The sequence below is a fragment of the Ambystoma mexicanum genome, chromosome 4p (genome assembly GCF_040938575.1).
Source record: "Ambystoma mexicanum isolate Mex_15411 chromosome 4p, UKY_AmexF1_1, whole genome shotgun sequence".
Taxonomy (NCBI): domain Eukaryota; kingdom Metazoa; phylum Chordata; class Amphibia; order Caudata; family Ambystomatidae; genus Ambystoma; species Ambystoma mexicanum.
Window position 1 is genome coordinate 182,109,745 of NC_090927.1, and position 288,358 is coordinate 182,398,102.

Here is a 288,358-nt window from a genome sequence, read left to right on the forward strand (position 1 = left end):
GCAGAGTGGAGCATGGAAAGGGCTGTGTCAGGGTGTGAGTCAGCCAAAGGGGGGTGGGAGGATGGGAAAGTGGCGGCGAAAGCCTCAACTGACACACGCTTCATGGGTCGGATAACCGAGAAGATGGGTGGCAGTGCAGGAGGTAGCTTGGCCTGATGGGTAGAGAGGGTGAGTTGGGAGGAAAGGAGAAAGTGATCACTCCAGGAGAGAGGAGTGGTGAGAGGGATAGAAAGGGGAAGGTCTGAAGAAAATAGGAAAATCCAGAGCGTGCTCTGCAGAGTGAGTCGGGCCAGAGGGAAGAATAGAGAGTGAGAGAGAGTCGCAGAGGAAGCAGCCAGGTGGATGTTAAAGTCTCCAAGAAGGAGGAGTTGAGTGGTTGAGACCAGGAGGGAAGAGGAAAGGTCTGCCCACTCAGAGAGGAAGGAGGAGATCTGACCAGGTGGCCGATAGATGGTAGCCACAGTAAGGGAATGGCCAGGAGAGAGAGAGAGAGCCTGCAGATGAGGCATTCGAAAGAGGAGTAGGCCTGCGTAGAGATGACAGAGGTACGGATCCACTCAGGGAAGAACAGGGCTACACCCTCTCCGGAACGGTTGGATCTGGGCGCGGAGAGGATCTTGTAGCCATCAGGGAGGAGAGTGTCAAAGCTTGTGACAGAGCTGGCTGTGAACCATGTCTCTGTGAGACCAAGGACATCAAGGTAAAGTTCTTCCAGGAGACGGCAGATGTCACAGGAGTGTTTGACAGCAGAGCAAGAGTTGAGAGTGGCAATATGGAGAAGGTTGCCGTCCTTAAAAGACTTCTGGGCAGGGGTACAAATCAGAGGTACGCCCTGCGGAGGTGTAGAAGAAGCCAGGGGGGGGCAGAAGAAGAAGGAGGAGAGGGCAAGAGGAAACAGTAGGGGAGAGGCTAGGAAGCCGTGGGGGGGAGAGTGGGGACAGCAGGAGAGGAAAAGAAATTGATGAGGCGCGGGAAGCGTTTATCAAATAGAAGGTTGGCCTGAGGGTCTTGGACCAAGATGGTACCATTCAGGTAAATATTAATGATGACCTTAAAGGAGTGGAAGGGGGCGAGGAGGGCCTCCCACAGGGTGCCACCATTAATGGGAGAAGAAGAGAAAGCACAAAGACCATATGAAGAGTCCATAGGTCTGGCGAGGGAATGACAAAAAGGATGTTGGTGAGGGTTTACCTGGAGGAGGCGCTGGTATAGATGTCAGCGATAGGGAGGCCTGGGTTGGAGACCAGGATGTCCTTTTTAAACTTCTTCCTACCAGATTTAGTGAGGAGAGCAGGATAGTTGATAGAGAAGCAGTTAGACAAGATAGGAGAAACAGAGAGCACCATAGAGTAGGTAGGGAGAGGAGAGTAGAAGAAGGGGAGTGGGTGGGGAGAACACTGGGGAAGGACAGAGGGAGGGGCGCAATCAGACGGGACAGAGAGAGACGAGACAAAAGTAGGCAATTGGACAGGACAACAGGAGCTCAGATAATGGTAGAAAAGTTCCTAGATGACTGCTTTGCTAAGAGGGCAAAACCCCAGAATGACAATACTTTCACAATGCAATTTTAAATGCTTTCATAATGCAATTTAACACCAGAGAAAACACACCTAAGTCTGAGAGTCCGGTATAGTGGGGGAAAAGGCCTAGGTTTCACAATGCAATTTTAAATACTTTCACAATGCAGTTTTAACACCCAAGCCTGTGAAGCTGCTATGTTGCCGGGTTTACAGGGTAGAGTGAGGCTCTATGCCTTACCCGGGACAATCCTACTTTACTTAGTCGCTGCTGGTTTACAGCTGGCAACTGGCTTCCCATGCTGACACCTGCAGACACTAACTGGAGCCGCCATTTGACTTGGGGCCCTTAGCCTCAGGGGCTGCTGGGCAGTGCTGCCCTCGGAGGTCAGTGAAGAGCAGTGATCCCACTAACCACGGGAGGAGGGCGGGCAGGAAGGAAGGAGAATGCTGAAGGGATATGAGCAGTGACGCTGCACGCAGACCCCAGGGTCTTGGGGGGCTGAAAAAAGTAATTAGCCACCGGATTAAGAAGGACCACGAGAGTCAGCCAGACAACATCCACTCACTTGGGCAAACCCGGGGGGGGGAAAGAGCGGCACAGAAGCGACGCCTGCTACTAGGCCAGGCGAGGAACAGGCACACCAATCACTGGAGGATGGCGGGCTGGGAGGCGGGAGGGAAGTGACACTGCATGCGGGGACTGGGAGGGCTCAGAAAAGTAATTAGCCACCAGATTAAGAAGGACCACGAGGGTCAGTCAGATAACATCCACTCACCTGGGCAAACTCGTGGGGAAAAATATTTTTAAGTTGAACAGCTTTGTGCTCTACAGGCATTTCAAGAATGGAGGGAATTCACCTCCTAAGAGAGATATTACAGCGACGGGAATGGACTGTCATGGTAGATCTCAGGGATGCATACCTGACAGTGCCAGTGGAACAGAGGACATTTCTAAGATTCTGATGGAAAGAGCAGATATGGGAATTCACATGTTTACCGTTCGAGCTGGCGTCAGCCCCATGGTGCTTTACAAAGTTGATGAAGCCAGTATTGACGTATTTAAGAGAGCAGGGGATACGCCGGATCATCTATCTAGATGCCATTTGCATAATGTGTCAGGACAAAGTGGTGATCAAGAACCAGGTAGACTCCACAATATATCTGCTACTTCAATTAGGTTTTTTGGTGAACTGGGAGAAATCCCTCCTATAATACAAACAGACTATGGAGTTTCTGGGGCTCACAGTAGACACCTCTCGCGGGACACTGAGCCTACCTATACCCAAAATGAACAACATAAAACCATTCAGAGATTAAAGACCCAACATCTCAGGGGGTGGGTGTATCGTACGAGCAAAAGGTACCCATATCGCAGGAGGTGAGAGAAGAACTGGAGGTGTGGCTGCATCACATCGAAGCATGGAACAGCAGAGCAATATTTGGCTCGTCCCCGGACCCGATAATAGAATCCAATGCCAGCAGATGGGGCTGGAGAGCCCAATGTGGAGATGTGTCAACATGGGGCAGATGGTCAGAGAAAGAGTTGGATCTACACATCAACTGCCATTAGCTACTTGCGGGCTCATTCGCAGTGAAATGATGGACACAGGAGAGGGCTCAATGTTGTATTCTCCTCAAGATGGACAACGTGTCCGCAGTAAGGTACATAAACAGGCTAGCTGGCACGAGATCCAAGATGTTGGCGGAACTGACAAAGGATTTTTGGCACTTATGCTTTCAGAGAAGGGTGTCAGTGATGGCAGAATACCTACCGGGTCACCAGAATGAAGTAGCCAACTGGAACTCCAGGTCCCTCAGAGATGCCAGCGATTGGAAGCTGAACGAAAAACTGTTACAAAAATTGATGGTAAGATGGGGTTCATTTCAAATCTAGACCTATTTGCATTGAGGTTGAACTGACAGATACCTCTTTTTTTCAGCTGGAGGCCAGATCCCGAGGCAGAAGTGACAGACGCATTCCTAGAGGCTTGGGGCCAGTTCTTGGAGTATGCATTCCTGCCATTTTCAATGATAGCAAGAATGCTAGCCCAAGTGCGAAGGCAACGGGGGCCGATATCTGTGATAACGCTGTATTGGACGGGCCAAGTATGGTTCCCGGATCTGCTGGAGATGACGTACGACAATCTGATTGCTCTTCCGAAATTCGACCAGATCATTCGGGACCCTGCAGGGGACAGTCATCCCCTGGAGAGGTCAAGCAGCCTCAGCCTGATTGCATGGGCGATCTCAGAGGATCCTGGTCTAGGCCAGGATTATCAAGCAAGGCTGAATACATCATTGAGGAGTCCTGGGCTCCGGAAACCAGGAAGGCTTACAGGTCAGCATGGTCAAACCAGCATAGCTGGTGCATAGCGAGGAACATTCATCCCGCTAGAACAGATGTTGTACACGTAGCAAATCTTTTAGCACAGATGGCAGCACAAGGGAAAGAATACAGCACCATCAATATAGCCCGCTCAGCGATATCAGCGGGACACACACAGGTTGAAGGACTGGCAGTCGGGGAACACCCATTGATATACAGACTGCTGAAAGGTGTCAGGTTGATCAGACTTCCTAAAGAGAAATATGACTAGTTGTGGGATGTAGATGAGTGTTGAGAATGTTTACAGCATGGCACGAAAACAGTGAATTATCCTGGAAAGAATGATCTGCAAAAATTACAATGCAATTATGTCTAATGTCATGCAAACGAGTATCGGACGAGAGAGCATTAGATGTTAATAAAAGATCCTTTTCGCCCTCGGGGGTAACTTTTTATATATGAAAGAACAAAAACGAATCTGAGAACGGTATTTTATGACTCATTCCCGGGCCAACCTACACTATGCCCGGAACGATGTTTACAGGAATACGAAATTATGACAAAAGATTTGTGGCCCCAAGGGGTATCACAGCTGCTCATTGCTCTGAGGAGACCCTTTGGGCGGTGGCTCAGGCAACCCTGGCTAGATAGATGAGATGGGTGATGAGCCAAGCAGGTATTGATATAACGTACTATGGTGCCCACTCCGCGAGAGGTGCAATGACGTCTAAGGCAATTAATGTGGGCGCACGACTGGAGAACATCATGAAAGCAGCAGACTGGTCCAATGAATCGACATTCAAGACGTTTTATTTCAAACCGGCCGAAAAGTGGCAACGTTGGTGGTAAGCTTTGAACAAGCATAATGCGAACCTCCGGGTCTTGACACAGAATTCAGATTTTCAATACTTACGTTATAGTAAATCATAATTCTATTAAAGACACAGAGGCGTAGGATTATCCCTCCCTAATAATCGTGAGTATTGACAAACGTTATGATGTAATGTGTGATGCAATTATATTAAGCAAATGTTTGATGTAGCACGATTACCTACCCAAATGGACAAAATATATGAGATATGGTTTATATTTCAGGTTCCATGTTGGATAACAAGTAGACAGGGACATGAGTTTCAGCTTGGAGTTCAATACCAGTTAAGCGTTTACTGGTAGGTCACAAAAGTTGAGAAGACCCAGCGAAAGAGGAGGAAATAAGATGGCGGACAGTGTTTGTAGTGTTGGATATGGGCTATTAGTGTAGAAAGATCACATGCTTATTTTGAGGACCAACAACAATGGGAACTACTGAAGACTCTAACTATGTTGGCATCTGTAGTTTTGGCTTTATTGTTTCAATTTGGTATTATTTGTATGCTGCTCAAGAAAGTAAAGGCAAGAGAAAGCATAATCCTTTGCCTCTGTGTCTTTAATAAAATTATGACTTTCTATAACCTATGTGTTGAAAATATGAATTCTTTACGTCATCCCACTCAAAAGAGGCATATGGTTTAGAGGCCCACCAGGAAATCTCCAGGGTTCCTTATAGGCCAGTCCACAGCTGCGAGGATTCTGGTTGCCACCCCATACTATTTCATTAGGAGACATAGCCTAGGCACGTCTTTAAACATTGAGAACTGATACTACTCATGCCATGCATGAAAACGTATCCTATTCGAGAGATGCAATCTTAGTATACACCTATGTTTTATTTACATGCTGGAACTACTAGTGCTGGATTTCAGTATTAATATGAAATCCAGGACTACAAGTTCCAATCCAGGACTACAAGTTCCAGAAAGCAAAGAGAAACAAAAGCATGAGGAGGGGTTTATTATCTCCTGGAGGTAATAAGGTGTGTTGGCGTATATGAGTTGAGCATTGCCCATTTAAAGCATTAGATAGCCACCTAGAAACTATGATGTCAGGTGTGCGTAGTGTACATTATTCAGCGCTGTGGTCCTTTGTTTGCAGTCTGGTACTTATAGTTCTGCTTTTCTTGTTTAAAAGCAGAACTTCCGGAAACCAGAATTGGGCGTTCCATTCACACCACACTGATCAGCCTGGGGGCTGTGGTGAGTGAATGATTGCCTTATCGTGTGCATACACTAATAACGCCCAATTAATCCGTCCCGTATTATTAGGGAATAGAAAGCAGTGCCAGAAGCTCTTTGACCTTTTTAGCACGTGAGACCATCCAGGGTAGAGCGCCGACAGGCGTTAACTCCATCCATTGATAAATCCCTCCTCTTGCACGTTTGTTTTGCTGGCCTCTGCTGCTTCCTTTAGTTAAGGAACCGCGGACAGTGCCGCTTTAAGTTGGCGGCCACGGGAGACATGTTCCCAGTGGCAGTCCTGAGCTTGCTCCTTGCACACGATATCCACGATCTACGCTTGCTCCTTCGTCAAAATACCCACGGCGCTCATGGGCCACAGGCCATAAGAGGCGGGCAGGCGCTGAGCGGCAGCACGACGGGGAGAGGAGGAACTAGGAGCGGGAGCCGCGCCGCCGAGCCGATGACGGAGCGCGCGCCGCACAGCCGCCCACAGAACAGTGGCGCCCCGCCACCAAGCACAGCCATGGCGTCCGCCGCCTCGTCCAGCTTCAAGGAGGAGCTGATGTGCCCCGTGTGCTACGACCCTTTCAAGGACGCCGTCACCCTGCAGTGCGGCCACAACTTCTGCCGCGAGTGCGTGAACCGCTCGTGGGGCTACCGCGGCGAGCAGGCCTGCCCCATCTGCCAGGAGGTGTCGCCCCGCGAGGCGCTGCGCACCAACCACACGCTGAGCAACCTGGTGCAGATGCTGCGCCAGGAGGAGCGGCGGCGCGCGCGCGGTGGCGGGGGCGGGGAGGCAGCGCTCTGCGCCCTGCACCAGGAGGAGGCCAAGCTCTTCTGCCTGGACGACAAGGAGGTGCTGTGCGCCCAGTGCCAGGCCTCCAAGCAGCACGATGGACACAAGGTGCGGCCCGTGGCCGAGACGGCCAAGGACTACAGGGTAGGCCACTGACGGCGCTCTGAGCTTGTTGTGTTTTAGTTGCTGTTTATTTCTGTGACTTCTACTTCTTATTTCTCATGTTTCTTTAGAGGGGTTGATTACAAAATGTTATAGTTTAGAGTTGTACTGAAGTTTCGGTAATAGTTTTTTTAATGCAACTTCTATAGTATAATTTGCATTGCTGCACTATGTGGATGACCCCCAGCTCATTTTCAGGCTACCCTCAGCCACCTTTTCTCCCTCCCTCATCTTTGACTCCACACTCTCCTTCTCTCCTCACATCTCTGATGTCTCTAGGACATCACACTACCAGCTGCACCTCCTCAGAGGTATTCTTCCTTTCCAACTCCCCCTCCCCCCTGTAGCTCACCGTCTCCAGAGCTCTGGTTCTCTCTAGGCTGGGCTATTGCAACAGCCTCTTTCTTAATCTGCCTGCTTCTACTCTCCGGCCTCTGCAACTCATCCAGAACAGGAATGCAAGGCTTGTCCTTGGCCTCAAGCCCAGGGATCGTATCCCTCCAGGACTGAAATCTCTGCACTGGCTCCCAGTGGCTTCCGAGGATTAAACTTAACACCCTCTGCGTTGTACACAAGGACTTCAACTCTCTCTTCCTTCTCGAGCTCTTCGCTCATCCGCCTCCAACTCACTCCGGGTCAGTCGCTTCTCCAAGCAACGACTTGGTGGTAGATCTTTTTTCGGCTGGGGCCTCCCTCCCCGAAACTTGAGGAGAATCCTCTCTGGTTCTGGAAGCACCTCAAAACATTTCTTTGCTTCTGCTTTTTCTCCTCCTCTCCCCTGCTGACTTCCTGGCTGAAACTGAATCTGCACTGTTTATCTGGCCACCCTCTGTTCTCCGGCCTAGGTCCTCTGCCCTGCCAGTCGCACGCCTGCACTGCCTGCCTGACAACCCCCGCACTTGGGACTGTTTCTGTATTCCCTACAGTCCCAATAGCAGCACTTACACCTGATGTCTGCACTTGTACTTGCACTCGCCACCAGCTGGCTGTACCTTACTTGTTCATTGTATTATCCTATGCACTGCACTGTCCCTTCCCCTTCCTATGCACTTGCACCATCTGAATGACACCTGGCCTAGGTCTGTCTAGGTGCCCACTACCAAGAGCACAGCCTTATCCCTATTTAAGGCAAGGTTATTCTGAACCATCCAGTCTGTGATAATATTGTAAGCCTTGTTAAGAAATAGTTCTTTATCATATGGTTACCTGTAAGGGGGATGAGACACTGTATCAGCATTTTGCCATTTTGCTCCAGGAGCGTACCAAAATGGAACCGTAAAGGGGTTGTAGACACATGGAGGTAGACTGCTCCTTGTGGAACGCCAAATTCTAATATTATGGGAGGGGACTCTGCCTCCCCACAATAGACCCTGCACTCCCGATTACTTGGAGAGCCACTGTGCTGCCGTGTTGGAGAAATTGGCCACCTCTGTCAACCTGGGGCTCAAGATGGAATGATCCACCAAGTCAAAGGCTTCTGATGAGTCCAAAGGGATGGCAGACCCTTATCCATATGATCTACTAATCTTGACTTAAGTTCCAATAGAGCAGACTCCGTTCCGAACCCCTGCCTAAACCCTGATGGAAACATATGAAGAATTGGGTGCGCATTCAGATGGGTAGAGATCTGGACATAGGCAACCTGGTCAAAGATCTTTATTAAAAATGAAATATTAGTGATAGTTCGATAGCTCAGTGGATTATCATGTTAATGTTATGTACTGCGCACTATCACCACCGGAGTGGTGCCATGGCTCTCTGGGTGCTCTGAAAGAGGGGAGGGTGAGTTAGTGGGAGGAAGCTGGAAAAGTGCAAGAAAGCAGTGATGTGCTGTTGGCGGCCTCAGCCTGGTGGGTCCGTTGGCTGGGCCTGGGGTGTTTGCGGCCGGTAGTCGCTGTGTACTGTTGTGCGAGTCTGTTTTTTTTGTTTTGTTTTGCAGTGTAGTGAAGTTTGTGTTGTAGGTTTTGTGGTTGTTTGGTTTGGAGTTTGAGAGGTGTATGCAGAGGGGGAAATTGTTAGTGGAATTGGTTTGTTTGCATCTCTATCCTGAATTGACGTGTTGGGCTTGCGTAATCTCTCTAGATGGGGTGCGGGGACACCCTGCGCCTCTTATCCTGTCGAAGTTGGATTACTGGAACATCTTAATGCTAGGTGCCTCCAATTCCAACATTGCCAAACTCCACTCCTACAAAATAAAGCACAACAAGCAGCACTAGGCATAAAAAAAAAAAAAAATCCAACCATATTTCAAAGATCAGAAGAGAGGTCCATTTGGTCCCTATCAAAACACACTCACAAGTGCCTTAACAACACAGCTCACACTTACTTGAACAAGGCCATCGTCCCCAAAAAGAGTACCAGAGTCCTTGGATCTAGCAACAACTCACTTCTCTTTGTCCCCCGCTGCAAAAGATCAAGGGCTGGGGGTAACGGCTTCACAATCCTAGCCCCCAAATTATGCAATACCCCCCCACTCCACATCAGAATTGAACCCTCCCACCAGACTTGCAATGTTAACCTGGCTTTTTAACCTCTATGACCGAACCATAATAACTACCTTGTTAAGTATATTTGTAATTCGTGGATTTATTGTGACCTGTAACCAGAATGATCCGTATACTTGTAACTCCTGTATTGATTGTGAAATGTAAGCATTATGTAACTCATGTATTGAATTTGTACTGTAACCAGATAAGTAAGCATTCTGTAACCTACATCATGATACCTTCGGGTGTGGGCGTACAACAAATAACATGAATAAATGAGCCCTGCCAATAGTTGGACCACAATGTTGTTATATCCTTCACCATCCGTAAGAACAACCAACTCCTGGCTGCAACACAACCCTTACCAGCTACACACAAGAAATGTCCAGAACATTACACCAGCCAGCTTACACCCACTGCTGAACTCCCCAACAGCCCACCAACCCTCACTGAACGATCCTACTTCTATGGTAGATTTATACAATCACTCACTCGTCTGCTATCAACAAAGTGGCACCTATGAGCAAACGTAAGAAGTCATTAAAATACTTGAATACCTGGTACACTCTGAGAAACCTGAGGGTATTCAGGTTGCCAGGGGAGGGCTGGCGCTCTCAGATCCCAACCCTGGGGGTGGATGAGCGAGGGAGGATCACCTGGGTGGGGGGGGAAGGGGGATGCCCAGGTGAGATGCGGCACAATGCTGAGGAAGGAGAGGCGAGTGGTCTATATATAAGGCCTTTATAGGTTAGAACACATCCGTCTCACCTCCTCCCATTAAATCTCTTCGACCTAGAGCCAATGACTCCTCTATACATCAACAATCCCCTAAGATTTCAAACCTGCTTGCACCCAAATATTATCCATCTCAGAATCACTGCTTTCCTACAGCCCACCCAAACAACCTTGGACATTCCTTTCCACGTTCCTCTGGTTATTTGGTCCCAAACAATTAGTTTATCTGGACCAAACACTACGGTTCCCACAATCCCCTCCATTCATTTCACGATCGCAGCTATTTCCGTTTGCCCAGCAAACTCTACCAATCCCGTCCCTCTTATCTTTTTCTGAACACCCGATCCACCATCACAGAAAACTACCAGTCCCACAATCCTCTGTTCTGCTCTTCATCCTTGTCACTCATCCATTTAACACTCCAAAACCTACCCTTCCGAGATCATCCCAAACCCAAATATGGAGAATACGATTCCATATAACGCCTCTTTCCCTTCAGATTCTGTAGGATGCTGCGACACACAAACCTTACCTTTTTTGACACACACACATGAGCACACCACAAACAATGGTTAAATAAAACTGTTAACCTGACATGTCACAACCCCAGCATCAGGCAAAGTCGGGCAATTAACCTGAACCACAGACACCAGAAGGCCCTTTCCTTTCCCCATAGCGATAAAAGGGGGAGTAAAAGAGCACAGTATGACGAGATGGCTAATCAAACGCGGCAGTTCAAGTGAAGGAGAAAGTCGGCATGAATTGAGAGTGTGAAGAGGAGAGAAGTGACCTTGCCCTTTTTGTCCCAGACCCGCAGAACCTTTGTGGAAGAGCCTAAGACTGCGAACAATATGACCATTGTCTTGCAGCAGATGTCAACGGTACACGTGGCAAGCCTATGCCGATGGAGCAAGGGAAGCTCCTGCAACCACGATACTCGCCTGGACTCCAATGAAAAAGAAAAGACCAGCGGTTCATCACAGCCAGTGCGTTGAAGGGGGAAACCATAAGAACTGGGCTGTGTTAAGTGAGAATCGCAAAGTGGCAAGTTTTGAACCAAGTTTGATGAACTATAGAACTGTAAAGAGGGAAAAGGGGAGACTAGCTGCAGAGGGAAACGGGTACCACGTGGGTGCTAACTCAAGAGAGACTGGTCGATTACCATCTGAACGAAACTACAATTACCGGAAAGCTGTAGGAGGGCCAGCAAAATAGGTCAAAGTGGTCATACAGAGGGTCAAGCAAAATACCTGTACAATCGAAAGACTGATCTACAAGCAGTGTTAAACAAAAGGGAGTTGAATCCTGCAAACATTGAATTGTGTAAAAAGAACATGGAAGTAAAGAGGGTAAAATCAGCTAAATCAGATTTTTAAAGAATTGGTGTGATCCACGCCTTAAAACCCATAGGCACTAAATTCTCTGCAAAAGAAGCATTAACAAATCTACATATGGCATCTAACAGTGTAGAGGAGCAGGCATTAATAATCAGTGTTGAGCAGGGATCTCCTTTCAAAGCAGGAGGCTTGAGCTGCTCTATTATTGTTTAGTTTTAGTGCTAGAAATCAAGGCTGCGATGTCTGACCCTGGGCAACACAACAGTGGATTTATATCTACTTCTCGCAAAGGTACATAATCGGAAGTCTGAGCGTCATGATCAATCGCTTCTGGAAGACTCTTCTGGGGGCTAATCTTGCCTGATCAAACAGGCAACGATGCAACAGCCCTAATCAGGATAGATGAGGCATCTGATGCGTGAACAACCAGGTCCAGAAGGCAGATGTATGGGATAGTTGCCTCAAAGCAGTGAGTTTCCTCGAAACAAACTGGGATATTGTTTGCAGGTGCTCATACCTAGTATCTCCCTCAGCATTATAAGATCCGACAATGGAAGGAGTGAAATTGAATAAGTTTTATATGGGATAAGTTATGGATAAGCTGCTGGGCCAATTGGCGTTGTACCTTAAGGTGTAGCCATTTTCTTGGGCTTAGATTGAATCGGCTGCTGACTGGTCAGATGCAGACTTGAGTTCCTGGGACCCTGAGTCATTGCACGCTGTGCACAGTTCCAAATATGAACCAATTTAGACAGTATATATTGATTGTAACTACCTGCAAGTGGTACAGCTTTCGCTCTTAAACAGATTTGTGCGTAACTGGTACCTGTGAACCCAGTGGACTTCTAGCGGGCCTGGTTAACCTTTCGTAGCCAGATCGGGAGAGTTCTCGTTTCTGAGACTTGCTATTTTGCACACTTGCCACACTGTGTTGTTCTGTGCAGCATCTGATGATATAGGAATCAATGGATCTATATATCAGACTTAGGAGGATTTTATCTCTTCCTTATATTGTTGTTATGGAATTCTACTTGTCTAATACATCCTTCATGCTTCAGATATTTTATATCTGAAGATCATAACTAATACCTTTTCTGTTTGCTATTATGTCTTGATAACGTTTTGTGTAAGGTTGTCTGGTATCAACCAGAATCCCAATAAAGATAATTGAGAAACATTCATGTAACCTGGACCTCTTGGAGGTAAAGGACTGGGCCGCTGGTATACATGGGGAGCCACAATGTCGGTAAATAATACAGTCGGTATAGAGAGTACACAGTTTCATTCATCCGAGATTAGGAGGGTTAGCTGTTACATAGTATAGGTTGAGTGAAACACCATTTTGTTTAATAGAAGAGGAAGTAATATAGAGGACGAGGCAATATGAACTCTTTCTAGTGTGCTTATTTTGATATGTGCGGGTGGGCACCCAGTGGCATACCATGAAGAAGTGGTAACATGATAGCTGTAAGCTGTAATGTTACTAATAATACAGAGCTATGAAAGAAAGGGGATTAAGAGTGACGGGGCTCGAAATTAAGTTAGGATAAGCAGGAGCTACAAGTAGCTCCTGTGTATCCAGCAGTACACGGTCACCAGCCAGGAATTCTAAAGGGTTAACTTGTGCCCTTGATTTTAACCAATGGATACATCTAGAATTCAGCATTGCCCGCGTAGGAGAAACTACATTAACCCTTTCTGTAAACAAAAGATCAAATACAATGCGAGCTTGCCCTGGCTGTGTGCTGACTGTCAAATATTACCTGATGATAAAACGTGAGGCACACTTTTCTCATTAAACCTTGGCACCACTACAGCATGTTTAAATATTTTGCATGTAAAAGTCAAGTGACTCCTCACCTTCTGAACTTTGGTCACTGTGGACTTTAACTTTTTTATTCAAGAGAATAAATAAATGCATGTAAAAAGCGATGGCGATGAATGGTATACAAGACTTGCATCAGTTTAAGTAGAGATGCTAATGTTGGGAGATGGCAGAAAGATCTAGGTTCCTGCCATTTCTGAAGTATCCACATTCCTTAGAACTGCTGAAACACAGGTACTTTTTTGTATTGCCTGCAATGTTTTCTTAAATTTTGTTTCCAGCTCACAATGAGTGTTCCTGCTGTAGGGTTCAACTGAAAGATTCGTGCTAAGCCCTGTCCCGTAATGGACAAATAGTTGACCATAGGTGAGCTACATTCTAGAATGATTGTCATTGAAATGGGTTTGAAAACTAGCATAGCTTGTTTAGCATTCCTTGGATCAAACGCAATAATATAGTGGTCTGCCCAACAGGATTATTCAAGTTCGATTAAAAGACATGATACATTCGTTTGGAACAGAGTAAAATTTGTACTTTTATGTATCTCTCAATGTTTTGTGGGCCCAGGGTGGGTGGAAACGATCAATTTCGGTTTCAGGCAGGGAAAGCCCATTGACTTGTGGGCTGCTACGCGAGCCGGGCGTGTGACCATACTGCTTACAGGGCCACTGAGCATGAGTTGAGGTATGCTTTTTCATCTAGTCCCATGGAAGGATTAGAGGAGCAAGGACATTCCTTGGTTTGCAAGTGCACCCAGCTATTGTCTACATTTAATTGGTTAGCAAGGTGGTCCGAGCTCTTCCTTGATTTGGGGTGTTAATCCTGGACCTGGCTAAAAATAATCTGTTGCCATAAAGTAAGCCAGAGAATAGTCTTATGTCCTGTCTTCGAAACGCCAAAAATAGTTCCAGGGCAAGTATTTTGGATGTCCTCGACGGCAAATTTCGGGTGAAGCTTAACTTGAAACAGTGTGGTTGGATACCAAACCTGCCCCATTCTTCCAAGTAACCTGTGGAAATATTTATATGCAGCCAGTTGGGTGTAGCCTTAAAGGATTTTCCAACAACTCTTTCAAATTGATTTACTTGAAGGCGTTGTGATGGTTTACTTCTGGGGCAAGATTATAAATGACTATGGGGTAATGCTGTTTGGAGCGTAGTTATTTTCAGCACAAATAATTATGTGGTACATATGTTAAATATATTTTAAAAAGTGAATTTAAGTGATGTGCAGGTTCATTGCTGAGAACTGTTTATTCGTGAGCAGGAAAATCTTTAAAAGGCATTTGATCCTCCGTACTGCAACCAGGTACATCTTAATATTTGACAACTTGGATAGTAAAGCGCAAGCATGTCACTAAAACTAATGCTGTAATTATATCCTCAATTGTCCCACGAAAGAGCTGCTCTCGTGGAAAATGTGCACCTTGGATTGTTCCATAATGTTTGTCCAGCGTTGGCCATAAGGGTCTGATCGCTTTTATACGGTCCAAAAAGTGGGCAGTAAAACAGGTTTACTTGGTCTTTCAAGACCTGGTGGGAGATTGGGATAGAGAGGAAATGGTAGGAGGGATAGTGTGACCAGATTAGATGTGAAAGAAATAGTTTAATGTTCAGATTTTTCTGAAGGTTGTGATGGAGGGTGCACTGTGGATGTAGGGTGTTCCAGACCCAGAGTGCCACTAGGTGAATGCCAACTAACATCCGCGCACACAAAAACAAGCTGTGTGGAATGCGTAGGAGATGTTGGTTAGCTTGTCTGGTGTTTGCGTGAGTGATGCGTTTCAGTTTGTTGTGAAGGTCGGTCTGGTTTTTGGTGGATGGCTTTGTATATAAAGAATCCTTTCTGAGGAAGGGGGACCCAGTGTAGCTCAGAGAAACCTGTGATGAAACGAGTGTGTGTGTTGGTGCAGGATGAGTTTGCTGCTTTGTTCTGTATGGCTTGCAGGTGGGGGGCGAGGATGATGTTGGTGAGTTCAGTGACGAGCATTCCCGTAGCCCACCTTGGATTGAACTAGAGCTTGGTTGGTTCGCAGTGCGGGAGTGGCCTGATGTCTTATCTTGTGGAGGAGGTGTAGCCATATGGTGGGTTACTGTAACTGTGTTGTGTGACTATGTCGATGGTGTAGAATACTTGTGGAGAGGGATGTGTGGGTTGTCTGTGGGAGGCCTGGTTTGTGCATGGAGGGCAAGTAAAGTAAAGAAAATATGCCTCACTTTTGGAAATTTCGAACAGTAGCTGATGAGCTGTGCATACCTGAACATTTGCTGTTTCTACAATTGCCACTTGGTGACACACATGTATTGGACCAAGTCAACCTATGTCCAGACTCTGGTTCACACAGTTAAGCCAGAAAGGAAGATTTAAAGGTACATGCTGTGGTTCTGTCCTCCTGTCCTAGTTTAACGGGCCCCAGCGGTATTTATGATCCCCTTTTTTCAAGGAATATAATACAATTTCTTAAATACCACTGTCTTTTAGTGTCCTCCTGTATATTCCTGTACAGGGTTGGCTTGTTGGTGTTTGAATAGTGTAGAGGCGGTGCCAAGCTTGATTCACACTCCAACTGCTCATTTTGAAGTACCAGGAACTTTCACGCTGAAATATGTGACGTATGATGAGCAAATAACCCAGCAGAGAGCCGCAGTTGGGCTCTGTCTAGTACCTATCGGAAGAACAGCACCTGTTGAAGTACCGACACCCAAGAAAACCTGGACAGTAAGGTACCCATTGAGAAAACCATATCGACAAATGAGACAGAATGAAGACTGTCAGAATGCAATCCCTGAAGAAGCTAAAAAGATGTTAAAGAAAGACGAATGGTGATGTCACAAGAACCCAGACTGATGAAAAGAGATGGAACGCCATGGATAAGTGATCTCCTGAGCCTAAAGTGAAATAATCCATGTCGAAGATGTCAGAAATTATGCCACATGCACAATGAAGATATTCAGTTAGTTTAAACGTGTACATATGCAAGGAACCACAAGAAGCAAGAATTTGTGAGGCTTGCTTATGCTTAGTAGTAAGAGAGATTGCGGCAAGCGCCACCTATAAATATCTACCTCCAAAAGGAGCACTTTATAAGTATACTTCCACTATGCACAAGAGCAGAATTGACTAAGGTCTCGAGAGGAGAGCTTCGCAGCGAACAAATCGAGAATTGAAGACGGAGACAAACTCAGACTAAGGTAAATGGTGCCAAGGTCATATCGGCTGAAATAGACCAACAGTGGATACAATTTATGAAAAGAACAGAGTATCCTGTTCAGAAAGGTCAAGATAAGCCGCAGGTGGCTGGCAGAAAATCAAATGCACGAATTGCATAAAGAATAAGACCATTTCACGGTGTCGGAATCGCGTGACCAGACGAGCGAGAAGGGATGAAACTTTCACACCTATGCATGGACTTGTGCCATGCACAGATGTCTTCACTTTTCCAGACCAAGTAGCAGTTTCGAAGCCAACCATAAAAAAATAGACACATGACCACTGAGGTGATAATTGATTGTAGCATTAATTGGAGGGAAGCTGGGGGTGCAGACTAACTCCCTGCACCTGGCCGGCTATTCTGCACGCTGCTAAGCAAAGTGGAAAAGTATGAGTGGGGTTGATGCCAACCCAATCATAGTGGACCAAGTAATCTAGGGTCCTATAGTTAGCAGCAACAATGAGACGTTGTACTTTTAGTGACATTTATAGTAGCCATTTTGAAGGAAGGGCTTAGATGCCCCACCTGACAGTGTTTATCCAATCCCCACTCCCCGTTACCATATACAGAGACAGTACCTATATTAAAGTTACCTTCCTAGAACCAATACAAAAGAGTTACATGTCAGTGATGACGATTTTGGTCTAAATTATGTGTTTTTTCTGAAATTAATTGGAGTTGAAGCGAGAAGGAAGATCGAGCTATTGCTGATATTCATGAACTCCCCGTTTTCTGTACTTGTCGTTAAACGGACTCCCTTTACCAAACTATTGAGTTGTCATTATTGATTTGATGCGAGTATTCATCTCCTCTCCAACCACCCCAAGGGTGCTGCTGTTCATCTTAAAGTGCTGTTGGGGAAACCCCCAGCTCTATGTCCGGCTGGGGTCCTACTGCACAATAGCGTTTTAGTACCTTGATGAGATAATTCCTTCATTGTATTAATGGTACTATTGTTTTGGATGCTTCTTTGCTAGCTCACATCCCACTTGAAGAGTATAGACTGCTCTTGCGACATGCTACCTTTTAGAGGTGAAGGTGTACCTATCTTGTTGTACTGGTTTCACCTTTAATGGTTTGAGATACTGCTCGTTTAGCAGTAGTGTGGGGGAAGAGTGGGAGTTTAGAAACCATACTATCCAGTGTTGTCAGTTATTTTGTAGTTTAAAAAAATCTGCAGTAATAGTCATCAGTAAAATTAAACTCAACAGAAACCACTACTCGTCCCTAGACTCCTGCAGAGCAGTAGTCCTTTGTTACATCTCCATTTGAAGTTAATGGTCCTGTTATTCAGTGGAGGTAAGTGGGTCTGTATGCTGTTGCCCACAGGCAAGGGGAGCCCAAATAAGATCTCCAGAGTGACTGTAATACCCATTGGTCCCTCCCAAGGTTCCATTTCCACACCAGGAAGGGAGACTGCAGTGGTGAGAATGAAGCTGAGTATTTTTCTATAGTTTTGGTTAGTGGTTCACTCGGACGCAACATGCTAATCTAATAATCCCACTGCACAATTTAGGACAAACAGACATTGGGGTGTTTAAAAATCAAAATGTATTTGAAGGACGAGTTCAGTTTCGAACAACTGAGTCTCCAGCTTTACCCTGGAGACCACACAATGGGGTGTGTATATCCTAAACAAATACAAAACAAAATTGTACCTGCCTATATGAATCTCAATGCCTCCACTTTCAATCACAGCTAAGTCTAAAAGACACTACGCATTATAACATTCTATGTAGCATTGGCTTGTTTGTAACGCAGAACTAAAACCATTTCACATAATACAAGTGTGATTAAACTTATTATTTTTTTTTTCTCTCTCTCTCTCTCCAAGTCAACTATGCTACGGGAGAAAATTGATAGGGACATAACAATCAAGATGCTTTCATACTCCAGCAAACCTCCTAGGCAGGCGTATGATAGTGATGTATTCACTATGAAGAGGCCTCGGCACTTGAACATGTAGGCAATGACTGGTTAGTCTAGGGCTACGATTTGACATGCAGAAGAACTATCGGTGGATGCTAAACGGTAACCAAGTGGAGAAAGGTAATGGATGTAAATAATTGGGGAGCATTGTGGATGCACACTTGACATGGAAAGCTAATGGGGAACACATGAGAGATCGAGTAAAAATACAGATGGGGTGCTAAGTACATTGGTAACAATGGTGACTGTAATTGTAACAATACTTAGCATTTACCTGGCCGAAATTGAACCCCTATTATGTCGGGTAGAGGTATGGGGTGCCAAATTGGTTATGGCTCTCGATTTTTGAAGGGAAGTTTGGTTAAAAAAAAAAAGTTGTAATCTCCCAAAATGCCTACCTATCGTGTTTTGTGTATCTTGAGTGTGATTTGCTGAGTATTGATATGCAGATGTTTATCAACTGTCATTATTAGAGAATATTCGACTTGAACGTGGAATCACTTGTCTTTTACGAATGGAAATGGGCCACCGTGTAATGGCTGTGTTAAATGGATATGTAAGCACTCTACAGTATGGATGACGTTACTGCGATTTAGGTTATGCAAAGGTCAAATTTAAACTAAAAAAGGAATTGAAAATAATTAGAGAACAGCTATCAGAGAAACTGGCGACCTAAAGAAAATAGTAAAGATTATATTGACCATGGCTGGTACCCACTGAGACGCTAGGGTATTTACGAGCATATCGGGAACAAGATATTGTGCGTCATTACTTGAAGTCAATTTATTGCCATCTCATCTCATTGGGGCCCGAGTCGGGATACCACGCATCTCATTGGGGCCCGAGTCGGGATACCACGACAAGAACGGCTCTGCGGAAGTAATGCAATAGAAACTAGTAAACATCTGCTTACAGAATGCGAGAGCCTGGAGCTGTTTCATGAACCTATTTGATTAAATGCAGGAATAAAATACCTGGAATCAGTATCATGGATGTATGAAATGGTTTTATGAATCATAAAGGGGATGATATTCATTTTAGTAGCTTGATGTGAAATTTTACTTCAAATTATTTGAGATTTTCGAGGAAATGACAGAATGTGATGTAGTACGTGTTAATCTTCGAAGTCGGTTTAATTGCTCTCATTGGATAATGTAAAATAATTGTATACAAGAACAATGTTGACTTGTTTGCATTGGTTCTCAATTAAGCTTGAATTCATTGGTAATATTTTCAGGGAATCTGTGTTCTGAACCCACATGTGTACTTTGTTCTCTAAGTAAGTGGGTGCTGCTCTCTATAAGTGGTGTATGTGGCTTTCATTGAACCTGGCTTTGCTTCTTTTCATTTATCGGTTTGCATGTGGCTTTCCCTAAATGTGAACGTATTCCTTCCACTCTAGATGCGTGCAGTTTTAAAAGGGCCTGCATTTAATGTTTTCAGTCTCTTGGGCTGGAGTTGTACCACTCCATCAGAATTATTTGAAGGCACCCTTCCATCCCACATTACTCCCGACTCTGTCTATGCATTGAAAAACAGGAATGCAGACGATTGTCCTGAGCACATTTCTTAATGAAGAGAATTGATTCTAAGTCTCAGCATACGATTTGTTGATCTCCCACTGCGTCTAAGTGCGCAATATCTGCCACGGTGTTAGTACTTGATATTGCGCTATGACCCCCCTGTGACTCCACTCTGGTTTGAACCACTACTCATTTTTAATTTTGGCTGTTGGGTGGCGCTGAAAACGCTACACATAAAGCCTAACTATTTCCATTTAAAATGAGAACTTTAACATGAGAGCTTGAAACAGGGGCTTTGGATGCAGGTTGGCATGAGGATGGATACATGGTAGTTTGACCACCCATTTAAGGCCCATCACTAAGTGATATCAATGGGCTTTATCTCCCATTACCACCAATCTCCGCCAACAACATGGCACTGAAAATGTATATCTAGTGATTTGTGTAGTGTTTTTTGATGTAAGCAGCACCTGATTGGCTGTGCAGTGAGTGATGTCAGTGTGATGTGGGTTGCCAAGTCTGTGGGTTTACTCAGGGCAGCCATATATATATATATATATATATATATATATATACTTTTTTTTTTTTTTTTTTTTTTGCAGACTCCTCTGTGCTGGCTTACCCCACGTTTCTATAGCCAGTGCTCGTTCTATCAATGGCTGCTTAATCAAGTACTGTTGACCAGCGCAGGTCACTCCATGCAATGGTGCACATGGAATCAATCCTTAATGTTCGGTATTGCTGTTTCCCACAGAACATGAGGAGAGGTTATTTCAATTTTGATTAGAAATGTTTTTGTGATCACCTTCGTTAAGTAGGGGATACTGTCAATACTATTCGAGTATTTATCTAATTGTCTTGTTCTACCTGCTTTCATACCCTATTGCTGCTCGTGGGAGCATGTCGGTGCAATCCGCTCTTCGGATAACAATGCAACATGGCACCGTGATTTGATTATCGGCCCGCTGTGACTAAGCGTACTGTGGTTTCTAAAGTCAGCCTTGCACACTGCACTGAACATGGCTTCGTGGGTATTGTGGTGATTACAATTTCTTTGCTGAAACCCCCCAAAGAGACATTAGTAATACCTTGCATTGTCGTTCGTTTTGTTTAAGTGACATCCAAAGTATTTGAATCTTTTCATCAAATGGGGATTCGTGGCTGACGCGGTCTTGAATGCATTTTTTTTGTGATCCCGCATTAAACCCCTACTTGGGGCTTGCTATCTCGTCCGATTCCTCCTCGGAGCCGCCCGAGACTGCTTCTTGCGGACATTTGATGTGGTTAGTAAATAGACTAGTCTTGTGCCTGTCTGTGGAGCTATTGATTATTTTCCATGGAGATGGCGTGCTTTGAAATGTATAATATTGCCCAGGACCTGCCCAAATGTAATATTGCCTGTTAATTGAAGGAGCTACAGTAATTAATTAGTTTGGTGCTACCTCCGTAGCTTCGACTAGGCATGGATTTCAAGCATTGCCCCTTCTACGGTATCTGGAATTAAACTTTGTTAAATTGGAAACACATTGCCATAAAAAATGTACTTGTATACTCTGTTGCCGTCTTTTTTTTTTTTTTTTTTGCAAATTGATTTAGATACGTAGTGCGTTTTAAACCACTGGATGACATGGTTACTATTTTAAATGTATTAGTTCAGTCACTGGAATCTGGTTCAAGGTTTTCGGGTCACTTGGTCTCAGTTTACATTCTAACCAGGTTCAAATCGTATCGCTGGAAACTGGCTTTTCCAAGTTTGCGTTTGATTATTGTAAGGGGCATTGGAGAAGTCGTCGCAAAACGTTTCAACACTCACAGCTGCTGTGCTCAGAGTAAAAATCTTAACTAGAAATGGTTACCTTTGCCAGTTAATAGGTGTCCGTTTTCTCCATCTTGTACTACTGGTTTCCAGTCTGCCTATTGGGTGACAGCGAAGCACCCTATATAAGCAAAAACCATTGCAATGGAGTTCATCGGGAAGAGAAAGGTGATATGGGGAGAGACACTCAACTTCTGGGTAATGTTTGGATATTTACCCAACCATTGACTGTCCATGACTATGCTAAACCCTACGGCCATTCAGATCCACCATCTACCCCTAGCCACCAAATGCATATCTTTCTGGGATGTCTTTGAGGACACTCTATGAAACGTGCTGTAAGGGCCAGCCAATGTTACTGCAAAGAAGTCTTCTGAGTGTGTGGCATAGTTACAGTTAAATGTGATGCTAGTTTAATAAAATGTCTTGACCAAGTGTGCCTTCAGCCACTTTATTCATACGCAGTATCTGTCCTTGCATATGCACTGAAGTTCTGTTAAAAACAGCAATGGATATACCAACAGTTTTGCCTTTTTGTCTAGGTATTACGGGCATTTGCAGCACACTGACATATGCCTAGGTACTCGCAGCAGTTTCACAATGTTGCCATTTTATGGTCCGGTCATACCGTTGTTTGGCATTGCCGTCTTGTGCCTAAACAATCAAGTGTTTTCTTGTTCAAATAATACTTGCTTTACAAGAACTGTTCCATTTTATAGTTGCACCAAAATGTATTCAATTTTGAATTTCGTTTTTCAATACATAGTCAATTAGGCCATTGAGAATGGGTCATAACATTGCAATATTAGCTACTGTGTCCCTGTTTTCAGATTGTACCTCTCAACATTCCCAGTCTAGACTTTACTCTAATCAAAAATGGACAGTTGGGGTTCATGTACCTTTCCAGATGGCACTCCTGGTTTTGGGAGAACAGCAGTGAATCCAGTTAGCTGGACATCATTTCTACAGCAAACCCTCAATTCAGGTGGCTTGGCAATTCATCCACATGCACTGACTGGTCCTCATTCTATGGACTGCTGTCTCCCTTCTCTCGATGCACAAGTCTTCCCTCTGTGTAGAATTGGACCTTCTGCTATTCACTCTTCAATCACCATTTTGTTTCCCTTCTGAATCTTGCTTGCCCGAAATTCATAATTTGTTTCATAACATTGCACTTGTCAAACTAATTAAAGAATCTCTGGGGAGGTGAGGTTGATGAGGATGGGATATGGCCATAAGAGTTTTCAAGTCCGCAAACAGTCCTGTGATGTTCGCGAACATCTCGATGTTCGGGGGCATCATGTCCATTTCTCTATTACATGTTTGGTGAAAAGCAGTTTTTGGATGGCTTATAACTTTGAATTATAGACTTGACCCTGAATGGTTCTGCAGTGTGGTGCTGTTCTGTTAAGAGGTAGCAAAAGTAGAGGGAGTGGGGAGGTCCCAAATATTTCAAAGGCTTATAAAGCCATTTGATGTATGTGCGCACACATGTTTGCAGAAAGATTATAGACCGAACCTTGAATGTATCTGCAGTCTGAATGGATTTTATGTACGTACGTTTTGTCACTTCACAAAATAAAACATGGACGGATTTGCAGTAAACCTGTGTTTTGCTTCTGCTTGGCCACGCGGGGAGGACGCTTATCTTTCCCCTGCCTCTGGCAAAACAAAAATCGCACATAGACCATGAGTTGGAGGTAAAACATGTAAATGGCTCGTGTTAGGCCCTTTATTCACTCTTATATATGGACACATCATACACAAAATAGTCAGTTTTGCAGAAACATAGAAAAAGAGAGCATCAATGTTGCAGAAGACACCTTCATCTTGGCCACTATGACACTGCTTAGACTAAGCAGGTAGCCAAACCCGTAATAACGGGGTCTGGAGCAGAGTGTCCTCCCTCAACGAGACTGCACACCTGGGGGTGGGGGGATCCAGTTTCTAACTGCTTTTCACAGAGTAAAATCTCTTCTCTTTATAGGGGCATGGTCCCGCCCTTCTCATTTATGACTGCCCTCGACCGAAGAGCAGATCACAATTTGGAAGGGGGCAAAGGGTGAAAAAAACCAGCCAGAAGTGGAAAAACCCAGCTTCCCTCTCCTCCCATTCTCCCAGGACCCCTTATCACTGCACCTGTAGAGCAGTCAGACTCCCTCTCAGACTCATCCTTCATCGAACAATATGATAACTATTCGCCACAGTAAGTCAACTCGGCAACAATATTTGTGACCTTCCTTTGCCTTCACTGTCGGGATGCACATTTACTCTGCTGAGCCCATGAAAACATAGGCTTTCATTATGGTGATGGGAGTGTCCAAGATGGCTGCACTGGCACCATGTTATTTTAGCTTGCTTTTCGCATAAGCATTACACTCTAGCCCCTTGGACAATGAACTACCATAACCCGACGGGCGAGCCGGAGGTATAAACTATCGGACCATTCTGCATAAATTCGGAATGCACGAAGCAACAACAAAGTAATTACTACAGCAGAAACACCACAATCCAAATCGAAGCAGGACGTAGTGCTTCAGGAATCCATGAATTCCTCCCAACAATTCCCATCTTGATCTTGTGTTACTCTGGCAACAGATCCTTCAACCTCTTAATATGCTTTTCAATGGACTGAGAATGGTCTCCCAAATCAAAAAACATTCCTTTACTGTTTCACACCCCTGATTATGCATTCACACCCCAGATTATGCTTCAAAACAATCTATAGATGCCCTTTTTTGTAAAATAGCTTTTCTAAAATGTATCTAGCAACCGCTCAGTTAAAGGGCTTAATGAGACTTTGCAAGCTTTAACTACTACAAGGTAATTTGATCATGGTTTTATATCCTCCAGCTGCTAACGCTAATACTTCAGCCTCAGAAAGCATTGCAGTCGGGTGATAATGCGGTATAGGGGTATAGGAAGCAGCATGCGTAGATCACCTAACTGCAGATTGCTAAGGGAACATCATTAAACCAAGACGTGTCAAAGCACAGGGGCCAACTGAAATATTAGCAGGTATGTATGAATGTGTAAAGTTCCCACAGGAGAATAACCAACCTGGGGGAAGTTTTACATGGTTCAGGTGACAAGCAGTCAAAACAGTAAAGTTGCATAACGTATTATTTGATACATCAACACAAGCACTTATGGGTCTTGTACATAAGCGTTGCTCAATCGGCTCTTTCCATCCTTGTCTAAAATCAGCTGTTGGCATTTTCCAATATAGAATGGATCGCAAGTCATTTGATAACGGACATCCGCAGGAGAAATGTCATGAGTCACATTTGTGGGCAGTGTCCGCACAGAATTTACAATATTCATAAACAGAAAAAACTTCTGACATCGCAAGGTTCGATCACGGAATTGTTCTGCAGGACCCCGAATAGATTTTTCAAAATCGGGGCAGGCGTTGGAATAGCCACAAGGCATGTCAAACTGTGTATGTCCGTCAAACAGATGTGAGAGATTCAAAACTTGTCGTGCCAGATAAACCGTTATCAGGTTGCCTGACAAGGGCTGAATAACCTTGATGTGAAAAGGATGTAGAAATCCCAGAAGGCAGCAAAGTAAGGCACGATGCGCCACCTTAAGCTGCAGCAGACGCATCATCCAGCGCTAAACTAGTAGCAGGTATTAGTCTTCATCATATCCCTGAAGCCAGCTGAACAATGGAGACATCTGCCACATCTTCCGACATGTCCCCCGGACCCTCCCGAAGACACTCCACCGTGCCTCACACAGGCACTCTGCATACTAGGATCTAAACATCAGAATTCAGACACCAGATGTCAGTGTACATCACTCTCGCAAATAAAAAATTCCAGCGGGAATATGATTAAATGTTTCTTTTCCCCCAGTTCCATCACAAGAACCACTTCATCCTCCCCGGCTGCAATTGCATCTGCCGGAACAGGCAGACCATTAGGTTTTTCGAGCCATACTTTGGCACCTGGAACCATTACATCCAATGAGCCAAACCCTTGTCCCCACGAATAGTTAATAGCGTGGGTGGCTCTCCCTCCTTTACCTTGAATAATTTTACAGGTACTAAGATCAATTGGGCTACTCTATCTCCCTTGTGGATAGGCAACATATTCTCCCCACTGTTGAGAATAACGTTAATCGTGCCCTGATAATATGCATCCACAATCCCTCCTAATACTTGAATGACTTAAGGCTAAGCCAGATCTAGGGGCACTTACTTGTACCCTAATTCCTGTATTGATCACAGTGATGCCTCTAGGTTCAAGACTAATTTCTTCCCTTGCATGCAAATCCACCCCAGAAGACTTGGGCGTGGAATGGTAAGGAGCTAATGCACCTGGGGATGATTCCCAGTACAACAGTTTCCATTGCCCTATTTGGTCTGATTTGTAAGGCTGGCGTTAACATGCACATCAGTGGAGTTTCACTGTTCGCAATGGGACGGTTAATCCAAATCGAACACACGTTCTCGCCGTTCTTTCAAGGTACCATGACCTGGCTTTCAACAGTCAATTCATATTCTCGATTAACCCTAAAGCCTCAGGGTGGTAGGAGACATGAAAGATCCATTAGATTCCTTTTTCCGGACTATAATCCAGCACCACCTTCCCCTTAAAGTGGGACCCATTGTCACTTTGGATTTGTAGGGGGATACCATTAATATAGAGCCGTTTGGTGCAATAATTTTTCAATTGGGTAGCTCTTTTACATGGCAATACCATTGAGTAACTAGAATAGATGTCCACAATGGTGCATGCATATTGACATCCTCTGCTAATGGGCATAGGACCAATATAATCGATCTCTGTCCAGGCAATTTACCTCTCTTCAATGTGTCATGAATCATGTGTTGATGGTCCTCTGTTTTTGAGGTTGACACACGGTACATTGTAGGATAATAGTTTTCACAATTTCTAACAGAATGCTTATTCCCCCGTCTTGTGCCCACCTGATAGTAGCCTTCTCTCTGAGATGTCCACTTTTCTGGTGGGCCCATTTCGCAATCCCTTCCAAATCCTCCTCCTCCTTAGCCCTCACACCAATTATTGCAATTTTTGTATGTTCGTCTGCAACAGAATTGAACCACTGTTCTAATGAGTCTGTTGCGAAATGTGCACCTACATGATATACTGTTACTGTAGTATGCATTAGCATCTCAGCAATGTCGTGCCACAATTCTTTTCCCCGTACTTGAATGAATTTTTCCAACCATTCTTCTGCCAAGTCGGCAGACACACCACCAACCCATTTGCAATGGACTTTGAATCTGTATAAATGACAGCGCCCAGGCATTGCTTGCTTCAAATCCTGATGCACAATTTATAGCTCTGCAAACTGGCTACTTTTCGCCTTTCCAAGAGGTGGTTGGCACCTTTTTTCCAATTTGGGATTGTACACTACTGATTTCCAGTGTCGCTCAACTCGCATATTTAGCCGAACCATCAGTAAACCATGCACGTTCAACCTAATTGGCTAATTCTCCATATGGGGACTCGTCAATAGTCCACTCTCCCTCTGGCTCAAGGTCTACTAGTGGGACTCTCGCCACTTGCTCATGTAATTTTGCCACGCCACCCTTCCCGGCCTTGGCACAATCTTGAATGTACCAGTTCCATTTGATACTAGCCTCTTGTGCATGACGCTGTGTTTTAGGGGCGCTCGGAACCCATTGCATGATTGGTATTTCAGGCCGGATCAATGCATCATGACCCACCGTCATCTCTTCCGTATCTGAGTGCCCAGTAGCATGCTAGCAGTAGTTTCTCAAAGGAAGTATATCTCTCACCAGCATCGAGCAATTCTGACTCCAAAATCCTAGGGCACCCGTTTTTCTATCCTGTTTTTGCCATAAGCTCCAGTTGGCATAGGTATCCTGTGTGGATACATCTACGCCACCTCCCTGTCCCTCACTGGCCAGATATCAGCACTTTTTGAATGGTGTCTTTGGCCAATTGCAGCCCTCTCTTGCTGCCCCCAGACCCCCCATTAAAAATTGAATTTCTTGCATGGGGCGCCAAGATTTGCCCCAAATGTGGGATATGTTGTCTCCAGATTCCAAACAGTTCAATAAACTGAGCTTGTTTTTTATTTCTAAGTTAAAAACTCTAGAATCTTTTGCTTGGCTTTTGACACCATTTTACAATGTCCATTATGCCACTGTATTCCCAGAAAAATCACTGTTTCTGCCGGACCTTATTTTTAGTTTCATTAATCTCCCATCCTTCTTGCCTCAAACAATCTGTGATCTAGGTGTAGTTGAACACTATTCTCATCCTTACCCTCGATCAATACGGTTTTCACAGAATTTTGTCCGTGTTCTGCCAGCAGCCAGTGACGGATTGTCGGACTATGCATATAACGTGGTAAACGTATGAATGTATACTGCCTCCCATTCCAAGAAAATGTAAACTGTTCCTGACATTTGTCAACATCGGTACCGTAAATGATTTAGCTAATGCCTTCAACACTGCATACCTACCCTCAAATTTCTGTACATTTTCTACCAAGATTACCTCATCCGGTACTAGTGGTGGAGTGGGTTTATTCAGCTCCTGATAATCGACAGTAATTCTGTAGCAACCGTCATGTTTTGTTTTTTGATGGGCCAGATCGAATTGTTCCAAGCCGGGGTTATTGGATGTAACACACCGGCTTCCACAGTCTTTGGTTTCTGAAATTCCTTCTGATGCCTGGGAATTCGATCTTAGTTTTATGGACACTCCTTTTAGTGGCTATCGGAACCTGCACCAGGGGCATTTTTAATAATGGGTGTACAAGTGAAAATGCTCACTCCAAACTGGAAGTTTACCTCCTAATCCGAGGGTTAATCCTTCTAAAATGTCAAATCCAATAATGTATTCAGGAAGGGGAACAATTAACACCTGGTATGTGTCTCTGCTTACCAATTTCAATATCCATTTTCGTTTGGACTGGAGGGGTCTCCTTGTCCCTTAATCCCGTGATGTAAAATTCCTTTTCTTTAAATCTGGAAGGATTTCCATGTATCAATGAGGCCACCGCCCTGGTATCAATTAAGGCTCTGACCTCTTGTGTGTTTCCTGATTGCCAAAATAGTTTGACTTTTACATGAGGCCGTCTTTCCACTTTAACTTGGGCCTTTGTTACCAGAGTTTGACCCTTATTGTTACACTCACCTGGTCTCTGCAGTGGCGTTGGGGCACGGTTGCAGCCCTCCCAGTGGTTAGATCACCCCCTTCAGGTTTCTCCCTCTGAAGACAAGCTGCGGGCGGCGACAACTGGTGGCACTGCCCCTGCGTGGATACGAGAAAATGTGGGAGCACTGATTGGTGACTGTTGTTACCCCCCCCCCCCCAACCCTTCGACCCAATGTGCAATTTCTGTGGGCACGTACCGGCCCATAAGGCTCACCTGGTAAGTATGGAGGATGAGCTCTCTGTCATGCTACTTCTGGCAGGGGCGCTTGTAGATGGGGAGGGGGGGGGGTCTAGTTGCTTCACTGATCCCTAATAGGTATAGTGCAGTCCAGCTGCGACTATGCTCCTCCTGGTTGGTGGTAAGTGGCGCCAAAGGCTGGGAAGGTGCAGACCGATTGGGAGACTCATTGTCTTCCCCCTCTGGAGGTGGTCCAAAAGGATCCTCCTCCTTTGGCTTATGTACTTCCTGCTGTGCACTTGTTTGTAACACTCCTTCCCATCTAGGCCCTGTTTTTTTATATAGCTGATACATTTCCTGCGCTTCAATCCCTTCAATATCTTCCTGCGATAAACCATCTTTCAGTAAAGCTAGAAACATCCTTTCTGGATACGAGAGTGTCACTGCTATCAAACCTCTTCCCAGGAGTGCGTCTTTTATTTCGCCCCTCGCTCTCTAGGTCGGTCCTCTGGTTTTCCCATTCTCCTAGATCTGCCAATTGCCTAATAGCATCCACCACCTCATCCGTATTTTTACCAGTCATTCCCACTAATAGGGTCATCATAATGTTTTTATATGTTGGAGGCGGAGTTTGAATAAGATGATTTCTAGCAGAAATGGATAGGTTTACCAACCCCATGTGTTCTGGAGTTTCTACGTGTATGGCTCCTTTCATAGCTTGTTCTCGTATTTTCTTATTCTTTGAATAGCTTCTTTCAGTGTGTACTTTTTTCTCTTCAGTCGGCTACTCGGATACTTGTGGTTACACCCCTGGGCTGCTAATTGTAAGACATTTGCCCCTCATCCCAGTTAGCGACACAAGGGTCTCCAGTATCTGGACTTCTGTGTCGAGGTTGCATCTACCAGGAGACCCGCTGCCCCTGTGTCTAATAACCTAACCATCCAGATTTGACAGCCCTCTGTTTCAATCGGTTAATTTCCCCAATCTCCTGTTGTGAGTAATCAAGTGCAGTCCTATCCACCACTCCTCCCGGATTCGTTGGATGAAGACCCATCCTCCTACGTTTTTCAGGTTTAACCGTTGCCTCTGACCAGGTTCCGGCTTGGATACAACCTCTGGTTCGGAACCACTTTCATTACTAGTACTATAGAATACATCTCCGTCCCATTGATCAGGGTCCCAATCTGCCCCTGCGGAGGCAATCACAGTTGCCACTTTCCAAGAGTTGACCCACCCTCGTCTTTTCCGATATTATTAGCGACCAATCAACACCCCATCTCGCTCGGCTACTGCTTGATATGTCTCCCTTATCCTGATACAAGTTAATTTGGAGCTGCTGCATCAATGCAATCTGTTTTTCAGCAGCCAACCCCTTTTCCAGTCTTTTGACATTCGCCTGCAATTCCCCATTCTGTTGCTGCACCTTTTTAAAAAGCATGAGACAGAATCCAATCCCTTCTTCTTAGAGCCGAACACCCTTTCCCCTTCTCTACTGACACCTTTTGCAGGCATTCTGCCATTTCGTCCGGACGCACCTCACCTATACTTGTGTCCCAGGTTTCATTCAACCCTGCACCACATGCCCAAGTTTGTGCGACCTATCGTACGGACTCTTAGTCCACCCTGGGATAGACGCTTCACTTGCGGAGCTTCATTTGTTCCTAAATGGGGAACTGCTAGTATCAAATGGATGTTTCACTTCCTTATAGTTAATACCTCAATACACACCCCTTTTTTTTTTTAAAAAAAAAAGAAAACGTTTTTGCCGTTCCGAGTCCAAAACTTTAGCAGGCTCCTTTATCAATATCAGCACAAAGACCCTGCTCACAGTGGCAACATGGTTTGCTTCTACTTGGCCACGTGGGGAGGACGTTGGACTTCACTTTTCCCCTGCCCTGGCAAAACCACTTATTGGACTTATTGGGCAAAAATCAAACATACCATGAGTTATGAAATGTGGCTCATTTTAGGCCCTTCATGCACAAAATAAACGTCTGTTTACAGAAACCTAGAAAGAGTATCGCCGTTATCAATGTTGCAGAAGACACCTTCATCTTGGCCACTGCAACACCGCTTAGTCCCAGGTAGGCAAATGGATTGCACGTAATAATGGGGTATGGAGCAGCGTGTCCTCCCTCTCAGCGCGACTGCATCACCCAGGGGTCCAGATCTGCTTTTCAGAGGGAAAAAAAACTCTTCTCTTTATGGGGGCATGTCCCTGCACTTCTCAGTTATGACTGCCCTTGGCCGAAGAGCAGATCACAAGTGGAAGGGGGCAAAGAATGATGTGGAAAAACCCAGCTTCTCTCTCCTCGCGGTCTCCCAGAACCACTTATGGCTGCACCTGCAGAGCGCTCCGACTACATCTCTGGCTCGTCCTTCAGCAGACAATATCATAACTATTCACCACAGTAAGTCCACTCCACAACAATATTTGTGACCTTGCTTTGCCTTCACTGCTGGGGTGTACTTTTATCTGCTAAACCCATGAAAAACAATAGGCTTTCATTACGGTGATGCGAGAGGAGTGTCCAAGAGTGTTGCGCACCAGTGCCATGTTATTTTAGCTTGCATTTCGCATAAGCATTACACCTTGCAAGGAGCATTGACAAGGACCTGAAAGCATGGTTTTGCAAAGGTCTGTCTAAAATGTAGGTACAAAAAATAGTGATCTAACTTTGGTGGCAGAGGTATAGCCTGTGGCCAGATTATCCGGGTCATGACCATTATCTGGTCCACAAGGGACCGGCAATGGAGTTAAAGTGGGTACCAGGGACCGGCTATATGGTAGTTTTTCGAATCCGTATAGGTTTGCAGGAAAACTATTATGGTCGTGGCTACAGCCTGAAGTGCTGGACTGGATTGCAGCAAACATTTGCGAGGAGCATCAGCAAGAACCTCGAACCATGGTTCTGTCATGTGTTTTATTTTTTCTAAAGGCTCAAAATGCAAGTACAAAAAATTGTGAAAACTTTGGTGCCTGGGCAATGAGGACAAATGTGTGCTCTGATTTGCTTATTGGGGAATGCGGCATGGCCGAAGCCCATGCCCGATGGATTGTGGGAACTGGGCATGGCTTCAAGCATTGAGCACTGGCAATTGGTCACAATATGAGGGTATAGTAAACACTGAACTAGGATGCAGGGAAGGTGCAGTGGATAGCTGGGGTCGAGCCTCATGACCAAGACCGGTCAACCACGACTTGCATTCGCTGCTGATATTGACACACCAGTATGCGTTGCGAAAAATGTTTGTTAAAGGAGGTTTAAAGCTCTTTCTTAATGTAAAGAGGAATTATTAATAATATATATGTTTGTGTTTTAAAGTAGCGCTTTACGCCAGTAGTGTAACATCTATTTTCACTCATAAAAAGGAAATTCACTGAAAAAACTTTGTTAAAGGGATGTTATAGTTGTTGCACTAACAAATGAGAAAACCTTGTTAAAGAGAGGTTATGGTTACAAGTAAAACAGAAAAACGATATTTGCCAGTTATAGTAGTATAGCTAAGCAATCATAACTCGCGCCACCTTTGTGCATTAAGACTAACACCCTGACCTCACCAATGAAATTAACTTTGATAAAGTCTCTAAAAGGAGTTATGTTTATAATGTTAGTAACAAGGTGTCGGGGGGGATCGTGAGACCCATCATGAACTACTTAATGTGTTAAAGAATGTACTGATCTGAACAAAACCTATTGGAGTGCTGTTAATACAAGAATCTAATTATACATGCACATTGGCAATGGCTGCAGCATACACTATAGAAGTATATTTTTAATCAGGTAATTTTGGATAGTAAAATGATGAAAGGTGCCTTTTTTATGAGAGCTTTGAGCAATGCTGGACAAGGAATAAGTAGCTAATAATTCAAGACTTAATACATATGAAGACCCACAATGCATACAAATCTGAGGCACATAGAGGGAAACTTTAACACCACCAACCAAATTATGGTGACATTAGACTTTGGGGACGGAGGAGTGGGGGTGCTCCGGCCTGGCGGGGGAACGGAGTCTGTCCTGGTGTGGATAATCTAGTCCAGATTGTGAATCAGGGTGGCACGGGAGCCATGATCCTGTTGGACCTTTGTGCCGCATTTGACACAGTGGACCACTGCATCCTACGGGAGTGGCTGTCCTCTTGTTATCCATGGCTGGGTTCTTGACTGGTTTGTGTCTTTATTTTCTGAACAGTGTCAGTCTCTCACTCCCTCCTTTCACATGTCTCCCAAGGTTTGGCTCTTCCCTGCTTCTTTTCAATCTATATATTCTACCTCTCATTAAACTTCCGTTGGCTTTCAGTGTTTCTATTATGCAGTGCTTATTTTATGTGGATGAAACGCATATCTTGGTGCAGCTTGATATTTCTGTACCGGCTACTGCGGAACGCTGTCTCTATTGCTGCGGTTTATGACTGGATGGGTAGTAACTGGCTCTGTTTGAATGGTGAAAAAATAGAGGCTCTCATAGTCTGGGGCGACGCTCATGCTCTCTGGGTGGTCCACAGCTTTCTGGCCTTTGGAACTTGGTCCTTTACCTCCCGTCGTCCTCCGTAGTCAAGAACTTGGCCATGAGGTTTTCGGCCTCACTGTCTTTGCAGCAGGGTAGTGCGGTTTGCCATCTGTCCATTTTAAATTACAAACTCTCCGTAAGGTTCTGGCCTATCTACCTTTTTAGCTCTTTGTCCTGTGGTGGTATTTTTCATTGAATCCAGGAAGTAGAAATATTGCAGAGGCCGGTGGGAAGTCTCAACTAGATGTTACCCCCAGGGATCAATGAACAGTAGTTTTCAACACCCATGCCATTGCCAGGAGTGATTTCTCACATTCATTACATTTGATCTCTACGGGTGATAAAGTGGTCTCTTACACAAGCAAAGCTTTATTTACCTGCTCTTTCTGATACAAAACTGCTGTTCAACAAGTATTGTAAAATCCTGTTTCCAGGAAGAATTCAAATTTTGATAAGCCAATAGTGGGGCTTGGGATAAACTTTTTTTTTGGCGTAATACTGTATGAATTTGATTGTAACTGGGTTCGAAATTGTGTCTCGGGCATCATCCTGTAGGTAGGAGCTACCGCAGGGAAACCAGGAGCTACCAGAGATGCTCCTGTAACATTGTATGAACCATTGTTTAAATGTTTATTAGATTGTTCTTAAATACTGTCACATTTACATGTTTTAGCCTTAGGAGCCCAAAATATGTCCTTGTAGCTGTTGGTTTCGAGCTAACGAGGCTCCACTATGCTAGAAGCAGGAGCTTCAACTTTTTTCCGAGGATTAAGACCCTGTGGTTTCATGGCTAGAAAGTTCTGCACCATTGCACCTCCAGAAGTGATAACTTTACACCTGCATTTCTTAGCCGAGCAAACACATGGTGGATTTCCTTCAGGTGTTCACCAACAGTTTGACTTTCGATTAATGGGCCATCCACATAAGCCAAGTTGCCTCTTTCGAGAAGGACAAGAAGATATTGAACTCCTTTCTGCGGATGTTTCCAAATGGAGTCCTGGTGCATGCATACTACTGTTCAGGGTATTTTCCTCCACCAGTCTTTGTTTGGAGTAAGCTGTATCCTCCAAGGTTCAGTAGAAGTCCCTTCACTTCCATCTTGTTCTTTCACAGATTTATTAGTGATGTCTGGGACATGAGTAATTTGGAAATAGATTTCATCTCAATTAGCACATTTTTTAATCAAATGACCGGTGCCATTCAAACTGACATAGTTGCCACTTCTTTATAGGTTAATCAAAAACTGAGTTTGGGTCCAGAGGACCAGGTTCACGCAGTCAATCGGAGACCCATTTTACTAGGAAACTTGGTGTGCTCTGGGGAGCCATGACTGTCTCCCTATTTTGATTTCAGTAAGCGCATCTACTACGACCTGGTTCCTGTCAATATTGTGACTCTCTTAGGAGGCATTTAACTTTCACCTCTCGGACTTCTCTAGATACCAAGGTCGCTTGTGACCTGGTATGGAGAGCAGGTAAGTCTATGTCCCTGAAGTTAGACAGGCGTAAAACCTTTTAATCTCTAATTTACAGAGTAAGTGGGAGTTTGCAGATAATTCAAATCGTAATTGAATATTTGGAAGTTCATCTGTGTGAATCGCCGCCGTTTTTTTTCAAACTATCCTGTACACTCCCATTATCTGCCTCCTCTATTTACAAAGTCCTTGCCTCTTCTGTGGTTAAAGAAGCCGGCGATATAGATTACTAGGTTTCATTGAGACTAAGACTTGCAGAATAAGGTTGGAATAACATTTTCAAATCCATTGAATTATGATAAACTGGATTTAGACACGTTATTGCCAAAAGAGGGTCATCATTACTTATGCTGGTCACTTGGGCGATGTGTAACTGTGTTGCTTTCCTCTGGATGTTTCTGGCTTTGTAGGGAAGCAATGGGCAGAAGCAGCCACATGTTCTGGGACTGTAAAGAGGTGAAACCATATTGGGAGGTGGTGCTTCAGAGGAATGACATGATCCTGGGGACTCCAGTTTACGGTGGCACCCAGATCTTGTTTTATCAAGTAATACTTATCATTTTACAGATCTCCATTGAGGAAAAATAAATGGTCCTTTAGCAACGGGTACTGAAACATTGGGAAAAGTGATCTTTGAGACCATCCTGTGGTTGTCGACAAAAACTTTAAGGACACCCATTAGGCCTAGGAAATCCAAACCGGCCAATTATGAACGAATGTTGGGAATCATTAAATAATCGGGGTGCTTTGAATCATTGCTGTAGACCTGGCCTGGCACACTCCATGCTCTCCAGAGTTTCTACCATAGGGATGTCCGTGGCATGTCTCTCTGCAATAGAAGTGCCGGTGCAGTGCTCACCTGATCTTGGTGCGTTTAGAGTCCATGCAATAAAGTGGTGGCGCTCTTTCTTTTGTGGCTGCTAGAAGCCGTTTACTCTCGGGCTTCTCACTCTCACCCTGGTGTAAGAGGGGATCTTTGACAAAGTTGAACAAGGCAGGTTTCAGTGTGGGAAGTGTCCTGCTTTTCTTGCAGGTAGTCAAATGGGACACCCAGGAAAGGCTTTGTTTTTCTTGGCTACCTGTTACTTACCATCAAGGCCTATTTGTAGTGCAAGATTAAATCTCATTGTAACGTTTTGTCCTTGTTCATCTGTCTGCATTAAAGGCAATTTTGGGATTTGCACGAAAGATCCATCTTTTGACGCCTGGATCCTACAAGGGTCTAGTAGTGGAATCTAAATCGCTCTTAACGTGGCACTTGTCATTGACCTAATCGCTATGGGCTTTAAAAAACGTTCCTAGGATTTATATATTTATTTTTGTCCACGGGTAGAGACAAAATCTCTGCTGCTCACCTTCCCAAATGACCCTAAAAAAAAATGTTATGGACTTCGCAATCGAATACCACTGGTCCAAGCCAGATGCTGTCTGTCTTGTTCATGATACATTTTTAAATTTTACTGATTGGTGTGTCCTTTTTCTCCAATATTTTTGCATTAATTTTCCCACCAGTCCTTTCTCGAACATGATCTCTCCTGTCTGTCCTTTTTTGTTCGTCTGCATATCTGTAGCCCTTATTTTACTCTTCAAAAGCAGAGTACTGTCTGCAAAGCAGCCATCAACGTTTTGTGTTTTTTAAACCATTAGATTTTAAATTTTTCATATTTTCGTTACCTTGGTGGGGATTCTAGACTTGGTGGATATTGTATAGTTTCAGCACTAAACTTTCCCTGTTCATTACATAGAAGGATTACAGCATGGTTCTTGTTAGGAAAGGGTTTCTTTTTGCAACTTTCCCACCATAGGTTCCTATGCAACCAACCATTATTTGCTGGTTTTGATCCTGTCCAGTTTTTTTTTCTTTTTTTCTTTTTTTCTTTTTTTCTTTTTTTCTTTTTTTCTTTTTTTCTTTTTTTCTTTTTTTCTTTTTTTCTTTTTTTCTTTTTTTCTTTTTTTTTTTTATGAGCAAAGCCCTCCGCATCACTTGGGCCTCGCTTCACTCGGGCCTCTTATTTATTTTTGGACTGCGTTTTCATACCAAAGGACAACTCTGCTTTCTGGCAAGCAGAACATGGATAATAGGAATATTTGTGGTGTAGAAAGAGGTTTCCTATGCCAGGCTGGCTAAGGCTGATGTGTTTTCTGGAGGTTTGCAGTGAAGCCGAGCTACAGTGGTCCCACTTTAGAAGGCATTGTAAGCACCAGCAACGGCCGTGGTTAGTAGAAAATAGTTTGATGTGGATTGGCTGCATAATTAGGCCGTGAGCTATCGAAATGCAAACTAGCTACACATGATTTCCGAGATTACACGCTTCCTTAAAACACAGCCAGATAACTTATTTCCCTGAAACAATGTGCATTTGCTTCTGGCCTCCCTATGCTCTTGAGGGGGTGTATTTTTGCCTGACATTCAGCTCCTTGGCATTCCATCAATTGCACATTGTGTATGCAAGTTGCACAATACTCTGGTTTCCTACATTCCGTGGTGACGAAATAAAAGCCTATTTCCAGGTTTGCTCTCCTGGTTCTGCATCTATATGACCTATAAACAATGCATACTTCAGAAGTGGCTCTTTTCTCCATAATCTGCGCCGTTTGCAACTCCTAGTGGAAAGATCTTCCTTAATGAGTGTTGCTGATAAATGCATTTCGTGTGCAATTGTTTTATAATCTGGAGGCTGTGTATCTTATGCTTGTAGTTTTATGCCTTATTACTTAATAAAATGTAATAATTTTGTTTACCATTCTCCCCAATATCCTACTGGAGAAGGTTCAGGAGCAGGGCTGTGCCTTGTATGTTAATGTTGTAGTACTTTCGTCAGTTGAGTTGCTTGTTCCAGTGCTTTCTGGTGGTTTTGGTGGTTATTGCTGAGAAAGTGGGCTGGTGACCAAGGAACCAATCATGATGGGTGGGCTTTTTCAGACATACAGGATGTCAAAGAGTGAGACCTCCCCAGTCAAAATTTGCTGGCTTTAAGTACAGGGTTTTGTTGCTATAGAAATGTGGGATTCGCCAAGGACGCTGGAACATGACGACAAACCTTCCCCTGCTCGGTGACCCTAAAATCTTCCACACATCTGTCTTCAAACCTTTCTTTGTAGGCGATCATGTGAATTCTGGAGGGGTTTGGCTGGAAGGTATGAATCCCTGCTACATCTATGGTTGTGCTGTGTTGTGAATGGCTACCATGTATTGCTCTGGTTCTCTCAGCCCAAAAGTGTCACAATTGGGGCCATTGTGTGATTTTCAGCAGGGAAGAAAGTGGAAAAACTACAGTAAGTGTATCGACAAAATACATGTGTTAATGGCTTATTTGGCTCTTCCCCCTAATCAAAAAGCTAAACGTGGATATATTGAAAACGTGCCACAATCTGTGGCTATGTAGTAGTTTTGTGCTTGATGTTTTCTCTCCGCGCTTTGTCTGCAGATGTTTATTGAGAATGCAATGTCTGTGGGTAGGGTTAACACTTGCACATGCTGATTTTCACTCTATTAAAGAAAATCCATCCAAATATGTGGCATTTTTTTTATTTCACAAGTTTTGACACCTGTTTTTCATCCCTATTTTGTTTCTTCGGAGGAATTATCCTGGACTTATGTTTAGACACTATTTTTGGCTGTGCCCTCTTTCAGTTGCCTTTATTGTGCACGCCGTTCTATATACCATGTGAAAGTGCAAAGACAAGACGTATTAGATCTCAGTTTTGTTAATCTTAATTTGCTTTTTCAAAAACGCTGCGTAAACTTTATTTGGTTTGATTTGACTTGTGCCAGACGAACCATTCACTGAAGATTTATTCAAGGCAAAGGCCAGTTGTGCTAAATCACCATAGCACTTAATTGTAGTGTGCTAAATTTGCATAGTGACGTCTTGTGTGGTCATCCCCAAAAGCTTGCACTGTGACTAGGAGCTTCCTACATGGCGACATAGGAGATATTCTGTAGCGTCCAAAAAACCAAAAGTCCTAATAAATGACTTGTATGACCAGCTATTTGTAGACGGACATTTAAACTGATTCACGATGATAAATCCATGCAGAAGGCAGTTTGCTATGTTCTGTTCTGTTGTTCTGGCCCGTGTGCCGTCAATTTGTGATTGGGGGGGGGGCGGCAGGTTTAATATATATTTTTTCTTTTGAAACACGTTCTTAGAGAAACCCATAAACCGTGCAATGGAGGGAATTGGCCTGTTAGAGGGCAGTGCTATTTTGATTACCTATACTTGCACTTCCTCATCCCCTGCACTCAGCTGTTCAGTCTGGACCACTTGTTTGGAAGCTTTACCCAATTCTAGGATCATCTTTTCTATAATGAGCTATGCATTGCAATCCGAATCTAGGAGTGCAGAGTGCTGAACACTAAAAAAAAATCACACTGCAGTACGTTCATGTGACCTCCCATTTCCAAGAAAAGATGAAACTTTGTCACAATGATTAGGGAAATGCTTTTCATATTACCAGTTAAATTCAACAGGAAGAAACCAGGACATCTTATCAGAATGAACTGGCTGTAGCCTCAAAGCTTGACTTGTCTGCAGTCTTTTCTCTGTGCAAGCGATAGCCTGGTTTGTATATCTGGGAAACTGTACGGTCATTAACTTTATGTTCATATCAACTTATAAAATGTGTGGTGTCTCCTGTGTAGTAAGTAGGTGGTAACTTGCTGATCTTGTCTGGAATATCAGATGTATGTGGGTAACCTGTTGCTGCTGTCCGTTTGATGGGGGAGGAGGGATTGTGGAGCCACACTCCACCACTGTGACCATTCACGCCTCTTTACCATGCTCGTATAGCTGACTGTAATATTTTAGTTGATCAGGTTCTTTCTACCTCCCTCCTGACTCCCACTTTCAGTTCCTTGCTCTCCCCGGACACTGGATCCGAAACCTTGCAGTACAGCAGTTAAAAGTGCGCCAAATTATTTCGGGAGAATATGTATTGGTCCTATGATGCAACTCTTCTGGCATAATGGCTCTAACCAGAGTTGTTGGGGGGCGGTGGGGGTTGCATTACATTAGAGGGTAGTAAATAACATGCAACTGTCGCTTTTATGGCAGAGTGCAGCCTTTTGGTTGGTGACAATTGTAAGAGTAAAGGCCATCAGACTGGGATATTTCTAACTCTACGGGTGGAGCAGAGATTTCTTAAACTCCTGCTTCTAAACTCGAAGCATTAGCTCTCCTGACTCATGGCAGGCACTTTACTCTGCAGATCGCCCTACAGATAAGGGTGTATCAGCCACTTTACTTGTTAAAAATAAAATGAGGGAACTGACATAGAAAAGTACCTTTCCCTAACCCGTCCCCAGCATCCCCCCTTCCCCCCTGCTTTGCTTTTGCATGTACAGCGCCACAGATGTGTTCTGATCAGTAGTACACCTAGAGCCACAGGAAGAAACTACTGTTATTGCTGCATGAACTAAAGAGGTGAACATTATCTTTTATCCATTAATAACTAGTTGCAAAGATGTTTTTCTTTCATAAACCTGCCTGTTTTACAGTTCAAACCTACTTTTATTCATTAATACTCCTATTTTATAATTCCAACTTTTTCCAAATCTTATCTGGGATACTGATTTGAGATACATTATGTATTAAAAAGAGAGAAGAATACACACATACACATGTATTTCTCGCCCCCCCCTGCTGTTCCATAGAAAGAGCACTTTTTGGGCAGCTTATAACTTCACTCACCCTGGATGAATCCTCACCAAACTTTGCAAAATAAGTATATGGGCCACTCTTTTTCTGTGTTTGGTCATGTTTGGTCCGGGGGGGGGGGGGAAATGATCTATGGGGGGCGTCCCAAAACGTCTTTTTTTTTTCCCCATAGAGTGAATGGGGGGAAAACTTTGCGCACGCCTAAACCCCAAACTGCTGGACGGATTTTCACTAAATATGCGACAGGAGGAGGACCTTGGTCCCAAAAGCGTGCTTATGTAAATTTGGTGCCAATCCGTCCAGTAGTTTTCTTTAAAACAACCAAAAAGTATCTCTAAAACAAATTGTGATATCTATGTCCGCTCCGCAGTCACAATTCCCTGTTCGCTCCGCGGACAAGAAACCGATTGGCTAATCCGTAGCGTCATGTCCGCGATCATGTGGTGTGTTCACTGTTTGGTTGTGGAACAGCGTGGAGTGCGTCAGATTCTTTTGCTGCGCCTGCCATCTTTCATTCGTATTTTGGTGTACACAGACATCGCCGGTAACGCATATGAAACAAGACGCCATTACACTTTTACACTTTTCGGAAGGTGAGGTTTAATGAGGCTGGGGATTGGATGTGGCAGCAGGAAGTCAAAGTGGTGTTTTCTTGTCACCAAAGTCATACGTAAATTGGAAGTTGGTGCTCAATATACAGCGAAGAATTACTGTCTGTGTCGTATTTAGAATAATATTGAAGTCAGACTGGCGTCCTAGAGTTTGAAATCTGAGGCAGCCACCTACACTTTGGATGGAAACAGCGGTTCTGCAAGTGTATGGGAATAGCGGTTCTCATGAATGGATTTTCATATGTTGTTGCAAAGTGAGAATGTATTTGCATTCTGAATGAAGGTCACTTGCTTTTTTAGTTGCGAGCTCAGTAGGCCCACGCTTCCGACTGAACCCATAAGGGTCAATTGAGCGAAGGGAAAATTCAGTAGGAATGCAGGGAGTCGATAAGGTTATGTTTTAAAACCGTTTGTAAGGCACATGAAATCAGTTCACGAAGATTCTTTGGTGCAGATACTTTACAGAAAACAATGGAGACGGTAAATATTATGTAAGTTTAAATTTGACGAGACTACACCGGGCCGAGTTTTATATTACCAGAACAATAATTTTGACAATATAACTGAAGTACTATCTTTCTGTGTTGTCATTTTTTTTCACTTACGGAGAGTGCAGATTCTCCGCGTTTGTAGGCTATCACTAGACTCACCCATGTTGAACGTTAAAATGTCACGTTTGACCACATCGCTTTGTATCACTTTGAACGTTCTTTTTTGTCTTTTTTGAAATAACGAGATGTCATTTGTTATTACTCAGCGTTTGTAGGCTGTCACTAGATTTACTCATGTTCACCGCTAATAATTCCTTAAAATGTCATGTATGACCACTTTGATTTGTGTATCAGTTTCCATGTTTTTTGTGAAATTGTTTGCTAAAGGTTGGGTATTGATACGTATTTTCTCTTACGTTTTCCGGCCAGCTACATCCTGCCTTACTGTGAATGCCATGGATTCCAGATGCCGAGTGATGGCTTTTTTGGACGCCAAATGCAACTGATCTTGACCGGCTGCCTGTCCGTCACAATTTTATGGGAAGATCGCTGGCCCGCTTTGTCCATACACTGCAGTGGCCATTAGGAGTAACATAACATTTTTTATGGTGGTGTAGGCCGAAGGTCATGGCAACGTCTTGGAAATCACTGTGCGACCAAAGCAGTTGCTTTATCGAAATCACATGCTTTGTGCCTCACCATTAACATTTTCGATGACGCCCATAGAAACAATGTCACTATTTGATTGAAAATTGGAATAGTCCGATGGTCTCTGACAGTTTGTGAAATAAAACTACTTTACAAATTCTAAAATGTTAATGTTTTCTTTTAAAAACCAGATTATTTAAAAATGTAACGTGCTACGCTGTACGTCGCTGTATGTTCATTTTCAGGTTCTGCGTCACGGCATGTAGATGCTTATGGGCACATTTGGCTACGGTGGAGAGGAACGTCATCCAAAAAAGGTGTACAATATCATTCGGGTTGGTTATGTGACGGATGTGGGAGTGTTTTCGTGTTACACAAGTGTCATGTCGTCATTAAAAAAACGTGGTGGTATACGTTTTTTGACTGAAGGGTTGGCTGCAGCTATGGGGAGTGGGCAGAATGTCGGTCATTTTATAATTATCCGCACAATGTGGCTACTGGCCATGACCAGAAGGGACAAAAGATAGGATTACAGTGGCCATGTCCACCTGGGACTGGCTTTGTGATAAAGTTGTTCGAGATGAGGATACATTTGAAAGGGAAGTGCTTGTGGTAATGTTAACAGGGTTTCCTTTTTGCTTTTTGCAGGCTGCCATGGAAAGCGAAGAGGGCCCTGAATGAAACAACCGCTTTACCTTTCTATGGTGGCCATCTTGGAAAATGATTTTTTCTAATCTGGGACGCCCCAGGTGTCCCGGATTAGAACCAAAAATCCTCCTTTTTTGGTAGCGCGCGTTACTGCTTTGCAAATCTACATTGTTAATGTAGATCTACATTGTTAATGGCATTCATTCCCCATTTTAGGGGTGGAAGTGTCCTTTACCGAGAAATATAAAGTAGATGGAGCCTGTGCTTTTTAAAAAATATATATTTTTACACTGTGAAAGGTGGTTCTTAAAGGAACATTTACTTTGTGTACGAATAGCTTTTTTTGGAAGCACAGCTCAGAAGGAAAGGTGCAGACGGAAATGAGCAAAGACACCAAACAGTAATATTGGGGGGGGTTAGGTGGACGGCCCAAAAAATGTGTGTGTGTGTGTGCGCTACTTATAAGCTAGGGGCAGTGTTTATCTTGCTCCTTCATTACATCAGTTGTGCTGTTTCTTGGGGAGGAGGGATGGCCTTATCGCATGTCGTTTTCAGATAAATAGTACTTTTGCTAAAACTATGCACTGTGTACTGCATTGTTAATGGCTGAGCACGAATAGGTGGTGGAGCTGTGCAAGGGAAATGTTGCAGTTGGAAGTTCCTACATCAGTAAAAAATGTATTTCCACACTGTCCACGAGCCATAGATGTTAAGTGTGTACAGATTTTCAGACAAGTCGCCATGCTGTGCGCCAGCATATGGTCATGTGACATTCTCCACAAGGTGTGCAATGAAGTCAGATGTTTGTTTACATTATGGTTACAAACCACTACTAGAAACCTATGAAATTCAGTAAAAAAATGTTGTTGAAGGGACGTTATGGTTCCAAGTAAAACCGAAAACCCCCTGAAATTCGCCAGTTATGGTAAGCTAAGCAACCATAACTCGCACCACCCACCACTGTGCACTGATAAGACTAACACCCAGGACATCAAAGATTTCCCCGACTGCAAATTCCCAGTTCACTCTCCTGCTGGGAATTTGCACTTTGTTCACAGGCTTCTCATTCACTTTAAAGGTCACTGTTATCTGGCCTTTCCCTTTCCTCAGCCGTCCCAATTTCAATACAGTTCGGTATTCATAAACTACTCCTTCACGTTAATTATTACTCATCTGTACTTTAAATTTGTACTGGCAATCCTATAGCATCCGCTCACTCGCGAGCGCTTGTACTGTAATTCACAACACAGCGTCCCAGAGTTACTCTGCCTGCCTTGACTCACCGGGCACGCTGTCTTTGTGTGCTCTCCTCCGGTTGGATCCTTGTGGCTGATGCTGTTCCCAGCTAGGCGCACCTCTCTTCCTGGGCCCCCCTCACACCTCAGGATATCAGAGGGAGTCCGCTTGATTCCAGGAGACCTTCTGAAAGTGCACGCCACTCTGCTTCGGTCACACATCTCCCCGCCTCCACGTCTGGCTTCTCAGTCCTCAAGCGTCCCACAGGTAATCTCCTCCTCAGCCTCCCCTGAGCAGGCCATTTATACCTCCCCTCTGTCTTCAGGTGTAGGCTATTTAATTGCACAACGGTCTTGGTACTCAGCATCCCTCTTCTTCATCCCAGTACCAGAATGGTGGAGTCAATAAAGGATTGATGTAAGTTTCTATGTGGGCTCTTCCTCGTTTCAGTACCATAGTGGTATCTATTGGGAGATGGTTCTGTAACACAATAAGGAAGAGATTGACCATACCCCATAAGGCTTGGAGACCAAACGTGGATGTACCATGTCTGCCCAAGGGTCCCTCCTTAAAGGAGTCTCCTCCTCCCTGGTGATCCTCCTTCGCATCTCCACCCCCAGGATCCGAAAGTGACCGCCTTTCCCTGGCCACCTGGGGAGGATGTCTTGGTGGGGGTGCGGGGAGAAGTGAGAATGCTCTTGGATGCCTCACAGCCTGATGGAATATCATGCAATCTGGTGAGTACGCTCTCCTTGGCAAGTGTAGGATGCAAACGTTTTTAGACCCTTACAAGATAGAAAGGCTGACAACCCCCTAATCACTTCTGAATGACATTTTCCCACAGTGCCATGTATCAGGCCAGGAGCAAAGTGGATGGGTGTGCCCCTTTTATCCTATGGCATACTAGAGTGCTTGGCCACTGGCAGCTCCTGACCTGCAGAGATCACAGAACGGTAGGAATGCTGTCCTGTAGGGTAGCCCTTGCCCAGAAAGCTTAGCAAACGAATTAAGCACTGCTGCTATAGGGCATGAAACTGGATAGATACTCTGTCTCAAGCACCATTGCTTTTATGCTGCCCAGGTATTTACATAGCACTTGATAAGACAGGAGCCCAGCTGTCTTATCTGCCTTCCTCGAAATGCTTGGACTTTCCCTCTCCAACTGAACTTCTCCAGGCCACCAGGGATGGTGTTCCTCCAGGAGAAGGGGATTTTGGGGTCGGGGAGGCAGGGGATTGCGAAAATAAAATTCCAGCAGAGCTGGAAACAAGGCTTGAGAAGACCGAAGGTTCTCTGCAGTCAAAATGAATGGTGCAAACTATCTATAGAGTAGGGCTGGAGAAAAATGTTTCCCGCTATGGCTGGCGAGTCTCCCTTCCAACTGAACACGCTCTATAACTGACGTTCAACCAGGAGACACAGGGTTCCCGTTCAGCAGGCCACATTCATGCTGCAGATGCAAGAAAGCTTTCCTGTGCAGTTTCCAGTCTCTGTAATCCACCGGATACCTGGAGTTCCACTCTATCATGGCAGCTAGGTCTGGCAGATATTCAGCTGTGACCGAGATCTGGAGTTTTCAGGCTGAAGTGCCTAAAATCCTTGGCTAATTCTGCTAGCAGCCTGGATCTCCTCCCTCCCAGATGGTTGGTATCTCTCACAACAGACACATTGTTAATTTTCAGCAGAACACAACAGCTCACCCTGCCCTCGGCAAACAAGCGGAAGGCAAATGAACCTGCTGGGCGCTCTAGACAGTTAATGTGAAGCTCCAGTTCCCAGGAGGACCACTTCCCTCCTGTGGAGATTGTCCCAGATCTTGCACCTTAGTCTTCTCAATTAGCATCCAACTCTGAGATCTGGAGCTTACCCGAATATTGCTCTGCCATTCTGTGCCCTCATGTGGGTCAGTCACCAATAAGTCTGCTCTCACCTCGTGGGAGGGAATTGTGTGCGGTGTATAGACCAGATTGCGATTTTGCTCCTAGTCTTTGTAGCTTCCAATAGTGTATGGGACCGGGCATTTATCTCTTCAAGGTAATTATTCTTGCTCATGGGGAGCTTTAAGGTGGTGTCTTCTGTATCGTCCAAGAAACCCAGAAACTGAAACTCCAGGCAGGTCAATTCCAATTGTTCTCAGTGTATCTCGACTCCAAGCATGTGTAGCAGCTCTACTACCTGGGCTTGTTGCCACAGCAAGGCTTTGTCCTGCAACATAATCCTGTAGTCCAAATAAATGATCAATCTGAATCCCCACAATGGGTCTCAGCTTGGTGAAGCCCCAGGGTGTGCAAGGGATCCTAAAGGGCAGCCTAGCAAAGTCTCATACGCCGCCTGCCCAACTGAACTTGAGGAATTGTCTGGGGTAGAAAGATTGGAACCACAAGGTCCAGGTAGATTAGCCAGTCCCTTGTTAGTAAGAGGTCTCCGCATGTGAATGCCCTCTATCTTGAAGTGTCCGTATAAAATGAAAATGTCTAGGCCCTTTTGTTTACTGGCCTGACTTTTTTTTTTTTAATTAATGGGGTGGGGGGTGGCGAGTTGGGTCAGTTGGTCTGTTACCAACGCAATCAGTCTGGGAGGCTACAAGAAAGAATGCTAGAAGAAAGCATCAATTGATAGGTGTCCAATGCGTGCACAAAATATGCTGTTTTGTCTCTGGATCAATGGCACTTGCATGGATTGTCTCGTTGGGTGTCTCCAGTTGAACCTGGCTCTGCCTTTTAGATGGAAAAAAGGACCGCTCCACTACACCGGGCAAATAAAGGCCATGGACGCTGAAGGGTCATTTAGCGATGGCAGCAACGCCACCGTATCGGACGGCGAGGGTAGAGGGGTGACTTCAGACACCCACGCACAAGCCCCCGACCCGGAAGACTGGCCGGCAGCCCAGTTATGGGGACAACACCCGGCGGCATAAGCGCGACACACACTACTTCCACTAAACGCATCAGTCCCCCGCTGTGACTCGACATGCATGTCGAGCGATCAACAACGGAAGACAGAGCGGCCCAAAGAATCTGTGTCCTCTGGGCGTTCCCATTTGCGATCACCTCATGACAGACTAACCTTCCGCAGTTGGTAAAGGTGTCGCACTCCCAATAGTCAGAGGCCCGATCGTCAGACTATTTCGACCTCTATCCTCGAGCAAGGCACGAAGCGTCTACTCCCGAGATTCGACTTCCTTCCTCCGAATCTCGTACAACCTCCGATTCTCGACGGGAGGTGTCGGATCCCTCGGAAGCCTCTAAAAGCAGTGGGAAACATTTCTCTAGTCATGGGAAGGGGGATAAACGACACAAGCCTTCAGAACACCATGTTCATAAGGAGAAAGAAAAGGCCCCTAAATCGGTAGGAAAGTCCAAGGTCCCTGACCCTCCCACTAAAGGTAAAATCATCACTCCCACTGCTCAAGATATGGGCATGGAGGAGAAAACGGAAGATGTTGTGGTTATGCCTAGCTCCAGAGAATGGAATTCAGCTGATATCGATGTGGTTATGAGAAGAATGTCATTTTTTTGCATGAAAAAGACTAATTATTTTCATAGTTATGCCAACACACCAGCTACCTCTGCCCCTTCGGGGTCCAAGGCCTCTCAACCCCCTGCTAAAAGACTCTGCTCTGTAACGCTCACCTGGTATCCACGGGGACGTCACTAAGCCTGTTCTGACCTCTTACGACCTCAAAGCCTTCCCTGGAGTCTACTCAACTGGAGACTGGGCCTGAAACACAGGATTGGTAGAGTTTAATTCATTATTGTCTGTGTGCTTGAACCCCTTCTTCCCCGGGGTCCAACCCTTCCCTTTGATCCACAGCTTACCTTGTTTTCTTGGAAAGTGTGCTCTCCGTCCTGCTTTCAGCTCAGGGGTGCTTTGATTGATGCAGGCTCGTTGCTGCCTAGTTACTTCACTGGCAAGAGTCCAACAGGTAAGTATGATGAGCCTTTTGAACAGTTCTCTAACTTCGTTCCTTTCCTTCCTTCGATAATGGCCGGCGTCCAGGGATGGTGACGTGCTGCTGAGATGAGTAGTGCTGAAGGTGAGTGAGAGCGCGATGCGACCCTTTCGTATTTGTATTGAACGGAGTTCTTTTTCTGTGTCTTTTAGGTGCCGCAACGTTTTCAGTGTGGATGCCGGTTATGAAGAAGAAATGCGGTGAGCAAGCGCGGTATGCGGCGACTCTAGGTGTTTCCACGCTAACCTGCAGTGTTTTTCTCTCTTGCAGATGGATGAGAAGTTCCAGAGAAAGAGTCCCCCCAGAGCGGCTGGGATTCAGGTAAGCGTTTGAAGCTCGTACATTCTTTAAAAAATGAGCGAAGATTTGCTGAATGCTTACTAATGCCTTTTTTCTGTTCTTTTCCCTTTTCCTTAGGAAGCGGCTTGCCAGGATGGGAATGACGCCGTCGAAGATGCCCGCAGAACAGAAGGAGCGATGAATGATGGGCAGAAGCGCCGCAAGGTAAGGCTGTTCCTAACGGTGTTCTTGCAGGAGCTGAGCGCAGAAGAAAGATGCAGGCTTACTGGAGACTGATCCGAAACAGTGAGTGTCACGCTGCAGGTGCAGAAAATGCAAAGCATGCTTCTCAGCCTGGGCGTGGCTTAAATAGTCTCTGGGTATCCCAGGTGTCTCTGGGCTGCACCACACCCAAAAGACTAGACTGCACATGCAGTTCTGGGAACTGAAATATGTGGGGGCATCCATATTGTCCCCATCAATGCACTACAAGTGCAATTCCCCAATGTTATCCTATGGGAGTGAGTGAATCTGGTGCTACAAGCATCAGGTCTGACTCCAAGTGGGTCTTTGGAGGGATGGAGAGGCCCTTGAGGGCCATGTAGGTGATTGTGGCCTGGCTCCAGCCTGATATCTTGGAGGGCTGTGGACATGAAGGGCAGGAATCCTGACACGCTCTGATGCCCCGGCGCAGGGCTTGGTCTCGGACCCTTTTGTCATTGAACCTTACCATCCCGAGTCATATTGTGAGGAAACAGAACCACAAATGATGGAAGACCAGACAGGGGTCTCTTATTATGGGGATGACGAGGACCAGGAGGAGGGGGGGGGAGGAGAGAGGCTGAAGCCTACAATCTTGACTCCAATTCCTGAAGACCCCCCCCCCTCCCCCCCACCCACGGTGAACGACCGGTAGATAATCAACAACTCCTCAACGAGGTACTGGCTAAGGCAGCAGCCCATTTTCATATTGACCCACATTTCACGGAAGAGATCCTAGGTGACAAAAGAGCCATTACTCAGGCTATCCCTATATTAAAATCTATCCAGCGTAGAATTGACCCCTCGCTGGTAACTCCAAATCTTACTTGTGCGGATAATCCACGAGTCAAAAAATTATTCCGTGCTGCACCCTCCGATCTCCTGTACATTAGGGGTCAATTAAAACCTGACTCCCTGGTAGTAACAACCACCAGAAAGAGGGCAGGTACACCACTTTCTTCTTCAGAAGCACCTCCCGATAAAGAGAGCAAAAGACTATATGCTCTGGGCAGGACAGTTGCCTCCACTGCCGCCTATCGGGCACGAATTGCTAACCGTGCCACTCTTTTGGCAAGCTACAATTGCCATGAGTGGGAAGAAGTAGATGCTTTAGTATCCTCCGCACCTGAACCACTGAAGAGCCAGTTGGCTCAGCTGGCAGCAGATGGTAGGTCCGTATCAGTCTGCATACTGAAAACAAACTTGGATGCAGCAGATAATGCTGGAATATTAATCGCCTAAGGCACTGTAATAAAGCGTCACGCTTGACAGTCAGGGTTCAAACCCGAAACCCAAGCCACTCTTATAGACATGCAGGTAGAGCCGAACGTACTATTCGGCAAGGCAGTGGACGAAGCCTGACGAGTACGAGACCCTAAAATCTCTGACAACTCACAAATAAACCCTCCGGACAGAGGGCAAACTCATTTTCATTGCTTTCGGGGCCAAAGCTCCCAAAGAGGTTCAAACTACTATCAAAATCAAGCAACCTCATGGGGCAACAATCGTTCCAATCATCACAAAGCTTCCCCAGAGGGCAGCGCAGCGGCTGCACTAGGGTTAGAGGCAGACCCGCCAGAGGTGGTACGCCACCCAGTAAACAGTGATGTTCCACTTCGGCTCCCCTCCCATGCATCCCATGTAGGGGGGTGCATTTCCACCTTCACCCACGCATGAGAGGGGATCACTTCGTACAGATGGGTGCTGTCCAGTGTCCGCAGGATACTGTGTAGAGCTACTAGGGCGCCCCCATGACCAAGTATGTCAAGCCACAAAAATTCTGCATGACTACCCCACAAGATGTAATCCCCCTACTAAAAAAGGGATTACATGGCAACATTGGAATATGAAAATGGGCATCTTTCATATCCAATGTTCCCAGCGCACAGAAGATCCTTGTATTTCAAAATAGACAACCAGCATTACCAGTTCAAGGTGCTGCCCTTCGGAATAGCTGGCAGTGGTGGCGTCGCACCTATACAGGGAGGCAATACCATTGTACCCTTACCTGGACGACCTGGCTCATTACAGGGGAATCACCCTTAATTTGCAGACTAAACATCCAAAGAACAATCGACCTCCCCTTCCAATTGGGCTTCTCAATCGACGAGAAAGAAATCAAGCCTGGTGCCAAGCCCCTCCAAAATAGTTCCTAGGAGCTGTCCTAAACGCCCAAAAGGGGTTGACCTTGCCATCAGAGGAAAGAATTTGAAATCTGTTGCTGCAAATTCCTCTATCACGCTGGTCGCCAAATAAGGGTGCGCAAAGCGATGCGTTTGCTAGGCATGATGGCATCTTGCATTTACCTGGTTCCGCACGCGCGCCTGCGCATGCGACCCATGCAGGAATGGTTGGCGAAACAGTGGTTTCAAGCAAGTGGTCAGTGGAACGATCTAGTGGTCGTTTCGCCAACACTAGTACAGAGTCTTCACTGGGAGAATCTTACGAAGGGGAAACCCTTCTATGATCCAAAGATGCAGGCCGTTGTCACAACAGACGCCTCCCTAGCAGGGTGGGGAGCCCACTACCTTCACCATACAGGGTCTCTGGTCTCACACAGCTCAGAACCACATCAATCTGCTAGAACTTCTAGCAGTCTTCAGAGCGCTTCGAGCATTCAAACCCCTCCTATCCAACCAGTCAGTGCAGATCCTAACAGACAGCATGACTGCGATGTTTTACCTAAACAAAGGGGCACTCGTTCGCCAAATCTGTCCAAGCTTGCCCAGAAAATATGGAAATGGATTTACATCCCAACATGTTCCAGGGGATCTCAACTCACTAGCAGATGCTCTGAGCAGGGATCCCCTCCCAGAAGTACATGAGGGGAGACTTCACGAAGTCGTAGGAGACCTCTTCTCTGTGGGGTTTCCCCCACTATAGACCTATTCGCCACAACCGAAAACAGGCAATGCCCAAACTTCGCATCCAGGTTCCCGCAGCCAGGCTCCAAGGGGAACGCCCTATGGATGAATTGGTGAGGGATGTTTGCCTACGCTTTTCCACCAACCTCTCTGTTGAGGAAGGTGGTGAACAAGATCCACAGGGAACTGGTGACTCTCATCCTGGTTGCTCCTATGTCGTCAAGACAACCATGGTACCCACACCTACGCAAAATGGCGGTGTGGGACCCCATCAAACTCCCGTGCCGGTACAACCTACTCTCCCAGCAGGAGGGGCTAACCGTGCATCCTCAGCCCAACTCAATGAACTTGGCAGCATGGTTCCTGAAGTCGTAGAGTTCCGACATCTCCATTTATCCCAGAGATGTATGGATATCTTGAGTCAAGAAAACCTAACACAAGGCACTGTTACTATGACCAATGGAAAAGAATCGTTATTTGGTGTCAGAATAAGCAAATCTACCCAGTTGATTGTACTCCTCATAATGTTGTCACCTATATGCTCCATCTATTGAATGCAGGGTTAGTGTTTAACTCACTTAAAGTGCACCTGGCAGCCTTATCAGCCTACACCACTTCCAATAACAAGGTGTCATGTTGGAAAGTGCCAGTTGTCAAAGCATTTATGGAAGGGTTAAAGAGACTCCACCCGCCAATTTCTAACCCACCACCAGGTTGGGACCTTAATGTGGTACTTGCTAAGCTCATGGGACCCTCCCTTTGAGCCCATGCGCAAATCTAGTCTCAAACACCTGATTTATAAAACTGCCTTCTTAGTAGCCATCACCTCCATAAGAAGGGTCAGTGAAATTCAAGCTCTGTCAGTGCAGGATCCTTTCCTTACTATTCATAAGGATAAAGTGGTTTTACGCACTCGGCCTAGGTTCTCAATGAATTTAATTTCCAAATTCCATGTTAACCAGTCTATTGAGCTACCAGCCGCCTTCCAAGAAGCCAAGAGCTGTGCTGAGGTGAAACTCCACACACTAGATATGAGGATGGCGGTCCTCTACTATGCAGACCCAGACCGCTAAGAAAAACAGATCAGTTGTTCGTCTCCATAGCTCCTGGCAGAGATGGAGATTGCGTCTCTAAAAACGCCATCACTAAGTGGATAGTCGGATGTATCCAACTGTGCTATTCCCTTTCATATAAAACACTGCCTTTTACACCAAGGGCCCACTCTACAAGAGGTACTGGAGCCACTCTGGCTTTCATTGCAAATGTACCCCTTGACAGCATTTGCAAAGCAGCTACATGGAGCTCTATTCACACCTTTTACTCAGCACTACTGCATTGACATTCATTCCAAGACAGATACTCAAGACGGACAAGCGGGTTCTAAGACACTAGTCCCACCTCCTCCTTCTAACACTGCTCGTTAATCTATGCACAGCATGTGATCTAAGCAGATTCCACAAGCCTCAGAAGGGCTACATTACTCACCGTAATTGTATTTCTGATGCTTGTATCTGCTTAGAATCGCATGCGCCCGCCCTTCCTCCCCTCTGAGAGAAGGCACATGGATGCTTGTAGTCTTATCTATCTTATCTGCTTGGATACTCTGTACTCGCGCTACTCCTCATGCTACCTCATGTCAGAAAAAATACAATCTGAGGGTCCTACACGCGTTCAGGATCATGGGTACAGGGGAAGTCACACTAGGGATAGTATTACTGGCACGCTCTGGTTCAACGCCCCCGTTTCGAGTTTCGAAAAACAAACTTTAATACTCGCAGCTTCCACTAGATGTCGGCCTATGCACAGCATGTGCATCTAAGCAGATGCAAGCATCAGAAATACGATTACGGTGAGTAATGTATCCCAGATTATACCCACCAAAAATATCGCCATATATATGGTCGTCTGGAACGGCCATAGGCGATAATTTTTGGGGGATAATTTTGGGGGGTTTTGGGAGCAGGGGTGTACACCCGCTCAATAATGCAGGTGTGTCCCCCACAGGTTCCATGCCTTAATACCGCTGCAAAAATATGCTGATATTTTTGTAAGGCAATATTTTTGCTGGGATATTAATAAATGGAACCGTTTTGAGCTGCAGCTGCTCTCCCATTTCCAGAAATTGTTGCGCCTCCTATATTTTATTTGTTCTTGTGGTGCCCTGTGCATGGCTCCACATGACCTCACTACTGGAAGCAGAACTTAACCACACACGTCCTTTGTCCTGATACCTCTGCAAATGGATGCTCTCCACTGGTAATCTCAGGATTCCAGCCTCCCTGGGCCACCCTTGCACATCCAGACCCATCCTGGTGGATCGCTAATGATGGATCTGTTTCTACCTTGGGTCATCTGAAAATTCACAACCTATGGTTGTGTTGGCATCAGACTACATAGTTGGGGCTGAAATCCATTTTACTAGCCCTTCATGCGTTGCTGCTTGGTTTGGATGTTTTACCCCTCCTTTGTTGCGGCTCATCTGAACCCACGGTGGTAGTGGCCACAGTTGCAGCATAATGAGACACTACACCACGGATATACAACCTCTGGCTCTCCAGATGTTTTGAACTATGAACCCCCTGTTCCTCGCCACTGACCATGCTGGCGAGGGCTGATGGAGTTGTAGTTCAAAACATCTGGGGCGCCAAAGGTTGCAGAGCCATGCCCTACACTCACCAGGGTAGGGAGTTTGGTCTTTAGGTTTTTAGCAAGCCATTTTAGCATGTTGAAACTAGTGCTCTCGCATCCTTTTCAATTTCCGAGGAGGCTTGAGTTTTGCCCCAAAAAATGCTGATTGTGTTCTCAGTGCCTAGGTAAACCCTTGACCTGATCTTTACTGACAGTTTTGTTTCAGAAAGCCAACAATGCAATGGGGAGAAGTGACCATTCAGCGGGCAGTACCCTCTTCAGACATTGGCAACTGGCTAGCGCTCGCCTGACCACTAGAGCCACTTCAATTAAACTGGCGCTAGCGCTCGCCTGACCACTAGAGCCACTTCAATTAAACTGGCTCTTTTTCAGAATACGGAATGGAAATACTCGTTTGCCTCTAGTCCTACGTTTTCTATAATTGACAAGTTTGCATCTTTACATACATTGTTTTGGGCAGATCTTTCGGGGTACAGGAAGCATTCCTGTTGGGAGCCTGCCATTGCCCCATTTCTTGTTTTTCACTTTATTTCACATTCCTGAAAACGGTTCTTTCCACTGTGTTGTACTTGCATTTGAAAGATGAAATGTTTGTGTCTTGAACTCCATGGCTCTAATCTTGGCCTTACTGTAGAATGGGGCTGGCTGTCCCACAACAGTGATTGCTGCTGTCGTGCGGGCTGCATGCAATTCCTGGCCAAGTCGGAGGTTGTATATGGATAGGAAAGTTCCATTGACGCAGTCGTGACTCGTGCAGGAACCACTGACTCATATGTTTAGTTTATTTAAGCATTGCAAATGTAAATCTAGGAAAGAAATCCTTGTAACGCTGTTTATAAATCCTTGAAAGAAAGGGTGGCTTTCTTGTTTTGTGCAATTAAAAACTGTTGGAAGAAGGCTACATTGTGATTCTGAAACTTGGTCTTTGTTTCTTTAGGCTAAGTGGAAGAACATGGAGACATCCCTCAAGGACAAGCTTAAGGATTTTAGCACCTTCAAGAGAACCTACGATTCGATTGTGAAGCACAACAAGGTACAGCTCAAGGCCTAGTTCGTAGACCTGGGATTCATTAATAATTAAGACATGGTTTCTGGCATGTGTGCACTCTACCTTATTCGGTGCGTGCTTTTCTCTGCACCTGCCAGTAGTGGCTGCTGGACAGGGTTCATTGCAGTGATGAAGCCGTAGTGGATGCCGCCCAAAGGGCAATGATTTTGTAGTGCTTTTCGCAACCGCTCCAAATAAAATGGGAAAGGCGCACGTCAACTCTGCTTTGTGCCACTGCCCAGCACATCTAATCAATCTTTGAGTGATTGCGCTGTGGTTTAAGTAAGGGACAGAGCAACGACCTGTGATGTTGTGTGCTCTTGTAGAGCCATCACTGCTCTTTGGGCTAGCCAGTTGTGGGTACTAGTTGCGATGGTGGTGTAGGGAGGGCTGCAGGTAGACCTGTATGTTGTGCACCTTAACCGGTTAGTAGAGGGCAATTTGAGAGAGCTGTTCCTTATGAAGATTGAGCACCAGTGGTGTCGGGTCACTTCTTCTGTTAGTCTTTATAGGGATGGTACAGGCTCTGGCAGAGCTTGCCTTGTACGGCAGGTTGCCAGTTTGATACAGACTTCGTTCGTCCTAACCACTGTAGAAAACTATCCCGGTTTTATGAACAATCTTTACTCCAACCCCATCCCAAAACCAGGCATTCACAAGCCGTTCATAGCCTCATTAACTCTGCTTACCGTAACAGTACTGCATTTTTCAATACTTTTTAGCTTGACAACCATTTTGCTGTAAAGTTATTTTCAACCCCTTTCCCAGAAGCTGAAAACTGGATATAGCGTTATCCTCCAATGAGACCAAAACGTGTTTAGTAGAGCTGTCATATTGTTTTTTTTTATACATTGGTTATAGAATTTGGAGGGCAAACCACCTGTTATGCTGATTTGTGTTAGATGGCACCTCCTGCCATAGGGAATGGTGGAGCGCTTTGCCTGCCCAAGGCAAACGAGGAGTATGATGGAACATGCAGTAGTGGTAGGGAGGAGCAAAGCCGGGTAGATAGATGGGATGTTGGGGAGGGGATAGATAAGATGGTCAGGAAGGCATGAGAACGAAAAGATTGAGCTATGTGTACAATTCGACTAAATTTATTGTGGGACTTCAATTGCATTCTATGGGGTACAGCGCCGGAAGGAGAGCAAATGGAGGGGTTCGCTGCACCAGGTGGGTGTCTGAAATCTACTCGCTGCATAGTAAACCTGGGCCTGTTGAAGCCATGCCCAAGAAAACGCAGATAGATACCACAACATTTGGGAGGAGTTGCATGTCAGAAACCCGAATTTATCCAGTTTGCAAAAGCTCCCTGAAGGAGAACCTACATTGTAAGTGATGGTCAACAAGTTTATAATGCCAAAACCCTGGGCTTGTTCTTCCGGCACAGTACTCTAGGACACAAAGCCCATCATCGGCTGAGCAGTGGCCGGACTCCTTAGTTCTACCAAGAAAAACACAGCTGAGGCTGATGAGGCCGTTGCAAGATGTCCGCCGGATTTGGTAATGAGTATTTGACCTGATATTATAGCCTTTCTTGGAGCGGATCTTGTCATTTCACTGTTGCGTATCTGACTTTGTGGCGCATAAGTGTCTCACTGTCATCAGTAGTTAATCATGTGGCCTCTGATTGGATTAGGAATCCGGTATTCATTTGGTCTGTTTTCAGGATGGCAGCGTCACGCTGGTTACGGACGCCGCAATCTTGAAAGAAACCCAAACCGAAAAAGGACCAATCTGTATTCTTTACAAGATCCACCCATTAAGAGGGACACTAAGAAAGGAACTGTACGGAGACCCCAGCACGCACCATACTAATAACTGAAGATACAATGTGTAGATTAAGTTCTGCAACTAGAATTAAGATGACAAACTAAACCATCCATGAGACCCAGTGATGGCATTGATGTCAAAACTAAACTTAGAATACTGGGACTCTGTGGAAACTGTAACTAGCACTATAAGGAACAATAACATTTTTAGAAACTACCTTTTAGAATCTTGTAAAAGGACAGTCTTCAACCTGAATTTCTATAGCAGAACTATTCTCAGACTAGAATGTACAACAATGTGTATCCATGATTAGCCCGAGATGAACCCTGAATAAATGGGACATAAGTATTTTGGTGTTTGTAATTATTCAGAATTGTGCTAGTTGGATCACACATGATACTATACCATTAACATTATTACTGTAACTGAGCATTGCGAAAGCCTGGGAAGGGCAAAACAATTGCATGTGCCTCCAAATGGAGTAGTTTGGCACTTTGTAAATTGTAAACTCACTTTGGTTTAGGACCAATAAAATACTATGTTTAAAGGTCACTGGTGGGAACTCCTACTTTAAACTAAGAGCTAGGCGCAAGTAACCCAACATACCCACGCGTTGTGCTTTATCCACTGACTAGTGGATGACCATCCGACGAGTACTATACACCCAGGGGTAGGTGCGCTGAATACTGTCCACTCTCGTCTTTCCAGTCAAAATATAGTTCACATGATCTCCTGGGAAAGGAAAGTTCTTGAAATTAAAGAAATTTAGTAGATTATATATGGTGCTAAAAATCTGTGCAGTAAGATGATTTGCAATGGACCTTTATGGAAATTGCTTTCTTCGGTTGCCCCTAAAATGGATTGTGGGTTGCATGACGGAGCCCCAATTTTTTTATTTATTGATATATTTTTAATTTAAAGCTTCAGAATCCTTTGCTACTATGCAAAATATTAAAGCTCTGTTAGCCAAAAACAAAAGCTCTGTTGGTTGAAATGCATTGGGTTCCTTCTGGAAGAGCGGTGTAGATTGCGAGCATCACTGGTGCTGCAACAAAGCCCAGAAATAGCCTGGTGCATTCTACCTTGCATTGCTGTGCCCCTGTCAGAAAAGGTATTTTTTGGTGGACCAGGCTGCCTTTTGGGAGATGGGATTTGAAAAACAATATAAAGGTTTTCTGTTCCTCAACAGGGGCACGTTTTAGGCATTCAGTTATGCTATTTTCATGTCCCATTGTTTGCACAATAATCGCCTTAACTACTTTTCAACAGGCGGAGACCATCCGAATCAGAGAACAGATCAAGAAGGAGTTTCTGAAACTCCACGAATTTCTAAATAACGAGGAGAAGGACGCCCTGTCCGAGCTGGAAGATGAAGCAAAGCAGAAACAAACGCTGGTGGAGGAGAAGATTAAAAAGGTCTTGGAGGACATGGGCTCCCTGTCGCTCGAGATCAACAAGCTGCAGGCCGAGATGAAGGAGAGTGATGTTTCCTTTCTAATGGTACATAGCCCAGGCAGTAGACTCGTGCGCGTTTGCGCAGTTACCTCATGTAAGATGCACTCGCTTTTTCTCACAGTTCTGTAAGGTACAACTGTTTGCTGGTAAAATGGCTAACTGGATGAAGCAGACACCTCTTGTTTGCATCATGCGCGCACATACGTTTAAGTGTTGACGCGGCCGACTTTCTTCCAGTCTGAGACTGGACATTTTGTAATAGTCGCATGTTTTAACTGAATGTGGAAAGTGCATTTGGGTATGCGATTTGAAAACCCAGGACAATGCCAATAATCTTGGTGCAATCTTCAATACAGTCACAGTACTCCCACTCTCCACAAATTCCCTGCAGGCACACATGCCCCCCCCCCTTTTTTTTTTTCTTTTCTCGCCAATAACATTCCTGCATTCCTGTTGTGTCCGTATTGTATCATGGCGTAAAACCCAGGTACTTGCATCATTTCCAATCATTGCCGTTTACATATAGCATTGTCAAGAATGTAGAGGTGTAGTCCAGTCCATTTAATATCGTCTGTTAGGACGGCAGTGTCGGATTCCTTAATCCCAAGTTTTTCCATACAATTAGTTTTCAAACTGAATGCTTCTTTGTCTGGTGCTACAATGAATGTCTGGCGGACCCTGGCAGAAGAGGCCAAGGTCTAGTTTGCAACCACATCCACATTTGTACAACTGCTCGTAATTGGCTCTTAAAAGTAAAGCCTTTGATAAAACGGTTCTACATTTGAGGGGAAAAAATCCAATCTACTTCACTAGATTACACCCATTATTTATATATTTAATCATGGAGAAATTGATGGGGGAGACAGCATCATAAACATGGGTGGCATGGCTAAGTATGTTCTTCCAATGCAAGGAAATTGGCGTATTAGATGGTATGTGCCAGCCCTATATTCTCTCTGTATCCAGTACAATACTTCAGTGGGCTTGCCCATCCATGGACATGCATGTCGAGTTAAAACCTAGAAAGGCACTCTTTAGCCTTGTGAAAGGAGCACTCTTGATGGGTATAATGGCAAATTTAAATAGACCAGTTTGTGGAATATACTAGGGCCATTTTCTGGGTTAGTGGTTCGTGTCCACCCCAAACTCTCGTGGTTGTTTCACCCTGCCACTTCTTGCTTGCGTGCTCCCTCTGGCTGTGGTGCTCTGGTAGAGCAAACAAAGGGATAGTGGGGGGGGGGGTGTCGGGCGGAGGGGGGTGAGGGGGGGGGACCACATTAGAACAGCCGAATGTTAGACTTGGTTCTTTTCCCTAATTATTTTTGTGACCGACGGACTGCAGTTTATCTAATGTTTTTTTTCTTTGTTCTCATTTCAGAAGCACAAAAACAGGAAGAGGAGGTATGTGACTAGATTCCCAATGGTCTGTACAAATTTGATCTAATTTAAGATAATAGATGTAATCTCGAACATTATAGATGGAATAAAATGCACATACAATCTGTCCTAATCTAAGGCCAAAGCTCACTGGACCTTTGTTTTTCTGAAGTCTTAGGTTTTCACATATTTGCTGGTATCCATGTTTTTCTCTTCTACATTCAACCCTTTCTTTGCATGGAAAAAATAAGTGGCACACTCTGCCATGGTACTACTAAACCAGAAGATGGCAACAGCTGGGAAATGATGCAGTTACTTAGGCTTAGTATAGCACTGCCTGGTATATGCCTGTCTAATGCTATACACAACCCATTGATTTTGCACAGTGCTACTTTTTAACAGGAGTGCAAGTAACAGATGCAAGGATACACATACTGCTTATAAAAAGTGGCTGGTAGTACACTTAATTTCAACTGGGATAGTGCTACTGGCAGAACAAAACTTTCAGAAGTATGCTTGGAAATACTGGAAGGCCAGTTACAGCCTAAAGTTTGATCTTGGCGTTTCTCAGTTCCTTGGAGGATGTTTTGGTGGGAGGATCAGGTAGTGGGTGGGAATGAGGATAACCCTGTACAGTTAGCGGGTAACCACAAACACCCACAAGCTGTCTGTCTTAACATCCCATCTCCTGCTTAGCTTTTTCTAGTGCAATATATTTGTTTATATTTGCCCTACGGGGGAGCATTTAATCGCCACCCAACAGCCAAAATATTTTTCTTTTCTTCAAATTGAAGTGTATTTTGCCGAGCCTTCTTCCTCCTTGCTCATCCTTCTTCCTCGGCTAACGTTCAGTGTATTTCCCTCCTACCCTTTCTCTCTCAAATTCGGGAAAGGGCTGCCTATACCCAGGTAACCTGTTATCTCAGTCTTCATTGTCTTCTCCCCCCCGACCCCTTGCAGTCTGGTTTCCACCTGTCTCACTCCACAGAGACTACACTTCAAGTTTCTAATTCTCTTCTTGCTGCGTGCCACTCTTAAGTTTCTTTCTATTCTTATTCTTCTCGATCTATCTGCAGCGTTTCACACTGTGGATCACTTTCTTATCTCCTCTCTTTCCACTTTGGGTATTTCTTGGTCTGTTCTCAAATTGTCCCCCTCTTATCTTTCTCAACACATTTATTCTGTTACTTGGGCTGGACACGTCGTCTTCGCTTCCTTTTCTTTATGGTGACCCCCAAGGTTTGGTACTGGGTCCTCTTATTTTCCCTCTCTACACTGCTCCTCTTTCTGCTCTGATCTCCTCTTTCAACTTTTTTCTTTCTTCTTTATGCTGATGACACCCATATTTTTCTTTTCTGTCCTACATTCTACTGTTTCAAACTATCTTAGCTGTTCAGAGCTGGATGTCTTCTCACAAACTACAAGTCTTTTCTCTCCCTCTGCCACGATTTCTCCCATCCCTTCTCCTCCCTCTTTCCTTTGCTCCATCCACTTTCCTTTTCTCGCTTAGTGTTCAACTTGAGCCTTATCTTTGATCTTTCTTTTCTCTCCATTTCTCTTCTATCGCTCGCTCTTGCCTCTGATTATATTTGTCGTGCTTATCTCTTTTCAAGCCACTAAACTTCTTCTTTTCTCAGACTACTGTTCATCGTTCTTGCGCGATCTCCCTGCTTTCTCTACCCCCTCATTATCCTATTACTACTTGTTTACTTTCCTTGTCACTACTTCCCTTTTGAATTCAATCACTTGCTTTCAATTGTTTTAAGTGTACCCATGGTTTGGCCCCCTCCGTATCTCTTTACTTTCATTCTATGTTCCCTCAGGCCCCTTGGGATCTTAGAATCTATTTCTTTTGATTGTTCCTAAGCCACCTTGTGCTTCGTCTCGTTTCTGCTCCTTTCCTCTTTTAGCTCTTGAGCACTGGAACGCCCACCCTCGCTGCTCCTCATCTTTCTTCACCTAGTCTCTAGTTCTTTAAAAGTAAACACAATGTTCTATCTTTCTGTATTTTTATCATTTTGATAGTACTGTTTTAAAAGCACCCTTGTTGCTCTGGGACCCCTACGTAGTACGCTGAATAACACTACTCTCTACCCCAGCATACCCTTTAATGCATGACCGGACCTCGCACCAAATGTTGTGTACCTTCTCCCACCACATGTGCTAATAGGTGGCTCATTTTTGATAGGTCTGCGTCTCCCAGCAATGTTCGCTGATATTGCTGTACATCTTTGAAAATCTTGCAAGTGGAATTTGCCATCTATGCAATGGCTTCAAGTTGTGGAGTTTCGATTTATTTTATTTTTTTGGTTGACCTGCATGTTTTTGTCCACATGTAGTCCGATTGCTTAAGCCCCAAGTCTACTTCCCAATTGTAGTATTTGTTTTTTATACATTTTGGATATCCCATTTATCTGAGCCATTTTGAGTAATATTTCAAAGGGTGTTAGTCTGTGTTCCACCAACTATTACATTTTTCCCCATTAGTATTCCCTTTTTAATTGTAGATGGGTCAGCACTGGTAAATCGTCCCAATCCCCCAAATTCTTTTCTCACTCTGGATATTTATGAAACTTCCTTTGCTTCCAACGCTGCCCCACTGTCAAGTCGAGCTTTTTAAACCATTTGTGAAACATAGCAGGGTCTTGGTTCTCTGCGATGAATTGAGGGGTCCACAAACAATTTGGGGGCGACAGCCAAGTTGTGACGCTCTCCTTCATTCTGTGGTCCCTCCACACATTCCAAAAGGGGCAGATGGCTGGGCGCTGCCCCACAACCTTCGGTACTGCCATTTACGATACCCAAAGACACTGTCCTGTTACTGGACTAACTACATAACTTTCACGTTTTTTCCCTGGCTTGCGTGTTTCTCAAATGTCTCCCACTTCTTGGCTACTCTGTACTAGCATTTAATGTACCAGTCCTGCCCTCCTTCACCCCATCATCTACCGCCCCCCAGGCCACACTCGCCTTGTTCGATCTCCAAAGCCTCATTTGTATTCTCCAAAAAAAAGGATTTCGGCACCTCCCATCAGCAAAATAGTGATCAAGAATAATAACTTAGTGAGAGCGTTCATTTTTACTGACTAGTCTCCCATCCACGATCATCCCAATTTGGACCTCCTGGTACATTTGTTGCCACAGCACCAGGTAGTTTTTCTTTGAATAAAAGCAAGGGGGAAGCCAGATTCCCAAATATTTTATCTTGTTGCTCACCATCTTAAATGGTGCTGCTCTAAACGATGAGCCCCAATCCTTATCCCTGCGAGCCAGTGCTGGGAGATCAGATTTATTTTGTATCCAGAGAGGGTTCCATGTTCTTCTAAATCTGTCGGCAGCACAGGGACATTCATTTGCTGGATCTGAAGGGTATAGCAGAACCTCATACAGAAACTGTTAACTTAGTTTTGAGTCCCTAGTCCTTTATCTGATTTATTTCTTCTAATTTTTGATTTCAGCAATTCGATGACCAGGGCAAACCAGAAGGGTGACGCCCTTGGCTGCCCACCTGCCCCCCCCAATGGGAATTGGCACGATGAGCACCCATTTACTCAGAGGCTCTGATTTTTAATATATTTGGGCTATCCACCCTGTCCAGTTTTGCCCCAATCCAAACCCTTTCAGTACTTACCTTGTCTGCATCCAATAATAACTGGACCACGTCTCCCGGTAGTTCCCTCAAGTACGTACAGTAGATCAATCATTTTGCAGAGGCTGTCCCCTCCTTGCTTGGATCGAACAAATGCAACCTGGTCCGGATGGATGAGATCTGGGTCCAACCAGTTGGCCAACATCATTTTAAGTATTTTTTGCATCCACATTGAGTGGCGATTTGCCTATGAGACCCAATTCTCAGGTGTGTTCCCATCTTTGTGAATCAACGAAATTGAGGCTTCCAGGAGCAACTGCGTTATGTTCTGTCTTCCACTGTTGGATTGAAGACCTTTTTAAGGCTGGCTGCCAGCACCTTCTGATATTGCTTGTAAAACACTACTGTAAATCTGCGTGCCCCGATTTTAAACTGCTAATGGCATACTTTATCTCTGCCATAGTGATGGGAGCGTCTAGGGCATTTTTATTTTAGGAGGGTATACTTAATTTCTGCAAGTATTGACTGCAATACTCTGGGGGCGGTCACCTCATCGACCTCCAGCAGCTCGAGCACACCCCTTGCTGCCCTCTGCGTGGCTGCCATGATCCCCCACACCCTTTATGAGACAGAGGTTCAGGCGCTGGTTTTATGTGCCTGACCCCATGTCCTCAAGCATGGTCATGTTTGTGTAGGGGGATGGGCACTAAGGGCCCTCACAGGGTTATAAATTCAAATTGGGAGCTCCGATTTCGAGCTCTGTGCAGACTGCTATTTTTCATGCACCCCCTGGTGATCCACCCAGCCAAACAATTCTAAATTCCAGATTCTTTAAGGTATCTATTCAATCAACTAACCAATGGCAACATTTCTAACTCTTGGACACATGCTCCCGGTTTATCTCTCTTTTTTTTTTTTTTAACTGCAGTAATTCTATTCCTGAAACAAAAATGGTAGATTTCTTTCGGCAATTTTATTACTGAACACATCCTCTATGAGCTTTGTTGCGTGATATTGCCATGCTGTAATTCGAAGGTCTTCTCGTACATTATCCATGGTCACTTCATCAAATCCTATGAACAGGTAGTCTGGTTGGTTCAAGAACTAAGGTTTTCTCGGAATATAAGATAGCCAGCCTCTATAGATGGTGGCATTTGAGCGCGGACCCGGCTTTGAGAAGCAACGGAGCGCTTTACAGAGGTATACATAACGGATTCTTAAAATCAGATTTGGTGTGAACACGCATTTGAGGTGGTAGCATTTTTATGCCCTCATTTTGAAGTTGGCGACAAACCTTTTTTGGGGGGTATTGTGTATGCCAGGAAAGAAATATTTTAGAACTTCATTGCATGTATATTTTTTGAGTTAAGCAATGGTTGGAGGCCGAATTCAGATTCAATAGCACAATAGTGGATCTCTTGTTTGGTGTGCGCTGCTGATGCTTTTATCCTCAATGTGTTAATACTGCAGTGTAAGCAGCAGCAAAGGCACGACCACTGTTTGTTTTCATAATTTTAGGGAGTCAAACAGAACTGCATGACCTTCATCTACGATGCTGAATAATTTTAGTTGTCCACTCATTTAGGAATATTTTTGTTCTGGAACATGATGCTGCGGAGTTCTGCTTGGCTAAAAATGCCATTGCATTTTGAATGACTAGACCCAGGGTGTAGTTTGTCTTATTATGGCCAGAGTACGGGGATTTGACCAATTCCAGCATTCAGACCTTGGAATTGGTGGTGCAGCACAATTCCAGCGAGACCGCAAGGGTCGATGAACTTCAAGCAATTTGAGTTTTTGTTAATGTTGGGGGGGGGAGGGGGAGACCAGGAACAATCTAAATATATACAGAATGTGGATAAATCCCTCTGGTTATATTTTGTTTGAGCAGTATCAAATATGCCCTAACTTTTTCACTTTTCACAAGTTTCCTAAGCACGTGTCATGATCTATGTAGTAGCACAGCAACACCTCAACAACTCCTACCACTTTCACGCCTCAATTCCGTTTTTCAGCAAACGTATTTGCTTTGTGAAACTCAGCACCTCGTATATTTGCGGAGAAGATTTCTTCGATATGTCTTCGTCTTCCACTCCGACACCTCGGTCCGGGTTCAAGCAATGCCCTGACTGCGAATACAAGATGTCGATCATTTGGTCTCCAGTTTGGGACTCCTAATGTGCCAGAATGACTCCTCTCGGAGGAGAGTAGGATGCAGGATCTTTGTGATGCCTTGCATAATGCAAGTGGTATAGACCCTTCTCCTGAGCTGGAGTTCGGCAGACCAGACCCTGGTGAGCATGCCGCCGCCTCCTCTTAGTGACGCCTTATGTTGAGAGTGGTGGAGTATTTGGGCTGGGCCAGGCCTACTGCCCACTATGATCAGGATGATTTTACGGACATTTTGGATCAGGGTCTGCCTACAGATCCCATATTGCCATTTCATGTGGCTCTGCAGAATCGGTGGCTAAAAATTGGGAAATCCTGGAGACTAATCCGGCTGTGAACAAGTCTCTTACCAGAAAATACTGCCCCCTCCAGGAGCGACCCTGGATATCTGTCATCTCACCCCACTCCTGAGCGTCTGTTGGTCCAGGCATCCACGGCTACCTCGAAAAAGGCTGCTTTCCCTCTGGAAAGGGACGATCAGTGGATGGATGGGCGTGCATGGTAATTTCAGCTGGGATATGGCGTTGAAGGCGGTTAACTCCTCTTGTGCCTTTGCAAGATTTTTGTACACTCTGTGGTATTGCATATCTATGGGGGCTGAGTATATTCCCGAAAGGGAAGACTTTCTAGCTAATGTGAAGGACGGCAAAGAAGCAATGTGTGAATCCCTTTAGTCTAGGTTGGATGTTGCTGACAGGGTCAGCAGATCCATGGCTACTAACACCGCAATAGGCAGATTTGCGTTGTTGCGGGAGTCTGGTTTTGCACCTGATGTGCAGGCTAAACATCTGAACATGCCATTTGACGTGTCTGGCCTTTTTGGCAGCAAGGCTGACTAGAGCCTTGAGAAGCTGCAGACCTCTAAGGCAGTCGCCAAGTCTTAGGGTGCCACTGCTAGGCAGTCTCAGCCTTTTCATCCTAGTGGACAGCAATGGTGGGGTAGATCCTTTCGTTACTCCTCATTTGGAAGGGCGAGAGTAATGGCTGGACAAAGAGGCCAACGTAAGTTTACTTGTGGTGGACGAGGTAGAGGTGCCAACGCCGCTCAAGCAGCAGCCTCGTTGCCATCAGGCTGTGCTACTGCCGCTTCAAAACTGCTCTGAGCCCTTTGGTCACAGATCACCGGTGGGGGCGGCAGGCTGTCTCAGCATCTGGTAGAATGGCGAGCCATTACTTTAGGTGCTTGGGCCCCGGAGACAATGGCCCACGAGTACAGCCTTCCTTTTCTACAGAAGCCTCATGACAAGCCACCGGTAGTACACTCTGAGAGGTCCAGACCCGCTCCTTGTGCAGGAAATATTAACTCTGCTAGAAAAAGGCACTATAGAACCAGTGCCTGTAGCGGAGAGGAACGAGGGCTGGTACTTCACTTATTTTTTGATTCCCAAGAACTGGGGACTGAGACCTATCTTGGATTTGGGATACTGAAGGTCAAATTCAAGATGGTCACGCTTTCTCAGATCCTTCAGGTCCTCCAACTTCAGGATTGGTTGGTGTCATTGGACCTTCAGGATTCTTATTTTCATGTGCCGATCCATCATGAGCACAGGAAATACCTGAGGTTCGCCGTTGGCAGATCGCACATTGTTTCGAGTCCTGCCATTCAGGTTGACCTCGGCCCGAGGCTATTCGCCAAACTGATGGTGTTAGTGGCAGCACATCTCAGGAGGGGGGGGGAAATTCACATCTACCCCTACCTGGACGATTGGCTGAACAAGCCCTGGATCATCTCGACGTTACCAGTCACTTGCTTCACAGACTGGGCTTCTCCCTCAATTTCAAGAAGTCCCATATGACACCTTCCCAACAGCTCCAGTACATTGGGGCTGTCTTGGACACGTCCTTGGGGAAGTGCTTGCCACCCAAGGTGAGGGCTCAGAACATTCTCCAGATGGTTACCAAATTTCAGAATGCCCAGAGTCTTCCAGCCTTCGAATTCTTAAGGTTGCTGGCCTCATGGCATCCTGTATTTTTCTGGTGCCAGAGGCCCATCTGAGAATGAGGCCCCTTCAATGGGCGCTCAGGAATCCATGGTCTCAATTCTCAGGCAAGGAAAACCTCATGGAAGGAGAACGTTTTTGGCAGCCAGGTCCAGAGCTAACTGTAGAGACGGACGCTTCCCTCGCAGGATGGGGAGCTCACGCCAATGATCTGGCAATCGGCGGTCTTGGTCTCCATCGAAGTACAAACGTCACATCTCTCTTTTAGGAGCTGAGAGCAATCCGGCTAGCACTGAAGGCTTTCCGGCGGTCTGTACGGGGGAAGAATGTCCTGATAATGACGGACAACACAGTGGCCATGCATTACCTCAACGATGCAGCTCTGGTTATGGGCAATTCAGGAAGGAATCTCCCTGACGGCGGGTTCATCTGGCTGGAGAGGAGAACACGGCGGCAGATGCTCTGAGGTGGCAGAGCAGTCTCCCACGAGTGGGAAATGGCATAGGAAGTCCTTCAAGAGATCTTCAGCCCTTTGGGGAACCCCGCAGGTGGAGCTGTTCACGACTGCTGCCAACTGGAAGTGCGAGCAGTACTGCTAAAGGGAAATTCCTCTGAGAGGAGCTCTAAGAGACGCGTTCATGGTGGATTGGGAATTCCCGCTACTGTACGTGTTTCCTCCAGTCCCCATTATTCCTCAAGTTCTCAGGAGGTTAAGGCGGTTCGGGTCCCGCATGATCCTAGTTGCTCCAGATTGGGCCAGGAGATCGTGGTACCCGGATCTTCTGAAAATATCCACCTGTCCTCCGATGCATCTCACTCCCTTCCCTCCCCCTTACCCCCCACCAAGAGGACCTTCTGTTGGGGGAGAGAGGTTGGGTTCTCTATCCAGAGGTCAAGAGACTCAATGGAGGTGTTGCTTTCGGGCAGGCAGCCGGAAACAAAGTCTGTGTAAGTTCTGCGACTGGTGTAGAGGAAAGAATGTTGATCCTTTTCAGTGTTCAACTCCGGATGTTCTATCCTTTTTTGATTTTATTGGCAGCCAAGGGTCTTCAGGTGGGGACCATTAAAGGTTACCTAACAGTGCTCTCCATCTTTAAGCGCTCATTAGCGGAATGCTCTTATTTTAAGATTTCTTTGGTTACTCAATTTCTAAAAGGGCTCACAAATGTGTTCCTGCCTTCACCTTTTCAGGTTCTGGTTTGGGACCTTAACTTGGTCTTAAGATTTTTGATGGGTGCTCCATTTGAACCTTTACACTCATGTCCATTGAGACTGTTAACCTTTAAGACTATTATGTTGATTGCTCTTACATCGGCACATAGAGTGAGGGAGTTGCAGGCTCTTTTCTCCAAGCCACCATTACTGTATTCCACAAGGACAGGGTTGTATTGAGTCAGACCCTCCTTTCTACCCAAGGTAGTTTCAGACTTTCATTTGAGTCCAAAAATTGTGCTACCTGCCTTCTATCCTCCTCCGCATCCTAGTAAGGAAGAAGAAAGGCTACATAGGTTGCACCCTAGGAGAACGTTTAGCGTTTGTCCCGAATGTCCAAGGTGAGTGGATGACCAGCTCTTTGGGTATACCGAACACAAACTAGGCCAGGTTGTGTTTAAACAGACCTTGTCTAGGTGGATCATCCTCATTCTTTTGAATGCTATACTTTGACGGGCAAGGCCCCTCCTGAGGGCTTGTACGCTCATTCAACCATAGGCATGGCTACGTTGACAGCCATGCAAAGGGGTGTCCCTATAAAGAACATACGTGATGCTGCAACGTAGTCTTCGCTACACACGTTTACCAATCATTGCCTGGATACTTCCCATGCTCGAGGTAGTGTTTGGTAAGGCAGTCTTTCATTCTGCCCTTTAATTTCTGATCTTAATACATTTTTCACCCTCCAATTATGGATACTGCTGTGGGAGTCTGTCAAAGATGAGGAATACGTTGGAGGACACAATCCATTAGAAGAACTTAATTACCCCTGGTAATGCTCTTTCGACTGAATGTTCCTCCAACGTATTCCTCATCGCTCTCCCAACCTACCCCTCTGTAGAATTTCCCGTGTTGGAACAAAAGCTGTAATAGCAACGCCGAGTACGGTCAGGCCCGACTTGTGGCCACTTCTCCTCCACGTGGAGGGGGGGGAGAAGAACTGAGGCTACGGGCGCTGTGCGTGCTACTTATAACATCTGACGTCCCACTCGATACAGGCCTTTGAGGGACATCGACGCAGGGCGCCCTCTGCTGATAAATTTCCGAAGCAGCCGAGCTGTGGACACTAGATGTCAAAGATCAGGAATACGTTGTAGGAACATTCAGTCGAAAGAACGTTACCATGGGTAAGTAACTTGTTCCATTTTAAAATATCGCTTGAAGTGGTGCCTTGTCAACATACATTTCAGGCGACAAGGGGTAAAAAAGCTAGGATTAAAACCAAATTCTGGGGAGCACATGAAATATTGGAATACTTGATATGCCAGAATGCAAACTGCAGCAAGCATTTGAAGGAAGCATGTGCTTGCACCAATCAGAAAATTGTATGCCCCATAGAAACAATGGGTGCGCTGTATACCGTTCTGTACTTGTGGCATTTTACACTGAAGTAGATCCTGATAAAATATTTACGGGCTTATGATTTACATTTTATATCAATGTAACCTTGTTATGCAGTATAAGTAGGGGTGTAAATGATGCTACAGCTGCCCTGGACTCTGAAAAGGACATGATCTGGTAACTTGATGATTGCGGATTCCGCTTGAAATACACTTCAGGCATGGACCCTTGCTTTAGCATCTTCCAGGCATGGTGATGTGACCTTTTTGTGTATCTTTTTTCTCAGTAATTGTATTCTTCCTTTTAAAAATGGTGTCAAATTCTTACGCGGTGGCTTGAAGGGGTCCGAAATGCGAGACAGAAACAAAGGTATGTTTTCTCAAATGTTGCCATTTATTCAAAGAAGTGGGATGAGCGCCTCACTCCCTAATCTAATAGAGATCCCTACCTAGCAAACTAAAGAAAACTGACCTAATGTCCCAATTATCTCTGACCCCCGCACTTGTATACACAACAAAATTATACAAGGAAATATGGCTAATGTTTAGTTCAACAAAACAGTATTGCAATTTAAACTCCAATGTTCTTGGAAGTACTCTTTGTGACTAGGGGTGTATTCCCTTCCTCTGGATCAACCTAGGAACACTCCAGAGTATAGACTGTTCTATTCAAAGAGATGTCTTTTTCAACCATAGTCGTTCTTAAATAAACAACAAATGTCCTTTTTACCACAACTGGTTGACTGTTCAAACAATTAAATGGTTTCCACAATCATCCCTCCTGTAAGGATGATCGACTTTCTCCCTAAACTTTTCTCGCAAAACACTGGAATGGGCGGGTCACACTTTCTCAACACTTCTTCTTGTCCAGATGACCCATCACTCTTTTTCAATACTAGTTCTGTTCATAAAAATATTTTTCTCAGGATAGCAAACAACTTGACTCAGTAACATACTTCTATTAAACACAGGTTATTTCCTCAAATCTTTCTGCCAAAAAGATATCAAACTATCATTGTCTTTGAAAAGCCCCTATAAGCTCTTTCCTGGAATACTTTTCTGCTAGGAAGAAAACTCCTACCACTACCTTTTTAAACTTGGTGTCATGATCACTGCTTCCAAGGAGCTAGGACCAGCCCAACGTCCTTGGAAGCAGGCCCCTAACCTTCATCCTAGGCACCAGCCGGTCCCCACTGGGACCTTTTGGACCTTGTCCTGGCGCCGGTGGCACCAGGCTCATCAAAGTCACTGGTCCCGGCACTGGAAGCGCCGGGCTCATAATTTGTATGAAGATGCTTGGGTGGACTTACCTGCAGCAGACCATGCTGCTTACTTACCAGCCACATAGGAATCCTCTGTGAGCCGGGACTACTTTCTTACCTGGGTGGGGCAAGCTCCACTCCCTGGATACAACACTGGAACTCTTCTGGAACAGGAACTCTTTTCTTACCTAGACGAGGCAGTGGAGGAAGACGCCTCATCACTCCAAGGCTATTTAAACCACACCCGATTGATGAAACGTGCTTTGCGTTATTCTGCATCTGCAGCAGAACGCTCACTGTGTCTGTTCCAGTTTTCTTCTTTCCGATCCTGAACCTGCAAGAACAAACGTTTACCATTCCTGTATCCAACCTTCGGTAGCACCTGCAAAGACAAGAAACAACAGGTTAGCACGGCAACCTTCACGCGCAGCGCTTTCCTCACCTGATCCATCGGCAGCTACCATCTCTTCACGCTGCTCCTCCGCCTGTGAAGACAAAAGCATAGTTATTCCTGTGTGGAATTACTTACCGGCACTCCGCGAAATCCGGTTTTCTTCAGCGCTGCAATCCTGCACCTGAAAGACAAAAGAAGAGACATTAGACAGGTATTTTACTTACGCGCCATCGTGCCCGCCACAATAGGGCGCCTGCAAATACTCCGGCGTTTCCAGCGTCTCTTCAACACCCGAACTCACAACTGCAAGGGAAAAGAGACGGAGAGCTTTTGAAAAGCAGGCAACCGGCATTTACTTACGCATTTCCAAGCTCTTCATTCCAAGACTCTGGCTCAAACTTCGGCTTTCTTCACACCATCTTCTACCTCAAGACTCAAGAGCCCTGCAAGACAAATAGAAAAAGCATTATACAGAGCCCTGTTCCACATTAACGTGCCCACGCACCTAAAGACTGTAAGGACTTAAAAGGTGTCCGGAAACACACCGTTGCAATCCTCCGATGTCAAGAGGCCTACGTTTCACCCAGTGAAGGAACTGGCAACGGCACCCTGCACCAGACGCAGATGGAGAGTCCAGCATTCACCTATCTAAGGTGAGCACGTTCACCTTAGGGCTCCACGGAAAAGCGAGGAAGGGAAAGGGAGAGAGATACCCGACAACCCCAGATCATTAACCCCATATTCTTTCACCTGCAGATATCTCACTCTTCGAGTTAGACACAGTGTGAAGAGGCTCAGCCCCGGAAGCCAATCGAGTCCTGCACTTCACTTTTCGAGTCACAGACACCATCCTGCCAAGACCGGCGCCTCCGTGGGAATCAGGTGAGCGTTACACTTGGTTTGATTCCAATATTCTCCACTCTTTCGATGTGGTTTCACAATTTCACTTTTGGCAATGCAGGATATACGTTTTCCCAAAATGATCTCTTAAAAGGGGCCTTAGGCTTTGGTCGTTCTATTAAGGATCTTTCACAACTTATTGGCTGATGGTAATCTAGTTATGAGGTTTTCCCAGGGGTGGTCTTGGTCTTGTTTGCCTGTAGCTTCTTGGATGTAGATATGTTGGTTGCAGACTTCCACCACTGGTAGTTTGCCCAAAGCCTTTTGACAGCCTCTTGGCTGTAAGGTAGTTCTGGGTACAACCTTTCCCCTTTTTGGAGTTTGTCCAAAGTCTGTCTTCTTTGCCACTTTGCTTTGTTTGCTTTAATTGAATAATATTCATTAAATACATTCTGCTTAGATTCAGTAATTGTCCGCTATTCAAAATCATTAGTGAAGGACGGCTTTCTTGCATGGAGCTCCCTAGTGTCGGCATATCCACTCTGCCATCTCAGTCGGTTATTCACAGTGGCTCCCACTGGCTCGCGGCAGAGCTTCTGAAGTTGGCCTGCCCTCTCTCTCCTGCTTCGGCGAGCCTCGGGTAAGTTGCGCAGCGGTCTCCGGAAGCAATGGCAGCTCTGTTGATCTTCCTTGGCTTTTCTAGACTGCTTCGGTAGTATGTCGCCTTCACAGCTGGGTTTCTGGCTTTCACCCGTTGGGGTGACTTCTGCTGGGGGGCTTTTTTCATGGCTGCTGCAGCGCCTAGAATGGCTTGAGCTCCCTGCATGGCCAATAACTGCTTCTTCCTCTGCTTCATCTTGACGACTCCAACCACACAGCTGGGTCTTCTCCTGGGCTTTAAATATCCCGCTCAAGTGCTCCAATTGGAAAAGACTAGATGGCACCTTTTTGAATCACTCTGCTTCTGAGTTACTCTACTTAGTCCCAGTACTTCTGCCATTATGGGAACCGAATTCCAAGGGAGAATTGGTGATATTAAGTTCTATTTTACAACAAGCCATGTCCGTTCAGGAATGAGTCCTCCGGCAAGAGTCCCCTACCCTGTGATCCTCCTACATTAAACCACCCGCAGGGTCATGATCACGTAGCGGCTGCCTTTCTGTGGTCACAGGGGAGGCGGTGCATACCGGGTTTCTGGTGATTATCTCACTGGGTTCATCACAGGCTCTAGAAAACAATGTTTGACTTTTTTTGTACTTGAAAGATAGGCTGTTTCCTGGTTGGGTGGCTTTATTTGTGTGTTTTCTTAGTTGGTTACATGTTCTCTCGCTACTGGGTTGTTTACCATGTTTTAATTCTTTCAGGCTTTTGTATTTTTGTGCCTCTTTCTACCACAATACAGAAACTGAAGCTGCTGCAACAGAGCAGCCTTTTCTGTGCTCTCCCCATTGGAGCACATTACTCTGCATTATCCATGTGGCTGGCCTGATGAAAGGGCTTAATGGGCCTCCTGTTTGACGCCCATGATCTAGTCAGTTGTGAAGTCTCTATGGAAACCGTTCGTGAAACAATTGTTTAGTTCTCCAGCTACTGGATGACATAAATATTTGGACAATTGATTGTTTTTCTGGGACAATCGGGTACTGGCCAAAAGTACAAGGCAAAGCCAAGGTTTCTGTGCGCTTTGCACAAACCTGTACTAAATGTCTGCGTCTTGGTGTCAGAACGGTAAAAAGCAACAAGTAACTTTTCTCAGGAATCTAAATAAGGATTTGTTGAACTAAAAGTAGCTCCTGGCTCTAGCATAACCCATTCAGCAGGAGCTACCTCTGAAGAATGAGGCCCTGGTATTTGGAGCAGCAAATCTAATTGCCCCATGAAAGGTGAACTATAATTTTTATTTTTTTTTTGGTTTTGGCTTGCCACCTATAAATCCTAAACTATTGACATGGGAATAGTCGATTTAGGGGACATAGCATAGAAGGAGAACACACCATGCAGATGTTTGTCCACCCCATCAATCACCATGGCCATGCTACGGCCTATAGCTTTCCTCCCCACCCAAACCACGCCTCTTTTACTATGGTACTAGGCTGCATGGCCTGCATGCTTATCCGCAAGCCTGTGATGCGCAGCTGATGAACCAGTAAACTGAAATATTACCAAACAGGGGTTCTAAAACCCATATGGAGATAGATGGGGACCCCTGAGCTGTACCTATTTCAAACATATATACACCCTGATCCACCACACATCAATTGCCCCCTCACGCACTGTCGATGCTCACACAGGCACACAATGCCATCACAAACTGATCACACACTGCCTGCACATGTACTAGACCTACAGACCCACTGCCCTCCAACACTAACACTCTCCGCACACATTGCCCTCACACAACCACTTGCTGCCGCTCCACTCTAATCCTACTCCCTCCCTCCACCTGCCCCCCCCAAAGCTACCCTCCAAAACCATCTGACCACATACTGCCTACAGTGTCGTCACTCACCCTCCCACAAAAGCACATTCTGCCTGCCCCCACACAATTCTTCTCCACGCACATTGCCCACCCATGCGTACTGTACATACACTTCCCCACACTTTCAACACCATGCCCCAACCCTCCCCATGCACCCCCCACTAAATCTGCCCCACTGTGTCCTTAAACACAACCCCCACATTGCCTCAACACACACTGCCTCTACCCACATTAAGACGCCCAACTGCCCCCACCAAAACACATTGGCGAGCATTGCACAAATGCATGCCCACACACTGCCCCTACAAACTAACATTGGCCCCACACACATTCCCTTACAAAGACTGCATTATGCCTACACACTGCCGTTCCACATGAGCACACACTCCCACACGCAACACTACAGACCCTAACAGTTACTACCCCTCCCCCAGATCCCCTTTCACACACATGGCTTCACCCTTGCACACTGCCCACAGATGGCACAAACACAACACAGTCCCAACACTGCTCACATAAGCACTGTTACACACAAATTGCATCCACTCCAGGGATTTTTGTTCCTGGATATATGATGTTAATTCTAAAGGTGATGCACGTGCCTGTGCTAAGTCAGACCTCGGAGTCTGATAAGATGATGCATTTTGAAATAAATTGTGATTATTAACTGAAAGAATGCCACGCCTATCCCTACTTACCTCGGTTCAAAAGAAAATAACAAACTAGTGCTCCTCCGGATGTCTTACAAAAAGCTGTCCCAAACCTGTTTCTCCCCCCCCCCCCCCCTGGTAACCGGCTGTGCACTTGTGCGAATCAGAACGTACCATACCTAGAAAACGGTTTTGTGACTTCCCTCCCTGCATGGTAATGTCCTAAGGCACTTGGAAAACTGTGCAGAATTGTCATCGACATTTTCAGTTACCTCTGCTGTTAAATGTATTATGTCATCGTCTCAGAATTTTAAGGACTCTGAACTGTTTTTTCCCTTGTTCCCTCCTTCCTTGAGCGCTTTGGAACACTTGCTTTGTGTATAGGCGCTATACGAATACCATATAACCGAATGTCTGGCCCTATCACCAATACAAAAAGGAAACTAACTTGGCCTAGGAAAAGGATTTCTCCCCATTTTAGTTGGTTGATGGTAGGTTGGTTTTCTGACCCCACACTGTTATATTCTTTCAGGCCACTGGCCTTCTGAGGCAGTTCGAATGTCTTGGCAGTCTTTTTCCTGGTGGTGCTTGGTACAGGCCCTCGCACATGTTTTTATCATGTCACAAGTTTCAACTATATCCAATGTCTGTGTGGTTGCTCCTCGTCAGTTATAACCGGCTCTTTTGATTTGGCTTGGCCTTACTCACCACTCCTTTGGTAGGTTTGCTTGGATCTTGGGTTCAACCACTCGGGGGTATTTTGGGTATTCAGCCTGGTGTGGACTATGTGGCTTCTCAGCCCTTGTAGGATTGTCAGTTCTATGACCCCCTCATGGGGTAGGTTTGGGCTTTCGCACTCCTTGATTCCACATACATGGTTCTCGGCGGGCGTTCTCTTCGAGGGAGGTGGTTTCTCTGGCCAGCACTGAACAGGGACTCATAACTTCCCAGTCCTCGCTATAGAATCTCTAACTCCTGTCTTTGATGGACAGGATTTCAGCATTTGGTATGGCAGACAATGGAATGCCGCTTCTGGGGCAGCTTTGTCTCTGCTTTTTGGCGGCTCTGAAAATACTAAAGGTCCACCTTGTAAAATATTGCAACATGTATGTGCATGTATAATCTGTCCTCCATTCACTAGCCAATGGCTAGTGAAAATTGACTTTTGGCAAGTAAACTGTGCTGTGTATGGGGAGAATTGAGGTGTCAACTGACTTTTTACGCCTGCCGTGTTCCTTGAAATTAAGCTAATTGAATACATTATTTGTGAGCTTTCATGGTCTTGGCCTCTTTCTCGAGCAGACTTGAAATTAAGTAGTTAAAAACTAAATGTACAGCATAACAGGCCCCTAGAGTGGCATGAATTTAAATGCTAACCCCCCGATTTCTGCCACCCCCCCCCCACAATCGCACTCGTATTGCAGTCTTCTAGGCTTGAAGGATACACTGTTGAGTGGGGCAGGCTCAGTGGAAACAAATTTGGAGGGGTGCGGGGGCTGGAGACGCCAAACCACCTTGTTGGTCCTCTCAGAGGCAGTAGGGGGTGGTAAAGTGTTGGTTGTGGTAGATGCAGCCCTGTTGAAGTTCCGTATGTGGGGCCATTCCCTTGCAAGATCGGCGATTGAGCAGCCATCACCAAAGCAGGCTTTTGTCTTTAGAAGGCTGGTAGAGTGGAGGTGCAATCAGTCCTGTGTTGGGGTCTTTAACTTGTGTGGCTTGGTTTGCTAATTGTCCGTTAAATACTATATTTTTATAGGGGAAACTGGAGGGTCTGACTTGAGACGTGGGCCCTCACGCCTCCGAGAAGGTTGTGGTGCTGATGGGACTGGCTGGAGAAGGTCTAGCTGAGAGAGGCTGGTACAGTGCCAGTGAAGGTCTTTGGAAAAACCTATGGTGTCCTATCGTAATATTGTGATTGCTGCATCTGTGTCATTTGGTATAGTGACTTATGAAAACTGCAATATTTGTTCAAGCCATCTGTGAGTAATGAAACTGTGCGTGCATCTGAATTCAGGCTTTGTCCTGAAATTTCTGTAGAGTACTGCAATTTTAAGATCCAGTGTATGATTCGATTCCAAAAAATGCTCGCTGGTCTGTCATTTGCATCGTTTGACACTGATGGTGGAGGTTCATGTGATTGACCTTTTCTACTACGTGGTAGCCCTGCCTGTGGCATTTCAGTATAAAATGTTGTTGGATGCACATGTGGAACACCCCATAATGTTTTTATCCTGCCCTATGTGGGGCATCTTTACATGCAATGGTTCACTTTTCTTTGCTAGTTGTGTGTATTATCTAGCCATTTTTTTCAGATTGGCTTTTTTTTAAAAAGGGTATCTCGGGAAAAGCCACACCTCTGTTCATCTTGTTGCAGAATGGGTTGTTATCTTGTGGAGGGCTTACAACTCTTACTTGACCACCAGTAGCACCTATGTTTGGGCCTCTTGTTCTGTATTCTAGGCGGTTGGTCCGAAGGATCTCTGATCCCTGTGAATCTGGCTGTCCACAATTCTTTGGTTCTATGCATGGTTTAGAAGGTCTGATCAAAGCTAGTCTGTATCCTAGTTCTGTATGTGAGCATATGTGATGATGCTTGGCTGAATATTGTAGCATACCTTGGGTGCAATGGGTGGAAGGTGTCTCTTCAAATAGATGGCCTGTTCGGTTGGTTTATGATATAAGGTGGTCTGTAGCTTGTCATTATTTGTGTTGAGGAAATAGTTTTTAGGAGAGTGGTGGTCATTGGTCATTACATTTTCTGTGGAACCTTGGGGGGGGCTGGTGGTTGGGGCAGAGGGGTAGCTAGGAGTCTGGGGTAGGCACACATGAACAAAGTACCAGGTACTCGGTTATCTGGTACAAGGACATGACATTAACACAATGTGTTAATGGATGTCATTTTGAAATGTCTAGTCTTGTTTAGTTCCCTGGTCGTCGTCCTGCTGCTTTTTGTAGCATCTTAGTTGCCTGTGTTAATCCTGCATATTGGAGACACTCGATGTGCACACAGCTTTAGTATTGCATGTTGTGAGAGACCGGAGGATATCACACCTACCCTTGGATCCTCTTCACAGGTGGCCAAGGAAAGGCCATCACGTTTGGATCCTGGCCCTGGGGGAGAAGATGCAAGAGAGCATCACCTGGGTGGAGGGTCCTTGGGTATTGGGAAGAGGATATACACAGGTGGGACATGGTATTCCCCCTTTTCCTTGAGAACCAACCTCACCCTCCCGTTATAGGCTGTTGTAAATCATTTCCCCTCATTAATGCCATTTATAATACTGGGAAGAGGCAACTAGGAGTAATGCACACTAACATGTCATTTCACAACTCCAGTCCTGAGACTAAGAAGAGGCCTGCTGACTGTTGTAAGGGTCACTCATGTCCAGAGTACTCCACTATGGTTGGGCAATTGGTCCGGAGGACTCACACCTGCAACCTATTAAATGGTTGCAGGTGCATGAAAGGTGGAGCCGACAAGAAGAGGGAGAGCAGGAGAGAAGCCGGGCCGAGCATTGTGGGCCTGAGGGAGAAATCCTGTGGAAAAGGAAGTGGTCGAGTAGGTTCCTGCTGGGAAGCCAGGACACTGGCACGTACCCAAAAGGAACTGTGGAGCCAATACCCAGGTGGGCCGAAAGAGGGCCCCAGTGGTGGGAGCCTCACTGTTTGATGCCCATATCAGAAGCTGCAGGGCATATATCTATGCTTCAAACTAACGTCCGCATCCGTGGGAAGCAAGTGTAGCTGCCTCCTACAGAGAGCCGTGCGAAGTGCGAGCGCGGCTCGCAAATTATCGGAAACATGTATGCGGCAAAGAAGAGAGCCGCCACCTGAAGGAGACGCTAGGGACCAGTGCGTGAATAGATAGACAAAAGGGAACACTCGTACCGGGGCGCTCCTGAGGGCTGTTAAAGGACAAAAGTAAATGCCAAATGAAAGAAAGATGTGCAAGATACAGTAAACCCTAAGTAAACGGTTGTGATAAATAATACGAATAGAATGTACTGTGAGAAAAATAATAAAAGCTACACACTATCGAATACAAAACGAAAAGCTTTTGACAAGCCTATGAAAGCTTTTGACAAATGTTTACAAGTTTGGGTGAAGTACACATACAATATATTGAATGCAAAGAACAAAAATTATGAAATGCAATGAAAAGGATTGAATATTACTGAAGTGAGAAGCTGCGTGGTAAAGGAAAGGGAGTACCACAGAGTGAACAGACATTGTGGCCCAAGTCAAGAGACTGGCAAATAGGAAAACAGTGTGGCGAAGCCAAAAGGCTGGCAAGCAGAAAGCCAAGTGAATGTGAACCAGATCACAGGTGCAGTTACAAAAGAACCTGTGTGGGCAAGAACTCCTAGCGTAACCGGTTGCATAACCTGTAATGGGTGGACCGTGCGGTCCGGCAACTGCCTAGTCTGGGGGGGGGGGGGTACTCTATCTGTGACAGCCAAAGAAACCTACCGAGAGCAAATCAAAGTGTATGAAAGGTTGCTGAAGTGAATCAGAAGAAAGCAATCTGCATGAACTGTCCAAGAAACCAGGAGTACAAAGTTGATTTGGAACTGGTTGTGAATCTTAAGACCCTGTAACTAAGTGCAAGTGGGACAAGCTGATGTTTTGGAGAAGGGAAACCTGAGACCTTATTGTTGCTGCCTTGAGGAAGGGAACCTCAGACCTCTTTGGAACTGTATTCTTGGGGGAAGGGAGTCCCACGACGCTGGAACCGTTTTGAACTTGGGGAAGGGGAACTCAAAGCAAGCCCAGAGCTGGAAGACGCTCAGACATTTTATTTGGAATGCTATTTCTATTGTTGCTGAAAATCCCACACATTGTTTAGCTTTAGTTGTGAGGGCAAATGTAGGTTTTGGAAACACTTTCAAGTTGAACTTATCTGACTTTCCTTTAGGTAAGGCAATCTCACCTTAGCATAGGGCAAGTTAGGCCTTCAGCCATCCTGACATAAACTACTTAAATAAAAAAATAAAAAAAATAAAAATTGCTTTGAATCTGTCTTGCTTTGTGATGCCTTCAGTATATGTTTAAATGCATTTCTGCCTCTAACACACTCCCATACACAACTAAAAGACGCATCAAAAGCATCGCCAAAAATATAAACCTGAAACTCATTGTAAAATACATGTTTAGTACAGCGGAAGTGTGTACCCCCTCGAAAGTGTGTAACCAATTTAGGTGCAATAAATACCTTGAACATTTATGTGCATGAAAATACGCAATTTATGTAACGAGACGACCATAGCCATACACTGACCCCCTCCCCCAAACATACCAGGGCTAAACAACTCTGTAGGCACCGGGGTGTGGGGGGTAATGAGAGAAAGAAGCAGTACAAAGTAACCTAGTAGAGAAACTTGTTCAAACTTTCAAGGTGTCAAAAGCTGGTCTTTGCTGTGAATTACCTCATGAATAGTATCTGACTGCTAGCACTTGCAAGCAACGTACCATGGCTTTCCTGCGTTTGGAGTAAGACATGCTAGCACAGCATATATACTTCAAGGGGGTAATGACAGCTGATTTGTATTCCGTGGGTAGGAAAGGGCTGGTCTGTGCAGTGCTTTGTGGACCAGAGCGATCAACCCTGATAGTTGGATTAATAATGAACGTGATGGGGAGGGGGGGGAAATTTAATTGGAACAGATACACTTGATCTCCTTACGTAATTGCCTGCTCGCTCATGTTTGCAGGTCTCTTGCTGCTTCCGGGCTAGTTTAACCACCTGATAGTCCTTATTTGATCCAAGTTAAAATATGGTGGACAAAGTGGGTTCTGTATTGAGAGGCATTCCGATTCAACCTTTAAAATAAAAAAAAGGGTCTCCTGTCTTGAATGACCAAAAAGAACTGTGATAGCATTATGATCTAGTAAATGAGCAATGGTGGTGCTTAGTAGCCTAAAGTTGCCTTTGAAGGGGGTAGTAATTACAGGACTAGCAATGTCTGTCGTAAGGTGGGTTGAGGATTATGTATGGCAATTGCATGCGGTTGAGTCTAACAATGGAGCAAAACACCTAATGCTTTGTAATCTCCCATAAGACAATCAGAAAATTGACGAACTTTAAAAATAAATTACTCGCAGTAGTCCCTATTGTACTCCTAGTCAATGGGCCCATCGTCCAACTCCTTTTAAGATGTACAGGAATTTGGTCCGATGGGACTTGTGGGTGGGTCAGAATTCTGTGAATGAATGCTGTTTGCCACTGCTTGGCATTCTACACTGCCCAACACTTTTTGGATTCTTGCAGGCATGGGCGTTTCCTTGTTGGTGTCTTTATGGTAGACCACCAAGCCCAGTTATATGTACTAATCCTCATAGTTTCCCTCTTCATTTGTAATTTGCAGAATTGCCTGCACAGTAGATGAACCAGAAGCTGTCCCAGCAGGCACGCTGATTGATGTGGCCCACCACCTCGGCTCTCTGCAGTACAAAGTCTGGAAAAAGATGGTAAATGCCATTAAAGTTGGTAAGTTAAGTGACATTGCTGCTCAAAGTGGTTTTCTGTGTTGAGATTTGGTGGGGGGGTGGCGAATTGGATAGTACAGGAGTAAGAACAAATCCGTAACTGAATGATTGATGCTAAAAACAGAATAAAGTAAGAATTAATTGAAATAATGGAAAGAAATATTTCTGATCATAGCGGGCCCACACAATTTGTAAGCCATAAATGCTGGAATGGCGGTACTTAATCTAAGGCACAGCTTGTGTTGGAGCTACCGCTTGCTTGTCATGGATAATTTGTATGAATGACTTAGCAGATGTGATGGATGACACTGACCCTAGTGGCCATACCCACAGCCTGAGACCTAGGTCGGTGTGTTTAAACAAAGTGGTATTTGTTTCTGAAGTGGGGTGTTAGTTTTGTTTTTAAACATATCTGAATAGATTGGGGGTTCTGCCATGTTCTTCCATAAGGAGTATTCGATGCACATTCTGTTGTCCCAACTAAAGGAGGAAAATAACTTCACTCCCTATTCCTGAGCAAAATAAATGTAAAATTGTATTGGAGCTGTGGTAATAACGTTGGGTTCTTGTGATCTGATTGGTTCGTGCCACATGCAGATGTGCTAACCATCTGCTCCAGTAATTACTTGGGTCCTGCTCAAGGATCTACTGTAGATCATTTGACCCCATTCCATGTCCTGTGGAGTATTGAAAAATCTATAGAAAAGATGGCCTGTAGTTCTCCCCTTCCCCTCCCAGACCATGTACACTAAACCTTTCCCTCCTGTTGTGAGCTGCATCCCTCTTGAGTACTGCCCACTAACTTTACTTTATGGGTTCCTTGGGGTGAACCGTGACTTTATTTTTTAAAAACAAATATGCCACCACCAAAAAAGATGTAGCTCTCAAATCTTCCAAACTCCATTAGCTGATGAAAATCATCAGAACTATGGTTGGCCAGCTTTTATTGCTTAATGTTTTTAGTGTTTGTAAAAAAAAAAATTTGTATTGAAATTGCATAGTTACACTAGCTTTTGGTCTGCTAGTGCCTGTGTTTATTCAGTGGCAAGTGCTTTGATGGGCTGATTGTAGCCTATTCAGTGGTAGAGAATTCCAGTGTATCTAAATACACACTTGAGATCGGCAATTAAAGCAAACTATATGTCATCACAAAGTGTTGGGTGAAGTCTCTGGGGTGTAGTCTGGTGGTCATCTCTGAACACATCTCCGTCCACTCTGTTAGAGGTATTCAAATGCTCAGGAAGTGCAGATTGGAATTGCAAGTATCTTATTTTTTTTTTACACTTGCCAATTCTCCCCCCCCCCACCCCCCGCCACTTATCTTAGCAAGGGGCAATCAGCTACTGTGAGAAGAACCAAAGGTTACAAGTGTGCAATTTCCTTGCATGTAGGAGAAAGTCCGCATAGCCAATGGGTTTTAAGCATAGTTTTTGACTTCAGTTGGTAATGGTCGAATGAAAGACCATCAGTATTGGCTAAACATCCAGTTTCAGAATGGATCCCAGGGATTTTTTTTACCTCCGTAGAGAGAAAGCAGAATTCAGTGTCCTACTTGAAAAGGCTGTCCCACAAACTTTCTTTAGAATGTTGCCACTTAACAACTTAATCATTTGTGGAGGAACGGATCTTGGATACCTTTTCAGTCGGGGATCTATCTCAGACCTGCGGACAGAGTGCTCTGATAACCGTATGGGACGAGCTGTTGGGAGACTGGCAAAAAGGTCCTTTATCACTTTAGGCTGTGATAAATTTGTCGGCAGCCTTCGCTACCGTGAATTATGACAACCTTTGTCTTTCTACTGGTGCCAGAGAGTCTGAGCAGGACTGGTTTTGGTATTTTTTTTTAACAGAGCAGAGGGAGAATATGGGGAATTAGTGTAGATTGCAGGGTTGGGGTGTCCACAGCATTGACCAGTCCTCTATCTGTATTAGACCACTTTGGCTCATCACCTGAGATGCAGGACTTCATTTTCACTCCTATGCTGATGCATAACGTTGCATTCTCAGTGTATCTTGCATAACGTGGCAAAAGTAGGGAGTTACCACATTCACTAATTGCACCCATTTGATCGAGGACTATTAATGGATTGAGCACCAGCCCGCTCCCCCGAGGCATTCTATTGATCTGCTTCATAGACAAAACCTCCCCAGTTTTCTCTAGGCTGCAGACTCCCTTTTCAGCCAAAATGAAAAATCGAGCACTATTTTGTTAAGCTTATTTTCAATCGGCGCATAGATCGATGCTGTGGTAAAGAACCTTTTTTAGAATTATTTTACAAACCTTGCATTTCATTCCTAAGAAGTTTAGCATGTGAAAGTAAGTCCAGATCCATGCCAAACTGGATTATACTACTGCACTTCCTGACTACCAGCTTAATTCTTCTGGGAGTTGGGAGGGTGGGGGTGAGGGAACAGAGTTCAGATGTAGGTGGAAGTTAACCATGCAGAAGTCTAGTCTTTCATCTACGACGATGAGACCAGGTGTCGGGTGTATGGTCCACAGCCCTGGCTCCCAGAGAAGACTTGGATAGCATTTCATATGATATTTTATTTTATAACGTGCTTAATACCCAGAGGTTTCTAAGTGCGGACCCGGTGATCGAACCAGTGTTTCCCCGTGTCTTGCTTCCAAGGCGAGCACGTTGCCCCTGAGCTATCCTCCTTATTGAACCTTTGTCCCTTCATGAACTGCCCTTTGGATGATTAGGAGTATAATGAAATGGGGAGGATGGGGGACAGACGCACCAGCTCATCAGATCAACACTTGCTAGTTGTTCCTTAGTTTAGAATTCTTTCCATGCTCTGCGGGATGCCCTACCCCCATAGATTTGGCCCTTTCTTTGACTTCATGACCTTTCATCGAAAGATCTTGGAAAAACCGTACTCTTGAATCGAAGTTGTGCCTTCCATCTTGCTAGTATACATCCAATGGTGTCTGAGCAATTACGTTTGTAGTGTTGTACATTACAAATTCCTATCCTTTCATTTTGTTGGCCTAAGACTTTCACCTGACATGGGAAATCAAAACGGTCGTCTTTCCAAATCCTAATTTTGAGGCTAAAAGTTCTTTTCACAACTTTACTACATGAGGGCACTAACATTCTACCTTGAGCACACTAAAGCATCTAAATCACTGTTGTGGGGTCTTACTATGTAGATTTGCTGAGGTTATGCCTCAGCAAAAGTCTTCCCTCTCAAGAGGCTTCATGGCCATCTGGTCAGGGCTGTGGCTACGTCCAAAGAACTGTACCCCTCAGACATATGTAAGATCACCAAATGGGCACACTTGCACACTTTTCTTTCCAGATATGGATGCACGTTCCAAGGCCAATTCCCAAGAGCGCAACATTGGTTGGACAACTGCCTTTTTATTAAAATTGCCCCTCCAATGCTTTGTATTCTCCTAGAAGAAAACCAGAAAATGGACGGAATGTAGTGACTACTGTACTCCGAGTCCATATGCCCATCTTCCAGCTCCCTTAAGATGCACAGGAGTTTGGTCTGGGTCCGACAGTATGTCCGGGGGAGAACTCTAATTGGAGTGCAGTTGCACCTCAGACTTTGGAATAGAATACTGCTCCGCATCACGCTGGGGCGCTGTCGCAAAGGACTGAATACCCAGCAGTATGGTAGAAAGAGGATTTCGACTTTAACGCTTTCTTGCCCCCATGCAGAGATTTGTATGCATCCCATGTGGCTAATATGCTTTCAATCCCAACTTCTAGATGGGTGGTATTTAAAAATAAGATGTAAAACCACATGGTACTGTTTGCAGACTCAGAATGATGCGACGCAAATGTTGGCCAAACCACTTCTATTTCCACAAGCCTTACATTGGTTGTTTGGACGATTGCAGCAAATAAAAGGCAATTCATTTAGTAACTAAATCATACTGATTGATTCACAACTTAATTTTGACAGCCACTTCAAATACAGATATTTTCTGGATGTTCTTCAGATTTGAACAGACCAGGGATGAGGCACCTACTCCTGAGATTCAGAGCAAAGTTGTTTTACCCTGTGTGAAACATTAACTCCACCTTTGTGGAAATGTCCAGAAAGGTTGGCATCTAAGGACATCTTTTCTTATTGGGTGGGCTCTTGCCTCTCTAAAAACAAAGCGGTATAGTTTGCCATCACTCACTGCACCTTTACCATCCATGCCTTTTCAGAAGCGAGCTTCAGTCTATTTTTAGAGGAAGGCTTTCTTTGTAGTAGTTGGTGCAGCCACCTTGGCTACCCCACATGCTCCAAGGCAGCAAGTCCTTTGGATTTATTGCCCTGAGAAAACCTTTCCTGTTAATTGTGGCCCTCTGCAGGCCTTCACCTGGCTGCTACTGCCTTCCTAGTTAGTTTTTTTCTATTTAATCTGTACATTGGGAGTGGTGAGAGAAGTCGCCTGCGTTTTGTAGGAAGGGCTACAATCTTGGTCCTAAACGCTCTAAACTTAACGAAGGTCCAGCAAAGACCCCCCCCCCCGCTGCATCCAGCTCGTTATTTAAAACGCATACACTTTTGCCATTGGTGAATATGAAAATGGTGCATTCAAATTAGTGGCAGATTTAGAACTACTGATTCATGGTGGCTTATGCCGGTTTCTAAGCAGTATCATGGGTGTTACTTAATTTAATTGTAGTTAATTTATCTTCCTTGGGATTAAGGGCTGATTGGGCCCATTGGGGTTCAAACCTGTGCCTTGCAGGATGAACACAGATGCGTGGGACAGCTTCCTGGCTCTCTACCATTGCCGCTCTAGCTATGGTCTTTCCCTAGACTTACCCACTAAAGATCCCTCCCTCCCCCCCCCCCCCCCCCCTTTCAACCACCTGGCACATGATACTGCTATTCATCATCCAAACCCTTCATGGACAGTGTTTCCTGGCATAACTATATAGTAATTGGCCTCTTCCTTCCTAGTACTGGGCCAGTTTTCTCAGATGCCAGAACCCTACCGCCTTTCTACATCCCCACAACATATGATTTGGGCTGTGTGCATCTTTTTCTTTTCTTGTACACTCTAAAGATGCTAGTCTGCTCTTTCAGCCTAGTTGTGGGGTCTCCTGAGCAGTTCCAAATGTGACATGGGGTCAGTCTAACTACTGTGTTTGTGTTTGAGACCAGTTCCTCCACTGGGCCATTTGCCAAGACTGCGTTAAGTCAACACCATCCCTCATGCTGAGGTCCTGTCCCCTGACCGATCCCACCAGCTTACCTGTTTTAGCACTGTTGCCTTGTGGTAGTCCGTAAACATGTCTATATATCGTTGCTGCATCTTTAGCCCCCATAAGTGTCTAACATGCAGAGACAGAGCTTGCAATGTATACAGCAGATGGGATCATCATTTTGAAGGATTTGACTTTTACCTACAGGGAAAACAGTATTCCATTCCATCTGGCTACTAAAATGTTCAGGTGACCCATAACCCTATTCAGCAAGGCATAAATTAGTTGTAAAAAATTGAATAGCAGAATTTGCTTATTAAAATATTTTGATTAGCAAACAAACCTATTTGATTAGCAATGGTATACTGATATTTTTCATGTCGCCAGAAGTTATTTGTACCCAAGACACAAAATGTGCAACAATTCAGCATTTTTGTGTACCGCTGAAGTAAGACATTAGTGAAAAATTGTCAGGCCATGAAAATTCTTTAACATAGTAACTTAGTTTACGTACTTGACCTAAGAGAAATGTGCTTGAAGCTTGGCAACAGATGACAAAAAATGTAAATTAGCTTTCTGGAAAATGATGCAAGTCACCAAAAACCCACTTTATGTTCTGCCACCCAGAGGGCAGCCGTGGACAGGGACATTTTACATGACATTGACTGCAAACAAAGTAAATATTAAAAGTTTCAAACGTCCCCTACGAATGGAACTCTGCCTTCATAAAATCTACTCGACTATGCATGCCCTGGACGAGTGTCTGTAAAGGGTTAGCTGCATGAATGGACACACAAAGATACAATGAAAAGGCTCTGAAAACGGTTTGGCCAACTCTCGTTTGTGCTGTTATACAAGGCAATCATAATCATAGAGCTAAGTGAGTTAATACGGTGGACGTTATTGCAGCAGATCTGTAGATGTCCAGACCGGGTGGAACTATTGATCACTACTTTGCATATATATCTAGTTTTTGGGTATTCATTATGTAAGGGGAAGGAAAGTAAGACTAAGCAGAACAGATGGTGTAGCAGACAGTGAATTGGACAAACTAGGTGGACAATTGTAGTTTGTGGTGGTCTCTCCTTCAGGGTAGCTGGTCTAAAGCAACAGGTTTATAAGATAGAATGTCCAGGAGTTTGGGTTCAGCTCATGGTTTGAGCACCAGTTGCAGATGTATGCATCCAGTAGGTCACAGAACTAGTTTTGCCATCAAAAGTATTTGGCTGTTATCATGTACATTTTCTATATGATGCATCTTCCCCAATAAAATCTAGTTGACACATATCTTTATATATACTAACCTAAACTTTACCATAAAGCATTGAGGCACTGCAGTGTTTTACAGTAGAAATACTGCATTATGCATTATGTAAGGAATGGAATTGCAGGATTATCTTTTTTAAAAAAAAATATATATGTAACACATACTGGTCTTTGCAAGGCAGTATATAGTTGGCTTAATAAAAGGTTCATCCCGATTTGCTTCTGGCTTGCAATTATTTGAAGAAAAATAATTGGCGACTAGCACTCTCACACAGGCCTTTGGCACATAAGAGTGGAGGAGATTACTGCAGTGAAGAGAGGAAAAAAGGGCAAGTGAGGAATGCAGGTTCAGCTGTGTTCATTGAACAGGGTAAATTAAATAGCTATTTTTGCTACACAAGTGTCAATTTAATTAGCAAGCCAGCAGAATTGCATAGCAAATTGCTATACAACACAGCTTCTTTTATGCCTTGTTCAGATTCCCCTGTAGCCTCTGACCCCAAGGGAAATATATCTACAGGTATTTAAACTGGTTCCCCTCCTAGTCCATTGGCCAGTTACCAAAGCAACAAGGATTGGCTGCTTCAACTTGTATCCAGAGACTTGCCCATTTGGACCGCAATGGAGTGCCTATAGTGAGTTGTCACAGGCATCTAGAGCCACCATATGGTCTGTCAACACCCTTGATTTTTTCTTGTTGATCTGATGGCTTGCTGTTAGCGTTCCAGGCTAGAGTAATGACCAGGTATCCCTGTCTCAGCGCCCCGCCCCACCCACTCATATCACTATAGGCTTGCAAATGGGAAGTGTGGGAAGGCAGAAGCACTTAATTTGCATCAATTGATACTGACAGAGTTGTCAATGTCTTCAAGGTAGGCTGGTGTGCTAGATTCCATAATCCCTGCCCTGGACGAAGACTGTTAAGGATTTTAACAATTTCATGTATGTAGTTCTACAAAAAATGTATTTGATATTTTCATTTTTGTTTACACTAAATAAAGTTCAAGTAACAGCCCAACTACAAAATGCTGGTATTGAAGCACTACATACAAAAAAAACTGGACTTGGACATGAGCTCCTATTCTGAAGTTCAGTGGTTTGGGCAAAACTGATCCAAGCATACCCTGGCTGCAGTAAATCTGGTTAAAAGTTTCTCTACCCTTCACCGTTTCACGCACACCCACCCATCCTTTGATACTGCAAATGGTGAGCAGGTTGCAATAGTTTCATTGCTGGCAATGCCTGCCACCTCGGCTGTCTGATCTGTTGACCCTAAATTTATTGTGGGTTTATGTTGGATGTTGGGGGCTCAGATGCAATTAATGGGACACAGTTCACAAGGATTAAATCCTTTTCAGTTGGTACAATTCAGAAAGGAATAGCTGGATACCTCATTTCGGCTTTGGTACCGCCTTTCCCATGGGGAATTTATCTTGCTACCTACTTGTTTCACTGTCCATATGCTTTACAAATTGAGTCCAATAGGCTTATTGTATGTGAGGTGAGACCAACCTTCAGTGGCAAGCAGTGGGCGATATGCAAGTGGCTGCAGGCACATTTATTTTGTCCATAATTTCGGCATCGGAAGGGAAAAATACCAAACAAGTGGCGCAGGGGCTCTTAATAAGCATTGAAGACCAGCAGCAAATGCAAGTAGGATTTGGGCTTTGGAGAGATTAGCCCTTTAACTGTTCTTAGCTCCCAGATATTTTTCCTTCACTGATACTCTGCACTATTTGCTCACTGTTTTTCTACTATTTGTTCCATGATGCACTCCCGTTTTATTTTAAATTTTTCTTTTTAACCCGACAACCAAAACAAATTCAATTTCCCCATTTCCTCCCCTCTCCCTCTGCACCACCTTCTCTTCTCATTTCTCATATTTCTTAGTTGGCTATGAACTTTTCACTTTCGTCGTCCTAATATTCAGAAGGCCTGCTCTTTTCTCTCCATTTTATGTGACTAAACTTTGCATGGTCTTCTATTTCCTCCCTTGACTACTATTCTACACCTGCTTAGTTTGACTACCTGCATCTCATCCTATCTGTCTTCATTCTGTCGGTTTCCTACTATGACTCATCCCTTTTTCCCCATCTCTTGTACCTTTTTGATTTGGCTACAATCTTATGTCTCTGTATAGTTTATAAATGTATCCATGGTTTCTCTGTGCTCTCCTCACTGGTATCCATTTCCCCTTGCTTTTCCCTCCTGCCCTCCCGGCTCTCAAATCTCAACCTTCTTTCTGTCGCATCTGCTTTCCCTTTTCTAAAAACTGGAACTCTGTTTACTCTGCTACTTTTCTTCACCTTTTCGGTTCTTGCTTTAAAGGCAATCCTTTCATATTAAATTCCTTCTTTATGCCTTATCTCCTCCATCATTGTTGAGTTATCATATAGTAAGCACTTTGGCAAAAGTGCTATATACATCAAATTAACAAACCCGAAGGGATAGGTAGATTTATTCATTTTGTGTCGGAGGATGTGGGATAGAAGTAAACACCAGTTTGTTGGTGGGGCGTAAAGAGCAAAGTAATGCCATTTGATACAGGTGATTTTTAAACTGTTTGGCTTTTTCCTTTTCTCTTCAATATATTTTATTTAAGCAGATAAAGAGCAGCAAACGATAGTAAATTCATCAAATTTGAAACGAATGCACAATTCAATGCAAGCCAAACAGATCAGCACACAAACTACAAAACTATAACGCTCAGATTGCTTTTGCAGACTTAGTTTGAGCTGCTTTTTCTCATCGTTTGCTAGGGTGATTTTTTTTATTTTTTTTTTTCTCTGTAGTTGGGGGCAGGTATAGTGCACAGATGTGCAATCTCAGATGAAGGATCATGAAAAGCATGAATGCCATCAATATCTGAAGAATACTGAGCAGAACTAATAATTTGAGGGGCATCCGGTCATTGCATCGAGAACCAAAGCATCGACAGCCATACCATCTAAAAAAAAAAGCATCTAAGGTTAAAAAAGGGGGGGGTGGGAAGGGACCCCCATTACAAATAAAATAATTAAAAAAAATGCATTGGAAGCTTTGGCTGTCGATGGACTATAAACCACTTTGAGGTATACGAAGGGGGCGGGTGAAGACTATAAAAAATAAAAAAAACAAACAAGGGTTGTATAATGCTAATGAATTCAGTTTGTGGAACCAGCAATGAGTGAAGGTGTGCAGATCAGCGTGCAAGGTCCGGTTTAATCCAGAGTTGGGGCTTCCTTTTAGACTAGCAAAGGATAGGTGGCAATTAGGGAAGAGTAAAAAGCTGGTGCAAGAGTAGGTTTTGCTAGATGAACAGACTGTAGATTAATCAGACGATTTATCTGAAATGGCTGCAGTTAGACCTTGATCATCTTGCAATTGTGGCGCTGATAGACAAGCTTATGCTTGATGGACCTGTCCGTACCTACTAGGACTTGAATAAGAACTTTTGGGAAGTGGCAGGGAGAATGTAAATGGGAATTGACTGAAATAATGAATCTTGGTGACAAGACAGGAGAAATATGCAATGGGTGAGTAATAAGAGAATAATCTCTTGCCCGTATATGGAATAGGAGTAGGTGAAAGATCATAAGAGCTTACTATGGCCCTGCTTTAAACTTGCAACCATCTGTTAATGTATGAGTACTCTGATGAATCCAATGGAGTCATCCCTGTTTTCCCAGGGATGACCACCTTCCATGTGGCCGGGGGTTGACTGATGCTACCTGATCCTGACCCTGGGGGCGACTGAGGGATGATCACATAGGAGGAGAAAACCTGTGGGAGGGAGTGGTGGTATCCACGGATGAGTCCGGGTATCACCCTTTCCCCTTGCAGGATGAATCTCCCATACAAAACACCTTAATGGCCAATTGTGATTCTTTACTGCTCCCTCAAAGGAGAGAGCGCTGAATTTCTCTCAAACCAGTCTACATGTCAACTTTCGAACACAAACTTGCCCGCACAACATGTTAAAAGTATTTCTCCAATGTTTGTGCATGTTAAAAAGAACTACTGTTCCCAGAAACACCTTAACACTGCAACGAGGAAGAGGAATGCAGGAATACAGAACAGGAAAAGCCGGAGTACAGGTACTCCAGTTGTTTGGGTCGTGCACCTATGCCTGGGAAATTTTAAAACTGGATCGCCAGAAGAATTGTCAGACCCCTGGTGGCTGCTCTTCATGTTACAGAGTTGCTGGGAGAAGGACGTTGGAGCCATCGAGAAATACTGCTCGATGAATATTTGACACAGGAACGTCAGAAGCAAGTACAGGGCTCCTGGGCATTTGCCGGTGGAAAGAAGCAATAAGACACTGGAGAACTGCGAGGAGCAGAGCAGCCTAACCAGAACCACAGTAAGCAGGGAAGCCGAAAGCAGAGCAGCGCAAGGAAGAGGGCTTCCTGAGGCTGTTATAGTTTGGCTGCAAGCTGACTAGGAAACGCTACGAAGAGCTAGTGAGTCCACACTGGGAAAACCAGAACTTATTGGCAAGCATGCCACTGGTAAAAAAGCTGTTTGTACTTTTTACTTCGAGGGGATTGTGTCCTCCGACGTATTCCACATCTATGATGGGTAATGACCACAGCTGTGCTGATTCAGAAAATTTTCGCCAGAGGCGTCCTGCGTCGATACGTTGTTCCTCGGGCCTCCGTCGAGGGGCGACATCACCAGATGTTCTATATAGGACGCACGGCGCCTGTAGCCTCAGTTCTGTTTTTTCTGCAAACGTGTTTGCTTTGGAATCTCGGCACGTTCGATTCTTCTCTTCGATAGCAATGTCTCCTACTAGCGCGAAGTCCGGCTTTAAAAAATGTCGGGACTGCGGTTTGAAAATGTCCAACATGGACTCGCACGACATCTGCCTCGGTGAAAGCCACGCCACTGACGACTGCGATGATTGCCAGTACCTGACGTCTAAGGCCTTGCGGGAACATAAGAAGAAATTAAAGGTAGGTAGGGTGTCTAAGCCCCATAAATCGAAGTCCGCTGGGCTTTCGACTGATGACTCGAGGGCCGACTCTCCCCGTCGGCGAAAATCCAGGGGGGGTCTCAGTCTTGGAGTGGTTCCCGCCATTCCTCTGCCTCTTTGAGGCATTCTAGGAAGCGCTGTCACCGATCGCCTTCCCCGTCCTCGTCGGAGGATTCCGCCAGACGGTTGACTTGTCCCACCATGTATTAGTCGTGGCCCGAATGGGATGCATTCTGCCAGCAGATGATGGCAATTTTCGAATCGCAAGGCACTGTTCCGGCCGCGCCTTCGAAAGAAGCCGGCAGGGAATGGACTCGGTCCACCACTCGCACGCCTTTGGGCTTTGGCAGTCGGTGCGATCATCGTGAGCCGTCGAGGTCCCGCTTGGACAAGGGAGATCGCCATAGCCGTTCCAGATCCAGGTCCCGGTCCTCGACGCCATTGAGACCGTCGGAACCTGTGAAGCCTTCGAGGAAGGAGTCGGCGCCGTGTCCATCGAGGGGCACTCTCGGGGTTCCACTCTCGGGGCTCCACCCTCGAAGTTGACGACGATTCCCTCAGCGCCTTCGACGCCGTTTGGGGAGGATTTGCCAGAGGTGCCCCCGAGAGCTGTGGAAACTCTGAGGAAGTCTCTCAGCAAGTCTGTGAGGCGTGTTTTTGAGCCCTACTCGTTTCCTCCTCCCAGATTGAATTTGTTCCAAGCTTTGGATTACATTTCGGAGGTGGAGGAAGGGTCTGATGAGTGGTTGTGCCTCCTGATGATCTTTTGTCTGGGCACAGTCAGATGGAGGAACTCAGTCAGTCCTTGCATGACACCAGTGGTCTTGACACCTCTCCGGAGGTGGAGTTTGGCAGGCCTGAGCCTAGGATGCATGCTGAATCCTCCTATAGGCGTCTCATGTCAAGGGTGACTGAATACTTGCTACAACTGTTGATTTTAATCGGGATGATCTGACGGACATCCTGGACCAAGGTCCACCCACTGACCCTGTGTTGCCATTTCACATGGCTTTGCAAAGAAGGGTGGCGGCGGCTTGTACTGCTCCAAAGAGTCTCCCGGCAGTGAAGTCGCTTCCGAAAAAATACCGCCCAGCCAGTAGTGACCCCTGCTACTTGTCGACGCACCCTACTCTGGAGTTTGGTGGTGCAGGCGGCTGTTCCCCCCCCCCACGAAGCAGGCTGTGTACCCTACCATCCCTCCTGATAGGAACGATAAGTGCTTTGATGGTTGGGAGAAGAAGGTATTTTCACTGGGGGTATGGCTTTGAAGGCAGAAACTGTTTGTGCCTTGGTGAGAATCACTCCCACGCTGTGGAATTGTGCATCTTTGGCAGCTGAGCATATTCCCAAAGGGGAAGAATGGGATGGTTTTCTAGCCCGCGTGCAAGACTGCAAGGATGCCATGTGTGAATCCGTTCAGTTGGGTTTGGACACGGCAGACTGTCAGCCGGTCCATGGCTGCGAGCACCGTGATGCCCAGGTTTGCATGGTTGCGGAAGTCGGGGTTTGCTCCTGATGTGCAATTCCGGCTTCTCAACATGTCCTTTGATGGTGTCCATCTGTTTGGCAGCAAGGCTGACGAGAGCCTTAAGAGGTTGCAGACCTCCAAAGTTGCAGCAAAGTCTTTGAGAGCTGCAGTACGGCAACCTCCGCCTTTTTATCCTAGGGGACAGCAATGGAGGGGAGGTTCCTTTCGGTACTACTCTACCTTTTGGTAGATCGAGAGGAGCTGCCAGTCAAAGGGGCCACCGTAGGAGTACCAGAGGTGGAAAGCAAGGTACTCGAGGTGCCAAAGCTGCTCGGGCATTTGCCGCTTTGCCCACAGGCACTGCCGCGTCCGCTCAGTCATAAGGCCATGTCCCATGGTTTGCCGGTTGGGGGCAGACTTGCGCTGCATCTTGGAGAATGGCGAGCCATTACTTCAGATGTGTGGGTTTTGGAGATCATAACCCATGGCTACTGTCTTCCCTTCCGGCAGAGGCCTTGCGACAATCCACGGGGAAGCTCTTTGAAGCGTCCGGATCCGCTCCAGGAAATCCTATCCCTGCTGGAGATAGGCGCAATAGGTGGTATTCCCCTTATTTTTTGATCCCCAAAAAAAGACTGGGGATTGAGACCCATCATGGACTTGTGTTGGCTGAACAAGCTCCTCAGGAAGGACCAGTTCAAGATGGTACCTCTTTCTCAGGTCCTCCAGGCCCTTTAACTTCAGGATTGGTTGGTGTCTCTCGACCTCGAGGATGCTTACTTTCATGTGCAGATTCATCCCAAGCACAGGAAGTACCTGAGGTTTGCGGTTGGCGACCCGCATTTTCAGTTTCGGGTCCTGCCGTTCGAATTGAACTCTCCGAGGGTCTTCACCAAGCTGATAGTGGTGGTGGCAGCGTATCTCAGAAAAGTGGTGATTCACGGCTACCCCTAGCTGGACGATTGGTTGATCAGGGAGCGCTCTCCCGAGCAAGCCCTAGATCTGTCCGTCACCTGCCACTCCCTTCACAAACTGGGCTTCTCCCTCAATTTAAAGAAGTCACATTTGACACCTACCCAGCGGCTCCAATACATCGGAGCAGTGTTCGCCTCCCCAGGTGAGGGCTCGTCACATTCTGCAGATGGTGGACAAATTTAACGTCCCCAGAGTCTCCCGTTGTTCGAGTTCTTGAGGTTGCTCGGCCTCATGGCATCCTGCATTTTCCTGGTGTCAGAGGCCAGACTGCGGATGAGATCTCTGCAGTGGGCTCTCAAGATGCGCTGGTCGCAGTTTTCCGGCAGGATGTCGGATCCCGTTCAGATTCTGCCCTCGGTCGCACAGGATCTTCTGTGTTGGGCCGTCAAAGGCAATCTGATGAAGGGTGCTCCATTTTGGCAACCGTGGCCGGAGGTGACGATCGTGATGGATGCATCCCTCACGTGTTGGGGAGCTCATGCCAAAGAGTTGACAGTCAGCGGTCTTTGGTCTCCATCGGAGTCCAGACTCCACATCAATATGTTAGAGGTGAGGGCTGTCAGGCTAGCCCTGAAGGCTTTTCTGCCGTCTCTGCGGGAGAAGAATGTCCTGATTATGATGGACAATACAGTGGCCATGTACAACCTCAACAAAAAGGGGGGGCAGGGTCACTCCCGTTGTGCCGGGAGGCGATGCAGCTCTGGTTCTGGGCCATCTACCCAGAAATTTCGATCTCGGCAGTTTATCTGGCCGGAGACTAAAATGTGGCGGCGGACGCTCTGAGCAGGCAGAGCATGGTCTCTTGCGAGTGGGAGCTGGCTCAGGAAGTTCTGTTGGAGATCTTCGCCCTTTGGGGAACCCCACAAGTGGATCTCTTCGCCACCATTGTCAACCAGAAGTGCGAAAGATTCTGCTCGCAGGAATTTTCTCCAAGAGGAACCTCGGGGGACGCGTTCGTAGTGAGTGGTCTTTCCCACTGCTGTACGCGTTTCCACCATTCCCCGTCATTCCGCAAGTGTTGCGGAGGTTACTTAGGTTCGGTTCCCGGATGATCCTCATTGCTCCGGCATGGGCCAGGAGAGCGTGGTACACAGACCTTCTAGACATGTCCATCCGCCCTCCACGCCGACTTCCTTATCAAGACGATCTGCTCTCACGGGAGGGGGGGAGGGTCAGGTTCTCCATCCAGAGGCCAGTCTCTCGGCCTTCATGCTTGGTATCTGAAAGGTTGAGGTATAAGGATTGGGAGCTCCCGGAAGACGTGATGGAGGTATTGCTTTCGGCGAGAAGGCCTGCAACGAAATCCCTGTACCGTTGCCGTTGGAGGAAGTTATGTGACTGGTGCAGGGTACAGAATGTGGATCCTTTCCAATGCTCCATTCCTTTTGTTTGTGTTTTTTTTTTTTTTTTTTTTTTTGTTTTTTTTTGTTGCTTTCTTTAGCCCACAAGGGCCTGCAAGTGGGTACCATTAAGGGTTACCTGGTGGCGCTGTCCATATTTAAGCGCTCGTCTGAGGAATGTTCTTATTTTAAGGTCCCTTTTTGATTTCTCAGTTTCTAAAAGGGCTAACTAATGTGTTTCCACCGTCGCCTTTCCAGGTGCCGGGATGGGATTTGAATTTGGTTTTAAAGTTCCTAATGGGAGCTCCGTTTGAGCCCTTACATTCATGTCTGTTGCGACTGTTGTCCTTTTAAAACTGTATTTTTAGTTGCGGTTACTTCCACACGCAGAGAATGAGTTGCAGGCACTTTCCGCCAAGCCACCTTTTACTGTGTTCCATAAGGACAGGGTTATGCTGCGGGTGCGGCCTTCTTTTCTTCCGAAGATTGTGTCGGAATTCCATTTGAGCCAAGTGATTCTTCTGGCGTTTTATCCTCCTCCACATCCTGGTAAGGAAGAGGAGAGGCTCCATAGGTTGGATCCTAGAGAAGCTTTGAGTTTCTATCACGGATGTCCCGGGTCAGAGTGGACGATCAGCTCTTTGTTGGTTATGCTGGAAGGTGCTTGGGTCAGGCTGTTTCCAAACAGTCCTTGTAAAGATGGATCATTTTGACAATCTGAGTGTTACAGTTTGGCGGGAAAGGACCCTCCAGTAGGCTTACGGGCTCACTCAGTGGAGGGGTGTGGCTGCCTCCACTGCTCTACAGAGGGGTGTTCTGATTCACAATATTTGCGAAGCAGCCACATGGGCCTCTGTCCATACTTTTGTGAGACACTATTCCTTGGACTCCATGGGCAGGATTTGGCCTTTGGTGAGGCAGTCCTCTATTCAGCCATTTGATTGGGCATTCTAAAATTCTAAAATTGTACATTCTTTTCCCACCTCCATACGTTGGTACTGCTTTCGGAGTCTGTCATATATGTGGAATATGTCGGAGGACACAATCCCCTCGAAGAACAAGTTGGTTACCTTATCTGGTAACGTTCTTTCGATGGGATGTTCCTCCGACATATTCCACATCGCACCCTCCCAGCCTGCCCCTCTACAGAATTTCTTATGCGATTGCAGCTTACGTTTCCACAAGGCTTTCTGCAGTCATACTGGCAGGAGATTGGTGCCACACGTTGTGGGGAAAAAACTACAACTGAGGCTATTGGCTAAAAGATCTCGCTCTCCCTCATTTAGTGGGTGGTGCTAGGAAAACGAATTTAGCCAAATTCGTGTATGTAAAGAAAACTCGCAAGCCCCTGCACGGTTGTTGCACTCCAAAAAAAAGCGCCCAGCAGGCATATGCAAAAAATATCCCAGCACACAAGACTTTAGCTATTCTAAAATGTCATTTAATTTAGGCATAATACAGCATCACCCCACGGGTGGATGAAAAGTCACACGTTCCGCCTTCAGACCTTTTTAAAATCCAAATACGGCTTGCACATCATGGAGTATAAAACCAAAAAGCAGTTACAGAGCGCCTCTGTGCGTTTCACATGTGCGTGTTGCGGTCATGTGACTGCTACAAATACAAGAGATAAAATCTCTCCAACTAACTGACCTCCATATTGCGTGACTTTTCATCCACCCGTGGGGTGAGTGCTTTGTGATACCTTGTGTCCGTCACAGGGGTGTACTATTTAACCCCTGTTTTTGTAATGAGCTGTATTATGCCTAAATAAAATGACATTTTAGAATAGCTAAAGTCTTGTGTGCTGGGATATTTTTTACATATGCCTGCTGGGCGGTTTTTTGGAGTGCTACAACCGTGCAGGGGCTTGTGCGTTTTCTATATATATGTATATATAAATGTTTTTTTTTAACTTTATTTTTGAATACAAACGCACCAACATGGTGCTCTGTCGAAACCATTGGAAAGGGAAGAAGGGAAACGAGGGGGGCATGAGAGGAAATGAAATGAAGGGAAGATAGAAGGAAGAGAAATGACACAATGTTACCCAATCCCGAGTTCCCCTCCGAGGCCGCCTCCTCTCCCACCCCAACAAGACGAAAAAAGTCAGTCCTTCATCATAGTCTGATAATTTAAAAATTCAGTGGAGTGTTGAGGATCTTAGTTCCATAATCTCCTTTCAGGTACTAGTTGAATCGGAGTCAGAAGATTCATTACTATTTAGCAGGTATGCAATATATGGTCCCCAGATGTTGGTGGGGCGTGCATGCAATGGTAGGGTTCTTATAAATTCGCTTTCCACGTCCTGGCAGGATGTTATGTCTTGTTTGCAGTCTTCAATTTTGGGTAGTGGGCCTTGGCTCCATGACATGGCGATCCTCCTTCTGGCCAGCACCAGAGGAAGGGATGCTAATTTACGTGCTGCGGGTTGAAGGTATTTAGTGAGACCCAGTAGGGGCGCCAGTGGTAGTGGGGTCACCTGTTCGCCTATGATGTCGGCGATTCTTTGCAGAACCGAGTTCCAGAAACGCCTTATTCCAGGACAGTCCCACGCTAGGTGGAGGAAGTCCGCCTGGGCAGCCGCGCATCTATCGCACTGGGGCGACGTTTCTGGGTGAAGCTTGTGTTTCTTAACTGGGGTATAATGTTTGGTGTACAAAATTGAAGTGTATTAGTTTATAGCGAGTGTTTAGTGCGACCTTTTGAGTTTGACATAGGATATAGGACCAGTCCTCCGTGGGTATCGTCTCCTGAATGGCCGTTTCCCATTTTAGCTGTGTTTTTAGGGTTGGGTTTCCCAATATCGACCACAAGGGATTTATATAGCAACGAGACTAACCTCCCCTCCCCTGCGCTTGAATCGTGTTATGCAGTAACTCCCACGTAGGTGGTTGTTTGGGAAATAAGAAGTATTTTGTGTAAGTTGTGGCATAGTCTAAAGTAATGGAATACATCCAGGGAAGTGTCTCTGCCCCTATCTTTGGCCATTTGTGGGGTTAGAAAGGTGCCCTCTGGGAACAGGTCTCCGAAGGAGTGGAGCTCAACCTTGTTAGCCCATATTAGGAATACTTTTTCATTCGTGAGGGGGATGCCGGGGTGCGTCCTATATATAACATCCGGTGACGTCAGCCCTCGACGAACAACGTATCGACGCAGTGCGCCCTCTGCTGAAAATTTTCCGAAGCGGCACAGCTGTGGTCATTACCTGTCATAGATGTGGAAAACGTCGGAGGAACATCCCATCGAGAGAACATTACCAGATAAGGTAAGTAACTTGTTCTTTCTCACTTTCGGTGTTCATTTTCCACAGAAGGCAATCTTTTTAAAATTTTATGTAGAGAATAATTAACAGTAACAAGTTTGTTTTTACCGTACAACGTGAATAGCCAGTAGCGCATTACGATGATGGGAAGTGTGAGCGAAACACTAACGAGGCAATATACATGGACAAAAGTAATTGGATAAAAGGGCTAATACGGTGAATTATCTAAAGTGGAGTTGCAGAGACGGGCAATTTACAAGAAGCCCTAGCAGGAGAATATACCCGGCAATTACAAGTGTAAATGTAGGGGGAACAGAGAAGCCCTGGCAGGAGGTATACCAGGTATTCAGACAACCGAAAGGCTAAAGATAATTGTGCCTAATTTTTGGTGCTGATCAAAAAAGGAAAGATCAGCATTGTTATTTTCATGACCACGTGAATCCAGGGGAAGAGAAACACCCTCTGGATTAAGGAGCAAAATCCTTGAGACTTTTTGTTGAAAAGTTATTTATTGTGATTTCCATGTTTGAACATTTTATAAAATACTGAAGGACCAAAACAAAGGCTGAAGATAGTTGAAAATAATGTTGGTATTAATCCAGAAAAAAACTGAAACCATATCCTTGATTAGACCTTTTCCATTTGAACACTTTTGCAACACTTAAAGCTAAAGACCTTTCACTGTTTACAGTGTGAGGGTCAGAGTAATACTTTGGACATTCTGACACCGACAGGGCCTTAGTTTCTAGTTTAGGTAGGGAAACGCTTCTAGCGCAGGGACGGCGAGGCATTTTCGCAACCCCTTTAAATTATCAATTAAAGTCTTTAGCCAAAACCATATGTAAGCTGTTTGAATTTCATTGCCGACTCCTCACAGCACTAACAATGAAGGTGTTCTTCACTAAATGACTGCAAAGGAACTTATCTCCTTTACTTGGTGGCTAGTATAATTTCAGATGACATTAGGATTTCACTCTCCGTGCCTTTTGGTAACCAACTTGCCAATTGATGGTAAAACTGACAACAGCATACCACTTTGAATAAAGCAGTCTAGGTTGTGGTCTTGAAATCCTGTGCTTCTGCAGTTCTAGCTACGTTCTCCTATTTTACCGCCCAGGATGCCAGGGTGGTGGCTCATAATGGGAGTTTCAAAACGTCCACTGGTGGAGCAACATTTTAACTAGTACAGCAAAGTGAGGAAGTGGTTGATTTGCGACCTGACAACTTTGTGAATGTGCCTGCCAGGATCGGTAGTATTTTGCAAAGTTGGCGAGTGTAAGGTGGACTGTTATACTGAAGAAACTGTATACCGTCCATTTCACTTTTGTTGCCCTTTTAGAAGTAAATGTATGGAGCTGGTGGATTGGAGCCTCGTTGTTGGGCAAGCTACCGGATGTCTGCGGGTACCAGGCATACTGTGTTCTAAGACTCTGGGGAACGTTGATGCAGTGGCATTGCGTTCAAAGTCACCAGAAGAGCAGTGTAGATCTTGCGCTTTCTGAGGTCTCGGAAGAAAAGCAATGTGTTAAAGGTTCTCTAGATACTCCTGATTCAGGTCTCCCTTTGCTGGTAATTACTTTCTCTAGGCAAACTGATCTGGGCCGACTGCTGTGAAGAATTGCAAGAAGCCTTAGGAAAGGGGTTCAAAGCTGTAAGGATTCTGCTGGATAGGCTGATGCTAAACTCCTTTAGAAGAATGCCCCTTCTGTCCTCCATTTCATTGTATTGGCTTTCTCTTATAAATGCATTATAGCAAACCCAAATAGAGTACTGAGAATTGCTGTTAAACAGTGTATCGGATTGTAATCTAAATGGCAAGGAACACCAGATGGAGTTGGAGACCTAGTTTCAGATGTGTGTGTACTTTATTAACTGAATTTTAATTCTTAAATTCTTGGCTTGTGTTTTTCTTCTTAGTTCCCTTCAGTTTTGACCCAAACACTGCTGCAGGCTGGCTCACAGTCTCCGATACCTTGAACAGTGTGACCAACAGAGGGTATACATTTCTGGTGGAGACCCCAGAGCGGTTCACCTCTGCGCCTTGCATCTTGGGGTCTAGGAGTTTCTCCCGAGGCCAGCATTCCTGGGAGGTGGACCTTGGCGGCATCCAGAACTGGCGTGTGGGTGTGACTAAGCAACCCAATGGCAGAAGGAAGAGCTTCTACCATGACTCCAAATGCGGCTACTGGTACATTTACCACATGCAAGGCATCGAGGGCGAGAAGTGCTGGGTGTCTAATTCCTCCAAGTCTGAACTGAGTCTGACGCAGAGCCTGAAGAGGATCCGCGTGGAGCTGGACTGTGATGAGGGGGAGCTTTCCTTTTACGATGGTGAACACAAAGCTCACCTGTACACCTTTCATGAGAACTTTTCAGATGATGTCTTTCCATACTTCTATGTGGGCAGCCTAAAGCCTGATGCACCCCCAGAATCGCTGAGGATCTGCCCTGTAAGAATATCCATCCGAGAAGATCCTGGGCTTTAAACTCCTCCAGGTGAATATTCACTGGAAAAGTAATATTTTTAGATGTAGTAGCCATCCTCTGGCGCATTTGTGCAATGCTCCCGCATTCTGATAACTCAAACTGGGCTGCTTCCCCATCATGTTAACAAGAAGACACATATACATGCTAATGTATTTTCCAAATATTTAATGGTATTATGTAACCTAAATAAAGATTTCTATATTCTAAAACACTTCTTTATTTTTTTATTTTTTACTGAATGCAAGCTTGTGGTAAAGTGAGTGCATGTAATAAAATGCTACCAATCTAGCTTGCAGTGACCCTTTAGCTTCCACGTGTTGAAAGCAAATTAAATGGAACTGACCACATCTGGGTTGTGCACCAATCTGAGGCGGAACACGTAAGGGCATATTTAGTTTGAACATCTAGGGTGATTGTCAAACAATGATCAGACCTTTTAGAGGGATGCTGAAAATGGGGGCAGGGGAGAGTTTGCAAGGATGAGGCATGAAAATTATTTTTGATTATTTCTGTCAATTTGCTAAATAAGTTGTCATGGGCCTTTTGGTAGATTGACAATCGTGCGTGGTCCTTAACTTCACAAACCGCTGACTTTCTTAGTGCAATTTCTGATCGAGTAACTCTGGCAATGCGTTGGTTCATTTTTTCTGATTTCCTTTCCATTTTTGCTGCAATATCTCTGGGCAATCCACCATGTCATTCTTTATACCATATTTGTTGCCCTTGGTGAGGGTTGCCTGGCTTCTTTGTTGCGTTTGCAGAGTCATTTTGTTTTGCCAGATTTGGATGTTCTGATCGAGATGTGTTGTGTTTGAGGAGAATTGATTTATATCTATACAGTGATGACCTAGCAGGCAACAGAACACTGTGTGGAAGATGTGTTTGTGGGTGGGAGGTGCTCAACAGTTGACTATGTGTTCATGGAAGAGCAGGTACTTGATGTCCTTCCTGAAGTTGAGAGATCTGGCCAAACTCGGGCAAGATGATCGGAGAAGAGTGTGGGCCTACCATTTTCAAAATCCCAATGGCTGAAACATACTGAGAACCAGTGTATATACAGCTCTTCTGAAGAAGTTATGGCTCCTTTTTGTTATTCCATGGTTCCAATGGCGATCTGAAAACTCATAACTGGTGAGATGAGGTGAAGGTTTATTTTCTGTTCCAGTTTTAAGGGTGTCCAAAAATTGCCATGCCAGTTTTAAATTGCCTTGTGCTTGCCACATTATCATGCCACATCATACCTCCAGGACCCTCATATGGCGCCTGATTCGGGTGACCCTGCCATCCCTATTCTTGTTCAGACGAACACAATGTTTCTGCAGGTATCGATTGCTCTGTGTGGCTGTCTTTGCTGCCTCTGTCCCATATACCTGTATGAACTGAACTATCACAGGTTGTGGTGAGGGTGTTTTACTTTCAGGGGACTCTCCTCCTAGGCACCATGGCCTTCGATGGAGTCAAACTCTTGTCTTTGTGCCCAGCTGCTTGTGCCATCACACAGGCCCAATTGGTGGTGGAAGATTTAGCCTCCCTCCTCTAGCGCCACTCCTAGCCTGATGGTCATGTGCATGATTGGTCGAATGAGCCCCTCCCATACTTTTGACGCACTATTTGGTGCCCAGGACTACCACAATGGATGCCGAATGTTGGACAATCCCAGGCTTCTTGGCAGTCTGCACTGTGCTCTAGCACGCTGCTTCCATACAAAGCCAAAGGCATTGACCGCCATACACCATTCAGCATATGTTTTGAAAGTGATGGGTCACTAGTTTTGAAAACACTTTGAAATCTGTCTTTTCAGCTCTTTGAGACTAAAGATGCCTTGAAAGATGCATAATGTGATATATTTTTGTTTTACACTTAGTTTTTTTAAGACTTCCGCCCACACCCAATGATTGGTAGCTTCTAACCGAGCTTGACCACCATGCAGCACAGGAATAAGATCCATGAGGAAGTCTTAATTTTCTTGTGGAGGTTTTGGGGCTGCTCACTCTTCTAATAATACAACTTTATTCTCTTGTGGAAAACTCTACTGAAGAGATCTCTTTAATTTGGCGTTTGATGTACGATTTTGCTCCATGACCCAAATGTGATGGAAGCTTCCAGCTGCACACTTGGTACAGTGGCACAGCTTGATCCACATTATGTGCAAGTTCACCCTGTCAGAATTCTGACCATGGCTACTTTGGGAGTCGTGTAGTCACCTTTTAGTTGAATACTTTTCACTCCAGGAAAAACTCCCTCACAGATGCATTTGCTCTGAACAGCCCCCATTTCTTTTCTTTGCCCGGACAATACCTCTCTGATGCATATTATGGCAGATTGTGAACTTGAAAACTGAAATTTGTGAATGCTGGGCATTTCGGTTATGCTGCTGGTTATGTGAAAGTCTGGAATGTGGGTTAACTATAAAGGATGCACTTTAACATGTGTCATTTAAAGTTTGGGGCCTAAGAGAGGAATGTTTTTTTTTTCTTTTTTTTATCGAATGGGTCTTTCAATATTGAGGCTAAGTAACTTGATCATTTCTAGTATTGTCAGAGATTCTACTATGCTATGTTTTATAGCTCGATAAGTAATTATTACTTTTCCAAAATGGATTTGCAAGTTGAAGCTGAAAAAAGCCTCTGCATCTATGTCTCTAATACCACTTTAAGATTAATCTGTAAGAATGTTGAATTAATATTAATGGTGAGAAAGTAGATCTAGAAAGAAAAGTGATCCAAAAGCTATCACATCAGGTAGAGAAACAAACCCATTGTTTCATTATTTTTCCATCTTTTAACCTTGCTACTCACTTGATAAAATGCAAAAAATGGATCTGTCACAAAATCTAGTCTGGGGCAATTGTTTTGCACTTGTGCAATAATGGGAAGATATGCTTTTAAATTGCTCACAAATATGAAATGCTTCAGAGCTTTAGCCATATGCCCTGAATAAAATGTACGTGTATGTAGGAATTATTTCCAACCTTCTAGATTGGGGAAGCAATATAATCTGAAGGATTAGAAAATGTGTGACATGGCATTAATAACACCCTTGTACACAAGTGTTTATAGGCACCACAAGACAAAGGAGGGAAGACATGGGGAGGACATGACGATCCTACTAGGCCTTGTGTCATTCGGATTGTGCAAGTGCAACACTAGAAGTGAAAGGAGAGGGGAAGTTCAAAGGGGAGGAAAGGGTGTGGCGGGGGGGGAATGCAGCCAGGGCAGCATGGCTCTAGGTTAGTGCAGGGTGGCTGTGCGGGGGGGGTTACAGTTACAGCCCTAAGTACGCTGTAGGCCAGGAGGCAGTGCAAGGGCAGACTGGTTGTGGAGGAGCCTGGTACCCAGTGAGACTTGGGGAACCAAGCAACCAGTCAGCGCAGCAGACAGCGAGGGAGAGGGAAGGCAAAGGAGGGTCTTCAGCTGCTTCTAGCGCCTCAGGTGGTCTGGATCAAGTCCAAGAGGAGCATGGAGGTTTCGTTGAACCAATTCTGACTTTGTTGATAACTCCATCAATGGTGCACCGAACCACATCGCCGTCTGTGACCACTACGACCACCTAGTTTTTTTATTTGTTAATGCGCACCGAACCCTTGGGTAGCTGGGCGCAACAGAACAAGTATACTTGAAGCTTGGTTACAACAGGTACAATGGATACAACATACAATGACACACCTCGTTACCACTTGTGGGGTTACATTGAGGTTGTGGTGCTGTAAGTCATAAATTAGTCAATTATTACAGTGGTTCATATAGATACAATGCATGTGGTAGGGCAGTGGACAAAGATTACCCTGAAACAACAAGATTAAGAATGGAGTAGTAGGGTATCCAGTGTCGGGGGGTGGGGGGGGGGCAGTCCAGACTAGTGTGGCTCGGGCGTTAGTGGTTGTTTGTAGCCAATTTAACATGTTACGTATGAATTTTGGGTAAGGTTGTTCGGCTCTTAGGGCTGTGGGTAGTGCATTCCAGAATAGGGCTGCTTTGACCGGGAAACTGGAACCACCGGTTTTGGTCCGTCTGAATCTAGGATTCTCTATTAGGTGGGCATTGGCAGATCTAGTAGTGCGTATTGAGGTTTTCCTGTTTATTCTTTGAGAGATATGGTGGAGCTATGTTGTTCAATCACTTGGATGTGAGTGAGGTTGTTTTGAGAAGAATCCAGTCGTTTATATTAGGCCACTGGACATTGCTTCTGAATTTGGAAATGTGCTCTCTATTGGGGATATTCAGGGCTGCTCTTAAGGCGTTATTTTGCAACCTTTGAATTTTGTCCAGGATGTTTTTGTTGGCACCTAGATATAAGGCATTGCAATAATCCATTCTGGATATTATAAGTGCATTAGCCAGGGTGATGCAGCTAGTTTCAGACAGAAATGGTCTGCACGCTCGGATAAGTTTGCTGGTATAGGTGGTAGAGGATGCTAGTGCGTTAACTTGTGGTTAATGTGGAATCTAATAGCCTACAACAAGGGTGCTCTTCTCATGATCTACGGCGCTGTGAGTCTCTCAAGCAGATTTTGAGGGTCAGGAAGGTGTCTCTTCTGATAACACCCCCATGGACGGTACTACCATCTACTCCAGGTGGACTTTCAGTGGTTATGCTACCCTCAAGCACAATTTCTGCTCTTATTGGGCTATCTCCAAGGCTGGCACCCACTCATCTGGAGCATGGTGACCTTTCTATGGACAGTCGATCCACACTACAGACACTAGGCTTCCTAGTCCATCTTTTCCTGTCACGTCAGCTTCCTGCTAGCCAGTTTTCTGCTCCTGCACCCTACTGGGCAACAATCACGTGCCAGCACACCTGCACTTCATCCTCCAATTTTTGGAGGATGAAGTCTTTCAAGGTGGTGTATCCATTCAAAGGAATACCTCTGATGATTTTGATAATGTTGTACTAGGGGTTGATGAACCAGAGGACCCTCCTCTCGAGATTTTCCCCCTGATGAGATTAATTCTTTCCATGCCCTAATGTTCAGGGCTGCCAAGTTGTTTGTTCTCATCCCGGAGGAGCAAGAAAAGAGCGGCTTCTTATACCAGCGGAGGACGCAGACTAGAAAGTCTGTGGTGGCCATACCTGTCCTCAAGGACATCTGGGTAGACCATCTCGACCATGAGAAACTCCTTTTCTGCTCCCCAAAAAAATCTACTTGAAAAGTACAAGGCTCCTGATTAAGCCTAGTCCGGGCTCTGGTGACAGCAGCGACTCAGAAGCAATCCACTAATCCTTCTGTGTTCAGTTCCACCTGACGGCATGGCAAGTGGCTAGACTCCTTTGGAAAATGCATCATCTCCCTGTCGTGACCACTATTAAGACAGCCAATGCAATGGCTATGCTGTCCCGCTATGACTAGGAGCTATCGTTTAAGATGGGCCCTGTATTTGATTTAATTCCAGATGACCATGAGGACATAGCGGCCCCCCCTTCGTGAAGGAGGGAAAAAGCTTCAGACAGTGCCATTTCTGTGTCGCCGGATTTGACTGATGACCCAAAATGACAGCTGGGGAATTGCGCTGGTTTACCTCATGAAGACTGGCTCAAGGCCACTAATTTGTGTCCAGAACTGCAATTGATGTTAGTGGACATGCCCTTCGATGGAAAGGACCTGTTTGGCAAAAAAATTGAATGACCTGCTTCAAGCCATCAAGTCATACACTGACGGCAGCCACTCCCTGGTCATGCTCCAACAACGGCGTCCATCTCTTCAGTCTGCAAAGACCCGTTTCTCATGGACGTCCTGCTACTACAGCCTTAATACCTATCCTAATCCTAACTGTCTAACACCGACAAAACATTGGACACTACAAGGGGTCTTTCCAGGCTTATAGGTGAAATCGTTGCATTGGCTCCTCGCACCCTAGGGGCCTGTGTTGTATCCTGTATATGTATGAATGAGGTCTGAGTCGGTGTAAGAGCTGAGTGGAATGTTAGGGGAACTTGGAGTGTTGGGGCACCTGGGGATTCCAGGAGAGACGGTTGAGGACTGGGAGCTGGGCAGGGAACCAGAGTAGAAGCTACTGATGATCTCTCTCTCCTATATTCTAAACTGAACCTGTAACCAAGAGAATAAAGCTTGCTTCTTTTCTACATACCTGGGTCAGCCTGGTTCCTGCTCCTTGTTACTGGCCCAGGGCAGATCCTGCAGGAGGCAGGATACTTCATTTGGCAACGAGGATTAGTGGACCCCAAAGAAGTTGATGTTTGAACCCAAAAAAAACAGGGTGTAGGAGTGGAGGAGAAACCATGGTGAGATGTATTTCTGAGGTGCTGGCAATGGAAAAATTTGGCGGATGCAAAGGAGAGAGTTTTCTGCAGCATCAGAAATAAGCATCTGGCAGTGGGACCATGGAGGCCCATCCATGGGACTACAGGAGAAAATGTGCCTTGCTGGACAGAGGCCGTGTAGCAGTGAGAAGGTGCCACCAGTTTGCAGCCGTTAGCTGTGAATGCCGTTGCGCTCATTTGGACAGGAGGATTATGGGACTTGCAGTTCGGCTGTGGAGTTTTGCCGGTCCAGGTACAAAGAAAATAAAGAAAATCAAGGTTTGGGGCAGGCCTGGAGGGTCGCATGGGGTCCTGGGTGGTGTGCGCCCATTTTAACCCCTGCGTTCCAGCTCTGCCGTTGAGCTGGAACGCATGCGAGTAGCCCCTCGCCATTACTTTCTCGGAGCTCGGAAGCCTGCAGAGGAAGACAGAGGAAAGGACGTCTGGATGTCTGGGGGCGTGATGACGTGTTCCCCAGTGGCAGCGAAGGCGAACGTTGGTGTTCCGGAGGGAGTTTCCTGTTGCCGGAATTATGAAGCGTTATTCTTAGTTACAGGTTCAGTTCACAAAGTAGGAGAGAGAATATGCATGCAAAAGGGCTTAGGCTTATACACCTTGGCCAGGTGTATTTGGCAGTTGTATTAAAACCTTCAGGAGGAACCCCAAGGAGGTTGGACACAGTAGTGTTCCGTTATTGGAGACCTAAGGGCATGGGGCCCGTTATATTTATTACGGTTTTTGTGGAGTTGCTACGCAGTTGTGCGTAAAAGTTTGTGTATGTTTACAACATCGGGGCTACACCATTTTGTCTGCGTTGAAGGTTATCGCACGGCAAGATATTTCCTTTTGTTGAGATTAGGGTTCATTTTTAGGAACTAGGTTGTTTTCCTAAGTTTTTCTGTGATGCCAGGTGGTGCATGCGGGAGGAGGTACTTTGTTGATATTGCATGCCAGTTTTGGCTTTCAATTGTATTAGAGGGCACACAGGTGGTAGGCCAGTGGTTATTTTGTGGAGATTTAGTGCATATCTGGACCAGGTAGGGTCCATACACTTGCATGGGTTACTGGACTTGCGTTCAGTTATATTTGTTAAAATTTAATTTCTGGGTTTTCAGGTCGCACCATTTATTGTTCCATCCTTCAGGTGTATCTGATTCCATTTCCCGTTTTAGTAGTAGTTTGTTGTTTTACATGGGCCTTTTTGCTATGTATATTTTGCGCCACGTCTTTCTATCGTGGTTACGTTTTGTATTTTTGTGATCTTTGTGTCGTATGTCTCCTTTCTAGATTTTCCATTCTTTTTTTCATGTTTTCTCTAGGGGAGGACGATGAGGCATGGTTGTTGGGATATGCATGGGATCATTGTTGGCATGTTTAGGACTATCTGTTTTGGCCTTTGTGTACGTTTTCTATATTCGTGGCTACACTATTTTGGCAGGTGAGTAAGCCTCTGTCGGGGTGTTGGGTTTGTGCTCAAGTGTGGCAGACTTGAGGCCTGGCGGAAGGTGTTTTAGTTTGATGGGTTTTGGTTTGCAGTTTTGGTTTGCAGTTTTGGTTTGCAGTTTTGTTTTTTGTTTGTCCTTTGTGGCAAGGTTGTGCTTGGTGGTGGCGGCACCGAGACCCTGGTGTGGCAGGCCAGGGTGGAAGGAGTAGTAGAAATGTTGTGGTTGTTAGTCCTATCATGGTTGTGAGTTTGTGCGTTTCTTTTGATTGTAAAAGGGGGGGGGGTGTTGTATACTGTATATGTATGAATGAGGTCTGAGTCAGTGTAAGAGCTGTGTTGGTATGCTAGGGGAACTTGGAGTGTTGGGGCACCTGGGGATTCCAGGAGAGACGGTTGGGGACTGGGAGCTGGGCAGGGAACCAGGGAAGAAGCTACTGATGATCTCTCTCTCTCTATATATATTCTATATTGAACCTGTAACCACGAGAATAAAGCTTGCTGCTTTTCTACATACCTGGGTCAGCCTGGTTCCTGCTCCTTGTTGTTACTGGCCCAGCCCAGACCAAGCTCTAATGCTGCCCCTCTGCTTTCACACTTTGACCAGGCCTTCTCCAAGTTCGTCCATCAGTGATGTATCATCACCAAGGACAAATGGATGTTGTCGCTAATCCAGCAGAGGCCTGCGCAGGAATTCATTGGGTGCTCTTCTCTCCGCTCCTCCCTTGTCGAAAAGCACTTACCACTATTACGGCGAGAAGTTCAGTCCCTTATCTCCAAGGGTGCAATCAAATGTGTCCCTGTTCAACAAGGCCAAAGGGTGTACTCATCTCATCATATCATCAAGGAAAAAGTCTGAGGGCTGGGTACCCATTCTCGATCTGTGCCTCAAATTCCTAGAGGCTCAAACCTTCAAGATGGTAACTTTCCAGCATACTGTAACCCAGCTGTAGAAAGGGGATTTCCTTTCATCTTTGGACTTGGAAGGCACATACTTTCACGTCCCAATCCATCTACAACACTGAAGGTTTCTGAAGTTCACGGTCTAGGGACAGCACTTCAGTTCAGGGCCTTGCTCTATGGCCTCCGCTCCAAGGGTATTTACAAAATGCCTAGCCCCGGTTGTGGCTCATCTACTTCGTTTGGGGGTTCATGTCTGCCCGTACCTCGACCGCTGGCTGGTTCGGACAGTGTCTCTTCGGTATTCAGAGACCACTTTCTGTTAACATTGCTGGGGTGCTCTGTCAATTATGCCTAATCTTGCTTGACCCCTTTGTGTAACCTGCTCTGTTTTTGGGAGCTCAGCTGGACATGCTGTCTTGCAGTGCTACTTCATTGGAGGATGAAGTGAAGACCATCCTTCCAAAGACTCTACTGCTTTTGCAGAAGACTGTTGGTCTGCGCCTCAACGTCCCTGCAGTGGATGATGCCTGCATTATTGTAATCCAGCCCTGCAGACTGCATGAGACCTCTTCGGGTGTTTCTCAGTGCGCGATGAAAGGAAGTCTCCAGCGTGTGGGAATACAGGATTCTTTTGACGTGTCCCTTCCGTGATGCTTTTCGCTGGTGGATGCTCTGCTCCAATCTCACCTTGGGCGAACCCCTGCCTTTTCTATTGGGTACACTCGTCTTCTGCCAAGAAGCACTCGACACCACCTTCTGCCCTGATGACGTCTTCATCCTGTCCACTACTCAAAAGCAGGCCAAGTCCTCCTGTTTTGTGTGGCTTCTTTGTGACCAGGGTGAACAAGAAATGCCTGGCTTTTGTCAGCAGATTCAATCACACAGGGAGCCTAGGGGATGCCTTGACATTCCCATGGGAAGAAATGTTCTTGTATGCCTTTCCTCTAATCCCATTGTCCCTCGAGTGATCGACTTGTTTAGATGGCATTGGTGCAAACTACTTTTTTTGGCCCCACCTTGCCCGAGACTACACTGGTTCTCAGCTGTCTGTGCCACCCAACAGGTTGCCACCATTCGTCATTCTGTCCAGAGGAATAGCGCTACACTACGACCTGGCGTCCCTGTCTGACAGACTGGCTTCTGCTTTCTTAGGGCTTGTAGTATAGTCTTGCCTCAGGACTGTCATGAGGTTCTGGCCAGAGCCTGGGCTTCCTCCATGGTTTTCTGCTACAAGAGCAAGTGGAAGCGTTGCTCTGCTGGTTGTTCCGGTCGTGGCCTAGACCCCATCGGTGTGCAAGCTCTGAATGTCCTTTGCCTTTTTGTCTTTAGCGTGGGCCGGTCTGGCTCATTCTTCCATCAGGGTACACCTGGTGGCCATTTCTAGGTTCACGCATTGCCCTCTGGTGCCTTCTCTGTGGTCACGCAGGCTCATCAAGGAATTCCTTGGAGGCCTGTTCAGCCCTTTCCCCTCCTGTCTGTGTACCTGCTCGTGTGTGGGAGTTGAACATAGTCCTCGCCAAGCTCATGGGGCCTCCTTTTGCGCGTCTACATAAAGCATCTCTAAGGTTCTTGTCCTGGAAGACTGTTCTGTTGGTTGTCATTCCCTCCACAAGGTGGGGGAAACCAGGCGCTTGCAGGCAAGCCGCCCTACTTGACTTTCCATAAATCCAAGGCAGTCCTTCGGGCAAACCAATCTTTCATGCCCAAGATTCTGTCCTTATTCAACCTAAATGAACCTTTTTTTTTTTTTGCAGTGCCGGTCCACTAGTGGGCTCTTTTGACTCAATTTAATATTTTGTTGGGTTTTTGTTTGGATAGTGGGCTGTGGTGGCAAGAGGAGTTCCATACAGGCTTACCTTTGGAAAGGGAGCAGCAACCTTGTATTACTTGAATGTTTTTCTTTCTGTAATGTAACGGTCTTTTATAACGCTACCTCTGCCAATTATCGGGAGCAGAGGGAGATTTGCGTTGTGAATCCTAATGTGCTCACAGTGCAGTTTTAAAGGTTTCTCATTTTTGTGGGCCAGTGAGATTCTAAGTGAATCGGCAACACAAACGCCACATGCCCAGATTCACAGTAAGAGCATTGGTATTTGTTGAAATGCATTATTTTGAGATGATAGTCAATAGGAGGAGTGGTTGATCTGTGGTGGAACTATGTGCGGATGGTGCACGTAGTGTTAAGATGAAGTGTGCATGAAGCCTGGTTTTGAGGCTCTGACCTACCACTTCTTCCCAACCAGGCAGAGAGACCCTCTATACGGCAGGATCCTTTTCACACAAGCCTTCACACAATGACTAATGGGTCCCCCTCCTTAGTTTCTTTTTTAGAAGCACAAGTCCAACATGTGCATGACTGCAGTAAGAGATCAGACAAATGGCTTGCTCTGTTTCAGTTTGGGCGGCCTTTTAGAGGCAATACTGAAAATGCAATTAACATCCTGAATCATTTCTTAATACAATTGTCCAAGAAGTGACTGGCTGCGTTTCTTATCCCAAGCTTAAACATAGGCACGCAAAGAGGGCAACAGGCTTAGTGCATATGGACAATACAGTTCACTATGTCCAAAACATACTAGCCTTTAGTAGGTTTGCACATGCCATTACTGACACTACCCCATCCCTTTATGCCTCTTTGAGAGCAGCCAGCAGTGTGTTTCTCTTGCCTGTCGTTTTCTGTGCCCCACTTAAATCTGTGACTGGAATGTGTGGGAACTTCTGAAATGTTAAGGCTCGCTGTGAAGGAAATAAATCGGAAGCAGACACAAACAGCTGAGACATTCCAAAAGTGAATCCTTGAGCTGTCCTGCTATTCAAAGAGCCTTATTCTTTCCGCCTCTGATGTAATATGAAGATTACGAAAGCTTGCAAATAATTGACTATTAACATAGCTAAGTTAGCATGCTGATGTCTTTTTTGGAGCAACGCTTAATATTTTTCTAGGGCCTGACACAGTTAAGGTTAAGACGAATTGTCTATGGACTTTCAGAAAATTACGTACCCGTGCATAAAAATAAAAAGTTTATCAGTAACATTTCCAGGTAGGTGCTGCTGCATGGAAAATATCTGAATTTCTCAAACTGCTTGCTATTTTCTTTTTTTTTTTTCTTTGGGTATGCACCTAGATTTCATCAAGAAATGGTGCACTAAAAATATTTTGAAAATAGACTGCCTATTTTGAGAGTAACAATTCCAGATTTATCTGATGCATATGCAGAATAAATGCATCTTTGATATGAACTGTATAAAGAGGTGCATGCGTCAAAGTTCGCACATTACGCAATTTACATCTCCTGAAAGCTCATGTTAAAGTCAGAGCAGACTTGGAAAGTTTTCAGGAGATGTTAAGTTGCATACAAGCGCAATCTATATAATTCCTATACGCAAGTTGTACGCATTGAAAACTGACATCCGTCAAACCTAGTTCAATGTAACTTTTCATATGTATAGGAGGCATACAATACATGAGCAGAATGAATGTGTATTTCATATACAAACTAAATGTATTTGTGGGAGATGAACGTGCACTTTTGTGTCTTAAATGCCAGTCCTACGACACGTCCTCCTACAATACACCTACACCATATAGCAAACGTCGTACTACATTCCTTTCTACCACATGCACTCGTACGTTGTACAGTGTACTCCCCACAAAAACATTGAAATTATAATAGGTTAACCTGAACTCTTGCATTTTTTAAATCTAACGAAGAGTAAAGTGAAAAGAGTGGGAATAACAGTTGAAGTACAAAAACTCCCTATATATCAGTACGCATTCAACCATGAAACTATTAGCAATCCCTGCACAACATTACAAATCAAATGAACCTTAACACACTGGTTCTGGTAGAAGGCAGGTGACATAAATACCATAGTTGCAAGGAGTGCTAGGGTTGGCTTTGGAGTCAGTGTTTATACTTTTGAGTTTCATGGTTTAATGTGTGGTATACAGTTTGTTTTGCACATTAACGTTGTTATTCCCACTGTTTACTTTTTCTTAGAATAACCTTAACTCCCGATAATTTTTATGTATGTGTCCTATAAATGTAATATTAGTGTTTCTTCAGATCTCAGGAAAGTAATGTAGAATATGAAAAATTGAACAACTTCTTTAGAGAGGAATACATGATCACTCCTGTCTGCTGCAGACTGACAAACTTCAGGGTTACTGTGATAAATCCTATGGCGTCATCGCTGATCCCCAGCCTAAATTCTCCTCCCATGTGGCCAGGGGAAAGCAGCCGCTACCTGATCCTGAAACTTGTATTCTGAGGGTGCATCACATGGAGGGGAGATGGTTGTTGGGGAGAAGTGGTGACTCCAACAGGACGCAGTAGTCTTCCCTGTCCTGTGACGAGGGCCCTCTAATTCCAGAGTTCCTGATGGCATGTTGTCATTATTCAGAACCCATCAGTGGTAAAGCCCCTTTTATCAAACATTCCAGGCAGAATACTATTACTCTTCATGTGTACATAACACCCCTAAAACACATTTAACATCTACTGTTTATGATGGTTGTTATTTAAGCAAAGATGTCCAGCAATATAACGGTTTAAAATTCCTTCAAGTTCCAGGAAACCTCGTACTGAGACGAAGAGGCTTAAGGAGTCAATGTGGAATGAAAGTAACATGAAGTTCAACATGCGGTCTAGTTGTCGGGTTCACAGTCGGATGCGCAGAACTTTTAAACCTGTAGATCACCTGCAAATAGAAAGAGTAGAGCTGCAGAAAAAGCAAAGCGGCAACCAGACCCAAAGGAGGAGGCAGACCAATGGAGATGAGCCGTGTTGAGAGCAAAGCAATTCCAAGCAACCGCATGGAGGCATACCTTACCGGAGGAGTGGGACTCTGGTAAACCCACAGTGGGACTGCTCGAAGAAGACTGCTACAGCGAGACTGAAGAGTACGTGGTTCTGTGGGGTTGTCCTGGTTCCATCAGCTAATAGGTGAAAAGCTGACACAGGAACCGAACGAGTCTGCCTTACAGGGTAAGCTTGCCCAAAAGTAAACATTTGCTGCAGCTGCATGTTCCACTGGTGAGTGGACCCAGGAAAGTTGGGGGCTCCGGGACATGCCAACAAATGTATGAATACTTGGTTGGTATAACCAAGTACAATTGAAGGGTAAAAGTTGTACAAATCCCCTTATGAGATGTCAATTTGGGGATACTCTGAACAAGCATTGCCAAGAGAAACTAAGAGAAGTTGACAGACAGACAACTTGAACAGACCCCCATAAATGGAATGTCCATACGGGAAAGTTGAAACAAGAAATATCTGAAGTCAATGAGTTATAAACAGTGCAGAAGTGCAAATGTGTTATACTTGAAAGGAAAGTGAATATTGTAGAACGACCTGGTTAATCATACATCGGGCAGTGAACCCCTTATGGAAAGATACCTAGCGGTACACCAGGGGATCTGCAAGAGTCAAAAGGGCGGATTCCTGGCAAGGTAGTAAACCAGGATGTCTAATGATTCAGTTAAGAAATTCCTGGCAGGAGAGTACACCAGTAAATCATGTTTGAGCAGTTGTGTGAAAGAGGAACCTTTTCATTTCAAGCAGTTGTTGAAATTAAACATTTTTGCCATCCTGTAAAGTAGAAAATACTTTGTTTTGTTATACTTCAAACAGTGTTGTGGGAAAGTCATTTGTTTTACGATCCTGGAAAGCAGCATATGAAAGACATTTTGATTAACTTGAACAGAACATTGTTGGAACACAACCTTTTCAACTTTTCTTTATGAACCGTGCAGGGGAAGGGAACCAACCCCTGGATACAAGGATTGTTGTGTTGCAATTATACATTTGGATTTGTATACAATTTTGTTGAATTGAAACTAGAGACATTTACGGGCACCTTTTTGTGTACATGAGTGAGGGTCAGATCTATTTTGGACACAAGGTCAGCCTCTCATTTCTGACCCCTCACGTTACCAAAGAACTCATTTGGCAGAATCACTTAACTGGGGTGTGTACTATTGCGCATATATTAATAATGTTGCGTCACTATTCAATTATAGATCACTTCAAGATTACTAGAAGGAATCCTAGATATTTTTAGTTCATTTCAAGAAATTGAATGAAATACCTTCTGGTAATTTTGAAGAGGTCTATAATTGAATAGTGACTCAACGTGAGTAACATGTGCAATAGTACACATCCCCAATACTTACCATATGTATGGCATTTGCAGTATGATATATTGTTACATTTGTACACAAAAATGGCAATGAGGTTCAGAACACTATAGGGAGGCACATAACTAAGTATACAGCAAGTATTTTTAATATTAATTTGTCTGGCTTGCTTGCTGTAAGGTTGTCTACATTTTAGTGCAATGACCACCTGTGAGGCGAGGAGGTGGGGAGGGTAAATGAAGATGCACGCCCACAGTAACCCTTGCTTTGTTTCTGCTGGTGCTGTGTCCGTTTTCTGCTGGCCCACATGCCTCCGCTAACTCAAAACCTGCAATCACCATGTGGCGCTTTTTAGGCATTCAGTTAAAGGTAGGGAGTTGGAGGCCACCAGGGGGCGTGCATTGAATGGCTGCTTAGACCGCACTGCTCCAGGCCAAAGGGACATGAAAGGGGTCAGAGCCCCCTTCCCACTTAAACCTCCCAATCGAGGAAGCAGATGCCAGATTGCCTGTCTAAATCTGGGCGCCTGTAATAAAGAGGCACGACACCAAATAAGCTTAGGATGAGCTTTTATATAAGGCCCCCGGAGGTGAGGACCGCCAGTACAGGAATGACACAATATGTTCTAGGTGAGATCGTTGAAACGCGTGGGCATTCCAACAGAACATATGAGCATTCTGTGAGAGTATGACATATAACATCTCCTTACCTATGGGAAAGAAAGGGAGGGGAAAAGGGGGGGGAATTATGACATATCTCCCTCCAACAACACAACACAACACTAGACCCATGGTAGAGACCCATCACAAGTGCAATATTACCGGAAAAGTTAGAGCTCAGAAACCATTCTACTCCCCCTTAGCCGAACCGCTACACCCCAACATCTAACCAAGATCTGGAAATGGAAAACACAAAAACTAACTCAAACCACAGGCTCTACCCAGAACCTGAACCCACTCAGCTACAAACCCGCTGAATGAACCACAACAATGGAAGAACCAACAAGAAGTCCTTCACCGCAGAGACCCCTTGCATAGCAACCAAAACTAACCCACTCACCACCTAATCCCCACACGGACATGTGGCCACCATGTCTATGTCCAACACAAAAAACTCGAACCAACTTCTAAACTCCATAACACACTGTCCCATAACGTACTCAAACAGCACTGCCCTTAAAAACAACCCAGACAGCACCACACTGCCCGCTGGATGGCACCTACTGCCCCCTTAAAATGACCCAGACAGCACCTCACTGTCCACTAGACAGCACCTCACTGTCCCCCAAAATGACCCAGACAGCACTCCGTTCCTTGAATTGTAATTTGTTTTGTACTTTTTCTGCTTCTCCTTCACTGTTTTCCGAATTTGGTCTATGTTCGTTCTTGCCTCGCCGGTCTCCATGAAGATCCATGCTGGCCTCGGTTGGTTGCGACTCTGACCCGCATCATGGTAAAGGGCTCTACGTTGGTGGTAGTGTGTGGAGTTGTCCTGTATGCATATAGATCTTGAGGGTTTCCCTCCATGGAAGGGCATTAGCTGTGGTGAGTTGGATTACACTCTTCACCAGTCTATTCATTCTTTCCACCAGTCCATTCGAGATCGGGTGGTTCAGGGACGTTGTGGTGTGGTTGATGGATCTGTTTCTGAGGATCTCTTGAAATTCTGATGATGTAAGCTGGGACCCGTTGTCCGAGACTAGATCCTTAGGGTCACCCTCTCTGTTGAAGATTTCGGTTAGGAAGTCTGACTTTTTTTTTTTGTGGTTGTACTCGTTTCCACTACCCCCCCCCCCATTCAGTCCATTTGGAGGTATAATCTACGATCACAATTATGAATATTCTCACTGCCTCTAGGTTTTCGAAAGTGCCCATGATGTCTATTGCAAGTTTTGACCATACATTTCTTGGGGGCTCTATGGGTTGAAGGGGGGTCTTCCTTAATACCTTTGATTTGCCGCTGGTGGCGCAGGCGGAGCAATTTTTGACTACCTATTCTGCCCCCTTCCACATGTTGGGCCACCAATAGTTGTTCCTCGCTCTGTTCTTTGTTAAACTCCTCCCTAGGTGCCCCTCGTGTGCCAGATCAAGTAGTCTCTTCCCAAGTGCCACAGCTGGAATTACTCTGTTGCCTCTATAGATATGTTTTTCATCCATGGATATTTCTTCCTTGAAAGGTGCGAAGTCTGCTAGAGCCTGCCCAGCTCCCACCCAATCATTGGATACGGCTCTCCTGATTTCTTGTTGTTCTAGGTCAATGCTGGTGATGTTTTTCTATTCATCTGTGGGAATTGCTGGATTGATGATGGCTATGATGTCCTCATCAGGAACTTCAGTCTCAATGTCTGGGGTGTCTTGGTTGGCCGGTAACCTAGAGAGGCAATCGGCCACCTGGTTTTGTGGACCAGGGGTGTAGCACACTTGGAGATTGTATTGCATGATGTCAAGGAACCAACGTCTAATCCTTGGTGATATGAGGTGAGGTGTTTTGGATTGAAGAACATTCACCAACGGTTTATGGTATGTTTTGAGTAAAATGGGCAGACCCCAGATTAAGTTCCTGAAGTGTTGTAGAGTCCACTTAACAGCAAGGGCCTCCCTCTCGATGGTGGAATTGTTCAACTCGGCACCCTTGATGCAAAGGTGATGGTCAGTGTTTCCATTCTGTTGTTCCAGGACCCTACCAAGCACGATCTTACTGGCATCAACCGATATAATTGTCTTGGCTTTATAGTCAAACATGCTTCAGGCTGGAGCTCGATTGATGTCGGACTTGAGTTCATCCAATGCGTTCTTGCATTCTGTGGACCAGTCAAACTTGGTTGTTTTCTTCATGAGGTTTCTCATGTGTTTTGTTGACATAGTTACTTACAAACTTGGAGTAATACTCTGTCATGCCGAGAAAACTGCTCAACTGATCTTTGTTTTCAGATTCGGCAAGGTTCAATATGGTGTCCATGAGTTTCTTCTTGGGAGTGATGCCTCTGGCATCAATGGAATGGCCGAGGTAGGAAATTTGGTTGCACTTTATGTTGCGTTTCTCCAGCTTAAGGTTGAGCCCGCTTTTTTGGATCACTTGTAGGACGCCCATAAGTTTGGTGTCCTGCTCCTCTTCAGTTTTGGCTGATATGAGGATGTTATCTTGAAAACATTGTACTCCATCAAGACCTCCGAATAAGTGTGACATTAACCTCTGGAACAACGCCGCCACCGAAGCGAGTCCAAAGGGCATTCTGTTGAACATGAATGCTCCCAACCGCGTAACAAAGGACGTGAGAGCTTTTGAGTTCTCCTCTAAGGCAATCTGGTGATATGCCGAGGAGAGATCCAGAGTGCTGAAGTAGTATTTTGCTGGCTTCGGCTTCATGGTGGAGAGAAGTTCAGATATATTGGGAAGAGGGTGCCTGTCGATCCATATGTTTTTGTTCAGATCGACGCACATACGTATGGAGTAGTCAGGTTTTCTTACCAAGACGATGGGGGCGAGCCATTCAGATCTTTCTATGGGCTGGATAATATTCTCATCGCACAGACGGAAGTTCATTTCTCAATGCTTCTTTAGTTCCGAAAGGAACTCCACGGACTCAGTGGGCCACAGGAATGGTTCCCCTCTTCAATACGATTTTGTGCTGGAAGCCCTTAAGGAGTCCAATTTTGTTACAGAATACCATGGGAAATTGTTTGGCTAAAGTAGATTTAATGTCGGTGTTGCTTTCGAGCACACTCAGCACAGGGACTTCCTCTCCGGGGTGAATCTTCACTTGTAGGGCAGCTTGTTCCTCCCAGCCTACCACCGAGGATCCGTTCCTAGCCACGAACAGTTTACAATATGTCTCCCTGCTATGGAACCTAAGCTTAATCCAAGTGTACCCAATGATGTCGATGGGGGGTGTTTTCCCGTAGCCCTCACCGGGGAGTCTCGTAAGTTGTGAACTTTGCCGGACAGCACCTTCAGGAGTGTCAACGTCTACCATGGTGTAGGGGGAACCTGTGTCCACCATCACTTGTAGAGGTATGTCATTAACGTACATGTTGACCCAGGGACCATTGCACTCTTGCAGAGGGGTGACAGTGAAGATCTGTACTTGTGAGCATTCTTGATTGATGGATAACATGCTGTCAGGGACTTGATCGCTGTCCACAGCTCTCACAGACCCAAATCTGTTGGATGGCCGTCTGGTAAATCCAAATCTGCCGGATCTCCCTCGGGTATTTCTACAGACCTTGGCAAAATGCCCCAGCTGGCCACATTTATAACGCTCAACATTCTTTGCGGGACATATCTTGCCAGCGTCATGGTGCTAATACCATCTGCATTTTTGGCAGCGTGAAGGATTTTGACTGTCGTATATTGACTCTCCCTCTTCCGGAGCTGAACCTTGAAGTTTGAGGAGCCTTTTTCACAGCTGCCACCAGGGTTTCTCCAGAATCGACTTTTACAGATTTCACTTCAACATTCTCCCTCTGGACCAGCCTCTCCATGCAGTGATCTCCGAATTCCATACTTCTCACTATTTCGGTGGATTGGTCTAGTGAGGGATTCCTCGTTTGCCCTAGTCTCTGCTGTATGCAAGGATCAGCCACGTTAAGTCCAGCTGTTCCCTCAAATACTCATCGCCGACACCGGTGAAGTCACAAGTAGACATGAGCACTCTGAGGGAAGCTAAGTATGAATCAACCTTCACCCTTCGATTGCTTTCTGGAAAAGAACTTGTATCTCTCTAGCACTACGTTTGTCTTATTGCCGAAGTCCTTGGCGAGCTTGGCTAAGGCAGAGTCAAATTTGCGGTTGCCATCCCCTCCAACATCATCAGGCTCCAGGAGTGCCCTAAACAATCTAAGATCCTCTGCCCCTATACAGTTCAGAAGGGTTGCTTCATTGAGGTCCTCGTTGAATTTGTTGCCCCCAATGGCTCTTAGGTAGACCTGGAAGCAATCGAGCCATTGTTCCCACGGGCAGATCGGAGTTCCCGGGCAGGGGAGAAACTTTGCAGGGTGTGGGATATTCTGCATGCTTGGCAACGCGTGGGGCAATGTGTAGACGCTTGGGTGGGTTGTATGTTATCCTTGCATAATGGAAGGGTATGAATGAAATGAGTGTCCAAGCCCTGGGGGGCGAATGGAGTTCAGTAGTTGCCAGCAGAGCCTATGCTTACTCGAGGTGGTTGGTGCAATTGTGTATTCTGTGAGGATTTGCATTGACACATGTGCACTCTGGTGCAGACAAATCTCGTTTGAAATGCAACTGATTCTTGGTTTGGGGAGAAGGTACAATTTTCTTTCAACAAAACATCGGTTTTGGAAAGTTGAGTTGCGGCTCACGGAGGAGGCAGGGCGAGAAACACAAATGGCTTAGTGCAGAGCCAATGGATGCGAAGGCGTGTAAAGTTTGTTGTTGCGTGGGTCTGCTTAGTGAGGCAACACCGGCTGGCGTGTGGGACGCGCTGATCAGCTGAAAGCGAGCTCTGCAGCGTTTCGTTACTATGACAATCAAAGCGAAGACAACAAAATGGCTGTGCGCAACCTTACGTTCAAAGGTCCTTTCCTCGAATCCCCGTTGAAGGTGATTCGTAAGATGCGCTTGGCCGGGCCACACGCAAAACCCTGGAAAAGAAAACAAAGGGGTTCCTTCTTTAATGCGGTGCCCACCTCTGGGTTGCCTGCATACTGGGATCGCTCTCCTTGGGCGGCCGATCAGGGCGGGAGGCGAACAGCAGACAATGGCGCAAAGTGCAGCTGTGCGTTAGAGGCCGCTGTTTGGCTGCGGGCTGGCCGGCGTGTACAGGATGCACTCCAGGGGCCACAGGGGTGCCTCGTCGCCAATTGTAATAGAGGCACAACACCAAATAAGCTTAGGATGAGCTTTTATATAAGGCCCCCGGAGGTGAGGACCGCCAGTACAGGAATGACGCAATACGTTCTAGGTGAGATTGTTGGAACGCGCGGGCATTCCAACAGAACATATGAGCATTCTGTGAGTGTATGACATATAACAGCGCCCCAGGAGGTCAGCCACCCGAGCAGGCCATGTGGTGAAGGAGAACGAGAATGGAACGAGTCCCAGGCGGTGACGGAACTCGAGCCCCGATCTGCAGGATGCTGCACCGCTGGGAAAGGCAGGGAATTGTGGAGGTAAAGCAGCTGGTGGCACCGCACACCGAGGACTGCAAAAATCTGCCCATGACCACAGAGCAGTGGACTGCAAAGTGCTGGTGCGGCCGACCCAGCGTGCCTGGGGACTAGAGGCTGTGAGGAGTTGGCGGAAGCCGGATTCAGCAGGTCTATCATGGCATGCCTATGGAAGAGGTATCCCACCTGTACTGCAGCTGGTGTGGGGCACACAGGTGAACAGTGACCTGCAGGGGAAGTGCCTGTGTGAGGTGGAAGGGCTGGAGCACAACGGCCGACTTATTGTGGAAGGTCACCCTGCGAGACGCTGCGCTGCTGCTGCAACAGGGTGTCCTGTTGGGCTCGGCGAACCCGGACCGCCCCAAGTGAGTGTGGTGCTGGAGGCACAGAGACTGGACCCGGGGGGGGGGGGGGGAACACAGCCTGGGCCCTGTTGGTGGCTGCCTTTGAGACCCGGTGGAGGTGGTGCTGCCCAGGAGTGGGGGGGCTGGGGGGGCAGCAATGTGCATGGTGGAGGGCACTGTAGCTGGGAGTGCTGGCAGCCAGTGACTCTGGTCTTCTGTGGTGGCGCTGAGTGGGTGACAGCAGCCCGGGGAGTGGACTGCTGTGGTGGGGGAGCCTGGTGAGGCACTCTAACTTCAGCGTTCTGCTGTATTTGCAGTGTGGGGGGGGGGTCTACTGTTCCCCCGCTTGGGGGGGGTCCCCCCGCAGTGGAAAAGCACGTAGGGTGAAGCGTTTGTGTATAAACTCCCAATTAATGGACTAGAGATCTTCACTTCAGAGGTTCTCTTTGCGGATGACTCACAGCCCCACCGGGAGCAGGTAAAGGGTCACTGGAGCATGGCTGAGTCACCCGTGTCACCGGTGGATGGGGTCTCTATTAAGGGGGAGATTACAGTGTTGATGGTGGGAAATCGGGGGAGGGGGGTGAGAGATCAGGGCTGCCATTGATGGCAGGCTTGACAAGTGTCATGATCCCAGCACAGGAATACAGATCCATGTCAGAAATACTTGGGAGGCAGGGAACTTCATATTCGTCAGTGGCTTCAGGCTTGGCGAAAGAGGCATTTACCTCACTCTTAGCATTGTACCCATAGGCTCATTACACTTGTATTGCCTTCCCTACCCTCAACATGGCCACCGCTAATCCCATAGATAACTCGCAGTGCATTCTACACCTGTAGCAGAGGGAGCTATTTAAGCCCCGCCTCCACCGAAGCTCTCGACTCGCGTCTTCTACGCTGACAGCGGGTAACTCTTCCAACGATATGTTGACGGAACCTGTCAACAGAAGAAAACTAGTCAAAGATATTAATTCCACAGCAAAAGCAACATAATAGCAGTAAAATTGTAAAGACTTACCGAACCGAAGTTTTCCAAGTATTTTCCTCAGTTCACAGTAATATTCAAAGTCTCTGCATCTTCTGTCAGAAGCTCCGTCGCAGCCGCAGCATTTCTTCTCTCAGCAGCCTTCGTCCAGTGTTTTCATCCTGAAGTTTTCCTCAGCAGTCCCTGCATCGTCCAATGGTATTTTCTTACAGTTTCTCAGAAGACCTGCAAAACTAAGGTATTTAATGAATGATTGAAATTGTAAAAGAAAATAAAGCAGTTACTTATGTGCTTAACCTGAAGTCTCAGCAAGGCTTTTCTTCACTATTTTCTTACCGTGCTTGTTTCTGAAGGCAGCTATTACTGTTTTTTTCGACAAACTGATGTAAATGTTTCCTTAAAACGAGTATAGCTGCAGCCATACCACAGCCTCAGCCCTTGTTGGGGAACCACGAACCTGCAAAAAAAAACCTAAAGGAAATTTTAGCATGAAAGATCTCTCCAACATAGGGACCACTCCAACATAGGGACCACTCCTTATCTGATGAACTGTAACTTGCCCACGATAGCTTGGAAGAAGTTTGAACATTATTCAGATAGAAATCTTCGTCACATTTGCCCCCTCGGATAAGTCAACTACCACAATGCGCCCCTGTAGAATACAGGATTGAGAGCTCCACAAAACAAAAGCACAGGTGCGAAGGGAGGGTTATTTCAAGGTACACTGTATCAGTTTTCAGTTTGTGAATGGGGATTACAATAGTGGTTTTGTTATAATTGTTTCCACAGAATTAGTGCCCAAACAGGTCCTCCGCTGAAAAGACATTACGCTCCCGAGGAGATTTAAGGTAAGTGTTACAACAAGCCAGATAAGCCGGTGGACAAACTGGATTACAGGCTACAGAACGTTGAACATAATCATCTTTGGACATGGTTGAACTCAGGTTGATATGCGGATGTCAGAACTTGATAGAAGGAAGGCTGAGATGACCCTCAAGATGGATGAATTCGAGAATCTGGAGAGGAGGAGGAATAATAGTTTTTCGGCTTCCTGGAAAAGGAGGGGGAAATGAAGATCTCTGCAGATCAGTCCACGCGGTTGTCGGGTTGTTTGGGAATGATGCAGCGACCAAGCCCATGATTGAGAAGGTACACCGTGCTGGGGGAGGGGGTAGAGGACCACGGTCAGTGCTGGCACATTTCCACTACTACGTGGAGAGGATGCGGATCCTCTGAGGCAAGGAAAGAGGGGCCAGTTACACTCTGCACCGCAAAGATAACTGTCTTCTAGGATCTCCCGGCTGTGAAGACTGTGTAGCACTCTCACCAAGTGGCTGAACGTGAAGGTGGGGGGGGGGGGTCCGCTACCACTGGGGGTTGCTGTTCTCCATTTCATTTGAGTATGATGGCCATAAGTATAGGTTGATTTATAAGGATGACATTCAGAGAGTTAAGAGTGAATTTATGGGCATGGTGAAAACCAACTTCCAGAGGGAGAACGTGAGGGAGCTGGAAGGGGAAAGAAGGGTGGTAGAGTTCCTGGTCAGAGGAAATTGAGAAAAGAACACCTTTTGAAACTATCCATGTCAAAAGATTGCATTGGGGCATGTACTAATTGGGGCGTTTCTGGGGGATCTTGCTGATAGATGCGGGGGCGCCAAGTCCAGGGAGTGCACCCTGAAATGTGGCAGTATAGTAGTGCAGGGGGAGCAAGCTTGGGGGTTTGAGTGTGCAGATGATGGTCGACACCCGTTGGTGTGGGGATGGGTGTTGATTGGGATTGGGTACTGTTGAGGTTTTTCGAGTGGCATGAGACATGGGATGGGGAGGAGGTATTGTATTTTTGGAGTAAAAGTATTGGAGTAGTGGGTAAGGGAGGGCCTGTAAAAAAGTGTCCTCTACAGTGTAATCCCAGAGGTTCAGGTACCTCTGGGAGTTCAGTTCTCGACCAGTGATGTTAACCGGGTTGGGGGGGGGGGAGGGGGTGTTGCTGGATGCCAAGGGGATAGCAAGGGGAAGGGGGGGGGCCAGTGGGAAGGGGGCTGTTGGGGATAGGGAGGTGGAGAGCGGCTACCAGTGCAGGGAGCCTGTTTGTGACTTTTGAGGGGGAGACAGTTATTGACAGTGAGGTGGTTTTGTTTGGTGAAGGTGCAATGGCAGGGCAAGAGCCAAATGAGGGGAGGAGGGAAGACCATCTCAAGATCAGTATGCTGAAAGTAAAGGGACTAACTCCCCGACCAAAAGCTAATTGATGGCTAAAGAATTTCGAAGGATGGAGATGTATGGGCTCTTTTTACAGGAGATGAGGGTTTGCAGGGAGAAGAACGGAGCGTGCTGTTTGGCCATGTAGGATCTGCATTTTGGGCTTCGGTTGATGTGAAAAAGGGAGAGGTCGGAATCCTCTTCCATTAGAGAATTAGGATGGAGAAGATGACGATATGGAAGAGCGCAGATGTTCTACTCACGGTCTCTGGGCTCTTTCTGGGAGTTTGGGGACATAAACCGTACCAAAGGAAATCCAATCAGGGACAACTGTAGTTTTTGAGGGCGACTATGAGGAAAATGATTAGCGATTGCAAAGGTCCCCTGATAGTGGGGTAGGGATTTGAATCTGTGGGATGACCCTTGACTGGACAGCCAGGTGGCAGACGGGCATGGGGGTAGAACTCCCAGGATGGGGGGTGGAGGACTTCAGGCCCGTCTAGATTTTTGTGTGGTCCCGGGGAAAAGAGGTGTACCTTTTACTCCCCGCCAGACGACACGTATACGTGTATCGATTATCTGTCTGTCCTGGGATTTGTGGGATATCGCTTAGGGCTTTGAGTTGTTCAGACCACAATATGGTACTAATGGAAGTAGAAATGGAGCACCCTGACAGCGTGGCACTCCCTGTGGACGTCGGAGCCTCTCTGGACGGATCAGATATTTAGACAAGAGTTTGAAGGGGCCATAAGGGAGTTCTTCCTGATCAACGACACGGGAGGTGGACCTGTGCAGTGTGTGACGCTGCGAAGTGACGCTTAGGGGGCTGTTGATGAGGGAAGGGGCAAAGCAAAAGGAGGGAAGGCGATCAGGACTGTGGAAGGGAGAATACGGGACTCTATGACGGCAGTAGGGGACCTGATGGAAGGGGCCAGGGGCATGAGGGAAGAGCTGATTGTTGGAGGAAGGGAAGATTGTTTGGAAACTACAGTTCCTACAGCAAAGGTATTATGAGAAAGGAGATGCTTTGTCGGTGGCTCGCCTGCACGGACTGACGCCGGACAGATGGCTAGATACAGTAGGTGGATCGGACAGACTAGTGAAATCCATCGGAGTAGATTGTGAGTAGTTTTGCGGCCTTCTATGAGAGGCTATAAGCAGAGGAAAGGGACGGGAGTAGAGTGGGATTGGAGGCCTTCTTGGAAGGGGTCTCCCCTCTGAGATTGTCACCAGATGACACAGTAGACATCGATGCGCCTATCACAGGCAAGGAGGTAGTGAACGTGGTTGCAGTTGTGGGAAGCCCCTGGGGAGGACTGCTATGTCGGGGTTTTATAAAACATTTTCTGCAATACTTGTCCCCCACATGGTGAAGTCGTTTAACCACATTTTGACAACAGGTGGGACCTGGGTTCCTTTGTGAGGGCCCTCCTTTCGGTGTTGCCCAAGCAAGGGGGAAGACCATGGTACATGTGTCTATAGGACTATTTCCCTCCTCAAGGTGCATGCAAAGATATTCACGCAGGTCTTCGCTTGCCGACTGGATTGGTGTATGTCTAGACTGGTGCACTCTGACCAGGTGAGTTTCATAAGCAGATGTCGGGGGCGGATACGATGAGGAAGACCCTGCACCTAATTGTCTGGGCTTGAGAGAGGAGGCGATCCTATGCTGCTGTCGATGGATGCAGAAAAGGCATTTGATAGGGTCGACTGGGTCTTTCTAGAAGCAGTGCTTTAGGGTGATGAATGGGATTATGGCATTATTCTCTGTCCCCAAGGCATGTGTTGCGGCAAACAGGAGATTTTCAAGGTTGTTTGGGCTATCCAGCGGTACAAGGCAAGTCTGCCCTCTTTCGCCACCCATCTTCACACTCTCGCTGGAACCCTTGGCCCAGAGGCTCGCACAACCTGTGAGTGGAAGGGATAAGAATACAAACTGCTGCTATATGCTGACTATATTGTCCTACACCTTCAGAATACCCTGAGCTCAGTCCCGGTAGCAGTGGAGCTGATCAAACAATATGGGGCATTCTCGGGTTTTAAAATTTTAAAGTGAAATCATCTTGAACTGGGAATGGAGGTTAGCGAGGACCGTCTTGCGGGGGTTGTATGAAGCCAATTCTCCAGCATGGGGTCTGGCATGGATTCACATGCTCGTGAATATTCCCGTCGTCAGGCTGGGAATCCTCGGTAAAGAGAATCAGTTTGTTTCGTTTCTGAACTGTCTTTCTACTAGTAACCAATCACTGGCCTCTGGGTCAACTGCTCCCAGCCAATGACTGCCCTCTACCTGTGCCCCTCCCCTGGCAGCCATCTTCAGATTTTTACCGCACGTTCAAGTGTTGGGAGTCCTAGTGCTGTAGCTCTCGAGCTATTACTGCGTTTTGCGAATTTTCAAAGAGATTTAATCTCATTTTTCGGTCAATTGAGCCTCAAGCTCTACCGTTTCTACTCCCGATCAACGGGGACCCGTTTTGGATTTTTCTACGCCCCTCAAGGGCAAACTTTTCGAGTTTCACTTCTCGGAGGCTTCCGGAAGATCTTTCGGGCCTACCCCACGTGGACATGGCACAGGAAAAAGGAAACACAACGCCTGGACTCAAGCTCTTCAGGAGCTGCCCTGGATGTGGACTGCACAATGTCTTCAAGGAGGATGAACATTCTCGATGTCTCTACTGCCTTCACGAAGACAAAACTCATGTGGAGAAGGACTGTGCATTTTGCAAGAACATGTCCGAGCGGATGATGAGGGATCGTTGGACCCGCCTCACCAAGTGGATGGAGGGGAAGAGCCCAGCAGCGGTTGAGAAAAAGTCAGAGCGGTCTCCTTAGACATTTGATGGTGCTCCGGCGACGGGGGCCCAACAAAAGGCTAAGCACTGCGAGTCCGTGGGCAGTGGGAGCGCCGAACGGTTGGGCTCCTCGGCTGCCAGGCAGGGCGCACTTTTATCAACGCCGTCAACCACGAACCAACACTCTGACTCGGAAGAGGAAAGCGGAGAACCCGGGTAAGCTTCGGGAGAAGCCCCAGTTGATCCCGACAACAGCCGAGGGGGAGTGAGGCAGTGATTCCCCCCCCCACCCCCTTCAAGGAATTTCAAGAAAGTGTCCCCATATTCCACCTGTGGCCAGAAAGGAACCACGTCCTGCAACTACTACTGGAGGTACGAGCAATGTTAAAGAAGGGAGCCATCAAACTTGTCCCAAAGACTCCGGGGCTCGAGTAAAAGACCGGCGGTTGGCGACCCATCCTGGACCTTCGTCGTCTAAACAAGTACATCAGGTCCCAGAAGTTCTGGATGGTCACCCTCCAGCATGTGCTGGGACAGCTGGAGGAAGGCGACTTCCTATCGTCGCTGGACTTGGAGGATGCATACTTTCACATCCCCCATCTTGAAAAGACATCGAAAGTTCCTGCGATTCGTAGTCCAAGCACGGCACTACCAGTTCAGTCCGAAGGGAAGGGCCTTGAAGTCGGCGCCCAGGGTGTTCAAGTGCCTAGCACCAGTGGCGGCACGGCTGCACCTACAGGGGGTCCACGTCTACCCATACCTGGACAACTGGCTCATCTGGGCAGAGTCAAGAGAACTTGCCGCCGATCACACAAGGAAGACCGTCCAACTGCTCACGGATCTGGGATTCTCGATCAACTTTGCAAAATCCCACCTGGTACTGTCGCAAGTTGCCCTGTTCCTGGGAGCCAAGCTCGACACAGTGGCACGACTAGCATCTCCGTCGGAAGAAAGGACGAAGGCCATCCTAGGCAACGTGCAACGGCTGTCGACCATGGACGTGGCCAAGGTGAGGTCCGTCAAGTCCCTGCTCGGCATGATATCCTCCTGCATTTACCTCATGCGCCTTTGCAGACTACGAATGCGACCACAGCAGGAGTTCCTCGATGCCTGTTGGAGGCAAGCGACAGGCAACTTTGAAGACGGGATCTCACTCAATGAGACCTTTCTACAAGCGATGCGCACGGGTCTGATGGCGGGTATGGACTTCCAGACCCCGGCTTATCAGACGGTGACGACGGGCGCCTCCCTGGAGGGATGGGGGGCGCTCAATCCGGAGATCTAGATGCCAGAGGCCTTTGGCTACCGGAGGAGAGGTCACTACACATCAACGTCCTAGAGCTGCGAGCTGTGTTCTGGACCCTCGGGTCGTTCCTCCCGTCCCTCAAGGGCAAGGTGGTGAGGATCTTGACCGACAACACCACGGCGATGTTTTACATCTGGAAGCAGGGAGGCACCAGATCCCCAGCCCTATCCAAGGAGGCCCAGGATCTGTGGCATTGGGCCGTCGCCCAAGGGATGTTTCTGGTACCCTTCCACCTGGCATGAATAAAAAACACCATTGCCGACGCACTCAGCAGGGAGCTGCGCTCGTGCCACAAGTGGGAACTGCGACAGGATCAAGTGGATTTCCTCTTCCGACGACGGGCCAATCCCCAGATCAACTTGTTTGCGATGGTGGCAAACACCAAGTGCCAGAGGTTCGCCAGCAGGTTTCCCTAGCCGGGGAGCATGGGCGATGCCTTCTCGTTCCCCTGGGATGGCCTGTTCCTTTATGCGTTCCCGTTGCTGCTGAGACTCATCCACCAACTCAAACGGTCCCGGTGCAGGATGATCCTTGTCGCATCGGCATGGCGGAGGCAGATCTGGTTCCTGGACCTTCTGCACATGTCAACGTCCCCCCCCCCCCCAACTGAAACTGCTGACGGACGCGGATCTCCTCATCAGAGGAGGCGCCATCCTCCACCACGATCTGGCGTCGCTGAACTTGCAGGCCTGGCTCCTGCAGCGCTACAGTTTGGAAGGTACGATATCCCGGCAGACTGCAAGGAGGTGCTTGCAAAGGCCAGGGCGCCCTCGACTCTCAAGTGTTATGAACACAAATGGAAGAGGTTCTCTGTCTGCTGCCGTGCACAGAAGTTTAACCCTCTGCGGATTACGGCCCATCAAGTGCTGCCGTACCTACTGTCACTGGCCAAGGCGGGGCTGGCGCACGCCTCCATCAACATCCATCTAGCAGCGATTTCCCGCTACTCCAGGACCCTGGGGCGATCTACTCCAGGACCCTGGGGCGATCATCTCTGTGGTCCCATCGCCTGGTGAAGGAGTTCATGAAGGGACTGTTCCGGTCATCATTCCCGCTGGTGAAGTCTCCGGCCCCGGCGTGGGAGCTCTACGTGGTGCTGTCCAGGCTCATGGGGCCGCCGTTCGAGCCTCTGCATTCGGCACCATTGAAATTCGTGTCCTGGACGACTGTGTTTCTTGTGGCCGTCACCTCCGCACAACGAGTGGGAGAGATCAGGCCCTCTCCTGTAAACCTCCATACTTGACTTTTCACGATACGAGGGTGGTGCTGAGGACACACCCCTGCTTCATGCCCAAGGTGCCGTCAGACTTCCATCTCAACGAGCCCTTGGTGTTACTTTTTTTTCTTGCCTTCGCCGGTGGCTGAGAGGACTTTGCACTCGCTGGATGTGGCTAGAGCGCTTAAGTTCTACGTGGCCCGCACGAAGAGTTTTCGGTTGACATCACAGCTGTTTGTGAACCTTGGACCTGTGAACCAAGGGAAGGCCCTCTCGAAGGCTTCCATTTCCAAATGGCTCTCCGGCTGCATCATGCGCTGTCACCAGTTGGCAAACCGACCGTTGCCTGGCCGTCCGAGAGCCCATTCAACCAGAGCGATCGCTGCTACCACGGCGTTCCTGTCTGGTGTGCCCCTGCTCAACATCTGCAGGGCTGCTACGTGGAGGTCGACGCACCTTCACGAGATTCTACTGCGAGTCCAGAGTCGGCCAGGCAGTGCTGCGCAACCTGTTCGCTTAAGGTGTGCCTGGTGAGGAGGTAAGAGCTGCTTAATGTTGAGTTGTTGTATTGCTTAATGTTGAGCCTTGCCACCTCCTCTGGTTGTTCATGTGTGTACTGCTATGTATCCTTATATTCATGAGCATGTGAATCCATGCCAGACCCCATGCTGGAGAAGGAACAAGTTACTTACCTGTAAATGTTGTTCCCCAGCTTGGGTCTGGCATGGATTCAAATGCGAACCCTCCCGCCTACCCCTCTGCGGCTCTTCTCCTGGTCCTACTGCCACTTTCTGTGCTACCAAATCTGAAGATGGCTGCCAGGGGAGGGGCTTAGGTAGAGGACAGTCATTGGCTGGGGGCAGTATGACCCAGAAACCAGTGATTGGTTACTAGTAGAAAGACCGTTCAGAAACAAAACTGAAACTGATTTTTTTTCTTTACTGAGGATTCCCAACCTGATGGGGGAATATTCATGAGCATGTGAATCCATGCCAGACCCATGCTGGAGAACAAGTTACAGGTAAGTAACTTGTTCCTTACCCACCTTTGCTGGAGTATTTGTATGTGGACATGGAGAAATGGAATAGGCTTACTTTGTCATGGATGGGCCATTTGAATGCACGACAGATTATTTTCTTGCCCAGATTGTTCCAGGGAAGTGAAGGGGTGCCTCTTGGGCAAGGGTTGCTTAAGAGGTCCTGGTGCTCCCGAAAGAGAAGGGAAGAGTGGGCTTCCCGGACCTCCGTTTGTACGTTAGGGCTGCACAGCTTTGGGTAGTGATGCCCCCTTTGAGGGGGCTGGTAGACCGTCGGTGGATGGGGTCGGATAACTACTTCCTCTAGCCGGCGACTGTATCGGAGTGGCTCTGGACACCATGGAATGGGATCCTGTACTAGATTATGGACCACCCTATACTTTGCGTCATCTGGAACAAATGGTCAAGGGGCCTGGAGATGCAAGGGGTCACGACTTGGCCCTCCCTGTTGAGTCCTATTTGGGCTCCAGGAGTGGGAGAACATATCCCAAACTTGGAAAGATTTCATACCTGGTTTGAGGCAGGCCTGTAGGTCCATTGTGGAGGGATGGACTGTGTCTCCATTTCGGAGTTGGAGGAATCTCTGCGTATTGGGACCTCGTCTGTGGTTTTGTATTTAAAATTGAAGGGGGTGTTTGGGGTGGATAGGTGGAGAGCAGAGGTACAGCGGAAATTGACCCCCATGGAGAACAATTTAGACTTGCATATTGAGATGAAGGGACTAATCTCTGATATGTGGCGCCCTGATAGAAGCAGGGAGAGAGAATACAGATAAACTGTGTAGAAGGTGGGAAAGAGGCCTAGGGGTTGAGTTGGATGGGGCACTTTGGTTTAGAATGTGCAGGAGAGCTTTCAAGGTTTAGATTTTGTGCCAGTACAAGTTGCTACATCGGTGGCAGTATGACCCTGTCAATCTGTCGAAGAGGTTTGTAGGAGCAAGTCCGCTCTGTTGGCATGGATGTGGGGGGCGGGCAGATTACTGGCACATGTGGTGGGGTTGAATTAATGTTCGGGTCTACTGGGAGGAAGTGATGGCATGGATCAAGGAGATGGATGGGGTGGATCGGGAACCGGCACCGCTATTGGTACTCTTCGGACTGGTGGAGGTTGAGGAGGAATATTGGAATCTGTCACAATTGGCACACTGGCTGTTAGCGGCGAGGGCGTGTCTGACCATGCATTGTAAGAGGGTGACCTTGCCTGGGGAAAAAGGAATTGGTCAATGTGGCTAAAAATATATATGTAACTGAAAGGATAACCGCAGCCCAACAGCAGCCCTTCATGGTCAGGGAGGTAGCATGGAGATGGAATGGAGTAGGTTCCGCAGTAGGTTTATGTGCACTTGAAGACCCCCTCTGTGAAGGAGAGAGAAGTGGGTTAATATGGTCCTGAGGGGGTGGAGTCCTGCCCTCTCAGGTTGATGGTCTGACCAGGGAACAGAACTGAGGTGGGATGGGGTGGAATGTCCCTGGGGCTACAATTGACGATGGTTTGGAAAATGTAATGCTTGGCGCATGCCCTCATAAGCCTTGAGGGTTGAACGTTTTCTGTCTGGGATCTTGAGGTATTGGTCTGAGGTACCAGGGGTGGGAAGGGAGGGTTCGTATAAGGTGGCAGGGGGAGGTGAATGTTAGTTCTTGATTAATGCTGCTTATGATTTTTTGAGTGTTTGAACATTTCCAAATGTTTGTAGTGTTGGTAATTCTTAATAAAAAGAGAATACAAAAACAAGGTAGGGGTTCCTGTCAGTCACCAGCTGGAAGAGATGTACATGTAAATGGCTTTGCTCACCAACTACTGGTCAGTTATGTCAAGTTACAAAGCTTTGCGTTTTATTGCTCTTCTCTAGCTTAGTGTATTGTGCTCCCACGATCAGGGTATCCAGATCTTGGTTTGTGTAAGAAAAGGCTCGGGGAGAAGGGTTAAGAGGACCCTAAAAGAGGGTACAGATAACAGCAAGAAAAGGGATGGCTAAAGGCTGGTGCTTATTTTCTGATGGCTTCGGGGCTTTTTGATCCCGCGAGCATGGAACTTCAATTAGGATTGCTGAAAATTAGAAGGTATAGCCTCACCTTTTTAGGTAAAGGGACTGTCCATCTAATGGCAGTTAACAGGTAGAAAATGTAATCAATACCAATTGGTACTTGGCGACAGGCCTCTAGATAAGCTGCGTACATGGCCTTTTTATGCATGGAAATCTTGTAAATACAACAGCTTTATTATTTTCCAGTGTACATTTACAAATGGGTTTAGAGCAGAGGGCAGTGCAAAGGTCAGGTTACTTGACAGCAACCAGAAGGCTTCTTTAGATTTTTATCTGCATGGGTGTAATTGCAAGCCACCACTGATAAAACGTAATATATTTCTCTGAAGCCTTTAAAAAAGAAACTGCACACTGTGATAAAAGGAGTGGTTTCTTTGCATTCAGCTTCTGCTGTGTTGATGCACCTGGGGCAAACGGAAGCACTGTGCATTTTTATTTTCCTAGATTTTTAGGCTAGTATAATTAATAAAATGGAAAACTAAGTTGGAATTGAGAATTAATATTTTGTAACAAAATTTTTTTTTTTTTTTTTATCCAGTGTAAGCAAACCAGTATCGCATAATTCAGAGTTCCGGTGCTGTTTGCATAGTCATGCAGAGACACATAATTTTTACACTTATAATTTAATTTACACTATAATTAACAGTGTGTAAAATGACGAGTATGCACGGTCTAATTTGAATCCATTTAACCTTGCAGTCAATGGGGTACATTGCTATAAATGGTCAGTGGCAGCAGAGTCTTTGCTCAAGGGTGAGTGATTGTCATTACACCAATCACAGGTGTTCTAGCCTCGCAAATCTCCAAGACTACAATTAAAACATCCCAAATCTGACTCTCCAGGAAGTGTAAGCGTTTTACAAAAACAAACAAATGAAAATTACATTAGTAATTGAAACTCAGCAAACCCTGTCCCTGTGATAATCCAGATATGTATTTAACTTTATGTAGTGCTTCATGAATGGGTCGTCCAACATCTAGATACTGTGATTATTATACCTCTGTCGATACTCCGTTAACGACCTCTGAAGGATGTTAGCCAATAAGATAGCTCAGCCGGTTGAGCACTCGGTGCTGCAATCTGTGCGTGATCTGAAGGTTGCAGGTTTGAAACCCAGCAAGGCCAACTCAGCCTTTCATCCTTTCGAAGTCGATAAAGGAGTACCGACTTTGGTTTGGTGACGATTGTGATAAATATGTTCCATGTACAGCACTTTGTCAAATGGTTTATATAGCGCTTTTGGCAATTCGATATAGAATTTAGCATGGAGTCTTTGCCTCTCTGCTCTGTATCATAACATTGGCATGCCATTAGGTAGCAATAGCTCCAGGAAATGAGGACTTTCATTAAACCTCAAAAGACAATTCTGCTATCGAACCTCAATACACACATAGGTAAGGAGATGTTAATACAATTCATGTTTGCTTTACTATGTAATTGGCTAGATTTTTGAGATTTCAACATTAAAATATATACAGGAGAGATCAAATGGCCAGACCTTAGAGAAATAATGAAAGGTGTATTCTATCACAATGCAGAAAGCTGCAGTTTAGTAATTTCCATACAGTTTTTGCACATATCGGCTGGATGTCATACATTTTACTCTCTTGCAAAGGAGAAAAGTCATTTTTACTCTCTTAAAATCACATTTACTTTCAGTTTAAAAATGGTGAGTAAAAAACTCCCACCTCAAATGTTATCTGGAGCACTGCTTGGCGAAGGACAATCCGATTGTTCGAAATGATCTGATTGGCCATCGACTGGTCATTACTGGGCCGACAATGACTTGCCTGCTGCACTCTGAGCGCCGCCTCCCACAGAGTTCCTTCTCTCTCTTCACTGGACGCCATGGAATTCCAGTTCGGCCTTTTGTTTACCTTTTTGTTTGTTTTTCAATGGCCATCATGGAAAGGGAGAAGGGACTACATTTAATCATTTTAATTATTTTCAGTTGCGGAAACGTAGCCGCGTCTCGCAAACTGCAAAAAATACTATTAGTACCCCAGTCTTACGGGCTTGAGTACTAATAGCAATAAGCCCCTCGCGGGGTGCATTACTGTTTAGGCTAATGCCCGGGGGCCTGTGTTCAGGCCTTCTCATGTGCTTTTAAATTAATCGGATGCTCCAGTAGAGGTCTGCTCCAGTTTCTATTTTTTGTTTTGCAATTAAGCAAATTTAAGTGCAATTCAGATTGGATGGCTGCAGACAGCAGTGAGTGGGTAATGTTGGATGGCTATGGTCTGTGGAATGGTTCATAACTGCATCCTCCTCTGATCTGATGGTGTGCAATCCAACAAAGGCAATGGAAGCAGCCATACGATAAGGTCTAATGCTGTCTGGGCAATTGCATAAATGGGCATTTGTCTTGGCAAGTCATTCCAAAATTTTACTTTTCTATAGTAACCCAACTTTTAAACATCTTTTTGTGTACAGAAAGCTGAAAAAACCAACCTTAAGCTCTCATTTGAAGCCCCTGTCCGCAGGGGCACTCTAAAGCAGTAAATGGTGGTGAGAGGGAGTTTGTTGCATGCACCAACAGTCCCTAGCCACCTTCTGCTGTGGTGTGCTTTGTAAGTCTGGTGCAATTGATAAAGGCCTGCTTCTCAAGATGTTTTATGACCACTTTTTTCCTCTTCTTCCGGAATGCGAGAGGAAATCTATTTCATGAATAAATTTGCATATAATAAATGCTGCTCAGCTAAAATGGACTTTTACCAATCTGAAATGCGATATGGCGGAGTACGTTTGAGTACACTGATCATGAGCTTTGTGTAATATTAAATAGAAGGTTTGATTTCTCTCTACCTACTATGTTATGGTGCATGTATTTTCCTCCTTGAAATGTCAACAGACGTTGTGTACATTGTTCATCAAAGCTCCAGGCTTACCTGGAAAGGTCAAACATTACACTGCTCGTTCCATGTTAATCTACGTCCACGAATAAGGTCTGGCTTGTCCCAATTCGCCTCTTACGTGTTGCATTTTCTGTTGAAATTAAAGGAGGACCCTAATTAGGCCACGGTATGTGCCACAGTGCTGTAAATTGCACGAGGCTGAGGAGATGGTTTTTGCATTGCAAACACTTTTCTATAGTATTGTTAATTTATGATGCACAAACGATAAAAACCTCGTCACCATTTTCAAATGTCCAGAGACACAACTTCAGTAAAGTGCTGAACAGAGAATTGAAATGAGGTATTTAATAGACTTAAGTTAGTAGTTTAAGCAGGTTAGACGACTTTAATGGTGTCCCATTGCATCACTGTCACTGCACAGATGCAAGTGCTGGGGGGTCTGTACAATGACTGGGATTAGACCACAGGGGAATTCTGTCAATCGACTGCCGGGAATAGCAGAAATGTTTGCGATTGTGGCCATTCTACGATGATTGCCACGCCTCTGCTGTCGCGTCACTTATTTTGTAGCAGCCCACTATCCTCCCATTGTTGCATAACAATCGCACTAAAATGCTGGAAGGCTCTTGACCTCGTATTGAAATAAAGCTAGACTAGCCTTTGAGCGATAGTTAACGGGCGCATCAACGGAACCTTTAATAAATGGGAAGAGGAGATCTCGCCTTGGTCTAAAGGTTGACTTGCTCTAGCTTTATCATGCTTTAAATGTGGCATTAAGTTTAGCGGCACACACCATTTCAGCTATGAAATTAAATGAAGTTTAAAGAGGTTGTTCCTTGTAATTGGAAAATTCGGGATCTGGATTAAATTCCAGTTGATTTGTCAAACTATGACCCTGCAAGTTTGGCTCTGAATAAAGAGTGCTGGTTCTACCACTGATCAAGTCCCAGACAGAGGGGACAGCAAGCCACTTTGCCTTGGTTTTAAAAATAATCTTATTCTGACCCTTGTTTTATACCCATCTCATTATTTGCTGCAATTTCGAAGTTCTCGACGGATTCATTGATGGGCTAAGCACATTATATTTCCGCCCCTTCTCAGCATGAGACACGGGCCAGAAGCAGAAAGACATCCGTCACTTAATCTTGGCAAAGCAGAAACCTTTGCTTGGAAAAAACAACCTAATATTTTTTAGGACCTGCTTTTGATTACCCAGATTGGCAAATGATGGGCTCTGCTTCTATGGATGGTGGACAGTAAAACGTATTGCAACATGCTGTACCTCCAACCCTGATCAGGTTATATTTTGCCATGATGGTAATCTGCAGAAAGGCTACCCAGTTGGAAGATGCGCTGTACTACTTTGTTCCAATGACAACTGTGAGAAATGTAAATACCCTGCAATTGCGTATTGCTATTGTTGAATTATAGCACTGGTCAGGCACTTGGCATCAACCCTGATGAAGACCAAATGGTGGTGGTTGGGAGTTGAACGTCTCTAAATCATCTTTCTACTGTAATTGGTAAATATGGATTTTTTCACTCGTTATGATTTAGTGCTCAGATCTGATCAGACTAGATTCTGTCAATCAAGCATTATTCTGGCATGTGGTTATGTAGCCGTCTCATTCAGGCTCCTTTTAATCACTTACTGGGCCAAATGCTGCACAGAAATTCTGCTGCAATGAGGGTAATTGCGCTCTGCGTCTGGCATTCCCTTAGTTGCTGATGGTATTCCCTCCGGTTCTTTTGATACTGGGTGAAATTGACCAATTGCTAAACTCACGATCTATATAGTTGGTTGTTTGAGCAATTGCACCCTAGTCTTTGCCTTGAAATTCTCTGGCTAGACTATACCTAAGGAAATGTAACTCTCTTTAGACCGGCTGGCTGGGTTACAAATGCAGACACCTTTTGTGTGGGATGCAGTCACTTGAGTAAAAACGGTATACTGAGAAGTATGTACTTGAGGGCTCTACCCAGGTACTACTCAGAAAAGCATCTGATGGACAATCCTTTGGAGTGAAAACTCTCAAAAAATGCAGCTGATCCCAGAACACTGACTTTGGATCTAATTCCTGAAAGAATGGAAACCCTGATTATGGCTAGATTTAAATGTGGGCCATTCTCCCTAAAAGCCCACCCTGGTAAACGGTACATTTGGTGTCCCACACAAGATTGGCATCAAGGAATGAATAAAAGTGTACAGCATTTCATTTTGCTGTGCATTTGGTATATCTTCAAATATTCCTTCCAATATTTAGTGCAAAATCATTTACACAATGGACCTTACTATTTTGCGACCACCTCGAATGTTGGTTTGGGGGAAGGTGGAGGACACTTGTTGAAATCTGGCCTGTTCGTTTTTGAAAGCTGTAACTGTGCAAGCGAACACCCACAAGCCCACAGAACCTCCTTATTCAGCAGATAGATGAGACATTAACAAGTACCCATTGTAAAATCCAGACTCTCAATCCTAATCCTAAATAAGGTAGGGTTGATGCATCTTTTAATATCAGTAAAAGCGAAACCACTCACAAAACGGTGAGGTACAACCATCGCCATGAGCTTCCAACAGACCAAATCCAATGCGTGCCACGCCCCTAAATGTGTCAGCTTTTATGTTTCTCAATATATTGAAACCTATGCGAGGCATGAATGTACACACTAATGCCTTCACTTTAAGGAGGCTACTTTCTGTTTCCAGATTATCTCCAGGAATTCAAGTGCAAGTGAGAACTTTCTCTTCCTCTGGGCTCCTACGGACAGTCCCACACACGTCGCAGCTTAATCATCCTTATAGTGGATATACAATAGTTCATCTAGTTTTGGCTAAAATGTGTCCGGCACTTATTGGCAGTGCAATAAAAATGGACGTAGTTTAAACAGTCGGTACAGTAGCTTAGTAACACAACAAATATTCTCACTTTAGCCGGCCAACTGGCTGCACCTCTTGTAGGCAAGCGTTCCTTGTTTCAAGATGTAGTCTATTCCCAAACCAGGCCATTGCAGAGTTATATGGCATAGTACAAAATATAGCATCCTCAATATATTGGTTTCTCTAGAGTCTGGAGCACATTACATTATGAAATTTCAAGTTTCTCTTGGTCAGAACATATATTTTTCAGCCACACTTCATCAAGAAACTTAGAATGAGGGCTGTTCCCAATAAAACCAATCTAATCCCAGTATTTATTTTATTAGTTTTATATTTAATGGAATGCTTTTTAATGGAACTTATTTTGGTGATACTAATTTAATACTGATTGTATCGTCCAATCTGAGAGCGTATTACTACTGATTCTTGGCATGTATTTTTTTATTTCCTTAGTTCCCTTCAGTTTCGATCCCAATACTGCTGCGTACCAGCTCAAAGTCTCTGGTGACCTTACCACTGTGACACAACTAATCCACCCACAACTGGCGCTCGGGCTCGCTAACCCAGAGCGTTTCATCTTGGAGCCCTGTTTACTGGGTTCCAGGAGATTCTCCAAAGGCCGGCATTCATGGGAGGTGGAATTCTGTGGCACCCCGGAGTGGCGTGTGGGTGTAACGAACCAGCCCAGTGGCCAGAGGATGCCATTTGCTGATGCGTGCAAGAACTGCTGGTACATTGAAAAGACGGCCGGTTTAGAGGACTTGAAGTGCTGGGTCTCCAGTCCCTATGGACAGTTAGTGAACCTGAAAAAGAAGTTGAACACTGTCCGTGTGGAGCTGGACTGTGATGAGGGCGAGCTATCGTTTTATGATGAAGACCAAACGCTAATCTACTCTTTCTATAAAAACTTTGCAGAGGGGGTTTTTCCATACTTCTATTTGAATAACTTTAGTCTTGCTCCAAAGCAAAGCTCGCTGAGACTCTGCCCCATTACCATATCTGTGCCAGAGGATCCCATGAGCTAGTCCCCTTTGAATGTTTTCTGGAAAAGAGGGGGTGATTTTTGTGTCCCTACATCATTCTTGTTTTGTTCTCAATGGGTGGCTCTCCAAATCGAAAACTCATGTTAAGAAAATTACAGATTTGTTTAAAGCTGTCACATTTGGGTTATTGAATACTGCATAACATTAGGTTGTATATATTCTATGCTTAATGATAAGTATTTTCCGTTTAACTTGCTTTTTTTTCTCCCTGAATAAAGGGGTTTGCCATACAGTTGGATGACATTATTTTTCTCATTCTTCACTTGTGGGGAGCTGGCTTACTTGCTTCACACCATTCGAAAAAGAAGGTGCTTAACATGTCAACACCTCTTATTTTCGTACCAAGCCCAGGTGGCTTGTGACCAGCTGTTTATGCGAGGGGCTTTACAGTGCATAAGTGTATGCTTGTACAGGCAGTAGATGCTCATGGAATGTGTGAGCAGAAAAGTGACGGATGGGATTTGTAAGGTTAGAATGGCCCCTTCTAGAGTTGGGGGGTCGGGGGGGGCATAGCTTGAATGCAGAAGTTAGAAAAGGCATTGGAGGTGCTCAGTCTGAATGATTAATCGTTATTGTCCTCAAAATGTTCAGCATCTGTTAACTCCTTGAGGGCTACAGTGGAGTCCACGCATAAAACTGTGCACCACTGGCATCCCTGAGCATCGGTACCTAGGACCACAATTCTTTTGGCAGACACCAGCAGGCCCTCTAGATCTAGAGATGGGATAGTGTCTGCCACTAGCTCTGGGGACACCACAGGCCGAAAAATGACTCTCCAGCAAGTTTTGGTAATCTGGTGCACGGCTTATGCAAGCACTGTAATGCTGTAAATGAACATGTTGGGGTTGACCGGGATGCCTCGTACCACCACATCACATACCATGGCATGTATCACCATCATTGCCCTCATTGAGCACATGCCAGGTGTTGCGCAGATGATACTGCTGTCTGTGAATGAGATCGTCCTGTTCAGCTTGCCAAGTAGCTCCCTTCCGAGCAAGTTCACAGGAGAGCTCTCGGAATACAAGAGGGGAGCCATTACGACTCCTCCCCCCCCCCACTCCCCCACCTTTACATCTAAATCTTTTGAGTATGGAACCGTTAAAACAGCCCTAGAGAATCCCTGTCTCAAGAGTTTTGCCTATAACAGGAAGTCACCCACACTAATGCATGTCTTCTCAGCTCCTGAGTCCACCATAAAGATGAATTGTTTGTTGCCCATCTCTGCCCCAGCAACTGTTCCTCTTCTGGGTTTAGGGTAATTGACAGGACTGGACACGCAAGTGCTTTCTGTGGGCTGTCCTAGTCAGGGTATGTTTCTATCGCAGGGAATGAAAAAGGGTTTTCCCCCCTACCACTGTAGCGCTTCAAACGGGGCCACTGTGCCACCGGGAGTACCTCCGAAGGCATTCGGGTTTCCTGCTTGCTGCACGTTGGGGCGGGGTTGATAATGCTGTACTGCCTGTTGCGTGTGTGGAGATGGACCGGGTGTCTGTGGGGGCAGCTGCGTGTAGGCTTTTTGGAACTCGTACAGTATTGAGGATATCCTGGGGCGTGGACCCTGAGGGGTCCTTTGTGGCAGGGCTGTAATTTTGCTGACTATAGTTATACCCCATACCCTGTCTGCTCCAGCATTCTCTCGAAATGTTCCCACTTCTCCAGTATGGGGTCTGGCATAGATTCACATGCTCATGAATATTCCCCGTCGTCAGGCTGGGAATCCTCGGTAAAGAAAAAATCGGTATCCGTTTCGTTTCTGATCTGCAGCCATCCTCAGAATTTTACCGCACGTTCAAGTGTTCGGAGTCCTCGTGCTACAGCTCTCGAGCTTTTACTGCGTTTGCGTTTTTTGAAGAGATTTATCTCATTTTTTTACGGTCAATCGAGCCTCAAGCTCCACCGTTTCTACTTCCGAACAACGGGGACCCGTTTCGGAATTTCTTCTACGCCCCTCAAGGGTGAAGTTTTCGTCGAGTTAAGCTTCTTGGAGGATTCCAGAAGTTTTTGAGGCCTACCCTGCGGACATGGCCCAGGATAAAGGAAGCTCGACACCCGGATCCAAGCTGTTTAGGAACTGTCCTGGATGCGGATTACAGAAAGTGTTCAAGGAGGACGAGCACTCGAGGTGCCTCTACTGTCTTTACGAAGACAAAACGCACGTGGATAAGGACTGTGTGTTTTGCATGAACATGTCGGATCGGACCATGAGGGATCGTCGGACCCGTTTCGCCAACTGGCTGGAAGGCAAGAGCCCAGCAGGTGAGAAGAAGTCTGAGCGGTCTTTTAAGTCCTGTGAGGGCGCCCCGGTGACTGGGGCCCAACAGAAGGCAAAGCACCACGAGTCCGCAGGCACCAGAAGCGCCAAGCGGTCTGGCTCCTCAGCTGCCAGGCAGGGCGCACCTTCACCATCAACCACGAGCCAGTGCTCTGGCTCTGGGAAGCGAAAATCCAAGAACCCGGCTAGGCTTCTGGAGGGCCCCGGTCGATCTTGAAGGAACAGGCCGAAGGGGAGCGAGGCAGTGACCCTCCCCCGTAAGGTGAAGGCCTCCAGCGTGCCCAAGGTGGTGAAGGCCTTCATTCACCCGGCCAAGGCCTCTATTGACATAGTCGCTGCGGCCCTGGCGAAGCCTGTGGAGGTGACCTCTGGGCCCAGAGTTTCCCTGCCTCTGTGGAGGGAATCCTCTTTTAAGCCCATTGAGAAGACCCCTGTGAAAACCCAGGTGGACAAAGAGTGGGGGGGCAGTGGCCGTTATGGACACGGACACAGCCTCCAAGGAGGAGCTAGTCGAAGTCGAAGAGTGACTCGACAAGAATTTGGAAGAGGCCCGGTCCCACGGGAGGGATCCCGACTAGGGGGACGACGAGAGCGAGGGTGGCGGCGAGGCTCCCGTGGAGGAGCAGCAACCGTCGCGCCATCGCAGCCCGAGCCACAGGACAACTCAGCGGCCATTTTGACGGCAATCTACGTCTTATGCACGGAGATAAGGACGAGATTGCCCCTACCCCCCGACGGATGACCCAACTGAACCAGGTCCGTCGGGAAGCCCTTCAAACAAGAGGAGGATTCATCCAGGCCCGCCCTTTCAGCCCTCATGGCCCTCTCAGCCTTTATCTCCCTCCCCGGTCCCGAGGGATGACACGGTAACAGATACGGCCATGACGGGGACGGATGATGACTGTGGTGACGACAGGACTGACCTCCCGTGGCCGATTCCTCGGGCATCCCCACCCGACGAAATTGGCTCCTTCCACGCCATGATTGCCAGGGCGTCCAAGCTTTTTCAGCTCTGAAGGAAGGCTTCCTCTACCAACGGCGTAAGGCCAAGAGGAAGACGGTCCTCGCGGTGCCGTTGCTGGATGACATCTGGGACGAGGGACTTGCTCTCCTGAAGAACCCGTCCACGACGCCTGCCAAGACGGACCGGTACAAGAAGTAGTACCGGGTTCCCGACGGCGCCCCTTTGTGCCTTAAAACACAACCGAACCCCAGATTCGGTCGTCTCGGCAGCGGCCAAGAAGAAAGCGGGGGGAGGGGAGGCCCGCATCGGCTTCAACTTCCCCACCGGATGGGGAGGGAAAGAAACTAGATGCCATGGGACAAGTCATCTTGTCTGCTGCGACGACTACTAAGGCGGCCAACGCCCTAGCGATTGTGGCCCGCTACGGCAGGAAGTTGTGGTACAAGATCGCCCCCCTGTTGGACTTCCTCCCGGACGACAAGAGGGCAGAGGCCCTGGCGATCCTACAGGAGGGTGAGGTGGCGTCGGACCACGCCATAACGGTGGCCCCGGACATTGCTGACACCGGTTTCCACCAGTTGGGCAACAGCGTTTGCCTTCGATGGCGGGGGTGAGTCAAGGCAACGGATTTCCGCCAATGCGTACAAGCCAAAGTTTTGGACATGCCCTTCGACGGAAACAATCTTTTTGGGAAGACAGTGGATGAGTCCCTTCAGGCCATCAAGGCTGACAGAGACGGCTCGGGCCTTGGGAGTTCTGCAGCGACAACGGCCACCCTTTCAGAACTCCGGAGGCAAGCAAGGTGCCTCCAAAGGATTCGGCGGCGGTTCCTCGACATACCATCAGGCGGCCCGTTCCTCGTCGCAGGAAGCCTACAGGGGACGAGGCAAGTCAGGGGAATCTCGTTGTCGTCGCCTGGGAGGCCAAGGCGGCAAGGCCACCGCCAGGTAAGACTGAACCGGCTGTTGTGTCGGGCCCCCACCGAAGCACCCCGATGGGAGGCCGGCTGACTAAGTTTGTCGGCGTGTGGGAGTCCTTCTCCACCGACCGTTGGGTGCTGGATGCCCTGGCCCACGGGCACACTCTGGAATTTCTAAAGAAGTGCCCCTGCATTTCTCCCGTGGCCAGGAAGGAAAATCGCGTCCCTCAACTGCTGTTGGAGGTAAGGGCTATGCTCAAGAAGGAGCCATCGAGCTCGTCCCAAAGAGGCTCCGGGGCTCCGGAGTATACTCGAGATACTTCCTGGTCAGAAAGAAGACCGGAGGATGGCGTCCCATTCTGGACTTGCGTCGGCTAAACAAATACATCAAGGCACAGAAGTTCCGGATGGTCACCCTCCAGCATGTGCTGGGCCAGCTGGAGGAAGGCGACTTCCTATAGTCGTTGGATTTGGAGGATGCGTACTTTCACATCCCATCCTAAAAGGACACCGAAAGTTTCTCAGGTTCGTAGTCCATGGGCGGCACTACCAGTTCAAGGCCCTCCCATTCAGATTGAAGTCGGCGCCCAAGGTATTCACCAAGTGCCTAGCTCCAGTGGCGGCGCAGCTGCGCCTGCAGGGGATCCACATCTACCCCTACCTGGACGATTAGCTCATCCGAGCAGGAACAAGGGAGCTCGCCGTCGAACACACAGCGAAGACCATCCGGCTGCTCACGGACCTGGGATTCTCCATCAACTTCCCCAAATCCCACCTGGTTCTGTCGCAGGTCGCACTGTTTCTGGGAGCCAAGCTCGATACAGTAGCGCGACTGGCCTCGCCGTCTGAGGAGAGGGCGAAGGCCATCCTGGGCAAGGTGCAGTGTCTCCTGTCCACGGACGTGGCCAGGGTGAGGACCATCAAGTCCCTTCTCGTGATGTCCTCGTGCATCTATCTGGTGTGCCTGTACAGGCTTTGGATGCGTCCTCTACAGGAGTTCCTCGACGCCCGCTGGATACAATAAGCGGGCAGTTTCGAGGACAAGATCTCGCTCGACAAGGGCTTCCGCCAAGCAATTCAGTGGTGGAGCACCCACGCGAATCTCGCTGTGGGCACGGACAAGGTGACGGTGATGACTGATGCCTCCCTGGAGGTGTGGGGCGCGCACACTGGAGATCTTCATGCAAGAGGCCTTTGGCTCCCGGAGGAGAGGCCGCTCCACATCAACATACTGGAGCTACGAGCTGTGTTCTGGGCCCTTAGGTCGTTCCTCCCGTCCCTCAAGGGCAAGGTGGTGAGGATCTTCACCGACAACACCACTACAATGTTCTACATCCGGAAGCAGGGAGGAATCAGATCACCAGCCCTATCCAAGGAGGCCCAGGATCTGTGGCACTGGGCCGTGGCCCAGGGGATGTTTCTGGTACCCTTCCACCTGGCAGGAATAAAAAACACCATCGCCGACTCACTCAGCAGGGAGATGCGCTCTTGCCATGAGTGGGAACTACGCCAGGATCATGTGGATGGACTCTTCCAGCAATGAGGCAAACCCCAGATCGACCTGTTCATGATGGCGACCAACTCCAAGTGTCAGAGGTTCGCCAGCAGGTTTCCCCAGCCGAGGAGCATGGGCGATGCTTTCTCGTTCCCCTGGGACGGCCTGTTCCTGTATGCGTTGCCGTTGCTGCTCCGACTCATCAATCAAGTGGTCCCGGTGCAGGATGATCCTCGTTGCACCGGTGTGGCCGAGACAGATCTGGTTCCCGGACCTTCTGGACTTGTCAGTGTCCCCATCGATCAAACTGTCAACGGACGCAGATCTTCTCTCCAGAGAAGGAGGCGCCATCCTTCATCACGACCCAGGGTCGCTGAACTTGCAGGCCTAGCTCCTGCAGCACTAGAGTTTGGAGGGTACGATATCCTCAACTCTCAAGTGCTACGGACACAAGTGGAAGAGGTTCTGTCTGGTGCCGTGCACAGAAGATTAACCATCTACGGATTACGGCCCCTCAAGTGCTACCGTACCTGCTGTCGCTGGCCAAGGCGGGACTGGCGCATGCGTCCATCATACACCTAGCAGCGAATTCCCGATACACCAGAACTAAGGCTCCGGCGTGGGAGCTCAACGTGGTGCTGACCAGGCTCATGGGGGCGCCATTCGAGCCTCTGCATTCTGCACCGTTTGTCGTGGAAGACAGCATTTCTTGTGGCCATCACCTCCGTACGATGAGTGGGAGAGATCCAGGCCCTATCCTGCAAGCCTCCATACTTGACTTTTCACGAAACGAGGTTGGTGCTGTTGATGCACCCCTCCTTCATGCCCAAGATGCCATCGGACTTTCACCTCAACAAGCCCTTGGTGTTACCAGTTTTCTTCCCGTCGCCGGCCGAGAGGACTTTGCACTCGCTGGATGTAGCTAGAGCGCTGAAGTTCTACGAGGACCACACAAAGAGTTTTCGGAAGACTTCACAGCTGTTTGTGAATTTTGGACCTGTAAATCAAGGGAAGGCTCTCTCTAAGGCTTCCATTTCCAGGTGGCTCTCCGGCTGCATCATGCACTGTCAGCGGTTGGTAAACCGGCCGTCCGAGAGCCCATTCGACCAGAGCGATCGCTGCTACCGCTGCGTTCTTGTCTGGTGTGCCCCTGCTGGACATCTGCAGGGCTGCTACGTGGAGGTAGACGCACACCTTCACGAGATTCTACTGCATCGACCGGGATTCCAGGGAGGAGTCCAGAGTCGGCCAGGCAGTGCTGCGCAACCTGTTCGCTTAAGGTGAGCCTGGTGAGGAGGTAAGAGATGCTTAATGTTGAGCCTTGCCACCTCCCATGGTTGTGCATGTGTGTACTGCTACGTATTCTTGTATTCATGAGCATGTGGATCCATGCCAGACCCCATGCTGGAGAAGGAACAAGTTACTTAACTGTAACTGCTGTTCTCCGGCATGGATTCACTTGCGAACCCTCCTTCCTACCCCTCTGCGGCTCTTCACGGTCATACTGCCACTTTAAGTGCTACCAAATCTGAGGATGGCTGCCAGGGGCGGGGCTTAGGGAGAGGGCAGTCATTGGCTGGGGGCAGTATGACCCTGAGACCAGTGATTGGTTACTACTAAGAAAGACGGATCAGAAACAAAACTGATACTGATTTTTTTTTTTCTTTACCGAGGATTCCCAGCCTGACGACTGGGAATATTCATGAGCATGTGAATCGATGCCAAACTCATGCCGGAGAACAGTTACAGGTAAGTAACTGTTCCTTCGTGCATGTCCAACACTGCCCAGTTCCTCCTCCTGGGCCCCATCCCACCAAACCCACCTCCCCTTGATCCTCAAAATCCATCTCGTCCTCGCTGCTGTCCTTCTTGCCACTATGGGCCATAGTTGTGGGCTTCCGCCCCACTGTCCTTACCCACCTTCCGCCCACACTGCTGCTATTCTGGCATTAGTAGCATTAAGGCGTACCATCCCTCTTCCGTCTGTCGGCACGGCCCCACCACAGCTACTTTGGCTAGCTTATTTTATACCAGTTTCGCTTACTCTGCTTGTTGCCTCTATCGTTTCTTTTTCGCACACTTTTATTCTCCTACAATGGTGAACTATAATGCTCTGAATTTCGGGTCACACTTTCGCTTCGATCCCTGCTATTTTATTGAGCGCTTTCTGCACTTACTTGGGTAGGCCCTGTTTTTCTAGAAATAGGGGTTGACTGGTCCCAGGTGTTGACCGTTTCTGCCCTGCACATCTCTTGAACCTTAAGAATAAATTGCGCGGCTTCTTCATCTCCCATTGTACACTGCATGATGGACTGTAAATCTGGAGTGTCTGGCAACGCTCGCCACAGAGCATCCCATACCTTTGCTCTAATCTTATTGAACGAGTCTCTATCATGGGTGTTGTTACTCTGTGATGCTCCCGGGTACCCGGCCTTCACCCACACATCTGCACCTTGGTCCACAACTGCGGCCACCAATAAGCTTTTAATGTCTCCTATTGCCAAGGGAACCCCCGCTGTGTTCTTTTCAAAAGCATATATCAATTTCCCTGCACCAGCCGTGAGTGCCTTAAGGAGGTTATTCTTATCCATCTGTGCTCATGATACATATTGCGGCCTCCCTGCTCCTTTGTTTATGAAGGGAATTTGCATTCTCATTTTATTTTTTCCACCCTTAGTTGCACTTCCCTTTTTTCTCGCAACTGCTACGCGGCCAAACCTCTCCCTCAACCTTCCGTCCCACAAACTTTCCACCCTCTGGGTGCGTTGAGGCGCTTGTTCTGCGTCTCCTTCCTCCTCGTCCTCAGCTTCAACAAATTCGCTCCACTCGTCTTCATGTCCCCTCCGTGACCCTACATTCTCGTAACCCAAGCTGTCTGTCTCTCCGTCACGCTCTACATGGACGGTTCTTATGGGCGCATTGTCTATTCTAAATAAGTGTCCTAATTTGCACTCGTCCCCTGGTGGGCATACTGGTGTCTTTGTTACGTCACATGCTGCTCATAGTCTTGCTAATTATGTTCATGTTGATGCCAGTGCTACTTCAAGGTCTCTTGCGCTTACCCCGGTGTGTGTGGTGACCTCCGGAGGAGAAACATATGGGGGAGGTTGGGCCATGGCTGGTGTTACATTTGCACCTGTCGGTACATATGTTGGATTTGTATAACCCTCTGCACGACAGGTTGCCAGTGAATATATTCCTTTTGTCCCCATCGAGTTCTTCCCGCCTTCTCCTGGTCCTTTGCCTTTACTACAGTCGTGGCACTCCTCCCCCCCCACCCAACTCCCCCACCCCCCCTTGTGATCCTCTTTCTTCGACATGTTTCAGAGGTTCAATATTTCCCTTCTATTCTTACTTTGTTTTCAAGAAGGTAGACGTGTTCTAACACGTTTCTGTCAAAGGAGTCCTCATCTGGCCAGGAGCAGGGCATCCCTCCTCTTCTAGTCTAGGTCACCCACTGGTTGTGATACTTAATCTTCTCACAATACAACGGCACGGCCTTGCACATGTGCTCTATGGGTGTTCCCCTCCCCCACCCCCATTGTCATGTTTGTTTGGTAGTGGGGCTATGCCTATGCTGCTGCTCCATAGTTATGCAAGAGTTCTTCCACAAAATACAGTTCAGTTTTGTCAACAATACCAATGAATGTCATCAAAACTCCAGTTCAATTCTCCCCCTCCCACCCCCCGCTCTATTCCCTGTTAGGGCCTTTTTGTTCACACACCACTCTCCTCATGCACAACCCATTCATGCCCCTCTTGGGCTGCCTCCTTATACTATAAAATACATTAACAAAACAAACTAAAATAACAAACTAAAACAACCACTACTACTCCCGAGCTCTACTTATACAGAGCGCCTATGTATTTCCTTTTTTTCCCCTTATTGTTTAAACAATAATTGTGGTGCCACCTTCCCCCCCGCCGCCCCTCACTTAGGGAGGTACCCTGTCTTCCGTTTTCCTTTTCCTTATTATCATTAAATTAATGAACTAAAATAAATCTAGTCTGCAGGCATGCCACAGTCCCAATTTCTGTCGTCGTGTGTTCACACTTCTACATACATCCAACCCTACTTTATCCCTTGCAAGCTATACTCTTGAGCGCGTGTTCACCCAAACTCCTCTGACGGGGGTTCCAACACCAGCCTGCACCTCTCCTTGGGGGCCGCACCCCGCTCCAAAGAACAGGCAGTATTCTGCAAAGACTCCTCCTGCAGGGCCACTCATGGAGTAAGCGTTTTGGGGCTGGTGCTGTAGGTGGGCACATTCCTTCGGGGTGGTCGCTTGGATACCAATGCAGGTGTGGGCGGGTGCTGTGATCACGTCAGCAGTGTCACCAAATGAAGGCAAGTACATTTACGCCCACACCAGAAAGAATACAACCCTCCAGGGGGAAAAAGGCCAAGAGATTGCTTGCAAGGATAAAAAGGTTTAATTGTACAAAAGTAAAGGTGCCAGCAGAGGACTATGCTGCTCGAACGTTCTGCCTGAATTATCATGAATGGTACATTGAGTCATGAAGGACGTCATCCATAGGTTCCAAGGTCCTGCTCCATAGCTGATGCCAGGCTATTGTCGGGGGGGAAAATTCTGCCGGGGTCGGCCGGGCCGTCCGCAGACCTCCGGGCAGGGAGGCCCCAACTCCTCCCGTATATCCCAGAAGAGAGAGAGTATGAGACGCACACAAGAAGCAAGGTGACTCTGCTGTTTATTATACAAAAACGGCAGGGATGGGTCAAGGATCGTACGCGTCCGTCCTGACACACACACAATTGTGGGGCTCGCAGGCCCTTTTTACCTTAGTATGACGCGCTACTTGCGTCACCTTAGAAAGTTAGCAAAAAACCTATCGCCACTCTTAATTGGTTGCTCGAGTAGTAGGGTTAGTATAGCATACGTATAGAGAACAATATTAGTGGACAAGGGTTAGTCAGGTGATATATCTGGGTTGTCCCTACAATTAGATACATGAGAATTGTTACATGAAGACTCCTGATGATTGGTTAATGTTAATGGCGTCAGTGATAAGAGCCCCATGTTCTGATTGGTGCGCCCGCGAGCTTCCCAGCCTGGGACCATCGCTGTTCCCAGCTCTCGGTCTACCTGTCATTTGCAACAATGTTTCACTATGAGTACGTGCAGACAATGTGAGGACTTATTCATGAGCTGGAAAGCTGACTACTCCCACTGTCGCAGATGTCCATTGAGCCTTTTAAGTGTATCTGCCTGTGTCTTGTAACGAGGGATCCAGACGCCTTCTTTCTCCTGGGCTTGGCAACCTGTCAGATTCGGCTTGGTCACGTGAGGTGGGACCGTGTTTGAGGCAGAATTCTGCACAATTAATATTGTTTTTCCACTGTGTGCCTGGTTTAATTTGCAGCTTTGACTTTAACGTTGGTGCGCGGCGTGCGAGGTTGCAACATCGTGCCCTTGATGGTCTGCTTTTGGAATGTGGGTTTGCAACATTACGACCCGGCTGTCTGCTTTCGCCAGGCTCATTCTGCAGGATCAGCAACCTGACTCTTGTTCTTTTAACGTCCATGGGAGCTCTTGCTTGCGGCCTACTTAGGCGTGGTGTATAGGTGGAACCGTTTGGTGCACAGGCGCTTTAGGTTATAGTATCATATTGTCTTATGACCAGTATCGTGTCTTTGTTATATTTCTCATTATGGCACCTGGGTTTAGGAGAAGCGTAAGCAAGCTCTTTAGATGAGTTCATGATGCGTCTTGCGTTTCTGCATTTTGAGAGCCTATGTGGAAAATAATAAAGATGCACGTCCGTGAGTATGTCTGTCGCCTACGTCATAGCACTGAGTATATTCTTTGTGTAGATTGGTGCGGGAGTGTTCAGTGTGTATATTGGCACAGGTGTGCTGACCGTTGGCTAGGTCGTCATGGCATCTCTAACGACGTGTAGGTTTTAGTCTAGTTGATCCGTGCCGCAGGTATCGGCAGGGGGAGGGCGGGCTGCTGGGCAGGCAGATGGACACATCCGTATGTTCCTGTACCAGGGTATTTGGTTGTCTGGTAGATGGGCAAACTCTTCTCGTGGCGGGTGTCTGGGCCGTGATCCTTTAGGCCAGGCGCGAGAGGGGAAGGACGGGAGCCTGTTTTTCCATTCTCCCACTTCAGTCCCCCCTCTGGTCGACTTGTCGACCACAAACCTATCCTTTTCGTTATCTCCTCTTACTCTCCATATCTTAGTTATTCCTCCTAAATGTCCATAGTGGCTAACATGATCTTCAAATGACCAATACATATATTCACATGTTCCTCCAGGAGTACAGTATACCCATTTCCCTATGTAACTCCTGGGATTTCTTGGGTTCTCGATCTTCACCGATGGTGGGTCCAGGTGGTTGGTTATGATCTGGTTGCGCAATTTCTCTCTCTTGTATTATTATGCCTGTGTGCTGGCCGTCATCTGCTGGCATCAATGGGTGCATACCGACCATTTCAAGCAACTAGTCAGTGGTGCGTGCCTTCCGGGCCTTCCAAAATCTTATTATGATCAGTGTAGCTCCAGCCAAAATAGTACAACCAACTATAATTTTCAGTCCATCTGACAGCCAAGATGGCATCCATGACCATAATAGCGAAAACCAGCTCTCATCCTTTTTCACGCCTTTACTTTCATCCATCATTTTGGAGTGCATCTGGGCCAATTGTGAAACTGCTTCAGTCAGTGTACCGTTGGCAGGAATGAACGTGCAGCATGATTGTCCTATCTTTGCGCAGACTCCTCCTTCCATGGCTGTGAGGAGGTCCAATACATATCTGTTCTGAAGTGCTACCATCCTTATAGCTCGCAGCTCCTCTTTTATTGCGTTGTATCCATTTACTGTAGAATTGATGGTCATCATTAGTTCCCATCTAGTTATCTGGAGCCATTTTGCGTTTGCGTAAGCATGCAGTCCCGGATGGATTATTGAGGAGAAGAACATTGCTGCTCTGCTGAATAGTCTGTGTTCTGGTGGAATTGAAGTGAGTGCTGTTTCCGACCTTCCCCATAGGTAATTTCCTGTCAGAGGTTCTCCTTGTCTTTTCCTTCTATTTAGGACAGTATTATTGCCGTTGGTCCTGTTTCCTGGCTCCTCCTGAGGTGGTGCAGATCTCTTCTTTCTCTTGTCCCCTTCATCCATTTTGGGGAAGTTCGCCACATTCACATGCTTCTGGGGTACCACTAGTGATGGTACATTGACGTGCACCATCGTGCATACACCATTCCACAGAGGGGGCAGTGTGTGGTATGCCTTTTCTCCACAGGCCCAGTAATGGTCCATTATCACTGCTGTTCCCGCTCCCCCCTCGGGTAACTCCATCACGCTTGCACAGTTGGTGTTGTATCGTCCACCTCTCCTTTATGTTGGTAGCATACCTTAGGCGCAGTCAGCGGCAGTATTGTTATTGGGTCTTCATCCGTCTCTATCCACGTGAGCATGGGCACGTACTTGATCCAAGTCGTCCAACATCTGTGGTTGTGTGCATCGATAGTTGAAATAGTTTCTTTTGTTACCATGTTGCTGCCAATCACTCCTATTTCCCACTTGTTGTCCAAGTACACCTTCCCCGTTATCGTCACCAGTGGCCTCTCCCAGCATCCTAGTTTACCAGGAACTTCAGTGGCGTACCAATCACATGGTAAATACTGCAGTGTTACTTTCTTTGTTTCCCCTTTTGCAGGACCACTTGTTATGTATCTGAATGCTTCAGCATTTAAACTGCTCTTGTGGTAACTCAAATAAGTCTTGAAGAAGTTGTTTTCGTATGGGTATGAGTCTTGTGTTTTCCACACCATATGCACCACTGTCCCTTGAAATCTTCCTTTCGTTTGGAACAGTGCCAAGTATATTATGCATCGTGCTGTCTTCATCTATTTCTGTGGCAACAAATGTTCGAGAAGTGCTCATGGCGTATGGTATTAATGAGCAAACGTAGCAGCTGTCTTCTGTTGTCTGCTTACCAATGCGGGTCATGTGTTGGTACCATATGTTTGAGACATGTGCTGAATCTTGTATATAATTGTCAATACCTTTATTATCTGTGTATGTGCTGCGTTGAACTCTATTTTGTTTGTGCGCAATTTTACTAGTATCACCTGACGTAACACCTGTTGCAGCTGGGGATGGGGGTGGGTTAGGTTTGGGTACAGCAATAATATTGATAGCACAGCTGTACTGCCCTACAGAGGCAGCCAAGAACCCGGTGATCATGAAAATCCCTATTATTTTTATTACACATGCTAATTTCACCGGCATTTTGCTCTTACCTTGCTGCAGTCCGGCAGCGTATTCTTGCGACGTTAGAGTTGCCCGCCTGAAAATTCTCAATATGCTGGTTATTAAATGTTAGTTGTTGTTTTTTTTAAGCTCTCCCTATCAAATAGTCATTCAGTGCCCAGGCAAAGAGCTGTTCCCACGCTGATCTAAGCGATCTATCTCTCATGACAGGCAAGTATGGGTGGAGGTGGGGCATTGAGTATTCTATGGCCAAGAGGAATGCTGTGTAGTAGACACGTACCTTTTTCCTTTTCAGGTACGTTGGCCTTTTTATTTCATATACAAATTGGTGTGACAATTCTTCTGGGTAGTTATCGTCTGAGGGTACCATCTACTCCTGGGCAGTGAATTTGTTAGTTATCTATTTCCTTAGCAGTACAATAATACGCAGTTCCTGCATGTGCGAGAGAAAAGAAAGCATTCACGTGTTTACATGTGTACGTGTGTGTGTCCTTCAATTCAGGTATTACTGCAATGGGGGTAGGGTCAGTGGGTGGTGGGCAGGGGGTTTGGGCTCAACTGCCGGAAGTATCTTTACTCTTTGAGCGTGTGACCATGGGGTGGGCAGTATGGGGATCACCCCTTTCTTCTTCAGTTATTGTCTCTGGGGAGTGATAGGGTATGGGAACACTTGGGCCGTTGGCTGTGGTAGAACTTTCTTCCTCCGTTGGTGATGTTGTTGCTGTTCTCCCAATGGACCTGTCGGTGGCGCTGGGGCGGGTCTGTGGTTTGTAGATCTTTACATCGTGTAGGTGGTTCCAGGCACGCTTGTCCTGTAGCTTTACTGCTCTCGTTGATACCTCCTCTACCAGATGGGGGCCAGTGAATCGTGGACTATTCCATTTCCTGTTGAAATTGCGAAGTAGTACGTGGTCACCTTTAGCAATTCTACACAGTCCTTCCTTTTCCAGTTCTTTATCCGCGTCTTCTTGTTGATTGCTGTTAGACCCGCCCCGTGTGCGCTCGAGCTGTTGAGACACAAACACTACACTAGTAATCAAAGAAGACACATATTGGTACATTTCATCACCAAGAACACTCGCTGTGCTTTCGTGGTCGGTAAATGCTCATGACGTTGGCGTTAGGGGAAGGCGCATTTGACGTCCGGTAACCACCTCGTGAGGGGTGAGGTGGTGGTCGGACCCTGGTCTTTTTCTTAGCTCAAATAGAGCTAATGGAAGGCAATATAACCAACTCTTCTTTGTTGTTTGCTGTATCTTTGCGATTGCCTCCTTTAATAGGCCATTCAGGCGTTCACATACACCGTTGGCCTGTGGGTGGTATGCACATGCAAATTTATGCTTGATGTTCAGCAAGGATGTGATGTGCTGGAACATTTCGTTTGCGAAATGTGGGCCATTGTCTGACCTTAACACCTCGCACACTCCCCACCTTGGGAAGACCTCCCTCACTAGGAATTTAGCTGCTCTAAATGCATCTGGGTGTGAACAGGGCCCTGCCTCAATCCACCTAGAAAATGGGCATACTACTACAATCATATACCTATTTCCTTGACATATGTTGATCATATCAACATAGTCAATATGGAGATGCCGGAAAGGTCCCTCTGGCCGGGGTATAGTACCCCTTATCACCTTTAGAGTATGGCCGGCCGTAAACTGTTGGCATGTGAGACAATTACTGATAAAATTTGACACATGAGAATTTAACTCTGGGCAGAACCAGTCTTCCCTAATTCGTGCTGCAATTACTTCCTTGCCTGTGTGGGCTGGATGATGTAGTTGGCTCAGCGCGGTGTTCAAAAGTGCCAATGGTATTACAACCTTTCCAGTGCCACCCTGGCACCATAGTGCGTCGGTCGGTGACATTGTACATCCGCTTTTTACCCATATTTCTTTTTCGGCCATTGGTGCAGCTGCTTGTAGCTCCATAATCTGTGTGGCTGGGAGATGGGTGTACCCTTCTCTTATCAACATCTCCTTAGCCATTCCCCTCCCTCTCCCTGACTCTGGGGGGTTCCATATCTCACCAAAGTATGCAGCATACTTCGCATGTGCGTCTGCTGCTGTATTCCCCTTCGAGACGTGGTCCTCACCATTGGTGTGTGTGGTGCATTTTACTAAAGCTAATTCTTGGGGGTCATTTATTACTTCAATTAGTTCAGCCAATAAGAGGGCATGTTGCACTGGAGTGCCATCAGCTCGCCTAAACCCTCTTCTTCTCCATTTCGACAGCCCTGAGTGGACAGTGGATGTAACATATGCGCTGTCGGAGTATATGGTCACCCGTTTGTCATGGCTTTCCTTCAACGCCAAGATCAGTGCAACTAGTTCCGCTGCTTGAGCGGAGTAATGCTGTGGTAATTGTACACATTTCATTGCTACACACACCGGTACCTCCATCATTTTTACCACTGCAGCCCCAGTCCTCCTTACACCATCCCTTTGATCGATAGTTGATGACCCATCAATAAACAAGAGCTCACCTCCCTCTAGTGCGTTTTCTTCAACCTTTCTAGTACATGAGTACATTTCAGTTATTTGCGTACAGTCATGGGCATAATCTCCCTCCTCAATTACTTCTGCTAGGAACCTTGCAGGGTTGACCGTGCTACATCTAACAATTGATAGTTCAGCTCTGGATAAAATGATCTCATAACCTGATGCTCTTTGCGTGGTTAGGGTGGATTTAGGTTTATTCAATATCGCAAATAGTGCATGTTCCACAAATAGTGTAGTTGGGCACCCCATGGTGATTGCTGATGCTTTTTCCACCGCAAAAGCAGCTGCGGCAAGACCTTGTTCGCAAGGGAAGTGGCCTAACATCACAGGATCTAAGTGGCCGCTGTAAAATGCTACTGGTTTGTAGCCCATGCTTGTTTTTTGAGCCAACACTGCTTTCATTACTGCTGAATCGCAATGTGAGAATATAAAAAATTGTCGCTCATAGTCTGGGGATGCCAGTACTGGAGCAGTTGATATCGCATCTTTCAATTCATCAAAAGCCTCTTTCATTTCCATCGTCCACCCCAGCTTTTTCTCCCCTTTATTAGCTTCCCTTAACGCCTCAAGCAGGGGTCCTATGTACGAGCTGTAATCAAACACCCATGCTCTACAGTAGTTGCACAGCCCCAGGAACTGCTGCAGTTCCCTCACAGTTTGTGGCATTGGAGTGTTTGAAATGGCCTGTGCTCTTTGTGGTGCAATCTTCCTTCCATGTTGGGATATAAGTTGACCAATGTAAAGTACCTGTTCTTGACAGTACTCTCTTTTCCATGTCTACCTTGTAACCTTTTTCAGCCAATATTGTCAACATCTTTAAGGAGTCCTCTCTGCATGTTCTTTCATTTGTACTGCAAATTATTATGTCATCCACATACTGCAACACTGTGCTTTCCACTTCAATGTTACCCAAATCCATCTGTATGACTCTATTGAAAATTGAGGGTGATTCGCAATACCCTTGTGGCAATCTGGTGTGCTTCCACTTTGTGTTTCTGTAAGTGAAGCTCGTCAGATCTTGTGAGTCTGGGTGTAGTGGTATTGAGAAAAAAGCATTTTTAAGTTCGATCACCGTAAATCGTGATGCTTCTGCTGGAATGCCACACAATATTGTGGCCGGGTTTGCTGCTACGGGATATTCCGCTTCTACTATGTTGTTCAAGGGCCTGAGATCCTGTATGAAGCGCCAAGACCCCCCTTTAGCCTTGCGCACTGTGTACACAGCCGTGTTACATGGTGATTCTGAGGGGTCCAATATACCATTATTTATAAGGGCCGTTATGGTTTCATATATGCCCTCATCTGCCTCTTTTGATAGTGGGTACTGTTTTACTCTGGGGAGTATTGCACCTTTTTTCAATTTTATTCTTACTCCCCCTATACTTTTTATGCACCCCACGTCATAGGGGCCAGTAGTCCACAATGATTTGGGTACCTTTGACATATCCTCCTTAAAGAAGGGGACTGGGGTGCATGCGGGTGCCTCAAGTTCCATTGCAATTTTCTGCGCTACTTGTTTGTAAGCCACTCTTAGCCATATTTCCACACTCATCATAAACACCATTTCACCTTCCTCCTTTTCATCTGAGAACAGCTCCTCATCTGACACCTGGGTGAGCCTACATCCTTCTGCTAATGCTATCACGGCCCTCCATGCTCCTCCTTCTTTGTCTTGGGCATGTACAGCAATGTAATCAGCTGTTGCAATAATGCTCTCAATGTCCATTAGAACCACCTTTCCTTCCGGTTCATTAACCGGTGTTTCTGGTCTGAACAGATAAGCTGCTGGCCTCCTCCATATTTTCCCTTCTATCCCTGGCATCCATGCAATTGCCATATCTGTTCCATACTGAAATAGTTCGCCATCTACTGGCTCCGCCCTAATCGCTGTCTGTCCGCAGTATGCTTGCATAATCTGTCGTGCTGTGAGCATGTTAATCCCTGGAGTAGAGCAAATTATGCCGTCCTCAGTAAAGGAGATTGTCATATTCAACCTGTTCATTATGTCTCTCCCCAGTATATTTGCTGGTGAGGCACTATAATATAGAAGTGGAACTGACAGATCATAATCTCCAATAGATAAGGGAATGTTATCAGTAAAGGGAACCAACCCTCTAGCCCCAGAGAATCCTTGGGTGTTCATGGCTTCGCCTGACATCTTGAATTTACCTTCCCTTATGCAAGACCGGGTCGCCCCGGTGTCAACAAGGAATGATAATTTTTTGTCACCTATCGTTACCTCTATGCGTGGTTCCTCCGCACTATTAGGTGTTACTGACAGGATGGGACACACCAAGGCCGTCTGTGGGCTGTCCTATTGAGGGTACAACGACTGGCCATTTCCGGTATAAGGGTTGTGTCCCAACACTGTCACCCTACCCAGTTGTGTTTGTGGTGCTTGGGGTTGTTGTGTCATCGCTACCTGTTGTTGTGGCAGTGAATATGTTTGTGGCTGTTGTGTTAGTTGTTGTTGTTGTTCATTTCCCTGTTGCAACGTCTGCTGTTGTGGTAGGCCCTGCTGTTCCTGTGAGGGCCTTGGTTGTCCCTGATCACTCCATGATGGTGTTCCTGGTCTAACTCTACACGTGCGTGACATGTGCCCCAATAGTCCACAGCTCCAACACACCAGTGGTTCCCTACTCTGCCATGGAAAGCTCCCTGTGTTGTCCTGGTATACTGGTTGCCCTGTGGGGTAGGAATTTCTAAGTCCTCCCACCTGTTGTTGGGTACTATATCCGTATCCTCTCCCTCTCATAATTCCTCATCTCCCCCTGTTATAATTATAATACCCAGCTCCTGCCATTGTATATCCTCCCCCCATGTTGGTCGTGTATGGTTGTATTGGCGGCGCCTGTTGTGTTATAGCCGGTGAAGGTGGCATTTGGGAGGAATCTTGTGCAGCCACTACTTGTGTGGGGCTTTGGGTCATTGTTGTAGGTGTAGTTATTAGTGCTCCTTCCATTGTATATTTAGTAAGCTTTTTCTGTACTAGTTTAGCCTCTTCCGTTTTCCTGTCCTCTTCCTTTTGTTTCATTTTTCCTTGCCATGTCCTGCAATGATGCACTATAGTCAGTTGTATTTCGGGCCATGGTTTTGCTTCCATTCCCACTACTTTCTTTAGTTGTTTCTGAACTCCTTCTGGGAGCCCTTGTACCAGTATATGGTAAAATATTGCTGGTGTTTTATCCCATTGTTCTCTAGTTTCCATGCGCCACTTCTCTTGGATTTCCTGGATATAATCAACAGGATCTTCGTTCTCACGCATCTTGCGGGAGGTAATTGCTCCTATGTCTGATGTGTCTGGGTACTGTACCCTCAGTGCCTGCCATAGTGCATGTCTGCAGTTTGCGAATGGTGCCCCATCATGCGATGTGTTTGTTATTGTTACCCCATGGAATCCCGCTCTCTTCCAAATGTCATCCGCTCTATCCCCTAATATTGATATTAAAAGGCCCTTTACATCTCATACTGCCAGTTTCTGTCCTGCGGTGTGTTTTTCCATTTCATATATCCATATACCCGCACCTCCACTTAATGATGGGAGCCTGCATTTTATATTTTCTTTATCGGTATGCTTCCAAGGGACATACTGTGGTCTAACCCCTCCTCTCTCCAAAAGTGGCATTAAGTTATGTCTTGTTTCACCCTTTGTGTTCCATAATATCGAGTCCTCACACCCTTCCTCCTCTTCTCTTTCTTCTACATCTTCAACTTCGTCCATATTTCCCCTGCTCGTAACTCTTTCCTCTCCATCTTTTCCCCTTCTTCCATCATTTCCTGTATTTAATGTGGGCATGTGTATTCGTCTTTCCTGCCTGCGACTAGGGAGGTCTCTAAGCCGACATGCATAGGGTGTCAGTTCGTCTGTGAAGGGCGCTAGTTTTATTTTGCGTAACGAGCGTGAGGTGGTTGAACATGTAGGGTGCGATGGGGGAGGGAGTGACGGGGATGGTGTGGCCTCATGTGCCTGTCTTTCCGCTATTCCTTGCTCTCCCTCATCACTTCTCCCCAGCTCCTCCTTTCTCCTACTGATCCATGGTGAGTCTGTGTTGGTCCGGGTGATGTATAGTTTATCTAAGCTTTCCCTTTCACTGTTTCTTCCTTCCTTTTCCACTCCTTCTTCTTCCTCACTACAAAAGCTAGTCATAAACGGCACCCCCCACTCGGTCTTTTTCCCCTTGATCGTTACTGTTTGTAAGTCTATTAGGTCCAGTTCTCCTTTTCCTCCTTCATCAACCGCTCCCCTTTGTGCTGATGTTGTTTCTACTTCTGTGTTTCTACATACATCCCCCCATGCTCCTCTCTTCCTTCTCCTATCTTCTCTTTCTTCTTCATTTCTCTCCTCCATCTCCCTATTTTCCTCCCTTTTCCTTTTTAATTCCTCCATCACTTCACTTCTCATCTGTTCCAATATTCTTTCATCCTCTTTCTTCCTTTCCCATTTCACCCTTTCTCTTTCTACTATACTCTCTAACACCCTCCCTTCTTCGTATTTCTTAGTTGTTTCTGATAGTAGCCTCCTCTTCCACATTGCCATTTCTTTTTCTTCTTCTTCCCTTTTCTTTTCTCGCAGCACTACTCTTGATACCCTTTCTGCTGCTGCTTTTACCCTTTCAGCTTCTCTCCTTTGCTCCTCAGTTCGTTCCCTTATTTTTTCCAATTCGTTCTTACCTTCTTTCCTTTTCCTCTCTCTCTCTTCTCTCTCGAGCTGCTTGATCAATTCATTCTGCTCATCCCTTAATTTTGCTAGTCGTTCCTCCAAAATCTCTTCCTTCTGTCTTAACAGCTCTTCCCCCCTCATTTCACTCTCCCTGGCATTATCCTCCTCTGTTTTCTTTACTACCTCCTTCTCTTCTCCTGTTAATGAACCTCGTAATTTTAATAATATCTGTGCAGCTACCCACTCATCATTTCCTATTTCCACAGTCTGGTCTTCTCCGGTCCACCCCTCCCCTGCTGGCACTTTCCTATGAGCTACATATAGTGGAGGGCTGTATGCCGGGTTCGAGTATCCCTCAGCCGCCCTTAACTGTCCTCTTTCTATTTCTCCTAATTCTCTTAAAGGGTACAACCCCCTTCCCTCTATTTTCACTCCCTTTGCTAGGGGTATATCATTGCTCGGTTCCTGTTTTATTTCATCTGTTTTATTATTCTTTTCTCCTCCCTCTCCTCTGTTTCCCGTGTTCTTTTGGTCCTCACTCCCCTGTTTCCCATCCTCTCCTTCCTCCTTAATCTCTTTGTCTTCCGGTATTTCCCCCATAGTGAACATTCCATTTGGTCCTGGTCGGGACCCCTGGAACATCCTCCATAAGTTAAACACCTCCACGTGGTTTGCCAACTTCTTCCCTTTATATGTATTGTGCAGATGGTTTAATAATGAATGTTGGACATATGGATCGAAGCTACCATTAGGCGGCCACGGTGTCAGCATTTTGTTATCCGTCCCCTGGGTCCATTCTATGCTATACTTAATCAATTTCTCCCTATGGGGTGGCAGTGTTGTGCATATGTGTTGTAGTGGGGTAGTGAGGGTGTTCCCCCACCCTCCCGATCTTGTCCCGTATGACATAGTAGCGCTCCACTTGCTACCCTTCCCCTATCTGGTAGCAGTTTATCTCACTAGTAGTTTACAATATACAGCCTTATATCGTTACCTGGCCCCGTAAGTTTGGGGACTTACGATAGTCCGCTAAGGAAAATTATAAAAAATATAGTATTTTACATTTGTACATTTTCTCCTGTCTCACTTTCTTTATACGACACCCTTACGGCCCCCTGCGGCCGAGGCGCACGTAGCCCCCTGCGGCTGCGTACCCCTTATGACGTTCTTATACAGTCGTCCTAATTTCATGTGCTCCTCCCCCTTCTACACTTGCCGTGGCCGGCGTTCTCCGTGCGCAGCCACGTTCCCTCTTTCACCGATCAACTCATTTACCGTTTATCTCCATTTCCACTCACTTACCACACTTCTCTTTCCCATCACTCGCAAAACGGAGATGACTTGTGTTCGCGATATCCTATGAAAGCCCTACTGGTGACTTCACCGACCTTTTCGAGCTACTGGTAAGTTCTTCATATATTCTTTAAGTTCAAAATACACTTGCAATCTACCCCCGTTACCCTTACAGCTGTCTTCCTGTCACTCCTGGAACAAGGTAATGAAATCAATAATATAATCGGACTGCGCACGCTGCGTCGCCTCGCGTGTGATACGCCCCTCGACAGGAGGGCTTAACCAGCCAATTATCTTCCGTATTGGGCAACTAACTAGCTACCGCCTACAGGGAAACGTCATCTACCTATCGAGTGTCTTGCTCGAACAATAGGGATCCTCATCTACTCATTGAACAATAAATGCCAAATCGTAGGAAACCACACACACACCCTTACACGTAGTCGCGACCTAGGCCAATCAGTGTCTACGAGCGGCCGCACGTGATGTTTTCGTGCTCCGCCCCCTCCCTTCGCGTAACATAGCCCACTGCCCTCGCACTTGTTCTGCTACCATTCATTCCATTTCCAACAATAAATTGTCAAACCTTCGCCGCGCACCTGTGTAACACCTCCCACCTCCCGTATTTAATTCCTCCCCCCTCCCTCACAATTTCACATTGCTTGTTGTGCGTGGCATGCTCACCAAGTTCTCTTGATGCGGGCCGCTCGACTGCGTGCACCCCTCCAAGCGGCTCGCCACCTCCCCTCGTCTGGCGGGCGGGATACTTCTCAACCGGCTCCCGAGGGCCAATATCCGGATTGCGCTGTCCGGTCTTCTCGCATCTCCGCGATGGTCCTGTAGTCCTCAGAAGGGGGCGACGGTAGAGGGGGCCGCGCTGCCGGGCCTCCTCGCAACTGGAGTGCCTGGAAGAAGCAAAAATAAAAAAGGCGGATCTCAAACAGATCTCAGCAGTGCCTCCAACTTGTCGGGGGGGGGGGGGGGGGGGAATTCTGCCGGGGTCGGCCGGGCCGTCCGCAGACCTCCGGGCAGGGAGGCCCCAACTCCTCCCGTATATCCCAGAAGAGATAGAGTATGAGACACACACAAGAAGCAAGGTGACTCTGCTGTTTATTATACAAAAACGGCAGGGATGGGTCAAGGATCGTACGCGTCCGTCCTGACACACACAATCGTGGGGCTCGCAGGCCCTTTTTACCTTAGTATGACGCGCTACTTGCGTCACCTTAGAAAGTTAGCAAAAAACCTATTGCCACTCTTAATTGGTTGCTCGAGTAGTAGGGTTAGTATAGCATACGTATAGAGAACAACATTAGTGGACAAGGGTTAGTCGGATGATATTTCTGGGTTGTCCCTACAATTAGATACATGAGAATTGTTACATGAAGACTCCTGATGATTGGTTAATGTTAATGGCGTCAGTGATAAGAGCCCCATGTTCTGATTGGTGCGCCCGCGAGCTTCCCAGCCTGGGACCATCGCTGTTCCCAGCTCTCGGTGTACCTGTCATTTGCAACAATGTTTCACTATGAGTACGTGCAGACAATGTGAGGACTTATTCATGAGCTGGAAAGCCGACTACTCCCACTGTCGCAGATGTCCATTGAGCCTTTTAAGTGTATCTGCCTGTGTCTTGTAACGAGGAATCCAGACGCCTTCTTTCTCCTGGGCTTGGCATCCTGTCAGATTTGGCTTGGTCACGTGAGGTGGGACCGTGTTTGAGGCAGAATTCTGCACAATTAATATTGTTTTTCCACTGTGTGCCTGGTTTAATTTGCAGGTGTGACTTTAACGTTGGTGCGCGGCGTGCGAGGTTGCAACATCGTGCCCTTGATGGTCTGCTTTTGGAATGTGGGTTTGCAACATTACGACCTTGGCTGTCTGCTTTCGCCAGGCTCATTCTGCAGGATCAGCAACCTGACTCTTGTTCTTTTAACGTCCATGGGAGCTCTTGCTTGCGGCCTACTTAGGCCTGGTGTATAGGTGGAACCGTTTGGTGCACAGGCGCTTTAGGTTATAGTATCATATTGTCTTATGACCAGTATCGTGTCTTCGTTATATTTCTCATTATGGCACCTGGGTTTAGGAGAAGCGTAAGCAAGCTCTTTAGATGAGTTCATGATGCGTCTTGCGTTTCTGCATTTTGAGAGCCTATGTGGAAAATAATAAAGATGCACGTCCGTGAGTATGTCTGTCGCCTACGTCATAGCACTGAGTATATTCTTCGTGTAGATTGGTGCGGGAGTGTCCAGTGTGTATATTGGCACAGGTGTGCTGACCGTTGGCTAGGTCGTCATGGCATCTCTAACGACGTGTAGGTTTTAGTCTAGTTGATCCGTGCCGCAGGTATCGGCAGGGGCAGGGCGGGCTGCTGGGCAGGCAGATGGACACATCCGTATGTTCCTGTCCCTGTACCAGGGTATTTGGTCGTCTGGTAGATGGGCAAACTCTTCTCGTGGCGGGTGTCTGGGCCGTGATCCTTTAGGCCAGGCGCGAGAGGGGAAGGACGGGAGCCTGTTTTTCCATTCTCCCACTTCACTATGATTGGTTCTCATCTCTGCCGTCTCTCCACGTGGGTCAGCTGGACTCATTTCTCCAGGCTAAAGGTCAGCCACTTAATATTTTGCTGTTCCAAGGCTGCTTTTGTGAACTAATGCTGCTACTACTACATCATTATGGCATGCACTTGGGAGGCTCATGGACTGGCACCGGGGGGAGGGAAGGAATACAATCATGCTGACCCACACATTCTGTGCTCTATCACACTCCTCACACCCAAGGCTTCCACCCTCCTTTTGATCTATAATGTATCCCTCCCTGTACCTCATACTACTAAGGGTGTATTTGAGAAGATGTGACATGGTCATGCATGTTCAGATCTTTTATGGGGTGGGGTCACGCACTATCGTGGAATGCAGGGGGTCCTTGGACTGGGTCACTGGTGGCTGGAGTGGAGGTCTGCTGTTGGCCTGGCTCTGATGAATGGGCATTGCAAGGAGCCTGGTGCTGTCTCATCGCCTTGCAGGGCGCATTCCTTTCTGCGATTCTAAGTAATTGCAACAGTAAAGGGACAAAGGGAAGTTTCTGTGAGAATTACCAGCGAGGGCTCATCTGTGCTCAGCGTTTGGGCCTGTTCATGTTTTTCCGTCTGGCCTACGTTTACTGCGCAGCCATGTAGGACTGCATGTGTCTTCGATAACTATAACGTGGCATCTCTTTATATGCGTGCACTAAGTCTATGCATCTATAATGCCTGTGATATGGTATCTGTGCCGGATTTCTTTAACACAGCCCTTCCTCCCCCACCCCCCTCCCCAGCACACTGTGTGGCTGCCTATGGGATTTGCTTCACTCTAAAGCACCTAGGCGGGTGGGACGCTCCATCCCAACACTCCACAGATGCAAGCGCGTGGGGTTCTATGCGTGACTAGGATTAGACCACAGAGGAATTCTTTCAATCGGCTGCCAGGAATAGTGGAAATGCCTGCGATTGTGGCCATTCTACGATGATTGCCACGCCTCTGCTGTCACTTCAATTATTTTGTAGACGGCCACTTTCCTCCCGATGTTTCATAACAATCACACTGCTATGCTGGAAGGCTCTTGAATTTGTCATTGAAATAAAGCTAGACTAGCCTTTCAGCGATAGTTAACGGGCGCATCAATGCAACCTTTAATAAATGGGAAGAGGGTTGCCAACGTCTCACCATTGTCTAAAGGTTGACTTTCTCTAGCTGTATCATGCTTCTTTAAATTTGGCATTATTAAGTTTAGCGGCACACACCATTCCAGCTGTGAAATTAAAGGAAGTTCAAAGAGGCTTTTCCTTGTAATCAAAACATTGGGACCTGGGTTTTATTTTAGCCGATTAGTCGAAATATGACCCTGAAAGTTGGGCCCTAGTTTTCATCTGAATAAAGAATGCAGATTCTGCCACAAATCAAGTCCCAGACAGAGGGGCAGCAAGCCACTTCACCTTGGTTTTTTTAAAATGAATATTCTTCTGACCCATCTCGTTGTTTAATGCGATTTCGAAGTTCTATAGAGTAATTTGTGACAGATTAATTGATTTGCTAGGCACCTTAGATTTTATCCCCTTCTCAGTAGGGCGCGAGAACCAGTAAAACAACTGTTAATCTTTCTAATCTTTGCAAAGCAGAAACCTTTGCTTAGAAAAATGACTTCATATTTAAGATCTGCTTTTGATTACCCAAATTGACAAATGATGGGCTTTACTTGCATGGATGGCGGACAGTAAAACGTATTGCAACATGCCGTACCTCAAACCCTGGTCAGGTTATATTTTGCTATGATGGCAATCTGCCGAAAGGCTACCCAGTTGGAAGACACGCTGTACTTATGTGTTCCAATGATAACTGTGAGAAACGTAAAAACCCTGAAATTGGGTATTACTGCTGTTAGCTCTGGTCAGGCACTTGCCATCAACATTAATGAAGGCAAAATTATGTTTTGGGGTTGAAGGGCTCTAAATCAGTGTCGTTCCACTGTATTGTTAAATATGTATTTTATTTCTCTGATTTAGTGCTCAGATCTGATCAAACTAGATTTTGTCAACCAAGCAACTGTGCATTATTCTGGCATGTGGTTATGTAGCCACTCTAGTCAGGCTCCTTGTAATCCCTTATTAGGCCAAATAGTTTCTGCTGCAAAGAGAGTAACTGCGCTGTGAGTCTCGCATTCCCTTAATTGCTGGTAGTATTCGCTCAGGTTCTTTTTATACTGGGTGAAATGGACCATTCGTGAAACTGAAGCTCTATATGGTAGGTTGCTTGACGAGGAATTGCACCCTTGTCTTTACTCTGAAATTCTCGGGCAGACTATACCTAAAGGAATGGTGTCTGTATAGACAGCCTGGGTTCTAAATGCAAACACCTTTTATGTGTGATGCAGTAGCTTGAGTAAAAACTGTATACTTAGAGGTATATACTTGGAAGGCTCTACTCGGGTACTACTCACAAAAGCAATTGCCAGACAATCAATTGGAGTGAATATCTCTCAAAATGCAGCTGATCCCAGAAAACCGAATTGAGATCTGCTTCTTAAAAGAATGGAAATCCTGATTATAGCTAGATTTCAATTTGGGCAACTCGCCCTAAAAGCCCACCCTGGTAAACGGTACATTTGGTGTCTCACACAAGGTTGGGCTCTAGGAATGACAAAGTGTATAGCATTTCATGTTGCTGTACCTTTGGTATTATATCTTCAAACACTTCTGCTTCCGATATATAGTGCAAAAACGTTTACACGATGGACCTTAGTATTTTGCGACCTCCTCAAATGGTGGTTTCAGGTAAGGTGGGGGTCACTTATTGAAAGCTGTAACTGAGCAAGAGAACACCAACACGCCCACATAACCTCCTTATTCAACAGGTGGATGAGACCTGAACAAGTACTCATTGTAAAATCCAGACTCTAAATCCTAATCCTAAATAAGGTAGGGTTGATAAATCTTTTAATATCAGTAAAAGCGAACAATGCACAGCACTGTAAAATACAACCAACGACATGAGTTTCCAACAGACCAAATCCAATGCGTGCAACGCCCCCAAATGGTTCAGCTTTTATTCACTTCTCAATATATTGAAACCTACGCGAGGTGTGAATGTACACACTAATGCCTTCACTTTATGGAGGCTTCTTTCTGTTTCCAGATTATCTCCAGGATTTTCAAGTGCAAGTGAGAACTTTCTCTTCCTTTGGGCTCGTACAGACAATCCCACACACGTCGCAGCTTACACGTCGCAACTTAATCATCCTTATAGTGGATATACAATCATTTATCTAGTTTCGCCTAAAATCTGTATCCGAAAGTATTTGGCAGTGCAATTAAAAATGGACCTAGTTTAACAGAACAGTCTGTACAGTAGCTTAGTAACACAAAACAAATCTACTCGCGTTAGCCGGCTAACTGGTTGCACCTCTTGTAGGCAAGCTTTCCTTGTTTCAAAGTGCAGTCTTCTCCCAAACAAAGCCATTGCTGAGTTATGTGGCCTTGGATGAACTAATATAGTGGATTCAATATATTCGTTTCACTTGAGTCTGGAGCACATAACATCGTACAATTTGCATTTTTCACTTATTCAGAGCACACATTTTTCTGCCACACCATTCATCAAGAAACTGAGAATGAGGACAGTTTCCAATAAAACCAATCTACCTCTGATATTTTATTAGTATTATATGTAATGTATTTCATTTAATATACTTTTAGCCCAAATGGTTTTGTGTGTTATATATAATTGTTGTACACTCATCAGGTTTAGACAATTAATGCAGGGACATCATTTAGGGGTTGCAAGGGGTCGCACTTGCGACCCTTGAGGTCTCCCTTGCTACTCCTGTGGTCTCCCTTGCTACCCCAAATTATTTTTAAAAAATGTACAAATTGAAACTCCTGGGCTGTGGCCAATGGCTTCTTAAAAAAACAGGGGTTCCACAAGTGTAAAACTTTCAGCAGTGACCCTAAATAAGAAGGAATATGAATAACAAATGTGTCTCTCTGGAATTCTATACATAATTGCTACACTCATTAACGTTTTGTTTCAGGCACACTTCAGGGGGTGAAACACTGATTTAGTCTGTTCATAAACACCTCAAATTCACAATGCAGACAAAATCCTCAAACATTTAGAGTAGAATAAGCATCCATTTCGGACTATATATTTTGCTTTTCACAAGTTGTAGGTATAACATGTTTTTTCCTGCCGATACATATGGTGTTCCATTCTTGTATGAAATGTATATCATGTTAGTGATATTGTAGCCATATGTTTCATAGTGTACTTAGAAACAATGCTATGTGATGCCACTTCTGTTATGTCAAGGGGAAAATGGTTGTGTTCATCGCTTCTTGTGATGTCACTTTGGGGTGGGGTCAAAATACATAACTTCCTGTGATGTCATCAGAGGTGAAGGGTCATGTGATGTCACTTCCGCTACCCCAGGCATTTTGGTGAAATTACATCTCTGAATCACCAAGTGGCTTAACTTTTCATCAAGAGAATAAGATTACTGTAAAATAAAAAAAAGTAAAAACATCGTACACTATCACTTAACTATACATAATTCATCAGTATAAAAGTTAAAATGTTAAAACGGGTTTAAACGTTTTAGAATAATGTCTCGACAGTTCTTCTAGTATTGCTAGACATTGCATAAAAGATCTCACTTGAAAATACATAGTTAATGTTGCTCCCTTCCATCAATTTATGCCTCAAATGAACTCTCTATTGGGTCATTTTCGGCCGTTTGAAAAATTAGACAGCTGAAAGTTCGACCAAATCACCCATTCGGTGTGGGGGACTGCAGGGGCCTCCCTCCCCCACCCTTGCTCACTATGTTGTGTACTTTTTGTAATAGTATCATGATAGAGCAAGGTGATCATGTAGAAGAGACCTCCAGGAATACCCCCAATATATTAGCTTTGACCATAGCCTATTGCACCTCACAGTATCAAAAGCTGCGCTGAAGTCAATATACGCTCTTCACGTTCAGCAGATGGTACACAAGTTTTGACATGCCCAAAGTCTCCTGGCGCTCAAGTTCTTGAGGCTGCTCGTCCTCGTGGCATCCTGCATTCTTCTGGTGCCAGAGGCTCGACTGCGGATGAGATCTTTGCAGTGGGCTCTCAAGATGCAGTGGTCACAATCCTCTGGCAGGATGTCGGACCCTGTTCAGGTGCCGCCCTCGGTCGCCCAGGACCTTCTGTGGTAAGCCGAGAAAGGCAATCTGATGAGGGGGGGGGGGGGGCTCCATTTTGGCTGCCCTGGCCGGAGGTGACTATTGTGACAGACGCATCCCTCATGGGATGGGGACCTCATGCCAACGAGTTGACAGTCAGCGGTCATTGGTCTCCGTCGGAGTCCAGACTCCATATCAATCTGTTGGAGCTGAGGGCCGTCAGGCTTGCCCTGAAGGCTTTTCTGCCGACTGTGCGAGGAAAGAATGTCCCGATTCTGACAGACAACACAGTGGCCATGCACTACCTCAACAAAAAGGGGTGGGGGGCAGGGTCACTTCCTCTGTGCAGGGAGGTGATGCAGCTCTGGTTCTGGGCCATCCAGCAGGAAATTTCGATCTTGGCAGTTCATCTGGCTGGAGACGGAAACGTGACGGCGGACGCTCTGAGCAGGCAGAGCGCGATCTCTCACGAGTGGGAGCTGGCTCGGGAGATTCTCATGGTGATCTGCGCCCTTTGGGGGACTCCTGAAGTGGATCTCTTCGCCTCCAGTGTCAAACGGAAGTGCGAAAAGTTCTGCTCGCGGGAATTTCCTCCAATAGGAGCCTTAGGGGACGCTTTTGTGGTGGAGTGGTCCTTCCCACTGCTGTACACGTTTCCTCCAGTCCCTGTCATCCCGCAAGTGCTGCAGAGGTTAGAGTTTTGGTTCCCAGATGATCCTCATTGCTCCGACATGGGCCCGGAGGATGTGGTACCCAGACCTTCTCAACTTGTCCATCTGCCCTCCACGTTGTCTTCCCTACCGAGACGATCTGCTCTCACAGGAGGGGGGTCAGGTTCTCCATCCAGGGGTCAGATCCCACAACCTTCACACTTGGCTTCTGAAAGGTTGAGGTATAAGGATTGGGACCTCCCTGAAGACGTGATGGAGGTGTTGCTTTCGGCCAGACGGCCGGCAACAAAGTCCCTGTACCGTTGCCATTGGAGAAAGTTCGACTGGTGCAGGGTTAAGAATGTGGATCCTTTTTCATGTGACATTCCTGTAGTTCTGTCTTTTTTGCTTTCTTTTCCCACCTCCTTACGTTGGCAAGTGGGTACCATTAAAGGTTACCTGACGGCGCTGTCTATATTTAAGCACTCGTCTGAGGAGTGTTCTTATTTTAAAATCCCTTTAATTTCTCAGTTTCTGAAAGGGCTCACTAATGTGTTCCCTCCGTCGCCTTTCCAGGTGCCTAGTTGGGATCTGAACCTTGTTCTCAAGTTTCTAATGGGTGCTCCATTTGAGCCTTTAGATTCTTGTCCTTTGAGAATGTTAACCCTTTAAACTGTATTTTTAGTTGCTGTCACTTCCGCTCGCAGAGTGAGTGAGTTACAGGCACTTTCAGTTAAGCCACCCTTCACTTTGTTTCATAAGGACAGGGTTGTCCTTGGAGTTCGTCCTTCCTTCCTTTCTTCCGAAGGTGGTATCGGAATTCCATTTGAGCCAGGTGATTCTTCTGGCGTTTTATCCTCCTCCACATCCTGGTAAGGAATAGGAGAGGCTCCATAGGCTGGATCCTAGGCAAGCTTTAAGCTTCTACATTTCAGTCATGTCCTGGGTCAGAGTGGACGATCAGCTCTTCATTGGTTACGCTGGAATGAGTTTGGGACAAGCTGTTGCTAAGCAGACTTTGTCTCGATGGATTATCTTGGCAATTTCTGAATGTTACAGCTTGTAAGGACCCTCCGGTAGGTTTATGGGCCCATTCTACTAGGGGTATGGCAGCCTCTACTGTCCTGCAGAGGGGTGTTCCTATTCGTAACATTTGTGATGCAGCCACTTGGACTTCGATCCATACTTTTGTACGTCACTACGCCCTCGATTCCATCCATGGGCAGGATCTGGCCTTTGGCAAGGCGGATCTTTAATCTGCAATTTGATGGGGCATTCTAAATTTGTGTATACTAAATTCTTTTCCCACCTCCTTACGTTGATACTGCTTTGGGAGTCCGTCATAGATATGGAATACGTCCAAGAACAAGTTACTCTTACCTGGTAACGTTCTTTCGATGGGATGGTACGACGACATATTCCATATTGCACAGTCCCTGCCTACCCCGCTACAGAATTTCTTATGCGATTGCAGCTTGCGTTTCCGAAAAAGGCTTTCTGTGGTCATACTGGCAGAAGATTGGTGCCACACGTTCTGGGGAAAAAACTACAACTGAGGCTACGTGCGTCCTACATATACTATCCGGTGACGTCGGCTCGACGGAGGCCCTCGAGGACAGTATCAACATCACCGATGCAGGACGCAGACGCCGAAAGATTTTATGAAGCAGCACAGCTGTGGTGATTACTGTCATAGATATGGAATACATCGTCGGAGCATCCCATCGAAAGAATGTTACCAGGTAAGAGTAACTTTTTTTTTTGGTCATTATTTTAATCTCTTCGGGGTCCACTGAATGCTGTTACTGATATTGATATAGATGTCAGTTGTCATATTCTTTCTTGTTCTTATCAAAACTATCTATTTCTATGGCTGAGCATAGGGGCATGTGGTCACTTTCCTCCCTTATGACTATTGCCATATCTTCTATAAGCCGCATTGCTGCCATATTTGCAAATACATAGGGCACGATTCCTGGAATAAATCTGCGCCAAAAACGGGGCGCATGCGTGCAAAAAGCGCGCAAGTGCCCGTTTACTGATTCATGGAAAGCATTGCGCATGGCTTACCTGAGATCTGCATTGAATCCGCGTGGGTCCAACACATCACTGCGACACCAAGCATGCCTTGCATGAGACGTCCAGTGAAGGTGCCCACAGTCCAGCACACACACCTAAAAAGGGGGCGGAACACGTGGAATGGGGAACAAGTGTCAATTTGGGCGTTACGTGGGGGGGGTGGGGGAGTACCAGGACCAGTCTTTTTGGGGATGCCTGATGACCAGGTCTATGGCAGGTATAGGTTTCCACCTCATATCATCCTAGGCCTGGTCACTGAGTGGGAGGATAACCTCACATCACCCACCCTGTGCTCTCAAGCACTGAGCCTCTTGGAAAAGGTGCTCAATGTACTGCATTTTTTTGGCCACTGGGTCATTTCAGTGGACAACTGCCATAGTTGGGGGTGTTTCACAGCACACAGTCACGCTGCCTACACCAGGTGTTGGCAATCAGGACTGCACGCCCCTCAGTCCACAGGCACATATACATGCCCAGAACACCTGCAGAAAGACAGGCCCTGGTCCACAACCTTTATGGGGTGGCACACTGCCCCAAAGTGCTTGGTGCCATTGATTGCACCCATGTGGCCCTACGTCAACCTATGGCCACAGAGCACATCTATCGGAATTGCAAGCACAAGCATTCTATCAATGTGCAGGTTGTATGTGATGCCAAGGGAATCATTACCTCTGTATATGCCAACTATCCAGGGTCCACCCATGATAGTTTCATATTCAGAATGTCACCCCTACACCGGGACCTGGAAGCTGGGAAGCATGGCAACACATGGCTCATTGGTGAGTATAAATGCCTGTGCGCATGCATGTTAGACACAGACAAATGGACAAAGCCAACTAATAACAACCATTCTCACCTCCCCAGGGGACAGTGCCTACCCTCTGAGCAACTACATGATGACGCCAATACGGAACTCCACCACACCACCTCCGGTAAGATGCAACGCAGCCCATATTGCAACTAGGGCCATAGTGGAGCGCACATTTGGAGTGCTAAGTCATGCTTTCTCTGGTGGCCAGCTACTATATGCACCACCAGCAGTGTGCAGGATCATTGTGGCAGCATGTGTCCTGCACAACGTTGCAACACAGCGTGGCGTACTGGTGGCCATGGTGGTGCCCCCACATCCCCAACCACATGCATGCCCGCTGCGCATGGGAAGGGAAAGGGCACATGGCGAGGCAGCCCGTACCCAGCTTGTAGTGCAATTCTTCACCTAAAATCCCACCCCTGCGGAGTGCACACAGGCCTGGCACATTCCAGGTCACAATCGATGACAAAGGGACAATCAACTGTCCCAACCTTGCCACCCTGAGAATGTGTCCTTGGAAGTGCTATATTGCGTGCATCCCTAGCTACTTAAACTAAGCCAATCCTGTGAGAACAAAAGGCACACAATGAAGATGCAGTATGCATTAAGCCCATGCAAAACAGCACATCTAAATCCTGGTATGTCACCTAACCCTCCCAAACTTCATGTCACCCGGACCAAAAGTGACAAATGCCCAACACAACACTGCTGTCACAAAGTGCACTTTGACAAATGGAACTAGGTCAGAAATAACTCACCGACACATCAAAATAAAATCGTACACAGGAACATCTATTTTCCAGCATAACATATCATAAACACAGAACCCAACAGTGACTATGTCAGACAGTGACCAATCACAATAGCACAAGTGCCTCAATGTGACAACCCCACCACATGGACCCCTTCTATCTTCAATGTGTCTGTGCTAGCTAAAGGGGGCAGGGTAACGTATACAGCAAGAAGGGCATCAATAATGGAGACAGTCAAGGTAATACATGAAGATGTAACATGAAAAAAATGCACATATACCAATGTCCAAACAAAAAGGTATGCTAACCATGGACTGGACAAACAATCATAAATCCCCACTAGGGGTGTATACACAGGTTGGACTTCAGACTGGCCACAGAAATGATGGAAGCCCAATGCCTCTGTGTATGTTACTTTTACATGCTCCCCTCCTTGCAAGGACATGGAAAGGGGAAGCGGGAGTGGCATGTGTCTGGACCCTAAGGCACAAACAAGGAGTGTACCAACACAAAACAGCCTGTATGGCCACAGCCGGAACACACAGTGGATGCCTTCAGATGCCACACAAAGCAACACACTGTCACATGAATGCACAATAGACGCAAAAGAAAGTAAAACAAAATTCAAAAATAGCCATGGTGTGGACCAGGGGGAAGGGAGCACCCAGGAGGGAGGAGGTACAGGGTGCACCTCAACACCCACATGTGTGGATGTTGAGAATATTTAAAAAACCTCCATGGGCTCATGGCCTGCACGGCTAGCATAGAGTGGGAGAGCTGTCGATGCTGTTGTCAGCCTCTGGTGTAGCATGAGAAGGTGTGCGTGGTAAGGGAGGCTGACCATGTATAGCCCTGGTCTGATCCTCAATGGCAGCGACCATGCGGGCCTGAAAGGTTTGATTCTGCATCATGATGATCCGGAGGTCCGCATGCAGCACCTCACGGGATGCATGGATCTCTGCTTGCAAGACCTCACGGGTTGCACACAGTTCGACAGACATTGCATCATCTGCTGTTCTGCCAGTCTACTGTGGGCCAACTTGAGTGCAGCCAGAGTAGATCTGGAAGAGGGTATTCTCTTCCCTCAGGGCAGCCCTGTGGGCCTCAGCAGCTATGGGTGTGCGCAGAGCCCCCGGTTCAGCCCGTCGGTCCCTGTTGCTGGCCAGCATGTCCAGCCTGTGCGAGCCACATCTGGACTGCAATGCCTGCTGCTGGAGCTCCATCTGTCATTCATGGAATTGGCCACCCTATCCAGGCCCTGAGCCAACATCTCACAAGATGCCCCCTGTTGCTGTGCAATAGCATACATGGATTGCTCCCACAAAGTATTTCCTGGTAGAACATGCCCACCGTGTTGCCGGACACCACACCTGCCAGACCAAAGGATACCTGTCCCTTGCTGTGTAGGTGCTGCCTGTGTCTGCAGGACTGCATTCCTCCCTTGATTTGATCAGCTGCCCCAGGAACAGGAGCCAATACTGTGGAGCGTGACCCTGCAGCCGTAACCACCACAGACGGACAAACCAACACTGACTGGCCCCGTGAGGGATCTAGCACCCCTGCAGGTGTTTAGGACAGAACAGCATCCACAGTAGAATCACTCACCTGCGACCGCAATGAGGATTCCATGTCCGACTCCGCACCAGAGGCATAGGCTTCCTCAGAGGTGTACTTGGACACCCCTGGCCAGGATGGTCTGTAGCACCAATGGGTTCTCATGGGCTACCACACCACGTCCTCCACTGGTGCCTGGTTGGGGCTCCGAATACATTTGCTCCTCAACCATCTCCTCCTCCACTGCACCCAGTGCCTCATCACCTGCACAAATACAAAAAAGCATGATTACAGATGTTAATCGCATAGGCCACACACAGGTATTCCAATGTTTTCAGCCAACACATGAACCTGCCATGTCACACATGAGCAACTCGCACGTAGTGTCCATGAAATGGAAGGGAGCATGAAAGCAGACATGGATGCGTGTCAAAGGGCAAAATAACACATGTACTGCATGGTGCATAGCACCTGTTTCACACATAAGCATGTGACTGGCATTGTCCTTCCACATGACTGATGCCAATACACAGATGGCACGTACCATAGCCATGCCAGAACGGTCAACCAGCCTCAGATGGAAGTTGAATACTACTGTCTATGAGCGATGTACAATGCATGTCAGATGACATTTCATAGAATTCACTATTAGAAAACACACGTGTCACAGGGTCAAACGACACTAGGGTGTTGTAATACAGTGAAGGCAGGCACACAGATTCAATAATGCTAGGTCACATTGACATCACACAAGTGAATAGGCATGTTGAAGGGGAGAACAGGGTTTAGAAGTGTGTGTGTGTGGGTCAGTACATGGGTACGGCTTGCACTATTAATAAAAACACAGAACCATAATGTCAATGTCGTGGCCTGATGGCAGTGTAAGGGTAAGTGCAGTCATCATGTACAAAGTGTTGGTAGTGGGTTGTAGGGATACAGTAAACCCCACCCCCAAAGGCGGGGGATGCCTGGGAGGCAGTGCATAGGTTCAAATGGTCGCTCAGAGGACCATGTTGTAGCAGACACTGTGGCCAAGTGGCAAGTGCATTCTCCCAGTCATCTGGGACTACAGCAGGGGGAGAGGAGGAAAGAAAGCACAACACATGAGGAAGCATCAGAAGTGCTTCCAGACCCGGAGAAGCTACACCTCCAGTTACACAGAGGCAGGGAGGTTGTACCAGAGGGATGCCCAAACTCAACACAGACGCGAACCGCAAACTAATTCCCATGAGTAGCAACTGATCCTGAGGGAGCATGAAAGGGATGATCAGACCATGAGAAGGGAGGAAATACTGGAGATGGAGTTGAAGGAATTGCTGGCCCAGGGCCCATAGAGACTTGCTGGGGAATGCACAGGGTTCAGGAATGAACACTCATAGCCACTGTGAGCCTGTGCCATCATCACAGTCCTGGGGTGATACCTTGCACCAAGCCTAAAGGACTTTCACACTGTCCAGGTCTGGCAGTGTTGCAGAGGGAAGAGTGTAGAATCACAGAAATCCTAGTAAAGCCAGTTGCAGTAGTCCACCATAGGAATTACCAGTCCTCTGGAGACAGTGAGCTGCTGGGGGGGATGGGGAGGAAAGGAAAAATGCCTGCCTCTGAGGAGGAGCAGCTTGCAGGGTGACCTCAGAGACGTCAGTTATGTGACGATAGAAGGCGAGTGAGTGGAAAATCACAGGCTATCCATGACCACAGGTTGGGGCAAGAATAGGGCCAAGATAGAAGGGCAGAGAGTCGCATGGAAGGAGGGAGCAGGTGTGGTGATGAGGACTGCCTCTGTGTGCAGCACATGATTTGTATGCAGTCTGCATGACAAGCGTGTATCAGTCCAACATCACATGGGTCACACATGGCAGTCATGTCAATGTAGCCTGAAATGGCAGACGACCATGACGCATCACCCAAGCAACATACACATGGCCTGGGCACACATGCATCACCACTCACCGGACATTGGCTCATACATTGGCAGGTCTCCCACACCTTGGATCTACTCTACTGCAATGAAATCACTAGCGATCTCCTCATGTCCAGTGAGTTCATCATCCTCTGGTGGTGACCCACTGCCAGTGACCAGAGTAGAGGCAAACTTGGCAGCCGGCTTTTCTTTTGCTCGGCATCTGAGATCATTCCAACGCTTGACATCACCAGCTGTGCGCCTCTCATAGCCTAAGGAGCTAATCTGGTCTGCGAGGCACTTCCAGTGGCCCATACGCTGAGCAGGCGTATGTATGCTCCCTGCCTGCACCAGCATGTCACGGCCGTGTTTCAACACGTAGTCCACTAGCATGTCCAGTTCCTCATCACAGAAACTCCTTTCTCGACTTGTGGGACTGCTGTGCCGTGTCTGGGGTCTCAGCCTGTACCGCTGGAGCACACTTCTGCCTCTTGCGAGGTTGTGCAGACCCTGAGTGGCTTGTACCGCTCTGATCAGTAGGAGCTGGAGTACAGGTGGACTGGCCTATGGATTCAGCCACTAATGTAACTGCAGAAGGTCGGCTTGCAGGTAGCGGTAGCTGGATCCTGTTACCAAGACCCTGCGCAGCACGTGTCTTGTCCTTCGGGACATGGAAACAGGCCATTGAGTTACCCTCAGGACCACTACAGTCTGGGCTGGCTGACCCTGAGCCTGGGTGTTGGTAGCCGCTGCTGCCCCTGCATCTACCACACCCTGGCCGCTCTGGACAGCAGATGGCACTGCTTGTCCGGGACCACGGGTCCTGGGGATGTCGGCAGCAGCTGCATCTCCCTCCCCCGGTTGGGTGGGGGGCATAGCACTCCCTGTATGGGCCGGGACACCTTACACAAGTGGACTACCCTGGCCATGCCGCCCACCTTGGTGACCCTGGCCATGTCGCCCACCTTGGCCACCTTGCCCACCTCTGGCAGGTCGCCCACCTTTGCCTCACTTCCCACTTGTTGCCCTCCCAGTCATGGCACTGATGGACTAGTGCAATGGGAAGTGCAGCCAACAATTTCCCTGCGCAATTGGATTGAGCGGGCAGGGTACGTGATGTAAAACGTACCACTGTGCTCCAGCAAGACTCTGTGATGCCTGGTGAAAAAATAACCGGACGCGCAACACTCCGGCACCCCAAAAACAAAAATCAAAGTCTATGCGACCCCTCGGTAGTCCACGTGCGAGTAAAGAACATCCCGCAGTGCGCTGTGGCACCCAGCAACACAAAAAATGCATATGCTATGACCATGTAGGCTACTCTGACCTTGAAAATGTGGTATGCCACACACAGGGGCAACCACAGGGGGGAAAAAATCACAAGTGAGTGTACGCGTAGGCAACTCCCCCGCCAAACTAATAAGTCTGCACTGCCACAGTAGTGAACTATTCACGTGTGAACCCACAAGAATATGAAGTTCACACGTCGGTCCCCACAAAAACACGTACAGTGCACTGTTGTCCTATGCAAACCTTTAACCCGATACTGAATGGCAACGCCCAACCTGCAGAGCGCGTCACTTAACTTACCTCTGATTACACGCTAACGCGTGGTTTCTGCTCGTGCAGAGTCACTGTTTCCGGCTGGCCACGCGAAAGAACACGGAAGACCCATGCTCCTGCCTACAAGGCCATTTACCTGCCTCCAACTGCCCCAAGCTGCCTCCTACGAGCCATCTGCTGCTGCCAGCCCACTGTGTGTCTGCTGCCCACATGCCCTGCATTTTGGTGCCTGCTCTGAAGCCATTGCCAGTGTTCCTGTTGTGACCACCTCTGCTGATCCTGAAGACTCGCGACTGCCGTACCACCGCTCCACAACCCAGCCCCAGGACCACCTTTCCCACCCACACCTGCCAGCAGAGGGCTGTCGGCTTCTCTTCCACAGAAGTTGGCATCCTTGTGGAGCAAGTCCTGGGGCATTATGATGCCCTCTTCCCTGGACCATCGCAAGTTGGCAAGGAAGGGCAGAGGAAGATCTGTGTGGACATTGTGGGTGCCAACAACGCAGAGGGGGTGGCACCCTGCGACTACCAACATGTCGATAAGCGCTGGGAGGACTTCAGGTCCAGGACCCTCCACAAGGCCCGGTGCCTCAAGCCTGGGGCTGACCGAGTGGGGTGCCAGGGCCGGTAGACCACCGACAAAAAGAGGGACATGGAGCGCTTCAACCCAGTGCTGCACACCAAGGTCTTGGCGTTGGAGCTACGTACGGAGTCGACTGATGAGTGTCCATTTGTTATTGTCCACCCTTGTACATGTAGACGTGTGGTTGGTGTGTGCACCCTGCTCTTATGTTTGGCGTGCCTACTGTACAGATGTCCATGTACATGTCCCAGGCGCAGCTGCATGTGAGCTCATTGATACATGTGTGACATCTATGGTGTCTGTGTGGAAATGCGTGATGCGTGCATGTATGTCACAATGTGCACATGTTTGAATCCCTGTGTGTTGATTGTGTCATGCCGGAGGTGGGACACGTGTGCATTCGGCAACATTATGGACATGCATGGTGTACATGTGCATGTGTATGAGAAGTGAGTGTGTGAGTGGCGAACACTCCAGGATGTCTGACTCTTTGCTTTTGCATGTGTGATTGCCTCATGCTGCCAATTTCAACTCAAGTGCTCTGACGTTATGGATACATGGCCTGCTTCATGACTGTCAGGTGATGTGTGTGAGTGAGATGTGTATGTGCCATGATGCGTGTGAGGTGCATGCTCAATATGGATGTGCTGGCAGTGCCTTGTCCAAGGATGTGAATGTCTGGTTTGAATGACGGACATGATTGTGCATGTGTGAGAATGGCACTTCCCTGTGTGTAGTGGACGGTGATGATGGTTGTGACCTTTGACAGTGGCAATTATGTACTTTTGCATTGTGACAAACGCACATGTCCAGTACCCTGATGTATGTGTTCTATCTTTCCCTATCCATAGCGACGATGGAAGAAGAGGGCGGAGAAGGCGCTGTGGAGCCCAGCAGCACGGATGCCTCCACTGGGCGTAGACGCAAGGCCCAGTCATCCTCCCAGGCACTGTCCTGTTTTGGGAGCGAGGATACTGGTGCCGCGTCTGAGTCAACGGCCGCAGCTGCTGAGGGCAGGCCTAAGAGTGAAGTTGGCCGTGGGCTCCTCAGCAGTGGGATGGACCGGTGAGCCCACACATGGGAAATCCGATGCGGAAGACAATGGGGAGTCATCCAGGTTGGTGGTGGTGGAGGAGGAGGAAGCCACATCAGCCCAGCCCATGGGGCACAGCGGGTGTGATGACATAGGTGTGACTGCTGCAGTCAAGGGTCGGGCTGGATGCAGTGCAGGTTGCAGTGGAGGTGCCTGTGCCTAATCCTGTCCCTGGTATTGCGACTGCAGCAGTACGCACCTGCGGGCATGCCCCATGCTGTACCCGTCCACAGGTGGTAGATGTATCCACGGAAATGGATCTTCCACTACCTGCGGATGAAGCAATTCGTGACAGGGTGGAACCAGTGCTAGCTGGTATTGTGCAGCGTACAGGCAGCTTTCCTGATGATGTGCAGGCTTCCAATCAGGGCCTTGCACATCATCACAATGAGGTCTGTCGCCTCATTAACTGGCTAGGTCCGGTCCTAGTCATGAATTTTTTGTGTGCTGGCCACTGCTGCGACCCCCGCCTCCTCCTCCTTCCTCTGTGTGCAAGTCGTCCTCCCTGCCGTCTTCCGGCCCAGATACCACCAGGGCCCTCTGTGCACCTGACCTAACCCCGGCGGCCTGCCTGGTGGAGACCACATCCCTGCCAGGATCAGGCGTCGACGGAGGATCAGCAGAGGTGGTCACCACGGAGATCCATCTGGCGACAGGACATGTGGCAATGGTGGAGGAGCAGGCAACATGCAGCAGGGCAAATGCACAACATCCCCGGGGGTTGTCATCCCGGAGGCTGTCCCGGAGGCGCAGGCACCAGGCTTTTCGGCAACAGCAGGCTCGACGTAGGAGGCGACGGGACTCTGGGCTCTCAACATCAGAGGGGCAGGTATCGGGCAGGAGGGAAACGTGGACCTTACCACAAGGATGTCTTCCGTGTTGGTGCGAATAGGCCAGCAGATCGGAGCAGAGCGGCAGCAGGCACCTGGGGAATGACTCGCCATCGCCAGGGTGGAGAACACCCTGCGTCGGGCGGAGAGGCGGGCCAAGTTCCTCAGAGTCTCGCAGGGAGTTTGAGAGGAGCATGGAGTCCCTGCAGGCCCTCGAGGGGAGAGCACAGGCCCACCTCGGGGAATTTGACAGAGTTCGATGATGCCCTGGCCGAAACTCTTGGGAGGGGGGGGGGATGGTGAGTCGAAGGACTAGCTTGCTGCCTTTATGTCTAGTTATTTAGGAGTAGGTTTCATTTGGATATTCATTTTTTTTATTTATTTATTTTTTTTTTTTTGGAGTTCATGGACTTTGCTCCACATCTTGTACATAGTTCTTTCTTCATGGAGTTCTTAGGGATGTTCGTTGCTGTTTTGGGATCATGGACTCTGGATCTTTGTATATAGTTGGATTTTTTAAAAATGTTTTTAACTTATTTTTTCACCATGGAGGAATCGTTTTCATATGATTTTGTATTTGCAATTTGAGAGACATCAATGGATATGGACCACATTTTTGGAGTTCTTCATTTTTTCCATCCCATTGTTTTTTGTTTTTCATTTTAATTTTGGATTTGATTCATGTTATTACAGGTTTAATTTTACTGAGTGACTTATCAATGTTCATTAATACATTTTTATTACTTCTAATCCAAGTGGTGTCTGCTCTTGATGGTTTGGTGCATATTTCACTCTTCCTTGACTCTAAGTGTCCCTGCTGTTGAGCGATGTTCATGCGTGTGCAATCATGCATGCATGTGTGATTTTGTGATTCCTATGCCATGGGGCATGTACTGGGGAGCAGGACCAATGGATGGGTGTTGGAGTGCACCATGGGGGTGCAGCGTTTGGCGGCATTTTAGTGGACATGTGGTGTGGGTTGCCTGCGGGGTATGGTACAATGTGGGCTGCCTGCGGGGTATGGTCACATGTGATTGGTGGGGGTCCCATGTGGTGTGGGCTGCCTGCGGGGTATGGTCACAGGTGATAGGGGGGTCCCATGTGGTGTGGGTTGCCTGCGGGGTATGGTCACAGGTGATGGGGCGGGTTCCATGTGGCGTGGGCTGCGTATGGGGTATGGTGACAGGTGATTGGGGTATGGTCCCATGTGTTGTGGTGTATGGTCCCATGTGGGCTGCATGTGGGGTATGGTCAGAGGTGATTGGGAGGGGTGTCCCCATGTGGTGTGGGCTGCCTGCAGTGTATGTTCCCATGTGGGCTGCCTGTGGGGTATGGTCCACTGCTGGGGTCTGGCTGCCCCGTGGGGAGGCGTCTGCTTCCAGGGGAGTTGAGCGTGAATCGCGGGTTATGTGCGGACCTTTCCACACGATTTGGCTGTTGCAAGCGGGGTGCGCAATGATTTTTACCGCAATACATTGGAGCGTTGTGCTGTTCCGCGGATGGCGTGTGGACTTGCGCTGTAGTAGCCATTTCAATGGCTTTTTCTTGCACACGGGGGCGTGTTGGGGGGGGGGGCGTTACTGGTGCTGCTTGGTGTTCATTGCGCCACGGCTATTGATGCCTCAGGAAATCCATGATAAGCGTGCCGCCCAATTGCTGGTGGTTGGCACACGCTCCTTCTCGGTGCGTGGCACTTGTGCTGCTTCTGCACTGGATTCTATGAATTGGGCTCATAATCTAGCATGGAGACACTCTTGCCACTAATGTGTGAAGGCACTTTCACTGGGTCACCTCTACAATTACCATTTGTCGAGTGAGACCGTGATAGTAGAGCAATTTCACCCAGGCATGACCTTGACAGTCCCTCACCTTTGATCTAACAGGACATGAGATCGAGGACGCCTGACGCATAATCTCACTATTACCAATGTTTGAATTGAAGTCACTTACAAGTAAAAGCAGCACATTCGGATTACAAATGGCTAATCATTTTTTGACCTTATTTACGTTCTGATTAGTTGCCACTGCTCCTAGTGGATCGTAAACATGTATAATATTCACTACTTTATTGTTGAGCCTGGCAGAGACTGCCAAAACCATTGGCAAAGTTCCTGCCAACTCTTTCAAGGACCACGGGTGGCAAGTGGAAATAAGTAGTCCACCTTTTAGGTTTTCCTTTTGGACCTTTAGTTTCTTTTCGATGGATCGTACTGCAAACATCAATATTAGGTGTGTCCAGCAACCAAGTTTCCTGCAGGGCCACCATCCAGAATAAATTAATTAAAACTAAGAGACCATCATCTGCCGTTAAATGTGTGTGCCCCCTCCATTACAAGAGCAAAAGAGTTTGGGTCAACAGGACATTTTAGCCAAGTGTTTCTTAAAGACCAAAGGCAACCACTGCCAGTAGTCTTCACTAAGCTCCTCATTCCTTTTATTTTGTAGCATATTGTCCTCCAGCTGATTAGTGTTTACCCTCTCCTTTAGTTTACAGACTGGTCCTACAACCTTTCGCTATAGGCGGGGTGGACACTAATCGCATTGGTATTCAGTTTTACAGGAAGTCTCTTTTTCTGAGATTGAATGGTCACTATTTTACAGCTATATCCTAGTTTATTTATCTCAAATTCATGACTCATAATATACTCTAAGGTGGTATTTGACGTTAACCAGATATTTGATACAGATACTGATAAATGTTCCACCTGATCAACTATTTTAATGTCCCCGGAGCCAATGGCTCTGAGGGCTACTACTGAGTGAAACAAACTCTGGATATAGGAGCGGTCCAAAGGTGGCACATAATCTACTTGTGACAGTGGTTGGAGTTACAAGGATTTAATTTCTACACTGGCTATAGTCTGATTTTTAACTTAGCATGAACAGCTATAGCAGAAGTAGATTTATTAGAGTTGCGCTGTATTCATTGTTCCTGTCTGAGAGGCAGTAGACTCCAGCCACTTCTCTACAGTTATGTTTACCAGCATGTCCGTTTTTATCTCTGGGCCCTGTTCACGAATAGGTATTCTATGCCTTCTAAAATCGTGTCTGTATTGTTCATAATTTGTCTTTTCTTTTTACTCTTGCATGATTTCTGTTTAAATGGGGCGCATTGCGTGTTTATATCCCGTATTCACCTTGCTCGTTTTACTTTTGCCTTCTTTCGTGTTTATGTACTTCATTAGATGTTATGCATATTGCATCAGTATCTACTAATACACAGGCATTCTTGTGTCTATTCCTTGATATATTTTATTTATATAGCGCCTATACTCAATGTGTTTCAAAGTGCTTAAAGGCAAGACAGGGAACAAGGGAAAATACAATGACATTCCTACAGGCCATTTACAGTATGGATGTGAAATTAACTATCATACTCGGCCTGACAACTTTTCAGATAGTGCAAGAGCTAAGACATAGATAAAGAAGGTAGGGGGAGAGTGGGAAGGAAATGGAACAGACAGGTGCTTACCATACTAGGCCTGAAGACATTTCTGGTAGAGCCGGAGAAAAACAATGGGTTAGGGAGAGGGGTGCAGGAGGGGAGGAACAAAACAAGCGACTATCGTACTAGGCCCGACGACATTTCAGATGGCGCTGGATGGGGTTTGGGGGAGAGGGGGAAAACAAGGGGAGGGGGCAGGAGACAGACGAGCTTGCCATCAAGCTAGGTCTAGGGACAATTCTGATAGAGTAAGTGCATAGAAGAAAGTAAGGAGAGGAGATAGGAAAAGGGAGAATGGAAGAGGAGGAGAGAACAGAGTAAGCAGTCAACGAGTTGAGAAGCAAGAGGGGAGACCAAATACAATTGCAGAAGTCAGTAGTAACACATAATGTTGCAAGCCGCAAGCCAGGATACAAGTTGAAAATGGGATGCAAGGGAAGTCCAGCATGAGAGTTGAGAAAGGGTGACGCACTGTGAATCAGTGTAGTCCATAAAAGTCAAATCCAGCATTGGCCACAAGACGGTGACGGTGATGGTGAAACCAGAATGTATCAGGACAGACTCCTGCAGAAGTAGGCTGGAGGGGGAGCATGGTAGAAGAATCAAGCAACACCTGCGTGCGAGAAGGGGGGGGCACAAGGGAACATCACGGGGGGACTAGAGGGGTGGGGATTGCCTGTGGGGACAGAGGGAGTAAAGTCTTGTTGGTGCATGCTTACCTGCTGTCTGAGCAGGGGGTCGGGCCCTGGGTCGTCCTGAAATGAACAGGTCCAAACAGGAATTGCCCTTTTCTTTGTCTGCACTTCGGACGCCTGGGCGAGAGACACCCTTGATCTAAGTTAAGGGCAGGAAGGAAGAGGCAGGCCTAAGGTGGATGGTGCTTGGGCCAGGTGACCTAGATCCACTTGCACCTGCTCCCCATCTGCAAAGCAAATGAGGCTGGAGGGCTTCTTAAGTAGGTAGAGAGCAGCAACCAGAAAGGCATGAGGTGGGCGGGGCTTAGGCCAGGCGACCTAGATCCACTTGCAGAAACTGAAAAATTATCCAGAGGACTCAGATTTGACATATCAAAAATTTGTATTTCACTTGATACAACATTTGCAAAATGAATCAATCGTGTATCAATCACCACTCTAAATCACATTTAGGTTGCGGGAAAGACACGATTAAAAAAAAAAAAATGCAGATGACCAACCTCATTTCTGCAGTGAAAAATCCAATCATTCATCCCCATACATACTCATGCACACATTTTGATACACAAATACATACACAGACATCTATTCTATATGTAGAAAAGACAACGTGAAGAAATTTTAAGTAACATTTCATGATATTTCAGCAGTTATAGTCCAGTGTTGAGCAGGATCTAAATAATCTTTGTTACAATTCATTTGTTCTCATCTTCAACACGGATTCCGACCGGTTTCGACGTGTTGGAATTATTGAATCCACGTCTTCATCAGGGAATCCTAAATGGTATACTAAAATGAAGTATACACACATTAACATTAGTACAAAAAACCAATGGACAGTGCAGCTAAAATGCATGTGATGTAACGGTGAATGTAATACAAATCACACATGCCTCGGGGCACTCATTCATGTGCAAGGAGTGTCTCGTTTCTAAGTGACTGTAGGTGGGTGAGACAGGAGAATCCGTGCCCCAACGTGGAGGAAGGCTGGCACTGGGGGGGGGGGGGAGCCTGTCTGACACTACACCACTGGTAAGGGAACAAGGCATGGCATAGAAGAAGTTCCATGTGGGAAGGGAACAAGGCTGGGAACTAACCCGAATATTACGCCACTGGTTCCATGGGCACGGAAGAATATGCCTGCAATAGAGTGTCTGAAAGAGTGGCACTTGGCAGAACAAAAAATTAAACCAATCCCTTTTATGAAATACCATTACTTACACTAATTCACAAGTACTATTATTTCAAGCTCATCTCACCTCCCACTTGATAGTAAACGCAACCAATAGTCCCATGAATATGCAGCATAAAATGCTTGTACTAGTATGAAGAGGCAATTGAGGGAAGAGTGCATGTTCCAATTTGCACTGCAGCGAAAGTCTAAAAATAGATTAATCAAAATATTGAACTAATGTAAGTGTGTCCTACAGGTATTAACCACAACCGCCTGGCAGGCATTCCGGAGGCACATTCCTTAGACGCCTCAAAATAACCATCATACATCGCTCCCACTTAGTGATGCCACGTGTAATGGTCTCATCACTATGCGGCATAAGATTATCTAAACAGACACTTAGGCAACGAGGGCGTAGTCCTATTTGTTGCTGCACTTCTACAAATTCTTTTGAAATAGAAGAATCAAGAAATGGAACAAGTGAGAGTGCGTCCAACTAAGTGACCCCACAGGCCTATGGCATTACTAGGGCGTATTGCAAGAATGCCTCACACTAGCCTAAGAACACTTGCCAACCTGGTGACCTGATTTTAAATGAGCATTACCAAGCCCAATTCTCGTTTAGAAACCAACAAGCGTCCGGTCCGGTGTGGTGATGGTTGATGGACTTGGTAAAGCCATTTGCTGACATTTATGATTAGTATTCAGTCTCAGAACAATCATTAACTCTCATGCGCATTTGGTATGATGTAAAAATCTTTAATCAGGTTGATGGCGACTGCTGTGTAGAGAATGAAATGCAGTGCTCCATGTGACAGCCATATGTGTTGGCGAACAGAGACAATGGCGGGTTAAACGTGCAAGCGACAAACGGAATAATCTGTCTGCTAGTCAGAAATCCGATGTGGCACAAGTCTTGTGTAAGTTTCCAGTCTAAATGGACAGACGAGCCAGACATGCTTAATTCCTACAACGTGAGTGAGTGCCTTTGTCAAGGCTGATTTATCGAGCGAAAAAGGACAGTACCAACGCAACTACCAATGAGGCTGAGGCCTGTTACTAGCTTGTATATTCTGCTAGCCAATTAGGTTCGCTGGCGGCCTCTAGATGAAGGCCGAAGAAAAGGGCCATGTTATGCCTCTGTTCGCCACGGGCACCACCAGCCATCAAACAAGCCACCTGGGCCTACTCATGCGAGTACACCACAGCATCCATTGTTGTGCTATTGTATAGTTGCTGCCTCTTCTGTTTACGCTTCAGTTACTAAGGGGAGCAGTAAATGGACGGTTACACGGCCCGACAAAAAAACTCGCAGCACCCATCCCCGCCATGACACACGAACTTGCAAACCGCATTGTCACTCACCTGTTATGTATCGTAAGTTCCCTGAACCTTGGTTTGCTCACATCCAATAGTTTAACATGAAAGACTGTTAACCCACATTTGCGACTAGCCTAATGTTTATCACCCTCATCTCCTTCTTCTAGCCAAAAACCCTGCGTGATACTGACCCATCTTATGCCCCCTCTGTAGAATGCTATATTCTGCAACCCACGGCACACTGTAGCTCGACAGCATACGCACAACCAGTGCAGTCAGCCCGCCGTGCCCTGGTTACCAACCACTGCTTTTTCTGCCCAGCCTATTTTGCCTAAACCATTGATTGATCCATTTAGCCAGTGCATTTGTGCCTAGACCATTGATTGTTGCACTCAACCCACTAAGCCCTGTTACTGGGGGTTCTATGTCATTTCATCGTCGGGCATTTCAAAGCCTGCAATTTAAACGTGTTTGACAGTTCATCTATTATTATTATTATTATTTATTTTGGGGGGGCAGGTTTTGAAATGCCTGACGATGAAAGAACGCTGTACCTTACTAGTTACTGCATTTTAAGCCTATTGTGCCTAGACCTGATTGCTTCATTCTAGCCCACCCTGCCATGACCAATAGTATAGCATCTAACTGTCTGTAACTGCATCGACTCCAATACTTGTGAACACCAGCCTAAATGTACTTCTGACTAGCATCAGCCCATCGTATGGACTGCACTCCATGGCACTTGCCTAGCGTTAGCCTACATTACCTGACATTACATTAACTAGGACTACTCCTGCATCAATTTAGAAGCATAGTTCCTATAGCATGTCGTCCACACTGCCCTACTCCCATGATATACCTCCCACACCCTTCCTCCCTGCATTCTCCATAGGCACACCTAACCCATGTGCAAAAATCACCACATCAGCCCCCATCTCCGCACCTACCCACGCCGCCAAAGTGCCCACATCACTTTCGGAAACACAAGCCTGTACATACCCTACACCCCTCCACTTAAGAAATACTAAGGCTAGGTACCCGCTCTGCCCACTTCTCAGCTACCCCCAAAAAGCACCTAGGTAAGCACCACCTGCTCCCACCCCTACGCCAAAAACCTCAAGGACCAGGCACCAATAATAACCTCTCCATGAAAACAGGGAACAACCCCACCACCCAAATCCAATGTGCAATCAATGCACAGTCCTTGCCAGCCCATGCCACAGAGATTCATGACCTGATTACGGACCCGACTCTAGATGCATTGTCCATTAGAGACATGGCTACATGAAGCCTCTGGACCAGCCATCTGCCAAGCCCTACCACCAGGCTATATAATTTTTCGTCAAGACAGAATTTCTAGCAAAGGTGGAGGTGTCACACTAATTCTCAAAGAAACCCTCAACTCCAGACAAATAAAAAGTGCTAAGGCAGATAGCTTTGACGTTCTATCCGTAAAAATATCCTTCTCGCCAAATGACACCATGACACTACATGTAGTCTACTGCCCCACAGGCCCTCCTCTCGACTTCCAAGGCAACATCACACACCTCCTAGGTGACGACCTTAAAACTAACACAAGAGCCATTCTTCTAGGAGACCTTAATCTAGGCTTCAAAGACCCTAAAGACAAAGGCAAAGCTCTTACCAAAGCCCTCCTGGAAGTAGGCTTTACCCAACTAGTCAACAACCCGACCCACATCAAAGGTCGCATATTGGACTGTATAGTGGATCACAATTGTGATGCTCAGATCCGCTCCAACAACCCACACCCCTGGACTGACCACCATCTACTGCATTTCCTTATACCCTCCAAAATTAAAGGTAAACCCAGCCAACCAGTGCCAGCCACTTTGGCAAGGTCAAAAGAGCTACTCACCAAGGACAGAGTTCTCCCTCTCATTAACCTCAGCGCTGGCGCATCCTACATCAAACAACCCTATAGAACTAGTAGAATTCTACAATGCCACCCTTAAGGAGGTAGTAGACGCTGTAGCCCCATTGGAAAAAAGAAAGCTAAGCACATACTAACTCTTGGTTCACTCAAGAACTCCTAGACCTATGCACCTTCAAACGGCAGCAATGACCACTTGGCAAACAAGCCCCTCCATGTCCACATGAGACACCTACTTTGCAGTTTCAAAACAATACAAAAAGGCCATCTCATAGCGAAAGCGTCTCCCTACAACACTGGAATTGAGAAAGCCAACTCCCAATCCAAAGAGTTGTTTGCCATTTATAATGAGCTGACTATTCTCCCCCTACCCCCCCACCTCTACTCAACCAGCAGATAAAAATGAAACATGGTGTAAAAATGAAACGTGGTGTAAGCACATTCAACATGCCATGTTAGACAAAATTAAAATACTCCAGAAGAAAAAATAGACACAATTTAAATCAAAGCCCTCTGCCACTATGCCAGCCTCAAGTGGCCCATATGGTACAAACGCACCCAAACCCATTACCTTTAGGGAAGTAACAATACCTGAAGTCCTGCTGATCATGAAGCATATTAAACAATCGCTCTGCAAAGGTGACATCTGCCCAGCTAGTCGATTTAAAGACTGTGCAGCAGCTCTGGCCCCCTTTGTCACCACCTTCATTTAATGCCTCCTTTTTCTCGAATACCATCCCACCCTCTATTAAAGAAGCCTGGGTTTGGCCGCTGCTGAAGAAACCTACCCTTGACCCTGACTCTCCCAATAACTACCGTCCAATTACCACTGTTCCGTTCTTGCTGAAAATTCTGGACAAAGCAGCGTATCTGCAGATCCAGTCCTACTTGGAAGCACATGACATACTCTGCAAAAGACAATCTGGTTTCCGTCCTCGTCATGGCAGTCAGCCTTGCTTGATCTTGAGAATCAGCTACTCGAATCCATGGGCAAGGGCAAGTCCTCTCTTCTCCTACTCCTCGACCTATCGGCTGCCTTTGACCTGGTTGACCCCAAGATCCTGTGCAAACACCTCGCAGATACTGCACATTTTTCCCAGGAAGCAACCACCTGGATTACTTCTTTCTTGAAGGGCCGAGCCATGAGGGTCTTTTCTGATCACTCCATCCCCCATCGGGTGTGGGGTCCCACAAGGTTCCTGCAAATCCCCCACTCTAATCATTTTACTCTGCCACTGTTCAGCGACCTGGAAGAGTTCGGCATAGCTTTTACCAACTATGCTGATGACACACAAATTCTTCCAGGCCTGGATGGCAGCTATTGGCCAAGTCTAAACGGGGGGGAAAACAGATTCTTATTTTGGGCCCTAAAGAGTCACTGAAAAAACTAGACACATGATTGCACCGTAGAACTTGAGTGAGGGTGTATTCCAGATAACTTAAAGGTACACAAACAAGCCTTGAAAGAGCTATATCTACTTAGATAATTCACAAAAAGAATTTATAACCAAGTGGAGGTGTTTATTGCAGAGGCCTGATTGGGGGGGGGGGGGGAGAGAAATCCAGATCTGTCCTAATCTGATGAAATGCTCAAAACACTAAGTAATGGGGGCGATAAATCGGCCCAATCTATTATGTGCATTTTCACAGGACGTGAAGGGAATGCCATAGGAGGTGGATCAACTGCTTACAAATGGGCAAGAAAGTATAATAAATATGTCCAATCTGTCTCCCAACTGAAGTGTGGCCACGAGGAAGGGATAGTGGAATGTGGAGGTGCCAACTCGCGTAAATCCTGAATGCAACATGTATTGCACTACTAGGAAGGAGAGACTGCATTACCTAAAAGCCAATCACCATGTATCCATGTCTGTTGTACCCTACTGACTAATCGAGGTCCCCATTGTCTGATGTACCTACAATCCAATCAAGTATTAAAGTCCCATTCTTCCAAAGTGTTGAGACCTTTTTCAACCGTTTTTGAGATTAAAGATCCACTGTTGTTCCTTGTATGTTAGCCTATTTTCTGCTTGTGCCCTATTGCTGTCAACAATTTTTTCCACACAGAACCATGTGAGCTGTTCTACAGTATGACCCATCACCACATAGTTGAGCACCAATGGCGCACTGAGGCTGCGTGTTCTAATCTTAGAGCGATGTTCGTTGATAGAGCTGTACCTCCCTTGAGGTTTTACCAATGTACAGCATTTGGCATGGGCACTGAACAGCATAAATAACATTCCTATTGTTACAAGTTGTGAAAGTTCGTAAATCCCATGTCCTGCCCTCACAGCTAAATTATGTGGTTTTCTTTGAATATTTACAAGCTATCAAGGGTAGTGGCCTATCGCTGGGTTGAAATTTGTATCCGTGACACTGTTGCATTTGATGGAAGTTCTACTCGCTCGAGTGAGTTTCTCTCTTGGGCTTCTACTTTTTTTAAACCGTGTTTTTTGCGGTTTTACTTCCGTGGCATTGAGGATTCTCCAGTTTTTCAAAATGGTTCCCTGGATGGCCTTGCTGTGCTGGCAAAAATTTGACGCACACACCGACTGGTCTTGAACAGTAAATTTGGATTTTGGACTGGGCGGGGACTCTCGATTTGTAAAACGTACTTGTTTTCTACAATGTTTAATCAACTTCTTGGGGCACCCGTGTTCACGAAGTCTAATTTCTAAGACATCAGCGTGCTTGTTAAATTTTGCGATGTCTGTGCAATTGCTGCGCAGACATAAGAACATCCCGTAGGGAAGATTTAGCAATAGGGTTTTTGGATGTTGACTAATTGTAAAGTGTTATTTCTTTCGGTGGGTTTCCTATAAAGTTCTGTCTGCAGGATACCTGACTCGTTAAAGATCGACAAATCCAAAATTTGATTTCTTGTAGTTGAGTAGTCGAATGTAAAATGTATGTTGGAGTCCACCTGGTTGAGCCAATCCAAAAAAGATGAGGGTTTCTACATTGCCCTCCCAAATAAGGATATTTTGTTGATGTATTGACGGTATAATTTGATCTGGTCAAGAAACTGATTGGTACTGCTAAGAACACTCTTTTCTTCTATTAAAGCTGTAAAGATAATGGCCAAATTAGGCACAAAAGTGCAGCCCATAGCGGTTCCTTTACTTTGCATGAAAACTGACTCCTTAAACTTGACGAAACTGTTCGAGAGTACCAGTTCAACACACTTACTCAAAAATTCCGTGGGGACATCATGTGGTAGAGTACGCCTGTCTAGCAAATATTTCTAAGCTTCGTACCACTTTATCTTGAGGTATGTTGGTATAGAGGGCTTCAATATGAAGCGTCACTAGGATTTGCTTACTTGCGTCAAATTCCAGACCTTCCACCAAATTGATAAAGTCCTGAGAATCTAATAGAAATGTGGGCGGGGCTTGCTAAGTGTGGTATAAAAGATGCAACCAGGAAGGCACCAGGTGGGCCGGCCTTAAACCAGGTGATCTAGATCCACTTGCACCTGCTCCCCCTCTGCAAAGGAAGAGGCTGGAGGGCTCCATAAGTAGGGAGAAAGAGCAGCAAACAGGAAGGCACCAGGTGGGCGCCGGGCTTAGGCCAGGTGACCAAGATCCACTTGCACCTGCTCCCCATCTGCAAAGAAAAAGAGGCTGGAGGGTTCCTTGTGTTACTATACATGAACGCTTGTGCTAATGGTTTCTTTTTACGGCTTTTGAAGAAGCTATTACCAAGGGATTTAGTTGGCATTTCTCTTTCCAACTCCTTGACATTTAGAGTATCACTAATAATTTCTATCACCTGGGGGCAATCAGTTTCCATTGTATTGACCCCCCTGCTCTTTGTAAGTTTTCCTCCCTCTATAATGTCGGTAACCTCCAATTCTTGAATATATGCTACTAGATTATCATACTGGTCAGTAGTAATATTATTGAAGATAATAGGAGCCTCAAATAGCCCAATCCCCATCTCTTCATTAACAGGTGGGGCGGCATTTAAAGGTGTCATGGGGTGCCGATCGATGAAATCCACTTCGTACATATTAAGGCTGTCTAATGCCTCATTACTGCCCTCTTGGGACGGAGAGGAGTTGATATTTAGAGTGGGTGCTTCATTTAATGCATGTGGGAAATTAGGAGGGTTTGTTGCTAAGAGATTATCTGCTAAGAACACCTCAGATTCAACATGGTGAATCATAGCTTGCACATTGCTAGCATTTATTGCAATATTGTTAACGGTATGGTTTAACTGAGCACTGTGTATAACAGGAGCTGATATTTGGGTACTAACTGTATTCTAGCATCTACATCTTGCTTATTTAAAAGCTCACATGCATCATTCACTTCAGTTGCATTAAGAATACTCTTTCCAAGTGCATTTGTGAGGGTGACCATATTATTTGTGTTCTCAGCTCGTCTTATCCATAACACTGGGTACATATACAACACTTTCAGAACTTTTTGTAGAACTGATTTAATCAGACAGGAGCTTGGTGCCCACGCATCCCAACACTAAGTTCAAGGTCTGCTACAATTTCGTTGATCGCAGCTGTTTCATCCATCTGAGTGAGCGCACTGTTTACTAAAGTAGTTGGTGAGTTTTTTGGATTTGATCACTGCATCCGGTCTTACGATAGCTTTTGGGGTGCATATTTTGCGCTGCCTACTGAGATCTAGTGGAAGCCTTGGGGGGGTTCAGGTGGAGAACAGGTGTGCATAGTATCCATCTCGACACTTGGGAATTGTGGTATTCGTATGGGGAAATGGGCACGCAACCAATGAAACCACCTAAGATCTAGGTAAAGGATTCAGGGGGCTATGCAGGATGCAGGGTACGAAAGTCGGTGAGGTCTGACCGCAAAAAGCAGCATGCTTACCGGGCAGGTCTCAGCTTCTTGACTTTCTTGGTTATGTCTGTTAAATTTCAGACTAATTACCGAACTGTTGACTGCTGCATGGAGACGGGACACCAGGGGAATCCAGGGAACGAATGAGACGCAGGAGAGCACTTCAACAAATGCAACTAAACAACGGACAGCATTTTATGCTGCACTCGCTTGATGCGCGCGGTTGCCTTATGTACTTCCGGGTCAAGTAAGGGGGCATGGCTAGTCGCACTAGAGAAAAATAAACAAAAAAAGGCTATAATCATACAATTTAACAGGCAATTACAATAGCGTAAGGATTGCACAACTCTGATTCTCCTCATGCCACGTGTTTAAATTGTCCAGGCAAGCGTTTCAAAGTAGCACTAATAGGTATCCATGTTGAACTTCAGACCAGCAAGACAGGGTTCAGCACTTGATGCTGCACTCGCTTGCTGGGGGTCCTTCCTTTCCTACTCTGTTCCTCCACAGGTGAACAGCCCTTGGCGGCACGCTGACGATGCTTTGAGAAACTGATGAGTTGCACCAGTGTCCATGCTGCAACGGGAGAGCCACGAATGTATCCACAGCCAAAAAGACAATCCGCAGTCCAGCAGGAATGCTTTTTAATGTAACCTTTGTTGGCGAAAGTAATTTGTTACTTCACTGCTGATTTTATGGATCCAATCGAAAAGAGTATTACTACTACTGATTCTTGGCATACATTTTTTAGTTCCATAGTTCGCTTCAGTTTTGATCCCAATACGGCTGCGTGCCGGCTCTCGGTCTCTGATGACCTTACCAATGTGACAAAGCTAGGGTACCATGAATGGACGTACCTGGTCGCTACCCCAGTGTTTCATCTCAGAACCCTGTTTACTGGGTTCCAGGAGATTCTCCAAAGGCCGGCATTCATGGGAGGTGGACATCTTCGGCAACCTGGAGTGGCGCGTGGGTGTAACGAACCAGCGCAGTGGCCAGAGGATGCTCTTGGAATACAAGTGCAAGAACTACTGGTACATTGAACAGACAGAAGATTTAGAGGACATGAAGAACTGGGTCCCCAGTCCATATGGACTGTTGGAGAACCTAAAAAAGAAGTTGAACACTAGCCGTGTGGAGCTGGACTGTGATGAGGGCGAGCTATTGTTTTATAATGGAGACCAAACGCTCATCTACTCATTCTACAAGAACTTCTCAGATGGGGTTTTTCCATACTTCTATTTGAATAACTTTATTCCTGCTCCAAGGCAAAGATCACAGACTCTGCTCTATTACCATATCCTTGCCAGAGGATCCCATGAGCTAGTGGTGTCCCTACATCATTCTTGTTTTTTTCAATGGGTGGCTTGGTTCTCAATGGGTGGTTCTCCAAATCCATGTGAAGAAAATTAGATTTGCTTAAAGCTGCACATTTGGGTTTTTGAATCCTTCATAACATGAATATGTATGTATTCTATTTAATGTTAAAAGGTATATTCCATTTAACTTGCCTTTTATTTCTCCCTGAATAAAGGGGTCTGCCATACAGTTGGATTTTTCTTTCTTCTTAGTCTTCACTTGCGGGAAAGCTGGCTTACTTGCTTTACACCATCCGAAAAAGAGGGCACTTAACATGTGTGCATTATGTTCATACCGAGCCCAGGTGGCTTGTGACCAGCTGTTTATGCGAGGGACTATACAGTGCATAAGTGTATGCTTGTACAGGAAGCAGATGCTCATGGAATGTGTGAGCAGAAAAGTGACGGAAGGGATTTGTAAGGTTAGAATTGCTCCTTCTAGAGTTGGGGGGCATAGCTTGAATGCAGAAGTTAGAATGGGCATTGGAGTTGCTCAGTCCAAATTATTTTGTGAGGTATTTGACAAAGATAAAGGTTGTTTTTATTTGAATGTACTTATGTTCTGCATATTTTTTTTAAACCTGTTTCTTTTCAAAGTCTGCTCTTTTGGTTGCCGAGAATTCAACCAGGTTTTTTTTGCTAAACGTCACAACACCCTTACCCCAATACACCTATATCGGTCTAATGTAATTGGTTGATTCAACCAAAAGTGGAAGACCAAACTGTGGACTTACGAAATCACTGTACAGGGGGTGTCATGATAGCTTCCCCTTTTTAGGTAAAGGCACTGTCTACATAATTGCAGTTAACCTGGAGAAAAGGTACTTCATACCAAGTAGTTTGGCTTTATGAAGAACTTGAGATGCACTCAAGTGGTCCCTTGAATTAGGGCTTGGTGCTCGGGGTTACCTTTTAAATTTTCTGTTGGCAATCTGCAAAACACTTTTCTAGGACTGCCAGGTCTAAAGGCAGAGAGTGACCATGTGAAGAGCAGACTGTACAAGGTGAATTTAGTGAACACAAAAGGGGATGAGCAGAGTGTTCCATGATGGATGAGTGCAACTGCAGCATATAATGCTACCTGGGGACTCATTGGAAACCACCTTTCCAGTCATTCCATAAACTCTAGTCCTGCTGGAAGAAGTAAGCCTTATTGGTCCCAAGTCAGTATATTTGAGAAGGGTATTGCAATTCCAAGTGGACTATACTAAAACAGGAAGGCTGGTTTGAAATGAAGAAACTACTCCCCCTCCCCCCGACTCCCCCCAACCTATTGCAATGTGTAGGATGTCTCCCTCCACCTGCTTTCTTTCTGCTTTTATCATGAGCGTACAACTCCATAGTCACCCATTCCAATGAATCCTAGGAAATGATTGCATTAGTTGCACGACACCTACTTTGGATGTGTCAAATTTTCTGCATCCAAACTAGCTCTCCTTCAACTAATGCAATCATTTGCTAGGCTTCATTGGAATGGGTTCTTATGGAGTTGCATGATACCTACCCTGGATGCAGGCAATTTGATGCATTCAAAGTTAAGAGTATATGTAAAAGGAATGAGTAGTTTTTTGGACACGTTTGTTCTATGTGGACACCTGCCTGGAGGCACAGAACTCTTGCTCATTGAATGCTGGTCCATATTCTAAACCTGGAGGCACAGAACACTTGCTTATTGAATGCTGGTCCAGATTCTAAATCAAATTTGAGGTGCAGGAAGTGGTTTAAGCATGAATTTAGTGCAGGAATTGGGACAGAGTTTCCCGGCTCTGGAATCTGGCAATAATTGTCACCCCGGATTGAGGGGATTATATGTGTCGTATTACAGCTCATGTGCTTTTGAATCCATCTGGTGCTCCAGTAAAGCTCTGCTCCAGTTTGTCTGTTTTTGCGATTAAGCAAACCATTAATATTGGATATCTGCAAACACAGCAGTGAGTGGGTAATGTTGGATGACTATGGTCTGTGGAATGGTTCATAACCACAACCTCCCCTAAGATCTGATGGTGTGCAATCCACCAGAGGCAATAGAAGCAGCCATACGATCCATTCTAATGGTGACAGGGCAATCGCATAAATGGTTATCTGTCTTGGCAAGACGTTTGAAAAGGTTAGTGTTATAGTAACCCAACTTTTTTTAAAAAAACTTTTATATAAGTTGCACAGTAAACAACATATAACATTCGTACATCGGATGAATGCTTATATGGGTAACATTTTGCTGATCAGTATACAGGTAAATAGGTTTACAGAGCCTTTACAGTATTTCTTTCATCGCTGTCCGTACTCGCTCTATTGCTCGGGTATTGATGAAACCCCCCATATATCTCTAGGTCTACTGGTGCAGGGTAATAAGCTAGAGCATACCTCTTCCTGTTCATTTGCCCATATCATATCTTTTAACTATTCCTCGGTCGTAGGGGGTGCTTTATTCGTCCACCGCATCAATATGGCACATTTAGCTAATAGTCCAATATTTATAAGTTTGTGTTTTGTTGTATTTATTTTAAGTAGATAACCAAGTATACATATTGTGTGTTCCTATCTTACAGGCTGTTCCACCAATGCCTCCAGTGCCTTACATACCTTGCCCCAGAAATCGGAGTGTGTCCCACAGGACCACAACATGTGCATCAGGTCCGCATCTTCACTTCATCCTGGGCATTTCCCCACAGCTGTTGCATACATTCTCCATAAGCGAACTGGGGTTAGATGTACTCTATTTAATATTTCGAAGTGAATCAGCCTGTACCTGGAGTTAAGTGATACCGGTTTCGTAAGACTCCACAGTTGCGACCAGTGTGATTCTGTGAACATGACCCTAAGATCCTTTTCCCACTCTCCCCTAACTTTGGGTGCCTGTGTTTTCCTTGTTGCCAATGCCAATTTGTAAAATGCTGAGGCAGTTTTCTTGGTTGTACTGGAGGAAATTTTAAAATTCGGACATGGATGTGATGCTGGGTCCTGTGGGAACCCGTCCCATGTTGCTGCTACTGCTGAGTCGGAAATATTGTAATTTCTGGAGCGGGTTGTCTCCTGTCTGGAGCTTAATGTCTGGAGCTTAATGTCTTCCCAGGGTCTAAATTGACCATTGTGGTACAACCCTCCAAACTGCGTGATGCCTGCCTCTTCCCCAATGCGTGGACAGTGCTGTGTCTTTCAACAGGGTGAGATAAGGTGTGCCCCAGATCGGCATTTTGGGGCTATACATTATGGTGTTTTGAGGTTGTTGTACGTCTCGACCATGCTTGCTGTGTGGTCCGTGCCGGATCTAAGTGGTTACAATTACCCCTCCTCCCAGCAGCCATCTCATGTTAAAATGTGACCCTTGCCCTCCCCCGTGCATCCGGATCAACATATGAGATCCGTGGCTCTCCCACTATCCAGTTTGTGGCATAATATACTTTTTTTTTTTTAAATTTCTTTATTATTTTTTATAACAATAAGAACATACTAACATAGTGTCTTCCGAGCCATTGAAGGATTAGTGTCCACTTCTTTTCCCCACCCTCCTCCCCCCAAGACCGAGCACACAACCTCGCGCTACAGTCTTGTGCCTCTAGGCTAGTTTGTGCTGTCTATGTCTCCATCGGTGGAGCTACTTTCCGTAGGGTGGAACAAGGATACCGTAAGTGCTACCCACTGTAGTAGGTCGTCTGAGGTGTCAATCTTCTGGTGTCTCTGTGCCAGTTCCCATGCTCCCGTCTCGGCTGTGGTCCATCTGCGTAAATCCTCCCACCACGTTGTCGCGTCGGGTGCATTGGGGCTTTTCCAGGCCATGGCAATTCTTCTTTTTGCTAAGATGTACATGAGGTCTTTGAGTTTGTTCAGTGACCTGTTCTTTTTGTTCCTGGGGTATCGACCCAAGATGCAGGCTTTGGGGGATTGTACGTCTAGCGTAATGTCCGCATTGGCTGCTTTGGTTTGGATCTGTGACCAGAAGGTTTGAACTGCCGGGCATCCCCAGAACATGTGGGTCATTCCCGCAGAGGTATCCAGGCATTTGGGACATGACGCAGCGCTCGTGTTGCTGAATCTGGAGATGACGCGCGGGGTGAGGTAAGCCCTATGTATAATGTAAAATTGTATGAGCTGGAACCGTGAGTTCCGGGATACTTTCTTGTGGTAGCGCATCACTGCATCCCACTCTTTGTCTTCGAACCTCTCGCCAAGTTCAAGTTCCCACTTATCCCTACTTTTGAGGCTTTGTTGCGTGGCACAGTTTAGTAGGGTTTCGTAGAGCCTCGAGGTTTCGTGGCCTCCCTCCGCCGTGCATAGTAGGTTCTCGATGGCTTCGTGGCCGGTGTCAAGGGTCTCTATCTCTGGCCATCGTTTTGTGAGTTTGTTCGCTACTGCCCCGTGTAGGAGGAATTGACCAGGCGGTATTCCCGTAGTTTCTTGCAGTTCGGTGAAACTGAGGATGCCTTGGTCGTCCACCAGGTCTCCCAGGGTGGCTATGCCCAGGGGTTCCCATACATTTCTAATCACTTTCAGGTCTTCTGGTCTGTGTGACATCATTGCAGCTATTGGTATTTGTGGGGAGTAGGGGTCCACCAGGTTGGCGATTCTGCAGGCCCTCCTCCAGGTACGGATGCCCAGGTGAATTAGGTATGAGTCTCGGTGATTCCTCTCCGACTCAGTCCAGAGTAAGTCTCTAAGCAGCCATGGGGAGTTCCTGGGCTGTAGTAGGTGAGTGTCTGTGGTGGCGTCGTCCGCCATCCACTGTATCACATGTTTCAGTTGGCCCGCCAGATAATAGAGTTCGAAGTTGGGGATTTTGAGGCCCCCTTTGTCGTATGGTCTTTGTGTGGTTTCTAGGGCTACTCTGCATCGACCCCCGTGCCATAGGAATTTTCGGCAAAGTTTGTTAAGTTCTTTGAAGAATTGTGGCGGGATGTAGAACGGGACATTGGTGAAGTAGTACAGCAGTCGCGGTAGTGCTACCATTTTGAGCAGCCCCGCTCTGCCGGCCACCGAAAGGGGAAGTTTGCTCCAGAAGTCGATTGATTTGGCTAGGCCCTCCTTAGCTCGTACAGTGTTTATTATATGCTCTGTTTTGGGGTCGCGGTGGATATTGATGCCCAGGTATTTGAATGTGGTGGGTTCCCACCGGAGTGCTAATGGGGGGAGATTTTCTTTCCTGGTGTTGCTTAGGGCTGCTAAGGGGTATAGGCAGGATTTATCGTGGTTAATTAGGATCCCCGTGCATCTGGAAAATCCTTCTAGGGTTTCGAGTATGTATGGTAGTATGTGCTCAGGATCTTTCTGGTAGAGGAGCATATCGTCCGCGTACATGGATACCAAGTGGGACACTCCATTTATTGTTATGCCCCCATCGCCATATTCGAGCCTAAGGTATGCTGCCACTGGTTCGATGGCCAGGATGTAGAGTAAGGGGGATAGGGGGCACCCCTGCCGGGTTCCTCTGGAGAGGCACCATTTATCTGAGTAGGTGTTGTTGGTTCGGACTCTGGCAGTGGGATGTGCGTAGGTGAGCTTGACCCAGTTTAGGAAGGTGGGCCCGATTCCCATCTTGGTCATGGTGGCATAGAGCCATTCCCACCTGACCGAGTCGAACGCTTTAGAGGCATCGAGGGACACCACTGCACTTCTATCGGGTTTGTTGTCTGTGCTGTGTATGACGTGGTGTAGTTTCCGCAGGTTTTCAGTGATGGAACGTCCATGCACATACCCAGTTTGGTCTTTGTGTATCAGATGTGGGATGGCCGCTTGTAGTCTCCTAGCTAGCAATGCTGTTAGTATCTTATAGTCCACATTGAGCATGGACAAGGGCCTGTATGCACCGCAGTCCCGGCTATCTTTGTTGGGCTTCAGCAGGGGGATGATGACCGCTTCGTTCATGGTGTCGGGGAGGTGGCCCACTTCATATGCCTCGTTGTATACCTGGGATAGCAAGGGGGCCAGTATATCTTCGTAGTTCTTATAAAACTCCCCCGGGAGCCCGTCGGGTCCTGGTGCTTTCCCCGAGGGTATTGATCTAATGGTGGCCGTGACCTCTTCAGGCGTGATGGGGTTATCTAGGGCCTCGGTTACGTGTTTGTCCAGGTGTGGTAGCCTGATACTGTCGAGGGCATCTTCTATGTCCGTATTCCTAGGGGGGGTGGGGTCGGAATATAGGGTCTGATAGTACTTTTTGAACGCTAGGTTAATCTCGGCTTGCGTGTGAATATTCTGGCCTTCTTCGCCCCGGAGTATGCAGATGGGTGTTTTAGGGATCTCACGTTTGTATAGCCACGCTAGTAGTTTGCCGGGCTTGTCACCTAGAGCGTGGTTTCTTTCGGTGTATTTTGCGTGGCTTAGCTTTCCTAGTGTCTCCCAGTGTCTTAGACACGCCTGTTTGAGTTCGATCATATTCTGTAAGTGGGAGGGGTCAGGGGATGGTGCAGATTCCAGGTCCCTCAATTCTGTTTCAGTGCGCTCGAGTAGGGCTGTAATGTGCTTTTGGGCCCCTCCTGTGGCGGCTATCATTTCACCCCTTATTACCACTTTGTATGCCTCCCACGCTGTGCTTATATGTTGGACACTGTCAATGTTTGTTTGCCAGTAGTCTGTTGTGCCTTGTCGTATTTGTTCGTTAAAGGATTTGTCGAGGAGCGCCTCGCTTCTGAGCCTCCATGTCGGGACGGGGGGTCTGGGGGTTGTCAGGGACCATGTGGTGATCAGCGGTGAGTGATCTGAAAGCACCCTAGCCAAATATTGTGTGTGTTCAAAGTGGGGCAGGTGTTCCTCGCTGACAAAGAGGGTGTCAATTCTAGTGTGCACGTTGTGCGGTGGGGAGTAAAAGGAGTAGGCTCTGGCATCAGGGTGTTGTGTTCTCCACAGGTCTTTCAGGGCGAGTTGCTGTGTTAGAGTATTGAGTACTTTGGCTGGGGGGGAGGGGTGGGAGTGTTTGCTATCTGCTCTATCTATGCGCGGGTCTAGGGTGCAATTGTGGTCACCTCCCCATAGTGTTAGGCCTTCCATATGAGGGCTCAGGCGAGCGTATAGAGAGTGAAAGAAGACGGTGGCGTTGTGGTTGGGGGCGTAAGTGCAGATTAGGCACAGGTCTTTTCCTTCTATGGTGCCTTGTATCAGGGCCATTCTGCCTTCGTTGTCTGTTTTGGTGTGTGATAGGGTGATGGGGACAGATGGTGCAATCCAAATCAAAACTCCTCTTGCATATGTGGAGAACGTGGTACCAACACAGGTTCCTCTCCAGGCTTTGGCCAGTGCGGCGAGTTTGGGTGCGTTAAGGTGTGTCTCTTGTAGAAGGGCGATACCAATTTTGTGGCGCTTCATGAAGGAAAGGATGCGGTGCTGCTTGACATAACTATTTAGACCCCTGACATTCCAGGACATTATTCTAATTTTGTCAGCCATGGTCTATGCATTGTTGTGGGCTTGTGGGTGGTTTTTGGGCGGGATTGTGAGTGGCTTCGGCTAATCTCGAGGTGTTGCTGCAGTGGATGGGCTCGGTCTGTAACCCATGTAACCTTAACTGGGTACCTCTTCTGGGATACCCTTCCCTGTAAACAATAACTACCAACTTGTTGTTCGTTAAATTCCAACTGGGTCCCCTAACCTGGGTTTCCCTTCCCAACAAACTTGAACTTCCCTTTAACTTAACACGTCTAGCGAGGTTTCCCCCGTTCTGACTTTCCCGTTTCCGCGCCATTGACCAAGGTCTTCAGGCGCCCTACGGGCGGGTTTAATGCACCCAAAATACTAGGGGTCTTTCAGCAGGAACTCTCCGGTTGTTTCCTTGTGGGGAGTTAGGTATCTCATGCCGCTCCTATGGATATCTATGTTGCTGCGGTGCGGTGTGTCTTGATTCTCATGTCAGTCTAGCCTCAGGGTTGGGCGGCCTGTGTCACCTGGGGCGTTGCTTCCGCGGTCTGTACTCTTTAGGTTCGATGTCTGGGATCTGCTCCCTATCCATCCATTCGCTGGCTTCCATTGTTGTATCGAACAGTAGCGCTTTGCTGTTGTGTAGTACCTTCAACCTGGCCGGGTAGAGTAGCATATAGCGGAGGCCTGCGTTTTTCAGTCGTGCCTTGGTAGTGATGAATTGGGCTCTCGCCATCTGGACTTGGAATGTATAGTCCGGGTATATGGCCACTTTGGCTGAGTCTCGTTGTATGCGGCCCCCCGATCTCGAGAATGCAAGGATCGCCTCCCTATCTCTGTAATTAAGTACCTTGGCTATTACAGGCCTGGGTGGGGCCCCGGGGGGTGGTCGTTTGGTGAGGGAGCGGTGCACCCGTTCGATGGTGAAGCCCTGTGACAGCCCGCCGGCTCCAATTTCCTGTAGCAAGAGGTTCTCAATATAGTTCGTGGGGTCGTTCCCCTCGATACCCTCAGGAAGTCCAAGGAGTCTAATGTTGTTGCGGCGCGCCCGCCCTTCGGCTTCCTCTGCCCTGTTTTCTAGATTTTTAACCTTTTGCTTCAGGGCGTCCATGTCATTAAGCATCAGGGTTTTCGCCTCCGTGTTTTCGCGGACCTGGGTCTCCAGTGCTTCGGTGCGATTAGCTATGGCACGGACATCCTGTCGTAGCAGGTTCAGGTCAATTGCTACGGCGTCAATTTTGGTCTCCATGGTCTTCTGTAGAGCTTTAATGGCTTCCAGTAGCTGCGAGTTTGCTGGTTCCTGGGTCTTTTCCTGTGATGTTGCTGTGTTGGTAGTGTCGGTGTCCTGGTTGGCTGGGCCACTGGCCGCATAAGATTCCATAGTAGTCTGTCGCTGTTTACTTTTGTTGCCTCTTGCTGACATATCTACCGGCCAGGCCGGCAGGCCGCTGCGTGTTGTGGGGTCGGTGGAGCGTTTGGCTGTGACGCTCTTGGTCTATGGGTGCTGTGCGTGCCTTAGGTAGTGGTTGCGGTCGTAGGTCAGCAGCAAGGTGGGCCGGGGGCTGGCCACCACCCGCAGGGGGCACCCCCTTCTGCGCGTTAATCCAGGGGCAGGTTCTTTGATGATACTGTGCGGGCCTCAGTAGTCTCTGTGATTGTTGTGGTGCAGCAAGCTGGGGCACTTATGCGGGGGGGGGGCGCTTATTCCTTGTGGGGTGCTGGTGGCTGGGGTCCCCTTTTCGCCCTCTCCTTACCCGTTTGTTGGGCGGACCTCTCCGCGCTCGCTTCCGCTCTGGGAGAGGTACTGGTCCGGTCCCGGAGGCTCTGGTGGCTCGTCTCGGGCCTCTCGGGGCCGGACTGCTGTCTGGTCCCCCTCACCCTCGCCCGCTGCTCCGGATTCCGGGTCCTCCCTTTGTGGGCAGGCTCGATGGGGCCGTTCGCGCTTCTTTGTTCTCCCGGGGTCTTGCGACGCGTTGCCGGCCTCACCGCGTCAGGGCCCCCTAGAGCCCCCCGGGGGTTCGGGGGGGCACCGGAGCACAGGACGTCGCCGCGGAGGGTGCGCAGCTTCCTCTCGGGTGCTGGTTCGGTGCACAGCTTCCTCTTTGGTGCTGGTCTGGTCCTTGGGGGCTCCGGTGATTCGTCCTGGGCTGCTTGGGCCGGATTGCAGTCTGGTCTCCCTTGCTCTCGCCCGCAGCTCCGGCTGTTGGTCTTTTCTTCGTGGGCGGGCTCGTTGGGGCCGTCCGCGCTTCTCTGTCCTCCCGGGTGCGTCGCCGGCCACTCTGCGCCGGGGCCCCCCAAAGCCTCGTCGGGGCTCGGGGGGGGGGGGGCGCCGAAGCACAGGGCGACGCCGCGTGGGGTGTACAGCTTTCTTTTCGGGTGCCGCCAGTCCTCGGCGCTTTCAGTTCGTGTGTGCCGTGTCTCCCGTACGGCGTCCTCAGCTAGGTGGGCGCCATTTTCCTGGTGCCGACACGCTCCGGCGCTGATCGGATATCTTTATTCCTGCAGGTCGTGGCGCCTCCAGACTTGGTGTGCGGGTGGTCTGGGTGCTCAGCTTCGGGCGTAGTGAATTGCAGCGGCAGTGGTGGGGTAGAGCCGCAGTTTAGCAGCAGAATCAAGGGCATATCATGCGGAGCCACAAGGAGAGAGTCCTGCTTACATGGCGGTTAGCCACGCCCCCGTGGCATAATATACTTGGGCTGAAAGGTAATACATTCCGTAATCTGGAGCGGCCAGTCCCCCTTCTGCTCATATGGTTGCGTGAGACGGCTCCAGCTGGCCCTCGCCTGACCCCTCCATACGAAGGCAGAGCAGGCGCTAGTTATTTTCCCAAAGAAGGACCTGCCTGGCCACAGTGGTATTGTACTAAAGAGATGGAATAGTTCAGGTAGTATAATCATCTTAACTAGTGCTACTCGACTCCTAAGCGAAATAGGTAGGTGGTTCTAGCGCTCGAGTTTGGCGCATGCTGCAACTATTAGTGTCGTAGTTAAGGGAGCGGACCAGACTGGCCGGTCACGCCCTCTCCACCCCCAAATATCTAACCTGCTGGGGAGCCCATCGTAGCCCAAATAGATTGCTTTGTGGTCTTGTGTCGTCCATCAGTGGGAATATTTTGGATTCATGTATGTTCAATCTGAGTCCGGAGAACCTTCCAAATTCTTGACCCCTGTTAATATCCTTTGAAGATATTTCTGGGGGTTTCTCACAAACATGATGTTGTCTGCATATAGCGTTATTAATTCAACTTACCAGCTATGGAGATACCTGCCCTTGCATGTCGTGACCTCATGAGATCAGCCAGTGGTTCAATTACAAGTGTGAACAAGAGGGGGAAAAATGGCATCCCTGCCTGGTGCCACCTGCAAGTTCCAACACCGACGACACCCTGTTTACCGACACCCTAGCATATGGTCGTGTGTAAAGGATTCGCACCCACTTGATAAAGTTGGGGCCAAATCCATATTTGTGCAGTACGCTGAACAAGAACGGCCAATACACAGTATCGAAAGCCTTTTGCATGTCCAGGGATATGGCGACCCCCTCAGAATCTTTGGGGATCTTCGCTAGAACATTATAGAACGTGCGACTACTGGATGCCGTCGATCTCCCTACCACGAATCCCGCTTGATCCTCGCGCACCATGTACTGCATCACTGGGATGAGTAGAGAAGCTAGTATCTTTGCAAAACCTTTTGCATCTGTATTAATGAGGGATGGCGGACGGTATGATCTGCAGTCTTCAGGCGGTTTCCCGGGCTCCTACAGTAGGGTTATAGCCGCTTCTCGCATTGACTCCGGCAGAATACAGTCCAAGTCCTCTGTCCACACCGCCAGGAGGCAGGGTGCAAGCGTGACCACGAATTACTTATAAAATTCAGCACCCAACTCGTCCGAACCTGGGGCCTTCCCACCGGGTAGGTCCTTTATCGCCACCTTTATCTCGCTGAGTGTTATGGGGGTTTCCAGGGCATTGCGTGTGTCTGCGGACAATAATGTTGTGGGTAGTTCAGTAAGGTATTTGTCAACCTCTATCAGGGGCTAAACTCTGGGGCGAGTATAAATTGCTGTAGAAGTCTTAGAACTCTTCACTGACCTAGTCTATTTTCGTAACCAATACTCCATCCTCCCTGGTGATACATGGGATAGTTGTACTGCCTCTCTCCGTGCGCACCATTCGTGCTAAAAGTTTGCCTGGTCTCTCCTGTTCCCCATATCTACGAGCCGCCATTGGTCTGTCAAGATGGCTAAGCTCTCTATCTGATGCTTCACAATAGCTTTCTAATTGTGCTTTAATTTCCACATTAACCTGTGGAGATGGGCTGCTCGAGTATTCTGCCTGCAATCGGGCTATAGATTCTTCCCATCGCTTGAGTTCCTGCCTGATATCATGTAGTACCCCAAATTCGGTGGCCATTGCCACTCCTCGCATATAGACCTTGAATGTTTGCCATAGAACAGCCTGCTTGGCCACAGATCCTTCATTAGTTTAAAAAAAATCTGAGATGTGCTGCACCATGCTGGTTCTGAAGACTGGGTCCAGGAGCGATGTGCGTTTGAATCGCCATTGCACTCTTTGGTGGGGGGGGGGCAATATCGTGGACGTTTATAATGAGTGATAAAGGGAAATGATCTGACGGTGTCCTGGGAATAATCTGGACTTCCGCAAACCAACCTTGAACCGTGTGTGAGGTTAGCCTTAGTCTGTACGGGAATGCATGTCATGCACAGAAGAGTAAAAGTTAAAGGACTGCTGCAATCCATGTAGTGAGCACCAAGTGTCTCAGATCCAGGTCAGTGATGTGCGTTTATATTGTGCGCTCGTTAGGGGCCTGGATATGGTTGATGTGCGGTCTAGGTCCGTGTTGAGTATGGTGTTGAAATCCCACCCCCCGCAGATCAGTCGTGCAGTTGGGTTCTTGGCACGTTTTTGGAACACTTGGTCATAGAATTTGGGGGTCATCTACATTGGGACCATAAATATTCATCGGCGATATTGCTGCACTCCCCGGCTTTCCATGCACCAACACATCTGCCACAGACGTCACTCTCCGTCAAATAGTGTGCGAAAGGGAGCGATCTGTGAATGAGGATCAGGACCCCTCTGGCCTTAGTGGAGTAAGAGGTATAGAAGCTATGCTCCCCCCCCACCCCCCAACCAGGGGCAAACCTGCATGCTTGGTGTTCGAGGAAGCTTGTTTCCTGTAAGAACAGTATCTGGGTTCCCCGTCTGTTTGCTTATGCAATCACCTTGCATGCTTTCATAGGGATGCCCAAGATCTGGATGTTAAAATTCAGCAACTTTATCCCAGAGGGTACGGTGTTAGCCATCCCCTCCTACATGTCTGCAATTGGGCTCTATAGACCTGTACTTGTTTGCATTTTGGTAATTACCTGTTTTCTGCCTGTGCTTTACTTATTTTTTTACTTTTTCACCCCAACTTTCCCTTAACGCCCCCTCCCACACCCTCATAGTGCCCCGAACTTTGACTATGACTTCCACCCTCCATAACCCCCTCGGTCCCCTCACGAGGATGAACTAAACTATGCACTCGCATTGGTGGCGACTGATTCAGTGGTGGCCGGGAGTACCGGCTTACACATCATAAGAACTTTTTCCGGATTTAGTCATTGCGGGGTACAGGATTCTTCTTGCGTAGAGGAATTTACCAAATGTGACTGACCTACAATCCTCTGCTTCCCCTTTCATACTTAATGGTCTGATTTCAGGCTACAGTCTGACTGGTAGTATGGTGTCGGCGAGTGTTTCTGCACTGCTACAGTTCGTGTTATCCAAACCTGCTCAACGCCTTTGTAAATGGTGTGCCATGGTCTCTTCTTTCTGTTTCTCCAGGCGGCTGTGTCTCTGATAAGGGGATATTAGCTTCTACAAAAGAGGCTGCTTCCTCTGGGAAAGTGAAAAAGTAGGTCTTGTTCTTTAACTGCATACCTAGCCTCACGGGGTATAGCATAGCGTAGGGGATTTTGCATTCTCTCTGCAGCTTATTCACCCCTATAAATGTGCATATCTCCTGCTAGACCGCAAGTGTGTAATATGGGGATAATGCTGGAGCCCAACCTGAAGTCTTGTTTCTCCCTAGCCGCCTTTAATACCAAATCCCTGTCCCTGTAGTTCATTAAGCGAGCTATTATCGGGTGAGGAAATGCTCCCGGCTTAGGTCTCGCCCTCGGCGATCTATATGCTTGCTCAACAACAAACATCAGGAACCAACCTGGGTCTCCTAGAAGGTTATTCAGAAGCTCTTCCACTGCTTGTTCCATGGGGCCCTTCAAGGCATCTTCAGGGACCCCTATGACGTGGATGTTTCTCCTCGACCTCGCTTCCAAGTCTTTGCATTTCAACTTGATGGTGCTTAAGTTGTCGGTGTTCTGTAGGGTTTCTCCGGTGTCCTCCACTGGGCTGATCCGTGTTTCCACTTCAGTGCTGCACTGCGTTGCTTTTTTCATCAGGCCCGGATCGTGTTGATACCATCTAACAGCAAATTCATGTTGCGTGATAGTGATGACTCCTTGCAGGTCAGTGGGTGGTGCTGTCGACGCCATCTCTTGTCCACTTGTCGTCAGCACTCACTTGTTTAGTGGTTAGTTTAGTGATCTGTCTATCGTACCACCTTTTTTAGAGCGCGCACCTTTAGGCATCATCCTGTGGTATAAGGTGGGCTTTTTGTGATTGATTCAGTCTCGTGGTCGGGAGGTGCGCTGGAGGACTCTGGTGTAGGTATTGTGGAAGCCTCCGTAGTTCCCGGTTGGTTCACAGTACAGTCCTCTTTGGTATGGTCGTGTGCACGGTGGCTTGGAGCCATGGGCTGGCGTATAGCTCCTGTGCTGGCCACTTCACTTGTGGGTTATCAATGCAGTGATGTGGGCGGCTTTAGAGAGACAGTGCATGGCTAGTGTTGGCGGTAAAAGTGCTTGGCTCCGGCTGTTTTTGCCATCACACCGTGACTGCAGACTATTTCCCACCTTTGACTTGTCCCATAAGTGTAACTAAAAGCGTTACTAATGCAGATGATGCAGTCTGCCCCATGCTCATTCTGATGGAGTTTACTGTTTGGCACATTACCAGGGGGGCCCTTGCGGAGCTCGTTGTGAGGGACTTGTGGCTGATGGCCGTGGGTGTATTTGTGAAGACGTATATCCAGTGCTGCAGCGCTTACCTGCCAAAGTGCCAAGATGCTGCACCACGACATGTGCCCCAGGCCCCGGGCCGTACAAAGTACGGCGCGATGGAGGGCCTGGGGGGTTAGGCGCGGGGTGGGGGGCGAAATGGCACGAAAATACAAGGGGAGGGGCGGCCAGGTGGCGCCCCCACACCAGCGTTGCCAGGGCGGCAGCCTACAAACACCAGGAAAGGTGTGAGGGGAAACAGCAGGGGTCTGGGAGAAGTCCAGCCCCCCAGGGAATAACAGAGGCCTGGGGGTATGAGTAGGGCCCAAGGAGAAGGGAAGGCACAATCCAGGTAAGGAGCTCACCTCATTCGGGTAAGCTCCTAGGCCCTGGGAAAGGGGGGAAAAGAAACGTTTTTCTTTTCTCATCAGATCGAGCGGCCAAACTTGTGTTAGCCGTGCAGAGAGGAGTAACACCTACCTTGGAAGATCGCCGGAGGACTGCATGACCTTGACTGCAGATCTTCGCCCCGTTAAGAGCAGAGCAGGAATCGGGAGCTGGAGGACCTCCGTGGGGGACCGCCAGCTGATGCAGAAGAATCACTGGTGAGAGCCGAACAGCAAACCCGCATTGGGCGCCCAGGAGGGAGAGCAAAACTCCCACCACCTGCAGCAGAAAACAAGCAGTGGCGGGACGGAGCCGTGAATAAGCAGCGAGCCGACAACATTTCATGGCTGGGACCAGGACGTGGGCACAAGTTTTGCTTGAAGAGGGGCCGACCCGGAGGTGCCGAGTGAAGCCGCGCAGGAACATTAACTGAACAGGAAAGCGCGGCGAAGGGGGGCGGGGCCTGGGCACGCTAGAAGTATTTTAAAGGAGCAGCAACGCTCGAGAAAGGCCCGGCTGGGGAAGAAAAAAAACTCTTAAATGGACAGGCACATAAACACAGCAGGCCCGGCTGGAGAAGGACAACAAGGATTTTAAAGGGACAGCAACTTTTTGCACAATGGTGCCCTGAAGAACAGGAACAGGGCATAATTGAAAACACATGACATCTGAAAAGGAGCAGGAGCAGATACCAACCGGAAAGATAGCTCTGTCACCAACCTGTCTGATTGGAAATGTAAAGAGAAGAAATACAAATTTGAAATTATTGAGGCTAAGAAAACCTTTTATAATAATCAAATTAACTCAGCTGGAGACCAGACAAAGGAATTATTCCGCCTTTTATGATCCTGGGAAAACTCCACTGCTTGTAGTCCCCCCCCATAAAACCCACAGCCGAAGATTATCGGGTACAGAAAGCTTTTTCAGACAAATTACTAAAAGCGCAAGACAAAATTAAGCAAGAAGCATTGGCATTCCCTTTGCCTATTGTAAAACCTTTGTCAATGCCTATAGAGGAATCCTATTCAGGTACCAATCCGACAAACACTCAATTGGATTGTATACCCAAGATTGCCACCTCACCCAGTTTAGCAACAACTTTTACCTTTAGTGAATCCACTGTTGATGAAATTACTAATTCTTAAAATGATGCATCCTACAAACTGCCCTGGTGAGCTGCTTCCTTCTAAACTCCTTCTGGAACACAAGGAAATGTTTGCCCCCTTTCTTTGTAGATTTGCTAATGCTTTGTTTCGGTTAGGTGTCATCCCCCAGTCGATTAAGAATGTTGCAGTCCCCCCCCCCCCCTATTAAAGAAAGCAGGACTAGATCCTATCGACCCAGCTATTCTTAGACCAATTACCAATACCTTATTCTTTCTTAAACTTGTAGACAAGGTAGCAACCATCCAAATACAGGCTTATGTAGAGATGGCAGGTATACTACACGTCAATCGGGTTTTAGAAGCCATCATAGCACTGAGCCTGCTCTCTTGGATCTACAGACCCTCATGCTGTCTAAACTGGAGGAAAGTAAGTCGGGGCTGCTGATGCTGTTGGATTTATCAGCAGCCTTCGACTTGCTTGATGATAAAATTCTACTTGACAGAATGAAGACTTTCGGGGGCCTCTCTGTCAATGCCATAGCTTGGTTGAGATCATTCTTGGAGGGCCGACGGTCACAAGTGTAATGGGGGGGGATAGTGCTTCTAAATCACAACTTATAACTTGTGGTGGACCCCAGGGAGCATGTTTATCTCCATTATTGTTTAATATTTACATTCTCCCTCTCTGTAGTGAATTAGTCTTTTCAGATTTTCTTTTGTAACCACGTTGATGACTTGAGTTGGTTCTCGATATCATTGGTGATTACGATGCTGACCAACAAACAGTGAATATGGTTTACCTACTGATAAAGCAGTGGATGTCCGCCAATTGGCTCTGCTTGAATGCCTTAAAGACGGAACTGATGCTATTTGGCCCCCGTCAGGCACTAACCCAGTTGGACCAAGAGTATGTAAGTTTCAGGATAGATGGCAGTTCTATTAAGGTTGTGCAGAAAGTTAAAACTCTGGGCACCTTCATGGAAAATAGCCTAGACTGTGAAGCTCATGTCACAGCCATTACTAAGAGCACAAATGATCATCTTAAAGTGCTCAGGCAGGTCGCCCCTCTTATTTCAGTTGAAAATCATACCAAACGTGTAAGAGCCGTTATTTTGCCACGTGTAGACTACTGCAATGCGCTCCTAGGTGGGGCAAGCAAAGCAAATATCCAAGAATTACAAAAAGTCCAGAATAAAGCCATCCAGATGAAATGTTCGGAACCTACTACGGCAGCTAGGAAAAAACTACACTGGCTTCCTGTGGAAACCAGAATCTATCTGCCATAAATACATTTTTGGGAATGCTCCAACTTATCTGAAGGACGTTGTTAGTATTTATCAGCCCAAAAGAAACCATAGGTCAGCTGAAGTCTTCTTATTAGGGCAACATCGAGTGAAACGATCGCGTGGGCTCGGCAGGGCTTTTTCCATTCAAGGAGCGAAGACATGGAATGCGTTACCGGCTTCCTTGCGTAAGACTAAGGATCTCCTTGCATTCGGGAAACAACTGAAAACATATCTCTTTAATTAGTATTTATTCTCGATAGCAGCTCGGTCACTATACCGGTCTCTCGGCACCTGGATGCGTACGGGCTTTGGCGCGGTACAAGCATCAATAACAATAACTGGGAAAACAAAGAGGCAAAATACACCAAGAAGGAAGCATACAGACGAGAAGGGTTGTAGGTCAAATGATCGAATCTAAATGGTCGACAGGACAAATGATCGACGGGTCAAATGATCGCTTTTTTTTTTTTTTTTTTTTTTTATCTTGGGGGTGGTCCCCCCACCCCCTTTGTTTTGCTGAAAACCACTTTTTTTCCCTAAACGAAAACCTAAAAAAAATATATAACTAAAAAAATAAATTCGACCATTTGTCTGTCGACCATTTGACTAGACACCGACGAGAAGCATGGCAGATGGAAGAGCAAAGAGCACAAGAATTCAGTGAATGGGCCAGAAAAGCAGAGAAGGAGTATGGGGCGCAATGGGTCCTGGATATCGTGCAAAAGGAAGAGAGGGCAAAGGAAATGTCGCCTTTGCTAATTGATGAATCCAGTGACAGCGAAGCAGAGGAGGCACTCCCACAAGGACAGAAGAGGGGAAGAGAAGAATCAAGAAAAACCCAAGACCAGACAGAGGCACCCAGGAAGAAGAAAAGGAAAGAAAAAAATTAAGGTACTGTGAAAAGTGATGATAAAATTGGGAGTAAAATTGTGAATATGTTGAAAATATGCATCACTGGTAAATCGCCCAGGACCAGTGACGGGGGGAGGAAAACATAAGGTACAGGGAGGAACGGGGGGGGGGGGGATTCAACAAAAGCAGCGATGATTAGGAAAGGGACCACCTGAAGGCATGGGTGAAATGGAAAGGGGTAGTAAGCAAGGAGAAGCAGAAGGGTTCTGGGCTAGATGGAGCAGGAAAATGCACAGGAGGGAAGGGGACAGAACAACCACTACCAACGGTACCCAGTCCACAGGGGGTCCTGCCGGGACCCAGTCCCCAGGGGATTACACCCAGCCCACCCGTGGTACCCACAGGACCCACGCCAATACCACTAGCAGGGACCCCCCCCCCCCCTTCAGGGGGTGGAACCACCAGGGATAGCTGCCACAATCGCAGCAGTCAAGGAAGGGGGCCATGACAAAATATGGCAGGCCAACAATGGGGAAAGGATGCACAGGGTCGGTCCATGAGAGCAATGGCATGGTATATAAATGACAAGGTTAAAGAGAGAGAATCTGGAGAAAGGAGTTCAGACATCATCTCCCTGCTAGAATGCCAGAAGAGGGACTAAACGTGTCAGTAGAAGACATGAAAGCGGATGAGAAAAGCGTACTAAGGAGGGTGACCGTGGTGAAGAGTTTTGAAAATTGGGTAGCAGCTTTTCAAATAATGTCCACTATTATATTGCAGAAATACCCAGAGGACGGGGTAGCATTAGTCACATATCAGCAGAGGGTGTTGAAAGTGTGTAAAGCATTCGGGGGGATGCATGGAAAGAATACGACCACGAGTTTAGGAAAGAAATGGATTGCTTCCCGGATATAGGGTTGGATTACGAAACCTTTAACCTGTACATATTTAATGTATTGAAAGAGAAATGGGACTCCAGGGAGCAGAGTTCAGGAGGGCAACCGAAAAAACAGTATTGGCAGAACGACTATAGAAGTGATTGCAGGTATAATAACAGAAGATACGAAAACAGCTATGACAGATCAAGGGATCAGAATTTTCGGAATAGACCATATAGCTCGCAGAGAAGTTGGCAAAGCAGCATACCACCAACGGGCCAGGGGGGCGGCAGGGGAAATACTTGGTCACCACGGGCAGAGTCAACATAATGCCGGAATTTCGAAAATGGGGTACCATGCAGCTGGGGTAGGAAGTGCAAATTCAGCCACAAGTGTGAGAAAGGTAAGGGAGACCATAGCAGCGCCAAGTGCACCAGGGCAATGACGAACAGCAATAGAGGCAATGAGAAGCGGAACTAGGAGCTGGGGTGAGAAGGTGGCCACACCAGTTAAGATTGAGAAAATGGAAAAGTGGCTCCACACATTCCCAGACCAAGAGGCTGCCAATGTGATTAGAAGGGGTTTTCAGGAAGGTTTTACAACATTCCTTTTGCAGGGCAAGGGTCGCAGAACATCCCAAAATATTTGAGGTCAGCTATGGAAAACAGAGGGCTAGTAGAAACAAGGCCACTGTAAGAGAATTACAAGCATTGGCGGGAAAGCTAAACTTTGCAGGAAGGGTCATACCACAAGGAAAAATGTTTCAAAGGAGCATTGAGCTAAGAACAAGAGGGGCCAAGAGGGTCACCACAGAGTCAGGATAGGAGGGGGAATCAAGAAGGACATGGAAGTTTGGGGAGAATTCCTGAGGTCATTTAATGGATCAGTGATATGGCGCTCGCCCATCAACGAGGAGGAGAAAAGTGTGTTCACGCATGCATCTGGAGGTTTTGGTTTTGGGGCAATACTAGGAAGAGAGTGGTGCACAGAGAAATGGCCAAGGTCATGGCAGGAGGCAGCGTGGACTAGGAATATCACGCTGCTGGAGCTTTTTCCAATCTGGGTAGCATTGTGTGCATGGGAAGCGGAGCTAAATAACAAAGCAATGGCGGTCTGGTCGGGTAACATGGCAGTGGTGCACGTGTTAAATAAAGGGAGTGCATCATGTCCAGTGGTATTGGCCATGACCTTAGAATGTTTGAAAAACAATGTATGCATAAAGGCAAGACACATGTCTGGAGAAACAAATGTGGAGCTGACGCCTTTTCTCGTTTTCAGTGGGACAGGTTCAGGGAACTGAGGCCGGACGCAAAAAGGTAAAAAACGCCTACACCAAAAAAGGCATGGGTTCCACTGAAGGCACTGGAGGAGAAGGAATGGTTAACCACAAGGTCAACTCAAAAGAAAAGGAAACGCCACAGAAACCAGGACAAGTCATAGAAAAACTGGCCAGGAACGCCCTAACTTACGAAACGGTTAAGCAGTACGGGAAAAATGTGAATAATGTATTGGTGGAAACAGGAGTACAAGATGTGGGTAAAGTTAAAACGGCAAAAATGTGTGAATTTTTGGAAGGGGCATTTGCCAAAGGGAAAAGGAAAAGCTGGGCGGCAGCACACTTAGCCGCAGTTGCCTACACTGCAAAAGTAGCCGGTGTAACGGATCAAACAAACAGCCTGCTAATAAAATATGCAATGAAGGGTTGGGCAAGGTTGGAAGGAAAGGACACCTCTGAATTTTGGAAAACTGGTGGTCCTGCTGAAAGTATTACAAAGCACATGCAGCAGTGAATATGAGACAGCTCTATTTGGGGCAGTATTTGCCCTAGCATACTATGGGGCTTTTATGATAGGGGAGGTAGTAGCCCGCAATACGATAGCAGGGGATGGCCTGGCGAAAAGCGATGTTAGCATAGGGGCCAAAGGTATGTCTATACTGTTGAGGAAATCCAAAACTGACGAGGTGGGAAAAGGGAGAGCAATAGACCAACTGAATCAGAGAGAAGGACCACTGTCCCAGATGCATCACCCAAGCATTTCTAGAGATCCGTCCGGAGGTCGGTGGGCAATTGCTAGTACACCGGGACGGCAGCGCACTCAGCAGGTACCAGGTCCAAGCAGTATTAAAGAAAACGGTGCCAAGGCAGGGTGGGATCCAGCAGAATTTGGGACCCACTCGTTTAGAATAGGAGCAGCCACGTCCGCATGGGCAGGGGGCCTGGGAGCAAAGGGTGTGAAGAAAATTGGGGGATGGAAGTCACATATTCTTTGAAACATTGCAAAGGGAGGAACTGATATGAACCCCTCTTCCCCCCCACTCCTACAGATACAGGCTCCTACAAGTCTGCATGGATCGTGGGTCATTCCTTCGTGACCTGGGCAGGCAGGTGGAATGAGGAGGTCAAGCAGGGACTCTACTTCAAGAAGACAATCACGTCCTGGTGGGGCCTCTCGGGGATGCACTGGGAGGACATTCACGACAGGTTGTCTGACTTGATCGGCTTCAGGGACCCGCCAGAGTACCTGGTAATACACCTCGGAGGCAACGATCTGGTCAGCACAAATAGGGGAAGATTACAGAGAAACATTTGTGAATCACTGCATGCCATAGCACACTGCTTGTGGAAGACTGAAATTTTCATGTCAGAAATGATACCATGTAGAATCTGGTACGGGGCACACCGGAGGCAGGCCATTGAAACAGCAAGGAGAAAGCTAAATAAAGCAGTTGAGAAATACTGAAGGAGCAATGGCCTCCATTTTATAAAGTATGGTCTTTCCCAAAATAACAGATGTTTCATCAGGATGGAGTGCACCTGTCTAGCAAAGGGATGGGGTTTTTTTTTAGACAATATTTTCAGATCTCTAGAGGAGCGGGGATGCAGATAGAGGGGCTTTTGGGGGGACCTGACCGGCCGGGGAAACACCCACTCAGGTGTGGCGGCACGTGTCCAGGCGCGGATGCCCAAGGGTAACAAAGACTTGCTAAGGAGAAGGTTGGCATCTCCAACCCTGGACACGAAGTGCCTAAAAGCACATTGTTCTATATTTTGGTTGTGTATTTTCTGTAGAAAATAAATGCCTACACCCTATAATTTTTCCACAACAAAAAACTGTCTGTAATTCATTTCATAGTTTAGGGGGATAGGAAACCAGAGCAAAGAGAAGCCCACAATACACAGCCTATGCCGCGTGCATCGCTTCTCTCTGTGACACTGGGTAAGACCTCACTCTTTCTCCCCTCCAGGCCAGAGCGTTCTGGTGCAGTCCAACAGTGTTCGCCCTGAACGGTTCAGCAGGCAGATATGCAGGCAAGCGAGTGCCTCCCGTTGTAAGCTGTTAAAGGCAATGGATTACATTGGCTTGGTTCAGGCTGGTGATCTTCCCTATATTAACCCTATTATACAGGTAATGTACAGTAAGAGGGGGTAATGCTGTGTTCCCCTGTTTGCAATGCCATTTAGAGTGTACGGGTGAGTCCCTTTCTCCTCACCCAGGCCGTGGGCCGGGAGCGAATACGGTAGCAGCTGAGTGGTGCTCTGTGGCAGCTGAGAAGCGGTGCGGAATTGAGCCGAGTTGAACAGCTCATGTATCCGTGCTTGCATGAGCGAGCAATTTTGGTATGGGCCACAGCATTTCACCCCGCCGTTTCCCTCGTCAATTAGTACAGGGCAGGTCCGGTCTTAGCACTGATCTGCCGAGGGGTTAAATTGTTCATATTGCGGGAGCACTCGGCGGTTTCCCTCCCCCACGTGAACACTGTCCCTCAAATCTCGTGCTTCTGGTTATCGTGTATAGACGTGTTGTGGTAGCATTGCGCTGGGTGCTTTTAGCAGCCCTCTCTCTCGTCTGTCTCGGTACATGACCAGTACGGGCGAGCGCCTCCTCCTTGCCTCACTGAGGTGTGGGGGGGGTTTTGGGACCGGGTGGGCACTAAGCCCCGCTCAACCCACGTGGGTTATGCCAGACTCGGCTGGGTTCTCGGGTCAGGAATCCACTTCTCCCTCAGCTTGACACCAGGCATGGGTGACCTGCACCGATTCAGTAGCAGTGGTGGAGCGGCGGTGCTGGACACGGCTGTTTTGTGCACCTTGTTAGTTATGGCCTCAGGGATTCAACCACGACGTCCTCTGGGAGTCCTCCAGCCCGCCCACACAGAGGGATCCACGCGGCCAGTGCAGTGTCTCACTTGTGCTTGTCCTGGGCTGCTCGTTGGATTTCTTCATGTATATCCGGTGTTTTTAGGGTGAACTGCCTGATTTTTGGCCAGGATGTGCCATCCTAGTTCATAACACTCACAGCAGTTTGGTGGAAAACCGGTCTGTATTCTTGCAATAATTATGCCGGACTTCACAGCATATCAACTGAGCTCGCGCAAGGCCTTGCATGCTGCCAATCGTGCATCACCCCCCCCTTTAATCTAAAGCAGTAAATGGTGCTGAGGGTGAGTTTTGCACCGACAGTCCCTACCCACCTTCTGCTGCTCGTGTTTTGTAAGTCTGGCGCAATTCACAAATGCCTGCTTCTCAAGATGTTTTCTGACCACTTTCTTCCTCCTCTTCTTTCGATATGGGAGAGAGATATACTTCATGAATACATTTGCCTATAATAAATGCAGCTCACCCAACATGGACGTTAACCAAACAGACGTTTACCCAAAGCTTCATGTAATAGTATATGGATTTTATTTGTCTCTACCTACTTTAATATTGATAGTGTTATGTATTTTTCACCATTGCGATGTCAACAAATACTGTGTAACTCAGTCTTCAAAACTCCAGGCTTACCTGGAAAGGTCCAACATTACACTTCCTGTTCCATGTTATTCTAGATCCACGATGAAGTTCTTGCTTGTCCCCTTTTCTCTTCTTGCATGTTGCATTTTTTCGTACAATTTAAAGGAGGACCCCAAATATTAGGCCATGGTATGTGCCACAGTGCTGTCGTTTACACGAGGCTGAGGAGCCGGTTTTTGTATTTCAGTCAGGATTATTACTTTTCTGTAGTAATGTTAATAAATGATGGACAAACATTTAAGACCTTGTCACCATTTTCAAATGTGTCCATAGATATATTTTATTTGTGTCGCGCTCATAAACAAGTGTTTCATAGAGACACATCTTCAGATCGTGTACTGAAGAAAGAATTGAAATTCTATGACAAGACTGGAGGCGAGCATTATGCTTCACTTCTTTAATTCACTACTCTTCACAGCAGTTTCAACAAACTCAAACATATAACAAAACGCTGAAAAACAGTCTGAACAGACTTTTTCTTCCTTGAACTACAATCCCCATAGTCTCTGTAGTCCAACCTACTCCAGCTCAGCCATGACCATATCCTGTCCCTGAGCTCCTCCTCTTCTTTTACTGCTCTTCAAGCAGATAAGTGGCTTTCTGTTTACCTCTAACCTAATGTGGGTTTATTTACTTTAGCGCAGGATTTAGGTTATCTAGTGGGTTGCAAAAGGCCCAGGGCAAGTTTACGCGGAGTAGCAGTGTTTAGCACAGTAATTATAAAGGCTTTTCTTTTTATTGCGAGTATAACGGAACGGCGTTTCGGATCCGGAACTCCGCTTTCGTCGCGCCTCCGCGGAGCGATCCGCATAGCTGCTTCACAGCAGCTTCGGGAGCCCCGGCGTCCACCAGCCCCGTGCCGCATTACCAGCACTCGAGAGGTATCCCGCCGGGCTCCGGGGCTCCCCGAACCTCCCTTTCACGCTGCGGGGAGCGGGCACGCTGCAGCGAGCCCCCTCCCTTGTAAGGGAGGAGCCGAACGCCGAACGCGGCGAGCCCTCGCAGAGGGCCAAGAGGAGTTTCTCCCCCCCCCCCACCCTTGGGGGGGGGCGGAGCTCGAGAAGCGCTGAGCCGCGTCGCTCCCATTACGCGACGCGGCTGCAGCACGAAGAGTTCAAACAGTCGGAGCGATTAGAGCTCCGGGAGCCTAACTTCCCCACGCGCGCGTGAAGCGCTCAGCAAGCGGGGGCCTGCATTACCTCAGAAGAGGCAGCAGGTTCGAGCCCTTACAAAATAAAAGTTACAAAAAAAAAAAAAAAAAAGAAAAGAAGTGCTCCATACAGCCTATTTACAAGGCTAGCAAGCCACCACAGGCATATTATTCAAGAAGAGTCCGGTGCAGCCACATATATTAAAAAAAAAAAAAAAGAAAAGAAAGAAGATCTGAGATATCTGGAGACTTGGAAGAGGTCTCAGAGGAGCATCTATCAGGAAGTGGGCAGCAGAAGACACCTGCACGCAGGTACCGAGGCACGCAGCACCCCTTATGTCTGAATATGAATGGAGTGAGGAGGAGCAGTCCCTAGATTTGGCTGCAAGCTTCAAGGAGGTGCTGGGGAATTCCCTGATAGATGCGGTGGCTCAAGGGGTGAGACCCTTGCAGGAAAGGCTAGAGACACTAGAAGCTATGCTTCACCAGCCTAAGGAAAGCACCAAGACGACTCGTAGCCTGCCCATGGAACCCTCTGGAGCAGGGTCTAAGGGGAGTACTCAGGCCCGCAAGAGGAAAGCCTCTGCAGACCCCCAGGGCCCATCGGATGGGGCAGAAGACAAGGCCCCGGAGGTCGCCGACGCCTTCGCGAAGCTTAAGAGAGCATATTTGCAGCATCAGGCCGTGCCGGACCTCATGACCCCCTCTCCCGGGGAAGATAATAGGGGAGATGATGACCCAGGCTCGGAAGAGGAGCCAGAGGAGGAAGAATTTTCCCCTCAAGAGCCGGAGGAACCAGTCGAGGAGGAGTGGGCAACGCCCAGCGGGGGAAAGAAAGCCCGCAAAGAGAAGCACCTCGACGAGGAGCAAGATGACATGTTCGATCCGGACGCCATCAGGAATCCGAGATCTTCCGACTGGCAGCCTTCTCCGAGAGTGGCTCAGTACATGACAGCAAGGCTCAGGAAAGCCTTGGATAAGGAAGTCCGCCAGCGACTTTGTGCGGAATGTCCCAGGCCGGACCTACCTGGGAAGGTGGCAGAAGCCCCCGAATTGGATCCAAAGATGCTCACTTTTGTTTCAAAGACCAGTAAGGACCCCCGTAAAGGGATTGATAGATCATGGAAGAGTTGCCAGGAGAAGGTCCTGGACTTGGCCGGTCCGCTCGCTAAGATCATGGACTTGGCGGAAAGAGCGAAAGACACAGGCGAGGAGGTGGACCCGGAGGCCCTAGCTGGATGGGCGCAAAGGGCGGTCTGCCTCCTAGGTAACGCGAATTGCGCTATAGCCTCCGAGAGGAGAAGAGGATTACTTCTGAAGATAGACTCAAAGCTCAGCGACCTGGCATCCTACGAGGCCGGGGAGACAGCGCAAGGCCTCTTGTTTGGAGAGACTTTCGGGAAGGAGATGGGCCGATTCGTAGGCACATACACATCACTGGAGAAGGCGCAAGCGTCAATCCGTAAGATCTTCCCGCAGAGAGTTTTTGCCGGGACCGGTCGTTACAGGGGTCGCTCGACCGGTCGCCAACAAGGAGGCAGAAGACCCCCGAATCACAGGGCCCAATACTGGGAGAACAGGCAACAAGACACGTTCTTCCCGGCCAGAGGTCGTTATAACAGAGGACGACGTGGAAGAGGCTTCGGATGAGGCCAGGGGTTCACACCAGGTAAGAACGGTAACGTACCCTCCGGTGGGAGGGAGAACAAAGATGTTCTGGGGAAGCTGGCGCGCGCTTTCCAGCGATGCCTGGATTTTGCAAACCGTCAGAGGTCTGCAGCTAGAGTTCATCCAAGACCCAGTGCAGACAAGAGCCCCCCCCACGCCAGCAGCTAGCGAGAGGGGAGCAGGCGGCCCTCGATACCGAGTTGGAGCTCCTAGTGAGGAAGAGAGCCATAGAGAGATGCCCCGGGGTCCCAAGCTTTCTCAGCAACATGTTTCTCGTTCACAGGAAGGAGAAAGTACGCCCGGTAATAAATCTGAAGGAGCTGAACGGATGGGTAGTTTACCATCATTTCAAGATGGAAGGAATCCATCAGCTCAGAGACTCCCTGAGGGAGGGAGACTGGCTAACCAGGCTAGACCTAAAGGATGCCTACCTTACAGTCCCAGTACAGGAGCAGTTCAGGGGATTTCTAGCTTTTCGCTGGAAGGGACAATTCTGGCAATTCAGGACTATGCCATTCGGGCTTGCGTCAGCGCCTTGGGCGTTCACCAAGTTGATGAAACCAGTAGCCGCAGCCATCAGAGAAAAAGGAATCCGGCTGATCATATACTTAGACGATCTATTGCTGCTAGCGGAAGATCAGAAGGCACTGGAATATCAGACGCAGTGGGTCCTGGATCTCTTGCAGTCACTGGGGTTTCTAGTGAACACAGAGAAGTCGGATACGAAGCCGGCTCAGAGGTTGGATTTCCTCGGTTTCATCCTGGACACGAGGAAAGCCACTCTAGAACTCCCAGCAAGGAAGATCCGAGATATCAAGAGAGAGATCAGAGCATGCCTAGAGAAGAGTTATATCTCTGAGAATCCTAGCGAGGATTGTGGGACTCCTCGCAGCCTCAATACAAGCTATCTTTCCAGGTCCTTTACACTATCGAGCTTTGCAAAGATTGAAAATCAGACACCTGCAACAGGGGCTGAGATATCATCAATCGATACCGCTAGATCAGGAATCGATCACGGAACTGGAATGGTGGTTACAGAATATGGACGCCTGGAATGGGCGTGCCATATTCGGAGACCGGCCGGACCTCGTGATAGTCAGACGCCAGCTGTATAGGATGGGGAGCGCGATGCGGAGAGTTGCAAACTGGTGGGAGATGGAGCGCAGAGGAGCTGAACCTGCACATAAACTGTTTAGAGCTCCTAGCAGGCTCCTTCGCGATAAAGACATTCACGAGAGACAAAGTGAAGTCTTGCGTCCTACTGAAGATGGACAACATATCGGCAGTGCGTTACATAAACCACTTAGGAGGGACGAAGTCCAGGATGCTAGCCGAACTAGCGAAAGATTTCTGGCACTATTGCCTGAGGACGGGGACATCAGTGACAGCGGAGTACTTACCCGGCACACTGAATGTGATGGCAGATTGGAACTCCCGGTACCTCACAGACTCCAGCGATTGGAAGTTAGATCCATCAGTGTTTCAGATGATAGCTCAGAAATGGGGCCCGTTGCACACGGATCTATTTGCGTCCCGTCTCAACGCCCAGTTATCCAGCTACTTCAGCTGGAGACTGGACCCAGACGCAAGAGGTACGGACGCATTCCTGCAAGACTGGACAGGCGGCACTTACTACGCTTTTCCCCCGTTCATGATGCTGAGCAGAGTGCTGGCGAAGTGTCGGAGGGAGAGAGCAGAGTTAGTGCTGATAGCACCGTTGTGGAAAGCCCAAGTGTGGTTCCCGACGCGGATAGAGCGGTTGATAGACCTGCCGAGGATCCTCCCGGAAGGGGATCAATTGCTCACGGACCCAGCTGGGCAGTGTCATCCTCTGAGAATGAAGAAGACACTCCCGCTCATCGCGTGCAGGATATCAGGAGACGATGGGAACTGCCAGGCATTTCGATGCAAGCAGCAGAACTTATTGCCGAATCCTGGGCTCCATCGACTCGGAGGAGCTACGACGCGGCTTGGGCCAGGTGGACGAGTTGGTGTAGAGGGAGAGGTTTTCATCCCATTTCTGCGCCTATAGTAGCCATACTGAATTTTCTAGCACACCTGCTGCAAGATGGGAAAGCTTTCCGCACTATTGGAGTGTACAGATCAGCGATTTCCGCTGGTCATATGCCAATTGAGGGTACTCCAGCGGGTGAACACCCAGCAGTGTGTAGGCTCATTCGAGGAGCTAAATTTAAGGTGCCACCGGTTCCCAGATATACAGTGTTATGGGACGTTACAAGGGTTTTGAAATTATTAGAGAGTTGGCCAGTGAATAGATTTTTGTCGCTCAAGCAGTTATCAGGCAAATTGGCTATGCTGTTATGTCTCATATCCTGCAAGAGGGTGTCGGACGTTAGGGCTTTGGAAATCAGTAGGAGGAGGTTCGGTCCTGAAGGAGTGACCTTCGTAGTAGTACAAAGGACGAAATCTGGCACATCCGCAGTGCACTATCCCTATTTCCCCAGTAATGTCAAATGGTGCGTAGCTAGTTGCATTAAGGAATACGAGGCCAGAACGGCAGAAAATAGAGCGAGTAGTACAAGTCAGTTGCTGATAGCGCGTAGGAAGCCCTTTCAGGGAGTAAAGACAGCTACCATAGCGAGATGGGTCAGAGAAGTAATGCTAGCAGCAGGGATCGATTTGCGGCAATTCGGTGCACATTCAGTGAGGGGGGCCATGGCGTCCAAAGCATATAAGACAGGGGTTCCCTTGCAAGATATTATGGCAGCAGCAGACTGGGCAAATGATCGCACATTTAGAGAGTTTTATTTTAAACCAACAGAAAGTATGGCGAGTACAGTATTGGGACAGCTTTGAACAAGCATAATGCTCGCCTCCAGTCTTGTCATAGAATAAAGATTACCCCTGCTAACTGCGCAGGGAGTATTAATTCTATTAAAGACTAGGAGGCGAGCATTAAATTCCCACCCGAGAAATGAATTGTATATATTATTGAATGTTGCATGTGATAATATTATGAGGATAATAGCAATACATGGACACCTCCCTGATTTTCTGCTTTCTATTATTTCTAGGAGAGGAGCAGAAGAATAACTGAAGTGAGAGACTAGTAGGAGTCGTTGTCGGAGTTGAAAGAGGGCGACTTTCGTTTGGAATGGTTCGAGTCATTGCCGGTTGCAGGGCTAAGTGTGGAGTTTTCTCTGGGACTTTCAGAGCGAGTAAAAGAGAGGAGGAGCTCAGGGACAGGATATGGTCATAGCTGAGCTGGAGTAGGTTGGACTACAGAGACTATGGGGATTGTAGTTCAAGGAAGAAAAAGTCTGTTCAGACTGTTTTTCAGCGTTTTGTTATATGTTTGAGTTTGTTGAAACTGCTGTGAAGAGTAGTGAATTAAAGAAGTGAAGCATAATGCTCGCCTCCTAGTCTTTAATAGAATTAATACTCCCTGCGCAGTTAGCAGGGGTAATCTTTATTAGGTGTTAGACTTATGTTAGTAGTTTAAGCAAGTTAGACCACAGTAATGGTGTTCCACTCCATCGCTGTCACTTCTCAGATGCAAGCACGTGGGGGGGTCTGCACAATCACTAGGATTAGACCATAGGGGAATTCTGTCAATCGGCAGCCAGGAAAATGTTGCCTGTGATTGGGGCATTCCACGATGATTGCCACGCCTCTGCGGTCACTTCAATTATTGTGTCGCTGCCCACTATCCTCCCAATGTTGCATAACAATCGCACTAAAATGCTGGAAGCCTCTTGACGTCGTATTGAAATAAAGCTAGACTAGTCTTTGGGCGATAGTTAACAGTCGCGCATCAATCGAACCTTTCATAAATTGACGAGGTGTGCCAACCTCTCACCTTTTGTCTAAAGTTTTACTTTGTTTAGCTTTATTATGATTTAAATTTGGCATTCTCAACTTTAGCAGTGCACAATATTCCAGCTATGAAATTAAAGGCAGTGTAAACGGGCTTGTCCAGGGACGTCATTTCACCAAAATGCAAGGGGTAGCGGAAGTGACATCATCCTACCCTTGACAACATCACAGGAAGTGATGCCATTTGACCCCGCCCCAAATTACATCACGAGAAGTGATGGCACATGACCTTTCACGGATTGACAAAACGGGTAGTGGCATCACATAACATTGTTCCTCAGTACGCAGAAAAATATGGTTATGATATCACTAACATGATGTACATTTCATACAGGAATGGATCACCCTATGTAGCGTTAATATAGGTGTGTATAGGCCCATATTACCAAATTACTGGGATTGTAAGCAGCCGTCCAACACAACCTGGACTATTGTACATCAGTCGGGTTAAACTTTAAACGGACAGACAGAGCATCTCAAAGAGGCCTAAAACCCAAAGCAGACATCCAGTGCCTGCCAAGTGTCTGGCCACAGACTGCAAACAGCAACTGACCAACACAAGTCCAACCAGAAAAACGTTGGTCTGGAGGGTTGCCCAGAAATGTGCCAGTGGTTATGAATGATTTGAAACCTTCCAGCTATCGCGTTTCCGTTTTGCTTGTTTGGCAAGTAGCCCACATTTTCTATTGTTATATGGGAGATAGAGGGGGAAGGATGTATTGCAGGTCAGTTATTGCAGGGTTTTTTTTATTTTAAAATGTAAACGGCAGTAGCTCTGCGACATCACCCCTAGAAAAGCCTGCTGGCCCTACAGACCTAGGCTACTACTCACTGATGACGCCCAGTGAGGCTGATATTTCTGTGGATGCTTGAGATCTCGTCCAGAAGGGATGTGACCTAGCAGTTTGGGCTGGACTGCTCCTTTTGGGGTTGGGACCAAGCCTGATTTGCATATAGTCTTTCCCCTCCTGTAGTGGCTTGGCAGGTGCAGAAACGATGGTCTGTATGGTAGCCCAGAGCTGTGTCAGTGGTTATGAATAATTTGACCCTTCCAGCTATCACTTTCTGTTTTGCTTATTTGGTAAGTGACCCACATTTCTTTTTGTTAAATGGGAGAACGAGGGGACGTGTTGAAGGGCGCACTAATTGCAGTTTTTTTTAATTTTAAAATATAAACAGCAGCACTAATCACCCCTAGAAAAGGCCCGTTTTATTATTTTCTTTGGTCCTTTGTATCTGGCTTAATACCAACCTCCTCTAGCTTCTAAGCACTGGAACAGGACCTGAACCCATGTTACATTGCCTCCTCTTGTTCCCAAAGCAAGTGCGTTGACTCAGATATATCCTTCCAAATATATATTTTTTTTGGCTTGAGTAAACGGATGGTTTACTTTGAAGGCGGAGGGTAACCTCATGTACATAAATTATCTCACCTTGTGTCTATCTCCATGTGCCTATGATGCAGGTCTGGCAGATCTGGGTCAGGTCACAGTGCCAGACAGGATTGGTGGCAGAAGCCACTGGGGCACACCCCTCATCACCAGCCCGGTGGCTCACGATGTGCAAAGCAGACCACGAGAAACACTGATAAGATTTGTGTTCATGCTGTGCTGTCACTGTACTATAGGCTGCTCTTGCCCATTCCCAGCTAGCTAGACTTAGCCTCCCTACCCTTCCTGCCGTTCTATTTCATAATTTTAATTTTTATAGGGCGCCTAACCAAAAGACCAATTTATTTTTGGTATTTTTGCCCGATTTCATGCGGCTTACAAAAATGGAAATAATTACAATTCCCCTTTTTAGTCCAAATTGTGTTTTTTGCCCTAATCCCCACCAAAACACACACACATCTCCCCCACCTCCCCCAAACACACACACACACACACACACACACACACACACGTTTAGTTTTTCCGTTTTTTTTTAAAAAGGTCTAATGACCTAATACCATTCATGTTTCTGCACTACTGCATAGAACGCCCTGCCTCTGAACCCAACCATTCAGGCCTTCTTCACTAGTGGACTGCCAACCTGTTGGTGATGGCGTCTTCATGGTTTTTCCTGAATCGTTATTTCTCCTGCTAACAAGATTTAGATTCCAGGTGAAGAAACCATATAGCTGCATTTACAACTGCCTTTTTCAGGTGCAACACATCTCTTGACAATACCTCTTTGTCCAGTGGCCCATGGGTTGCAAGGGGAGGTCAAGGGGGAGCAAGGGGTAGCAGGTGCTACCCCTGGAAAACCCCAAATGATGTCCCTGGGCTTTTCCTTGCAATATAAAAGGTGGGACCTAAATTTTATTACAGCTGTTTTGTCAAAATATGACCCTGCACGTTGAGTCGCATTTTTCATCTGAATAAAGAGTGCTGGTTCTGCCACCAATCAAGTCCCAGACATAGGGGCGGCAAGCCACTTTACCTTGGTTTTTAAAAAGTAATCTTATTCTCACCCATGTTTTATACCCATCTCCTTATTTGCTGCAATTTCAAAGTTCTCAACAGATTCATTGAGGGGCTAAGCACATTATATTTTAGCCCCTTCTCAGTGTGGCACAAGGGCCAGAAGCAGAAAGACATCTTTGTACTCCTGGAAAAGCAGAAACCTTTCTCTTGGAAAAAACTACCTAATATTTGTTAGGACCTGCTTTTGAATACCAAAATTGCCAAATGGTGGGCTTTGCTTGCATGGATGTCGGACAGTAAAATGTATTGCAATATGCTGTACCTCAAACCCTGGTCAGGTTATTTTTTGTTAGGTTGGCAATCTGCCGAAAGGCTACCCAGTTGGAAGACGCACTGTACTTATTTGTTATTGATATTTTATTTCTATCGTGCTCGTACACAAGTGTTCCAATGACAACGGTGAGAAATGTAAATACCCTGCAATTATGTATTACTACTGTTGAGTTATAGCACTGATGAAGACACAATGAGCATTGTTGGGATTTGAAAGTCTCTAAATCAGTATTTTTCCACTATAATTGATAAATATGGATTTTATTTTTTTATTTCACTCATTATGATTTAGTGCTCAGATCTTGTCAAACTAGATTGGCTTGTGGTTGTGTAGCCATTCCATTCAGGCTCCTCACTCTTTTTGACAAATAGTGCTCATATTCTCTGCTGCAAAGAGGGTAACTGCGCTTTGAATCTGGCATTCCCTTAATTGCTGGTGGAATTCCCTCCAGTTCTTTTTATACTGGGTGAAATTGACCAATCGTGAAGCTCAAGATCTGTAAAGTTGGTTTCTTGACGAGGAATTGCACTCTTGTCCTTACCTTGAAATACCCAAGGAAATGTATCTCTGGTTAGACTGTCTGGCTAGGTTATAAATGCTGACACATTTTGTGTGGGATGCAGTCACTTGATTAAACTGTATACTGAGAGGTGTAAACTTGGAGGGATCTAAAGCATTTGATAGACAATCAATTGATTGAATCTCGTAAACGAGGCATCTAATCCCAGAGACCGAAGTTAGACGAGAGGCGTTAATGTAAACACGGTTAACTTCAATTTAAGGTGGCTTCTTTCTGTTTCTAGATTATCTCCAGGGACTTCAAGTGTAGTAAGAATGTTCACTTCCCCTGGGCTCATACTGACCATCCCACATACCATGCCTCAGCAGCATCATTCTTATAGTGGATTTACAATAGTTTATGTAGTTTCGACTGAAATCTGTGTCAGTATTTGGTGGTGCAATTAAAAGTTGACAGTCTTGCAGAACAGTCTGTGGTAGCTTAGTAACCCAAAACGAGTATTCTCGCTTTAGCCGGCCAACTGGGTGCACCTCTTGTGGGAAAGTGTTCCTTGTTTCAAGATGGAGTCTTCTACCTAACCGGGCCATTACAGTTTTATGGCCTAGTCTAAACTAATATAGCCGCTTCAATATATTGGTTTCTCTTTTGAGTGTACAGCACATTACGTTATGCCGTTTTTCATGCTTCTCTTGTTCAGAACGAACATTATTCTGCCACACCATTCATCAAGAAACTGGAAATGAGGACAGTTCTCAATACAAAACAATCCAACCCCAATATTCTTTTTTTTTTATTAGTATTATATTTAATGGAATGCTTTTAATGGGAGATGCTAATTTATTTTACTACTGATATTGTGGATTCAATCTGAAATAAACCGGTATTGCTACCACTGATTCTTGGCATGCCATTTTTATTTCCTTAGTTCCCTTCAGTTTTGATCCCAACACTGCTGCCGGCCGGCTCTCAGTCTCCGATGACCTTACCACTGTGACAAACCTACGATACCTAGAACAGACTCACCCGGTCACTACTCCAGAGCGTTTCATCGCAGAGCCCTGTTTACTGGGTTCCAGGAGTTTCTCCAAAGGCCGGCATTCATGGGAGGTGGACATCTGCGGAATCCTGGATTGGCGCGTGGGTGTAACGAGCCAGCCCAATGGCCATAGGATGCACTTTGACTACAAGTGCAAGAACTGCTGGTACATTAAACAGATGCATGTCTTGGAGGACTTGAAGTGCTGGGTCTCCAGTCCATATGGACTGTTGGTGAACCTGAAAAAGAAGTTGAACACTGTCCGTGTGGAGCTGGACTGTGATGAGGGCGAGCTATCGTTTTACGATGGGGAAGACCGAACGCTCATCTACACATTCTTCAAGAACTTTGCAGATGGGGTTTTTCCATACTTCTATTTGAATAACTTTAATCTTGTTCCGGGGCCAGGATCGCTGAGTCTCCGCCCAATTACCATATCCATGATAGAGAATCCCATGCGCTAGTCCCCCTCTAAATGTTTTCTGGAAAAGAGGGGGGGTGATTTATCTGTTCCTGCATCATTCTTGATTTATTCTCAATTGATGGTTCTCCAAATCTAAGAAAGAAAATTACTGATTTGCATGAATCGGTTGGCACATTTGAGTTTTTGAATACTGCATAACATTTATGTTTTTATTCTGTTTAATGTTAAAAGGTATATTCCATTTAACTTGCCTTTTTTTTCTCCCTGAATAAAGGTGTGTGCCATACAGTTGGCTTTTTCTTTTTTGTCTTAGTCTTCACTTGCGGGGAAGCTGGTTTACTTGCTTTACACCATCCGAAAAAGAGGGCACTTAACGTGTCAACACCTCCTAGATTGATACCAGGCCCAGGTGGCCTGTGAGCAGCTGTTTATGCGAGGGGTTATACAGTGCATAAGTGTATGCTTGTACAGGAAGCAGATGCTCATGGAAGGTGTGAGCAGAAAAGTGACGGAAGGCATTTGGTCGGTTAGAATGACCCCTTCTAGAGTTAGGGCATATCTTGAATGCAGAAGTGAGAATGGGCATTGGAGTTGCTCAGTCCAAATGATTGTGTGAGGTTGGTCGAGTGACTTTTGACTGGGATAATTCAGGTTCTGCGTATTTTTTGAAAATGTTTCTTTTGAAAGACTGCACTTTTGGTTGACGAGATTTCAACCCGTTTTTTGTTAAACTCCTCCACACCCTTACACACACATATGTACTAATGTAATTGGTCGATTCAATCAAGTGTATGACCAAACTGTAAACTTCGAAGAGTCTTTCAAAAATGAAAGCACAGTATATTGGGTGTAATGATAGCAGGAACAGTCACATTTCCGAATGCTGTACACATTCCTGATTATACTAGTTGCTGTTGAACTATTTTGTAGTAAGGGAAGGAGCTGTAAATGCTACATTTTAACAGCACAAGACACCCACCTCTTTATGCATTACTGTATTTACAGATCTATATACATATGCAATCCAGCTTTTACCTTGGTTGGGGATCATGGAGGGCAGAGATGCTGACCACACTCTGTGGTTCCCTCCAGGTTGAGAAGGTTGTTCTTAAAAGTGATCTCTGTCCAAATCTTTCATTTCAGTAGGTTGCAGTGATGGGTAGCCAGGAGATTTGCATATCTGCAAATATGATATGGGTATCCACATGATCCGATGAGTTTGCACAGTGAAGGTGTAGATTGTGAAGATGGGAGGACCAAGAAAATAGCCCTTTGTCCCTAACAATAGTGGTGTGATGGAAGGCGTCTGTGTTCCAGGAAATTGGGGGATGCTGGGATGGGCCAGGGACGATGGTTTTCTGAAAGACGGGAGGGAGACTTAGTTGGGGAAGGATGGTCAACCATGTCAAATGATCCAAAAAATCAACAATGAGGCTCAATGGTCAAGGAGTTGTAGATGGGGGATGGGCAATGCCTTTTGTGGCATGCCTCCTATTGAACCCAGATTGCAGGTGGTCGGAGTCAATTTGCTGCTAGCTAGCTAGCTAGTGAGTGAGGTGGTTGAAAACTACATGTTCAAAAATGGGTGGGCAACTTGAAACCTGATGGGGGAGATACCAGGGTGAAGTGTAACATTAAGGGAGCAAGAAGCAGTGGAGAATGCCCTGACTTGATCTACATGAGGCGACGCACTCTATTGGTTTGAACTTTTCTTTTAGTAAGTTTAGGAGGGAGGACACAGTTAATTGTAAGGGGTAGTAAGAGGTGTGATGAATCGAGGAACTTGTTCCTTCATCCCAGGGTGGAGCCCCCCATGAGGCTAGACAGGGGAGCCCACTCCAATACCCTCTGTAGAGGTTTAAGCAAGTGAGACCTCACCTTAGACCCCAAGGCATGAACAACAACTCTTATGACCAGGATGTTAGAAAAACCTCCTTCATTTTATTAAATCATCAATCAACATCTGGTTCATATTAAAAACGACTGTAAAATCTGATACAAAAAATGTAAACAAAAGTTAGACAAAAATTAAATCTGCTGACTTAAATCTAGCACATAATCCTAAAACATTTGGCGCATTTGCAGAAAGAAAATGATGCCCATCACTACAGCTTGAGGTTTTTCCCAAAGAAGCATCTTTCCTTGACTGCGTTCTGTCTTATGAACAGCGGTGCTCTGCTCTTGTATATGAAAAGAACTTCATCATGCTGATAACACTGATGAATGTACTAACCCCAATTTCTGTAAAAGCGTCATAAATGTTTTAGGATTATGTGCTGGATTTAAGTCAGTTTATTTAATTTTTGTTTAACTTTTGTTTACATTTTTTGTCTGATTATTTTACAGTCGTTTTTAATATGAACCATTTGGTGATTGATGATTTAATAAAATGAAATAAGTGTTTCTAACATCCTGGTCATAAGAGTTGTGGTTCAGGCCTTAGGGTCTAATATTGGGTTTTATGTTGTGGATGTTGAAAAACAGTTCCTCTGAATAGAGACAAGCATTTAACCTTTGGGGTAAAATGGAGGATATGCACTTGTAAGTTCACACTTGCCTTAGAATTATAAATTTAAGAGACTGGGTAATTTCCTTCCTTGTTGCTTTTCTTTTACATGTTCTGACCCCGGAAGGTTTTCCTCTAAACAATAGGGTCTGCTCAATTTTTAAATCCATCACTGAAATGACGTCTGCGTCCAACAATATTACTGCAGGAAATGGCAGAGTAAGGACTGCAAAGTATTGAGAGCAGAACGGCACTACAAGTACACTTTCACTTTCAACCAATGTATCTAGGACTCCGCCAAAATCCATGCAGTCTGACTCTTGAAACACAGAGCCATAACCGTCCACTTCTGCATTCCTCTGTACAAATACACCTTCTACCACAGTCTGTGCTTGCACATCACACCCAGAAACCTTATTTAGCAATCCCATAGCCTCCATAGTCCCATTTCCATGTCCGCCATCCTCAAAAGCCCCAGATGTGGCACATGTAATCCTGGACCTACCGCGATGTCGACTGACTTTTCATATTGTGTGTGGGAGTGGGTGAATACATTTCAAGCAGAGCCTTTTTTGTTTTTTAGGTGCTTGCAAAGAAACACCTTTTTTTAAATAGGGATTTTTGTTTTCTTCTTTTCCTCCTCACATTCTTACAATAACGTCTTCAATGCAGGCTGTAGATTGTAAAACAAAGTAGCATTGCCACTGGTGGACAGAAATGCCATTTGCATTGATAAAGTGCACATTTCAAGAACCAATGACCTCATTGTCACAGGAGAACATCCCAGCAGCACTCAAAAAATCACACATGCTTCTGTTGGTAAGACACCTTGCAACCTCTGGCTGGTGACAAAATACATTGGACTAGTCCCATACTTTTCTTGGTGGTGTGCATGAGAAAAGCACCTTCGCAGTGGGAAAAATGTGCTTCACTGCGTTCATCAACTTCTTCAGTTGACGGAACACATGTGAACAAGGCATGAGACCCAAATGCAAGCCTCCATAGTGCACCACCACAACACAAACAGTAGCGAAAGTGGCCACTACTCTACAACGTGCAAGCACAATGCCGAAACTGCACACATCAACACCGCACCACCAGACCTCCACTCCCTCCAAATCGCCATGAAAGCCTCTTTCCACAGCGCACTTGTGCAGATCTAGCACAAAGGCATCACCCACGATCAAAACTGTGTCTCTCAATCTTTGCCAGCCTCACTACGCAGAGTAATAAAATAAATGTTACCACCCATTCCTGTGGAGCACACCCTCAGCATCTGATTGGATAATCCCCACAGTCCCATTCCCAGCATGCTGAGAAGGGCAGGATGTGGCACGTGTGCTTCTACAACTACTGCGAGGGCCACACCCCAGTAAAGCAGGAGCAGTCCTTCTTCCCTTTCCACTATTTTTTGTTGAGCACTTTATTGGGTACTGTTAAATAGTCACACACGCATCTGCCAATCACATCCAAGACAGTTCTGTACAACACTTCATATGTACCGTTACACATTCAGACTTCAGGTGGTGTGTGATACGAAAGCACCTCCAGTAGAAAGTTCAGTAAAACTATCCAAGATTTCTGCATCCCCATGGGCACCCATCACCACAAAGTATGAATACTTCTTCTGCAGTATGTTTACAACTCTGTTATAAGTGCCTGTGGGCACGGTATCTGCCACTGAACGTCCATAACGTACTTAAAACACATACCGTTTTTTCTCCAATCACCTACGGTAAATGCGTTCAATGTTTTCATTTACCCATATCAGCTATGGTAATATCCAAACAGGAACTCTCTTCTTTCCTTCCGACAATGCTACACATTTCTTCCACACTAACCCATCTCCTACATGAATCGTAAAGATATCGCACAAAAGCAGCACTGAACATATATTAGCAACGTAAAACAAGTATATAGAGTGCATGCATCCAAACGGGATGCCTGCCCCTTACCTTGTACGCTTCAACCGTAGGCCTCTGCATTTCTCTGTACAAATAGACCTGCCACAGTTTTTGCATACACACCACAACCTGAAACTTTATTGAGCAATGCCTTAGCCTCCACAGTCCCATTTCCATGCCTGTCATCCTGAAAAGGCCCGGATGCGGCACATGTAATCCTGAAACTACAGCTGAGTCAGCTGAGTTATCGTGCTATGAACGGTAGGGGGGAAGAAATTTGAAACCAGGTAGGGGACTTGGTCTTTAGTGGTGGCTTTTTTTTTCTTGTTTTTTACGTGCTTGCAAATGACCTTTTTTGTTTTTTGCTTTGAGTTTGTTTTCTTCTTACATTTTCACCGAATTCTGGACAGTGCACAGTGTAAAAGAAAATGGCATTGCAAATGGAGGTCAAAGAAATGCCATTTGCATGGAAACGTGCATATTTTGTGAATTGATCTCATAGTGGGTGGAGAACATCCCATCAGTGCAAATAAATTCACACTTGCTTCTGTTTCTAAAATACCTTTCAAGCTCTGGCTCGGGGCAAATGACACCGGCATGGTCCCATACTCCTCTTGGTGGTATGCATGAGAAAACCACCTTGGCAGTGGGAAAAATCTGCATTACTGCATTCATCAACTTCTTCAGGTGACGGAGCAAACGTCCACACGACATGTAACCCAAATGTAGACCTCTGTAATGCACCACGACAACATTAACAGTAGCGACAGAGGCCACATATCTGCAAAGGTGAACCATACTGCACTCATAAAGACTGACCCTCAAAGCCTCCACTCCTTTTAACCTGAAATTAGCAGGAATGCCTGTATGCATGGCATACCTGTGCAGATAGTGCACAAAGGTATCACCCACGATCAGCATTGTGCGTCTCTCCTTCTCTGCCAACCTCACTACAGAGTATTGGGAAAAAATAGTACTGCCCCTACTGTGAGCCACACCCTGAACACCTGATTGGAAAATCCCCACAGTTCCATTTCCATGCCCACCATGCTCAGAATGGCGGGATGCGAAGTGTGCTTTCCCAGCTACAGTGAGGGATGCACCCCAGTAAAGCAGGGACAGTCCTTCTTTCCTTTCCACTGTTCTTTCTGCAGCACTCCCTCATTGGGTACTGTGAAATATTAACGCACACATGCACCAATCACATCCAACACCTCTGCATCCAACACTATAATTTTTGTACAGCACTCCATATGTACCATTAAACACTCTGAGTAGATGTTGCGTGTGCTTCCAATGCACCTCCAGTAGAAAGATCTGCAAAAGAATCCATGATTTCAGCATCCAAAATCCAGACTGTCCAAAAGGAAGCATATGCTTGGCAGGAGAGTACACCAAGCTATTGTAATTGCACATTGCATGTATGGGACAAACCACATACCACATGGAAACCAGAGAATAAGATGGTCTGGGACCCTGCAAGCAAAAGAGATCAGAAGAAAAGATATGCTTGGAAGGGCAGTACACCAAGCTGCTATAATATAGCATTGCGAGTTTGGGGCTCACACCCATATGAAAATCTAAGATCACATTGAGGTTCATTCAAGAAGGTAGGGGATCTGGGACCCAAGGAGATGAAGGTAATCACATAAGGAGGAGACCAGCTCCTAAAGTAGAACCAGAAGGAATCCAGTGGAAAAAGCCAAACACTAAAACATCAGAGTAATACATAGTGAAAAAAGATTATTTTGTTGTTTTAACCTCCTGAGATATTGGCAAGAACTGTCATTATCCCTTTAAGTTCTGGACAGTAGATTCAAGTTATTACTGTTAGTGTCTGAAGCAGAGTTTTTGGACAGACAATGACTGACTATCTGACATTCTGATATTTTCATTAGTTTTCGTTGAGGCTAGGAAACCACTTGGCTTTAGAGACAGAGGCTGTTTTTCCAAACCTTTTACTGCTAATAAAGGTTTATAACAAAAACATTGTCACCTTTGTGTTTGACACCTGTGAGCGTCTGATACTGTGCATGCAGGTGTGAGAGGTGTATGGAATTTTCTCCCGGTTACTCTCTTGTGCAGGGACAAGTGATAGTCCTTGATTGGCTGTATTTTCAGGCTAAACAGAGCCAGAGGGAGGCGATGCACTGAATTCCTCCCGAATGTAATAAACATTTTGGACGATCTTGCTTTTAAGTCAGTTCAATATTTCCACAATACTGTCCACCTGAGGGTGGTAAATTGAGCGCAGCTTGTCGTATCCCATCCCTAATAGGGATGTAATTTCTTAAAACAAATAGTTACACAAGTGAGAACCATTATCAGACTGTAGGACTTTGCATATCCCTGACCGAGGAAAAACCTTCTGTACTAGAAAGTTAGCTGCTATTTTAGCATATGGTTATGTGCACGAGCCAGCCTCAATCCAATGGGTGAAATGGCCAACCACAACAATAAGATAACAGAAATTATTACACCTGTTTAACATGTTCACGTAGTCAATGTTTAGTTCCTGGAATGGTCTGATTGGCCTGGGCAATGTGCCGTGCAATGTCCTGATGGTGTATCATGTACTGTAAAGATGACAAGCAGTACAATTTGCCACACATTCATTAACCTTTTCATGCAAGTTGGGTACAAACCAGTTCTCCTGAACATCGGATGCAATATGCTGTTTAGAAGTATGCGCTGGGTAATGCGTTTGCTCATGAGCAACTCCCATGGCACTACTACTTTACCTGTAATGTTTTGTCTCCATATCAAATAGAGCCTGTGAAAGTGAGCATTAACGCACACGTTCTTCTCATCCTGGAGTGCTTGACCTTGTAGTTCAACTATTTGTGTGAGTGTTACTGCTTTATATGGTATTGCTAACTGCAACTGCTGTATTGCCACCTCAGGATATGCAATGACATCTGGTTCCCACACATGCTGCTTCTTTGGCAGCCTTATCTGCTGCATCATTGCAGAGTGAAATGTGGGTCTTTATTTTGGGTGTGGGCGGTGCATTTAACCACTGCCACTAGTGTTGGTTGGGACAAACAGTAAATTAATCTCTCCTACAAAGGCGTGTGCTGCACAGGTGTGCCATCTGACCTCCTAAATCCTCTCCTTTTCCATCTGGACAACCCTGAATGTCTAGTGTTCACGTATGTGGAGTCAGAGTATATGGTCACTAAACATCCTTGCGATTCTTCTAATGCTTCAATTAATGCAATCTGTGTTGGAAACCTAGACTACCTCATACTCCCCGTCTACAAGGTGTGCCGCTGCTACACTTGTATGTCTCTGTACAGTCTCCTGATCAATTGTTGATCACCCATCGACCAAGAGGACCTACACTCTTCAAGTGCATCCTCCCTTGCATACATTAAATCATCCTCAGGACATTCAGACATTCATATGTAACACCAGCATGGACATCCTCTCCTTGCTGAACAGGTATTGCAAATAATGTGGCAGGGTTTACTGTGCGACGCCATACAATGTGAAAAGGCAGGCATGACTGAATAAAATCAAATGCAGAGGCCATTTGTGTGGTTAGAGTGGACGTGGATCATTTAAGAATTGCAAACCCTGCATGCTCTACGTATAACATTACAGAGCAACCCATAGTGGTTGAGGACTTTTCAATTGCAAAGGCTGCATTGGTCCACCTCCGCTCACAGGGGACTTGACCCTGCATCACTGAGTCCAATATGCCACTGTAGTATGCCAGGGGCTTGTGTCCCATCAATGTTTGCTGAGTCAACGCTGCAGTCATGTTCTGACCAACAGAATGTGAAAACAATTATTTCGTGTAATTGGGGGTTGCTAGTACTTGTGTGTTGCTTATAGCATTTTTAAGTTCCTGGAAACATGTAATCATTTCTGTAAGTGTTCCTTTGTTTTTTTCAGTCCCTGCAGCAAAGGCTTTGTGAAACTAGAATAGTCCAAAATCCATGTCCTATAGTAACTGTTTGGCTATGGTGTGTTTTGTACTGCAGCTGCTCGCTCTGGTGTTACTCATTTTCCTGCAGATGATATAATCTACCTCAAACACACTCCTACTTTCTGACCATATTACTTTATTGCAGAAACCCTGGGTAATCGAGACCTGGACCCCTTGCTCACTGTGCCTTAGAGCGGCTCAGTTTCATCTCTCTAATGAGGCCACACAATGCTGAAACCCATGCCTGGGGTTGCAGAGGGTACTCTTGCTCAGAGGAGAATTGCCTAGCTTTTCGGTGCTGGGCTGCCTTGTGGGTGGGACAAACAGTGATATGAAAATTGATGATGCTCCTTGCACGCTCCTTTGTAATTGCACTTTATCTTTGTCGATTTTGTACCCTTTCTCCACAAGCAATTTCAGCAGTGTCACTGAATCTTCTCTACACTGGTCTTCTGTTGGGCTACACACTAGGATGTCATCTACATCCTGAATGATGATGCTCTGTACATATGTTACCCAAGTCCATATAGAATACTTTGTTGAAAATGCTTTGGGACTTGCAGTACCCCTGGGGAAGTCTGGTGGGTTGGAACATTTGCCTGCTATGAGATATTGAGAATCGGGGTGCAATGGAATGGAGAAGAACTAATTTTTCAAGTCAATCACGTTAAAATATGTGGCCTCATTGGGTATATTGCAAAGAATCGTCATAGGGTTTGGTACTACTGGGAATTCAGCTTCTAAAATATTCAATGGGCGGAGGTCCTGTATCCTCCTCCAACTTGAACCCTTTGCTTTTTTAACAGTGTATATCTCTGTGTTGCATGGAGACTCTGAAGGTACTATGATATCCAGTTTCCATAGTGCCACAATTGTCTCTTGTATTCCGTCATCTGCTTCTCTTGCTAATGGATACAGTCGTACTCTGCTTAACACTGCACCCTAATTCAACTTGATATATACTTCTCCTTCAAGAGCCCTACATCATGGGGGTTTTTCACTCTATAAAGTGCTGGCTAAAGTCACCAGATCCTCCTGTAAATATGTAAACATTGTTTTAGCAATAAGTAAAGGGTAAGGTATGTTTCTATCCTGAATTATTATTTGGCACGGAATGAAAATCTCAAATATCTCCCCATCATTGTCAACATCTTCAAACAACTGTTTAAATGACACCCTGTTCGGTGGTTGTGCTGGGTCAATACACAAAATTGTATGCCGCTCATCTCCCTCCTTGTCAGTTCCTATTAGCACTACCTTGTAGTCCGCAATCATTACTGCCTCCAAGTCGAGCAAAAATTCAGATCAAAATCTCCATGGTTTGTTTCTGATGCCTGTGTGAGAAACCTGAAGGTGTCTCCCTGTCTAGTCCCCTGGGGTCCTGTCATCCAGGTGGCCAGGACATGGCCATTGCTTTTGGATCCAGTTCCTGGGGGTGAATCAGTGTGGGATGATCACCTGGATGCAGTGTCCTTGTGTAGTGGGACACGGACAGGTGAGATGCGGTATCCCGCTTCTTTCAACACCTTTTCCCCATCCTACCAAGGAGGTTATTCGAAGACGCTGCCCCAACCCCTTTTCTGACACATACACTTTCGCACAACACAAAAGCCAACAGACTAACACCAGAGCCATTTACCTAACCTGTCCCAATACAAGGGTCAGGCAAAGTCAGGCAATTGACCAGAATCACACACACCTAAATCCCTTCCCCACAGGGATAAAAGGTGGAGCACAACCTCACCATACAAGCAAGGCAGACAGCTTGACATAAGAGCTAACTCAGCACGGCAGTTCAAGAGGAGGAGAAAGAGGTCGCAGACCGAGAAGGTGACAAGGAGAGAGTCGACCTTCCCCTTTCTGACCAAGACCTGTGAAACCTCTGCAGATGGAATAAGTCAGAGAACAATAGCCAGCGTGTCTTGCACCAGATGTCAACAGTGCACAAGACCTTCCTGTGCTGATTACCAAACCGGGGAGAGACGATTGTCACTGTGGTACCAACCTTGACTCCAAGAAGAAAGAAAGCAAAGCAGTTCATCGCAGCCAGTTAGTTGAGGGCAGTATCGATAAGAAACCGAACTGTGTTCAACGAAAAGTAGTCAATGGCTGAATTTATATGTGAAAATATCAAGAGGGCGAAAACCAGCCACAAAGGAGGCTGGCACCATGTGGGTGCTCAAGCAGGATTACTGTGTGTGATTACCTGATGTTAGAAAGACTACCCTAACAAGTAGCCCTTGGGAAGAGGCGCGAGGAGGTCAATGTGGTCATACCGGGGTCTTGTAAAATCCTCTGTACTGTCTTTGACCGACAGATGATTGAAAAGCTAAGGGAAATTAATCCTGCATGGTGAAATGAGTATATGAACAGTGTTGCAAAGGCTAGGAAGAATGAACTCAATTGAAAGAAGTCCGCACTGGATTGTATGAAAAGACATTAAGATTTGTGAATACAAGAAGTATTAGATGACCAGGGGAAGTGAACTGCCCCCTTGTCATTTGGGTCCGAGCCCGGCAGTGGGAGATCCAGGGGTGGAAAGTTACCACCCAAAGTTCATTGAAAAGGAACTGTTGAATCGATTTGTTGGATATGATTTTTGTGAAGGGTTTACACCCAGAAGTGTACCCAGGGGTGAAACCATCACCCAATGTATACGTGAAGCAGACCTTTTTGTTTGTTGAATACATCAGGCCTCGAAGGCAAGAGACTTTTTATTGAAAAGAAACTTGGTCCTCGAAGGACCCGACAGATGATGCTAAACTGTCTGCTGGGAAAGCTTGAGTGTGTGCTGTGGTCAGGAAACCCACTTTGTCCCGTCTGGAAATCATGGGGAAGGGAAAACCCTGGAAATCCCATCCTGGCTTATTGTGAACACTTCTTTCTTTATTGAAACCCTATCCCACACTCTTTCTGTAATCAATTGTAAGGAATTGGCAATAGTATTTTTGTTTTTGGTATAGACCTTTTCATTTTAACACAATGCCACCAGGACAGCCTTATTTTTCATTTGACATACATGAACAAATCCGGGTGTAACAGTATTCCTGTAGTAGTCCTGATGCAATACAATGCTGGTGTTACTGCCAGAACTCTAGCATAGCAAATTCCTGTTGTGGAAAACACTACCCCTTCTTCTGTGAATGAGATTGTCCTATTTGGCTTTGGTTAGCAGGTCCCTGCCTAACAAGTTCACTGGCAATAGCAGAGCTACCCCCTCTTGAGCACCTACCTTGAAGGGTAAATCTTCTGTTAATGGAACTGATTTTGTTGCCCCAGAGAACCCCCCTTACCTTTCCTGATAAGAGGGAAATGCCCATCCTTTATGCCTGATTTTGTTGCACCTGTATCAACCATAAAAAAACAAATGATTTGTTGCCTATCTTCACACCTACCAGGGGTTCTTCTTCCAGGTCGGCAGTGATTGACAGGACTGGGCACGTCTGGGCTGTCCTAATCTGGATAAGTGTTCGACATAGGGATAAGGAAAGGGTTACCCCACACCACACTTGCCCCTGTATAGTGCGACACTATGCCGTGTGCCAAATCATTTTTGTCCCATAGTTGGGGTACTGACTGTTGTCTGCTGCTGTGCATACACTGGTGCGCTTTTGGCACTGGGGGTTGCATCCATTGTGGTAATGGTGCCTCATGCTGATACTGTTGCCCTTGCTTGGGTGCCTTTGCGGAGCCTAGGCAATATGGTCTGCTCAGAGGCATCATTCCTGACGGCTGATGAAAAAAATAACTGTTATTGCCATTGCCACAGAGTTCATCATCCACACTTTTGCACTTGGAATTAGATCTTCCTCCTCCTGTAAATCTATCTGCAAACCCAGTATATTACTGGCTTAGGCTGTGGAGCTCGACAGCCTAGTGTCCTATCGAGAGGCATTAAAGCATCTATTGAGTTTGGAAGGGGGGGATGTGTTCTATGGGTTGCCCATGTTAAATACCGAACAGGCTTAAATGAGGCTGTACTATGGGACTATCCCGAGAGGACAGTTGAGTCTGATCTGCCCAGGATAAAGAGAATTGTGAAGATGCAGAATAAGGAGTCGATGTTGGTAGACTTAAACTGGGCCCTGCCTACCAACCGGCCTTTGGTTTGGGCGGCTATATAGACTATATCCACCCTCCTTATGAGAATTCTTTGTACATTAGGTTTATGATGGGCACACTCCCATCTGGCATCCTTTACCAAATCCTTGGGAGGGGGTGGATCTGGAGTATGCCTATTGTGCGGACAAGGTATTGAAACTGTTGTTCACTTTTTATTCATCTGTGGCAAATCGAAATAATTGAGAATCGGCTCTCTTAGATCTCTTTTAAGGACTGCTGGGATACAATGGACTATAAAGGTGCTGAAACTCTGTAAATCTCCTAAAGAGCACCATATTGTATTTGCAGTTGCCCACTATATTTACAGGGCCTGTTTACTCATTATGAAGTTATTGGACAAGGATAGGGGCGATGAGAATTTAAAATCTATTATTTAAAGTACATAGAGGCTGCGAGTTTACTCTCCATGTGTTATGTGCTTCAGCAAAATGTTTGGAAATTGTTCTGTATTTAAGGGTATGAGTTCACTAATAATGTGGTTTTGATTATGTATTATGGTTTTAGGTAAACATTGGTTTTCACTTAAGCTTTCTGTGCATTACCCACCATGTCCTTCTCCTGCTGTCGCCTACAATAGTTTACTATAATTGCCAGAATTTCTGCCCATCCCTTAGCCTCAAACCCCACCACCTTTTTTAAATGATTTTCTAAATCACTTGGTAGTCTGTTCTTTAACATGTGGTCAATTATTACTATGTTTGTGTCCCAGGCTTCCCCTGTCTCAGCCCTCTACATCTCCTGAATTTGTGTTATATATTGTGCAGGATCAGCATCAAATTTCATACTGCATGCTATAATCAAATGTATATCTGGTGTGTTTGGATATTCTGCCCTTAAGGCAGCCCATACTTTCACCCGACCATTAAAGTGTGATCCATCATGATTACCATTGCCCATTTGTATCCATGTGTGTCCCGCTTTCCTCCAAATATCGTCTGCTTGATCTAACAATGCGGTGAGCAAATTTTTCATATCTCACACTGCTAGTGTAATGCCCGCCGACTGCTTTTCAAGTGCATATATCCACTTGCCTTTTCCTGCATTGAGCGACTATAGTGCCTTCATCAAATTGTTTCTATCCATGTGTGGCCCCAGCAGGTTTTGTGCTTGTCCTGGGCCTTCATGTCACTTTGGAAACTGTGTTCCCGTTTGCTTGACGGGTAACATTCTCTGCTCCTCTCTTCCCCTTCGCCACACCCATGTGGCCTGGTCGCACGCCAAGTCTTGGACCCCATAAACTCTCCACTCTTGGTGTCGCCCTGGGTGATATATCTCCCTCTGCTCCCCCTCTGCTACTCCTTTTTCTGTTCTAATTGACTCATACTCTAAACTGTCAGCACGCTGTGTACCCCATTGATGCCCTTCATCACTGCGGTCATCAACCTTTTTTTCTTTTTTTTTTTTAAGGTATTTTATTGGTTTTCACTGCAAACATCATACATTGCACCCCAACATGGTGCATGGAGTCTCGCAATCTACAACATCCATCATCTAGTTTATGCCTGTCACTTCTTCTTCGCTATCTGGGGAGCTATCAGTTTCCGGTTCTTCGGGACCCGAGCCCGTTAATGATGCCACCAAGTGTAGCCAGGCTGTCACCGTCACAGCTTCCTCTTCCCTGCCTCTACACACTGCTTCCCTCCAAACCACAGTTTCTGCATCTGCCCATTTCAGGAGATCCCGCCACCAGGTTTCCACACCTGGTCTCCCTCTTGCCTTCCATCCCATGGCTATCCTTCTCTTCGCTAGAATATAAGCCAGATCTTTGAGTTTGCTCACATGCTTAAATTTGCGTGGTCTTGGAAATCCGCCCCCCCCCCACCATGCACGCCCAGAGAGAGGCCACTTCTAATCTGATCCCTTTGTTAGCCAGCCGGTTTGCCACTTCCTCCCAGTATCTTGCTATTTCTGGGCAAGCCCAGAACATGTGTACCATCCCAACATCCTCTTCCCCACATTTCGTGCAGTTCTGCATAGCTGCGTTTCCTAACTTGGCAACTTTCTTGGGGGTCATATATGCCCTGTGGGTAATATAGCTGAATCTGTTGTAGTCTGAAATTCCTTGATACTTGCTTATGGTATCTCTGCATCCTCACCCATAGTCCATCCTTTATCATTTCCCCACTTTCCTCTTCCTAGTCCCTCCTCAGCTCAACCACCTCTTTCCCAGCCTTGGACATCATTATTTTTCAGGAGATCTCATGGCCACCTTCTGACACAGCCTGAAATGTTTCTATGGCAGCATCCGGCTGCTGGGCCAGCTCTATCTCAGACCATGTACTCTTCACTAACTTCATCAGCCTAGCATATGTAATACATTGCCCACTGTGTAAGCCTGTGTCCCTCCTCAACATATCGAACTCTAACCTTTCCCCCTCTTGCCACACATCTCCTATAGTTGTTACTCCCACTGGTTCCCAATGTTCTCTGATGGTCTTCCTCAATTGTTCGTCTACACCTCTCACTGTCACTAAGGGGGCCTGCGGGGAGCATGGCAATGGGCACCCATCATCCTACAGGCTCTTTGCCAGATCTTCCTTCCCAGGGCCACCAATGCCGACCTCTTCTCGGAGGGTCGGCTACACATATCCACTCATTCAAACAATAGGGTGCACATTCCGCCTTCAGCATTCTGGACTCCGATGTGATGTCCTCAGACAGCCATCGTGCCACATATTGAAGCTGGGCATCCAGGTAGTACACCTCGAAAATGGGCAGTCTGATCCCTGCCTGATCATACAGGTTTTGCAATTTCCACAGGGCTATTCTATTCCTAGAGTTGTGCCAGATGAACCCTTTACATATGCTCTGCACTCTGGTGAAAAATCGTTTCGGTATCGTGTATGGGTCATTTGCGAAATTGTGCAGCAGCCTGGGTAATGCTATCACCTTAAGCAATGAAGCCCTTCCCATCATGGTCAGAGGCATCCGCGCCCAGAATTATATGCTCCTTTCGATCCCTGTTACTGCCTTCTTTGTGGTGTTCTTATGCTCGTCCTCTACATTATGATATACATCCACCCCCAAATGTCTAAAGGTGTCTGTAGCCCACCCAATCTGTAATACTGGTAACTCGTGCTGGGGCACTCCCACATATCTACTTGGGGGGTGGGGGACACAATGGACTTCTGAGGGTTGACCGTTATGCCCGATAGTATCGCATATCGTTCTAGTACCTCTAGGGTATATTGCAGATTTTCCTCGGGATATTGTAAATACAGCAACATGTCGTCCGCGTATAGCGATATCAAGTGCTGACCCCCCTCTCGTTCTAATGCCCGCTTCACCATAGTGGTGCCTCAGGTATATCGCCAGAGGTATATCTCCAGCGCTAAAATAAATGGCATCGGGGACCAGGGGCACCCCTGTCTAGTACCTCTGCCTAATATTCATCGTTCTGAAACTATCGATCCCGTCCGGACCCGAGCAACCATTTCATTGTACAGTAGTTCAACCCACTTGATGTATGCTGGCTCCATCCCACATTTTTCCAAAACCGCCATTAGCCATGGCCATTTGACAGAATCGAAGGCCTTGATTGCATCTAATGAGACCATCGCTATTTCTTGGGAAGACCCCGCTGACTGGTCTAAAATGTGGTGTAGTCTCCAGAGATTGTCGTAGATGCACCTTTGGGGGACATATCCCGTCTGGTCATTGTATTTGGCTGTTTATCATTGGCTTCAATCTATTTGCCATTACAGCGGTGAGGATCTTACTATCTTGATTTAACATCGATGGTGGTCTATAGGATCCGCACGGCCATCAACCTTCCCTTCGACGTGCACGTCCCCAATAGCTGTACTATCAATTCAAAATAAAATATCACCTGCTTTCCATTTGTCTTTACCTATTGGTGCTTTTCGCCCCTCTGCCTGTTCCAGTGTTACTCGCACAAACTCTGCCTCTGTCTATCGAAGCGTTCTTTCTAACTCTCCCCAAGCCCTGTTCTTGGTCTCCATAACTAATGGGTCACGCGTCGCATTCGCTCCTGGGGCCTGAGGGATGTTTTTGTATGTAGCGGGGGCTCCCTGTTGCAGGATTGCAGGGGTCAAATAGTCCAGATTCATATAACCTGCGGCTACTTGCATGGGGTGACACCCAAGTGGGAGTAGCAGGACTGCAGGGTTGTAGGGGTATTGCTGGATGCAGGGGTTACACAAGGTGCAGTAGTGTCACAAAGTATTGGGATTACAATTTCTCTTCCCTTTGGGTCATCGGGGACATTCTCCAAATCCTTAACCATCTTACAAAGCTCCAGAATGCCCTGCCTATTCTTCAACTTTATCCCCTTATATTTCATGACTAAATAAATGCACATATGGCCCAACACGTCCTTATTACTTGTACCTACTTCGGTCCAAAGCTTATACACCCCTCCCCTCTAATCTGCGACCTACTCGTGATGGTATTTAACTATCTTTTCCCAGTACCATGGAAGCATGGTATACATGTATTGGAGTGGGATAATGATACTCATAGTTACTTGTTGCTTTGCACTCATAATCTTTTCTGTTTCCTAAACACTGATCCAGTGGCATCAATCTATCCCACCCTTCTGACACTGCCTACACTCCCCATTCCCCCTGCCTTTCTTTTCACCCCACACTTTTACACCACACCTCTCTTCACAAACACCTCAACGATTGGCATTCCACACTATAACAATTCCATAAACACCATAAATCACAATTCAATAAAACACAATTATACACACAATGGTTTAGACCCTTCCTCAGCCTCCTCTTTGAGACAATGGAATTTACCTCCTTATGCTGGGCGAAGGGATCCCAGGACCGCTATATAGTGGACCGATACAAAAATATGTGCTTTTTGTATACAATGGTTGCAACCCTTGCCTGGGGACGAGGGAATTTCTTCTCCTTGCACTCCCTTTGCTGAGTGGAGGGATCCCAGGTCCTTCATATATTGGACCTCTACTATGCTTGCATTTCGGCCTTTCCCCTGTAATGGAAAAGATCCTGTTTCCTCTCTTCTGATTGCACCATATCCACTCGCTTCACATGGACTCTACTCTCGTTTTTGCGCAAAATGGTGCACTTACATTTATGTGTTCTCCTGAGTGCCTTCGATATGGGGTCCCCGTCAATTCACCTAAACAACTGGGTGCAGCACCCAGCTCCAAGGAGCAGGCAAGCCTTCTGGCAGCATGGCACCTGCAAATCTCTTCGAATCATGCTTCGGACACCCCAGACCTCCTAGAGATTCTGGGGTCATGTCAGGGTCACCAATTTTGTAAAGCAAGACAGTACCCAAAACCTGTACGATAAAGATAACCCAAGAGGCAAAATAAGCACCCCACCTCTTTTCAAAGGAAAACAAGGTTTATTGCATGCAAAAAAGGTCTCGGATGGTCCCGTAAAACTGAACTGACACAGAGCTTGTCATGCCCCAAGAAGTTACAGCTTATATAGTGGAAAACCTCACATTAGCATACAGGGGTTACAATGTCATCCTACTACCCCCATTGGCTACCATCTATAGAACATGCCAATACACCTCTTTGAGAAATCCTTGGATATTGTCACTTCTCATCAGGTATGGGAGGTTGCTACCCGATAGTTCTCCTGGCGGTGGTACGCGGGTGAATCTCATGGGGAGAGACCCCCTTTCTGCAGACAGGGATGACTATCCAACGGAGACGCAGAATCCCAACCATATAGCCCTCTCCCATAGACCCTCCTATCCCTTGTCCTCCACCTCCATGTTATCGAATTACCCCATGTATGGGTGTGTGGCCTACTGAGATGAGGAAGAGGACAGATGACCCAAGTAACTCCAACTGAGATGAAGAGGTGTAAAGCCATGAAGAATACCTGGTGGAATGGTAATCACCAGTCCAACGTTCCACAGAGAGGAACTGGGAGCTAATAAATAAAATGGACAAATGACTTCCAGAAATGTCTGAGAAGCTGGAGAAACTGCATTGGGCAAAATGACCTCTGCACCAGCAGCCAAAGCAGGAGAACCGCTCAGCCTGGAAGATTCAAATGGGATGCGGAGAAGGAATCCCTCCAGTCTCAAAGTAACAAAATACACAGTGGCTTGGAACGAACCTGGAGCAGCACTGGGAGCAGGAAACTGTACTAGGGTCAAGAAGCATGGAATCTAAGCCGGCGGCCAGAGAAGCACCTGCTCAACCTGGTGAACAACTGAAAACCCCTGAGCAGCATCGGCAGAGAAGCCCATGAAGGTAAAGGGTAAAATGGTGGTACCAGTGAGGGCTTGGAAACAAGGTATCATTCTCCTGCCAGTACCTGGCAAGAGAAGGAACCAAGTTGGTCAAGCTAAGAAGCAAGAGAGATCAGGGTCAGAGCCCCCACAGAAATGAGATGTTTTCCTCTTAGGGACGCTTGGCAGGAGAGTGGACCAAATCTGAGAAGAGGCCAGGGGAAGCGTGTCATACCACCTAACCTTGTGAACTGCAAACCAAGCCTGAGAAATTGCCTGGGGAAGGGAGTCATTCCCTTGGCATTTGAACTGTAAGGTCTGCCTGAGTAGGCCAGGGGAGGGGGTCATTCCCCTGGAATTGTGAAAAGATTGAAAGCAAGGCACCTGGAGAAGGGAGGCATTCTACAAGAGCCCAATAGTGAAGAACCTATGTGCACTAAGGAATGCTGACATTTGAGTGGAACTTTAATCTGGAACATTGTTGTTTGCTATAAAAAGGATCGAGACCTGAGGAAGGTAGACATTTCCTCAGGTGAAAATCCCACCTAAGAATCAGAACCTTTTTTTTAACAGAGAACTTTGCTGCCTATTGACCTTTCAACTTGGAACTTTGTTTTGTAATCTGAAAAACGATTTTGACCAGGGGAACGGAGCCACTCCCTCAGGAAAAAGGTCCCAACTAAAATTGAAACTACAATCCACAGTCAGGAAGGAGTCCTTCTGGACCAAGAAGATCCATTACCCCTTTAGTTTAGTTGCGAGTGTAATGGTCAGACGCAGGGTTTTGAGGGCGTGGACTCTTGATTTACTTCGACATCCTGACTTAATCTTTAGTATTTTGGTTGAGGCTGGGAAACCCCTCCTAGTTAGGGACACTCCTTGGGTGAGGGCAGTAGTGCTGTAAATCTTCGCCTGGCCTATTGGCATCACAAAACCTTCTGCCTGATTCACATGAATTTGTACTTCAAAGGACACATCCCTACCTGCCCTCCCCACATCCTTGTGTAGTACTTCTAAACATAGGGCCTATAACAGTGCCCTATCTATAACCACTGCAAAGGCCATGTTAATGTGTGTTGCTCATTCTGTGTTGCTCTGAAGTATCTATTATGTGTCAAAACTAACTACAAGTAATGTGTGCCTTCTACCGTGCAAAACTCAACCTGCTCGCACTGTGGTACGTACTAATAGGTTGATTTCAGCCTGAAACTTTTTGCCTGGCTGGGACGCTGTAAGTGCATCCCAACAGATGGTACATGGAGGACAATCCATCAACATCTAGTATCGGGGACAGAGCCTTTCAAAACCTGGCAGTAAATTGGGTTCCTCAGTCGGTTATAATCGCTGTAGGCAACCCATGTAAACTAAAGACATGGTTACTGAACAAGGAAGCCAAAACAGGAGCTGAAGTTATTCTTTTAGTTGGGATGAAATGTCCCATCTTGGTGAGGCTATCAATCACTACTATGATGGTATCGTACCAATCCAGAGGTGGCAGATCGGTAACAAGGTCCAAGGTCTGTGTGGTATCAGTAAAGGATGCAACAGACCGGTGGGTTTTTGCCTGGAGGGTTTACACTGATTGCCGGTTGCACACATGTCTAGAATTTTGTGTCTTTACTGATTGACGACTGCCAACACCATTGTGATAGTGCCAAAGTCTGTGTCTGGGGTGGCCAGCTGAGAGCATCATGGCACCACTGTAAAGCGAATCATCACAAGTCTGGAGTTGGTATAAACAATTTATCATTGATGTACTGTAGGCCATCTATAAATACCTATGACTCCTGGTGTCCTTCGGATGGATTCTGCACTATCCAAGGATGAAGCTCATCCAGTAACGATGCTGGTGTGTCACAGATGCAGATAACATGTCCTTCGAGAATGATAATTGGTTGAAATACTGCTGGGGACTCCTGTGCAAGATTATGATTCTTGCAGGGCATCTGCCTTCCAATTCTTGGCTCATGGGGATAAGTCGCTTTGAAATCATATTCAGAAAATAGTAGATTACAGTGTACTGTGCTGGTCTGCATTGGAGCATCTTATGGTGTGTAATGCAAGGAGACTTTGGTGGTCTGTATATACTAGATCCTTAAGGCGGGCCCCAAGAAGCTAATAGCTCCACTACTTCAAGGTGACTACAATTGCAAAAATCTCTTTTTCCATTATTGAGTCGTTCCTTTCAGCAGGTAGCAACATCCAGAAGTAATACTCCACAGGGTGCAGGCTATGGGGTTGTGGACACCTTTGAGACAAAACTGCACTAAGCATGTAATCCGAGGCATCTGCCTCCACAACATATGGCAGTTCAGGTCGGGATGTTGAACAGGAACCACAGTGAAGGCGGTCTTTGAGGACTCCAAAGGCACTTGGGTCTCTTGTGTCCATACATATGGTTTGTTTTTCTGAGTCAAGGTGGTAAAGGAAGGTCTAATTGCTGAGAATTCATTGAAGAAACGGTGGTAGAAATTGGCGTGTAATACCTTTACTCGAGAGGATAGCTCAGGGGCAACGTGTTTGCCTTGGAAGCAAAATGACACGAAGCAACACAGGTTCGATCCCCGGATCATCGCTTAGAAACCCCTGTGTATTAAGTGCATTTATAAATAACCAATTAAAATTACAATTACCGGCATGGGAACCAGCCATTGTTTGGCAAGAGTCTTGCTTTCATCCATTTGTCCACCCTGTGGTGTTATGGTATATCACAGGAATTCCACGGTACGAAGTGGCACTTTTCTCTATGGGTGTACAACTTGCTGTCGTGTAGACTTAACAGTACCAAGTGTACATTGGTGAAATGATCAGACGTTTCCTGAAAAAGATCAGGATTTCGTAAAAGCAAATAAGGATGTATTGGTCCAACATGTTCCGCAACACGTCATTTATCAGATGCTGGAAGGTAGCAGGTGCATCGCATAGTCCTAAGGGCATTACTTTGGACTAGAATAGCCCATAGCGAGTCTGGAAGGCGGTCTTGCATTCATCAACGGCCTGGATGTGTATAAGTCCACGCAAGTAACTAGACGTTGGTGCCTGTTACATTGGATCCCTGTTAAACACAGGATTCAGCACAAGATATTGTCACTGGCATAAGCATTTATTCTGGGTACTGTTCTCACGCTCCCCGAGTAGCCCTCCGCCCCCCCCCCGATAACTCAAGGTTCTAGTTGATGGCTTGATTCAGAAGTGATCCTTATGTTCGAATGCCAGCACACTCCTCCACCAACCCTGTTTCAAACTGACCAAATATGGAGCCGTGAGCTTTGAGGGCACCCAGGGCCTGGAATTAACTTCCTGTGGCACTCTGTGATCTTACCTGTTCACTTAAAATCAAATAAGACCTGAAGACATATCTCTTTGATAATGGAATTGATAGATTGGTTTTAACTTTTGCCTTTATTGCATGTTATAAGTTCTGTGTTTGTGTGGTACCTTAAATAATCATTAGAGTAAATATAAATAAGTCCAGTTTGGTGAAAATAACAGCCTTCTTTAACTGGTCCAGCAATACATTGATGAGGGATAACGGACATTGTTTTTGACTATTATGGTGTTGATGGTGTGGTAGTCAATGCAAGACCGGAGTTTGCATCCCTTTTTCGGCACGAAAAACAACAGCGAGGCTGCAGGAGACTTGGAGTATCTGATGAATCTGGATTTCATATTGTCGGCCAGGTATTGTTGAAGGTGTAGGTCTTCTTTTTTTGGCCAAAGTATATATTTCACTGCACAGTATGGCAGCATGAGGTACCTGGTCAGTTGTGCAGTCGAAGGAACGGTGAGGAGGAAGAGTTTCTGCTTTTTGTCAGCCAAACACGTCCATGTAATCCTCGTAATATGCAGGAACCTAAGCAGAAACCAGAGCAATATCATGCACTTCAGAAAGTAAGTCCATTCCAGGTCCCCAACTTTTGAACAAATCTTCACCACTGTCCAGACACTTCCTCACACCGAGGGATGAAAAGAAACAAACTGTGCCGGTCTCCCAATCGACTGACGTGTTGTTCAGCAGCAACCAGTGATGTCCAAAAATAATTCCAAATTGTGGAGCATCGATTACATCAATAGTGATGGCCTTGCGATGACGTTTGGAACAAATCATAGTTATCGGAGTAAGTGTGTTAGAGATAATGGGTACTGAATTCAATTCTTGTCCATACACTGTGCCCACAGGTTCAGGATTGGTTTTAGGCACTTTCAGTAAACCTAAGAATCGTGCATAAGCCTTGTCCATGCACACACCTTGAGTCTAGAATGGCTTTGCTTTATCATCTTTTTCCTTCTGGTCAATTAACAGACAAACTAAGTCTGAAGAGATGGTCCAGAGGTATCGTAGGATAGTGAGACATGGGGATATTATTGGACTTGTCCCTACACTCCCTTTCAGGGGGAGCCATCAAGTTTCCCAATCTCTTGACTTGGTTAGGGCAATATTTAAGGTAGTGACTGGACTGTACACAATACAAACCTAGGTTCTCCCGCCTACATCTGTTCTTTTCCTTCTGGTTGAGGGGCCCTCATACAGCCCCTGTCTGCATGGGTTCTTCTGTAGTACTTGTAGCCGTAGGGAAGGAAACTGAGGTGTCGGTCTGGGAAAGAGGCAGCGGTGCAGAGGTTCTCCTTTTCACCTCTCCTTTCCACCTGGTGGGCATCCACTTCTAGTACTAGATCAAGAAGAGCTGGATAACATGTAGGAAGTGCAGGCACCACTGCCAAGGCATCCTTTAAATCTTCATGAAGACCCTGGTAGAATACAGCTGCCTTGTCTTCCGGCAAATGGGTTTCTGCCATCAGCTGGGTAAAGTGGCCTATATACCAAAGGAGATCTCTCTGTCCTTGATCTAGTTCTAACTGCTTCAAATCCTTGGCTTGTATCTTCAAGCCTGGTGTCAAGACCCCAACCCAAAACCCGGATTGGAGCGTCAAAATCATAAAGAAATGTGTTGACTTCCAGCAGCGGGTTGCGTGAAGTAGCAGCTCACCCACCGAGGTAGGACAACACAAATGCCGCCTTGGAGGTAGAATCTGGAAAGGCAGCCAATCTACATGAGAAACGCAGCCGACACTACGTCAGGAAGGTGTAAAAGGTCCTAGGATTACCTGTGAACCATTCCGGCGGAGCTAGTGGATAAGGCACAACAGACATAGCAGCCGGGTGAGCTGGGGTCCCCACAGAGGCAACCACTGCAAACTCCTCTGCTGCTTCTTCAGACAAGGATTGTGGAGAGATTGTAAATAAATAAACTATCATATCATACCCAGTCTTGAGTGGATATCGCTATGAGCCGATGCCAAATTGATTTTCAAGGCAGCTATAGCTTGCATCGATGCCACAAGCGGGTCTGCAGAAGCTTTCATGATGCTGGGCTAATACGGGGCTCAACAAACTGTTAGGGCAGGTGTTCACAGAGCACTTAAACAACCCCAATTAACCAAGAGAATAAAGACAGACTCACCTTCATAATATGTCTGCGCACCAATGCTCAGTAGATGTTCAGTTAAACCTGGAAATCCACCCAGGCGGCACGAGGACACACAAGAAAAACAGGTCACAGCAATCTGGTATGTGGATGATGGGCACAAGCAGACGGAAGAAGTCTGAGGGCTGGTATCCAGATGTTCAGAATAAATGGTTCAGAGCAACAGGTAAAGGGCAACCCAAAGACTGGTTAGGAAAACATGTCGGGTCAGCAAACATAAAACCAGTCAACCAAGGCATCAGAGCAAAGGGTATCCACAAAGCCGATCAACAAGCAGGCCCGGCCGGAAACCAATAAACCCAAAAATCAGGGAAACAGTACAAGGGAAGGTCCAAAGGTAAGTCTGGGATAAGCGAGGAAGGAACGGAAGCAAATGGGGGCAGAACCAGACACGAGCCTCGCTCCTCTGGAACACTGGCCTTTTCTGTCTTCCGTTCTCTGCCATAGCATGGCGAGGTGTTGCTGTGGCAACCAAAGATGCATCTGCCGACGTGCAGAGGCTTTGCGTCACCCTGATGGTAGTCTGGGACTCGTAGTCCCAATCCCCATGGCAGCCTCCACTCGCTGCCATAAAAACTGCTGCAGGAGCATGGTGTAAGACGGGTGTGACGGCTGCAAGTCCTGACCAGCCCAGATGTGACTGAGGTTTAAAAAGGACTTATGTGTTCATTTGATTTTGCTAAGTGCTTGCTGTGATGTCTTGAAGATTTATGCTTCCAATTTTTTTAAGATACAAAATGTACAAACTCCACTAACGCAATTTACTATTTGGTTACTGCCGGAATTGGTGAAGGTTGGACTTATTTAAATTCGGCATGTTACTGTTGGAAATGTGTTTATGGAAGGAGAAACCAAAGCTGCCTCAGCTCATTATTAGCAGATGGATAAGAAATTAGCAAGTAAAGATTAATACAAAAAAAAAAAATCTAGGACTGTTGCAAATGAATCAGACCTGGTCAATTTTGCAGGATGATGATTTTATTGTAAAACAAATGTTGAGCTTTTAAGAATAGTATTTTATCAGAATCTATTAATGGCACTGAGTTTCTACAGAGTTTTTGTAATGGACATGTTTTATAGACCTATTCCTAAATAAACAAGTATTGCTACTGTTCTCTGATTCCTGGCTTGCTTTCTTTTGCTTAGTTCCCTTCAGTTTTGATCCCAACACTGCAGCAGGATTCCTCGCAGTATCTGATGACCTGACCAGTGTCACAAACCAAGAGTACCAGTCCAGGGTCAATATCCCAGAGCGTTACATTTCGGAGCCCTGTATCCTGGGATCCTGCAGCTTCTCCAAAGGACAGCACACATGGGCGGTGGACCTTGGTGGCAGCCTGGAGTGGCGTGTGGGTGTTACCAAACAGCCCTGTGGACAGGGGAAGAGGAAGTGCTTTGATCATGAGTTCAAAAACTGCTGCTGGTATATTGAACAGATGATAGATAGAAAGAGATGCTGGGTGTCCAATCGCTATGGTTCTGGAGTGAGACTGAAAAAGAAGTTGAAGACGATCCGTGTGGAGCTGGACTGTGACGAGGGAGCGCTTTCGTTTTATGATGGTGAAGACAAAACCCACATCTACACATTCTACAGGAACTTTTCATGCGGCGTGTTTCCGTACTTCTCTTTGGATTGCTTAAGTGTTGTGCAATGGCCAAGGTCGCTGAGACTCTGCCCGATTACCATATCTGTGCAAGAACATCCCGAGCCCTAGTTCCAAGTGAAGAATGGAAAAGGGGTGTTCCTTTATTACTGTTGGTTACTAAATCATTCTTGATCTGCTCTCAATGGCTGATAAAGTCCTCAAAACTAGTATTAAGAAAATAGCATTTTTGGTTAATGCTTTTGGGTCAATGAGATTGTGTAAATCCTATGACATTAAGATGCATGTATACTAATTTGATTGTATAAGGTAAATTATGTTTAACATTATTTTTTTTTCCTCTTAAATAAAGGCACGTGCCATATTGACCATATCGATTTTCATTACGTAGAGATGGGCACCTATTTGCCTTCCACAATGGGTAAAAGGGAAGGCATTTAACGAACACCCTTTTTTATTTTTTTTTCTTATTTATTTTTTAAAGGTAACCCTTATTTTTGTTGAAGTTATTTTTTGTTTAATAAACCTGACTTAATTTATTGAAAGGTTGTTTGCCAAGAAGCAATGTACGAATATTGATGTGTGAAACATTTGCATTGCTGGGTGCTTTACATAATTTTATAAAGTCATGATGTAGTTATTTAAAACCATCTGGTGGTGGGGGGAGAGCTGGACGCAGTGAATGGGGACAGGCCAACACAAGACCAACTCTAAACCCAGAGTCTCAAACCAGAAGATTGCGAGCCACGGTTAGCTCGCATGAGGCTTCCCAGTAGCTCCTTGGACCAGAGACGGTTGGGCAAGAGTTGGGAGAAAAAAGGCTCCACATACAACTTTATATTTGCCTAGAGTAATTAATTCAGATTTGCACCTCTGTCATTGTTGATCACTGCAACACCCAAGTCTAAATGGCCACTTCCTACCTCTCTCAATATGATCTCTCTGGAATCTAAATCCCCCCTGATCTCATGGGTGCCAGAAGATTGGCCTCCCCCTGACATTTGCCCATCTTCCTCAACTTGCATTCACCTTTGCCTGTAGCAATCATGACCCTCTCCTCTTTTCTCAACTTCTATTACTCCTGTAATTCTTAGAGTTTTGATAGTGTTACCTTCCGGTAGCACTCTAATAAAATACTCCTTGACAAATCATGTAATTCCTCCATATGATAAATTCATGTTCAAACTCATGTGTTTGCAGTATGTGTAGTGTACTGCACATTAACCTTAACCTCATGCCTCCTGTGTCCCTACTCAAAGTCCTCTACCTTGCCAATAGTCCTGCTAGAAAAATTGCATGCAAAAATACCACACGACTTGAGGCATTTTCAACTTGGCCCTGAAAACTCCAAAGAATTATTCAGTGTTTAACTAGCTTCCTTGTTCTCCAACCTCTCCCCCTTGCACTCCTCCAGCTGCACAAATGTACTCTCTGAAAGGTATCCACTATTTGAAAAAGTATTGTCCTTACAAGGCGAAGTCAATGTTTCTTAATACTAGATTTCTTCTGAAACCATAACAAATTGAACCAAAGTAAGAGTACAAAATAAAACACAATAATATAATACATTGGCATTCAAATATTCTTTTTTTTAAAACGAAGGACAGGAGAAAAGGAAGGGGGATCCCCTCATACTCCTCCTTGGCTACCTTCATCATCAGGTCAAAATCTTGGAAACTGCAACTTAATGCATATTATTTTAATAGGTGCCTTTTATAAAAGATTAATGATCAATTTGTGATTTATATCCCAGTAATGGACAAACGAGGGATTTAAATATGGTTTTATAATGCAAGAGATCAGGGCAAACAAATACATGGGAATATATTGTACTGCTGTTTTGCAGGGTGGTCATATTTTGTTTGCTTAACTCCGATTTGGCCCACCCCCTTCATCCACGTTCATATGCATTTGGGAGAGCTTAACACTGAGGACAAATCTACTGAGAACCTTTTCTTGTAAGTTGACTAAATGCTATTGGTTCTCCTGGGGGTTGCCCATCTCACAGAATCCCTGCTACAAGCTGGGGGGGGGCTAACCTGTATATTTTACCTGTAATGTGTTAAGTAAATAACCCTTTTTATGCTCCTGGAGCCTAGCGACTAAATAACATTCTCCTCCAGATGAAGATTCTTGTTGGACATATCTATACAGTCAAAAAATGGCCTGGGCATTTTAGGATTTTTTAGATGATTCTGTGAAAATTAAATTCCTTATGAACCTGGAGTCAGCGAAATATAAGCTTTTGCCATATCCTCCGGATAGAGGCATAGCCCCAGCACATCGTAATTCAAATCTTATAGTCTCAATCGGGTTTGCACTACAAAGGTTAAGAATTGATATCCAATTTATTTTTGGGAACATTTGTTTCGTAGACCATTAAAACTGATTTAATACTTGTCTATCCCCACAGTGGTTGAACGAGAAAGATTTCCAAAACACAGTGCAAAGTATCTCAATTTGCATAGGTTTTTAAAATACCCAAGGGGGAGGACGTCCACCCCCTGAAAAAAGTGGGCAGACGCCGCCCACCTGCGAGTAGCCTCGACTTGAGCCCTGTTTTCACCTCATAATTTAGTGGGCGCAAATAAAGCTCAACATTTAAGGGAATTGTGGGAGTGCTGTTGGGTAGTACTAGCATTTTATTTAAAAAAACAGTTTTCCACTCTCTGAATCTGAACGAATGGAACATGGCCCAAAGAATTACTAGCCACCTCATAGAATTAACTAGATGTATAAGTGACAAAACATCTATTTTTACACGCATAGCTGCAAACCTGTCAAACAAATATCCATAACACATGACGATAAATGTTAATCTTTCTTTAAATGTAGTCTCATCAGAAGTCATACATCCTGCACAGTAAAAATGTGTACTTTGTTGCTGCATGTTGTCAATTGGTATGTAGGTAATTGAATGAGTATGTGTTTTTTGTAAATGCAAAAATGTTTTTACCTTCGCATAATTCCACTCAATTATCTCAAAAATGTTTGTCCATGTATCTGATCTAGTATGTAGACTTGATTATATGTATTTAATGCTGGATCTGGAGCGGTCCATATAACAATACTAGCAAAAACGACCCCTACTGAGGTTTAAAAATGTATCCTGTAGGTCGCTGTGCCGATTCATTTATCGCTTGATGTGCTTCCCACCCTGAAGTAAACTGAACTGAGAATGGTTGCATATGGCATGCTTACATACCATCACCAGATGTGGAGGGGAGGCGAGAGTTCGCGTGCTGCAGCATACTGGGACCTACTGTGCGCTCTCCCCACACGTTACCTCACTGTGGTGCGGTGCTGTGTGTTGCAGTGCAAATATCTCAAATGGTGTGTCCCAGGGCTTTGCAGTGTGGTTATTGAGGCCTTCCAGTTTTGTTTCTGGCACTCAGACGCTTAAAATGTGCACTGTCCGGTCCTTCTACGACTAAATTGATGTTTCACCGATTTTAGGCAACCGTGAAAACTGGGGAAAGGGGCAGGGTATCCAAATGTCATGTAGCCAGTAATGTCTGGAGGGTCCTAATGGGCAAGTATGCAAACTTTGGTGCAGAATTATTTAAGGAACAAACAGACTTTCTGCAATATATATTTCGAAGCTGACAATGGCCCAATTGTTGCCATGAAGACTGAATATGTTTTCATATTCAAATAACACCATAAAGAATTTTGCCAAATTAGGTACAAATTCAAGTCCCACACAGTGCCTACTAGTTAGCAATGGCATTGATTGTTGAAACTAAAATAATTCAAAGCCAAAACCAAAAGGGAAAGAAGAAGTAAATATTTGCTCCTGCCAGCTGAAAACTGTTTAGTGTAGAATGAACAGCTTGAATGCATACAACGTTGGTGGTAACAATTAAAGTATCGGAGTTTAAGATATTCCAGGATTAAAGTGTTGTCATACCATCTGTTGTTTTATGAATTATCACATTGCTCATATAAGGATTGCAGGAATTATTAAATGCTAAAGTATTTTCAAAGATGCTCTCACGTTGAGAGACAGTCTCCTGGGTGGGTTAAGCAAAACCTCGGTTTTGGCAAAAATAGAAAATTATAGTGGTTGGTTCTTTATTAATGAAACAGATGTTTGCATTGTCATTAATATTATATATTAATATCATGAAAAAAATCAGGTTTACGAGACGGGTCTGCTAAAGCTTTAATGGAGGTGCTATTGTCAATTATAATATAATTGGCATTATTTACAATGCTCTGAACCAACCCTAATGCTGGGAGTAGCGGATGGTCTTAGTTTTTAGGATAGAGACCTGTGATTCCCAAGACCTCTCCCATCTGACTGCTTGGCTTTTCAATCACTGGTTCTGGATTTCATGTTAACTCATTTTGGGCTTTTCTTCTCACCATATCGGGAAGGGTGCGATTATAATGACCAATTTTTCAGGAATGAATAATTCTTAAAGGGGGGCGGGTGGCGACGTCAATCTGGTCTCCCTTCGCTTTTTCCTCTGCTCTGAAATGATTGTCTGCAATCTAAACCATGTGGCCTGAAAGAGAAGAAAGGTGTTACTCCCACACAATTAACATGGGAAAATATCAGACACTGGGAAAGATGAGTGAAATCTTAAGGGAACAAATGGTAGTGCAGAGGCTCACAGAGGTGGGGGTGTAGGGTGGAGTGGTGGCAACATGAAGGCCAGCAGATTCCAATACCCCTTTGTCACTATTAGTGCCTCAGATCTCTCAGACGCATTTTGCATCAGTACACCAGCCTCTTCTCTTTATCACTTAGATATAGGATTCTGGTCGAATAATCTGCCTAATCTAATCTGCATATGGCATGAGGGACCGTCAGTGCAGAGCAGGACATAGTTCGGCCCACTGGGTCTTCTTCATCGGTTTTGCCACGAAGACCGCTTCACTGCTCACTGTGACAAATTAGGAGTATTGGTCCCTTCTCCCAAAGGGGATCCGCTCCCTTTGAGGCTTTGGAGGTGAACCCGCTCTGCAAGAAACTCCCTAGGGGTGTGGGCAAGTGGGACCTCCCTGGGAGTGGCTCACCCTTAAGAAACCAGGACTCACATTCCCAAAAGGAAATCCCTAAACAGGACACATCCGGATGGAGTGTATGGAACAGATGGAGTGGGCGGTACAGACTGAATGACTGAATGGACGGAACAGTTGGAATGGACGGAACAGACGGAGTGGACGGAACAGATGAAATGGACAGAACAGATGGAGTGGACAGAACAGATGGAATGAATCGAACAGGTGGACTGGGTGGAACAGTTGGAGTAGATGGAGTGGACTGGACAGATGGAATTGATGTAAGAAATGGAGTGGACGTAAGAGATGGAGTGGATTGAACGGATGGAGTGGACGCTAAAGGATGGAGTGGACAGAACAGATCGAGTGGATGGAACTGATAACCCCATATTACACTACCATGCTTACTCTCTTCTATACACCAACACGCAACTAGAACACAGCAATACTATGGCACATTCGGTATAGCTGTTCTCATACTAGCACCCACCACATACTCCTCCTCATCCTAATTAAACATCAACTAAGCACACCACTATCTTTTGCGTCTCCTCTGGCCTAACGCAGCCACAAAACAGTCTGGGCGTCATTTCTCCAGAATGAACACATATACCTCACCTCCCAACCACTACGCCTGCCGCTAAGAAGCAGCTGCTATACAACTACTCTTTCTCTCTCTACTGACTTGAACTACAGTTCCCAAGGGCGTTCAACCTACCAGTGCTTTGAGATCATACCAATGATACATAAGGCGCTATATAAATGCCAAGTAACATAACATATATGGGACTGCTTTTTTTCCCCCCCCCATGCACTGTATTCTCCTGCTGTTTTGCTATAGGCAATATTGAATCAAAACCATTGTGTGAAGAAAAGAAAAATACCTCTGTAAGAAGGAGTTTCAATGAAAATGGGACGAGGAAGCCAGACAGGAGACGAGAGAACGGTACGCAGGAGAAGACCCTGTTGGGAGGCGGAGAAAAGTGTGGCCGTGGAAGCTGCGGTCCTCCGAGAAGCAGAGGACGCCTATCGGAGATGCTGGAGGCCCAGAGAAGCAGACAACAGGGAAGTTGTTGACAGGAAAGGGAACAAGGAACAGTCCGGCGTGGACCCGGAGAGTGGACAGCTCCAATGAGCCGCCGTTCCCAGAAAGCAGTGAACCGCAATGACGCCAAGATCGGAACGAGAGGGAAGCCAGGAAGGAAGAAACGAGTGACCAGAGCAGACCATCTGAGAATGTACTGAGCTCTGTGAGGTCCCCCATGATAAATAAAGGTACCAGGATTGAATGTAGTAGCTAGAGGCCGCCGGGTGAACATGTGATAAAAAGCAAAGGCTATGATTGCCACAAGGGCGATAGTGACATGGAGAACAAATATAATGAAATTTCTAATTAACTATTCAAGAACTTGAAGAATAAGAATAACAGTGAATCACTAAGGAAGTGGAAACAAAGATACTGGGAGAGTGAGAAAGAATCTCAGGAGATAATTGGAAGAGAGAATTGCTGAAGAATGGGCAACCCACTTAATAGGAAGTTGTAGAGCATGTTGTGATTTGAGTACCGAGCCAAATATACAAGGAAAGAAAGGGTCTATAAAGGAGATGCCAGGGCTGGGATACTCTCAAAGCTGACAAAGCCAGCAAACAACCTGAAATGAAAGGAAGACGTTTGAAAGACTATCTCTAGGTGAATAATAAGGCTCATATGGTCTAGAAGACCAGACCCATGAACAGTTGGGAAGAGTTACACAAACTCTTAAATAAAGTCCTAAAACCTTATCAGAACAGATCATCATAAAGAAACTGCACATTCAAGAGCTGTATTGAATAAGAGAACCCCGAAAGGCTGCCTCATTAGAAAAAGGCAAAGGGAGGCCACAAGAAGAGAGACCTTCTTTTGGCTCCGTTTAATTCATTAGTGGTAGGGCCAGGTAGATTTAGGTTTGAACTGAGGACATTTTTGGGTTTTGACGATAGACAAGCACCTTTAGTTAGGTAGGGAGTACCCCTATAGCGATAGGGTGAGAGAGACCTTTTCTTTATTGTTTAAATAAAAGAACCTTAAAATGTCCATGTTGTTTCTGACTCCTCCTTCTGACCCTCCACATCATGCTTCCCCCTTTTTCTCCCCACTCAACTTTGTCTCTCAGGTGCCTGCAGTGCCTTGCTTCATCTCTCACTCACTTCTCCTGCTTCATCTCTCCCTGAGACACATAAACTTGTCCTATTTCACGTCTCCAAATCACTCCAAGATGCTCTGTTTGCCTCCTGCAAGACATGCTGAGACTGTCCATTAGCTTTCAGAACCTCCGCTGCTTCCAGGAGTATGACCTTATTGTACACCCCTGTCACAGTCCGTCTTTCTGCAAAAATCTAGTTTATCTTTTGCCATCATCACACCTACTTAATTTGAGAGTTATTAGCTGCTTCAGAAACGAACTCTGTCTCCCCATGGACCCCTATTTCCATCCCAGGGCCTTCGCCATCCAATAGGACACGGTTTGCATTATTATTTGCTCGCCGTCATCGGGACTCGTTTTTCATATGCATCTGTCTTCAGTTACTACCAAGCTTTCTCCCATCATTGGATGTTACATGAAGGACCACTCAATCCCTAACCTTTCCTTTCCTGCCAAGCTCCTGGAATGAATAATTACTTCCCAACTAAAGTTTATTGTTTAATTATGTATATAGAAAAACAGACCTGCTCACACTTGATTTAATTCATTCAGAGATGCCAGGTCACTCAAGGCATCTGTACCGAAAGACTGAATAAGACCGACCTTGCTGCTCTGATTCTGTTGGATCTCACCACAGGTCTTGACACTATCGACTAGAATGCCCCTTCCCCCGTTGCCTCTTTGAGTAGACACCAATAACTCCTGCATGCAAGTAAACAGATTCTAGCTGATTGGAAAAAGGACAGTTGTCATCCTATGTAGGTTTTCTGTTTGTCATACCTGCCTCTGCCACTTGCACACCCCTTCTTCCAAAGTCAAGAACCTCAGCTTTTCATCCCAAAGACAATCTAGTCTGCCCTCGCAAATCAGTCAAATAGTAAGATAATGGTTACTGTCAATGACCTAATCTCATAAAGGCTTGATTACGATGACCACTCTGCCTACTGTGGAAGATCAGAAGGACTCTGCCATTTTACATAAATTGCTACTTCAAGTTTGATTAAATAATAGATGTAAAGGCCTAGCTATCCCAATAGCTATGGGGTATTCCCTACCTTAAGGAATAACGAAGGTACTTGTCAGTCGTGTTTCTCAATGTCCAAAAGAATCCGTCCACCATTCAAACTATACCTATCTGACCCTATCAATAATTAAACACATAAAAAGAGCAGGAAAATGACTCCCTTCTCCTGCTTCGTGCTTTCTGCACTCACCTTCTTAATGGATGATCTTTCCATATTCTTTCGTCACACTTTTTTTTATCAGTTCATACAGTTCTTTTCTCAAACTGGCCCACTTGCTTCCGATTTTGGGCCTAAGTATACTTGATTTATCTTCAAGGCTTGTCAAGCCTTCCACTCTCCATATTCCTGCTTTCTTACTTACTTACCCATTCGTCTCATTTTTCTACAATACTAATTCTCTCTGCTTGGCAAGGTAGAGATATATTCCCTTTATGACGTCTTTCAAAAGTCTCTATCTCCCCCTCTTTTATTCAGATCATTCAAATTCATGAGTATTGACTTAATGCTTTTCTCACTTTTAGTTTCCTCATTTCCAGGATACATTATCTCACATTTCCTTACATTCCTTACATTCGTACAGTTCAGGTTTATCAAGGAATTCACTTTTCCTGTAGCCTCCACTTCAGGGAATTGTATCATTTTCTCTCTCTAAACTGTTAGAGAAGGTTTGTTGAAATTGAACTTTGACTGCTTTCTCTGTATCACTGCGACGAGTAAGCCAGTTTAAATATTGTTCCTTCCAGATCTTCCTGGGCCTCCCTGGTTTTGCGTTACCTTCTTCTGTATGGAAAACCTCTCTGGGATTCTTACAGGCTTCACTTCGGCTTTGCTTCTCAACCGCATGGCCGTTCCACTATCCTCTGCGCGTCTCACATTTATTCATTCACTCGGCGACTTTGCATGGTAATGGGGAGCCACGCAGCTTGCTGCGGTTACCCACTGGCTGTATCGGCGCTGATGTGCTGACCTGCTGCCCACCACCTGTGGTTACGCCACCACCATGTCTCGAGCCCCACTCAGCTTGCATGTTCTCAGGCTCTCTGCTTCGTAAGCCCCACTCGGCGTGTTCCTTCTCAGCCTTGCAGCTATGCTTGCTTCTCAGTGTTCTCCTTTCTGCCTCCCTGCAAGTTTGTATCTCGCGGGCTCCATGTCCCATTGTGGAACCACGTCCTCTCTGCGTCACCTAAGCAGGGGACCTCCAGGGCTTGGCAACAGCTTCTTCTCACACTTCTCATCCCTCTTCTTGCTTTGTCTGGTCAGTCATTTCAATCCACTTGTCCCAGTGGATTGGATACTTCGACTTAAAGAGACAGTATCCTTTTCTTCCATATAAGAGCATCTACTAGCTTCTTCCTCATTCCACTTTTGATAGATGTTATGGTTTGACCGTCCCAAATATGCCATCTTGTTTTCCGATGATGGAGTTCTTCACAAGAATGAGAGTCCTTGTCCCCAAACGGGGTGTCTCTTGCAGTGAGCTCCCTTAGGGAGGGTGTTGCAGAGTGGGCTCACTGCCCTAGCCTCATGGGGGGGGGGGTCTCGCCCTTGGGGATAAAGGATGGATATCCTTGATTCGTCACACTACCTTTGATCAACCAGAGGCATCAGCAAATCCAAATTGATGTGGGTGTGTGATGAATCTGAGGATGATGTCCTTGCTCCCCTAGGGAGAGACCTTTCATATGGGGCCAGGGCAGTTCGTCCACAGTACAATAGTCTGCACCGAGGGAGGAGCACATGGGGAAGGAATCCCTTTAACGGATTAGGGATGACTATCACTAGAGAATACAGTAGTATCCCGCTTTAACGCACTCCACCCATTCACTGATCTTAAATCCTCCTTCCCCCTCTTTAGATAGAGCCAATGTGTTTTGTGACAAGTCACTCAATCCAACTATCAGAACAGGACTGAAAGAGCCGAAAGTACACAGTATGTTGCAAATGGTTTTGGAACTGGTAATGTGAATAAGGTATGACCGTGAGTCCAAGGATCACTCTTGTGAACCAGAGCGAGCGGTCTAGCATCTCAAGGCAAGTGATTGACTCCAAGCAGTACAACAACTCCACGTAGGAGTTTGAAAGGAGCTCAGCTGAGACGCTGAAGGGAGAGAACAATCCTCTGAGGAGGGACAGCGGGAGCAATGTAACGGAGTGACAGACGCAAGGTAAAATGGGAGCCGTGACCAGAGGAACAGGAGAAGTCGAGCGTGGTCCAGGACGAGAGGACTACTCAGGCTGCCTTCGAGTGAATCCTCTGGCTGTCTCAGGACCCTTTGAAAGGCGGAAAGAAAAAAGTGCAATCTGAAAGCGTTTGAACTCTGCAGAGCTGCTGCAGACCCCGCCGTTTACCCAATCTTACCCAATCATTACCAGAGCCTCGAGAAGGGATGCAGCTGCATGGGAAACGCCTGTATCTGTGCTGAAGGAAGGAACAGGTGCGTGGGTTACCGAAAAATTCCTAGAGGTCTTTTGGATCAACGGGGTGGACACAGAAACTGGAAGCAGAGGGACAGGGACCCTGAAACTGCTAACTTGAGTACAAGAGGGTCTGGGACCCTGAATGTAAAAATAACAAACCAGGAAAAGTTGTATGCTTCGCAGGAAAGTCAACCAAGCAGGTACAGTGCGAGTCTGGGACCGGCATCCAAATGAGAATTCAAGAATAAGAGGGTCTGGGACCCTGAGGATCAGAGAATCGAATAAGGAAGAGTTGTATGCTTGGCAGGGAAATAAACCAGGCAGATGTTGGTCTGGACCCGCACCCATATAAGAAACCAAAGTTAAAGAGAAAGAAAGACACTTGCTTGGCAGGATAGAGAACCAAGCCTTATTGATGATTGCGAGTCTGGGACCCACACCCACATTAGTGGTTGAGCATAAAAGGGTTGAGTACCCTGGAACTGTTAAGAGCATCTAACCCTTGGAAGCATTGTGCGCCAAGTTGGTAGGACAAAGAATTGTGAATAAGAAGTGAGTCCATGTTCCAAGGAATCGTATGCTTGGTACCAGAGTGTGCCAAGCTGGTGGGATAATGAACTGTGAACCCGAGAAGTCAGGGCGAAAGGGGCTCAGAAGCCCTAAACAAAGCAAAATAAGATGCAAAGAAATCAAGGGGAAAGGAACACTACCCTAGCTTTGGAATATTGTGGTCTTAACCCTCGTTCCAATTGCTGGAATGTGGGGTAACTGCCAGGCAGTTTAAGTTATCGACCCAAGCAAAGCAAGGGCCTATAACGAGGGCCCCGGGCCGTTACCCCCGTTCCAGCCCTTGGAACGGGGGTGTAGAGGATAAGGCCATTAGCACCTGTCCCAAGGGCTGGGATGGGGCTAATTAATAGAATTGTCCGTCTGTGAATAGGAGGCCTTGCGGCACCCCGATCACGAAGGAAAATACTATTCCAAGATGGCTGCCATGGACCTGCTTCCCTTTCCATGGCATGGCATCCTTCGGAAGCTGAAAGGAAGGAGCGGATGTGGCGGAAGCACTCGCTGCAGCACAAATGAGGTAACAAAAAAAAGGGGACGTAGGGTGGGGGAAGATGGCAGTGGGGGGAACCAGCAGTCGGGCAGCATGGAACACGGTGCTGAGATCGCTGGTTTCAGCCCATGTTCCTGGCCACCGATTTGGCTGGCTCCTCCCAATAGGATGCTCAAGCACGTTGTTTGTTTTCTCGTCACTTTTTGCTACCAGAGAGACTGGAAACACACAGTTATGGACATCCTGATGATTACACTGGTTTTCTACGAGGTAGAGAATTCCCTATTAGTTTTCGGGATAGAGAGAAATGTGTCCAACCCTTTCTTGTTAATTAAAAGTGTACACCCATACAAATGCCACCTTTGTGTCCGAGCCGTACTTCTGCACCCTTACAGTGGACATGTGGAAACATACAGATATTCCCAAACAACTGCTCTCCCTAAAAAGGGGCGTAATTTGCAAATCAAAAATGTAACCTCTAGGGACCATGCTGCACTCCTCTGCAATTATTAAATCAATCTTGCAAAATTGCAAGGCTCGAGCTAGCAGCCCCATCTTCACTAGCCACAATGCACCAGGAACAACGTCAATCGCCCCCTGGAAGGCCATCATGCCCTGTTTTTTTTTTTTTTTTTTTTTTTATTGTTATAGTTGATAAATCAACTTTTCAATAGATTTTATACAAAAAATATTCAAACATATCACATCTAACAGCTCATTCTTAAAAAATCATTAAAAGGTAACATAAAAGTAACATAAAATGGTTTCATATATAGAATTTAAACAATTTGTTATCACAAGTTTTACTAATTAGGCAAAAGATAATCAGAATCAAGCACAGTGAAGAAAACATAAACATATGGCACCTTATACAAATCATATTACCCAGAGCACCAACCTCGCTGGAAACAATTATACTAAATCACCTTCCTTTAGGTTCAGTGCTTTCAGGAAATGTATGACCGCAATTCTTATAGTGGGGGTCTGGGAATTGTATATGGGTTACCAGAATTCTTCGGCCGTCAGAGCAACATGCGTTACAAAATGTTTTTTAAAATCTTCTATTCTCATTTGCAATAAAGCAGGACAAGTGGCAATCAAATGAAATAGAGTTTCTGTGCTTTCTATTTTTTCACAGAATCGACAAAAGGTTTCATTTTTATCAATGATTTTCCACTTGGCCAAATTGCTTTTGGTGTACCACCAGTTCATTCTAAATCTGACATATTTATTTCTGGCCTCCTAGCCCGGGAACTTTATTAAATAACTTTCTGTTGTTCTTGCTTTTTTGATAACCATTTTATGATGTGCTGCATGAGTAGTTCTTTGACATCAATCACAGGTATCTATCCAGTCACACATCATAACCTTTTCCTTAGCTCTGTCAGGGTTCCGCATTAGTAACTCTTCAGAAATCTCTGTTTTTATCAGAAAGCTCCTTACCTGTTTACGCCAATTAAAAATTACTTTATGCTCAGTAGTTTTCAAATAGTTGGACAAAATTGCCAATAAAGACACATCATCCTGCTGTACCATAATGCATTTTCGATAGAAGGTACATAGTTTCCACATATACATTGAGTTTAGGGAGGATAGGCCCATTTCGTACCTCAGTAGACATATCTGCGAGGCTCTAGGTGCATTCAATACCCTCTTCCAAAACATTCCTTCCAATTTCTGCCAAAACATCTCATTTCTCCAAGGTTTGGATTCTGCACCATATAGTACCGTCGGTATTACTTTTTGGCAAAAGAACAGAATAATAGGCCTGTCTCTTCACACTATGACCTTTCTGCTGCTGGGTTACCATGTAATGTTATCTGTGACCAAGATTTTCAGCAAAATGGAAGGTTTTATTTGGGGTACGGGTGAATTAGGGTCGGCTAGTTCTCCTTTTAGTGATTGAGTGTGGCCTTTCTTCCAGCTATCACTCATGGAGTGAGGTGGAAAAGCAGGCGCTGTAGCAGTGTTTACTTTGTTTTGTGAAGCTCACACAGTCAATGCTTTGCTGCACACAGGAGAGCTTGCTTAAAGATCTGTTTGGGTGATGCCTTTCTTTTAATTCTATGGCTTACAAGTGTTTATTTGTTTGTGATAACAGAACCACTGTACATGCGAAATCAATGTACATTGACAAATCCTGTTTCCAGGGGTTTTCTGACAGTTTGGTATTGCAATGTAGCTGAAACACACATTAATTGAATTACCATCATTTTTTAACATTTTATTTTTGCGTTTTTAGTACACAACGTACTTCATACAAAATGTTCATTTAATTGAACATTACATTACAATTATACTTCCCAAGGAAAGACTTTAGTTTAACATTTCATACATAATCAGATCACTTTGTAAAATTCATCCAGTGACCAACAACAGAAACACGCAAAATTAAAGAAGAAACACAGATATACCTTAAATCAGGTGCACCTTTCACCTGTACTGCTCACAGTACTGTCACACAATGCAGCTTCATTCCTTATGTATCCCAACCAGTGCACAAGTCGTGTTCCCCCTGCTGGGTCCCACTTTACAAGTGAGAAAAAAAGCAGAAATTATACTAGTCCAAGAATCAAAGCAAGTTGCGAAGTTGACATTAGCCTCGCCCTTAGCTGTTCAATACAACCGATTTGGTCAAGTTTATGAATGGTTCCAACCTCAAAGTCCTGTTGTTCCCAAAATAGGGACATTCCATAACCAAATCTAATGCAAACTCGAGTGGGTCCATACCACACATCCTACACTTATATAGTTCTCTGGGTACACCCAATTTGGGGCCTATGGTCTCTAACGTTGGGCAACAATTTAGGCAAAACGTAAAGTACCTATCCTGATACATCTATGAGGGGTACGTTTTTATATACATTCTTTGGTCTCGGAAGATAGAAAACTTCATTGCTCTTATATAGGGCCAATCTCCCCAGTTCCTGAATATCCGTCATTATATCCCATCTTTTTATTTTATTCTTTACGAGATAATCAGACTCGTAACCCTCTATATCCACCATTGTATTGAATAGCTCACATCCTTTTTAATTTCTTCAGACGGGTTATGGCCCTTCAATAGGAGATCTTTCAAATGTGAACCCGGGGTCCTTCTGTTTGCTTGTTTTTAATTTATTCAATGGTGCAATTCTTTTCTTCAAATATTGAGCCCACCATGAGGTCCACCCGAGCTCCAGCCTAATAACTCTAATTGGAACTGATTTCTGTAGTCCCAGCGTGTTTTAGGATTCTACCCTCCAATGCGTTGAGACATGATCTGTTTAGATTCACCAATTTAATCCCATAAAACTATCGCTGAAACCTTCAATTTGTAGAATTCAATCAAAGGTTTCAGTGAATACGCACAAAACCTACTTTTTACCATCTTCATCATAGATGTACATAAATGAGTCTTGCCCTCCATCCTAAGTATACATGTGTCCCTCTGTTTTTTGAGGCTATAACAAACCCCAAATAACAAAATGAATCAGTTTGTACTATTTTTACGTTATTCGACTTCCACACCAGGGATTTGTTTTTCCTGAGATTCAAATAAGTCATGATATACAATGTGCTTGCATTGATAACCAATTGATTAGTTTCAAAGTAAGTCTCCATCCCACATAGCATTCTTTGCAGAGCCGCAGAGGTGTAGTCCAATAAGATAATGTCTGCATAGGCTATGCAGTTGACCTTCAAATTGAGCCATTTGGGTGAGTAGCCCATCCAGGTCCCCGCCACATTCCCTAGGTCTGCCAAGTATAAATTGAACAGAGAGGGGGCTAGGACACACCCCTGGCGCACTCCCTTATCTAAGCGGAAGCTGCTGGACAAATCTCACTGGGTATTTAATCAGACCTTTGCAGAGATGCCTGTATAAAGCATCTGGATCATATGTAACAGGCTGGCATCTATCCCCCAACACTGTAATCTCGTCCATAATAATACTATGTTAACATTGTCAAAGTCCGCTGATAGATCTATTGCTGCCACATATATTGACCAACCAAAGTTCCCTCCGAGATACAGGCCCAAATGGCCAACCTAATCAGAAGTGTTTCCATCCCCTTTTTGAAACCTGTTTGCAATGGGTTCAATCTGTGGGTTGTTTCTGTCCGAGAGGTCAACTCCTTCATTTTTTGAAGAGGAGTCAATCAATGAGATGGGACGATATCTCATTGGTTCATCTATACTCCCTTTTTTTCATATGGGTACCAGGGTCGCTTCTAACCAGGATTCAGGACAGTGCCCAATATGTGAAAACAATTTAAACATAATGTCAGCCCATAACCGAGGGCTGTTCTTAAATATTCTGCTTGCGTCGCCGTCCGCCCCACATGCTCTTGAATACTTCTAATTGCTAATAGCAATCTCAATATATGACCTCTCAAACTTAAAGGCCCATAAAGTTGACATGTTCCCTCTACCTAATAATGGCCCTGGTTAATATATCCCCATGCCCCCTACAAATTAAAAATAACAAACTCAGATCAAGACTGTCTCGACTCAATGAGCGTAAGACTAACAGTAATTTCACCCAAAATACTTATCCTAAATCCAACACCACTACTGTACCTCAGGAACTGATGCCCAGGTCAGAACAGGCCAGATATAAAACCCTAACCATACCTCTGGTCTACAGACCCCGAGGTCCACTGGGAACCTTCAAGGAGGACTTATCTAGCCTCCTAGCCAACAATATAAAAGACTCCTCACAGCTCCTATTGATGGGAGACTTCAACCTGGGCTTCAATGACCCTGAAAACAAATATGCCCATTCAGTAGCAGCTATCCTGGCGGATCATGGCCTTACACAAAAAGTTCTCACCCCCCAACCCATACCAAAGGAAGGACCCTCAACTGGGTGGCCGATTTGAACTGCAATATCTCAATCACCAATATTGTCCCACAATCATGGTCGGACCACTACCTAGTCAGATTCTCCTCCACCCTAGAACTTCACAGTCCTAAAACTATTGCCATGGCAACCCCACTCCCCACAAGAAGCAAAAAGGATATCACAGCTGAAAAATGACTACCTCACCTCCGCCCACCCATTAATGCCCTTGAAATTAATACAGACCCCAACCTCCTAGTGGAGGTTTTCAACAACTCCATGACCAAGGCCCTTGATAATATTGTACCCATTAAATTCTGCAAAAGCAGACAGAAATCAACCTTAATGCCTGGTTTACACCACATCTTAAAGAATTAAGACTCCAAAAGAGAAAACTCCAAGCCACCTGCGTCACTCCCCCACGGATGAGAACAAAGCTAAATTAACTAACTTTGCCAACATGTATAAAAAATGAATAATTCTCACAAAAAAGAACACGTTCAATGATAGAATCTCAAAGGCCAATTCCAATACCAAGGAACTATTCGCCATCCTACGGGAAATGGAAGCCCCCATTCCACCCACAGACAATGTCCCTAAAGACAAGCAATGGTGTACCGACATTCAAAAAGCCCCATCAATCCAAATTAAAATGGCAAATAAAAAGGCTTCACTGCCCCGTCTGAGCCACTACCCACCCCTCCTCCCACTACCCACAAAACTATCACACCCTCTAGATTCACAAACATCTCCATTCTAGAAACGGAGAAGATTATACTCTCATTGAAGCCATCAAACTGTCAAGGAGACAACTTTCCAGCGCAAATTATAAAGGTTGCAGCTAGAGACCTAGCGCCATTCATCTCTAAGCTCATCAACTCATCCTTCAGCACCAACAATGTGCCTAATAACCTTAACAATTCCTGGGTTCTCCCTCTGCTGAAAAAACAAACTTTAGACCATTCTATCCCAACGAACTATAGACCGATTACCACAGTCCCCTTCCTCCTCCAAAATAATTAATAGAGTAGCCTACCTTCAAATTCAGGATTACCTTGAAGTTAACCACCTACTAGGATCACGTCAATCTGGCTTTCGCCCTCAGCATGGTACGGAAACGGCATTAATTGACCTTAAAACCCAAATTGAAGAGCTGAAGGACAATGGAAAAACAGCTATGCTACTCCTCCTTGAACTATCGGCAGCCTTTGACTTGGTGGATCACGCAGTTTTATGCGAACACCTCGAGTCGGCTGCCCATTTCTCAAGTGATGCCATAACCTGGGTCCAGCCCTTTCTAGCTAACCGCACGATGAGATTCTTCTCCCCATCAGCCTCTGCAGACCCAATCCAAATTACCTGTGGTGTACCTCAGATATCTTGCGTTTCTCCTACTATGTATAACATAGTTACCAAGCCCCTCTTTGACAAATTAGACAGACTGGGTGTCACCTACACAAATTATGCAGACGACATCCAGAGCCTCATTCCCCTCTCAGGCATTTTGTTGAGGATACGGCCTTGGTAAACAAGTTTTACCTCCTCATTCAGGCATGGATGGCTTCCCACGGCCTCTGCCTGAATGACGATAAAATCGAGATACTGATCCTGGGTTCAGAAGCAAACCTAAAAAACTCAGTCCCAGCTATGCCACTTTTAACATTGACAGCAACACAATTAAGGTGATGTCTGAATTGAAAACATTAGGTTTTTACCTAGACTCTATCTTAACATTCAAGAAACAAGTCAACTCCTTAGCCTCCTCTACGGCCTATACCTGCAAACTTATCAGAGCTTGCAGACCTTTTCTTTCTGAAACTAGCTGCATCACTCTCGCCAATGCACTAATAATGTCCAGACTGGACTACTGCAATGCTCCATACCTGGGCGCCAATAAATACATCTTGGACAAAATGCAAAAGTTACAAAATAATGCCCTAAGAGCGGCCTTGAACATACCCTTCAGAGAACACATCTCAAACTTCAGAAGAGCTCACCACTGGCTAAAAATAAACGACAGGATTCTTCTTAAAACAGTATCATTAACCTCCAAGTGTCTGAACAACATAGCACCTCCATACCTCATAGAAAGAATACAGAGGAGAACTTCAACACGCCCAACTAGATCAGCCAATGCCCACTTTCTAGAGATTCGTAGATTCAAACAAACCAAAGCAGGTGGATCCAGTTTCCCGGTCAAAGTGGCCACATCGTGGAATGCACTTCCTCCAGCCCTGAGATCTGAACAATCTTACCTAATATTCAGACGCAGTATGTCACACTGGCTTCATACTAATGACTTCTAATACTGGACTCCAATCCGGTACCAAGCTCTCCCCTGCTCATAGACCCCCTATCTCTGCCTCCCCTTAAAGTATTAATTAACCTTAGTATCACTGTTTCATTATAACTGTCAGGTGGTAACTCTGGCTTATGGCTTTACCACATTTTGTATCTACTGTAACCTAGTCAATAAGCCCCATTGTACTATAAAAAAAAAATCTCGAAAAAATAAGGCTGAAAAAAAAAAGTCGCATTTTTTTTAATGACGTTTTTTATTCGAAATGGGGGGTTCTCCCCCTGACCCCCCTTTTTTTAATTATTTATTTATTTTTTACATTTTTTTTTTTAATCCCAGACCCCAAAATAAATCTATAATTCAAAAAAGAGAAATTCGACTTTTTCTTTCAGTCTTTTTTTTCGACCTTATTGTTAGTCGAGATTTTTTTTTCGAGATTTTGACCGACCACCGTAACCACTCTGTGACCTATAGCACCACGGTATCTGTGTAACGTGCACGTGGTAACTAAGGTCAATGTCCATGTGTGTAATCATTGTATATGCTAGTATATGTTGTAACTAAGCCTTAATTATACTTATTTCTGCTGCGCCCAGCTACCTAAGGGTTTGGTGCGCATTATTAAATAAACAAACATGATATGATAGATTATTTATAACTCGCTTAATACCAAGAGGTTTCTAAGCGCGGACCCAGGGATCGAACCTGTGTTGCGCTGTGTCGCCCTGCTTCCAAGACATACTTCTATCAGTATCGTTTACTGCTGCTGAAGCTATATTACATTTAAATGTTTTTGTGAAGAAGTTCATCCACACCTCTTCTGCAACACAACAAGATTGACGTTTTAATTGTGATTCACTTTTGGTATTTAGAATCCACCATATTCCCCTTAGATCTTTCCTAATATTTTTCCAGAACGTATCTTGGTTCTTGCTAATGTAGTTCATGATTCTTCAACCACGTTTTGTATTTTTGTTTCAACCTCCTTTTTCTGAGATTCCCATTTTTTTCAGATTCATAGCTTTATCCCCATTCTTTCTCACAAGCGACATGATCGGTCTTTGTGTGTAGTCGGGTTTTACAATACCCCACTGTCCTAATCTGGCTGATAGCCCTGGGAGCAAAGCCCGAGCAGAGTACATGTTTCTTTCCTCATGTGAACAGTTGTCCCACCACTTCTCCAGACAATGATTTTCTTTTTTGAAGTTGCGGCAGAAGAGAGAGACCCTGTTTCTTCCCTCTGCTACCTCTAAACTCTGCGGGCCTAATGCCTTGCCATCCTCTTGAGTAACCTTCTCCTCTCTTCGCACTAGGGTCAATTCTAATCATCCATGGCCACTTGACTCTGTTCTTTTTATTTCAAGGTTCTCGACCACCAATATACCTATGTTTTTGAGAAAAATATAATCAATAGTGGCAGAGGACGATGCGTTGCACCACTTTGGTTCCTTTTTCAGCCTTTTCATCAAATATCCAATTGGTTGGTGACCAAACTCTCCCATTATTACATGTATCATTCATTACCTGTTATGTCACTTAAGTTATTTTTTTCTCCAATTTCAGCTTCATCATACTGATACTTATTCACCTCACACCACAATTAAAATCTCCCCTAAAATGATGACCGCCATTTTCCCTTTGCCACCTTAGCAAAACATATTCCAATTCATTCAGTACATTGTCTATTTCTATACAAGATGGGTTATAGTAGATGTTTAGTAACAGCGTGCTACATTTAGTGTTGCTTAGTTAAACCACTTGCGTAGCTAATTAGGCATTGGAGCAACACATCCAATTAACAATCCCCTGCTGTTTGCCAACTTTTACTGCCATTACAATCCCCCCTCCCCATTGGTCCCCCTCGAGCCCCTTTCTTAGCACCTTAACAATTGACCATATAGCTGTTGATCGTCGGCGGCTCTCTCAGCCACATTTCCTGCAAAAGAATATAATAAAAATCACCAAAAAAACTGTTTAATTTTGAAGTCTCCAACTTGAGGAGGATAATGGTCTTGTAGCTTGTCTCCATGGTTCATTTTCAAAGTACCATTGAATCATTCGGTTTTTGGCTACCTTTCTCCTTAAACTCTTTGTATAGATTTTTGGGGTGGTAACTCTCGAAACCTAGCCGTAGGATATCCTCTTGATGTTCACACACCAGCCTCTCGATCAACTTTGAATGGAAATGCACTGCAAATTTTCCAAGATGCTCTTGATTGTATAAGTGAACACATTTTATATCCGAAGTCGAGATTGCCCGTAGTTCAGGAATTGAGGATAGAATTGACAGTATTCTAGATCTATTCAGAGGAATATGTCAGTCCTCGTTGTCAGTCCTCGTTGTTAAAAAATCACTGGTTGAACAATGTCCCTTTTTTGATTAGTCCTCTGGTCCATCCTACCCCCATGCAAGAGAGGATGATTGCTGGTCCCGAGGTTTTTCACCTGATCTTTATTTGAAACGTGCTTTGTCATTGGGTTCAGATTCTATTATATCACCATCCTCAATTTCTTGGCCAAGTCTGTTTACAACAGCACACCCCATTACCTTCTCAATCCTAATCATTGGGCCATGCATCTGTGGACCAGAGAACTTTCACCTCTGCTCAGGTTGACTTTGGTTTTCTTTCTTTACTTTTGCTTTCCTTCTCTTTTCAGCCTCGTCGAGGTATTTGCATCAGGGGCAGGCTCATGTCTTGCTTTTTCGTTCCCCTGCCTTAATATTCACTGTGCAACTTGGGCTATCCTCAATGCTAATTGTCACCACCCCCGAATCCTCTTTACAGTCTTTCACTATTTCTCTTTTTTGGTCTTATTCAGGAGATTTCTTAGGAATTTTCACGGTCCTTTTTTTTAACTTTGCGATTCCTTTCATATTCTTTGATTTTCTTTTTCTTCTATGCACTGGAGAAGAAGTTTCCCCTGGTCGCCTCGTCGACTCCTTTATCCTGAATGACTTGATGATCTATTATGATGGTAGTTGTACATTGTACACAGGATTGATTCCATCCCCTCCCTTTACTTCCACTTGCGCAATGTAGTTCGTACCCCCAGGTAGGAAGAGACAAATCTCGTTCAACAATGTAGAGTTTGCTTGAACTGCATAAGCAACTGTATCATACAGGTGAATAAAAGTTTGAAGCACCACATTCAGAGCTGCCAACGTACTTGTACTAGTCTCGGATATTTCGAGATCAGGTAAATCGCTTCCGTGAAACGGGAGGGATGATCTCTCCATCACGTCGGGTGCCTCAGACCTTAAGTCTCTATCGAAGGTTATAGTATCCTGTATAACTTCTGTGTCCTCTGTAAATAGTGCGTTAAATATTCCAGGCAACCTACGGAGTCTTTCAGTGGTGCCCTCCAGCGCCTGAATTTCATTTTCCAAACGTATACAGACGTTCCTTCGGGATATATTAGCATGATCTTCCACCTCTTTTAATACAGGCTCTGAGACATTACAGTCTCATGTCTGCACCAACTCCTTCCTTGCCACTACAGCAATCTAGGTAGGAGACCTCACCTGAAGAACTCGACTGTACAGTTTGTTTTGCTGTGGGGGATAAAAGGTGGGCATTTTTCTTTGTTTGGTACCTAAACAGAGCCTCAAGTTGCATTAGCTTTCTCTCCAGTTCGTTGTCAAAGGGGGTGGAGTCAGCACTTCTCAGATAGTATCTGTTATGTTTTGCCTCATACTGCTTCACTTGTAGATTGTACAGTGTAATGCCTCCCACAAAAGCACTTGTAAGTTTGGAAGTACCTGTGGACTGTTAGTGTCTTAAAGGGCTTTCTCCCGGAGTCACTACTCAGACTTTATAGAAATTAAACAAGTATTTTGTTCAGCTTACCCCCAAAAGTCTCTTTATTCGCCAAGCAGACTCACCGCCGCTCACCGTCGCAGTTCCCGGACCGCCAATGGCTTTCACTTTGCCGTCTGCTTATAATAATAATAGGACTCTGTGGCCAACCTGGTGAATTACCATAATGTATTTCTAAACTACAAATACTTTGCAAACATGGTGGCAGGCCGAGGCACAGGCTCTCGGGGGAAGCTGTCTCCTGCAGCATGGGTGCTGACTTTGCAAGAGATGGTCACAGTCCACACAGAGGCATTAGCCTGCTGTCTGCTTCAGGTTTGCGGAAGATGCTTGTGTTATGTTTGGGAAAAAACAATCGGTGACAGGGTTCCTGTAATGCTAAGCCACCCACATCCTGGCATCTCCGGACAGCATCAGTCAGGAATCTGCCTATGAGGTCAGCGATTGCTTCAATTCATGAAACTGGTCCTCCACCCCATGTGCTTTTCTGTTGGGTTAGAACACAATCATGCCCACAATGCATTGTCAAAGGTACAGCTCAAATGAGCTGTGCTGGTAAACCCTGACCCCTAAATTCACACATTGTCCCCACGAACATGGACTCGTGAAACTTGCAATGCATGCCATTTACCCCTTGCCTGACACTACAATTTCCTCTACTGCCCCTGTTGCAATATCTTAATGCACCACCTATCTAACCACACCGACTTACGATCAACTCCGGGACATGTGTCGGTCCCGTGCACCTTGCAACAGCATTGGGTGCACCTATTCATACGTTGCACCTTCCCACACCATTTCTGCCAGTACCACACATTAGATGTCCTACTGTGTAAAGGGTTACGAGGACTGGTGTTGATTTCCTGATTACCATTTGAACAACATTACTGCTGAAGATGGTTGTTCCATTGTTAAGACTTGCAAACGCTAATTGAAATGGGACACATTTCATTAAACACCTGGTCAATTTGTGCTGTACCAGAAGTCCTTTAAAATGGTTCATTTTGATAGCGCTGACAAGAATGACTTCAAGCTTGTGTTACCTGTGAATCTAGAAACGCAATGTACGTGTTTCCAATGCTGGTTCTTGGGGTGGTGGCGGGGTCACTTCCTGTAGGAAGAGGGTTGGTGTATTCCTCGGAATGGAATGTGGCAATGCATATCTGCCCCACTCCACCTCTGCCAATACCACCAATCATACCTTGCTTGTGGGTGCCAAATATAGTGGGGGATCGTACCATGCAGCTTTTTGGGAGATGGGTGTAGACGGGCACACAGTAAACTTTCATATACCTTGATTGAATACTCCCAAAGGAAATGTCATCCAGGTACACACGAACCTCCAGGAGGCTTGTGTATCTGATGGTCTTTCCCATGAGACACTGGAAAGTTGCTGGCGCCCAGCTGATCCCTTGAGGCATCCTGCCGAATTTGTAGAATCCTAACAGATGAAAGCTATCTTTCCACGATCCACTGGATGCATCAGGATCTGATAATACCCACTCTGCAGGTCCAGGACCGAAACACACTTGCACTTTATCAGGCAGTCGAATGCCTCATCCATCTGGGGCATGTTGTACTGGTCCAGAATAGTGTAGGTATTAAGGCGACTGTAGTTGGTGCACATCCAGACAACCCCATTCTTTGGACGTGTGATGACGATAAGAGAAGCACAGAGGCTCCTGGACTCCTGGATAAGTCCAGCCTGCAGAAGATCATCCAGAAGGCCGCATACATCCTCCACGTCTACTGGGGCCAGGTGTCACGACTGCTCACTGAATGGCGTGTCATTAGACACCCATATCTGGTGTACCACTCTGTGGGCCTTGCCGATGTGGTGGTTCGTGGGAGTGTTTTTGGAGTCATAGCTGCATCAGCAATTGTGCTCCGCGCATTACTTGTTGCAGCTTTACCAAATTCAGGCTGTTCGGCTAAAACCCCTTGCATTGTAAAGCCAGCTGTAGAATCAGCCAGATATTCTGAGTCACTCACCCTGTTGGAGGTGGGTGGCATAGTATTTAACCATTAGCTCTGTGCCAGACTCGGTGGCCCCAAACACTCCATCCAATGTGTACATGATGTCCTTCGCTGTGGGGTCTGGATGCATTGCACAGAGCACCTTGATTCTCCTCGCAGGACCATGCAGACTCTCAATGACGCAGTGCCTCTTCTCCCAGACTTGAGTTCTCCAGTCATGTATGCTCTGATTTTTTTCTGGTCCACTCAAAGTAGGTATACCTCTTTACACCTCGGAGTCGGTTTCTCCCCAGACAAGGATCTTAGGCAGACATAGAGGAACGGCTCAGATGGTTTCACGATGGCATTGTCTAACACTTCCTTGATAGTCTCTGCCTTGGAGAAAGCAATCAGTTCTGAGGCTCTATCCTCTTGTGTAGTATTGGTGTGCACACTAGGCCCTGGCGAAATAGGGGTGCTCACAGGTACAGCCAGGATGGCACTTACACTGGGCACTGTAGGATGACTGGGTGCAGTGCTGAGCAAGACAGGACTTGGGCTAGGAATAGATGGTGTGACTGGTATACTAGTCTGCAACCCTGTCCGTGTTTTAAATACCCACAGAAAATAGGGTCTCCACCATGGATGGTAAGGGGCGGTGCCTCAGGGTTGGCTTCCTTAGGCAAATAGCAGACCAGGATACTGGTTCCTGCTAGGCCAGGGGGTTTAACCAGGCATTTCACCTGGCCGGAGATGTACTCCAAGGACTCTCAAATTGAGCACATGATGTAGAGGTGTGCTCCAAGAGACGTCACATATGATAAAGCAATTGTCAGGCTTAATTCCCTCACCCACGGCCCACCTGGCTACTGTAGTGGGATGAAGTGATGAGTCTGACTAGAAGGGTTCATTTTTGGGGTATATACTTTTATTATTATAAAGAAAGAAACCTTATTTCTAGAGGGGGTATTCCCTGCCTCAATCTAGGATAACTCGGAAGCTCATCAGGATTCAGTCCAAAATGCTAAACCATCCTGTCTCCAAAATACTCCATCTGTGACACTAGAAAGAAACCTATAAGTGGTGTTCATAAAGGTTCTTCCATAATCACCCTGAGAATGCCTCCCTTCACGTGGCTAAATCTTGAAATCTTCTGATAAACCCAACTGTTATTCTTCACAGTGGGGTTGTATTTAACAAATGTTCAATGCCCAGGAGAATGACTCCCTTCTCCTGGTTTGTTGGCAAGTGTTCCTTAAACTAGTTCTTAGCAGTTTTCCCTTGTACGCCCTACAAAGTGTATTTAGTTCCTTCCATGAACTGTCAAACAATGTCCAACCTTTCCTCACACTCCTCCTGTAGAATAAGGCTTCTCTTGTTAAGTTATCCTCCATTAACTCCTTAAGGTTGTCATCACTGTGACGAGGGAGATGACTCCCGAGCACTGCTTGACTCTTGGTTCTCTGGGTATCACTACTGTGATGAGGGAGAAGACCCTGATGCACCACTCAATGTTCCTTTCCCCAATAGTCTTACGATTGCTACTGGGATGAGGGAGAGCCCCTTGGATCCTCCTCTCGGCCACCTCTGTGTAACCATTGACCTTTTTTTTGGGCTTCGGTGCACATCACTGGGTCTTGCTGGCACTGGGGTCTGCATTGGCAGCTTTTTTGGCTTCCCTCCCTGCTTCTGCTGCTCTGCGGTCCACTGTTCATTGTAGTTATAGGTACCGGCACAACTCCTTCTTCCAGCACTTGCACTGGTGTCCAATCTTGATGGACCCATGGAGGACTCCATCAGCCTGCTGTCAGCATCCTCTGCATTGCTCTTCCTCTGGTCTTCCTTCTGAGTTTGAAACTCCTGCTTTTGACAGCTTCGAATCCTGCTGCCGTTCCCGACTCGACGTGACACTTTAAGTCCATTGGGCCTCATTACAAGTTTGCCGGTCCGGTAACAACGGCGCCAGTAACTATGAGGTCTGCGAGCGGGCGCCTTTTCACCCGCCAAGTCTGACCTGGTGGGCGGAATGGCACCCGCTCGCAGACCATGTTGGATGCACCGGCACCATTCAGGAATGCTGCCGGTGCATCCGACCTCCCCTTTCCCATTGAGTCCAATGGGACTCAAATGGGAATGGGGAGTAATATTTACCAGTGCCCGGGAATGGGCAATGACTGGGTCCACCGGGGCTGTAATATCCCGGTAATTGCCCATTTCCAGCACCAATTCAATGGAAGTCATTACCGCCAGGGTCGTAATGACCCCATTGTCTTTTTTTATTTTTTGAAAATCTAATTTTATTGTCATTTTGTAACACATCAAATAACCACTAATCCACTACACCCCAAGAAACCTTTGGCTCATGTCAGTTTTAGAAATTCCCCCTCCCTTCCACCACAACCCCCATGCATAGTACAAAAAAAAACAACCACAGTCGCAGCCACCTCCCACCTCCCTTAACCACTATCCATTCCTCAACAGTGCAATGCCCATATTTGGTGAAGAAGGGGAGCCACTCGCCCTCCATGTCTGTGCAAGTCTCGTCAAGCAGGTGCGTAAGTTATTCCATGTCCTATATTGTCAGTGCTTTCTGCACCCGCTCCGTGGGAGCCCACCCCCTCTTTTCCAATGCTGGGCCATACAACTTCACGCTGCCTCTAGCAGAGTGCGCACCATATGGCTGTCCGCCCTGCATCCTTATTTTCCAAATCTACCCCAAACAGCAATAAACTCTGTGATCGCCCCCGTTGTATACCATCCAGGTCCTTAAGCCAAGACAACACTACGGTCCAGTATCTTTGTATGAGTGAACACCCCCAACACGTGCTAATAGTCAGCCTGTGGCCTACTAAATCGCCAGCATCTCGAATCTGCCCCTGCATACATCTTAGCAAGCCTTGACGGCTGCAGGTATTGCCAACAGGGGATTATCTTGTAGGCCTGCATTCTGTATTGTAAGGACCGCGTTGACTTCCTAAACCCCCTACAAATGACTGCCCACTCAGTGATGTCTATTGCCAGATCCCTGGCCCACATCTTCCTTGCCAGCACACCGTCAGCGAGACCCCCGGCCTCATTTCAGCATATAACCTCAATATTTGTCTCTTGGTGCCACTGTCCTGCAGTAGGATCCTTTCAAAGGAAGTTAGGTCCCTATGAACATTCTCTTCCCCATCTAGGACTCGTCATCACCTGCTATAATTTGCAGATATGGGGAGACTGAGAGTTTTCCTATGCACAGGCCTTCCTGCAACCTGGCCAGGGGTAAGCATGTAGCGCCCTTCCACAACTGCCCTGCCCTTGACAATCCTGCCTCATACCAAGCCTCATAGCACGCATGTTCATCAATCCAGTCCCGCAGGGGCGGTGACCATATACAGCTGAGTGGTGATGGCCACGTCGACAGCCAACGAGTAACTCCCCCACACTGACCAGAAAACCGCTAAGATTGGA

At 46.3% G+C, this 288,358-nt stretch overlaps 1 protein-coding gene across 5 annotated transcripts; it reads left to right on the forward strand.

Moving 5' to 3' along the window:
- The first annotated feature begins 5,854 nt into the window (after positions 1-5,854).
- TRIM35 (tripartite motif containing 35) lies at positions 5,855-234,857 on the forward strand. 5 transcript variants are annotated; one of them, XM_069605655.1, is made up of 6 exons: positions 5,855-6,840; positions 55,287-55,382; positions 58,440-58,670; positions 60,004-60,026; positions 82,243-82,364; positions 234,032-234,857. In XM_069605655.1, the coding sequence occupies exons 1-6, from the start codon at positions 6,181-6,183 to the stop codon at positions 234,604-234,606; spliced, it is 1,707 nt and encodes a 568-aa protein (XP_069461756.1). In that variant the 5' UTR covers positions 5,855-6,180; the 3' UTR covers positions 234,607-234,857. The 5 variants fall into 5 exon arrangements, with proteins under 5 accessions (XP_069461756.1, XP_069461757.1, XP_069461755.1 ...); XM_069605656.1 differs by lacking the exon at positions 234,032-234,857 and adding an exon at positions 142,268-143,089 and having other exon boundaries at positions 6,008-6,840; XM_069605654.1 differs by having other exon boundaries at positions 6,081-6,804; positions 234,032-234,695.
- Positions 234,858-288,358: the final 53,501 nt, after the last annotated feature.

What these genes read in the sequence shown, in the direction of transcription:
- TRIM35 (XM_069605655.1), top strand. Translation starts at nt 6,181, where the DNA reads ATGTTCCCAGTGGCAGTCCTGAGCTTGCTCCTTGCACACGATATCCAC. An exon ending in CGATTGTGAAGCACAACAAG is followed by an intron (nt 55,383 to 58,439) that starts GTACAGCTCAAG and finishes ACTTTTCAACAG; the next exon opens with GCGGAGACCATCCGAATCAG. An exon ending in GGTAAATGCCATTAAAGTTG is followed by an intron (nt 82,365 to 234,031) that starts GTAAGTTAAGTG and finishes TTATTTCCTTAG; the next exon opens with TTCCCTTCAGTTTTGATCCC.